General features: G+C 41.3%; 5 protein-coding genes and 1 long non-coding RNA gene across 10 annotated transcripts; 4 read left to right on the top strand and 2 right to left on the bottom strand.

The window, feature by feature from the left end:
• The first annotated feature begins 19,317 nt into the window (after positions 1-19,317).
• On the top strand, positions 19,318-32,608 carry prrc1 (proline-rich coiled-coil 1). Of its 4 annotated transcripts, none has more exons than XM_067258627.1 (9): positions 19,318-19,441; positions 20,317-20,425; positions 23,496-23,915; positions 24,232-24,377; positions 25,004-25,106; positions 25,529-25,692; positions 26,092-26,195; positions 29,434-29,536; positions 30,931-32,608. In XM_067258627.1, the coding sequence occupies exons 2-9, from the start codon at positions 20,329-20,331 to the stop codon at positions 31,138-31,140; spliced, it is 1,347 nt and encodes a 448-aa protein (XP_067114728.1). In that variant the 5' UTR covers positions 19,318-19,441; positions 20,317-20,328; the 3' UTR covers positions 31,141-32,608. The 4 variants fall into 4 exon arrangements, with proteins under 4 accessions (XP_067114728.1, XP_067114727.1, XP_067114730.1 ...); XM_067258626.1 differs by having other exon boundaries at positions 19,353-19,441; positions 20,258-20,425; XM_067258629.1 differs by having other exon boundaries at positions 19,359-19,476.
• Positions 32,609-50,493: 17,885 nt separating this feature from the next.
• On the top strand, positions 50,494-58,426 carry LOC136964467 (cortexin-3). Its single transcript, XM_067258597.1, has 3 exons — positions 50,494-50,524; positions 53,976-53,989; positions 58,061-58,426. Exons 1-3 carry the CDS (start codon positions 50,494-50,496, stop codon positions 58,424-58,426), a joined length of 411 nt encoding a protein of 136 aa, XP_067114698.1.
• Positions 58,427-68,983: 10,557 nt separating this feature from the next.
• On the top strand, positions 68,984-82,161 carry LOC136964461 (uncharacterized). Its single transcript, XR_010879073.1, has 3 exons — positions 68,984-69,062; positions 79,884-80,025; positions 81,501-82,161. It is a non-coding gene; the product is annotated as an uncharacterized lncRNA (long non-coding RNA).
• Positions 82,162-87,098: 4,937 nt separating this feature from the next.
• Positions 87,099-146,315, top strand: slc12a2 (solute carrier family 12 member 2). The gene is made up of 27 exons (XM_067258527.1): positions 87,099-88,120; positions 107,950-108,069; positions 110,714-110,789; positions 111,154-111,249; positions 118,862-119,001; positions 119,592-119,702; positions 119,866-119,974; positions 121,970-122,094; positions 122,183-122,267; positions 122,381-122,547; positions 122,709-122,816; positions 122,953-123,076; positions 125,347-125,448; positions 129,059-129,214; positions 130,277-130,376; positions 131,611-131,722; positions 132,826-132,966; positions 134,103-134,209; positions 134,941-135,020; positions 135,774-135,917; positions 137,500-137,547; positions 138,652-138,774; positions 139,154-139,265; positions 140,379-140,465; positions 140,983-141,118; positions 141,445-141,512; positions 142,828-146,315. Exons 1-27 carry the CDS (start codon positions 87,554-87,556, stop codon positions 142,961-142,963), a joined length of 3,480 nt encoding a protein of 1,159 aa, XP_067114628.1. The 5' UTR covers positions 87,099-87,553; the 3' UTR covers positions 142,964-146,315.
• A 7,512-nt stretch (positions 146,316-153,827) lies between these two features.
• Positions 153,828-256,110, bottom strand: LOC136964068 (fibrillin-2-like). The gene is made up of 65 exons (XM_067257980.1): positions 255,935-256,110; positions 255,473-255,555; positions 253,502-253,600; positions 252,669-252,764; positions 250,836-250,931; positions 223,801-223,998; positions 219,124-219,249; positions 217,414-217,539; positions 211,031-211,183; positions 205,721-205,960; positions 205,416-205,553; positions 204,764-204,883; positions 204,405-204,530; positions 203,832-203,954; positions 203,377-203,499; positions 202,495-202,647; positions 201,527-201,580; positions 201,188-201,313; positions 199,129-199,254; positions 196,719-196,838; positions 196,333-196,470; positions 191,707-191,757; positions 190,570-190,695; positions 190,064-190,288; positions 189,655-189,780; positions 189,361-189,489; positions 189,057-189,182; positions 183,466-183,591; positions 183,186-183,308; positions 182,137-182,262; positions 181,543-181,668; positions 180,512-180,634; positions 179,398-179,520; positions 178,940-179,065; positions 175,913-176,035; positions 174,655-174,777; positions 174,194-174,355; positions 173,884-173,952; positions 173,587-173,712; positions 173,168-173,293; positions 170,506-170,658; positions 170,183-170,254; positions 169,946-170,071; positions 167,862-167,987; positions 167,025-167,150; positions 166,698-166,814; positions 166,337-166,465; positions 166,030-166,149; positions 165,259-165,384; positions 164,716-164,868; positions 164,383-164,448; positions 163,532-163,657; positions 163,215-163,334; positions 162,680-162,802; positions 161,620-161,751; positions 161,064-161,189; positions 160,571-160,777; positions 160,169-160,294; positions 159,346-159,468; positions 157,691-157,807; positions 157,358-157,486; positions 156,162-156,281; positions 155,071-155,302; positions 154,595-154,757; positions 153,828-154,208 (listed from the first exon to the last, which is right to left on the bottom strand). The coding sequence occupies exons 1-65, from the start codon at positions 256,108-256,110 to the stop codon at positions 153,828-153,830; spliced, it is 8,664 nt and encodes a 2,887-aa protein (XP_067114081.1).
• A 3,783-nt stretch (positions 256,111-259,893) lies between these two features.
• LOC136964584 (long-chain fatty acid transport protein 6) lies at positions 259,894-283,206 on the bottom strand. 2 transcript variants are annotated; one of them, XM_067258754.1, is made up of 10 exons: positions 282,691-283,206; positions 281,883-282,086; positions 280,682-280,840; positions 272,249-272,373; positions 271,748-271,942; positions 268,713-268,803; positions 268,302-268,500; positions 263,555-263,652; positions 262,292-262,422; positions 259,894-261,493 (listed from the first exon to the last, which is right to left on the bottom strand). In XM_067258754.1, exons 1-10 carry the CDS (start codon positions 283,166-283,168, stop codon positions 261,317-261,319), a joined length of 1,857 nt encoding a protein of 618 aa, XP_067114855.1. In that variant the 5' UTR covers positions 283,169-283,206; the 3' UTR covers positions 259,894-261,316. The 2 variants fall into 2 exon arrangements, with proteins under 2 accessions (XP_067114855.1, XP_067114856.1); XM_067258755.1 differs by having other exon boundaries at positions 283,016-283,204.
• Between the last annotated feature and the right edge of the window lie 5,152 nt (positions 283,207-288,358).

Below are 288,358 nucleotides of genomic sequence, written 5' to 3'. Positions count from 1 at the left end.
CTATCTTGGTCTGATTAATTATTATGGAAAGTTTATTCCTAATCTGGCATCCATGTTGAAGCCACTCCATCAGCTTTTGTGCCAAGACAAGGTGTGGAAATGGACAGCTCAATGTGATCAGGTGTTTGCGCAAACCAAAGAAGCTTTAGTGCACTCAGAGGCATTGATACACTTTGACCCCTCACTTCCGCTACAATTAGCCTGTGATGCATCGCCTTATGGCATAGGCGCCGTAGTGTCACACATACTGGCAAATGGTGAGGAAAGACCAATAGCGTTTGCGTCACGCTCACTCAACAAGGCCGAAAGCAACTACGCCCAAATAGAGAGGGCCAAGGGATAGTTTTTGGTGTCCGGAAGTTCCACCAATACCTGTTTGGGAGGAAGTTCACTCTTCTAACAGATCATCGCCCTCTCACCACCATTTTTGGGCCACACACAGGGATTCCGTCATTGGCTGCGAGTCGGATGCAAAGGTGGGCATTGATTCTCTCTACTCACACATATGACATTAAGTACCGGAAGTCTGAACTGCACTCAAATTCTGATGGTCTCTCCAGACTGCCATTGCCTGACACTCATGTCGTGTCTAAGCAAGCAGACGTCTTCTACTTCCAGCAGGTAGACGGGACACCAATCACCTGTATACAAGTGAAACGTCAGAGCAGAAATGACCCGGTGCTCTCTAAGATGATTGATGTTGTGGTGAGTGGAAGGAAAGTGGAGAGATGTGCGGAACTGCACCCGTACCTCTCAAGGATGAATGAACTCTCAGTCCAAGCAGGATGTCTGTTATGGGGGCAGAGGGTAATCATTCCACCAAATTTGAGGGAGGCACTGCTACAACAGTTACATTCAGGGCACTGTGGGATGGTTCGCATGAAAGGACTTGCGAGGAGCTACTTCTGGTGGCCAGGACTCGATGGTCATATTGAAGACAGGGTGAAGTCTTGTGGCTCATGCCAGAGCATCCGCAACACACCACGGTTAGCCCCTCTGCACCCATGGGACTGGCCTGAGGAAGCATGGCAACGGATACATATCGACTTTTCCGGGCCAGTTGAAGAGAGAATGTTGCTGGTAGCTATTGATGCACATAGTAAGTGGCCAGAAGTTGCAATTATGAGATCAACCACAGCCCAGAAAATGATTGAGAAGCTGGCAGAAATGTTCAGTCGTTTCGGTTTTCCAGAACAGCTGGTGAGTGACAATGGTCCGCAATTTGTCTCTGCAGATCTTGCCAAGTTCCTTGAAGGGCACGGAATTCAACATATACGGTCTGCTCCATATCACCCCGCTACTAACGGATTAGCAGAAAGGTTTATTCAGAGCATGAAACACTCACTCAAGGCTTCACAAGGACAAGGGTCCCTCCATCAACGACTGCATGCTTTCTTGTTGTCATACAGGAATGTGCCACATGGAACGACAAGAGTCTCCATCAACACTTCTGATGAAAAGACGTTTGCGTACCAGCTTCGATCTTCTGAAACCTCCCAAGACGAAGTCGGTGGTGTGGCGTGAACAACAGGCGCAGATACAAAGGCGGCAGAAGACGACAAGAGACAAAGTCTTCTGTCCTGGAGACCCGATGATGGCACGTAATTATACAAGTGGTGCAAAATGGTTCCAGGCACAATAATTGCACAGACAGGTCCGGTGTCTTACACGGTCTAAACAGCTGAGGACAGGGTCTGGAGGAGACACACAGATCAACTGCTACAGGGAACAGTAACTCCAGTGTTGTCGTCGCCTGGGGGGTGTCCACCAGTGCCACAACTTCCCACTGAGGTCCCGACTACCATCAGTGTGTCAGTACAAATTCCAAAGTCTGCTTCAATCGCTCTAGACCCAGTTTCTCCAAGGGCTGGGTCTATGTCATTCCCATCTACACCGGTGCCGCTGCCTGGCAACCCCGGTGTATCCTCACCCGAAGAATTGACTGTTCGTCTGTATCCAGTCAGGGAACACAGACCACCAAACCGTTTGAAGTATTAGATAGGTGACATACCCAGTGCTGTGGGGCAGAATAAACCCCAGGGTAATGTCTGGATTTGAGGCAGTCTACCCTCATTTCCGTAGCATAGCCTAGATAAAAAGAACACACACACAGTGTTGTGACATGTGGGTGCATGTAATGGTTATAATGATATTAAGGTGGTCTGGTTATGGGTAGACTTAGTCTGTAAGTGGGGTTTGGTATTTGTTGGATTTCAAAGGGGTGCGTTACATTTAAGGGGGGAGGAGTTGTTATGTATCATGGTATTATGTTCCTCGCTGACACCCGTAGGAAAACCCCGCATTGCATCAGGGGAAATGTATGTATACTGTGTTGTATGCAAGCGAGTAAAGTAAAGACACAATGAATCCAACGCTGACTCGGCATGGCCTTATTCCAGAGTGATACCAGGGTTACTAATACAGAACAGGAAAGCCTGAAAAGGCTGTGGATGATGGAGGTGTTATGAGGGATGTACTGTCAGAATTTTGGACTGACTTTTATGAGCAGTGCACTATGGGAAATGGCTTCAAAGTGCCATACCTACGTCATGATTTTGGTCAACAAGAATGGGAAAGTATAGGCAGAATAATCACATTTGGCTGGCAAAAAGAGAAGTACCTTCCTGTGAAACTGGCACCAGTACTTCTGGAGCAAGCTGTTTTGGGCTTTGTGGAGAGTGACCTCATGGACAGCTTCTTCAAGTATGTCTCAGAGTCTGAGTGGGTGCTCTTTGAATCTTGTCGTTCAGATGTTGAAGGTGTTGACCAAGAAGAATTGTTGGAAGTCATGGACATTCACAACTGCCGCAGGCTTCCAACAGCAGATAACATTGAGCAAATCTTGAGGGAGCTTGCTCACCAAAAAATGATTCAAGAGCCTGCTTTTGTGATTGAACAGTGAAGCAACATGCTCACACAAATCAGAGCTGAGAGGGATCGTAGCAGTCTATGAAGAGCTTCAACCCACATCACGAAAGATCATGAGATCAATTACTTACCCTAGTACCCAGAATGCACAGGAGAAACAAATAGTCAAGTATGTAAACACATACCTTAGAGAGTCAGACACACAGCACCTCTCCTCTCTCCTCAGATTTTGCACTGGGTCAGATTTAGGGATGGGTATCGAGAACTGGTTCTTGTTTAAAACCGGTTCCCAGTGAATCGATTCCTTGGAATCATTAGCAAAATTCCTTAACGATTATGTTAACGATTCTCTGTGCCGTTAAACAATTAAAATGCTAAATTTAATAATGTATAAAAAATCGATATGCTCAGTTTAATAATGGGACACGCGAACGTCTGTCTGAATAAACTATAAAAGTTCGCGCATAGACAGACTGCAGCAAACATGGCAACTAGGAAGAAGCGTTCTAAAGTTTGGTTGTATTTCACACGACAAAATGACAACAACGCCACTTGTAACGCGTGAAAAAATTATATTTCGCCGAAGGGACGAAATACTACAAATATGAAGAAGCATTTGAACACACAGCATGGAATGAAGTTACTGGAACATCATGTGTTTGATGCATGCAGCAGCGCAGCTAACGTTCGCGCTTCATCTCTAATTATCTAAGGTAGAGCTAAACGGCTCAAAAGTGATCACAACCACTGTGTGAAGCAATTTGCCTTTATTGTGTGTAGTCGATCTAGTTATCTTCTGTCCCGTCGTTTGAAGCATACATTTTAGCTCCAGCATTCGTCTCCCATTAGTATTGATCTTATTGATCGTTTCACGTTATCGGGGCGGCGTGTGTTATCAGCAAACGTTAGCGTGTCGCATTATTAAACTGAGCATATCAATTTTTAATCCATTATTAAACTTAGCATTTTAATTGTTTAACCTTTTAGTAGTCCTGTTAAATGTGCCTGAAAACGCCTAAACAACATACCCAAAGTACATTGAAAGCTGTTGTTGAACCATTTGGAGTACATGCATGTAAATGGTCTCTTTTGAAAGGTGACACTGAAGTTATTTTCCCTGTTGTTAGGACCCCTGTAAGTCCTACTGGTGTTGAGTAATAGAAGCTGGAACACAAGGAAACTGAAAGTTTCTATCTCCGACTAGATTTTGTTTTGAGGCCTGAAGAGGCCTAGAGGTGGTAGGTATAAGCTCATTTCAGAGCCAGTCAAAGCCAGTTTGAGAAATTTGTTTAGAACGAGTGTGTGTGTGGGGGGGTGCAGGACGCACAGACCTATGGCTGTAGAGGGGAACATCGATAAGAGAATCGATAAGGAATCGAATCGATAAGCAGGAATTGATAAGGAGTCGGAATCGTTAAAATCTTATCAATACGCATCCCTAGTCAGATTTGTTCACAGGAAAGAGCATCACTGTCAGCTTCACACAGGTTCAGGGTTTTCAGAGAAGACCTGTTGCTCATACTTGTGGCTGTTACTTGGAGTTGCCAGTAAGCTATGATAACTACCACGATTTTCGACATGAAATAAACAAAGTCTTAGAAAAGCAACGTGTGGGTAATGGACATAGTCTAAGATACAAAGATTTCAGCAAACGGGAATTGGACTGCCATCAGAGTTTAGTGTTTATTCATTGTAGGTTTTACAGATTTGTCTAATGAAGGAAGTACTACAGCCACTTTGTTGAACCTTCCAGAATGTCACAGCTTTAACACGCTGTCCACTTTCTTAATGCTGCTTTTTACTACTTTTCTTTTGTTGAACCAAAGTCTAAATGAGTCTCAGGGTAATTTGGCATATTTGAAAAATGGAGGAACCTAACTTGTATTTTAACATTAGTGTTTGCTGAAACTTGACAGCTTTAGCTGTTCATCTAACCTTCTTAACACAGATAATAACCAGCTCCACTGTTCTTTTTGAAAACACCACGTCAGGTCTACTCTAATGTGTGGCCATGTTTTTATTTTTTGAAAACATGACCTAAGCAAAGGATTGTAACTAAAATAAGTACATGTCACATAATAGTCCAATGTTGTTACAATGTACTTTTATTTTTTAATTTCACATTACAAACACTATTTTACTCATTCTATTCAGGTGTAGTCATTGTTAATACCAAAAAAACAGCATGGCATTGTCAACCATCCATTAGCATATGCATTACTATTAAAGGCTCTTTTCAGTAGAAAGTTTGATTAATTTGCAGTTCAAATGAAATGATATGCTGTTTTTAATGCTGTGATTGTTTAAATAATTGAATAAAGAATTTATTTATTACATTTGTGGAGTTAGAATTTGTACTCAGTTCTTACAAATAGACAGGACGAGAAAAAACTTTGTTTGAAAAAATATTTTTTAAGAAAGAACTGAAATTATTTGGTGCATCTTTGAAATGTATAAATTAAGTACAATTACATTTGATTTCACCACAGATTAAAACATGAAATGCAGACTCAGGAAAGTCACTGATCTAGATTTAGTTAATTGTTAATCAGTTGTCTGAGTTCCATATATAGGTTAACTGTTTCAAACACATCATTCGTTAATTTCAGATTATACTCTGACATTAGGTCCACACAGACATTGAACACATTTTCATCACATGGGAAGTCCTTAAACACACACTCTTCGAGGCAGACTTGAATCTTCTCTGTGTCTAACACAGAGAAGCAGAAGCGGCAGAGAGCGCCGTAAAGGTGAGGGACTGCATGTAATATGGAAGGACGTCCATTGGGTGATAGTGAGTTGTGGACTTTACGGACTCTGTGATTGTTCCAAGTCAATACAACCTCGTCAAGTTCTTCCTATGCCAGTCTGCTGGCAAGTTATTGTTAACTGTATTGGCGCATGCGCCTTGTGTATTTTCCTGTCTGCTTTGTGACTGCATGTCTCCGGTGTGGTTGGCTCTGTGTACAGTAAAGTACCAACTACACACGTACTCTCGGTTGTGTAACGCTTCTATCCATCTGCGTAATGGCAGCTAACGCTAACAGTGCATTTACACTGCAGCAACGCAAATCGCTTGCCATCGCTCGCCTTCCCACAGTTCACCACGCGCGGGGGCGTATCAAACAGATTAATGTAGAATTGTAGTTCTCTAAAGTCACTGTTGTAGTTGTCATGGCCAAGTGTGCAGACTTGGGTTTACTTATTCGCAACATCGATCAAAATAGAACTTGTATACAAAATACAAAACTGTTTAACATACACGTTGACATGTGTCAAAAACGTTTTATTATATTACTTAAAGTCTCTGCTAATCTGTCGATACGACCAGGGAGTTCCAGCCGGGCTACTACTGTAACTAGCTAGTTACCAGAACAAAGTTACGTACCACCAAGAGCACCGACAACGTCGGCAAAAATGCGCCTGGCCTCATTCTTTTTATTAATGTCTTTGTACAAATACAGAGACGTATCGTACAGGACTGGATATGCAGCCACACAGGCGATTAGTTTCTCCTCCATCTTAAAAACTGAAAGCTAGAAATGTTTACCATGGTTGCTACGTTACGAGAAACAAGAAAACACTGCGATTGGCCATCGCTAGCGAAAATCGCTCCTCATTTGCATTAAATTGAGAAAATGTCAACTCGATCGCGTCGCTACCCACAATGCACCACGCAAGCGATTTGCCTGGCTCCATTGAAAATAAATGGAAAACATGTGGTCGCTCGCATCGCGTCGCTGTAGTGTAAACGCACCGTAACCGCGCACTGAAACAGTCGTGCTTGTCCAAACAAGAGACTTTGAATTCTTTTGAAAACTGGAAGCATAACTTGCTTTACACACTGTCTTTGGATCCATTGTTTGCCCCGTTTCTCGTCGAGTAGACGACGTGGATTAAAAAGAGTAAGAATAACGTCCTCAGAGGATTCAGAGATGACGGCGATGACTTGCCTGCAGCTCGTAGACGGACTGCTCAACAGAAAGTGAGTCATTTGGAACTGATGCTAGGTCAAATTGCCAACTATTGCCCCGTGATCTCACGCAACAATATTGTAAAAAATTCTGTATCCATCGACAGTATCTGGCAAGCCATTCGACTGCATTATGGGTTTCAGACAACTGGCACTCAGTTAATTGATTTTGTGGATATGCACCTAGAAACTGATGAGCGACCTGAAGATCTATATCTGCGCCTTATGGCCTTCACAGAGGACAGCCTTCTCAAAGCCAATGTATTGACTCACCACGGCGAGGTTGTGTCTGAGGACGAGGAGCTATCCCCCTCCCTTGAGAACTTCATAGTTGTGACATGGTTACGTCTAATACACCCTGAGTTACCCAAACTCATCAAACAGTGCTATGGCACTGAGTTACGCACACGCACACTGGCCTCTATTAAATCAGAGATTTCTCAAGCCCTTGACTCTCTCCTCAACGAAATCCGCTCTGCCGACAATGCTAAAATCATGCGTGTTGCTGCCACTAGCCGGGCATATAGTAGGCCATTGCCACGCAGGCCCTCATACGGTCCCTTTGCTAAAATGTCAATAAGAACTGGCTTTCACGAGAAATCATGTCCCCTTTGCAAAATGGAGTTAGGCCTGAAAGGGTTAACTAAAGTTCGGGAGGAAGGTGGCACACCAAGACTCCTCCTTCTCCAATCAAACTAATACGCATCAGCCCAGTAAAGCACGGAAGAATGCGACCAAACTCCCTTTGGTCAATGAAGAGTTCTGTATAAAGTATCTTCCATTCCTCTGGTCCCTGTGCTAGCATGTTGTTGTCACTTCGACCTTCCGTGCACCCTGTTGTTGCTATCACCCTGCCCGCTCTGCTCCGCTGCTGTTCTGCTCGCCCCGGCTCCCGCTGTTCGCCTCCCGGCCTCGTCTTCTGCGGTGGGGGCTGGACGTCCTGGACCTCCACCTGGCCGACCACGTGTTTCCCTCCCGGCTGGTGAGACGGTCCTGCCCACAGCGTTCTGGCCGCGTCCCCGAGTGGTGCTGCTCCGGGCTCCTCTGCTTCCTTGGGTCCCGCGGTTCCACCTCCTGGTCCCGGGCCTCGGCCTGGCCGTCCCCCATGGTCTCCGCCTACCAGGCCTTCTACCTGGACTCGCTCCGGGTGTCGCTCCTCGGTCGGTCGGCTGCCCGTGCTGGCCCCGGATTCTCCTCCTCTACTCGGCGTTCCCGTCCTCGCCTCCTCCGCCGGCTCTTCACGCTGCTCCCTGTCTTCTGCTTCGCGGCGACTGGCTCCGCCCGCTCCACGCCTCCCGGTGCTGCCTTCGGTTTGGACCGTCGCCGGCCTGCGGCGCCTCCTCCGGGCTCGGGGGATCCATTCCGCCTGTCTGTCTGACGGCCAGGCTGTTCGCCCTCTGCTCCGGAGAGTCCGGGGGGCCGGCACGCCTACCCACTCGCCGCTCCGCCCTTTCCTGCTACCGGGTGCTGAGCCGCGCCCCGTGGGTTCCCGCCCCCTGCCTCGCCTGCCTCTCCTGCCCCAGCTTTGGCTCTCGCCCTCACTGTCCTCTTGGCCCTGTTCGCGGTGTTCCTCGGCTTCTTGGTGCCCCCCTGCCCCGCACCTGCATGCTCTGTTCCGGCCCCGCCTGCTCCGGGCCGCGCCACCCCTGACCGTGTCCTGTGCTTTTCTCCCTGCAGGTGGCTCACCGCGTTCGAGGCCCTCCCATCCCCCCGCCTTTCTGGGTTTTCTTGGGGTTCACTGGCAGGACTCAAAACTGCTTGCTGTCCGCCTGGCATTGGATGCAAAAGCAGGCCGTGCATCTTCGTGTTTCTTGAAGCACTCCGCTGGATCCTCCTCAATGAGTCCCCTCCTCCTCCATCTCCTGGACGACTTCCTCACTATCGGCCCCCCTTCATCTCCACTGGCGCAAGGGCCCCCACACTGCATCAGGCTTGGCTCTGCTACCAGCCTCCACCAACCACATCAGGCTCGGCTCTGCTACCGGCCTCCACCACACTGAATTAGGCTTGGCTCTGCTACCAGCCTCAGGCTTGGCTCTGCTACTAGCCTCAGGCTTGACTCTGCTACCAGCCTCCACGAACCACAACAGGCTTGGCTCTGCTACCAGCCTCAGGCTTGACTGCTACCAGCCTCCACGAACCACAACAGGCTTGGTTCCGCTACCAGCCTCCTTCACACCGCATTAGGTTTGGCTCTGCTACCAGCCTCTACCACACCGCATCAGGCTTGGCTCTGCTACCAGCCTCTACACTGCATCAGGCTTGGCTCTGCTACCAGCCTTTATGAACCGCAACAGGCTTGGCTCTGCTACAAGCCTCTACCTCACTGCATTGGGCTCGGCTCTGCTACCAGCCTCTACCACACCGCATCAGGCTTGGCTCTGCTTCCAGCCTCTACCACACTGCATCAGGCTTGGCTCTGCTACCAGCCTCCACACTGCATTAGGCTTGGCTCTGCTACCAGCCTCTACCTCACTGCATCAGGCTTGGCTCTGCTACCAGCCTCTACCACACCGCATCAGGCTTGGCTCTGCTTCCAGCCTCTACCACACTGCATCAGGCTTGGCTCTGCTACCAGCCTTTATGAACCGCAACAGGCTTGTCTCTGCTACCAGCCTTGATGAACCACAACAGGCTTGGCTCTGCTACCAGCCTCTACCTCACTGCATCGGGCTTGGCTCTGCTACCAGCCTCTACCTCACTGAATCGGGCTCGGCTCTGCTACCAGCCTCTACCTCACTGCATCGGGCCTGGCTCTGCTACCAGCCTCTACCACACTGCATCATGTTTGGCTCTGCTACCAACCTCCACCAACCACATCAGGCTCTGTTCTCTACCAGCCCCTCCTCGCTATTACACTAACTTCCCCTCCCGTCTCTCCATCCAGAAATTGCCTCTTGGCACAAGACGGACCACTTCCTATTTCCGGATCCTCCGTTTTCCTGTACCATCTTCCCATGACGGCACCCCTCCACAACCTTCACTCCACACCCAAGAGGCCATCCTCCAAGCTTCATTCCACGCACACATACACCTCTCCATCCGCACTTCCACTATCCTGTACCTTGGCAGCATCGGATTCATCAACTTCTTCTGCAAGTTGCTCTCCCTCTGCATGGCTCCCCCTCACTGCCGACCTGCTAGCCGCCTGCATACACACCGCGCACTGGCTACTCCTCCCCTTCCACCGATTCCACCCAAGAGGCCATGCTCCTCCTGGCCTTCTTTGGCTCCCTGAGGTGCTTGAGTTCACGTCCACCTTCAACCCCTACGCTCACCCATGCGTCTCTGGCATCACGCTACATTCCCCAGACAAATTCATCTTCACCCTAAAAAGCAGCAAATCAGAACAGGCCAGCTGTTCCGATCTTCCTCTTCTGCCTTAACTCTCCCCTCAGCACCTGAGTCCCTGGATAATCTGGCTCTATCCAAACCAAGAAGCCATGCCCTCCCCTCCAGCCCACCATTCCTCACGGAATCAGGACATGTCGCCTCCCGCTTCTGGTCCCACCATCATCCTCGCCAAATCAGGTGTTGACCCTTCACACTATTCCGCACATTCATTCAGGATCGGTACGGCCTCCTCTGCTTCCAGCCAGGGCGTTGCTGACCACACCATCCAGCTCCTGGGTCGCTGGTCCTCCCCAGGCATACCGCTCATACGTCAGGACCAACATCCCCGACCTTCACCACAGTCAGGCTTGCATCAGCCTCGCTGCAGCCCGTAGGTGAGTCTTTTCCTTTTGGGGATCTGCTTGAACTGCTGCTCGGCCGTGACCCATTAGGACTCTCCGCCACACCCTGAGTCAATGCCCGGACACCAGGCCCGGCTCTGCTACCGGCCTCCTCCACCATCGGGCTTGGCTCTGCTACCAACTCTGCTTCAATAAAAGCTATCTATTCAATCTATGGTGTGATTACTGAACTCGTGAAAAGGAGTTAGGCCTGAAAGGGTTAACTAAAGTTCGGGAGGAAGGTGGCACACCAAGACTCCTCCTTCTCCACGCCTGAGCAACACACACTTCCTCAGCACATGCAAGTACTTACCTGAGCAGGATCGGAAATTCATGCTTAAGGCTAGGCAAATTGTTTCTTTGCTCGATGGAGACCCTGATGACGACACACTTGTGTGCCATGAATACCCTGATGAGCCACCTGAATTTCCAGAGCCCACACAGCCTCACACTGCTCGCTCTGTTCAAGTCCGTCAATCTCCATACATCGACACTTTCTGCAAACACCACCATGCACGCATCATCCTCGACAGCGGTGCAACGTGCAACATGATTAGACTATTCGCTGCTCGCTGGCTTGATGTCCATGTCACCCCCAGTACTCAGTCAGCTCACCAGGCTGACGGTTCCTCTCCCATGAAGGTGGTTGGCGAGACCCGCCTCACATTCTGTCGCGACTCAAAGTTATTTCAGTTTGATGGCCTGGTAGTGGAGAACTTGGATGTTGACGTACTGGCAGGCACCCCCTTTATGTCCACAAATTATATTTCTGTGCAACCTGCTAAAAGACTTGTCACCTTGGGCGATGGGACAGCATTTCCCTATGGCTCCACTGGTAGCCATCAATACCGTCCGTCGCACCAGCGTATTGCGTGCTCCAACTTACTGAGTTACAACAAAAGTTTGATGAGCTGGAGAGTCTCGGGGTCTTCCATCATCCAGAGGATGTGGATGTGTCGGTGGAGTATCTCAACCCTTCGTTCTTAGTGAGGAAGCAGAGTGGCGGGTATCATCTGGTGACTGCCTTCACAGACGTTGGCCGATATTCCAAACCCCAGCCCTCTCTGATGCCTGACGTTAACAGCACCATTCGACAAATAGCCCAATGGAGACACCTGATAGCAACTGACCTAACTAATGCCTTCTACCAGATACCACTAGCACACAAATCCATGAAATACTGTGGCGTCGTCACCCCTTTTTGTGGAGTCTGTGTCTATACACGTTCAGCTATGGGCATGCCTGGATCAGAGACGGCTCTTGAAGAACTCATGTGCCGTGTGCTAGGAGACCTACTTCAAGCAGGTGTCGTGGCAAAGCTTGCTGACGATTTATACTGTGGCGGAAACTCCCCAGAAGAGCTGTTGAAAAACTGGTCTTTGGTTCTACATGCGCTCAGGTGCTGCAACTTACGCCTTTCAGCAACTAAGACTGTCATTAACCCTTGCTCCACGACTGTATTGGGGTGGGTGTGGTCCCAGGGTAAACTTCAGCCTAGTCCCCATCGAGCTTCTAGCTGCTTGTGAGCCTCCGAAAACAGTGGGAGGCATGAAATCCTTCATCGGTGCCGTCAAAGTAATGGCCTGTGTGATTCAACACTGCTCTGCCCTCCTTGCCCCTCTGGACAATGCCATAGTAGGGAAAGCATCACAGGAGAAGATCACATGGACTGACAAACTACACCGCACCTTCCATAAGGTGAAAGAGTCACTCTCCTCGAGCCGTTCCGTCACTCTGCCGCGTCCAGATGACCAGTTATGGATTGTCTCTGATGGCGCTGTGAGAAGACCTGGTGTAGTCGCTACCCTGTACATCATGCGCAACAACAAACTTGCTCTTGCTGGCTTCTTCAGCGCCAAATTGCGTAACCACCAGTTGACGTGGCTGCCCTTCGAGGTGGAGGCCCTCGCTATTGCAGCGGCTGTCAAACACTTTGGCCCGTACATCATCCAGTCTTCACACAGAGCATGTGTCCTGACAGACAGCAAGCCGTGCGTACAAGCCTATGAGAAGTTGTGTAGGGGTGAGTTCTCTGCGAGTCCCAGAGTGTCTACATTCCTCTCGACGGCAAGCAGATTTCAAGTATCAATCCGACATGTAGCAGGCGCTGCCATTCTCCCGTCAGATTTTGCCAGTCGCAATCCCCCTGACTGTACTGACATGGCATGCCAAGTGTGCATTTTTGTACAACACACACAGGCTTCAGTTGTGCTCCTACTGTCTAGTGAGGACATCCTGGCTGGTCGCGCAAGACTTCCGTTCCCGAGCAGAACGGCATGGAGATCTCTGCAGTCTGAGTGTCCGGATTTGCGTCGCACTCATGCACATCTTACTCAAGGAACACGGCCATCTAAGAAGCTTACCAACATCAAGGACGTCAAGAGATATCTCAACATAGCATCCATGACCAGTGATGGTGTGCTCATTGTGAGACGTGACGAGCCCCTCTCCCCTTCACGTGAGTGCATTATCGTTCCTAGGCAGGTTTTGGGCGGTCTTTTAACTGCTCTGCACTTGTAGCTTAGCCACCCCACAGCGAACCAGCTGAGAAAGGTTGTAGGGATATATATTTTTGCCCTTGACCTTGACAAGGCCATCAGCCGTGTCACTGATGTGTGGTGCAGTCCTCATCCGACCCCCCGGCTACCGTCGGCATTACCTTTGCCGCTGATGTCATGAAACGTGCACGCCAATTAGTGCTGGTAGTACGAGAGTGTTTGACATCCTTTACCGTGGCCATGCTTGTGGAAGATGAGTGTCACCAGACTTTGCGGGATGGACTCATCAGATTATGTGTGGAACTACGCCCCCTAGATGGCCCCTTTGCCGTGATCCGGACAGGTCCGGCCCCTGCCTTTAAGGCCCTGGTAGCTGACTTGCTTCTTGCTCAACACAGGATTTCATTAAAGCTAGGGCGAGCCAAGAACCCCAATAAAAACCCTGTTGCAAAAAAGGCCGTGCAGGAGTTGGAGGAGGAACTGCTCAGGCAGCAGCCACGTGGTGGTCCAGTATCAGCGAGGCTCCTAGCCATAGCAACTGCTTGCCTGAACTCCAGAATCCGGTCACACGGCCTGTCCGCCCGAGAGATGGGGACACAGAGAGACCAGTTCACCTGCACTCAGTTGCCTTTGGCTGATGAGCTTATACGGCTGCAGCATGACAAGCGGGTACAGAATCACCCTTATAGTGAGAAATCTAAAGCCCCTAGGGGGAAGACCCTACTCCCCACTTCATTCGAGGTTGGTGATCTTGTCTACCTACACGTGGATCGCAACAAATCATGCAGCCGCGACCGATACCTCGTTGTTTCTGTCGAAGGCCTCTGGTGTGGTCTGTGCAAATTTGCAGGTTCACAGCTTAGGGACCTCACCTATCGTGTCAAGATAAGTGACTGCTACAAAGTTCCAGCCACCTGCCCCGATGCCAGCCGTGTCTCCAGCTCCGACGACGCATCAGATGACGACGACATGATGGCCCCAACTATGTCTCAGGTGGTATTTCCCCAGATCCCCCTCCTCCCACCATCCCCCCCGAAATAGCATCAGTGCCCACTCCTATGGGTCAACACCCCTACTCCACAGACCTATCCTGTGAGTTACAGGAGTATACGCAAGCTGACTCCAGAGTATACGCAAGCTGACCCTGACGTTGCGCCCCCCTCACCAAGGCGTTCCACCAGGCAGCATCGCCGGCCCTCTCGTCTGTGTGACTATGTCATGGACTTGTGATGGACTCTTTGCTTATCCCTTTTCATTCACCTTACTTCGCTGCTCCTTGTATGTGTAATGCCATACTGTTCTCATTCTCATGTGTATTGCTGGTGTAGGTTTAACACAGCTCGTTTTGAGTCCTGCCAGTATAACATTTAGCTAGTTTGCCGTATGCTGTATGGGTAGTAGTTTTCAATAATTGTGTGTGTTACAGTTTGAGTTATTGTGTGCTGTAATGTGGCGATCTGTTGACATCTCACATGTTGCTCTCTCACACAGGTTAGCGGTGGGAAGGAGAAAGGTGGTCACGCCAGTCTGCTGGCATATTATTGTTAACTGTATTGGCGCATGTGCCGTGTGTATTTTCCTGTCTGCTTCGTGCCTGCATGTCTCCGGTGCGGTCGCACGGTTGGCTCCGTGTACAGTAAAGTACCAACTACACACGTACTCTCGGTTGTGAGTTATTCCTAACTACTGGCGCTAGGATGTAAATAATATTTAGTAAAATGGTGAATACAAATTTTGGGGATTGGCATGTTTTATTTGAGAGATTTGTTTTCTGGTCGTAAAATACAGTGGCCGAGACGTGTCAACGCTTTGCAAAAAGCCAAAACACAAATGTTAACACAAATGCAAAAATCACAACACAGCGGGGAAGTGAGCAACAATGGATGTTGACAATAAAACAATTTTTATATTTTATCTTCGTGTGGTACTGTCGGACTCCCTGTTGTGACACAGTGTAATGCTAAGGTTACTAGAGCTAGCAACGTCTAGCTAACGTTACACAGACATCCCAAGTCTCCCGGAATTTGAATTGCGGGATTTTCCCGCATTTCAATAGCGGCTCCCTGGCGGCCGCAAATGCTGTACAATCTCCCGGAAATCGGGGATTTTGTATTTCGAGCGAGTGAGAGACTGTCCAATGGTCATTTCTGGTAGATATAGGTGCATATTGCGGGTTCTGATTGCGTCGGGGGGGGGGGGGGGGGGTGGTACGTGCAGGTTGAGGGGGTACATCATGCGTCCGGATTGCGTCCCGGGGGGGGGAGCTACCTCCCGTAAATGAGTCTCTGCAGGTTGGGATGTCTGCGTTACATGACTATGAACATTTAGGCTAAAGACAATGAACAACATTGCTCATTTTGCAAAGTTAGCTGGTGAACAAAACTGGATTGATCACGTACTCAAACGGACAATACGTTTACTTTTACACATGTATGTATCTAGCCAATAGTCCAGTTTATAATCCCGCCGGCCAAAATAGTTGGCAAATGCCTTGTCAAATCCGTTGTTGCTCACTTCTGCTATGTTGTGATCATAGACTGGTTGTGACTTCTGCTAAGCGTTAACATGTCTCGGCCACCGTAGACATATGATGTGTTGGCAAAATGTAATTTGCTGCAGTGCAACTAATGTAACAATTATTATTTTCAAAACGCACATAATGTTTTTTTGACAAACAATAGTTAATATCCACATATAACACAGGTAATGACTTTTAACACATACGGCTCTTAAATATATAGACTATTAAGCAATACTTGAACTCAAAATGTGTAATTACCTGTATTGTTTGAAGAAAACAAAACTGGATCAAGGACTTGTCTAAGAAGTTGTCTGAAAAGTAGCCATCCTCTCTTAATTTGTCAAACAGGTCCATCCAAAACTGGACACACTCATTTCGCAAGGTCAGCCACCATCGTTCAATCCGCTGGTTTCCAGTGCTTGGACCAAAGGTTACACTGTCTGTTCCTGCTTGGTTCTCCGAAAAATGCAAAAACCGCTGCATTTCAGCCATATGACCATTTTCTGTTCCTAAATCAAGTCTGAGTTTGGCAGGGCATCCACCAATGTTGATCACAGCATCCATAAAGTAGCCAGCGATGATCTTTGGATCATTGTTTGTTTTGTAAGCTTCAAGCCATATCATTTTTCTGGAAAACACATCAATGCATCCACTGATAGCAATTCCAAATGGCTTAATGTGCCAGACATAGTTTGGACCAAAACTGTGGTAAACACGCCTTTGCAGTCAGATCAACACCTTCACCATCCAATAACTGTAGCAATATTCGAATTGTTTCTCTGTCAGTCACAATTCCATGTAACCAACATTTTTGGTGCATCCATCTGTAACCATGACACTGACCAGAGGTTTCCAATTGCTGTTCAATAAAGGTTGCCACCTCAGCCCCATCGGTTTTATTCTTCCTACGCCAGAGCTTCTTCTTGCTCAAAATTCTTTCAAGGGTGCGCTTGCTTAATACAATCCCATGTGAATTAGCAAGCAATTGAAGTATTTCATCCATTGCAAAAAATGTGTTTCTGAAAACCGACTGATGCACTGAAATCCCAGACCTAGTACAGAAGCAAAATCCAAATTGAGCGGAAGTACGTAGGAGGGCAGAGCCAGGCTACTGACAATCCATGTCCATTTTGAAATTGAATATGCTCTATAATTCTTTTTGTCTCATAATGTTGCCTTGGTATCTCATAATTTCGACTTAGTATCTCATAATTATGATTTACGTATCTCATAATTTCGAATTAGTATCTCATAATTATGACTTAGTATCTCATAATTTCGACATAGTATCTCATAATTATGACTTACGTATCTCATAATTTCGACCTAGTATCTCATAATTATGACTTACGTATCTCATAATTAAGTAATCAGAAGGTCGCCGGTTCGATTCCCGGCCGTGCATAATGACGTTGTGTCCTTGGGCAAAGCACTTCACCCTACTTGCCTCGGGGAGAATGTCCCTGTACTTACTGTAAGTCGCTCTGGATAAGAGCGTCTGCTAAATGACTAAATGTAAATGTAAATAATTATGACTTAGTATCTCATAATTATGACTTAATTTGTCTACTTTTTTTTTTTTTTACTGCCGGAAAAGGGCTTCCATATGATACCGAGCTAAATATGTAAGCAAATAAAACGAGTAGCCTCATAAAGGCAAGAGTCGCTGTTTTTCTGATAAAATGTGTTCACAATGCAGGCAGTCTCTTAGAAATTACACTATTCCTTATGTGAATTCAAATGGTCAATGTAGTCCTCGAAACTATGTTCTAAATGTGCGAATTTTCATATATAGGCTGAATATAGAATTGTAGGCAATGCACTTACCAACAAAAAAAAATATGGGGAAGGGTATTAATTTGGACCCCCCTAATGTCTAAACCATGGTTACGTCCTTGCTAGAAACTATATGTCCAATCCCAAAAATAAGGATATTTTCTGAGACCCAAGACTCTGCCGAAACCACAGATATCCTTTATATGTCTGTGCGGTCAGAAATACAACTCTACCGACAGTTTAAAAATCTTTTCCTTCTGCTTTCTCTGACGAATTTGTAACCAGATTTGCATTGGTCTCTATGGGGCGAGAGTTGGACTTTGTCTCGCTTTCGTGGGGCTCTGAACAAATGTGTACGTCTGTTGGATTGCACAGACAACTGTCTACGACCAGCACAAAATTAGCTATCTATTGATCTAAATGAAGCATGAAGAGTGAAAATTGTGGCAATGCTGGCAAACTAGAAATATTTTTTAAAGAAGATTTCGAAGCTCCCCTCCAGCGTTTCAGTCAGCACTCTAGGCTTTCACATATACACCCATGTAAATCTCAGAAACGGTTTGAAAAACTCATGAAACAATCAGTGATATTGAAAAAAGTTGAATAGATATCAAAAAGCTGAATTAAACAAAAATAGTTTAGGGTTTTGTCAACATTTTAAAGTTTAAATGGTGGCTCTAGCTGAAAGATTGAGGAAGAAGAAGGATTTGGAAGTTGAAGAAGTTTTTAAAAGTTTGAGAGGATAAAAAAAAAAAACTCAATTTGAAAACCATGTAAAAAATATTATGAATATTGATTTATATGAATTCAAGCATAAAAGGTACAAAGCTGAAAAGCCATAGCAGTCATGGCCTGAAACTGCTGAATTTTTTGATAGCTGAACGGTTTTAATAGCTGAAGATTTGAAGGCGCTGAAAGGTGTCAAGGAAGAAATAGACGAATATGAATATGAAGAAGTTGAATAAAGATTCAAAGAACAATAATTGGAATGCTGAAGCAGCATTCCAACAATAATCATTTGCATGAATGTTCTAGAGCAATGGCAATTTGTTTAAAATAATGAGAAATAGTTTTTATGAAGTGAATAAGTAACTAGACTAATTTAGGTTGAACAAGTACTTCAGAGCAGGGGCGTAGCCACGTGGTGGTCAGGGGGGGCCACAGCCACCATTGGTCAGAGAATGGGCACCCTGCCGGTCCCCCCCCCCCAACCTCACAAAAAAAAACCTCCTTAAACCCTCCTGAACAGAAACGGTATAAAGCTGAAAAAATGCATTGGTATTTTTTTTACAAAGTCGTCTTATATTGTCATTTGTCACTTACGCTACAAGCCCCATATTCGCAACATGTTGGGCCACGCCCCCATCAACAGCGCAAGACGCAAACCAACGTACCTGCATTCTGACAGCGCTTCAATGGAGACTAGCAGCTAACCACTGGATACCGTTAGAAAACTGCTGCTCTGAGTGATGCAGTGTGTGAGTTTTAAAATAGTAGTTTTTGACAATCAAGTGCCACCCCAAATAAAAGACTGTCCAGAGCTGGCCCCCCCAGAAATAATGTCCTGGCTACGCCCCTGCTTCAGAGTACTTGTTCAACGTACAGCACTATCTCTAATTTCAAATATTGGTATATTGGTATAAATATTATAATTCCCCGAATCTGTGTGTGTGCCACCAATTTTATCACAGTTACTGTGCACTAGTATTTTAAAAGAAGATAAGTTGCATTGTTCTGCATTGTTGAATCTATTGTTCAAGTAATCTGTATTTGTGTGTTTATTTGTGTCACTTACATCTTAATTACCAGCAGCATCACGGACACTGCACTAGTATTTTAAAAGAAGATAAGTTGCATTTATTGTTTTGAGTGACCAAAACCTCAACCCTCTCTTGGAACCGCCCCCTTTTTTGAGACGTGGCAATACCTAACGTCATCAGGAGGCGACCACCCAGCACCCACTGCTATAAGATCTTGTAGTTTTGATTAAGTTGTGTTTCCTTTCCCTTTAAATTGTCTCGTAATAGATTTACGTCCAACCTGTTCTTCTGGATTATTGAGCTATCTGGTAAGAAGGAAGTCTTTACAGTTATTAATCGACAGGTATGAATTGACTACTTAATGAATAAGCCTACGGTTAGGATTTCTCAGACTTCAACGTTAGCTACTCATGATCGCTAATGCTAGCTTGTTTGCTAAATGTGCAAATCATCTTTAAGAAAATAAATTATTATAGGAAGGCACTTGAGGCCTTAGGTACGGTAATAATGCGGTTAGCTAGCTAGAAGCATGCATTGTTTAACTAAGGGTTAGTCCAATGTAATGCGTAAATGTTAGCGGTTCACCTCTCTTGCCAGTCATGAAGACGTGGCATCATCATCATCATCAGCTGACACGGTCTACCCAAATAAAGCAGTATCATCGACACTACTGTATGTCATTGTAGAATGTTTTACCTAAGCCCTACTATTAAGATGCGCAATGTTAAGACGGTTCTAAGGACGACATTTATGTAGCCAGAGCCACAATGTGTAGACTACAGCCTACATCTTATAACATCTTAATATATTTAACATCCCATTGTGTTTTTTGTTGTTCCTGTAATTCATAAAGCCAGGTGTCAATGCAAAGACAATGCGGTAGAGGTGTCGACCCTTAAGCAATATGTATACTACAGCTTAAGAAGTATGTCCCAGATAGGCTACTACTACTTGGATTTGAAACACCTTTTCAGGCCGCTCACGCATTCGCCGTGAGACTCAAGCATTTCAACCATTTCTCACGCTCTCACGCAACACCTTGTATTTCTCATGCTGAGAAGGGATGACTTGTCCCGCTATATACAAACTAAACAGACTAATAAGCGTACTCGGTCACTTTACAGACATAATCCTGCGGATTTGCGAATACAATCACCAGCAGTAGTTCTTTATATAAATGCAGGAGTCCGAAAAGATGATGGAAGAGAGTGGAATAGAGACTACACCCCCCACCTCACCTGCACCTCCACCTAATGAGATTGCCACCACCAGCCCCCCTCCACTTACCATTGGTAAGTACTTCGACCTCTCTCCAAGTTTTTTTTATTTCATTCATCTTTTATAAACCTGAGCTATAGTGGCTCTAACAAAGTATAAAGTGCACATTTGTGAAATATGGATATATTAGTTAGTTCCTCCAGAATAATGTATTACATGGGGAGAAACATTTGTTGGATGGACAGGAACCTCAGTTTCTGCTTGTCTTTTTCATGACATTATTAGGCAATTTTCTGTCAATCATACAATGATTAGCATTTTGAACACAATCCTCTCAGGTTGTGAGTTGAAAGGCTAACTGAACTGTGCCAGCAATTCTGATAATAATCACTAGTATATCAGTGGGAACTAGCAGAAGCCTTATTTACACAAGGTAAGGTCAGATCAACTATTGGCTGGGTTACCTGGATAAGTACTGTTAGACCCATAGCACTAGCCTGGTCCTAACCAGACTCTCGTACATTGCATTTGTACATAGATCCATTGACAAGCGTTAAATTCCTTGAAGGCGGGTACTCTGTTGAAGTTTAAAACTATTATGCCCAGAGCCACTCTGGATCTGGCATAACCAGAGCCATAGAATAAGAGAGTTGCGACATGCTTTTATATGGCCGACACGTGATCACGTGGTTCATGTAGCTCGCTGTAGTTCCAAAAACCCCACTGCTGTCAACCTGTTTGAATGGTTTTCAATGCAGCTGGCTAACAGAAATCACTTTCTCAGGCAAATGACGAATGAAACAGGCTCGGTTAAAGAAATCCGAGATTCTGGCTATCTTCAGCAGACTCGTATCTACAAAAAGCAGTCCTCCCTGATGTTTTTAGAATGGAGTGATTTACAACATTGTGAACACTCACTGCCAGTGAAACACAGAGGAAAAAAGCTAGAGCTTTTTTTTCACGTGGTTCCGGTAGCTCGCTGTAGTTCCAAAAACCCCACTGCTGTCAACCTGTTTGAATGGTTTTCGACAGGACAGACAGCAGCACCATCTCGATTCACGGACATTTTCTGTATATTAACACATAATATCAATTGGTTACTGGTGTGTTGTATCATGTATATGTCTGATACTTTATGAAAATGTATGTATATTACATTAACTTATAATACATGACGAAATATTGTGAAGCAAAGCTAGAAATGGCTATGCTAGCTACCATACTGTACCTACTGTACATACCAAACAGTAGCCTAAGGAGGACTATATTGTTCCACTTAACGTTTAACCTTCGACTGTTGAAGTAAATGGGACTTGTTAAACGTTTTTTTATTCATCAGCCCACTTACAATTTACCACATTAACAACACTTATATTTGTAGTACTTGATGCAAGTTAAATCTAACCATTATCACCAGCAACTGGTCAATTTAAGACAAGAAATTAGTTTGGTAAATAGAACAGAATATACAAGGCAACCAATTGCATTCAATAAAACATTTTATTGTACAATATGTCCAGTGTTCTTCCACTCCTTTTGTTTGTAGTGATCCGGTGATATTCTGGCTATGATGCACGTACTCTCTAGCTAGCTACAGTAAAAGTGTTGCTTACGTTAGATACTAGACCTACAGTCTAGCTCTAACTGCATTTAGAATCTAACAAGCTATATCTTACGATAATCTTTAACTAAAGCTGGCTCTATAAAATACTACTAATAACAATTGATATGTGGTGGTTGAAATATAAAAAAATGCTGGATTTTCATCAATTTATCAGCTAACTTGCTTCGGAGACACTGAAAATGAATGGGGTTGAATGGTGGAAAATACAATGTTTGGAACTATAGGTCGCATGTGACACGCTTTACTTCCGCATTCCTCGATAACAATGGGAGTCTATGGAAGTGTCGCAACTCTCTTTTTCTATGGCTCTGGGCATAACCAATCGCTAGCGTTCGCCTTAGCCAACTCCTTCACCACTAACGGAGCTAGCTGGAAAATCAAACGAACCCTGTGGGGATCAAAGATTGTTCTTGCTCCGGCTTTAACTTCTGGATATTCGTCAGCGTTGCCACAACGGACCGAAAGGCTTCGCTCGCATCTTTTCCGCCGCCATTACGTAACTACAACTCAAACTAGCGCACAACATCAACATCGTTCTCAGCCACTCCCTCTGTTCGCTGATTGGACCAGTAAAAAGTTTACCGGAGACATCTGACCAATATACCTCAAGCCCAGACGCAGTACAGAAGCACAATGAAAATTGAGCGGAAGTACGTAGGAGGGCAGAGCCAGGCTACCATAGCACCATGTCATCCCAGAAATGTGGATGAGGATGTGTCCATAAAAATCATTGTTAATGTTAATTAAATACAAATAATTGTCGAATGTATAATATTAACATTAATGCTAATGTTTGTCTAATGTGTCATTTGCCTGAGAGTGACTTCTGTTAGCCAGCTGCATTGAAAACCATTCAAACAGGTTGACAGCAGTGGGGTTTTTGGAACTACAGCGAGCTACTTGAACCACGTGATCACGTGTCGGCCAGATAAAAGCATGTCGCAACTCTCTTATTCTATGGCTCTAGTTATGCCAGATCCAGAGTGGCTCTGGGCATAATAGTTTTCATTGTACTATCTCTCACAAAAAGGCATCCCATTATCTTATGGAGTCTTCATGCTTTATAAGGGTGCTAATTTGAATTTGGGTTGCTGTTTTGCATTCTGAATTCTATAAACGAAATATATTATTGTTGCTTGCTTTCTACAGGTAAACTCTTGCACTTTTGAGGTTCAGGTTGTTTAATTGTAAGTTGTTTAACTACATGCTCTTATGGTTCTTGCCTTTGGCACATATTTGTTTTTTCACAATGTATGCTTCATGTTTTGGCTACCCGCAATGTTTGGGGCTATCTCATTGTTATGATCAGTGACCTATGCACTTTTGTAAAGCTCTCTCTTGGAAGTCGCTTTGGATAAAAGCGTCTGCTAAAGGAATAAATGTAAACGTATACTTTAGACAATATAGTGCACCGGTAGAGTACATTCATACTTTTGTTTTAACTATTCCTTTAAAAATGTGTCATTATAATGGGACTCTGACAACAATCATTTTGCTGTTCTCTTCTTTTTTCTTTCCAGGCCTCTCTAGTCCCATGACCCTCCCCAGCACTACTGCCATCCCCATTTTTTCACCAGAGAGTTTCTCCAGCCCTGCCGTCCCCTTGTCCATTCCCCCCATCCGCTCATCCGCCCCTTCGCCCTTTGGCAGTCCTCTGCCCCCCATGTCCTCATCCAGCCTCCCCCCTCCTGCCATGCCCAAAGGCCCCTACAGCAGCCTGATGGGGGGGATGGCTTTATCCTCACCCTCAGCCCCACCCCCGGCCTCCTCTGTCATGGCCCTGTCTCCTTCTTGTCCTCCAATGATGTCAGCCCCACCTGTTGGCCCACCGACCGGAGGCTTCAGCATGAGTGCAGGATATGACATCACGCGGGGTCATGCTGGGCGCACACCACAGACTCCACTCATGCCCAGTTTCTCCAGCCCCACCTCCATGCCAGGTAAGATCCACACTTGTCCCCACGTCACTAGTTGCCCAGGCTTCTGTGTCACAAGTGTAAGTGTCGGCGCCAGAGATGCAAAAGCATTTTTATACAAATACAAATGGTATTGTATAAAGTATTTTTATACAATAAATAGGACATTTCTTAATTGTCTAGTAGGCTACATGCTGAAGCACCCTAACACTATGCAATTATTGCTATGTTGTGCTTAATTCTGGGGCCTTGAAGATGGTTTCCAGGCTAGGCCTAGGTCAATTTCCAAGTCTATTTGCGTACTTCCCAGTAGTTTTGGTCTGACTGTATTCACTCTTAGGGGTGGTGACAAACCCCATGGTCCAACAACCATTGATGTCAGGAGGCATCGATGCTGGCTCACCAATCACCTTCCCAGAAGAATACGAGGACTCCCGCATCATCCCGGACACCAGTGCAGGGGGTGGTATATGGGGCTTCTTCAAGGTATTAATGACAGAGGACTGCTGCACCTTGAATGTAGTCCTGTCAGAATGGTATACAGAGGATTCAAACGAGTAGAAAACGGGAAACCTACTCAAACTATAAAACTATAAAATTAATTTAGAATGTACAAATACACTTCAAATAAAAATATAAAATGTTGCAGGTTTTGTCTCAACAAAATAGGTAATAAATAACTTGTTTTATCCCCTTTAATCCGTTGTCACCCACTACAGACTCACACACACACACAATCCTACTTATTTTTATTTTATTTATTTAGACCACACCCTTCCCCTCTACTAATCAGTGGATCCTAATACCATTGTTCCTGTCACGCTAATAAATGACCATGTCTGGTAATCAAGTCAGGTCATTCAGCCAGGCCTTCAGCCTCATCCTCCATTCTGGCTGGCTGGCAGACAGCATTGTGGCATGACCAGGGCAGTCAAAGGAGAAGTGCGCATGCCTGACACCACGGCAGTATTGATTCCACCTCTTGTTTGGGAGTCAGGGCACAATGCATGCTGGCAGCCTCAGGTTCATTTTCGGTTCACAGCAAGGACAAACAATGTCTTTCCAAGCTGTTTACACTCCTATCCTTTCGTTTATTTTCTTTTTCTTGCCAGGGTGTAGCAGGAAACCCCATGGTTAAGACTGTCCTGGACAAGACCAAGCACTCTGTAGAGTCCATGATCACTACCCTGGACCCTGGCATGGCTCCCTACATCAGTAAGTCTATATGTACACTCACTTTTATTCGCTATTCAAATGAATACATTTCTTTCAATGTCGGCTCACACACCTTTATTGATACCCGGGGGGAATGTCCTTGTACTTACTGTGTCACTCTGGATAAGAGCGTCTAAATGACTAAATGTAATGTAAATGTGGAGACTGCAGGATTATGCAGTCAACCTTGAGAGAGCCACAACAGCAAACTACACAAATGCTCAGACTTTTATGAGAAAATTGTTCTCAGTGGTCTGAAATCTGCTTCTGACTGTCAATGGCATCAGCAGTTATGCATGTGTATATGAGAAGAAGCCAGATAATTGGTCAAGGGGGAGTATGCCATTAATGTGTGTGTGTGTGAGGGAATCAATATGTTTGGTGCTAACCCCCCCCCCCCCCCATGTGTGTGTGTGCTTCAGAGTCGGGTGGGGATCTAGACATTGTGGTGACGTCAGATAAGGAGGTTAAGGTGGGGGCAGTGAGGGATGCCTTCCAGGAGGTGTTTGGAATGGCAATGGTGACCGGAGAGGCCGGCCAGTCCAACATTGCTCCACAGCCTGTTGGCTATGCCGCCGGAGTCAAGGTACACACACTTCCATACACCCTGTTTAATAACATAAGTGGTTGATTCAGTTTGTTTGACCAGACAGGTTGATTTGAATTGCATACTGTAAATATCAGATTTCATATGGAGCTTACATATACAGTTGTCATGATGCATTTGAATTTGTACTACAATCTTGCTGCACTTTATTAATGTGGTCCCATTTTGAAGAATCTCTTCAAGTTTTTTTTGCCCTGTATATTACCTCGCATCTGTTGTTAGGGGTTTAGTAGAACAAGAATGAGGTGATCCAAAGCTGTGTGTGTGTCAAATAATGGGAATGATGAGATCGATATTGACGTGAGGTCTGTGTCCTTTGCCTTATCCAACTATAGGTTGTATTCCACTGGTGTGTGTGTGTTCTGTTTATTTCAACAGGGAGCCCAGGAGCGCATAGACAGCCTGCGGCGGGCTGGCATTATCCATGAGAAGCAGCCAGTGGTTTCAGTAGAGAACTTCATTGCTGAACTTTTCCCTGACAAGTAAGCGAAGCAGGGAGGGGCAGCCTTTTGTCAGATCCCCGCCTCACACACAGACACCATCAATGATTCTTTACCTATTCTTTATGTTCCTGTGTATACACATACACATGCCTGAAAGTAGACTCCTTACTTACACCTGCACACTCAAACATACTATAAACAAACATACCACAAACATACCACATACAATCAGTCGCTCAGAAACACACTAATTCTTGTATTTGTATATCTACAATGGCTTGCAGAAGGTGTTAGAATTTATTCCAAATGTGTTTGATGGTGTTTAGGTCGGCGATCTGTGCACGCCAGTCAAGGTTTCACACCAATCTCAACAAAACATTTCTGTATGTACCTCAACACCATCAAAAACATTTGGGATCAATTCTAACGCCATCTGCAAGCCAGGTCTAATCACCCAACAGCAGTGCCCAAACTCCCTAATGCTCTTGTGGTTAAATGGGAACAGATTCCCACAGACACACTCCAAAATCTTGTGGACAACCTTCCCAAAAGAGTAGAAGCTGTCATTGCTGCAAAGGGGGGACCAACTCCATATTATTGCCTATGGATTTAGAATGGGATGTCATAAAAGCTCCTGTAGGTGTAACGTGTAGGTGTGTTGTTAGAGTGCTATGCCACCATTTGGAAATTGCAAGGGTTTCCTTTGCATCAGATTGCTTGCGATGCAAGAGGTCGTCCCTTATGTCTACTGTATGCAGTTACCCTAGCTCATTCTTTTATTATTTCCTGTCTTCCAGAGCAAAGGTATAGATCGGTTGCTGATGGCAAACCGTAATTATCCATTGAAGTCCTGGCTCATCACACCATTAGGGCTGTCCCCGACTAAGATTTTCTTTGGTCGACCAAGACTCGACTGAACACTTCTGAAAATCGACTAATCTAAATTTGAAACATTTTCCATAAATGTCACAATGTTTTTCATCAAACAATTTTGTGTGATGTTTTAAGAGATAATCTGAAAGAAATACATGCGTAAGAAGGGTAGACAAACATAAATGTACAAACATTATTCAGATCTGACTCAATGTAGAGTTAGCTGCTGGACATTCCAGATTCAGCTTCTATAAAATTAGCTGTTACTAATAATAAGCCTTGTGTCACCAGTCATTACCGAATGCCGATATAATAAAAAATGCCCGAGTGTTTGCATGCATTAGTGAAGTAGGCCAATTTACGGTTTATCAAGTGGTACATCATATTCAACGTTGAACTATGGAATATAAACCGTTGTTGGCAGAGGGTGCATTCAAAATGTTTTGAGACACCCGGTACTTTGATAAAATGCTTCCATACAACGGATTAATAACACCAACTGTAGACAAAGTATGGTAGAGTTTAGGCTAACAGCTACGATTGTGAAAACAAAACGCAGATTAACAAAGGGAAAGCAGTAACACCTTTTTTTTATTATTATATATTTTTTGTGTTGCTTTATTTCTGTAGAACATTTCTTTAATTCAGCAATGGTGACACAAGCAGAAATCAGATTCCACACTTCCATACGGATGCTCGACTAAAAAAAAAAAATCTTAGTCTACCAAGAGCATATCGACCAAAAAGTGGACTGAGTGGGGACAGCCCTACACACCATACTGTACATGGTCCCCATCTCTCTTGAGACAATATGCATTCAATCAGTGCTGTCAACCCAAGTTGTAATAGAAAGATTATTTGGGTGCATTGAAAATGATCCGATTACGGAGGGGGCACTACAATAGTCATAAAAAATCCGCTGGAAGACACAAGAAAATTGCCATGCAAAACCACCAGATAGATGTTTTACAACATAGGAAATATATTGTGAGTACAGTACATACCTTCATAATATCCTCGTCTATCCCTCTACATTCAGTCTCAGTCCTCACATGCACATGGTTCTAGATGTAGCAATCCATGGGGGATGTAGAGCATGTCTCCATAATTAATGGAAACATTTCTACAGTGCATTGGTGAAGTTCCATCTCAGCCTTGTGAATTTAGGTTGTCCTAATCTCTGCATAGTTACTCACTACTTTTCAAACATCTGATTGGCCTCATCTCTATTACTAATCAATCAATTATGCAATTATCCCACCCACATGGTGGAGCTGGTCTCACCGACTCGCGGATTATCCCCAGTGAGTCAAATGGTACCCCTGTGCCTCTGCGGTTCTTAAATCTCTGCTTGCACTATTTAGTTGGACATTTCCATAAAGTGGAAGTGCCAACCACTTTGTGAAAAATGGATGATCCTTAAAAAAGAAGAGAGAATTACCTCAGAATATTAGACAGGCATTTCTGAAGTTGACTGTGGTGCATCCCATGCTCAGCAAGAGGTGACTAATGACTTGTTTATTTGCACCCTGTATACTTTTTTCTGTCTTGTGCAAGTTTTAAATTAAATCTGTTTCTCCATTTTTTTTTTTTTACTGAACTTAATCCTCTCTTATGATAATGTTTTCTTTTGAGCAATATAAAAGTAGTTAGAGAGAAAACAAATCGGTTTGCATTTTTTTTATTGATGGTCATGCTGAAAGGAAAGCAGCACCTACCGGTACGTCATACTATAAAAACAATTACATTGACTTCAGCCATGGTGTCCATATTTTGAACCATCACAAAATGCAGACATACCATTCACGATCCAGCTTATTCAGACTTCTAAAACCAATGTTCTTTACCCAGACGGGTCTCAGAAACATTAGGCTGTGAAAAGCGAAGATAAATCAAATCATACTTCATTTATATAGCGCATTTATACCAAAATGCAACACAATGCACTTCAGTAAACTAGATCGAATGCTGATGCCCGCACTAGTAATTTTGTTCATAGCTTGTCTAAGGCAACAAAAAAGTACTGTATAATGTCGCCTGGTCTTAAATCAGCTTATCACTCAAAATAGTGTCTCCCAGAAGAACTTGCTAAAGGACCAGGATGTGCCCTGTGAAGCCACAAATAATTGTCTCAAACACAGGGTCCATGTCACTATTTGACTTTTGTCATTGGCCTTACCAAAGGGGAAATGTTGGAGTCTGTTGGAGATTCCCATGTGTATAAAAAGAGGTAGTCAGTTCATGGTGTGTTGAAAAGCTGGATAGCATAATCCTTTCCTGTCTGAATATTGTTTTTCCTTTTTTAAACAGACTAACCCCCACCCTGTTGTTCCTTTCAATCCTATTTTAAGACAATTCAGCCCTTTTTTGCCTAGTAATACTCCTGTTTCATGTATCCATCAAGGTGGTTTGACATCGGTTGTTTGATCCTGGAGGACCCTGGAGCTGGCATCCACATCGAGACCTTCACCCAGGCAACACCACTGGCCTTAGAACATGTTCAGCAGGTAAGAATCACTGCTGTTCTCCGCCCTCCAGTGGCGCCGTCAGGGGGGGGCCACGACCACCCTAATAAAATTGCTAGCTCTCCCACTGGCCCCCCTATTCGTGAGTTGCATATCGTCCGCCATCCATATTTTTTTGGCACCTGAACTCATGATAGCAATGAGTAACGTAATGTTTATATAACATAAAGCTCAAATTCGTGATTAAATGTTAAACGTCTGCGCGCACTCCAAGAGAATGCCCCTAGCTGAGGTCCTATATTAGGTTTTGGCAATGCCCCTGTCTACTCCCCTGATCTCCACACTCCGATCCTGTCACCCCGGCCAGCTGCTGTTTTAAACTAGCCTATACTACAACAGCATAATGGCTTTTGATTTTGGTGTGCCACCCCAAGATAATCAGTGGCCCCATCTGGCCATCCCTATGAAATGTGTGGGGGCGCCACTGTTGCCCTCTGCTGCAGTAACATTACAGAAGTCAGGTGCTTTCATGCCTGAAAGGTGGTATCTATAATTCCAGAAATCTGTGTGTGTGCGCACCAATTTATCATGTGCACTGTGCACTAGTGCTCCAAATGCCAGAATTTGAAGCCACAATCAATTTCAAACTACCTTAAAACCACACAGGACACTCGAAAACACAAGACTCTGTAAAAGGCATAGTCATACACCATGCAGAATGTACTTCAATTGAATGTCTGTCAATTAACATTTTAATACAAGGTGATATTTAAATACAGCTTTGACATGCTACTTGTAACTGCATCTATAATAATGTCTGTTACACCTTTTGGTTTTTGAAAGGTTGTTTTGCTTCATGGGCTCTCTTCAAAAAGTGAACCTATCATGAGTAATTAAACAGCACTTCATCATGAAAACTTTCACCCAAATCTTCTGGACTGTGGCAGAGAATTAAAAAACAACACGATTTGACTGTCACTGGTCAAATTGGAACACCGTTTCAGATTAAAGGAACTTGACTTGTCGTGAAGGATATTGTTTCATGCTTAAATTAGTGTTTAAATTCTGTGTCAGTGAGTATAAAGTCAAAGTGAACTGTTAGTTTACTAAACTGTAATTATTGTGTATCACAACCTAATAACTTTGCATCATCAAATAATCTGTAACCTGCTTGACTGATTTTGTTATTAAGTGTACCAATTCCCCCTTGAAATATATGAAGAAACTTCTAAAATGGAGTCAGATGGCTGAGGGGTTAGGGAATCGGGCTAGTAATCAGAAGGTTGCTGGTTCGATTCCCGGCTGTGCCAACCAAATGACATTGTGTCCTTGGGCAAGGCACTTCACCCCTTGTACTTTTACTTACTGTAAGTCGCTCTGGATAAGAGCGTCTGCTAAATGACTAAATGTAAAGTCTTTTCACCTTTTCCCCCCAGGCCCACTCCCTGACACCCCCGGACTACAGCCTGCGCTGGTCGGGCCTGCTGGTGACGGTGGGAGAAGTCTTGGAGCGAAACGTTCCCAACGTGAGCCGGACAGACTGGCACCAGGCCTTCACAGGCATGTCCCGGCGGCAGATGATCCAGAGTGCTGCCAAGGCGCTGGCAGGCATGTATCAAAAGCAGCTTCCCCCAAGGACTGTGTGAACATGGGCACTGCCACCATGCCACCCACGCCACCAGCAGAAGTAGCAGGAGTAGGAGAGGAAATCAGGGGACACGAGCAATGGAGCATCAGCCATTTGACCTAATTGGATTCCTCCTGTGGTTGTATCCATCTGTCTTCATTGGGCAAAAAGGCAAATGAAAATGTCTCTAATTTCTTTTGTGCACAGGGAGTTTGAGTTGATGCATTCCATCACAGACCTACCAGAGGGTATGAGGACTGTCAACATGAAATTTGAAACCAAAATTAATTGGGAATTAAAAACCCAAGTTCAGATCAAACATTAGTAGAGAGACACTAGGGGAATTTGATGGCAACAACATTGTAGTTACATAGATATTACTATGTAGTTATTGTCATTACTATGAAATTACACGGTAGTGAATTGTAACCGTAATGTAAAGTGTTGCTTATAACATTGTTAGACCTTTTTTATTCCATCTCATTTGAATTATGTGAATGATTCATCTTTCTAAAAAACATTTAGATATAATCAGATGAAGACATTTAAGGAATGTCTTAATCTTCACTGAATTAGGTGTTGTATTACTTGAATGGCCCTGGAGACGGTTCAAACATTTTAAAGTTAGACTATATTTTGACATGACAGACAAAGAATACTATATTTTGCTCAGTGCTTATACCCAGTGCTCGGTCAACATTTAACCTGCCATACCATGTGTCTCTCCCATGTACTGGTTACATTCAACTTCATTTAGTTTAGATGGAAACCAGTCCTGTTTGTCAAATTTCAGTTTGGCCAACTAATGCCCATCTAATTGTTTTTGTGACGAGCACTAAGTATGATTTACAAATTAAGGATCTTGTGCAATACCAGGATCATAAACGCATTGTTTTGTATGTTTGACATGTTAACATGTTTGTAATGTTTCTCAACCTGTACATTCTGCTTAGGCCATTACACACTGTCAGTCCAAAAAGGCAAACACAATGACAAATATGAACTAGATTGAAATGTTTTTACAGAGAAAGAAATCGTCTAATTGGATGTATCTGTTAAATATGAAGCCACCTTTCACCTCACAACCATAGTGTGCCGTAAATAAGAACACCCTCTGAGGAAAAACACTTCTTTTTTTTTTTTTTTCAAAAATGGTAAATGAACTCAAAAGTGAAAGCAGAAGAGTGGACAACAAAAACAACACAACTCTGTGTATGACCTCTGGGTTTGTTTGGAAGCCAGACAATTTGCTATTGTCATGCTGCCGCCGGTAGCCGAATATTTTCCCAAGGAAACAAAAAAAGTCAGCAGTAAAAGCTCAAGTTAATCGAAACTAAAGCCCCTCTACTATGATTATGCCAGAGCAGCACTAGGACATGCTTTTCTTTTTTTGTTGCTTTGATTTTTAACTTCAATTTCTCTGTGCCAGACTTGTCTTCTAAATGTGCCTTTTTCCTTGAGAGGAGATTAAAGTTTTTTGTAATGATTTTTGTTACTCTGTATTTCTAATCGTCATAAGACGCATAAATGCATAAATGTAAGAACTATCTCGTACATTGAACATTGCTTGTAAAAAAATAATTATATATATTTTTATTGTAATATGTTGAATACAGCTCTACAATACTATATTGCCTGATCATATAATTGTAATACCTTCAAACTCTTAAAAGTTTTTGTGTACACAAGCAGACATTACAAATTAGTTCTCTAGTTAACATAAAGTACATCAGTGAAAAGCAACATTACATTCACAGAATCATGGATGATTAATGGGGCTTGAACAAGGTACATAAACCTGTTACATTGCAGTTGTACCGTTTCAACTTGCTTCTACACACATACACACACACATGCAGACTCATTAATAATGCTTGAAATGGGCCACAAACATTATTTCCCATCAACTAATTATGGAAAACCAGAAACAGACTTGAGTGACAGGCAAAGGACTGAAAAGACCATCAAGTAGATCATCAGTTCATGCCAAGGGCAGCAGGATCAGCTGCCGGATGATTTCCTACTGTACCTTGTTGACTACCACAGCTATTTAGCTCTTGATTGAGTTAGCTACACTTGTGAAAAATGTATGGCCTTATTTAAACATTACATTTGTGTTTCAATACATCATCCTACTCAAGTATAGTCATTTTGGTCCCTTTGATAGTATTTTATTATCTCTACATAAAAGTAAATTGACCCAATTTAAACTCAAGTTTAACACAAACTAATAGAAAAAAAAGGCCCAAAACTAAAACCCATCCTGGCTATGGAACCAATAATATTTAGAGTATTGATTATTGGTTAGATTGTCTTAAAATAAAAAACTGAATGTTTGGGAAGAAACTTAGTCTCTGAACGTGCTCTTCAACACTACTATTTTTCTGAGAACACTCACTTGGTGTGCTCCATTCAAACTGCCTACTTGGAAGTGCAGAAGTTTATATTTAGGCCAAACAACTGTGTCCTAACTGGACAGTGTATTGATGTTAACCAAATATGCAGGAATTGCAGTTATTTGACTCTATGGGTTAAATTAGAGTAAGAATGGTCGAAGTAAAGTTTAATTAAATTGGTATTTCATAACATTACAAATTAATTAAATCATCAGTTACATGGCAAACATGTTACAAACTCTTACCTACTCTACCATGATTACTGTACATTAGACAGAAAGAGTAAGAGGGGAGCAAGGAAAAGTTGAAGGGGTAGAAGAACCTCAGTAGAAGAATTCCAGAAGAAATGGGATTTCCTATGGGCTTATGTTAATCACAATCAGATCAGCTATTACCTTATCTATTTGCATATTCTGTCTTATTATCCATTAATATGTGTTCTTACTGCAACCTACTTTGTTCTGATGACAGTCACATTTCTATGATGTAGTATCTGCCTGCCAATATAACAAACACCATCAAAATCTTGAGAACAATGCTACACATTTTCTTTGATACCGAACTATTATCCGTAAGAACAACCAATCCGACCACATCTTGACCCTTGCTTATTAACATCTGACTGCTAATGGAACAATAAATTAGACAATGAAGTGTAAGAACCATCATGTAAAAGCAACTACCGTCTTTACATTTACATTTAGCAGACGCTCTTATCCAGAGCGACTTACAGTAAGTACAGGGACATTCCCCTGAGGCAAGTAGGGTGAAGTGCCTTGCCCAAGGACACAATGTCAGTTGGCATGACCGGGAATCGAACTGGCAACCTTCGGATTACTAGCCCGATTCCCTCACCGCTCAGCCACCTGACTCTTTAGCATATGGGAAATGGGGACCGGACTCCCAGCCTACAGAAGGTATCTGTAAATTGCTTTCCAAAACACCACAGGAATTATGTTTCCCATAATCATTCAATTGAACCAGCATGTGCTTGTTCTTGTTTTTGTGCACAGCATGGCAGTGTTGTATGACTAACAATAACTCTAACATCCTACCAAGTGGTTGACCATATGGAGTCGACCACTTGGGAGGATGTAAACACAACTTATTTAATTCCAAGTTCCTTGTTTGCATGCAATAAATGTCCTCTGCTGGTGCCACACTGTCCTAGAAATAGCTAACAACACATGATGAATCACCTAGTAGTTCAGAAGCCACTCTTTTGTTCACATTCATTCCGACAAGTTGTTTGTCACAAAAACAACTTTGAGCTGACTTGTATCCTTTAGTCTGTCCATCAGTGATTGCATTCTACAATTGTTTCAATCTCAGTGTGTAAAAATAAAGTATGTTTGCAGTATGTGTGTGTGAAACATATCTGAGAGAAAAACGGTGTGGGGTGTGGCATTGGAAGACCTGCGCTTAACATCTCCATGGCAACAAGCCTATGAGCTGAGCTGCATTCATGGACAGTCATTAGCTCTGCAGTTATGCTAAACAACGTTCAAGAACGAGAGATATCAGTTTTTTTAAGTAAGAGACCTGCCACAGTATAATCCACTCTTAACGCATCATCAACTCAATGCATGTTTTCTCAAGCCTTAATCTATTAGATAAAAGAAATGAACACAGAACTGTACATTATCAGTAAGGCATAAGGGAGTCCTTGCTTATTACGGAACAGACTAAATTGCCTGGCTGACTTTCAGTGCAGTCCCTTCTGCAACCCAGAAAACCAATTAGCATCTTGTCTGGCAGTGAGGAGCATAAGATTAACTCATTTATTGCTCCTCACTATCCCTCCAAGGTTGTCTTTTATTTGTCTTGATTTCTGTGGATTTATCTTCTACTGTCAGATCATTTCACAATGCACTTTTAATAACTGCAATGCAGGGTTGTGTGTACCTTGTGGACGTACATACATATGCATGATACTGAACAGTTCGTCAAATGCTGAAGGATGAGGATCATTATCTGATGCAACGCAATCCTTACCTCATCATTATTTGGAACATTTTCAAATTTCTCTCTTCACAATTTCTCCTGCAACTATAAGTATCGTTGACCACTGAGACATGCTGACATTTAGAAATAATTCTGAACACAGAAAACTGCAGAAGTTCTGTAAGAACGGCTTTGGGCCCTCCTGGAAGACACACAAACTTCAAAATAAAATAAATGAATTCATTTCTAACCATTACAGTACGTTAATTTCAAAATGTGTGGAAACAGAAATACTTAAATTGCCACCTCTGTTGTTATCCAATGAGTTAATGAAATAGATTGTGCTGTGGTTATATGTATATATTATATTTGTATTCCTTAATGGAAATACCATAAGGGGAGAGAGGGACTTCAAGTGTCACTTTATCTACAGTATGTGCATGTTTGACTATTACAGTGTAACATTGTAGAGTGCGTTTAGTATATCATTGACAACAATGTTTGAACAACCAAAATGCGGGCACTTTACTTCATTTTTCAAAAGCTACTGTATATAGCAAACCATAGATGAAATTCAAGGCTCTCTTGCGGGATGGTGATCGTTCCTTAGTTGTCTGCATGGCAGAACAAGAATACAGCTTTGAAAGAAATACTTGGTATACTTAGTACTCAGTATACTATATATGATTCCTCCTCTTAAAAAGTACCAGCACTTTGCGCCCTGTATGCTTTTTGTCTGTCACCTTTAGGATAGCTAGCTGAAAGAAAATATAGATTAGTAGTGTGACTTTTAGCTTGTCTTCCCTTGACCCACCCACCACCCTTTCACTAAATCCTTCGATGACTCACAAAAGAAGAGTCAGCTCAGAGGACAGCTTCTGTTGACCTTCCAGAGCATTTATTGTCCTAATTAAAAACATTGTGCCTGTAGATGGAAAAACCTAACTTTGTCAAGAGAAAGATGGATGACTTTACACATAGGTTTTTATGAGCAATGATATTGATTGTATTTCTGAAGTCAGAGAGTGGTGTAATACAGATTTGAACAGACCGTTGTGATTTTTTTGCAAGACACTTGATGAATCGATGTAATGTCTCATTCTAAAAGCAACATACTGTAAATAGCAGTATACCAACACTGCATATATGGCACAGTGTAGATATATATTGCCCATGCTCTCCACCAAAAGTAATTAGCAAAAGTAATACATGCAGATAAAAAATGAATGCCTTAAGTTATGCAATTCTCTACAGGAGGCTGCCCAGGCAGGAACCACTGCCAGGTGCCTTTTGTCTTCAAACCTAAATGGCTTAAAACACAGTGCTTTTTTGGTCCGCTGTTGAAAACCTTGACCAAGCTTTTTACAGGTTTACTGTATGTGTGACAACATCTATGAGTCCCCTTTGTGCATTCAGCACCAGGGACAGCGCCACCAGCCAGCTCACAAACACTGTGAGCGGGACCACTTACAGACTTCCCCTTCCAAAGCTAATTGAAGAGCAGTGCGCAGCTTCCCTCGTCAGCCTTCCTGGCTGCAAAAGCAGAGCCGCAGACGGTGTGACCAGTAAAGCTAAGTTAGAGCTGGACACTGGCATACAAAGTGCTTTATAATCTAAAGTGTTCTTTCTTGGGTCATCTGAATACAAGTAATCAACTCGACCCAGAGGGAATGTCTGAGAACAAGAGACTGCCCTGCTAATCTTTCCTGTCATTTGTTTTTGTTCTGCCTTTTTCATTAAATGCACTCATGCTGAACTGGCTCCCTGTGTCTGATTCCTCTGATCTGCCAGCACTACACTTACGAGTCTCAGTGATGGATTATCTTGGACTATGTTGGCTACGTTGATTCAATAAGTTACTCCAGCCCCTTGCAGAATCGACCTACCTATAGACTCAGATGCAGGCTCTGACTGGTGCCAGGGGCACCCCAATTGGTTTGTAAAACCCAAGTCAAACTATCAACTCTTCACAGTGTAGAGGATTTTATACAGTGTAATCTGTCGATGATCCCTGTGTGTAAACAATATGTCAAGCTCCACCATTAAGAGTCTTAATGATGATGACATCGTACAGCGGGGGTAAAATATAATTTCCTGGCTATTCATTTTAAATATCTCCCTGTGGATTGAATCCCAGAGTGGATACATGCAGTGCCATACACTAGGTTGTACAGTTGATGTGTACATTATCTGTGTGTTTATGTGTAAGAGTCAGTAAATCAGTATGAGAGGGAGATTATATGATGGGTGAGAGAGATAGGGAGGCAAGTTGTTTGAGTGCAAAAAGAGCATAGTCAGGCTTGATGTTGATTTTCATCTCGCTGGCAGACGAAGGGTCTTTGAACTCCTGTACATCCGTTTTAAAGAGGACACTAGGTTGCATGCACACGCACACACACACACATGCATAATGCTCCCTTCAGATAAAAAAAAATGAATCTACTGACACAAGAGATACCCACAGCGATACTCTCTTTTCAGCTGTACTCTCACACTGTAAATCAAACATCTCTTCAGTCCATTATCCCTCTGTCGTCTGACCTTGCTGCTCTCCAAGTCAGACTGATGTGCTAAGACATTGCATGACCCAACAGCCTCTGAAAAAGTTGTTTTTTTATGAAGCAGCAAACCAGGGTCGTAAAGAGATATAAAGGTTTGTATATCCATAGTTCCACCATCTACATACACATGACTTGAATTTATCAGAAATATGAGAGCTGTATTAGTTATTTAAAAGTCTTTGTCACTTGAAAGGCTTCATTGTTGGAAGTATATCCCCACGTCCATGTATTTAACATAAGAAGTAACATAATCAAAAGTCAACCTATCAACCTATAAACCAGCGCAATTTTTCCATATGATCAATCACTGTCAGACTACTTCTTTATAACCATATATCCTCTCAGCAATTAAATTACCGATTTAACGATTACGAATCTGAAACATTACATATTTCAATTCTAAGTAGCCTAAAAGCACAATTGCTCATTTGTGTTGCCTATATTAACTGGCAGCTTTGGTTATTTTTCTGTCTGAAGATTGCCTACATTGAGTACATTCTCAATGTAAATTAATAATCTTTCATCCTAAATTAATTTCAGCCTTTTCTCTACATTGGCTTGAGATGAATATATTGCTTAGCAATATTGATCAGCAGGATGCAAAGAGATGTGTGCGCTGACTCTCGTGCCTAAAATGACTCCTGAACCACACTTGTTCTGAATATCAACCATAAGGAAGTGCTTTATACTTTTCCCAGGACATAGCTCTATTAATTCAGCACTCACTGGCTTATAGCCCAGAAATGGACTGTCATAGATCATGTTAAATAATTAATATCTTATATTTAATATGTCTTACAGTGAGTAGGCCAACCGCTACAGTAGAGTGCATATGTAGGGCCTCAAGTCTTTGATTAGTCTTTTATCTCTTCTTGTTGAATGATAGTGGAAGAGACGGCAGGGTTTCACACGTTCAAAGACCATGCCGGTAGGAAGACAGCTGAGGGTTCCTTTAATCTCCCAGGCCATTTATATGGACCACTTTTTTAGGCAGGTACAACGTTAGGATAAACTGACTTTTCTCTTTTAAGAAAAGTTGAACCCTGGAAAAGGCAAGTAAGGCGGAAAGGGATTCTGCTGAGTGAAGCAATGACACCTGTTACAGTTGGTCCATGACCTTATACACAGTTGGGCTCAGCCTGATCAGATGGGGTTGCTGTGGTGTGTAGGAGTGAGATTAGAGGGCTTAGTGTAACTAAATTGTATTGGTTAAAATTCACTCCATGGTATAAATACCAGCCCACTCAAACCACTCCTTGCTAGCATTTTACGAGCAGTGTTTGTTTAAGTGTTCCAAGGGGTTCACATACTTTTTCTTGTCTCTGTACATGTATAATAATTAATAACTACAGAGAGTACAATTTCTGTGAAAATTGTGAGGTGCCCTTGTGTTGGTTTGGTCTGTTTTTTACTGCCATTTTACAACTGTTATTTCTGTATATATTTAAAATAAGTATGTACAATGACACTAGTGACATGTGTTCAAGGAGTGAGATAGCAAGACTCCTTCTCTGACTAAGAATGACAATGCAACCTGGGAGACTTCACAAGCAAACATCCCGTGAACTTTGTAACGTAAGCTCTGCAGCAGGCATGGTTTGAACTGTACTAAAATCATAAAAAACATACTCCACTCATGAGAGGCTGACATCTGTCACCATTTACTCACAACGTGTTTAGCTCTGACATGATAATGTAGTGGAGTAGGAGAACTCAGGTGGCTAGTAATAAGAAGGTTGCAAGTTTGATTCCCGGCTGTGCCAAATGACGTTGTGTCCTTGGGCAAGGCACTTCACCCTGCTTACCTCGGGGGAATGTCCCTGTACTTACTGTAAGTCGCTCTGGATAAGAGCGTCTGATAAATGACTAAATGTAAATGTAAACATGCTTTGAAATAAGCATATTTGCCTTGTGCAAAATCTGGCAGATTTGTTTACATACTTTATAGACAAGGTGACAAGGACTAGCTGTGTTGCCATCCATAGGTGTCAGTAAAAATGTATCCATGGTTTATAAACCCTGTCACGCATCAAAACTGTTTAGCACACTACATGAAGTATTAATTCATCAAGGCACAAAGCAAAATTGGCAGTAGTAAAATTCAATCAAAATGAGAATGATGTGTTGATGCAACACCACAAATGTAAATTAACAAACAAATGACATGTAAATCCCGGTCTGGTATTTTAACTAGTGTTATTTTAACTGAAATGAGGCTAGTGAGAAATTTTTCAGTGCAAGAATACCGAATTAGATGTAGTTTCAGATCAAATGTTGAGGTGCATACTTAAATACTTGTGTTTTCTTTAAAATACTGAAGAATGCCCTACCGTCAATCTGAGACATTAATATTTATAACAGATTTAGACATGTAAACAGTCTCTCCTGCTTGATGAGACATAATGCAGTTTGACACAAAAATAACATAAAAAACGTTAATTCATGACTTCCCTCTGTCCCTTCCCTCTGGCTAACATGCAAGAAAGTTTACTGTTGTCTTCTTCTTTCCATCACAGAACCAACCCTGCCTATGTTCTTGACACATCAATGCCCATATTGATTGATGTGCCTTGTATGCTTTTGTTTCATTCAAATTCGGTCTAAATTGGAAATGAAAAGTTGTCTAAAAATAATAAAAGGGCTTGAGTCATCCTCAAGATGCTTGGTCGAGTGGTATATTGGATTACGTAAGCAAAGGAGATTTCACACCTGGACACTAGGTCTGTCAAAAAATAAAATAAAAAGATTGCCAGAAAGGATGGTTTACGCTTTCAGAATTCTAGAAACAGGTGTATTTTTCTATTTAGCCTACTTAAAATGGGCCTCTATGACAAAATCTGATGTTTTACTAAAGTACTCAACTTTTTGGAATTAGTACTGATCAGGAAATAAAGGACAGGCACCATGATGTGCACCCTCCCACAGCCATCCAGAGGGCACAAAAGTATTCTGTATATGTAAGTATCCTCACCATTTGTCAGTTTCCCTACCAAGTCAATTTTGCTCCAGGCACTAGCCCTTCGCTTTTCTATTTCAAAGTCCTGGCCTATACACAGCATCAAAATGAAATCAGTGACTGTGTGTGCATGACTAGCTACCACCTGCTCCTGCACAACAGAACCTCACCACCTGCCTCTGAAGCACTCGATAGAATAAACACCAGGGTAATACCAGCTCTGCACTGACAACAATATTATTTACACCTGCTGCTCAACGCAATCCCTCACAGTTTTAGTGCTCGCCACCAATTAGCCCTGCAGACATGCGCTGCTGTCTAAGTATTATAAGATCAAGCTTACACTTAATAAGAACCAGTTGGAAGAAAACTCAGTTTGGATAAGGGCTACAAATTAATAACTACAGTGGCAAGAAAAAGTGTGTGAAACCCTTGGAATTAAAAGTATTTTGCCATAAACTGTGATCTGATCCTCATCTAAGTCACAACAATAGACAAACACAATGTGCTTAAGATGATAACATACAAACAATTCTAACTTCTTGTGTCTTTATTGAACAATGCTTCATTAAACATTCACAGTGCTGGAGTAAGTGTACCCTTTGAGTAAAGAGCTGGTCGAACCTCCTTTGGCAGCAATGACTTCAAGCAAGTGCTTTTGGTAGCTCTGGATCAGACCTACACAATGTTCAGGAGGAATATTTAACCATTCTTCTTTCGAAAAATGCTTCAACTCAGACACATTTGTAAGATGTCTGATGTGAGCAGCTCTCTTGAGGTCATTCCACAGCACCTCTAAGGGTTTTTTGCTGTTTTTGAATGCTTTTATATAGGCCTTAGTGGTCCCCTAATACCTTAGTGGTCCCCTAATAAGTATTCGTGGTCCCCTAATACTCTAGCTTTAAATGCTATGAGGAGGAGAGAGGCGTGGCTAACTGCCATGCTTCGGTCGTTTGCAAGCCATGATGTCCCTCTCATTGGCGGACCAAAATTCTCTGGGCGGGCAAAGCAGGGAATGGGGAGGTAACCTTTCCCCTTATGACAACATAAGGGGAAAATTCCAGATTGCCCCATCTGAGCTTTCATTTTTCTCAAGGCGGAGCAGGATACCCAGAGCTTGGTTTACACCTATAACCATAGGCAGGCTAGGGGAACTCATATTACAGTTTTTTTCAAATGCTTACACACATTTTTTTTACTTGTCCTCTTTTTTTCAAAACTTAACACACAAATCCAACAACTGCACACGCAAAATGCAAAATGCCTCGCTTCTCTTGCAAAATGAAGCACTGCAATCAAAATATCACAAACACGTCTCAAAAGCACACATTTGTCTCATGTTGCAAACACTTTTGCCATTATATTACATTTTTGGATATATCATATACACACAGTTATTCAAAACCTAAAGCTCTTCTTTCATGAGCTCCTTTGTACATTTCTGTACAAGATTGAAATGGCAGAGATTATGAAAAATTCATGGTAAATATGAAAACAAGATTGAAAACAAACTTTTTTTTTACTATAAGCATTTGCATTTTACACAGTACAAAATACAGAGTGTAGTAGGACAGAAACCAAACCTAATTTTGAAAAAAGTAATTACGGAATGGTGTGTCTGTGTGTGCCATGAACTGTAGAATACAGTAATGTATACTATGTTCTACAATATTGTCAGAATGTCTTCTTACAGTCACTGTACACTGATACAGTAATCCACCAGACTGTGACCAATCATGCAGTGCACTGCAGTCAATGGATGCATGCATGGGTGCTAAAATATATGTTTGTATACCGTGTGTTGTGCTGAAACAGCTATTACAGTTTTTTCCAATTGCTTAGACACAAAAATGTCAAATAACACAGAGTTAGTGAAATCTGACACTCAAAGAGCACAACAGAAGGCCAGACCTGCACAACTATAAGCACATTTTCATCCTCACACTATTTGCAAAATACTACACAGAGTGTTTTGCAAATCACTAAACACAGTGATTTAGATCGTATCTATCTGATAGATCACAATATGTCCACTATGATGGCTGCTCATCCAGGAGCTCCACTGTAAAATACGGAATACCACAGGGTTCAGTTCTAGGCCCTCTGTTATTTTCTCTCTATATGCTGCCTTTAGGAAACATAATTCGAAGCTCTGGGGTAATTTTTCACTGTTATGCAGATGATACTCAGCTATATATGTCTATAAAGTCTGGAGAATTTCCACATGCTATGGAAAAATGTGTTTCTAGGTTGAGAGCTTGGATGACTGCAAATTTCCTTCTTCTAAATTCGGATAAAACCGAGGTTCAAATTTTCGGTCCTAAAAAATATTTAAATAATTTTCCCAATCTGACCTTAGACCTAGACGGCGTCAAAGTCTCTCAAAGCCAGCTAGTAAAAAATGTAGGAGTCACAATGGACCCAGACCTTTCGTTTGAGTACCATATTAAGCAAATTACCAGAACTGCATTTTTCCATCTACGTAATATTGCCAAAATACGAAAATTTCTCTCAAAGGATGATGCCGAAAAACTAATACATGCATTTGTTACGTCCCGATTGGACTATTGCAATGTGTTGTTCTCTGGCCTCCCAATTACCCACCTAAAAAACTTACAGCGGGTGCAAAATGCTGCTGCTAGACTATTGACCAGATCAAGAAAGTTTGATCACATAACATCTACTCTTGTCTCTCTACACTGGCTCCCTATCCAAGCCAGAGCTGACTTCAAAGTTCTACTACTAACATACAAATCTCTGCATGGATTGGCACCACTGTACCTCTCCGGTGTCCTTGCACCCTATTGCCCCGCAAGGACACTTAGATCTCAAGATGCCGGCTATCTGGTGGTTCCCAAAGTTAAGAAAAAAACAGCTGGAGGTAGGGCGTTCTCATATAGAGCACCTCTTCTCTGGAACAAATTACCCGTCTCAATTAAGGAGTCTGATACTGTTTCAACATTTAAAATTAGGTTAAAAACGTTATTGTTTAGTCAATTCTACGACTGTTAAAGGTAAGTATGTTACTAGTTGGAGGCAACGGGGGACGGGTTGCTTCCATCCTTATTCTATAAGTATAACTTATTTTAGAGTTCTCTTCCCCTGGAACAGATTTCATGTTCCAAATGGGGGGGGGCTGTCGCTGTCTTGGTGTGTGGGGTTGCATCAAATTCCCCTTTTTTTCTCTGTTAAATTGCTGCACCAGTCCACACTTGACCGGTGGGGATCTCATTCTATCATGACTAAGGTTGTTTGAGGGGCAGTTCTATGGGCATATGTGAAGCCCTCTGTGACATGCTTGCGTGTAAAAAGGGCTATACAAATAAATTTGATTTGATTTGATTTGATAAACACACTTTTCTACATTAGACACAGAAATTTAAGATTATGTCACTTCATTGCCTTTTTTAGACACTGCCTTGTAAAATGCCACACATGTGAACAGATGGATCAAACACGGGCGTCAGGTGTACAAGCACTAAAGTGCTAAACTGTAAATATACAAATCAGGTGTAAGCACTAGAAAAAGGCAACAGGTCAGTGTACCTGTCCTCATCAAAAATGGAAGGCAATGTTGCAGGTAGAGGAAGAGGTAGGATGAGAGGGGGAGCCTGTGGAGGAAGGTAGGGAGAGGGAGAGGTAGACCTGGAGGCTGTGGAAGAATAGGGACAAATTTACAGTATCTAATGAAATTCAAACAACATTGAACATTGGTTGACCATGTTGTGAACCATGGGGCAACATTGAGAGAGGCTGGACAGAGAGTTCAGCCCAACCTCAGCAGATATACTGTTGCAACAGTAATTTGGACATTTCGACAAGAGCATAGGTGAAAACTACTATTCTCTACTGTCTACAGTACAGTAAAATGTAGCTACATGTAGCTACAGCTACAGCACTACATCAGTACTTTTTTAGTACATATTCACTGCAGTCCATGATTGAAATAATGTACTGTATTTCATTTGCTGTATTCTTTCTTTTGTCCCCACAAATGTATTTGGTGTGTTTATAGACTACTATGTAGCCTACTACAGTATTTGATTTGAAATATGTTCTGATTTTCTGCACAAAATGCAACCTTTACATAGACAATGTGGAAAAATACAGTAAATATTTTCAGCAGTGTGCAGTACTGGTCTTGTGTGTTGTGTTTGGTCAACATATTCATGTACTTGTATGCACTCTACTGGAACAATATCTCTGACAAAATCAAGCAGGTTCTATCATTAGAAAAGAATAGTTAGAGTAAAAGTGTTTTAAATTTTGCACTACAGTGTGTAACTGGTTCAAACAGAGTGAAACATGTGTGTGGCATACGGTGACAGAAATGGGTTTTTATACATTATTGTATAGTTTTGAACGGAGTGTTTCATTTTGCAAAAGATTGGAGGTGTTCTGCTACTTGTATGTCTAGTTGTGTGAATCGTGTGTTGTGTTTTGACAAAGTGAGCCCTGTAATCAAAATTGTGCTTACAGTTTATTTGGATAGCTTACACACTAAAATTAAAAGTAGTACACTAATAGCAAAACCTTACACTCAAGAAGCAAAACATCAGCACATATTTGCACAACTATAAGCACATTGTCAACCTCACACTTGTTGCAAAACTCTACACACAGTGATTTGCAAAACACACTTAACATACATTACAAACAAAAATCTATCATGAAGTCACTTCCTTGCAATACCAAAGCACTGACTGTCAAATTACCGCACCTTCCAACCAATTGGTTCAACACAGTCATCAGGTGTGCAAACACTTGTTTGCTTAATTGTAGACACACCAATCAGGTGTGTAAGCACTATAAAAAGCAGCAGGTGAGTTCATCGGTTTTCAAGCACAATGGAAAGAGTCAGAGAAAGAGTAAGACGGGGAGGAGAACGAGGAGGAGGACAAGGAGGAGGAAGAAGGGGAGGAAGAAGGGGAGGAAGAGGAATCAACAGAGGAAGAGGAAGAGATGGAGGCCATGCTGGAGGTAGAGGTAGAGGTAGAGGAAGAGGAAGACAAGAAGGTGCTCAAAGAGGACCGAATCTGACAAATGAGATCCGCGCAACACTGGTTGACCACGTTGTCAACCATGGCCTGACGCTGAGGGAGACTGGACTGCGAGTACAGCTAAATCTAAGCCGACACACAGTGGCAAGTGTGATCAGAACATTTCGACTGGAAAATAGGTATTGTAAAAATATCATCATATCAAATCACATCTGCACGGTTTCAGTAACTGCTTACAGTACTGTATTCTATGCACTATCAGCACTTCTGTTACCTTTTCCTGTGAAATTACTGTACTATTGTATACTGTGTTTTTTTCTACATAGGATTGAGGGTCAGGAACGACAAGGGGGAAGGCCTCCTATGTTCACAGAACAGCAAGAGAGGGAGATAGTAAACATGGTTTTGGCCAACAATGCTATAACACTCAATCAGCTCCGAACTAACATTGTCAATGACCACGCCAGTTTCAACGATATCCATCAGGTCTCAACATCAACACTGGCACGCATCCTAAAAAAAAAAAACATATTCAAATGAAGCAAATTTATCGAGTGCCTTTCGAGCGCAATTCCGAAAGGGTGAAACGACTGCGGCATGATTATGCAGAGGTATGTATTCACTTTAGCAGTGTGATCTTGCATACTGTCTCATAATCTTTTACTGTACTGTAATATGTATACTACATCTACACTGAACTACACAATTTTGCCTGACACTGTTCTTCAGAGAGTTTTACGAACTGATGGAGAGGAGATCCAGCATGAATTCATTTACGTAGATGAGGCCGGGTTCAACCTGAGGAGAGCACGAAGGAGGGGAAGAAACATCATTGGCCACAGGGCTATAGTCAATGTCCCAGGGCAACGTGGGGGTAATATAACACTCTGTGCAGCCATTACACAGAATGGGGTCCTCCACCGCCATGCCAATATGGGCCCTTACAACACAGCACTCATACTTACATTCTTGGACCAATTGCACAACATAACCGCAGCAAATCAAATCGATCATATGCAATACATTGTTGTCTGGGACAATGTGTCTTTCCACCGCTCTGCTCTGGTTCAGAACTGGTTTCAGCAACATCCACATTTCACCGTCCTATATCTTCCACCATACTCTCCATTCCTCAACCCTATAGAAGAGTTTTTCTCGGCATGGCGGTGGAAGGTATATGATCTCCGTCTCCAGGCTGAGGTACCCCTCATCCAAGCCATGGAGGAGGCCTGTGACCAGATGGAGGTAGCAGCAATGCAAGGATGGATTCGTCATTCAAGACGTTTCTTTCCAAGGTGTCTTGCTAATGACAACATTGCCTGCGATGTTGATGAAATTCTCTGGCCAGATCCAGCTAGGCGAAGAGACAATGTCTAGTTTTGTTGTGTTTGTTTTTTACAGTAAACTTACAGTACAATACGTAAAGTGACATTTTGTTACAGTATTATGAATCTCCATGTCAACATTTTGGGCGTGTTGAGAAATAAATGAGTTTCTTTAGTCTGCAACATTGGTCTTGTGTAGTGTTTGGTGAATTTACATTATATTTGTACTTTGTTGAATGGGAGCCTACTCTAATCATAGGGAAGTAGAAGTGCTAAAAGTGTTTTAGGTTTATCACAGAAGAGTGTAACTCATGCAAACAGAGTATAGTAATCGTGTGTGTTTCATATGGTAACAAAGTGTGGTTTTTAAACAAAAGTGTATAGTTTTTACAAGACTGTTTAATTATGCAAAGGATCTGTAGTGTTTTTCTAATTGGGTGTGTGGTTGTGCTAATTGTGTGTAGTGTTTTGAAAACACGGGCCCTGTTTTGAAAATCGTGCTTAAGCAATCCAAAAAAACTCTAAGCAATTGGAAAAAACTGTATGTGTACATTAGAACATGTGTATATTACAGTATATTGTTATATACCTGTTATATTTTCTACAGTAAAGGTTCAAATTATACCCACCACTGTAAATCAACTCAAATTAGGCTATTTATAGGCCTATTCTAAAGCCATGATTGGTTGGTGTTGCGTAAAGCAATGAGTGTTTGCACATGTGAGGAGTTAGTGTGAGGCAATGATGAATTAGTGTGCCATTGTGATTGGTTGTGTTTGAAAAATGAAATCAAGATGCTTCCTGTTAGAATTTTGTGTGTTACGTGGAGAATTATGTGTTGTGTTTTGCAAAAAGTGTTTTATGAAATTGAAAATGGAGTCAAAGGCCCAAAATGTGCGTATGGTTTTGCAGATTTGAGGTGTGGTTCTGGTGTTTGAGTGTCAGGTTTCAGAAATTGTGTGAAAAGTAAGGAATTTGTGTGTAAGCATTTGAAAAAAACTGTAATGTTAAAAAACCTCATAAAGTGACATTTTCATACCATGGGACCTTTAAGGTCTGGGCTCTGACTGGGCGACTCCAAATGGCGTTTTTTCTTTTTCTGAAGCCAGTCTGTGGTGGATTTACTTTGATGCTTCGGGTCATTGTCCTGCTGAATCACCAAACTTCTAAGCTTCATCTGGCAGACAGCCACCCTGACATTGTCCTGTAGGATATTTTGGTAAATTGGGAATTAACTTCCCCCTCGATGATGGCAAGTGATACAGGCCCTGAGGCAGCAAACCAAGCCCAAATCATGATGTTCCCTTCACCATACATCACCGCTGGGATGATCTTTTGATGTTGGTAAGCTGTGCCCTTTTTTCACCATACATAGTGCTGAGTATTCTTCTCAAACAATGAAACCTCCCCCCCCCCCCCCATCAGTCACAAAACATTTTCCCAGTAGTGTTGCTGTTTGCCATGGTGCTCTTTGGCAAACTTCAAGCGCACAGCTATGTTTCTTGGGAGTGCACCTCAGTAGTGTCATGGACTGCCATGGACACTGCCTGTTCAAAGACTTACCGTATGTATGGTAGACTCATAAACTTGGATGTTTCAATGATGTCTTCAAGCCTTAAGCTGTTACTTGTGTTTATTTTAATTTTTTACCTCATTGAGGATTGTGCATTGTGCCTTGTGAGACATCTTGGCTGTGCGCGCACTTCTAGGAAGAGTAGCCACGGTCAAAATCAAAATGAACAATCCTATGTAAAAATTGTCCTAACCTATATCTATCAACGTTGTCAATGGCAGTGTCTTAGCTGGAATTGCCCCCAAAAACATAAATAAGCTTGAAATGTATTTCTGGAAAACTGGCTAATATAACACGTTTACTAGAAGTGATCATAATGTGGCAGTAACAATGTCCCTGTCTGAAGACTAGGGGGTCATGTGACCGGCTGTCAGCGCTGTAAGTGGATATTGAGTGGATTTATGCATGTAATGACTTATGTAATGAACTAGATGTTTGTGGGGTAAGACATTTTAACAGAGAACCAATATAACACATTTTGATCAACATAACATAAGCAATTGATCACGTTGGAAACAGCAGACAATTGTAGGTTACATCATCATTTGCATGAATGTACCAGAGCATTGGCAATATGTTTAAAACAATGATTTTTTTTTTTAATGATGTGCATAAGTGACTATATGATGTGGAGATTGAACATGTATTTTTGAGAATTAAAATTGTGATGAGAAATGTAGGTACCAAAGCCACTGAGAATAACTGTCATCACCAGCTGCATTTTAGGCAATGCACTATCTATAATTCCAGAAATATGTTTGCGTCACCGACAGCTTACTCACCCGACTGCTTTACGGGCACTGTACCCTATAAATAGTTCCAGGGATCTGTGTTAGTGTGTCACCTACTTCATCACAGGCACTGTGTACTATTTATCAATAGTTCCAGGAATCTGTATTTGTATGTTTCACTAACATCTTAGTGGACTGCATCACTGGCAATGTGCACTAGTTGAACCTGCATTTAACTTGTCTTTTCAACAATCCACATGCAAATGTAATCCAGGTGTTTGTATTTCACTTAGACAAAGGTATGGTATACGTAATTGTCTTCTATACATACCATTGATTTATCAATTTCTGTCTGTATGCATTATAATTTTGATTTTATAGGATTCTAACCAACCTTGCAGAAATATGTTTCTGCGTTATTTTCAACATGAGTGTTCTCGATAGATGGTTGTAATTATTGCCATAAAGAAAACATGCTAAACATATTGCTGCATGAAAAAATGCAATGGGGTGCCTCATCCCTTGTTGTTTATGGTGCAATTGGGGATACCCGTTGATTTCCTATTCAAGCAGAGTCCTCATGATGTCGACGGGTTGAACCGTCGTCTCTCAGCTAGCAGCCTATGCAGTGAGTAGCTCACCCATACACCAGAGGCGCGAGGCGCAGCAGCGTGCGCAGAGCCGTTGGAGTCTCCTGAACCGCCAAGTCGTTTTCGACAAACCAGGGACTGAATTCTTACCATTTTTAAAAGACACCCTGCACTTTTTCCTCTCAAGGTTTCTTCTCTTTCGTCCGTATATTTTCTCTTCAGTATGTGCTGATGTTGAAAGGGAGAGGGGAAGGTAGAATGGGCGAAATCCTCAGGTTCCCCCTGTAACTCTGGAAATGGATCCGACGTTCTCACGGGGAGACAAAGGTATAAACTATGTTTTACCTCAACATATAATAGAACATGTTTTAATGCTTTCATAATAAGGTAACCCAGGTTTCAAATAATACTGTCTGCAATGACCAAATTACAGTTGACAGGTTCATCTGTATCGTATGGGCTTTTCACTTGTTGAGTGAACATATGACCGTGTGAGGTTACTGCAGTAATTGAAAGAGAATCGTTAAGGGGCATAATTTATGATTATAGTTATTCTAATTTCAGATAGGCTACCTGAATTATGAATTCGCAGTCATTATCTCATGAAATATGTTGTTTGCACCTTTTGCGGGCTATTTATTTTGAGGGCTATTTATTATTACCAACTTTTAACATTACATTTTAGGCCAGCCTACATTTATTTACAAGAGTAGACTATTGGAACTCAACATTGAAACAGGTAATCTAACATATAGGCTATCTTGTCTTCTGCAAAGAATATGTAGCCCCCCACTAAATGCTTTGATGATACACAGAGCTCACAATTAACATACCTCTCTCTTACCTCTAACATTACTAACATTACCTCATTGTGTGTAGCCCAGGTCAGACTTGCATTCTATGCTATATTAGTCACAACCTTTCCATGCATGTTCATGTTTAACACACATTATCATGTCAGCATATTCTGGCAGTTGTACATTGTTGATTTGAGTTGATTTGTTTCAGTAATTATCAGTGTTTGTGTCAAAAGCTTTCTTTCAGCAATTCAATGTCACATGGGTATCATTTAGCTTGCAAGAGTCGAATAAATACAGAAAGTATTTTTTATCAGGAGATATTCTTTTGTAACATTTTTCAAATGTATTTTGTATGAGCACACATCTTTAGAATAATTTAAAGTAGTTCTTAATCAATGACATAACCGACAATCATTCCTTTTCCCATTATTTTATCAGTCAGCAACTTGCATAATACAGTATGTAGGCACCATGTTTATCCTAATTCATTATAATGTGGTGGTGCATGCCACTGTTGCTCAAATGGCAGTCAAAATAATCAAACATCAACTTGCTAAAATAGATGTTTTTCCTATTTCTGCCATTGCCAGACTCATTATAATTTCATGCAGCTGTATAGTGGTCAATTATATTGTAACACTCCAATTATATTGTAACACTAAGACATTTTATGTCTGTGGTGATTATGCACTCTGTCAAGGACAAAATTGGTTGCCACACTATGTTTTTGTATTCATTATTAATCCGATTCATACAGTACAGCCTATCTGGGGATGCTTTCATGTTGGGACAAAAAATATAGCTAAAGCAGAATAGAGGTGGAATCCATTTGCAATATGATTCATATAAATTGCAAATGTCAAAGGTATTATCCAAAATATTTCCAGTTATGAATTTAGTTTACAGGATTAGCCTAAAGGTTACTGCTGTTGAAGTATTTTTTCCCATCTTTACATTTAATTTAACCCTTTATTAAACACTCTTACTGTATATCATTATGGAAGATGTCATAAAGGTGAAATGTTTGATTATTTAAAGAGTAAAAAAAAGTGATTAACTCAGTTCAGTTTACAGTAATTTTATTTGGCTGATTGAATGGTATTGGTTATTAACCTTTGTCAACATTGTGGTTTAAAAGAAATGTCCTGAATGGTGCAGGACAATGATGAAGAATACTATTTACAGTGGAGAAAATAGTTGTAGACTCCGGCTCATAATTAGATTAATTTATTGTTTCTAAGTTGTTTCTAAATTAGCTTAGTTTTAGGGTGTGTATATGTTTGCATGGGCAAAAGGTTCTGTCTTATTCATAAATATAGGTTTTAGGTTTATAGCATTATTAAATTATGTCTGTTGCCACTACTTGTGAAAAAAACTCCAAGCATTGACCTCAACCCCAGAACAAAATGCAGAACTGTTGAAATATCCCTTTAGCAGTATTGCTGTATATATATATGTATATATTGCTGTATATATTGCTGTATGTAAAGGGAAGAATAATAGTTTACAGACTCTTATTATGATTTGCATTGCTGGTCCTCCTAGTCCCCACCCCAAACTGCAGTGTCCGTGTTCACAATCCATTAAACATCACTTACTAGATGTAGGTCTGTCTGATTCTGAATTAACATCGATTTTTCTTCACTTATTTTTGTGCACGTGAAAAACTATCCAAAGACTCGTACCCGGATTCACGGTCGGCAGATGAACGAATCTTTAACCCGGACTCACGGTAGGCAGAGGAACGAATCTTTAACACTCGTTTTAGTACGAGTCTTTGGATCATTTTTCACGTGACCTGCATAGGCTCACCCCTTGTAGAGGAAACCGAAACCTAAGAAACCACGACTGTGTCTTCGGATCGGAGTCTTTGGATCATTTTTCACTTGATCTGAATACACACGCTCCGAAAAGAAAACAGAAAGGATTTGTTTTCGTCATTCACTTTTGCGTGACTGCTAGGTTTAGCAGTTAGAAGTGAATGATATTTGTTCTTTGATTACAGGTTACATCAATCTTTGATTTGATTACAGGATTTGTTATTTTGTTAATTTTTGCAACTTTTGTTTAACTTTGATGACTCGAAAAAAGATTTGTTCCTTTTAATGAACGAGATTCAAAGAACCGAGTCTGTAAAATGATCCGAACTTCCCATCATTACTATCTACAGTTCCAGGAATCTGTGTTTGTGTTTCCCACTGACATAATAATCACTGACTGCATCATAGTAAGTACAATGTAACAACATGAACAACATGTAGTTAATATGCAATTACATTGTGGAACAGACTCTAATTAGGTGTGACTGCCTTTGGCAAGGCCAACCTATATTCACTCTCTTACTTATTTATTCTTATTTATTTTCTCACCCTTATTCGTCCTTCAATTTTTTGCACTACATAGACAATGTTGTTAAAATGTTCATCTTGGTCACGATTGCGCTGCTTGTATTGGATTTTATGTTCCGTTGCACAGTATAGGTTTAATATAAGTTTTTGTGGAGAAAAGTGAAGCTAACTGTGGCTAACTAGCTAGCCACAGTCATTATGTCACAACGTCACAAACCCACGCGCGATAACCTATAGTAGAACATTAGTTTAGCTGGGCTAGCTACCTAAAACGTCAAAACAGCTGCAGAAACGCCACAGGCAAAGGCCAGGGTGATAACATGTAGCTAGAGCTAGCTATGTTTCCAGGCTGTAATATCAACACGCTATATTTTTGTACGCCCTTCGACTGGTTAGCTCCAGAGATTCCCACACAGCGGTAGTCTAGTAGTTAACTGCAAGGGCGTAACCATGGTTTAGACATTGGGGGGTCCAAATGAATACCCTTCCCCATAATTCTTTTTTGTTAAGTGCATTACCTACAATTCTATATTTATATATGAAAATTCGCACATTTAGAACATAGTTTCGAGGACTACATTAACCATTTGAATTCCCATCTAAAGGAATAGTGTAATTTCTCAGAGACAGTGACTGCCTGCATTGTGTGTGACCATGTCATTCTATCAGAAAAACAGCGACTCATGCTTTTATGAGGCTACTCGTTTTATTTGCTTACACATTTAGCTCGGTATCAAGTTACTTACTGTCTGAAAAAAAACGCCACCTCCATTACTCTACCTCCTCTCCAACAAGTTAACTAACGTTACTTTACGGGAGTCAGGTGGCTGAGCGGTTAGGGAATCGGGCTAGTAATCTGAAGGCTGCCAGTTCGATTCCCGGCCATGCCAAATGACGTTGTGTCCTTGGGCAAGGCACTTCACTCTACTTGCCTCGGGAGGAATGTCCCTGTACATACTGTAAGTCGCTCTGGATAAGAGCGTCTGCTAAAATGACTAAATGTAAATGTACTTTCTTTGCACTCAACTGACTGACGAAAAAGCGTTAGGTAACCATGACAACGCAGAACGGCGCAAGGTGGATTCAAACGAAATCACACAAGTGTACAATTAGGAGGGGGGATTCACACACGTATGTTTTTCTTAACAAACGGAAATAAATTGAAAATAAATAAGACATAACAAGAGACCAATCCATTGACAGGGTTCATAAAAGGAGAACATATATTTTACATATTTTCTGCTGTATATTGGGGGGGACAGATTGGTATTTTCTCAATATTGGGGGGGACACGACCCCCCCAAAGAATATGTGGTTACGCCCTTGGTTAACTGGCTTCTCCTGGCAGAGCTATAGACTATCAAACGGTCGCATTTTGCTGTTATGGTTACTGACTATGATCACTTCCAGTAAACTTGTTATATTGGCCAGTTTTCCAAAAATACATTTCAAGCTTAGGCTATATACGTTTTGGGGGGCATATTTTCAGTTTTCAGGTGATATAAAATAATCCCTAGAAGGAAAAAACTTGAGAGGAAGTTTAAGTCATAATATGGGTTAGGACAATTTTTACACAGGATTGCCCAATTTCTTCGTTTTGATGCAACTGTTGTGACCATGTGAGGCTTCCAGAAAGCCTGTCATCATTACCTCTGGCACTAAGGGAAATTAAAAGAGAACCCTGTTTCATTCTACACTTCACTCTTAGTATTTTCAAGTGTAAATGAGCAGCAGTTATCTTTTTAATCTATGCAATCTTCATAAATAGGCTAATAAGTAGGCATATGCATAAGTATTTAAAATATACAGAAATATTAGTTGTAAAATGTAAGTAATAAAACTGACCCATCTGCAACGGACACAAGCATACCTCACAATTTCCCCAGAAATTGTACCCTCTCTAGTTACACACTACAATTACATATGCAAGCCCAACTCCATTGCTATGCTTTTTCTCACCAGTTTGCTTTTAGTCACTCAAGGTGAACTGGGATATTTCACAAACCTACAATACTGCCCTGCTACAGTATCTATCCTTGAGGCTATGCTGGCTCACAGCTGGGAGCTGCATGATTCTAAAGTCACAGTTAAAGATCCCTTCAATGGTTTGTTGCAGGAAACACTGAGGTAAGCATCTTTACTTACAAAAGTGTTACTTTACATTCAAATTCAGCTTGGTTGTCCTGTAAACTGCATCATCAACTGCATCTTGACCATCCTAAATTAAATTATTTTAGAAATGTTCCCAAAAATATAGGAAAGATTGCAGAAAGTATCAAAACAGTGTTCAGAGACCATCTTGTGGGCTTCAGCAAACATTTCGGGAGCAATCTTGAAATTATGTCAAAGGGTTGGGCCAGTGATGCCTTTTTTGGTCCGGGGGGAAAATACATGGTTGATTGCACATGCAGAGGAACTGCCAGACTGGGATGCCAGTCAAAGCACCCTCTGACATCAGTACTGAAACAACCACAGAGAAGGACATGTTTAAGAAATGTACGAAAGATGAAATGTAGAGGGAATATTGAAACTGGTACTGGCTACATCTCTTTTTCCATGTCTTCTTATTAATTTTTATGGTGGATGAAAGGGGTGCATTTTGTCAAACTCTTTCGAAGCAAGTTAAAGATCTTCTGGTTCCTTGATTGGCTACTTGACCAGACTGTATTTTCTAATATTAAGACTGGGGCACATATATAAAGTACAACATGACAGTGACACTCCATGTTAAATCCCCAAATTTACATGATATCTAGGCTACTGTTACAATTGTATAATGTATTACACTTATGAACAAATGGTATTTTGCTGTGATGGTACGGACTGCCAAAAGCCAAATAATTGGATATATTTTTGAAGGAACTTTGGGAAATGTCATTATTAGGAACATGCCACCCCTTCTATGGGTAGCCATAACACATTGTGTGGATGTGGAAATAATATGGGAAATTTGGAGTGTGACGAGGTGTGGTATGAAACAACAGACCCACAACTAACTACTGGAATCATGAACACACAGGAACATAACAGTCGTGTTCCTTTTGTACACGATACCAGCAAATTTGCAGAAACAGAAAACTACATTGTGCTGAGTTATAAGACATTATTCTACTCAGGAGATTTTGTTGAGTTTGTTAGTGTTGTTTTTTTACATCAGATGTTTGGGGGGCCTGCAGTCCACTAATTAAATATCTCCCTGGCATTCAGACGCCATAATCAATGACCATTTGTATTAATTCTAAATTCATTCTCAGGGTATCCACACACCCACTTTGGAATCAAAATGTCTCTCATGCTCGTGGAAAATTGTGAACAATTGTCATTGTAGCACTAACAAAAAGCAACTTCTACAAATTTGTCTTCAAGGCACATTCGAATGCAGTTGTCAGTAAGTCCTTTGTTAGTCAACCAACCAATCTGGACTGGTGAATAAAACGTACATATCTGTTTTAACTTAATACATTTACCACCTGAGAATATATGGACATAATCTAAGTTTGGTCAAAGCAATAGAGATCTAAATGCATCTTTTAGGAATTGAATTTCCCATAAATAATGCTTTAGCAGTTTTCTCAGCTTCATAGTATAAAAGTATTTGAAGGATGTCTGTTAGTGTCCATTGACAATGACCTTCATCTCCAACAGAAGCCTTAACAGTGTATACTGTACAAAAAGTGATTAAGAGATACTGGCTTCTCAAACCAAGTTTAGAATTATTTTTGACATCTCACTGTCATGCAGATCTCAAGTTGCCAGCTCAACTCGCATCAATGAATTCAAAGTGGCTGCATGGGGTATCTAGGGAGAAAGATAGGATGGATATTGCCGACAGAAACTGTACATGACAAAGTGCAGTGCACCCTCAATTATGGCATTTCACTGAAAGGACTTAAGTTAAAGACAGACTGAGATTTCAAATAAGTTCCTATACACTAGTTTGATCTTGACCGTCAAATCAATAATTCAATCTCACTTTCTGGTTGGTTCTAATAAAACTGACAGCTTAGAAGACCACTGAACACGATATGTGGTATAAAGTATAATAACTTTAGGTAAAGCAACTATTTCTAGGATCTTTGTAGCTTTGCTTCTTATAGTAATTGCCATGCCACTAAGACTTCATTTAATCAATTTTTATTTCTCAAGGAAGTTTTTGATTCACTACTTCTTATCACTTCCGATCTTGATGCGTCATAAATCTATTAGGATTACTCATGTCGTATCTTTTTTTAGACTTGGCAGATTATATATAAACAGCTTTGTTTTGCACACTATCTTGACACACGTTGTTGAATGAATTATGAAGAGTTGAGCATTTTTCAAGTTATTTAAATGAAAGAGAAATAGGTAAGAGGGGACACTAAGCCCATTTTTATATTAAGAAAAGTCCCTCAGTGGCAATTTGACAGAAGCATGTATTTGTCGAACATCTATGATAATAGTCATCATTTTTGACTTATAAAAGAAATACTAGATAGTTTGTTGTGTCTTTGTGTGAACTGTTCCTTGCATTTGTCTCAAGCTTTCCAGATGAGAGTATTTAGCAATATTGTGAGATGCTAAAATGTGCTCTAACCTGTGTGTCCTCTTCTAAACCTTGCTTATTTCTACCTCTTCCCTCTTTACCTCTGTCTGTTTCGTCCCTTATGTGCATTCTTTACTCCACACTGTCCTCTCATTCCTCTTTCCATCCCCCTCCCATTCCCCCTCCAGAGAATGAGGTCCATTTGGAGGAGATGGGCTGGGCTGGCATGAGGATGCAAGAGTGGGCCCTGTGGGAGCAGCACCGCAATCCTGCGCCATTCTCTTCCTGGATGATGGAGGGCGAGCCCATTACCTCTACTCTCTCCCTGCTACACTCTGGTGGGGGACACGCGTCCAGAAACATTGCCACTGCTGGTATGACCCTGGAGCAGAAGACCACCTTCGCCCTGGTCATATTTCTCTTTGTCTTCCTACTCATCCTCATTGTGCGCTGCTTCCGGATCCTTTTAGATCCCTACAGAAGCATGCCCACTTCTACCTGGGCCGATGGCCTAGATGGGCTAGAGAAAGGCCAGTTTGACAACACACTGGCATAGAGTGGTACACTTGCATTGTATACACTTGTGTATATGTATTTCTCACACAAACACAAGTTGTGGCTCTTCTTGTGTGGACTGTAAATTCGGTACAATTCAAATTCCTGTTTTCCCTAACTCTAATCTTGACCCTAACTTTAACCACAACCATTAGTCAAATCTTAACCCCCAAACTATTCCTAACCCTTAATATAATTCTAACCTATACCCTAAAACCCCCTAGAAATAAAACTTGAACTTGTGAGGACCAAGAAAATTTCCTCACAACTTTAAATGTCCCTTGTTTTACTATTATTCAGGGTACCTTTGGTACACACAAAGGATGCCATGTGATATTGACAGTTTCGATATAAACTGTCATACAGGGGTGAAATTACACTGTGCATATACAAGACTGCAATATTAAACATGCAGCTACATGAACACTTCCTTATTTGGCTGTTCAATTACTGGTTAAGGGCCTATACTGACTTAGTATGTACCATATAGATATATATATATATATACATGAACACTCAACAATGTCCATATCTTTTCGGGCCAATAGCATGAACTGCCAAAAGAGAGATTAGTCTCTCGTTTTTAAAATGACCAGTCATACACATAAGTTTAAAATACACCCTCAAAGTCCAAGTCAGATTCATTGGTTTATCTGGCTTGAATAGAAAACACAAGATATTGGCATTACAAAATAAATAGACAGACACATACCCACAGACACATAAACTGAGATGCCTACACTTTGTAGAAATCTTTGCTACTCCCCTCCTTGCTGGGTGTTGTTTACACTATGAACATTTAATGAGTAGTAGACACAATAGTTACACATATTCTGTCAAGTGTCTATTGTTATTCTACTCTGGGGCTCCTTCAGTGCCTCACTCATACACGGTACTCCTCTTCACAGTATCTCACTGAGACAAGACATCAACTACTCATGTCAGCACTATGTGAACCTGTGCATTAGTAGGCTGCTCACATCCAACCTGGGTTACGAGCTTCTTAAATGCATAGTTTGTCTTTCAGGAGTAAACTTGGTAAAAACGGGAGATGGTTCTGGTTCTTGCATTTTGAAGAATTGAGAGTTTTGCTTAGTAATTATTCAATTATTTGTTTATTAAATTCTTCCGATTTTTTGATCTAAAAGGGTTTAGATTCAGATTATTATTCATGGTTTATCCCCCAAAAAATATTCAGTCATTTTTATATGGTTAACCCCTTAAAATAGTAAATAAAATAGAGAGTTTATCTCCTGGTCTGGGTTAGTATTATGCACAGTACACTGGTCAGAAACGTCACTTGCAAATACAAATTTGGTAACTGGGTTTGTGATTTTAATATTGTAATTATAATGATTTCAGAATACTGAAGGCTTTAATGTCAATGACAATTAGTAACCAAACCATGGCTCATGAAGAACAATATAATTTAAATAGAAGTCCCCTCAATACTATTTAGTAGTTGTAAAATCCTCTAAAACGTGGACATTTAAAGTGTACACATTCCAGAGTGATTTGATTTAATTATCAGTCATCAAATCTAATAATTCAGTATTCCACCATTTGCTGTCATGTAGAATTTGCCAGAGAGAGTCTGAGAAATGTTCTTTGTATTATTATAATGATGTCTTTTGCACTTACCAGTGGGGAATGCTGATTAAATGAATAACATTTTGAAGAGAACCATCAATGTGATTTTCATTGAGCTGGTTAGAATTTGTGAGAGCTTTACTACTTTTTGCTAAGACTGTTTAGCCTGACGTTGTCATACTCATAATTCTAGTCAGAATATGAGTATGATACTGCTCCGTTGGGCTGTGAGTATGGGGCGTGTTTCAACCGAACCCGGAAAATGCCTCTTCACTCAATTGGATAGACCTACAACCAATCAGAGCAATGTAGTATGTTGTTTGTTGAAAACAAATTCAACCCAAGCGCTGTTTAGTGATGTGGTTGATTACGTTACTGTTGATCATCTGTCCATCATCGTATAAAGCCCGCCCTGACAATTTGATTGGTCCGAACAGCTCTTGTTCGGACATAGTTTTTCCCCAACCGAGCAACCCCAGACCCAACTTCCTGAGCAAATTCTTTTGTGGGCGGGCTAAGTTTGCTGGCACCCAGGCTAAAGACTGTTAGCATCTATCTGTAGTTTGCAACAAAAGCTATGTCACCACTGTGTGCTCATTCAGTAACCTTGTTTATCTCTACTCCAGACTGATCTACACTGTAAAACTGTTGGCTATGCTAATATGAGATTTACTTTTCTGTTTATGTTTGAAATACAATTTGGCAATTGGTTAAAAAGTGCAAATGTTGTACATAATTTGTTGTCATACAAACTAAACAGATGTTAGACAACAGATTATTATGTGTTTTTACTGTGGCTAGTTCCTAGTTTCTATACCTATTGACAAATCAGTCAACAATAGTACACACTTTGTTTACGGCTAGGGTGGCTGAGCTAACCATATTTAGTAAGCTGATGTTGAAAAATTTATTTGTTTGTAGACAATAAATGAATCGGGTGGGCAATGCAATACAATTTTACACAACAATAATGTACTTGATTTTTGTGGGGAATGTTCTTTCTTTCACAAACAATTAGTATATTTGTTTTACTGTTTCACTGAATCCCTCTCATATATGTTGCTAAGAATAGTTATCTACATCGGTTAAAATGTGTTTCAAGAGTTTGTAACAACGACCAGGGTACTGTTAATAAAGTCCCAAAACTTTCCGAAAGCTGCTGTTGAAAAGTGGCCTTTTCCAAACTGTGAAGTACATGTGGTAGACATGTATGTGTGTATGCAGGGTAAAAGTGTGCAACATTGCAACATGCGGTTATATTATATCTCTTCAGCAGCACTACCTTTACAAATCCACATGTGATAAGAATTATGAATAAATTGTTTCCAAATCACTGCCTGTGAGGATGTTATTCTTAATGTTTGTCGGGGGGGAACAGGGGACCTGAATTCTCTGAACACCGGCTGCATGTAGCAGAGCATGGGTGTGACATCACGCGCAGGTCCGCTTTTCTTACACTAGCCCAGGGGCGTCCTTAGACCCTTTTTACTGGGGCACGTGCCCCAGTATAAATCTGCTGTGCCCCAGTAAAATCAAAAGTTTGAGTTTTAACAATTTACTTTATTAGTCAGTGCATTCATTTAGATTGATAATCCCGGAAAAAAACGCAATCAAAGCTTGTAAAATCAAAGCAGTTTAACCGAAAACACAAACCTATGCACGCAGCATTCCATGTCAGCGTGCTCTTCTGAGCTTGCCAAATAGCCGCTGCAGCACGCACACTGAAGTCCAGGGGGGTGTTCCATCAACATCGCTAACGCAAGTCGCGCTAACACGAATAAGTCTCACTTGGGTAAACGTCAACTTAGACTTAAGCCTCAAGCCGTTCCACTAACGTTCCGTTCCACTAACAGGCAACGCTAATTCAAGCTAGACCTCAATAAGCTTAGACAGTGCAGCCCAGATCAGGCGATCATCGAAAAGAGGAGTTATGTTGCAAAAAGCAAAGTGTAAACCAGCAGAGTGGTGTTGTTTCAGCAGCGTAAATTGATTTTTTGAGTTTTTTTGGAGTTGTCTCCAAAAAGGGCAATGTTTGTGCAATTAACATGGCAAGGGAGACAACTTGTCAACCATTACGACTGTTAAAATGCGTAAATTGTAGACCTACCAAATCTACTTAACATATGCATTTAGGCCTACTAATAATTAGCGTAATTTGATGAGCTGTCTGAAACCGTTCTGACAGTAGGCTAGCCTATGGCCGATATTCTCAACAGGAGATTGAGAATAATAGCCCAAAAAAGAACGTGGCAGCAATTGAAAATTGTAGGATAAAATTCAAAACACTGAAGAAGGCCATGGTTAATTGCACTTGATGTGGGCTAATAATGTTTTTGTCTTCACATCTTTAACAAAATGTATAAATTACTTCAAAATAACTTTGCCACACGCATTTATTAACTGATAGGCTAAATGCTGAGCTTTAAGATAAAAGGGAAAGATAACCATGACTAAAATGGGGATTCACTGAAATAACTAGTATTGCACAGATCCAGCACCGACTTCAGATCAGAAGGTGACCAAAACTGTAGCACACTTTGCTTGGCAGAACAGTCATTTAAAATTGCTCAGCATGACTAAGAATATATCATTATTATATTACGCGTGCATATTTAATCCAAATCCAATTATTACTATTCTGGCTGACAGTGTATGGACAGCTGCCCCATATTTCCATATTTCCAATTAACATAGTCTGCCTCCACAGATCCAGAGGGGGCTTGGACAGTGACAGACTGTGGCTGTGCCAAGGGTTGTCATAGCCTCACTTTGGGAAAGCATACCCTAGTGGGAACATTAGGGGAGACTGTTGGGCACAGCATCTAATCGTCTTCTTTGGAAAGGGCAACATTTGGGACACTGTCATGTAGGGGCAGCATAAGGGCACTTCATAACAGCACCCTTTTCCATTGGAAGTAAGGGCATGGGAACAGTCCAATTTAAACCATTGTAAGGGCACCTTATAGGGTACTGCATCACATTTTCTCTACTATAAAGGAACTCATGAAGACATGTTTTTACATTTATAGAGGGCACACTGTCATTTATTGCATGGGGCATCCTGTGCACTCAAGCATATTTCACAATGTGAATGGCAGACAGTAGGGCACTTGGTCTAATTTTTGCCACTCTAGAGGGCATTTTAGAAACACTATTTCAACCATGGGGGCACCAGCTAGTCACCCCCTGAGTCTTCCAGTGGGCCTGGATACACCCATGGGGACAGTATATTGCACCTAATATTGGGGAAGCCATAAGGAGAGGTAATATAGAGGCTTGTCAACATATAGGCTACTTTAAACAATGAAAATACTTTATACAATTGAATAAAAAGTCTCCTTGATTCTTTGTATTTCAAGATGACCTGAAAAACTGATGATAATATTCAGGTGCTGCTTTGGAGCAAGGTATATCCTTCATATTTCCTGGCATAGTTGCCCGTTCAAGAATGTCCCACATGCAAAGACACACAGAGATGCAGACAGACTGAACAGTGTCAAGGCTTGGCTACAGTGAGTTTGCTTCCTTGTGTGTGATTCCAGCAGACTACATAGCCTACCTACCACGGCCCACATTGCTGCGGTCTCCCGGTCGTGTAGATTCACCCTCTACAACATCCGGAAGATCAGGAGATACTTGTCTGAGCACTCCACCCAGCTGCTAGTCCAAGCACTTGTCCTCTCCAAGTTGGACTATTGCAACTCGCTGGTCTCCCAGCATGTGCAACCCGCACTCTTCAGAGGATTCAAAACACAGCGGCCCGCCTGGTCTACAATCTACCCAGACGCTCCCATGTTACCCCGCTCCTCGTCTCTCTCCACTGGCTACCTATCATGGCCCGTATCAGATTCAAGACCCTGGTATTGACCTTCCGAGCAGTGAACGGGACTGCACCCGTCTACATCAAGTCTCTCCTGCAGCCTTACACCCCCACCCGTCACCTACGGTCTTCTTCAGACAACCGCCTGGTGGTCCCACCGCTCAAGACCGCCCGGTCCCAACACAAGCTCTTCTCTTGTCTGGCCCCCCAGTGGTGGAATCAACTCCCCACCTCCATCAGAGATACTGACTGTCTCTCCACCTTCAAGAAGGAATGGTTCGCTTGACCCGATGTTAGTTTCCTCAAGGATCACAATGACTCTTGCTTAGAGACTTGTTGCTCTTGTGGTTAGTGGTAACTGTTTTAAATTTTTGTTCTCGCTGTGATATATTGTTTTTATTACTGTTGCTTGCTTTTTTCCACAGGTACACTTGCACTTATAGCGGTTCATGTTGTTTAATTGTAACTTGTTTAACTACATGCTCTTATGGTTCTTCCCTTTGGCACTAACTTTGGTTGTTCAAACTCGCGATGTTTTTTTTGGCTATCTTGTTGTTATGATCAGTGACCTATGCACTTTGTAAAGCTCTCTCTTGGAAGTCGCTTTGGATAAAAGCGTCTGCTAAATGAATAAATGTAAATGTACTACCCTCCTTTCTACTATTATAGTCTACTACTCTCCTTTCTATTACTTTCTACAAAGGATGGTAGGCTGCTCTTATGTGTTCATTGCCATCCTTAAGAGTTGCTAAAGTGTTATTTCATATATATATATTTATGTATTTATTTTTATAAGAATGACAATTAAATCTATCTAGATAAACTATGCTGGCCTGCTGAACCTATACTTCTTCCACAGATACTGGTCAGGGAAGCATTACTTCTGTCTCTGAAGACCCTTGGGGCTGGTGGGATAAACGCTCCTTGTATAATCTGAGCACCTTCATCCACCACAGGGTTGTCAAAGAACGGATACGCCATAATTGATTGTAACTTGTCTAGACGCTTTGCTTAGTTTCTAAGGCCTTATTTTATGTCAATTAACCAATGGCTTTTGAAAACAGTTAAAGTGACATTATTTCTTAACTTGTTTATTTAAATTAATATATTTTTTGGAGATGAAGTAAACACGTAAATAATTCATGTCTGCACTTCAAAAAGTCTAAATTTACGTATCCGAACACGGACTAAAGTGCTTTGCGCACAGGAATTTACTCGACGGAACTGTCTTTTGAGATTCTGTTTCCGCCTGTTTGAAATTATTTGCAACACATTTTAGTTTAGCTTGACTTTTAACCTGACACGGATCAGGCTAGTTCTGAAGTATAAGTTACCTTGGTTACGTAGCTAGAACTAAAATAAGTAAGGGATAATGCCCGACGAGGTGTACAATATCACCTGTTATACCATGGTCTGGGTGAATACTCGATTCTGATTGGCTGCAGGGGTGTCCATTATCGGGTGATAACGGACACCTACTACGTCATTGCAGCAAAACAGAAAGACGGTGTCTTTTCACCGTTCTAAATTATTGCGCTGGCTACGTAGTATCATGAGCCTGTACATAGTGTCTGAAATAAGTAACCATAACAACAGGGACGAAGTCAAAGCCTCCATTTACAATTTTGAAAGACTTTAACAAGCTAACTTGTATTTACAACAATGAGTGACTTCAATATTTATTTTAACCTATTTGAAAAATGTTACTTTTCTGAATGTAGTGTGTCAGTGTTACGTAACCGCTCATCTCACATCCCATTCGCTATTCACCTCGCTAGTCAATCTACAACAGGATGCGGCCAACACGACAGTAGCAGCAACTCTACACATGGCCGATTATTTTCTTCTTAAAAATCTTGATGTTATTTGGGGACAATGACATGGCTCGATAGCTGGCTAGTCATGCTGTTAAACATAGGCTACTGTCAAATTAGAATTACTGTTTGGAGTTGGCTAACGTTAAATAACATTATTTCTTTTGCAAAATGCAAAAGAAATCTAATCGCTGCGCGTCGGACGGTTCACGCCTCCGCATCGTCCATTATCAGGTGATATTGGACACCTACCTCATCAGGCATTATCCCTTACATAATGGACGATGCGGAGGCGTGAACCGTCCGACGCGCAGCAGAGTCCATTATGCCTGAAGGGCATTATCCTGCTTATACCATGGTCACTTGTCAACGATTTTTCTTTTTACAAACATTAATTCATGTTTTCAGGCGTTTTGCAAAAGAAATCTAACGTTTTTTAACGTTAGCCAACTCTGATATGTTATAGTCCGCTCAGCTCATAGAACCAACACGGGCTTTCCCTTGGCTGAGCTATTAGCCCGAAAGCTAACGTTATGCTAGCAAGATTCAGAGGCAATAACATTGTGTACGGTTGACAAACAGTAAATATAATTTTACAGTATGTTTGACAATAAGATTTGCTAGCTAACCAGCCATGTCACTGTCCCAAAATCAATATCAAGATTTTCACGAACAAAGTATCGGCCATACTAGTACTAGGCTACAGTACGGCCGCAGCCTGTGGAGCGAGTTGAATAGCAAATGGATGTGAGATGACCGCATCAAAGTTGACATTTTCTCCAAACACCCAGAGGAATAATTTAGAACGGTGAAAATACTGTTTTGCTGCAATCACGTAGTAGGTGTCCGTTATCACCCGATAATGGACACCCCTGCAGCCAATCAGAATCGAGTATTCACCCAGACCATGGTATAAGCCACCTTAATGGAACGGAACTCTCGCTAAAGTAAGTGAGACTTGGCGAAAAAAGTCTTGCTTTTCCTTAATCTACGTTGATGGAACACCCCCCAGGTGTCGGACTCAGCACACAAGTCAGAATTCAGGGATGCAAGCTGATCACTTGCATCCCTGAACTGTATAGTGGGTTAAGCAAGGGGAGTTTCTATATTGGCAATTTCTAGATTTGGCAATATATAGAATAGAGTAGCCTACCACCATTTCTAAAAAGCCAGTACCGCGGTACGGTACCAGTACTGGTATACCGTGCAACACTCGTTGGGTCATGACCGAAAGAACTATGTCGCGAGTACAAGCAGAAAAAAAGGGTTTCCTCAGGACATTGGCTGGCGTCTCCCTTAGAGATAGGGTGAGGAGTATGGAACGCCGAGTTAGTCAGAATTAAATAAACAAATAGGTAAATAAATATTATTATTATTATTATTATATAATATTATATTATTATATATTATTATAAATATTAATTTCAGATCCCAAAATCGTCCGGGATTTTGCCTCGTCGGATATTTGTGTTTCTCTGGGTCTTTCACAAACTAGTTATTACGCCCTCAGGGGCGGTCTTAGGCACGGGCGGACCGGGCATGTCACGTGGGGGGCGCACAAGCATAACATAAGTAAATAAAAATCTCTGCGCCGCAAAGCGGTTTTCTCTTTTCTATCATTTCACTGTGTGGGGAATTGGCAAATTGGCGCCCCCTTCAGGCAGCTGCAGGCACCCCTGCTTGCTGAGAAGGTGCCGTGCACAGAAGCTGTGTGAAAAAAGGGGAGGGGGACAGACAGCTCACCTGACTGGGTCTCCCAAATGGAATGGACAAGGGGGGGGGGGGGGGGGGGGTCCACTGTGTAGTGCAATACTCTAAATTAGTGGGCTAAAGTCAGTTGCACCTCGACTTTCTTCCAAATAACGCACATTTCATTCATAATATTATAAATATAGGCCTAAAGTTCCTGCACATTTTTTTTTTTTTATTGTGTGAAATGGCTACTAAAAATATGTAACACAAAATGATTGTGGTCACCAAGGTGCATTGGTTTAGTCTTGACTTCTGGTCGTGAGTGGCAGTGTTGGGGGGATGGGAAATCTGTTGACTGTTGAGTGCCAAAGAAGATGGACAGGAAAAGGTCAAGTAAGCCATCAGGTGCCCAATTTCGAAAAAAAAGAAAAGAAGAAGAAGAGAAACGAGAAAAAGATAAAGGTATGCAAATATGTCTTTGTATGATTATTACAGTATCCATGTCATGAATGAAGGGCTAATGTTAATTGGTGGGTATAGGCTAACTCTTACATTTGTTAGCCTTTTTGCTATGATGCTTGCTATGCAACAACAATATTTCGGTTTTAACTCAACAAACACAAGATACCATTTCACCATAATAGTGTGCTTTGCAACAAAACTGTTACAAATTCAGTTATTATTTATTTTCATTATTTAGGTTAGGCCCTGTAATTAGCCAACGGAATTTTCAAATCTGTAGGTAGTTTCAAAGACAAACATTTGCGCGAAGGGCGTCTCGCCCTGGGTGTAATTCAATGTAGAACCGCCACTGTACGCCCTTACAAGTTTTGGAAAGGATATCTCCCTGTTCCACCTTGCACGAGCTCTGACTGTAGACTCTCATTGGTCGACCGCCTTCTCAGTGTTTCCAGATGCACGATAATTATCCTCCTGGATGGTCATGGTGCGGCATGCAATACACTACCTAAAAGGGGTAGTGGGGCCGGTGCCCCAGTAGAGCTTTATGTCTATAACGCCCCTGAACAGAACCTTGTTTCATTCTATACTTCACTCTTACTTTTTTGAAGTGTAAATGAGCAGCAACAAATGTATGATTTTTAATCTATGCCTTCATAAATAATAAGTATGCATATACTATATTATTTAAAATATACAAAAATATCAGTTGTGCATACCCCACAACTTCACCAGCAGTTGGTCCCTGTCTAGTTTCTGTATATAGTACTGCACAATGCAGAGCTCATATTCAGTAAGCCTGCATCCAAAACTATATTTTATGTGCCTCATACAAAATCAAGTTATTTCAGTTTTAGAAATGTCTGTTGCAGAATATTACATAGAACACAGATTTATCACCTATTGTGTCAGCTAACTATGGAATCTATATTCACAGCAATGGCAGTATCGTTTGTGTGTGTGTGCCTGCATGCGTGTACAGAGGGTGTATTTGAAAGGAAAGAAAAGATAGACTGCATATAGGCATGCATGTGCTTGTGTGTAGTGTAGGGGAGATAAATCAAGAGAGAGTAGAGAGTATATATATAGAGTGCATGTGTCAATGTCAGTCTGTCTCAGTGTATGATCTCCTTCAAAAATCCTGCACAGCTAAAGTCTGGAAACCCTTATTGACATTCACTGTGCACCCGCACTACTGCTGAAAAAGGAATACAGCACAAATGCTTCACTCTTACAGAAGAGCATCTACATCCGTATAATTGGTGAGGATAAGGATGACTATTATTTATTTTGTACTGTATCTTTCAGCCGGTGTTAATGGTAAAATTGTCTTGCAGCCTTCTGCTATCACTTCATATAATAAGAGACCAAAACTAAAAATTATTGAGCGATTCATTGAAAAAAATCCAATACAGTCTAAAATTTACTTTATTTGCTGAAGAAAACTGCACTGCATGCTGTTCTGATTAAACCCCAACAACGAAAATGTATAACAAAATCCATTTATATCTATGAACAAATTGCATCCAATCTTCCAACATAAACTTACTAAGTTCTATCATAGACAAGTAGTAGTAGTAGTAGTAGTAGTTTATTTTGAACATGTAAAAAACATACATGCCTACACATTCACATTTTTTATTCTTTCTTTTCCATCTATCTTCTTCATTTACGTCTATCTATAGACGAAAATCAAATAATAACACCTCCATACTAGACTTAATAAGTAGACCAAGGAACCTGTATACAATACTATCACCTCAAGTCCTTTTCGTATCCATTTAATATATTCAGTTTAAATAGTCTTTTAAAATTACTCATTGTTGTACATAATTTCATCTCTTCACTGCAGCTGTTCCATACATTAACTCCTTTGGTTGTGATGCAGTGATATTTAGAATTTGTTCTTATAAGTTTCTTTTTAAATACAAATGTCCCTCTTAAGTGATGTTTGCTCTCTCTCATTTGAAACAACTCTTGAATACTGTTCGATAGCTGTTGATTAGTTATTTTGTACATAATTTGTGCAAGTATGCAGTATATTACAGTTTTTTTCAATTGCTAGAACACAAAACCTTGCTCCATCTTCTGAAAACATTAAACACAAAACCTCATCTTCAAGCACTATTTACAAAACCTCTGACTCCTCTTTCAAAATGAAACTTTCACCTCAAAACTGTTTTACCTGTGCTCAAAATCAAACACTGCTCTCGAATCATAAACAAAGTGATCAAAATGATATACACTATCAAGCAGTCAGTAAACAATACACCAAAAAATTTAAAACACATTGTTCAACACATATAGTTCTCCGGGAGAAGTACATTTTTACAGTTTTTCTTCAACTGCTTACACAATTTTTTTTTACTTTTCCTCTTAAAAAAAAAAACTTTACACACAAAGACAAGAATTGCACACACAAAATGCTAAATGCCTCGCATCTCTTGCAAAATGAAGCACAAACATTTGTCTTGCGTTGCAAACACCTTTGCCATAATATTACATTTTTGGAAATATCATGTACACGCTGTCATTCAAAACTTAAAACTCTTCTTTCATGAGCTCCTATGTACATTTCTGTACTGGTAAATACGAAAACAAGATTGAAACCAAACTTTTTTTTTATACAGTTTTTCTTTTGGTTTTCAATTGTTTACACACAAATACTGGTACTTGAGACACAATGACCACAACATGTAACTCATGCACAAACCCCATGAACCAATTCTGCTAAACTACAAGCACAAGTCCTGCTTTACACTCAAATTGCAGTTCTAAAACACACTTTTTTCAAAACACTACACACAATTCTCTGCATTTGGCACAATTTTCATGAAGAAAATCTTTTGTTTTCACAAAGAACACACTGCCATTCAAATACGCACACTGACTCATCGCATGGACAAACACCTGTCACACAGTTTTACAATTAGCAATCAGAGCTTTAGCATAAAAGGGCAACAGGTGACCTTTTCTGTTTTTGAGCAATGGATGCCAACATTGGAAACAGAGGCAGAGGAGTGAGAGTAAGAGGAGGAGGACATGGAGGACGAGGATGGCCAAGGACCATAATCTCTGATGAGATCCGAGCCGCTTTGGTTGACCATGTAGTCAACCATGGGCTAACAATGAGGGAGGCTGGGAAAAGAGTACAGCCAAATTCGGTCGGGAACGTCTTCTGTCTCCTCAACAGGAAACTGAAATCATGAACATGGTCCTAGAAAATAACGCCATAACATTACGGCAAATACAAAGAAAAATAATAATAATGTAACTGTATACACTATACAGTAAATTATTCTGTTGTTTTGTATGTAAACCACTGTATGTGCAACTTTGTGTTGGTTGGGATGTACACTGTGTACATATATGTAAAATATATTTGTTACCGTGTATTTCTGTGTTCTGAGTATAAAAACAATATTCTCAAATATTTTACAACACACTTTTATGTATGTACTGTCTGTAGTAAATGTAACACTGAACAAAAAAAGGCCTAACTCACTATGATGAATGAAGAAGAAGTGTTTTCCATTCATCATAGTGTTTTACATTGAGCACATCAGTGTTCAAATGGTTCTTATAAATGTCTATTCATATGAAGGTTTAATCTCAAAATACCATTTTGAGATTAAATAACAGTGTTTTGAATGTTAAGTTTAATTTTGCAGGAGAAGTGAGGGGTTTTGGCCATTGTGTGTGTGTTGTTTTGATTCGTGTGTAGAGTTCTGAGAGTATGAGGTATCCAATCGAGAAAAACTGTAATACTGTAAGCATTTGTGGTTGTGAATACAGTATTACACATTACGGAAGAAAGAGTGTAGTAGAACAGAAACCAAACCTAATTTTGAAAAAGGTGATTACGGAATGGTGTGTGTGTGTGTGCCACGAACTGTAGCATACAGTAATATATACTATTTTCTACAATATTGTCAGAATGTCTTCTTACAGTCACTGTACTGTTGCACAGTATGATACAGTAATCCACCAGACTGTGACCAGTGCACTGCAGTCAATGGAAGCATGGGGTGCTAAAATATATGTATGTATATAGTATACCGTGTGTTATGCTTACAGATTTTTCCAATTGCTTAAGCACAATTTTGAAAACAGGGCTCACTTTGTCAAAACACAACACACCATTCACACAACTAGACACACAAGTAGCAGAACACCTCCAATCTTTTGCAGAATGAAACACTTCGCTCAAAACTATACAATCATGTATAAAAACCAATTTCTGTCACCGTATGCCACACACATTGTTCATAAAATTAGACTCTGTTTGAACCAATTACATACTGTAGTGCAAAATTTAAAACACTTTTACAATAACTATTCTTTTCTAATGATATAACCTGCTGGATTTTGTCAGAGATATTGTTCCAGTAGAGTACGTACAAGTACATGAATATGTTGACCAAACACAACACACAAGACCAGTACTGCACACTGCTAAACATATTTACTGTATTTTTCCACATTGTCTTCGTAAAGGTTGCATTTTGTGCAGAAAATCAGAACATATTTCAAATCAAATACTGTAGTAGGCTACATAGTAGTCTGTAAACACAGCAAATACATTTGTTGAGACAAAAGAAAGAATACAGCAAATGAAATACAGTACATTATTTCAATCATGGATTGCAGTGAATGTGTACAAAAAAAGTACTGACATAGTGCATATAGCTGTAACTACATGTAGCTACATTTTACTGTACTGTAGACAGTAGAGAATAGTAGTTTTCACCTGTGCTCTTGTTGAAATGTCCAAATTACTGTTGCAACAGTATATCTGCTGAGGTTCGGCTACACTCTCTGTCCAGCCTCTCTCAATGTTGCCCCATGGTTCACAACATGGTCAACCAATGTTCAATGTTGTTTGAATTTCATTAGATACTGTAAATTTGTCCCTATTCTTCCACGGCCTCCAGGTCTACCTTTCCCTCTCCCTACCACTCTTCCTCCACGGGCTCCCCTTCTCATCCTCACTCTCCCTCTTCCTGCAACATTGCCTTCCATTTTTGATGAGGACAGGTACACTGACCTGTTGCCTTTTTATAGGGCTTGCAGTTTAGCACTTTCGTGTTTGTACACCTGACGCCCGTGTTTGATCCATTCGTTCACATGTGTGGCATTTTACAAGGCAGTGTCTAAAAAAGGCAATGAAGTGACATCATCTTAAATATTCTGTGTCTAATGTAGAAAAGTGTGTTTAGTGATTTGCAAAAACTCTGTGTAGTATTTTGCAAATAGTGTGAGGATGAGAATGTGCTTATAGTTGTGCAGATCTGGACTGCTGTTGTGCTCCTTGAGTGTCAGCTTTCACTAACTGTGTGTTATTTGACATTTTTGTGTCTAAGCAATTGGAAAAAACTTCTCATTAGAGAAGACCGTTCTCCTTCTTTCTCTTTCTTCTCCTCCTCCTTCTTCTTCTCCTTGTCTTTCTCCTCCTCTTCCTTGTCCTCCTCCTACTCTTCCTCCTCTTCTTCCTTCTCTCTATGCTCCTACTCCTTCTCCCCCTTGTCCCCCTCCTTCTTGTCCTCCTCTTCCTCCTCCTCCTCTCACTCTTCCTCCTCTCCTTCTCTGGTTGTCAATATGTTCTAAGTTCTCCATTGTTCACCAAACAAAACCGAGGCCCAAGGCCCTTTTAATGCTGCAGTCCTGATTGCAAATTGCTCACCAGACCTGAGTGTTTAGAGATTTGAATAGTTGTGTGTTGTAGGTTGATATTTTGAGATTTGACTTGAGAAGTGTGTGCAACAACTGAACATTGTGTGCAGTGTTTTGACAACAAGGTGATGTGTAATTGACATCAGTGTGTAAACAAGGAAAGTCAGAGTGTAATGCAGATAAGGGAGTGTGAAGTAGTGCCAAATTGGGTCGAGCAATTGGTACATGAAGTTATGGTTGTGAAAATTGTGCCAAATCTTTGCTTTTTGTGTGTTACTTAACAATTGTGAAAAACTGTAATGGATGCACTTGGGAAAATGCCGCCCCCCTCTTCATGCCGTCATAGGCGGCTGCCTATGTCGCCTGTAGGAAGGACCGGCCCTGCTTTTACTGTATAATATTTTATACTGTAGTACAGTGCATTTTAGGCTGTATACTGTACAATAAACAAATGGTATGGCCCTGATCATTGTGCTTTCCATTTGTTACAGTAACAGTACTGACTGCTCAATAGATTTTGACTGGTTGCAGGTTCATATCAACAAAGAACAAGAGTGAGTTGTGAGTCGTGAGATGCGGGGTACAGTACTGTATAGGGGTACAAGGAGGAGAAAGAACAAAATAAATTGCAAAGAGCAAAGCACAGTAGTAATTTCTAATCAATTTTGAGCTACTATGATAGAATATGTTTTCGTTCATCAAAAGACAATGATGGATAAATATGAAATTTGTTTTGAGATTAAAAATGTACTTCCCCCTGAGAACTATATGTTTTCAACAATTTGTTTTCTATTTTTTGGTGTATTGTTTACTGACTGCTTGATAGTGTATATCATTTTGATCACTTTGTTTATGATTTCAGACCAGTGTTTGATTTTGAGCACAGGTAAATCTGTTTTGAGGCAAAAGTTTGATTTTGAGCACAGGTAAAACAGTTTTGAGGCGAAAGTTTCATTTTGCAAGAGGATTCAGAGGTTTTGTAAATAGTGCTTGAAGATGAGGTTTTGTGTTTACAGTTTTGAGAAAATTGGTGACTGTTTCAAGAAATGTGTTTTAGCAAACGTGAAAAACTAAGTAAACTCAAACCAGCGTAATTCAAACACCCTTAACAACCAATTATCCATGTGTAAACACTAACAAGCAAAAATACTCAATCAGAATGAGAGGAGGTGGACAAGGGAGAGGAAGAGGCAGAGAAAGAGTAAGAAGAACAACAATCTCAAATGAGATTTGGCCACAGAAATCCTTATGTACAGAACAACCTTCTCCAAGCCATGGAAGAAGCTTGTAGGGCCATTGCTGCTGAGTCTTGTCAGGGATGGCTCAGGCATTCAAGGGCATTTTCCCCTGCTGTTTGGCTAGAGCAAACATTGTCTGTGATGTTGATGAATATCTCTGGCCTGACCCTGGTCAGAGACAGGATGCTGACCAAGAGTGAACAGTACTGTAGCGTACTCAAGCCCTGTTACCAGTGGCAGAACTAGAGTTTTATACATGGGGTGGCCAAGGGGTGGCCAAGGCTACTTCAGGGAGTCCATAGTCCAGAGTCTTGGGTCACTCTTTTCATTAATATATACAGTATAATCTGGGTCTATAAGTGCTGGAACATCCAAAATATGTTTTGGAAAAAAAGCTCAAGCACCAGGGACTTGTAATAGCATTTCTGTGTTACAAAAATAACGCAGTGCATAGTTTATTTACAAAACAAAGTGAATTTACACACCCCAAAAAACATTGCAATTTGACTTGACAGGTAGCAGAAATCAAGCAGAAATGGACTTGAAAAATATAAATAACTTGGTGCCCAACCACATTACAAATTTACAGTATAATATTTATGTTCATATATATTATGTTAACTAATAGCAAAGAAAAGTTTTGGAATTGGCCTAAACAAGACCAAATTAAATCTGTGTGTTAAGAAACCCTTTGGATGTATAATTTCAGAATGTCAGTACACAGTGCAGGTATTATTTATTATACCTACTAACACAGATGTAAACACAATGTTAGGCTGAATTGGGAACCGATCTCTCGTCTATCTGATTACCGTGTTTTTCGGAAAATAAGCCACATCGTGTATAAGGCGCACCCCCCCAGAATGAGCACTTTGTGTTTGTAAATCGGAGTATAAACCGCATTGGATTATAAGACGCACTTTGAAAGCAAACAACGTTACCGTTGCGCCGGTTAACATTGAGCGGACCACTGCTCACGATTGATTACTTGCCATCTAACTAGACAACATTCCCAATCAGGGAATCAAGGTTCCCAATCATTTTTGCATTATGTAGGATTTTCTTTTACGATTTCATGGAAAGCTTCCAGTGCATATAATTAACAAAAAAAATTACCCAATTACTGCAGTTGTTTTATGTTGTAGATCTTGCGAGGTGACATGTTAGTGAGGTGTTAACATGTTTTTCACTTTGAAATAATGGTCCAGATTACAGTTACTGCGGGATGCAGTGGCAGTTCTAGACAAATTTTACTGGGGGGGCCAAGGGGGGGCCAGTGTTTAATCAGAGGGGCACATTAAAAAACGGAAACAAATGATATTTAAACTAGTGCTGTCAGTTTAACGCGTTATTAACGGCGTTAACGCAAACCCATTTTAACTGCGTAATTTTTTTAATAGCGAGATTAACGTTCGTTTTGGCCTAGCAAACTTTGTTTAGCTTAGAAAAACTACAACACCTCACCGGATCTAGCTAGACCGGAAACAAAACAACAGGCACGCCGCACACACTTGTTTGGGCTTGGGAGCCTGCTAAAGAGTAGTAGGCTAACGTTAAGTCTTGAGTGGATGGCGAGTGCGAGACGCCGAAATGGATGCCAATAAGATTCTGAATGGAAAGTTTACTTTTAAAAAGTTGCCAAATGGTTCCATTGACAAGACCAAAGTGATCTGTGTGTTTTGTCGTTGTGAACTGAGTTATCATCGCAGCACGTCCAGTCTATAATACCACTTGATGGCCAAGCACACAGCTGATGCGAATTCTCCGCCCCCTCGTCAAAGCCAGGCGATTGCAATGTTGTTTTCAATTAAAAAAAACATTTGCACCAAGCAATCCAATCCACTTTTCCATGTTGATAAGAGCATTAAAATGAGAAAAAATAATGGGACAAAAAGAAATCAAGGGACATTTAGAATAGATTAAAATGTGCGATTAATTGTGATTAATCGCGATTAAATATTTTTATCGTTTGATAGCACTAATTTAAACATTAAATACTTTAATTTAGCTTAACATTAAAATCATACAAACGGCTCTGGCTCTCCCTTTTCCAGATCCTCAGCTCTCTCAATACCTTGATATGTTTCTCTAACTTTTTTATTTACTGGGGCAAAAAAGGCTGCAATGTCCCTTCCTCGTTTCATGATGACTACCAGAAGAAGAAAAATTTGTTAAAAAAAACAAACAGGGGGGGCCAGGGACATTTTTACAGGGGCACTGGCCCCTGTAGGCCCCCGTGTAGAAACGCCCCTGGCGGGAGTAATTAGTGGGTAATTAGTGAGGAGTTAACATGTTTGTCACTTTACAGTTTTTTTCAACTGCTTACACACATAATCCTTACTTGTCACACAATTTCTGAAACCTGACACTCAAACATCAGAACCACACATAAAATCTGCAAAACCATACGCACATTTTTGGCCTTTGACAATCAAAATGCCACACTAATTCATCAGTGCCTAACCCTAACTCCTCACATGTGCAAACATTCATTGCTTTACTCAACACCAACCAATCATGGCTTTAGAATAGGTCTATAAATAGCCTAATTTGAGTGGATTTAGTGGTGGGTATATTTTGAACCTTTACTGTAGAAATGATAACAGATATGTAACAATCTGCTGTACACATGTTCTAATGTACACATAATAGCTGTTTCAGCACAACACACGGTATACACATACATATATTTTAGCACCCATGCATCCATTGACTGCAGTGCACTGCATGATTGGTCGCAGTCTGGTGGATTACTGTATTATACTGTGCAACAGTACAGTGACTCTAAGAAGACATTCTGACAATATTGTAGAAAAGAGTATATATTACTGTATGCTGTAGTTCGTGGCACACACACACACCATTCCGTAATCACCTTTTTCAAAATTAGGTCTGGTTTCTGTCCTTCTACAATCTTTCTTTCGTACTGTGTAATACTGTATTCACAACCACAAATGCTTACAGTAAAAAAAATAAGTTTGGTTTCAATCTTGTTTTCTTGTTTACCATTTTTTTTTTACATCTCTGCATTACAGAAATGTACATAGGAGCTCATGAAAGAAGAGTTTTAGGTTTTGAATAACGGTGACTATATGATATATCCAAAAATGTAATATTATGGCAAAGGTGTTTGCAACGTAAAACAAATATCTGCTTTTGAAAAATGCTTGTCATAGTTTGAATGCAGTGCTTCATTTTGCAAGAGATGCAAGGCATTTTGCATTTTGTGTGTGAAATTCTTGGATTTGTGTGTAAAGTTTTTTTTTAAAGAGGAAAAGTAAAAAACTTATGTAAGCAGTTGAAAAAAACTGGAATATGGTTTTGACTACAGTGTTTGATTTTGGGTCAAAAGTCAAGGGTTTGGCCAAAACAGTATGAAGATGTGTGTTTACAGTTTGGAGAAAACACAGTACACATATAAGAAATGTGTCTTAGAAATTGAGAAAAACTGTAATCAATGACATGTTTTCTCTATTTGTATTTGATTGTTGCCACTTGTGTTTACCAGTATGGATGACATGTGCATTATAGTGAAGAATGTTTTGAGAATGTGTGTGAGTTTTTCTGAAAAGTCTAAGTGAGATCTGCAAATTGTGTTTTACCATGTGAAATGGTTATTGACAACAACTGCACAATTAGCCCCAATGGGTTTTAGTGTTTTAGCTATTGAGGAAAACTGTAACTAGTCATGATGTGATTCTACACCCTTATTGGTAATGACTGGATAGGCTGCAACTTATGCAGCACCTGTTTTGTCTGTGATGATGAAGACATTACATATTTTGAAAGAAAACAACTAGGCAGGACAGACATGCTGACACATTTTTTTTTGTGTAGGGACAGCGTTCTTTAAGCATGGTCTGAGTAATGAAACGTTTATAAATTTTCATTCAATTTTCACTTTTGGCAGTTTCTAAATTTCTAGATGAACATTGATTCATTTATTTTATTTTAAAAGTAGTTTTAAGCTCTAGATTTGCACAGTGTCTGTCAGCTTCATCACACCTAATATTTTATAATTAGACGTTACCTTAGAATAGAATAAATAGCTTCATATTACTTCTACGTCTTAAAGATAAGTCCTGTCCACTACTGCCAGGGCCAGAACAATAGTTGTCATTATTATAATCCTGTACAATATCACAGTAACACAGTAACAGAAACTCATGACTGCCCAATGGCACCTAGATGGCGCTGTAACACAATCCTACTTACCATGACAGTGGCTCGATCAAAAAGCCGAGAATGATAGGGAGTGTCAGTCTTTATGGAGTTAGTAACTAAGTATACAACCAAATTTTCCCATGAACAGATGATTTTCACTACAGTCACCAAAATGCAATACAGTACAACTGCTCCAGATTTAGTTTAGTAACATAGCAGTTTTGTTGTGTCATTAACATTGAACTTTCTCAACCTATCTCTTAGTCTACTTTTTGGCCTCCCTCACAAATCCCTCCCTAAACTTCAACTGGTCCAGAATTCAGCTGCCTGCATCATAAGTTGAACCCTCTCTACTCACCACATCACTCCTGTCCTTCAACAGCTCCACTGGCTCCTGGTCCAGTTTCGTATACAATTCAAGATCCTCCTGTTTACATTCAAGGTCATCCACAACCTCACCCCCCCATATTTGTCTGATCTCCTCCAGGGTCCCACTACCTCCCGCTCCCTCAGATCCTCTTCCTCCATACACCTGCCTGTCCCCTCTGCCCGTCTCACCACCATGGGGAGTAGAGCATTCAGCCGCTCTGCTCCGCGTCTCTGGAACTCATTACCACCCCCAATTAGAAAAATGGATTCATTTCCCCATTTCAAATCACAATTCAAAACACATATTTTTAAAACTGCTTATTCCACTTGTCAATTGCACTGCTTCCTTCTGTTGTTTTTTATGTTGTTGTATTCTTTCTTTTTCTGCTGCTTTTAATGTCCTTGAGTGCCGAGAAAGGCGCCTTGGATATCAAATTTATTATTATTATTTTTATTACTTATCTCAATGTTCTTTCAAAATCAGCCTTGCAGTTAAAGATCCTGTGAAGCAAATTCCATGATTTGCTTCTCAGTACATTATATACGTGTGAAATGAGTTCCTGAAAGCATGTGCAAAGCGTAAAAACTTTGTCGCACTGAAATGTGGAGACCGTTGAACAGTTTCTCCTCCATTTTCAGCTCAGGTTTTGTATAGGCGGAGCCAAAACCCGACCGATCTACGTCACAGCGACCTATCTACATCAGATCACAGACAGTTGCATTCTGTTACTCAGCTGGTACGATGCAAGTAATTAATACATAAAACACTCAGAGACTGCAGGTAGGTCTGTTCTGATATCTGCAATTGATTTAGCTAGTGTTGCTGTTGTTGACCAACTTATTTTAAGTTCTACTTAAAAACTTAAATTTTTAGTTAGTTCTTCTGACCTAGTCCGCCTTGTCTTGTCCACCTTGCCTACCTGCCCTGCCTACCTGCCTGTCCTTCTGCTTACTTGCTCGTTACCCTAAATCCTCTTTATTCCCACTTTATTTAATCCCTTCTGTGTTGCGTCTCTCTGAAGTATGCACTGTACGAGCCACACACTCTCGACAGCTTGATGCCATGCCTTTTTGCAGACTGAGCTGAAAGATTCCCTTCTGTGTTTCTAAACCCCCCCTCCATTCTCTTTGGCTCTCCCTATGCCCCTACAAATAGGGGCAAGCAGTCTGTCTTGTTGAAATGTTTGCCCATAGAGCACCAACTATATTGACACCCATAATGTTTACCTGAATTCAAAGTTGAACCGTTTAGGGCCTCCATGGCTGTAAATGCCAGTCTCAGCCCAGTGTGTCATGTCAACAAATGGCAATGGCCCAAAAAGTTTCCACTCCAAAACTTTCAGATTTGTTTTCTTTCAATACAATATACATGTATCTTCATTGGTTTGTGTAGGCAGCAAAAGAGTGTTATTCAGTTTGTTAATTTTATTGTAATATTTTATGCAAAGAGGCATTCTTTTTTCAGGCACTAGTTCCTAAGAAAAATACAATTATACCAGTAGCACCCTACACTATTGAAGGGGGTCGAGTTAGCATCTCCTCACTTGGCTGTTCTCTGCCCTCTCCTCTGGTTGTATACGGAAAAGCAGGTGTGAAGCAGTGGTTTCACTCTTTTTAAAACTGCTCTAGTTTCACAAGAGACAAGTGCAAAATGTTTTATTCCTGTTCCTCAATATATATATATAATATATGATATTATTATAATAATTGTAAAAAATAAAAAGACAAAGAAGGATTCACAATTATGTGAATCTGATGACCTTGAAGCTCGTGACTTATGTATACCTCCTCTTGAACTTTTTGGTGGAAAAAAGCATAACAAAAACATTTATTTGCATAACTTTTCAGTCTAAGTGTAAATTCTCAAGAAATATTTTTTGGCATTTCTGCTTTAATTATGATCGTGACAGTAAGAGAGGCAGGAAAGGCAGGAATGAGAGAGGGGATGAAATACAGCAAAGGTCTTGGGCTGGAATTGAACCTGGGCCTACATGGTATGCTTTTTTACCCATTGAGCCACTTGGATACCCCTGACTGCATGTATTTTGATATACATATACATAATATTAGGTTGGTAGAAATTATTGCCCCGTTTAATGTATGTTAAATGTACCCTCAACATCTCATTCAACTATTGGATGATTTGCAGTTCATCCAGAAGTAAGGAAATGGGCAATTCAAAAGTTTGTTGAAACAACATTCTATCCTAAAGGACTCTTTTCACGAATAACAGTTTTATGATTGCATGAATTGCAGTTCATGAAGGAGGCAGGTCTAGAACTGCTGCTCCTCCGCGTTGAGAGGAGCCAGTTGAGGTGGCTCGGGCATCTGATCAGGATGCCTCCTGGATGCCTCCCTGGTGAGGTGTTCTGGGCACGTCCCACTGGGGAGAGGCCCCGGGGAAGACCCAGGACACGCTGGAGGGACTATGTCTCTCGGCTGGCCTGGGAAAGCCTCGGGTTCCCCCAGGAAGAGCTGGTGGAAGTGGCCGGGGAGAAGGAAGTCTGGGCCTCCCTGCTTAGGTTGCTGCCCCCGCGACCCGACCCCCGGACAAGCGGCAGATGACGACGACGATGACGTAGTTCATGAATGTTGCTGCAATTTGACTAGAAATGTGACAAGATAATTTTATGAATCTGAATGTGCTTTTCATCTGTGTTATAAATGGTTTGCAAACCAGAATGTACTTTTTCTGTTCTTAGTTCAGTATTATTGCACCAATGATTTTCCTGCAAGGCAATATCTGCAAAACCTCTTTGTGAGTGTCAATATTTTCACCAGCATTGTGTCTGTGATGGCAACCCACTTGTAATGTTGTGTTTGGCAATACATCTTCACACATGATTTTTACCTAGATACCTATATATAGAGGAGTCAGGTGGCTGAGCGGTGAGGGAATCGGGCTAGTAATCCGAAGGTTGCCAGTTCGATTCCCGGTCATGCCAACTGATGTTGTGTCCTTGGGCAAGGCACTTCACCCTACTTGCCTCGGGGGAATGTCCCTGTACTTACTGTAAGTCGCTCTGGATAAGAGCGTCTGCTAAATGACTAAATGTAAATGTAATGTAAATATACCCAGTAACATCTCATCCTTTCAACAAGCTATTAAAGAAATAGACATCTGCACAATTGTATTATTTCAGTCAAATATTTATCTCTCATTAGGTGTGGAAACTTTGTATTTTTTTTTGTCTTTCCTCCCATGCTGGAGACTATGAAAAAGAAGGAAGCACTTCAAAGTGGTTATTATGACAAGTGAAAGTCATCCAGCTCTGTTGATAAAAAAAACCCAGGCATATGGCCACAACAAAGCTGTGAAAATTAACTGGACACCTCCATCCAGGCCAGCCACAGTATCCTGCATGGAGAAAATATATTAATCATTAAAACGCAAAGCTTATTTTTGACCTCTGACTGCATTAATTGACAACATGTTTCTATTGATCTCTCTTGTCAATGTAGAAACAGTTTTTGTACATGGTTGGAGACAAATGATAACCATGTTTGTTTTGTAAATGCAATGCTACTGCATGGTCTTTCAAAATTGTTATATCGTATGTACTTACAATATAGGTAAGTATAATTATTTCCCAAATAACAATTTGGAAATACTGGGTGGTTAATAATTTTTTTTACAATCTCAGGATTGAACATCAATTGTCATGTGCATACAAAAGTAATGTGCTTTTACCTTGTTTAAGCGCTAGATGTCAAACTGTAATAATGTTATGAACAAGGTTTTTGGCTGTCTTGTAAAAAACATTTCAGACAACCAACCCTAGACCTATTGGACAACCTTTAAATGACCTTTATGCTGACATCTGTGTGGCCATATTGATCATTAGTAAATAACTTCTATTTCATCTCAGTTGACAATGATGAACAGCTATGAGAGCAATGTCTGTCTTTAGTGAGAGACTGAAATCAATCTACACATGGTGTCCTATTTTCTTACATATTTTTTTTTATTGTTTTGCCAAACAGCTTTGTTTTGAGGCTGTATTGATTATCAAGATATCTTCCTTCATTTTACTATTACCATACTTACTATTTCACTCTTCTATGATTTATGAAAGTGTTACAGACAAAGATTAAAAATGTTTATTAAGCAGTACAGCCTCTATCACTAATAATGGAATTTGCTTCAACTTTAGCAGAGCATCTCTGCTTTGACCAATTTTCCCAAATCCATTTGTACTTTTCCAACTTCAATAGTAGCTTTTCAAAGTGTACAGTTTTGTATCAGATTTTATAAGCAGATAAAGAATGTATTTACTTTTGTCATAAACTAAATTGATTAGCTAAGCAATATGTCAACGTACATCCAGCTAAGTCATTAAAGTAATAATTCACAGTTTGCATAAGTTGCACATTGCACAGTACATTAGGGTTTTTGCCAGTACATTATAGTCTCAGAACAAGTACAATATCGGAGCATAATGTTTTTTCACTGATAGATTGTTGCAAAAATTCTGTATTGATGTGCACCTGTTAATACATACTCGAACCTCTTTCAGCCAGTTTTGTCCAGATGGGTCTGTTTTCTCTCGGCCAGGATGGATCATCTCTATGATTCTTTTTGGCTCCAAAAGAAGTCAGTTAATTGTGGGAAAAGGACAGGAGACAAGCAATGACCTGTTAAATCCCAGTGGCAATGTTCTTTGTACCTGCTGCCTCTCATCCATCACCCCGCGAAGGGGCTGTGCCCCTCTTCAGTGACTCCATCAAAGGAGCCTTTCTCTAAATGGAGTCTCCTAAAACAACTAGGTTCTGGAATATAGAAGCTTCAACTGCCATAAACATCATGGAGATCTAAATTATATTGTCAAGTCTCAAGATAGCTTTCATTCTTCCAGAAAGTGGTACAGTATTTGTAGGTAGGCTACAGTTGTAATCACGGATGTATTCTGTACTCTGAGGTAATACTTAAAGCCATGTTAATGTTTTAACTATTGCAAGTGCCTTTTTTCAGATTTTCTGTATAGGTTTATGGAAAGTACTTCAGGCATTCAAGTGGGATCGAGTTGGTCTTCTGTGGTGGAGACAAGCTGTGAATACCGAACAAGAGGTGAAAATTATTTTTGGGGAATGTAAGAGAGGTATGATAACTGATGTGTCATTGTAACCAGCAGAGTGAAAGAGAAAGATATGTCTAGATTAACCTAATTGACCGCAACGTTTTCCACAATTCATTCTTTGTTTCGTCATAGCATCACAATGGCTTTGATAGAGATATTTTATGGCATGCAGTTGCCAACCTGGTAGAGTATTTGTTGGTATGGTATGGTATACATAGATATGCCAAAGTTCTTCAGACTACATGAATAAGAAAAGTCAAATGTACTTTAGGTTGGATCAGAGTGCAATGCGTAAAAAATATGAAATATACATTTTTTTACATCTAGTAATGGATTAATTTAACATTTTAAAGTTTACATTTTGCTTACATAGGCTCTGTTATGGGTGGTAACTACATAGACTAATTGCATCAGCCATCAATTTCCATGTAAACTCAGTCACAGTTATTACTTAACTAGTTAGTTCTCAGCCTTGTCTTTACAACACAAATATTATTTAAAAAAATTGGTACAGCAACAAAACATGAACACAATTAAACATGAACGCAATTAAAATACAAACATTAACAGTCCTATAAACCTTCATTACTAGAGTGAACTAGTGTTAGTGACAAACTAGCAACAAACAGGCTGTTGCATTTAGCTAGCTAGTCTTTCTAAATGGTGCCATCTACTGTCGGGCATAGGAAATTTAGTCTGACCAGAAGCAGGGATAATACGCATCCCCACCGGACCACCGGCAATAAAAATCTGCTTATTACTATGCTGCAAAAATACATATCCGCAAGGTCTGTTTTGAAAGGTCTATTTTACATTTCTGTAATTTTACACTATTATATGCAGTCATAGCAATTGTATCACTCAGTGATAATTCAATCCTTATCAACCACTCCTCAGAGAGAGAGAGAGAGAGAGAGAGAGAGAGAGAGAGAGAGAGAGAGAGAGAGAGAGAGAGAGAGAGAGAGAGAGAGAGAGAGAGAGAGAGAGAGAGAGAGAGAGAGAGAGAGAGAGAGAGTGAGGGGGGAGGCGAGAGACTACAGAAAAATACCTCAGAAAAGGAGAGTGTGAGTATGTGAGTAGGTGTGAAAGTGTGGTTGGTGTCGATCCAGTTTGGTATTTTACAGGAAACCGAGAGGAGATGCATAGTGAGCAGCAGGAACTTTCGGGTTGGTGTAGCCTTCCTGTTAGGGCAAAGATGTTCTGAACTAAAGATGATTCTTGCTCATTATATATGTAATTATATTTACATTTTCATGCTTTTTAAAGAAGGACCTCTGGAGACATAGTATCCTTCATTAGAAGGAACACCGTAAGAATCAATTGGATCTTGTTGTCAAGTGAATTAATTCACAGCCACAAACAACGACTAAGATTAGATCTGCCATTTATAATACATCTGGATAGTTTTGGCTGAACTTAAAAACAGACACAAATGGCAAGAGACTTGGAACGTCTCCAACAAATGTGGGTTTGTCCTAATGAGTCATGGGACATGTTCTACTTTAGATGTAAACAGAAATGGACATTTGACTCTTCACCTGGCCAATATCCAGACATCCACTGTCAGTTTGTAATCCTATAGATCTTTTCAACATCACCTTGCATTTTCACTCATTATTCTAATGAGCTAGTAAGATTAGTTTTAGACACATACTATTTTCCTTACATTAAGTCTACTATGCTTACTTTTGGAAAATGTTTTGCAAGGCACAGGTACATCCGTCTATGGTTAATGAAGGAGTTATAAAGGATTCATAATCTATTAAACAAGTGTATCGGTTTATGTATCTGGACAAGTGTCGTGTAACTGCAATCAATGCATTATAAATGATTGTTCAAAGATCCCTCTTTTCATAAATGTTTAATATGGCAAATAATCTGTGCTGTCAGAAAGTTTGTTTGACATTGGAGTCAGGCGGCTGAGCGGTTAGGGAATCGGGCTAGTAATCAGAAGATTGTACTTACTGGAAGTCGCTCTGGATAAGAGCGTCTGCTAAATGTCATGTGACATTTTATCTATTTTCTAAAACCTTATTTCAGAGTAAAATTTTACTATCAATAAACATTTGGACATTTATTGAGATTCACAAGTGCTAACTTGGATAGATTAGGCTTGGTTATTTATTATTGCCTACAGTGTATGATCATGCGTTTAACAAAGTTTAGGAAAGCAAACCTATGCAATACCAATTCAGCTGTTGTCAAAATGTGTATGTGTTTACAAGATTGAGTCAGTATTTTTTGACCTCTTCTTTTTTCTGTCAAGTCCCTACACTTGACAGCTGTGCTGGTTTATCCAGGGCTCCTCCCCCACTGACATTTCGAACATGTAACCTAATATTACTTCAACTTTTGTACAGTATGTGCGCGTGAGGAAAAAAGCCGCCACGCCTCGCGGACGTTCTACCCTTCATGTAATATGCATTTATCTGTGATCGAGCACACTTACTTACACTACTTACAGTTACTGTTACTGTTGATATCATGCGTTCTTATTAAATACTTTGCTGACGATGACTGGGACACACAGTCAGTAAAATTCCTCTATACAATGTCATTTAGGATAAAAGAGTATGATAAATGACTAACGTGTAAATGTAACATGTAAAATGTGTATCCATAGTATTAGCAATAACACGCCTTCCTCCCTTTTCAGTAAAGAAAATCCTGAACTCTCGCGAGTTTTACAATCGTTTGGAACCCACCCCTACAGTGATGCCTACTGCAGTGTATATAGCAGCGAGATTATCAGTGAGAGACTAGGAGGAGTTGCGGCAAGGTCGATACAGCATCCCACTCTCAAAAGCACGGAAACATCAGAACACGGAATTTAATCGCTTCCCTTCGAGTGTGCTTCCAGTAAGTGGACCAGGAGGTGTCTCGTGGTGTTCTTAGCTTGTCTATTAGCTTTAACAAGGACAGAAAGTTGTTTTGTTTTCCACACTGAGCTTGTGGCGAGGCTATCATTCTCCATTGTCGCTCTCCGCATGTCTAGTGATTTTGCCACCTTTTTGAGAGGCAGCACAACGTTCGCCTTTTCCTTAATAGGAATCACATACTGCGCTTATTAGGGAGCCAGATTGGCTTGCTCTTTGAACGCTTCTTTGAACTGTTTAAACTGACCACTTATGTCAGGGAAGAACTTGGCTATAGAAACGGTGTAGTATTGCACACGAGCTGTGCCGAACATTTTGCTACTCAGAGCTTGTCCATACACCGGTAATATTTGCCATGTCAGCGCCATCCTCAGAGCCTCCCGCTCTGGGAGAGACTCTCGCGCCTGAAAACGAGGGTCTGACAGTGGATGCGGGCTTGAAGCCTGCTGGTCCGACACCTAGCCAGAGTCGCTTCCAAGTGGATCTTGTGGCTGAAGCTGCAGGCGCCGCCGCGGATGACAAATCACCCAACTCTGATGCATCCACGCTTACATCTGGCGATAAAGCCACTCCCGTACCCGAGGGCTCAGAGCCAGCGGCAGGCGGCGAGGAGGCAAAAGGCCGATTTCGGGTGGTGAACTTTGCCGATCCGAGTGCAGCAGAGAGCCCCCCAGATGCAGTGCCCGCCGAAGGCTTTCAGAATGGTGACACTGTGATGAGCGAGGGAAGTCTGCATTCTTCGACAGGAGGCCAGCATCACTATCACTACGACACCCATACGAACACCTATTACCTGAGGACTTTCGGACACAACACCATCGATGCAGTTCCGAACATCGATTTCTACCGGCAGACAGCGGCGCCACTGGGGGAAAAGCTGATAAGACCCACCCTTTCAGAGCTGCACGACGAGCTTGACAAGGTAAGCAACAAATGCTTTGGGAATAGGGGATGGGACATGGCACGCGTGGTGCAGTAGCCTATAGTGCAAACCGCCACAACAGAAACGACACTGACAAGCTCGTGAGGTGTCTCTATCTAGCTTTCTGATTCATCCTTCCAATCCATTCCTGTTTGCCAAGTATTTTCTTTTTTCTTGGTATCGATTTGGGTATTGATAGCTGGGCTGCTTATTATGTAGCGACGTTGTTGGTCGGAATGTCTGTCAGGAGGATGAGCTGTGTGCTTCGATAGATAATCACATGGATAGGTGTAATGGCATAGAGCACAACAAAAGCTATTCATGGTAGGTTTGAAGATCTGATTTTACGCAGTGCTGAACATAAACTTCAGCTCACACAAATGCAAAAAGTACAGTTTTCACAAAGACTAGGAAATGATCTACTTGTGAATTTTAAAGAGAATTGTTGAGGTTCGAAATTTGATTTGGCCTAAATCTTTCCAAATCTATTTTATTGCGTTGAAAGAATTTAAATCTCGTGTAAAACCACGCGTGCACGTAGATCTGAAGGATTCTAAATGTGAAGTGTTTTTGTATAGTCTTTTTGCCATTGCTGTCTGGTAACTGGTGTTATCTCCTTCATTCTGAATGACAGACAAGTGTTTGCTCTAATTGCTTTTTCAATGATGCCACGCTTTCCTTTGGGCAGGAACACTTTTTATTTGAAGCTTGAATGACACAATTAAGTGTCAAGTCCAAGGTATTTTATTTCACTGACACCATGCGCATTGAAATGCCAACCTGAAGCCCCCAGTATAACTCTATAACTTATTGCAAGATGAAAGACAACATTGTATCCATCCAGGCCATAGCTTCATTCTTAGCTTGATATACTATTGAGTCCTAGTATTCCTGTTTTTCAATTCACAAAGAGCTATCACTTACTCAGTTGGATGTAATCTTGCCTGTATTACTACAGAATTGATTAAACTCCACATCTTCAGTTGCCTCCCATATTGTCACCTCCCTTCTCAGTTTACAGCATTGTACTATAATGTTCGATCTGTGGGTGGCCTTTTGATGTACAACATGGTTCTCTTTTGATTGATAACAAAGTTAATAGTTGTTTTTTTGCCTGAAGACTTTTAGAAGAAGGAAGCGTTTCCTCCCTCTGTAACCCAAATTCTATTGGATTGAAACAAGTTGTCCACCTTTCTTTCACCAATTCAGTTGAATGCTCTTGGAGTTCAGGAAGGAAGGGAGATGTGTTTTTTTTTGCACATGTTTAAGTTAAGCATGCACCCTGCACTGCGGTCATGCTTCACATTAGAGCATGCCATTTTTGGCTGCATGTGTGGCACTGTACACAAGCAGTTGTCAGTAACCGGACACTAGGAAAATGTCCTTTGAGAAATCATTTAAATTTTTACTCCTAAACATGTTAGATGTTACAACAAGACCTTGTCATTACAAGTTGAAGCTTAAGCTTAGAATTTCCAACTTGGCAGTCTAATGGCTGACATGCTATACATTTTTTATGAGAAGTGGCCTGGCATTGATTCAAGGTCATGCATTCATGCAGGAAAGTATTGGAATTGAAAGGTATTGGACTTCTCTGAGCTGTACTCTTAAGTAGGGTTGGGTATCGTTTGGATTCATACGATGCCGATCCGGTACTTTTGAAACGATTCCGATTCTTAAACCGATTCTTGAAAAATGAAAGTAAGGCTCTTTTATAGTTTTTATTTTATTTTATGGAAAATTATTTAAATGTACAATATATTAACTTTTTGAAGTAGCCTACTTAAATATATAATAAGTAAACCAAGTCACCTAACACACAACTACAATAATTTAACAATAAATAACAGTTGTACAATTAACAACAGTTGCACAATTAACAAGTAACAACAAAATAAATGTTGAGTTGGTATACTAACTAAACCAGCTTCAAACTTCAGCAGTTCTTTTGCAGAAAAATGACCATATTTGCCTTCTCTGGCAAGATGCAACACCTCTCCTGACTTATGGCATGTTAGGGCTGACAAATTGGGGAGGCTGTCCCGGTACCAGGGACTGATGTCCGCAAGCTGTCGAACACATCCCTCTACTTTAAGAAGTATTTCGTGTGTCGCCACATGTTTCAATAAATTCGACGTGCTTCCCACTTTGCACGAAATCATTTTGAAACATTGGTTGCATTTTGCGATGTCGGAATCCTTTGCTGTGAAATACAGACACACTTTCGACCGCTTCGCTTTAGCCATTTTAAATGCACTTAAAGCTAGCTAACGATAGACTAGCAGAGCAAGTGTAATATGTTTACTAGCGATCACGTGCAGTGAATGGTTAATATGCTTTAACGTCCGATTTGGTGAGCCCAAAGGGAAAATATGGCATTTTGAAAGTAGCCTACATTTACGTAGTAAATCTATCTCTGTAGTCTATCTATCGGTAGACTACAGAGAAAGTGTGATAGTTTACGTCCGTTTCGGAGCAACAGAGGGAAAATATTTGTCAACACATTAAGTGGAACCGAATTGAGGAACAGAAATGTGCGTTCTAATCCGGTCCGATTCCTACCGGATGCGTAGGAACCGGTTCCATAGTGGAACCGGGTTTCGGTACCAAACCCTACTCTTAAGTGGTGGCATTCACTGTGATTCAGCAGTCCGGCTAACATCATTTTTTGAATTGAATTGTAGTGTCTCAGAGCATATACAAACCCAACTTTAGTGACAAGTGTAATATCTAGTTCAATTTTTCAGTATTGTAGAAAAGCAGCCTTCTACACTTAAGCAAGTGCTGTATGTAATATATTGTAGAGCTGGGTGATATGGATTGTATTGATTGATGTTGATAATTATATCTAATATTTTTCAGTGTCAAAATTAATACAGATGATTAGTATCAGGGAGACCGATAGCCCATTAACTAATTTGCAGTAAAAATTTAGTAGAACACAAACTACAACACAGCTTTGTTGACATGCTTATAAGTATGTTTAATCAAAATAACTTGTCAACATAGAACAAAGTGCAGAAGTTAAGATTATGTGGAATGTTTGTCACCTGTTTGTTCTGATAGGTTATTAATATACTTCAAATTATTTCTTATGATTACCCTTCTGATTTCTTTAAGGTTCTGTCCTAAGAATAATATTCTTAAAATGTTTTTGAGATTAGGCTGTTATTATTGAGTTAATCATTTGGTTGATATAAAAAAGAAAATTGGTGACACATAGGCCTTTTTTGGCCATATCGCCCAGCCCTATTTTGGAGACAATTTCTTAGTTTTGTTCCCTCTCATTAGGAATGTTCGAGAGCCAACGTAACTAGCCTTGAATGTAGGCGGTAGCAGTCGGGGGAAGAGTAAAAAATCCTGCAATAAAGTTGGAATAGTCAGATATCACAAGTAATTTCCCATCATGTCGTTGCTTGTGTTGGCAGTGACGAGTCAATGCAGTGCCTGACTTTGCTGTCTTTCTTACGAGAACATCATGGCTTATGTGACCGTGACAATCGGTGACAACTCAACGTGTCAGACAATGGGTGTGTTTGACATTGACTGTTGCTGGATGGACAGATTGGCGAGGGGCCGCTTGCAGTCGGGGGAGGAGTTGAAAACAGCCGTCAAGTCAGACATTTTCTGCTTCCTGTGTTTTTTTTGTTGCATTTACGTCAGTCATGAGTTTAAATAAAGTGTCCTACTTTATATGATCTATTTATATGATTTAGTGTGCTTGGAATCAATCAAGCATGTTCTTGTACTTTTTAATGAGTTAATTTGACACCTGTAAATAAATAAATACAATTAAAATTCATCGAGCGCTGTTTCTCAACTGAACTTAGTCACTCCGTTAGTGAAGAGACGGACTCAAACACTTTCTTCAACAATAGTAGTGCAGTCTGTCAATCGAGGCAAATATTTAATTAAATTGTACTGTTTGGATTTGAGCATTAGCAAAACTGAAGGTGTCGGCATAAACACAAAATGCATGTCAGGGTTGTCGTGTGTGTCTGGCCAATCATAAAATAGCCATGGAAGCGTATATTTTTTTTTGTAGATAGAGGAAAACAGTCTGAAATAATTGTATCGAAAACAAGTTCCCTAAACGTATCATCGTTATTATGGACGATTTTGTGAAATTTGTCAAGATGGTTTTATTGGCCAGCACTAATTGTGTGTTTGTTGCGTGATACACTGCGAATAATTGTGAAGCAATTTGTTGCAAGTTATTTGTTGTTTTTATGCAGGCTACCACTTTTCTATTCAATATTGTAAGCCTCCACACATTGGCCTGTGCCAAGTTGGTTGTGGGCTGTGTGAAGGTCATGGTTTCTCATCCCTGTGTAGTTATCTATTTTTCTATTACGTTCAGTGTAGCACACAGATTGAACACGGAATGGAAATTCCACTGTATCTATCAACCTTTTGCCTGTGGACATTTTACTAAGCAATCAATGAGTGAACCAATTAGCCATTGTTAGGGCTGTTAAAATTCAGTTTATAACAGATTGGAAAGTTACCTGACTTCAACCAGAACTGACCAGACTTTCTCTGGCACAGTTCCACTTCACAAACCTTTCAGTGATGCAAGCGGTGGTCTCTAATGAAATTGAAAAACGAAAAAAGGGCAGCATACATTTCTACTGGCAGTGATGTAATCCAGAAGAGATGCGACAAGGCTGGCACTTTGGATGATGGTGACCTAGGGCTGCGCAACTCCCATTGGGTCCTAAAGCCGACAGCAGCAACTACAGCAGCAGTGTGCCCCTGCCCTGTATTGACCAACCAGAGAGGAAGCCCTGACAGGGCAAATTTATTCTGCAGCGGGCGGCCAAGCAGAAGCAGATTGTGCTGAAATATTGATGTCTTCTCCCACTGTTACCACCATTGGAGCTGAGAGTTGAGTCCTAACAGACCAGCCATAGCAAACTCCCAACTTGCATCCCTCATTGCTTGGTTTGGGACACAACTGTGTTTATGTAACAGAAGTAGGAATAGGTGTCTAATGCAGCCAGCCAAAATGTAATTCATTGAGGGAAGGCACTTGGGAGTCCTATGTCCCAATTCCACCACTTGAGATTACCACTATCATTAAGATTTATAGGGCCCTTTACTGCATTTCCTCTATACAGAATTGCAGAATCCATACATAAAAATGAAAGTTGGAACTCTCATACCCAAAAATCTGAAACAGAATTTTGGGGAAAAAGTTTGACGTGGGTTTTACTGACCAGTTAGGTCATTAGTCATTCAAAATGCATGTCAGAAGGTCCTATACGTTCGGAGGAATGCATAATGGCGGTAGTTCCCCATATTTTCGCCTTCATTTCCTCTTTTCTTCTGAGTTATGTAGGTAGAGCCCCTCATTAGTGAAGGGCTATGATTAAAAGTTTTGCTCAGCCAAGCAAACTCCTCCATGTTTCCATAGATCAACATAACAACCCTAAATGTCATGCCCCAATGGAGATTCCATAAAGCTCCACTTTCGTTTAAATTCGTGTGATCAAGTGTTACTGTATTGTCATCAATATTACAAGTTGCAATGCCTTTGTAGCAGTGTTTTCTTTGCCCTCCAGATATATATCATCTTTACTACTTATTTAATTTAAACATGTAGAGGGAACAATTGTTCAGTTGGCCCACTTTATAACACTAACTGCTGCTGTGTGCTATGGCAGATGTGTTCTGATGGCACACACAGGGTCAGTCTTCTCCATGACGCTATGTGCTCCTGGTCTCCATGGAGATGCCAGTCTCATGGGGAGGGCGTAGTTCGTAGCGACAGCAGCATGGTGCAGAGGGCTGTTGTCAACAGGTTGTCTCCTGTGGCCCTTTCAGTGAGAGAGGATAGCAGAGGATGAATTAACAGGAGGTGCTTGATGTGACAATGAAGCCTGCCAGCTGTTTCCTTAGCTCCATACTTGTAACCTATCCTTGTTCGATACCTGATTACTTTTTAATGCGGTTAGATTATACTTGTCTCCATAGTCAGTTTTCACTGACTTTGAAAATGTTGCAATTCCTTTGCCTTAGCCGTTTCTGCAAATGTGCTATAGTTTTAAGCACTGTCTGTCTTCACAAACTCACCATCATATTCAGAAGCAGAAGTTGACACAGTAATTGCAGACGTTGGCAAAGGAGTGAGAAAGTCCGGAAGTTTAACTTGACTTTCTTCTTATATGAATGCTAGATATTTCCATGAAGGTTGGATTTTGTGATTTAAACTAGTTTATCCTTGTACAGGGTTTTTCATGCATTGAAAAGGCTAAGGTGGTCCGCCTAAGGCTTTTCTCACACTGCCTAAGCCTTCTAACAGAAATGGCACAAAAAAAAACAAAAAAAAAATCTGTAGATTCTGTTAGATATATACTGCTGTAATTCGGGAATCTCACAAGCCCGCGGCGCAAGGTAGGTTATGCAGTATCTGTGGAAGACCACTATAGGGCTGTCAAAATTGCTCAAAAATGCAGTTTGAATATTCCCTTTTAAAAAACACATATTCGAATTTCTGGTTGCGCATTAGGCACGTCAATAACAGGACAAATTAATACAATGAGACATAACTACTTGTATAGGTAATTTAAGTTTAAACATATTTAACAACATATTACCTACACAAAAAAAAGTTAATTAACTAATGGCCAAGACCGCAGACCTTGGCTGCTCGCACTCACGCACTCTCTCTCTCGCTCGCGACGTCGTGCTCTCTGCGCACAGGGGTTTCAATAAACAAATGCTGAGTGCTGATCAAGAGTTTTCTGCAAGCAATTTAAGGTCGCGATTCTTGTCCCAAATATGTCAGGCTTCATTCAGTGATTGAAACATATTATTAACATTAATTGAAGTTTTACAGTATAGAACTGACATTGAACGCTCCGAGCGAGATGTGCTGTGGTAAACATGGAACCTTTCCTTGGCATGAAACGGCAAATAATCAAACCAGTGTGTGAATCTGTTGTAGCCCATCTAGTCTATTTTATTCATGCAATATACAGTCAGTACAGTAGCGACTAGCCTACACTAGTAATGCCCACCCGCAAAGCAGACAGTTGCGCCACCGCTGCCGCCGCCGCTGTTTAATTTTAATTTTACATTAGAATATTAATTCACATTCGAAATTCTGTTTTTAACAACGATTCGAATATATATTCGTTGACAGCCCTAGTCCACTAGATGATTCAGAGGAAGTTTGGATGACTTATTCCACTGTAGTTTATTTAGAAGAATGGGTACTCATTAAGTTTGAGGTCATACCCTCAGTTTTTTTTGGTGGCGTAGATACCAATAATGCGTTGCATCATATGGTGCTTGAGTAGCCTTGCTTGTAGAAAATGGAACATTATCATCTTGGGGTCTATGCCACATCTGTGCAGGTATGTGACTAGAGACTGGTATGAAACGCGATCTAATATCAGGTTCAGAATGTATGGTTTACCTGTTCAGCTGTTTGAAACTCAAGATTCCTTTCTTTCCCACTTGCTACTAAAACTATTCACATTGAAGCGTACAACTTTCTTTCATCAGTAAAACTGTTGAGGTGATTTTGTTTCCACAGAAGGGGCGGCACAGAATGGTTGGCTCAACATCAGGGAATAAAATGATCAGATAATTAAGAAGCACGCACTCTGCGTAATTCTAGTGTCTACAACCATGACTGTAACCATAACAAGCCCAATGTTACGTTTGGATTCAACACTCTTGTCCAAATATTTCTCTACGTTGACCCCATTGTTTTTGTTCTCTTAGACTACATTCCATTGGTATTTGTTCATTACACGCACAGTCAGGTTCCACAAGTTGAAGTATGTTGTATTTCTTGGGACTTTTGAATTTTACATGCTTTGCTTCTCAAACCACTGTATCAATCCCTCCATTCTTAAAGAAAGATTATTCACTGAATGTTGGCATGTGGATTACCTGTAATAGTTTATAGGGAAGTAAACTGGTTATGAGGTAAAGCTATTGCACAATTTTATTAAAAGGGAAGCTGTTGTGAAGTTAGTTTGCAACAAAGAAGTCTTTGTGCAGAGGTCTTGTTTTAGCCAACTCCACGTGGACTTGTGTTTATTCTCCTCACTCACACACTCTGTCCTTTCTTTTCTTTTTTGGCTGTGTCAAAGATTGTGAACAAGAAACAGGAACTGAGGCAAGCACAGTCCTTCTGCCCTAAACTGTGACTGGAGTGGGGCAGAAAGAGGGAAGGCTAGAGAAAGAAAAGGGCGGCCTTTGTCTCAATATCAGAAATGGTTTGCAGCGGGTGTAATGCAGGCAATACACAAGCCATTTGGCAGTGACTTGTAAGTGGTTGTGTGTATAGTGCACGTTTCTTATCACCACATCTGAGATTGCCACTGTATGTCAGAAGTGACTTCACGGTTCCCTCTTTACAGAGGTCCCTGGGAAAGACTCTCTGAAGGACATTAAGCAAACTTAAGAAATTATATAAACTTAAGGTTTAGTTTATACTGCTAATGAGCAATGATCAATCAAAATGATACTGAATTGTAGCAAGTGAAATGAACACTGATTAGCCTTAAACGTAAAGATGCCTCTTACCTACCCTATTAGCCACATTAACAGTGATTTTATGTCTTAAGGGACAAAGCAAATGAGCCTTTAAAGAGAACATTTAGCAAATTAGTGTGAATGAAGAGAAAGAACAGTGTAGTAGGAGCACATGTATAAATGAGATGACCTTGAATCCCCCCCCAACAATAGTGTGCAAATAAAATTAATAAAGCAGATTAATATATCTGTACTGTTATTTGTTGTTTGCTTGTATGGGGTTGGTGTTGGTTGGCTGTGGTACCTACTGCCCCCCCCCCCCCTTAATAATGAAGCAATACTTGCCCCCCTAGTCACATGTTTTGGGGATATGGAAATTCACTGAATCCATTGTACATTTGGCTAAATGTTTAACTCCTAAAGCTGTTGCGCACATCCTTAACGGTCACTTATGGCTTTTCAATATACTTTTCTTTTTGCCCCCAAGTCTAGGTCTGTGAGACCGATCAGATGTCACAGTGCTTTCAATGTGTCTCTCACTCCCATTTTCCCTTAACTTTATTCATTATTCATCGCCCATAATTCCAGTACCCAATTGTTGAACCGAGGCTGCTTAACAAAATGTACTTCTAAAACTGAAATGGCCAGGCCTAGTGTTGTTTTTTTGCCTTTTGATTTGTGTTCAGTTACTACTCGGCTACTGAAACGACACTGAAACCGATGATGAGTGAGTACACGGCAACAATGAAGGACTTTGTTTCTAAACAAGGTTGTCCAACTGCCGGGATAAGTTACACACTCTGACTATCTTCCATCATTCAGCATTCAGAGAATAGCAAATCAACAGAATACATTAAATACAAAATTCAAAAGTCAGGAATGAGAGCAAAACGACAGTTGAGCAAACTAGCAATACACATTTGTACACCTTTTTGTACATTTCTTGCAGTGTTACTCTGAAATGTTGGTTCAATTTTAAAGACCGCAAATCCGGTGTGAGGTGCCCCTTTACATTTTGAGTAGGGCCTTGACCTTTTTTTTTCCCCTTTTTTTCACTTAATCTCTTTGCCATGTGTGTCCTTTTCCTAACGATCCCTAGGCATTCACACAAACGTCATGTGAGCCCATAAACAATGGTCTTACCATATAAATGACTGATTTGGTCAATTGTCATGATGCTGTCTGTTTCCTGTTGCAGCAGCTGACTACTGCTTGTGTATATGGTTTCCTTTGTCTTCATATCGGCTCTGTGATCTTGTTTTATTCACCCACACACTCAATAGACCACTGCTGGATTACCAGCAGCTTTGTGTGTGTAGTTTACCATGTGTGACTCCTCTTAGATCAAATTATGCAATGTTGCACTTGGAGCCGCATGTCCCAGCTGTGTTTAGGTTAACCACTAAGAGTCTACTTTGCCAGGGTTGGTTGAGTGACGGCACAGTGTTGATCATTCTAGACCATTAAGAGTTACTCTTTTGCGAAAGAAAACAATTGTGACTTCATTCATTTTAGGGAGACCAGCTCATAAAGAAGTATGCTATGTTGTAGATTGAACCTAATGGCTCCTTGCAGTCTGTTTGCACACTCTTCTCTGGATACTCCAGTCAATCACTCTAATACCAGACAGCGCACACGCCACTGTCATGTGGTTTCCATTGACGAAACCATCACAAGGCTGCATTTTTGCAGTGCATCTGGGTTGCATTTGGTGTATGGTTGACCATGGCATGACATCTTGCATGTCTTGATGCTGCAATTTGACACAAATAAGCCAAAACCAAGGCACACGCATACATATAATCCCTCAGACTTTGTGTATGCTATGTGGGTGGCTGTAAATAAACAGACACAGGAAGTCTGGCCATTTCCCACCTCAATGCGGTGTGTCACTACGTCACAACATGGAGAGAAGACATTGGTTGCCTGGTGTTGGTAGCTTTACCAAAGCTACTTTACTAATTGATCCATGATGCTTGCACACTCGCTCCTTGGATAATTATCTTTCCTTCTGGTTATGAATCATTGTGCTTTGATGCTGTGCTGTCCAGCAAAGGGGGAAGCAGCAGCAACCAGTATAACATCAGACTGACCTCTAAACATGTATCGGGTTATCCTTCCTAGAGCTTTACCTTCATTTTGTGGAAAGTGCAGTTGTCAACAAGGTGGACCTGGGATGTGTTGACTTCTAATTGCTCTCTGTTAGACAAAGGTCTCATTATGAATGTGAAGTCAAGATGGCTTGACCCCTGCAAGATGGTATCACCCCGGCTCAAGGTGAAACATTATGAGTGTGCCAGTTGCAGGGGATTGGATGGTCCTTTTGGAGGTTATTAGAGAGGAATGAGGGTAAGTGCTCATTTCCTGTTTAAATATGGTGCTGGCTCCCTTCCTCAATAAGGGTCATGTATAAAACACAACCCAACAAAGCTGCCTGTTTAGAAAAGCCAACTTGGAACATGGTAAGGGCTGCATGAGGTAGTTTATTCTGTGATGTAGTGTTTAATGGCAGCTGCATGTCCAGGAATATTTGGATGCAAAGGTGAGGTGTTAAGTCTGTTCTTGGATAGGCTGACACCCCACAAGGGTGCACTGATATGCAGTGTGAGTCACTCTTACAAATGTTAACCATCTTTTGAAAACGTTAATGTGTGTAGTTTTAGAATTAGGTATTCACAAAAAATGGACATGACTCTAAACAATAATGTCCTTGTCTTTAAAGGTTACGCAAAGGATTACAGCCTCTTCTGATTGCAATACTTTGACACAGCCATGTCTCAACAATGTTACACGTTGTGTTTTTGTGAAATTGGATTGTTCTCAGCAGCTTCTAGAGGCCATGTCCTTCTTGGCGTAATGCACTACAGTTTCCTCCACTGAACAACGCTCTCGATGGCTTTGGCATTGTTGTCAAAAGCTGTTCTTTGTGTTACTTCACCCACATGGATAATGTCCTCTGACTTGTACGCCCAGGGTTCCATGGTGTGAATTAGGAAGCGTTGGCTCCTGTAGCATATCAACAGATTTAGTTTAATTTGTCCAGGCCTTGTGACCTGTTTAAAATGTTCTGTATTGAATGCCATGATTTGTATTGTTACCTATGAGAAAATGGGATAATGTTCCACGAACTTATTAACAGCGTTTAAGCATGTAAAATAGGGTAGGCCTATGGTGTTTGATTTTTGTTAAACATTTAACAAGTCAAAGTAACATATATTTTAATATAATAGTCTGATAACCAATAAATGTTATGGAAGCATTATCTTATCCTAAATCTTTGTATGTTGGTTTACATCAGATAAATGTCCTTTAGTCTAATCCAGTAGATTGGATCCCAAAAGTGGGTCGCGAGCTGGTGTGGAGTAGGTTGCGGACATGTGCTTCGGCTCCAGCATTTTCTTTTTTTTTTTTATCAAGTTACCGAATTTCCGATGGTATGCTTTTATTTTGAAAGGTGCTCTAGTTGATATAGCCATCTTGTGTTATACCACCTGGGTCGTAATGTTAGACCAGTTGAGAAACACTGGTCTAATCTACCTCTGGTGTGGCCCTAACAGATTTATTTTCCCTTAATGCAGCCGACATCATAGTAATTGAAGGCTAATCTGCCTGGATTTATATACCATGATCTCTGCTCCTTATCTGTTCTTTCCGGGGAAAAAAACATTTCCTCCATGAAATGTATCTGGCTTGCCAATTAGTTCAGCAGTATTACTGACATTAACCAGAACAAATTAATGAAACATATAGAAAAAAATAATTTGTATCACACAATTCTTTGGATCCTATATGACTTTTTATTTTTGAACAGCCTATTTGTTGAGAAACCAGAAGCTTTTTTGTGTGTGCAAAAAAGAGCACCTAACATACTTTTAAGTATCAAATTGAGTTAATAAAAGGTAAATCAATTGTACTAACAAGCTAGCTTGAACTAGGCTATTAGTCAAAAGGATGGCCTTTTCTAGATTGTGCTAGATTGAGTTATGTTGGGGCAAGACACTTCTCTGCTAGTATCCAATGATCCATAGTGTCCAACTTGTTGCTCATAATCATGACTTGACTATCACATAGCTCTGCTGATTGCCTCCATGTTTCCTGGCTCTTAGTCCATTAATTACGAAGATTTTCCTCAAGCACCCGCGGTGTAGCTTCAAACAGGACACGATGATGTGTCCGTTTATCCATAAAATGCATAAACGGTTACTGTAAGCATAAACGGTTAGGCTAACTGGACATTTGGCAAAACAATAATTGTATTACATCAGTGATGCCAAAACTGTTAGTCAGTCAGTTAATGGGTTTGTGTACTCCACCATTAACCAAAGGATCTCACAGTAGAGGTGGTGGTAATTGAGCAGGATTCTGCCTGTTTTTAGATGCCAAAAATTGGCATCTAAAAAAAGTCAAGGAAAATTGTCAGAATGTTGCTCAATTACCACCACCTCTACTGTGAGATCCTTTGGTTAATACTCTTATCTTCTTCAAGTCAGGTTAAGGTCAGTTAACTTGACTGTCTTTTTAGATACTCAAAGTAGATTTTTTTTTTTTTTTTTTTGAGGAACTAATGAAATGGTACTCAATGATCCTGGCCATGTTATGCAAATGTCCTGAGTCTGCAGTCTTGTTTGACATTTTACTTTTTCACTTGAGCCTAAAACTTGAGCCTATATGTAAATATTTGTATTGATTTGCCTGTTTTTGCAAACTCTTGAACTGAGGAATGATGAGGCAGAAATGTTGTAGGCTACTTGCTGTACTTTGGAAGGAGCAAGTTGGACTGTGGCATTCTTGTAAGCCACATACAATAAGCCCTGAAAAGTAGAACAGGAAGGATCATTTCTCAAGACCAAGGCGCCATGGCTGACACAACTTTGATGGGGCCATGCTTTTTTAAAAGCTTAATCCCCTTGTCACAACTTCAAACTTGTCATGGTCCAGATAGCTCTAAAACCCATTAATTATCTTTCTAAGATGATTTCCACACTCCAGTGGTCCCAGCTGTGAATATCTCCTCTTTTCTTGTTATATGTTAGCTTTTATTTATCAGATAAAAAAGGCCATGCACTGAACAATGGGTTCATATAGGTGATGTAAATCTACATCTGTGATGTCCCTAAATCAGACTGAAAGGTCACATTCCATTACTGGTGTGGTCATTGATGGGTTGGGGATGGGCTTTCTGGGCAGTACAGGAATCTACATATCCATACTTCCTTATGGCAAAACTATCCTTTAAAAAATGATTATGCAAAGGCATCAGACCTTAATGTTGTTTCATAATGGCAGTAGTGACATGACCTGGACCATTTTTAGAGAATATACGACAGTCCCTTCCAGCTGTTCGTCACTGATGCCCAGAAAGCAGATTAGGAACTTTCATGAGTCAGCATCGCTCCAGTGGCATGCAAATGCCTGCTGGTACACCTTTGGTTTCCAAGCAGTGTAGGAATTGAAGAAACCTTTTTTTTTACACATAAAAAAAAAAAAAAAAAATCTTTGTTATCGTAAGAACCATTTAAGCCTTGAGTTTTCATTCAGGAGCTTCATTTACAGATTCAATATGCATTATTTTGCATATTGTTTATGCCATAAACAGGTGGCATAGCCTAACCGTTTATGCCATTTATATTTATATATATATATTATTACACAGTATGATACTACTCAGTCAAGTCAGGACTATTGAGTAGCCTAGATACAGCTTTTGTTGTTTGTTGCCTCTATCTGATAACTACCTTTGACCCAGTCTTGTCTCTACAGGAAAGCCAAGACCCTGGGGACCGATCCTAGGCCTATCGCCTTAGCAATGCCTTTTAACTGTGAGAGGGACATCTGATTAAGCTAATCTAAAAGTCTGCTTAATGTGGCCAACAAGTAAGGGCACTAAACAGCATAAATGTGAACAACCTGGACGTTTGGAGCGGAATGGTAAATGTCAAAACCCTTGAAGTTATCAACCGTCCAACCATGTTCTGTTTTGACAATGTGAGGCATAATAAGCCAAAGGTTTTCAATATAGGTGTGACCTTGTCAGCCACAACAAATATGGAGTTCATCCTGTACTGGTTTACCCTGAGGTATACAGTCACCATCTCCTTAAAAAAAAAAGTACTGGGCTTTTTGTTTCGGACTAGTCTTATGTGTCTGGGCCATTGGCAAACTTTCTTGACCTATTTAAAAATCAACAGTTCCCAAGTCTCTTGAGCTAGGATGTGTTAAGTATTTTATCTGCTTTTTATTTGCGCATGAATAGGTGGTTTACGACATCAGCCTGGCATGACTCAACAGCTGTGTTTTACGACATTGCATTACCCCCGAGTCATGCTCTACTGATCAGCTACTGGCGTTTATTTTTAGGCTGAACTGCCAGCTCATCTCTTCATTATGTCATACCTGCTCGACTAGTACAGGAGTCATTGGCCTCATTGGCTCCAAGCCCTGTGGCTGCTAACAAAAGTGTAGGAGGACATTCAGTTGATAAAAGACTTATGGGGTAACCAGGGCTGGACTGGCCATCTGGCATACCGGGCATTTGCCCGGTGGGCTGATGCATTTTTGGGCCGAATCGCCAATATAATTTATAGGCTTTTCTTTTTTTTCCTTTTTTTGGGGTCGGGCCAGCCCATAGAGAACTGACAGCGGCCCATTGGTTAATTTTCTTTATTGGCACTGGCCTGACCCAATCAAATCTAGGATCCCCTTCCTCTGATTCATAATATCACCTCCAGCAGGCCCACACAGACACATGCTGTTCGCTAATGCGTATGCTGGTTTAGCATCGTTAAAGTTTAGCATCGCTAAAATGGAGAAACAACCACCAAAGCGCAAGAGAGGCGCAGAAACGTTAAGGGAGAAAAAGAAAATTTGGGGAGGGGCTTTAGCTGCTTCAACATCAGCATTACCTGTAGAGGAAGGAAGAGAGGTAGCTGGCTCAGAGAGGCAGAAACATACTGACAGGGTCAGTGAAGAAGCCGAGGAGGAGGAGAGTGACCATGACAGGGCCATGAGAGCAAGTGAGGAAAAGATGGAAGGAAGAGTAGTTGACGACGTGGTAAGGAGTAGGCAAATTAACAGGGACTCAGGAAGGGAGGGAGGCTGTGTGTGTGTGTTTCTGTATTGTATTTAGCAGACACTTTTGTTCAAAGCGACAAAATATGACTTACAATAATTAAAATTAACAGTAAACTTGTAAAAGTTGCTAAGCCAATATTAAGCTAACTTTTTCAGTTACTGGCGCAAAACATGATATGGTCGCACAAATTATTTATAGTGAGCCGCTCTGGATAATGATGAACCTGTATTGCATACAGATGTGCACTTTAAAGGTCCCATGGCATGAAAATGTCACTTTGAGGGTATTTAACATTAATGAGTTCCCCTAGCCTGCCTTTGGTTCCCCAGTGGCTAGAAATTTTGTGGGTGTAAACCAAGCCCTGGGTATTTTTCTCCACCTTTGAGAAAATGTAAGCTCAAATGCTCGGATCTGAAAATCTTCCCCTTATGTCGTCATAAGGGGAAAAAGGTTACCTCCCCTTTCTCTGCTTTGCCCGCACAGAGAATTTGGCCCACCAATGAAAAAATGAGCTACGACCGTGTAAGCACAAAATTGTTTTTTCCTCGAGACATCATGGCTTGAAAACAACCGAAGCATGGCAGTTAGGCCCGCCTCTTTCTTCCTCATAGCATTTAAAGCTACAGACACAGAAATGGCACGTCCTGAGGAAAGTTCATTGTGGGACTGCTCGTAGTGGCTGTAATTCTGCACCAAGGCTGAATTTCGGGAAAGAGACTTTAGATACAGTATTAGGGGACCCCTAAGGCCTATATAAAAGCATCCAAAAACAGCATGTCATGGGATCTTTAAATCAAAGTTAGGCTACACCATTCTGGGAGGGGGGCGGGGGGTCGCGGGGCTGAAGCCAACTTGATGCGTTGAATGCTCAGAGCATGTTTAAAACATTATTAAAATACACATTACTGTTTTAACAAATGCTCATAATAAATCATAGCATATTGCCTAAAACCTAAGGTTAGCACAAAAATAATCAGTGATACTTTTGCGACCCATTAAAAATTACGGTCGCAATGGCATTTGAAAAGGTCGCAAATGCGACCATTTCGGTCACAATGTAGTGTAGTATCTCTTAGGGCTTGCACACAGCCCAATTGACTTTGTGTCTTTTACGGCCCTGACGAGAACGTCGGTCTCCTCGGCTGTCGGTCTCCTGGCGTGCGCCTGGCAAATCCGCCCTTATAATAGCAATCAGCCATGGAACAAGTACGCCTGCTTTTAAAGGGAATGAGATGACGCTCTGATTGGTTTATTGCACGTTACGCCCAAACCACAGTAATGGAGCTACTTCAGACCAACCCATTTTAGATTTGATTCGGGCACAAGAGTCATTTATCCCGCCGGTATGATAGCAACAGCGTGCGAGTTCCGCCAACAAAGTTACTTGCGTTTCGCTTTTGATACTTGCGTTTGAGATCGTTTAAATAGGGCCCTTATTGTTGCATTGGGCTTGACCAAGACACGTTTCAGAGAGAACTGCTTTAGGATTGCTAGAAAGGCAAATGAAAACCCCTGTTTCCCAAGTGCAGAATGTTATGAAAAGAACACCTGTCCAACTGTTAAGCACAGGGGTGGATCAATCATGCGTTGGGCTTGTGTTGCAGCCAAAGGTATGGGGAACATTTCACAGGTAGAGGGAAGAATGGATTCAATAATATTCCAGGCGTTTCCTCATCTCAGCGCGTAGACTCCAGGTTTGCCAATTTAGCGAAGGTCACTGACTTTTCATTTACTGACTAGAGACAAAACTGGCAACTTTCTGCTACTTTTAAAATCGGTTTTTGTTGTTGAGCAGCATAAAAATAACTTTGTATTTCCTTGTTGTCATAAGTCTCATCCCTGAGACTTTTCAGAGAGCCAATAGCGACTTCTGGTGAGATTTAGTTTTTTTTCTACTGGTAGACATGCGGGCACAAACGAACGGAGCCAATTCTGAGAGAAATAAAATGCATGGAAATGATTTAAACACAAAACTGAAAATACAATTCACAAGCACGTATTGAACTGTGGTTATTATACCGAACGGTTCAATCTTATATTGAGAATTGTGGCATCCGTACTAGAGGTATGTAAATTTTTTTCTATTTTTATTGGTCTGAATTTTCTGATGTACTATCTCAGTAGAATATTTGTGCTGAGACACCATCTAACTGTTAGCCTGCCCCTTAGTGCTATCTCCACCTATTCCCCCAACACACCCCTCCTCTTACCTGGCTCTTAGTTGTGCCCCTCTCAATCCTTAAATGAGGGGTGTTGACAGCCCTCAGAGTCAACCGACAATACTGTCCCCCTTTAGTTTCCTCCTCCCACCCCTACTTCAATAGTCTTGTCTACCTGCCACCGCCAGACCCCAGCAACGCTGCTGAGTCATTGTAGGAACACAGGCAGGGAGCTCTTGTGGACAGATGGCCCAGGCAAAGTGATGCTGAGGCCCCCCTCTTGGCATACATGCCAGAGGCGGGCAGCTTGTGCATAATTTATTTACCCATTGTGATGATGCCATTCCTCAAAAAGACCAATACTGACTTGCGTCTCTTCTCGGTCTAAGCTGAATCTTTATTTCACATCAGTTTGCCTGTTATCATTGCTCTCTGTAGCTGCTTAATCTCAGTAGACTGGAAATCAAAAAGGGAGGATTAGGTTTTTGTTTGATTCCGTCAAAGCTTCCAGATACAATCCTCCTACCATCAGATTGAAAGCGGACACTTGGGACAGAACAACAACCTACGTGTTTGAATGCATCTCAGCTCTGCACAACTGTGGGAAGTGGATGAGGGAGTGTCTGACTGATGAGAAGTATGAAGACTAGGCTTTAGGGGACTGTGTGCTCTTAAGGGAGCTGTGTTCCTAAGCTCATATAGATGCATACTAGGGACTCGTTACAGACCTATTCTTCTCTAGATTCACCTATTTTGCAGTTCTCACCTATTTCTTAATACACTATCCGTTGTGAAACATTATTGTTTTAAAGTGCAGCAACATTTAAGAAAAAAATAGTAATGCAAAGTCACACTGCTTCAGCACACCTTCCAAATACTATAACTTGGCTTTGTGGCTTGACTGTCCTATGTATCAATGTAGAGATCATACAATTCAGGAAATGTAAAACTGAATGGCCCAGGGTCATTGTTCGTTAACTCAATAATCAATTGTCTTTTCTGATGGCATGAGGAGTCAATGCTCCCCCAACATGGTTCACTTTATGAACTGGAATCACTATTCTCTTCACTGAAAATTGAGGACATCCATTTCAGTCAGCCACCCTGCACTGGAACGCAACCCAGTCTCACAGCAGACAGTCAATGAGGCCAAGGTCATCTGTACATTCAGTAAACACCTCCACATGTCATCACCCACTAATAAACCTAAGGACAAATTTTAAGCTGCTGCTTCTTGGAAAACCGACCCTAAGTCAATTAAGTGCAGGGGTGGAAAACAAGCCCTGCATTGTCTAGTTTAGCCATGTTATCTCCATACCAGATTTTTTTTTATCTTAAGTCCTCTAAAATCTACTGTGCCAGAACAGGGGTTGTGGCTCATTGTCTTATCTTTTATTGTGCAGTCCATTGTATTGAACACCGGCAAAATGTCAATACTTCACTGAGCGCACAGGCGGATGTTTGCATTGAGTGGATGGTCACTGTTTCCACACCGCCAGTGGCTAATCAGTTTGCCATACATGTGGAAATGTCATTTGGGGTTGTCTTTTGTGTCAAGCTTTTGAGTTTCCCTATGTTTGGCTGCCTTTTATGTGCTGCCTTAATGGAGGTGGAGGGTATTTAGGATGGGATGTTGTAAAGTAAATTCTTTGGCAGTTAGGAGGGTACTTCTTTCTACTGTTTCGTCACACTGGAGGGAAGCGCAGGCAAGGTTGGAGTCGGGATATCGGACCTCACAAGCCGGAAAAGGCGGAGGAGTTGGGCCTAAAAGACCTGTAAATGGCAGCCACTCACGTCACACCATTGTTTCCCTCAGAGGGGTAGCTTCCTGTGTTCGACCTTCTTCGTTTATCGAGTGTTGTATTGTTACAACACTAAGTGGTTAATCAGTCCAGTTATGTAGATCCAAAATAAATGTTGATGCACAAGTGGTGGACAGAAGTCTAGTGCATGGTCTTTTTTTACAAGCATGTTAATTGTTTAACATTTCAGTTACTTTGTTCATTGTATTTTTTTAAGGGATTGACGTCAACTCCTCATGATTCCAATGTCGATAATCATTCTATGCTGACCTTGGCTATTTTTTGGTCTTGTTCTTTTTCTAGGAGCCGTTTGAAGATGGCTTTGCTAATGGGGATGAGCTGACCCCAGCTGACGAGGCTGCAGCCAAGGAAGCAGCCGAGTCCAAAGGGGTGGTCAAGTTTGGCTGGATCAAAGGGGTGCTGGTGAGTGGCTAACAGTCAAGCAATGTTTGGATTTCCTGGATCTGTCATTTGTTTCGTTTCTTTTTTTTGAACGGTGATGGGGTATTTTATCTGTCTGCCATTTTTCTCTGACCTTTGGTTGCATCTATTGTTGTGTCAAACATATTTCCCTTTTTAGCCATGACATTGTCAGGTCCAGTATGCACTGGCCTCTGGAATACTGTAGTCTATGACATGGGAAATGAGTGCGTGCAAAATGACAAATCTCATATCTTGATATAGGTCCTTTCATAGCCCAATAACAACATCACAAAGCACATTTTATGTAAATTCAATGAATAAGTTGTTTATTTAAAATGACCACATGGAGGCCAATTTCTTATGACATTTAGAATTATAACGGATAATAATCAAGGGGAAGACTCGGTCCTGCTAGCCCCCATGTTGAGACAGCGTGCGAGGTGCAGGACCAAATGTCTAAAACTTGCCTGGAGCTGCTGAGAGAAGCAGCGAATTTGATTGAGGAAGATGCTGATGCACCCTGGTACCAGACTCTAAATTTGCAGTCACTCTGTGATCACTATCTTGGTCGGAAAGTGCGGAAATAACTCCAAGAACTTCAATAAGTTCCTCTGCTTTACTCGCTACATGCTCTGGGTCAGCAGGTCCTCCACATCCTAAGCTAAGTTTAAAACGTCTCTCACCAACTCCCTAGAAAGTTCATGAAGATCCTCCATCGTCTCTATCCAGGCACTCTACTTCAGACCAACGCAATGGATCAGACTAGATTCGCGCTAGCCCCACCCACTGACTTTGATGGGCGAGTTTGACAGATAACACAATTAATGAAGCACTGCAACACGACACGTTGTGAAATGTAAATGTGAAATGTAAATGCAACACGTTGTGAAATGTAAATGCAATCGACTGGGGGCGCTGTTTAGCGTTTGTAAATGGACCATGAAATACTTAAATAGTGAAATAATTATATATGTATTTTACATAAAATGAATTGGTATTTTAATGAATTCATGACACATTTAAGAACACATTTATGTATTTAATTCCTATTTTAATTAATTAATGACACATTTAAGTAATTATTTAATGGTGTATTTATTTAATTCATTGTGGCACTTTTAGTCCTCCATACTAAATAGCATTTGTGCGCATGCAAATAATTGTGGTACAAGCTGTTTTCATTTCTCTGCAAAAAACGCTCGCTAATTACTGCACAGTATGTGCCTGCTGTGAGCGGATACAGTGTCTGGTCCATCGTTCTATCCAACGTTACATAAACTTAAACTAAAACATAAGCTTCATCTTTACATTCTTAACTTTAATGCAGATTTTAGATTGGTTAATATTAGCTGTCAATCACTTGCTTCCTTTCACTGCGCTTCGTTGTCACGTGACGGGGAGCTAACTAGAACGCAAAATGTGAAGAGCTTAAGAGAGGGAAGATGACTATAACACATATTTAAGCCGTCTAGTTACATATAATGCAACTCCTGTGCCTTGGCACCACTGTCCAAATGATGACCGATATTGCCGTGATGAAGGGGATTTGCGGCACAACAATATGAAACGATCACACAATATATAACGTAATATCACTCAGTCTTATGGGGAATAATATTTAACATCAAGATAAACATACATTCACAGCCCATATATTCCGCATAGTGCAGTCTGAAAACCTGTTAAATAAAACTGTTTATTATTGATGTCTCTTACGAATATCTAGAAATCTTTTATGTTTACCCCACTAGGATGAAAGACCGATTAGATCATGCAGACTGCCGTTTTTGCTCGTCCTGGTTTTGACTACTGTCTGAGTGAAACTAGATAATTGGCATAGCAACTAGCAAGTGAATAATCTTCTGAATACATGCCGCCCTTGTTTGACACCACCACGCTCAATGAGTGGTAGACTACAAGCATCAGCAAACAAAGTCAGACATGAATGAGAGTTGGTCACAGGCTGCTCAGGCTTTTGGCTCATGAGTGTGAATTGCTTTTCTGATTAATCCTACAAGCTTGGCAGTGGCCTGTGATATACTCACACTAGAGGTCTGAAACATCTGAGTTGAATGAACTACATGCTGGGCAACTGATAAAGAGTTGCTCAGTGGTTTAAACTTTGAGCTCATTTAAATTAAGACTTGCTTTAAACTTGTGTTTTGCAGCAAGATCTCAGGTATAAGGCAAATGTCTGTGTCTCGTCACACAGCTTGTATTTTGACATTTTAAAAGACTTTCCTTCCTCTCCAGTATAAATATTGTACTTATTTTTCACCCATGTGTTTTAACCATCAAAGATAAATCATTTCAATTGGTTATAGTGGAAGATGTTGTATAGTCTTACTCAACATTAAATAACAAAGGGGAAATATCACTCTTTAGATGTACCATTGACTGGTATATGTTCTGGTTCAAAGTTATGTTTGGTAACTTTTTATCAAACTGACATGTAATTATTTGGGCTTTTACCCCCAAGAGTTTTTCTCAATCTGGCATTTTAAACCTGGGAAATTCTCTATCTTTATGTTTAAACCTTGGTATTGTCACAGTTTGTGGACTCAAGCTGACATTATTCAAGGCCAGTCTTGCAGTTCGGTGTTCCAGTTACATGCATACTAACTTACAACCCTTCTCTTTGCAGGTGCGATGCATGTTGAACATTTGGGGCGTGATGCTCTTCATTCGCATGTCTTGGATCGTGGGCCAGGCAGGAATTGGTAAGGAGAGTAGACTTTCGGAGTCCTTGTGAATTACTGTTTTAATTCACACACATCCATCCCTCCACCTTACCTCTCATCACCCCTCAACCAATCGCCATTCAGATGTGGAATGTTGACATCTGGTGACACGTGGTCGACTATCACACACCAGTTAGTTCAAGTGCTGCCGCTACTATTCACAGGGGCTCCCAGAATATATTTTTATCCCTTGAGGTGTAAAAGCAAGGTAGTAAGGGGTTATACAAGAGAATCTTGGTTAGCTGTAAATAGATGTTTTATTTTTTCAGTTATTTTCCTCTCAGGAATTTGTTTTTAAAGTAATGTGTCCCTAATTAATCCTGTCCTCCATGTTCTTCCACAGTTCTCTCCTGTGTGATTGTTCTCATGGCAACAGTTGTGACAACCATCACTGGACTCTCCACTTCTGCAATTGCTACCAACGGATTTGTACGAGGAGGTAAATACTACCATTTACATATTTCTGTCCCAAGTTGCCCAAAACCAAATCCTCCTTGTCACAAATCAAATTTAAAATGTTTTTGCCATTAGATAACTGTGGCACATTTGCTCTTCGTTAAAACATAATATTAAATGTAAACTAGTAATTGTAAAGGATCAATGTTGGACAGTACAGTCATCTTGTTTAGTAGAAGCCTTTTTTATAATGGCACAATGAGCCAGGTCTTTGGTATATTTATTGCAAGAAGTGAGAGTAACTCAATCTGCCTTTAGGATGCATTCTGTCAGTAAGAGTTTTATCCAGGTATAGTCATGGATGCCATGGGGTCAATGGAGCCGGGTATTCAGTTTACCTTGACTAAGCCTCACAGCTGTTTCTGATGGAGCTTACTAAGGCTGTCACAATCCTGATAATTGTGTATGTGTGTTAATCAGCTACATAGTTGGCACTTCCAGGCCAGAAAATACTAAGACATATTTGGATGATTATGCATTATATGCTTTGCCATAGGCTGCAATACGTTATGTAAATGTGTCCCAAAGAGAACATTCTTCGTTCCAAGAAGTTTTCTTTTCATAGACTGGCATTTTCTCATCTCTCATCAACACCAAAGTACCTCCCGTTGAGGTATTCAAGGATATCTTCATTCTACCTTTTGCGTGACCTCTAAAAAGCACACAGGCCTTTATTTAGACCTCCCCTTTTACGGACTCTAGATGTCATCGCCTCCGCTCATTAATCTCATTACCTTGAGGAAGGTCAAGATATTGCACAGCTAGAGCCTGACAGGAAGGAGTCTTTGCCAGACCAATAATGAGATGCATGATCACTCATGGATATTGGCATTCAGATGCATAAAACCTGTATAATAGCATAAAACAACCCCTCAGTAAAATCAGTATTCTTGCAAATTAGCAGAAATCATTACATAGCCGGAAGTGGCCCAATAAATGTATCTGTTGGTTTACATGTTAGTCAGTGTAAGAAACGTGCAAAATAGTGAAGAAAATCTTTAGGAATTGAGGAAAATAGGAACCACGTACCCCAATGATAATGTTATTTAACTATTACTGTAATATGAGTGGCCGGTCTGGTCTGCAAAGCGCTCATCAGAGGTCATGGAAATGTTATTTTACCCAGCCTGCTAGTGAGCATCATCCTGAACATTTCGTGTACAGGTCTTGGAAACATTTTACATTAAAGATCCTGTAAAGTGGAAGTTCACCACACCACAGACTAATGTGTTATTAACTACCCATCCAAATTCGAATGGAAAAAAAACAAGTATGTTAAATTAGGCTTTGAAATTGTGAAAATGTTGAAAATCGTCAGTCTTCTCTGTTCGTGTCGCCTGAAGGAGCTGAAGCTCAGCCCCCTCGCTGGAAGGTGCCGCCTCTCAAGTAGGCTACCTATGACCCACATAATGGACGCTACGTCAAGCCGAACAAAACCGTATAGAATTAGAATTTATTTGTTCAATGAGTGAAACATACAGATGCATATATATATAAATGAAATGTTCCCCTGAGCTGTAACAGTAAAAATTGACACCAGAGATAGCAGACAGTGAGCTCTCCAACTAGGCTACACATTAGCTACCATTTACCAAAATACCATCATTCTACACCGAGTAGCCTAATATCAAGTTAGCGGTTTGCACTAACTCATAGCAGAGATACCTCTGGAAAAGTTATCAAGTATAATTATAACAAGCACACAGAACTGAGTGATGAACTGCTGGCGGCGGTGGATGGTCCAGGTGCGACCGAAGGAGGAACGGCCGGGAGGGCGATGCTCGGTACGGCTCCACGCTGCCAGAGAAGCAGTGGCGGCTGCTGGTCTTTCAAACAGAGGAAGCTCATTTTCGGCCTACATCATATACATTTTCAGTTCACTGGCTAGTTCACCCCTACGACACTAGCCTAGCCTACTGTATGAATGAATGAACGAACGATCTAACCAAAAAATATTTAAACCCGAAGGAAATATGGGAATTGGGTTCAACTGAAACAAGGAATGTGATGCATAATTGTATGAAATGTATGATGAAAATTGGCTAGCAATTTCGCCAAGCAAATACCAGGAAATAGGTTGCGGAAGCCCAGCGTCCAGGCCAGCCCACTCCTCCATTCACCCCCAGAGACACTGAGCGTCCAGGGCGGGACATAATCGCAGCATTTATCCAATGACCGTATAGTTTCGAAGCACTGAAAAAAACTGTTCAAAGCAGCCCCATTGAAGTCCATGGAAGCTGAGCATTATTGTTCTAACACGTAAATAATGTACTGAGAAGCAAATCATGGAATTTACTTTACAGGATCTTAAAAAATGTAATGTGGCAGTTTTTTCAATGAGTGTCTAAGACAGAACTGTTAGACCATTGACTGAAGCATAAACAAATGAAATACATTTTCAAATATTTTTTCTTTTTCTAGTCCACTTGTTTCAATAGAATGCAATCCGCAGCACTGCTGCTAATCTACCGCACTCAGCTGGATTTGGATGGGGTACAGCATGAGTTGATTTTTTTTCCAACTTTTGCAGTGCTTTGCCACGGAAGGAGCTAATATGTAGCTTCGACAATACGTTTATGGGATCACAAAACAACTTAGTTTGTATTGAGCTTAGCTTAAACAAATTGTGACACGATCCGGTGAAGGTGCCGATATCGGGCAGATAATTTCTCAGTTGTTGGATGTGATTTTCTGTTAATCATTAAAAGTGCCAAGTGCAGGTCATTTGACCGCAGTAAAGAGGAAAAAATAGGTCTCTTCGCACTCTATCAAATTCTAGGATCCTGCTTTCTTGACTTATCCTACTTGTGTGTTTTATCACACAGTTTTTTCTTCTTCCAAATTACACATGGAAAAGCGAGTTTAAAGCTATTTTCCTCCTGTTTGTAGTAAATTGCTGCCGGCTGTGCATTCACAAAAAAAATGTTTCTGCCTTTCAAGGCTGCAATTCGCTATCAGCAGATGTCGCAAGGGCTCTGATGTAATTCAGACGGTTATTCATGGGTTTCATGTGACGTCACACAGTGGTCGCGGCGCCATCTTAAGGACTGAATTGCAAGATGCCGTCTATGTGCTGTGGGCTGTGATAACAGCAAATCTCAAATACATACATTTACCTTTTACAATGTCCCAAAAAAAACCTGAGCGTCGTGAGAAATGGATTGCTGCTGTCAAGAGGGATCACTGGACTCCTACATAACAGAATTTAAAATTTGAGCATGTATAACGTTGATATAAATGTACATTAGTAACATTAGTTATGTAAGGTATTTTATTATAAGCTTTCATTGTGACAAGGGGAGTCAATGGGCCTCATTCACCAAATGTTCTTAAGAATAAATTCGTTCTTAAACCCCACTTACGCAGTTTTCACAAAGATTCTGGCATTCACCAATGTTTTCTTATTTGGGATTCGTTCTTGGGTAAGAACAGAATTTACGCACACACGAGCACTCTTACACACAATTGCGAGCTGACATGTTTGCGCAAAATAAGTAGTTATACCGTTTTTGTCCATTCTAATTAAAAATTTAATATTTCTCCTGTATAATTTTGCAACTAATTTTCATGTTGTTTTAAGAAATACACACTACAATGACACTTCTGCTCATTTGTAAAGCACTTTGAATTGCCATTGTATAGGAATTGTACTAGGCCAATATAAATAAACTAGCCTGGCTTTGCCTTCAATTCACATCAATTATGTTAACGGGGAACCTTGAAATCCAATAATAAGTGGCTGATAACGGTATTTATAGGCTTAAAGTAGGCCTATTCCGCACACTAGGACTACACCACACAATTGTCGTATTTACTGCTTTGTATCCACCGCTGACGCTACTAAATATGATGTTGTTTTTCGCTTGCAGCAGTACCTCCACTTCCGAATCACAAAAGTTTTTCTTAAACTCCTCCACTTTCTTTACCACGTCTTTTTGACATCACTCTGTGTGCACACGGCCCTGCCATCTCATGCCCTTTTATGGGAATTAACGGGGCTTTTACCTATGCTAAATAGGAGCAACGGGGCACAAGCTTTCAATTTACGACATATTGGGATTCATCCTTCTAACACAGCTGCGAAGAATTCTGCTGTTTAGGAACACGTCATGAATCACACGTAGACTTTTCTTAGGAACTTTCTTAAGAACAAATGTAAGAAATAACTTAGGAATATATTGGTGAATGAGGCCCATTGTTCTGACAGTCTTGCGGAGTGAGTTAAATAAAGTGAGAAGTGCAGTGCCGTCTTGGTTCCGGGGCATTGGAAGCCTGTGTCCTTCTTTTAAAGCCCAAACCTAAGTTTAGCATATAAAACCCTCAGCTACAGTTATATGGTTGAATTATGTTATGTTGCTACTTGTTGGAGTGGCGTTAGTATGCTAAAATACTTTTTCATTTGGTGTCCTGATGTGACTGATATTACAACAGAATCTGATAGCAATTCAGTTCAGTGATATTTGCTATTTGTGTAATGTTAATATTGCTTGATGAACAGGCTGCCACTGACCCTTCCTATGAGCAAGAACATTTTCTTCATCTCCAGAATGAAACATTTTGGGATCATGAATGGATCCTGATGAGAAGTAGCGGTAGGTTTCGGTGCTTTGAAATGCCTTAACCCTTGTGTTATCTTCGGGTCATTCTGACCCATCAGTCATTGTGACCCACCGTCGTATTGCGACAACTTTACCGCATACAAAAACAAAGTGAAGCATTTTCTTTTAACCGTTGGGCTGTCTCAGACCCCCCACATTGCGAAGGTTAAAAGAAAATTATTTTTATTTGTTTTTGTATTGGGTAAACACAACGATGGTTCGTTATGAACCTTTGGGTCATTTGTGGCTATCTTGTTGTTATGATCAGTGACCTATGCACTTTGTAAAGCTCTCTTGGAAGTCGCTTTGGATAAAAGTGTCTGCTAAATGAATAAATGTAAATACAATATATGGTTAGCCTGTGCAAAATGATGACAACTATTTAATTTAATGAAGTGCATTTGCTTCACTACATTGTCATTTGTGTGTAGACAGGTTAAGGGCAATTCTTATGTCATGGGTCTGACATTAGCGGCAACAATCTCTCTGATAATGCCAGTAATCTGTGTCTGCTTGCAGTCAATTTTTTTTGAATGAATATTTAGGGCAGTGAGTTTCCCATGATTATCTCGAGAACTGTGCACTCGGCAAAGTTCATATTTTGCAGGTGTCCTTTTTAATGGAGTGCAATGCTGCAAAAAAATATTTGCTGCCAGTTTTGCTCTCTTAGCTGTCAATTCACGGCCATGTTGAGTTGACTGAGCTGCACTAAGATGGCTCTCTTGAGCCAAAACGATATGGATATATAGCAAGCCGAAAACAGGCAAAGGAACAATATTATTGATGTGCGATACAAAAAATCCAAGACTTTTACTGATGAAATTCTGGCTAGCTAACTAAGAAAAAGACAATATTTAAAGTGGATGGGTTATTTCAGTAGGTAAAGCGGGAAAGTAGGCTTTGCATATGGAGAACGAGAACTCCATATGTAACGTTTTTCTCAGATTTATGAATACTGCGTACGCGACCGATATCTTACATTTGTCTTCCTAGATTCCACTTAACTTGCGGTTGTGCGTTCATGAACGAGCTTGTTGTCCCCGTCAACTCCCATATTTGACCTTGCGTGGTTGTTGAAACGCCCATATTTTGTCTTGTTTAATTTATTTTTTTATTTAGACTTCTCAATTAACCCATTGTGAACAATGAATGGTTCTCCACGTGTTTTTTCATAAATCTGAAACTCTGTAGAAACACCGATACACATGTTTCTACACCCATTTTCATGCGTAGGCCTACGTGCCTTCGTACATTAGGCCCCTGTTGTGAATAGGGCTGTGACAAATCTTATTTCTGGAAGGCTCTTGCGGTTTGCACGGTATAGTCAAAATCCTTATTGCAGGCCAAGTTCATCCGGTCCACCCCTAGTTAGACCTAATATATTCATGTCTTTAGTATATTGAGTATTGATCTTCTCACCATACATTTGCAGTTGCTTGTTTTGAAATGGAAGTCTGTAGCCTCTACAGGTATGATTTTTACCAGCTGGATGTAATATTCTTCTCCCATCCAAATAACTGAAGTTGTATTATCCCTTGACACCTCAAGACCTCACCTGATTCATTTTGACTCAAATGAAAGGAGTAGAAAAACACTGGCCCCACATTGCCCCCAGTTGTCGCAGCATGAAGGGAAATTCAATAGTGTGTTTCTAGATTGTAGCGGCCCTTCCTCAAGTGACTGAGAGCAGTCAGCTCTGGCAGGGAGGTCTGAAATGGATATCAGGACGTTCTCCCTGGACATGGGCGAGGGCGAAAACAAAGTATTCAATTTTGTTTAAAATGTCCTGGTGAGGAAAAAAGGATGAAATCACACTATAGTAAGAAGTATTTGTATTTTCAGCCATTACCTAATATTCCTGTCGACCACTCTATTCTTGTAGTGTCACGTCTACAACTGCAGGATTGTTTTCAGTTGCAAACAGCAAGGGAGGCTCCATATTGTGGCTATTGTTTTGACTGGAACAGCACAGGAACCAAAGCAATGCACACTGTCTTGTTTAAACATCAGCTCCTCTACCAATCATTTTATTTGAAAGAATAATTGATGTTCAGAGACTTTAATCTCACTTTATAATCAATTTACTCAAACTAAAACCTTTCTCTTGCTATAATATAAATGAATTAAATTGCTCTCTTCTACAGTGAAAGTTCAATCCAGTCTGTAAATGCACCTTCAACAAAGTTTGTGAAGTATGATGCAATAAAACCGTTTGTACCAGGAATTTCAGATATTTATAGTGCAAATCCCTCCTCATATGAAAATGTATTGTTAAAGTAATGAAATCATTTAATTAGTAAGGAACTTAAGCTAGTGGTAGAGGTGACACTTTACATTAAGGTTACATTTAGTATTATGCAACTATATAGCAGTACCTATAGTAACAACATTGCTGTTATATAGGGACTCTTATGTAGTTACACTTTGCGTTTTGGTGGAACAAGTTATTAGACTTGTGAAAGTTGTTATCGGGGAGAATGGGCTTTCAAGGGGAAAGTGAATTATCATTGATCTTGTTTTGGTAATGTAACCTTCAACTTCCTCTTCCAAAAAAAATGGATGGATCCCCACAATTTTTTTTGAAGTTAACGTAAAATTGATGTAAAGTGTTGCCAGACATATTAAGCCAGGAAAAGAATACTCAAGCCTCAAGCACTATCTCTTATTTATTCTTTGACCTATCCGCAAACAATTACACTTTTTGCTGAAGCATTTAAGCTTGAGCTCACTTGTGTTCTTGACGAGCTCTTGAGATGTTCTCCAGTTTTGTTAGCAGAGATCTCATAAAGTGGGATCAAAGAAGAATTGCTCAGGCAAATGGGCGATTACAGGCTATGTCAATTAATTCTGCTCAAAGTCTGGAGGAGTTCTATCCACTTGATTTGTTTAGAGCTCCTGTATATGTGTGCTACACTGCACTCTTGTGTATATTTACTGTTGTAGAAAATCAGTAAGCCCCACTCCTTTTTAATACTCCTGTAAAATTTCTGTTTCCAGGAGGGGCATATTATTTAATATCGCGAAGTTTGGGCCCAGAGTTCGGCGGATCCATCGGTCTGATCTTTGCTTTTGCCAATGCAGTGGCCGTTGCCATGTACGTGGTTGGCTTTGCCGAAACTGTTGTGGAGCTGCTTGCAGTAAGTTGTTGACACATTTTGCCAATTAGTTTTTATGTATTTATTTAGGAAATTAAGATGTTTTCTGTCTCTAATTGGCTTGGTGATGTTTACTCCTTCAGTAGTAGTCTGGTTTACAGTTAGTTACTTTACCCTTAATACATTTTTTTGAGCCTACTAATGCAAAGTTTATCATGATTCTACTCCTTCAAGGTGAAGTAGGCTACTTATACCAAGGTTCAGCCCCCCAACACCCACCTAGCCTTTGTTACTTCCTTGTTGTAGCTGGATGTAGTTTCTCTGTACTTAGATAACAGAAGAATGCCATCGGTGTCAACTGCAAACCTCATTGTGACCAAATTGATTTGGACTTAATAGAAAAATCTAAATTGTAATATTTTACATATTATACATGTAAAGAAAATGGTTTTGCACTCGTTAGTTCGCTTTTTACCTCCAAACTAAGGTGATGGCTTTATTAACTGAAGATATATGACATATTTTTTTAATGTTTTTGAAATGAAATATTTGTAGTTATAACTATGAATGTCACCAATTGAGTTAGAGATGCCTGTCCACTAACGTTACTGTATCCCCACAAAATATCAAAGGGTGTTGATGCCATCATGACAGATGAGCTCAATGACGTCCGAATCATTGGCACCATCACAGTTATCCTTCTCCTGGGTATCTCTGTCGCAGGGATGGAGTGGGAGGCTAAGGTAAGTCAAAGCATCAAGTTGTGCTTTCAGTACTAAAGGAAGGGGTTTACTGTTGAGACCTTGTCAAATTGACCCTAAAGAAGTCCAATTCCTCCCAGAGATCTTTTTTGCTTGGGTTTAGGAGGCAAAGATCAATTCAATCTAAACAGTTATGTTTTTATAGGCTCAGATCTTCCTGCTGATAGTTCTGATAACAGCCATCTTCAACTACTTCATCGGTTCTTTCATCCCCGTAAAGTCTAAAGAAGCTATGGGATTCTTTGGATATGATGGTAAGACAACAGACAATTGACAATGCCATGACTGATAGTCAAAGGTCGGTTTATAAAAATGTATAGTACATTTTGCATCGGTTCAAACATTCTCTACATTCCTTTGTGAATAGACGTTACAGAATATGAAGTCAATGCCCACCTCTTCCAGTCGTTTCTTCTGAAATGTTTTACATTTACATTTAGTCATTTAGCAGATGCTCTTATCCGACTTACAGTAAGTACAGGCACATTCTCCCCAAGGCAAGTAGGGTGAAGTGCCTTGCCCAAGGATACAACGTCGTTTTGCATGGCCGGGAATCGAACCAACAACCTTCTGATTAATAGCCCGACTCCCTAACCGCTCAGGTATAGTCGGGCTATTAATCAGAAGGTTGTTGGTTTGATTCCCGGACCCTACATGCCTTGGGGAGAATGTCCCTGTACTTACTGTAAGTCGCTCTGGATAAGAGCGTCTGCTAAATGACTAAATGTAAATGTACCGTAATTTTCGGACTATAAGGCGCACCTGAATATAAGCCGCAGCAGCTAAATTGAATGATGTGTACATATATAAGCCGCACTGGACTATAAGCCGCAGGTGTTTTAATGTTTAATTACCATGTGTAAGGGTTTGTGCAAAGAGGGGATTGTCGGGAAAGAGATGGCTGCTTTAGGAAGCTCCCATTTATTAACATTTCGACAAACATTACATATTTGCATAACGTATTCAAGTGTTACCATTTAGGCCCCGTCCACACTAGCCCAGGTAAATTTAGAAACGCATACATATGTCTGCGTTTGCACCTCCCGTCCACACTAATACGGCGTATTGGGACACTGAAAATGGAGCTTTTCGAATACGCTCCCCTAGCCGGAGACATTTGAAAACGCCGGGTTCGCGTAGTACTGTGGACGGGGTCCACGGAGCTTTTAAGATATGATGACGTTCAGTTGCCATGGCATTGGGGGTAGCTTGCGCTCTATAGCTATAATGTCAAGATGAACATGGAAAGTGAAAGAAATATGCTGCTCCATCTCTATAATTTATTTACCAGTTTAGTTAGTGTACTTCAGGTACAAGTATTATCACTTAATAGATACGCGTTACTCCTACGCAGAAGGCGAGCGTTGTACTCTGTGTGCCTGAACGATAGGGGGACAAGGCAGAGAAGACGGTTTAAACCACAACATAGAGCGGCGATTCTGGGTGAGACCTGGCTGAACAGCTAGCTCGTGGGACAATTTTACAACACCAAATAGTATTGCCCGAGGAGTATGTAAACAGAGCAGCGTAGCGGGAGGGAGGGGCAGGAGTGGCGTAACCATGCTAACAATTGTCATGTATACCCGTGTTACTGTGGATGGCAAACATTTGGAAAACGATATGAAAACGCTAGTGTAGACAAAGATCGTTTTCAATTCGAATACGCGTATTTGTATTTACCCGGGCTAGTGTGGACAGGGCCTTAGTGCAATAGTAGCTACAGAACATATACTGTGCTGTGTAAACTGTACTGTATCACATAGCGTTTCAGACACACAAACTTTTCAACTTTCAAACTTAAACGGTGCGCTCCCAGCGCACATACCGGCAGTGATCTACAGCAGTGGTTTTCAACCAGTGGTCCTTGAGGGAGTCCTAGGGGTTCCCCAGCAAAATTAGTTAATAGCGTCACAATCATTTAACCACTTAACTTTGGCTATTTTTGAAAAACCTTGAAAAAGCGTGCACATCTTTGAATATTTATATTTTTTTTAAGCGAAAATTTACTGATATCTTAGTGGCCGTTAGCTGTAAAAATCCATAGATTAGCCGCACCGTTATATAAGCTGCAGGGTCGAAAAATGGGGAAAAAAGGCGCGGCTTGTAGTCCGAAAATGACGGTAATTGAATTAATCAATTTAATTGCTCACTGACTGATTTGTTGTGCACAGCACACTTGATCACCTTGAGGCATAAGTGAATTAGCTGTCTCTTTTTACGTGTCTCTTCATTTTCACCTTTTTTTCCAGGCTCAATCATGTTAGAGAACATGGGTCCGGACTTCCGAGGCGAGACATTCTTTTCCGTCTTTTCCATCTTCTTCCCAGCAGCCACTGGTATTTTGGCTGGTGCCAACATATCAGGAGATCTTTCAGTAAGATGCAAATACTCACCTAATTAGTTTGCTCAAAATATGAATGTTATCATTTGTGGTCATTCTGGACTTGGGACTTTTGTTTTAGGATCCACAACTGGCCATTCCTAAAGGAACACTCCTGGCCATTCTAATAACAGGAATCGTCTATCTTGGTGTTGCTGTTTCTACAGGTGTGTGGTGAGAATAATTGCAGGGTGCTGTATTAAAACAGGAAATCAGATTGTGAGAAAAGAAGCAACAATAAACAGTACAGTTAGGATGAGGTTTTGTTGTCTATTGCCAGGTTCCTGCATCGTCAGAGACGCCACAGGAAGTATAAACGACACAGTTAGTTCACAGTTCATGGCCAACTGCACCGACGCAGCCTGCAAATTTGGCTTTGACTTTTCCTCCTGCAAGAATGGTGAAGAGGTCTCCACGTGCCGGTATGGACTGCAGAATGACTTCCAGGTATGTCGGGAGCCGTGGGTGTGTGTGGGCTGCAAGGAGAAGTGAATGGAGCATCTGGTACAAATGGTGATAGAGCGTTAGAGATTTGTGAAGGTGGGATGGTTAGCAAATTTGATATGGCTGAATACTCAATAATTTGTTGCTTTCAAATGTTTTGTTAGGTCATGAGTGTTGTGTCTGGTTTTGGCCCAGTCATAACCGCTGGAATCTTCTCTGCCACTCTCTCCTCTGCCCTGGCTTCTCTGGTCAGCGCTCCCAAAGTGTTCCAGGTAACTTACCTTTTATGATATTGGCCTTTCAACACACTGGTTGGGGAAAACTTTTTGGTCCTTGTCTCATGGTGAGCATCTTTCATCTTAAACTTCAATAAAACGTTGGTTTAAGTGTATTTCTTCACCCCTCCAGGCTCTATGCAAAGATAACATCTACCCTGGCTTGAGCATGTTTGCCAAGGGCTACGGCAAGAACAACGAGCCGCTGCGAGGCTACATCCTGACCTTCTGCATTGCTCTGGCCTTCATCCTCATCGGTTTGTATATTACGATGACTCACAGTTGTTGTTGACTTGGAGCACATACTGAAATGTTATCCCTAGATACTATTCAGGAAGATGCATAAATCGAATCGCAACCTAGAGAGCTTTAAAGTTTTATGCAAAACTTTGGGCATCCCTGGTCAACATTTCTGTTACTGTGAATAGTTAAGTGAGTATAGATTTTTGTTTTGTACAATTTGAGTGAAAGAAAATAGGAGCACCACGCAAAGGTTTGGGCCTATAACATATTTGAGCTCTCATAACTTTTACCAAGGTCTCAGACCTTAATTAGCTTGTTAGTATTATGGCTTGTTCACAATCATCTATAGGAAAGGCCAGGTGATTCAAATCTTTATAAATACTCTGACTCCTCATACCTTGTCCAACAATCAGTAGCAATGGGCTCCTCTAAGCAGCTGCCTAGCACTCTAAAAATGAAAATAATTGATGCTCACAAAGCAGGAGAAGGCTATAGGTAGCCATTTCTTCACTTCATAATGTAATTAAGAAATGGCAGTTAACAGGAACAGTTGAGGTCTGGAAGACCAAGGCCAAATCCCAATACTCTGTCTTACCCCTACCCCTAGCCCTTAGTTTACCCCTAGCCCTTGTGTCTCGAAACTGAAGGGTAAGGGCTACATAGCCCTATGAAATGAGTCACCACTTGGTTACGGTTACGTATCGATGTCTCCAAAGCAAGCAGTGTTATGCACTGATATCAAATGAAATTCGCTGCTAATGGAGTTTAATTAAAACTGTAGACATGCATGGAGTCCATTCAAGGCTAATCAGAGAAATGCGGGACTGTTGTTCAAATCAGCACTTTAACGTTAGCGTATCAAACTAGCGATTTTTTAAAACGTTTCAATTAAGAACATGGTTGCAAATACATATGTACAGGACTGTGTAGAGCACAAAACAAGACTGTCATAATTTTTTTAAGCAATTATTGAAGCCGAAAATATTACATTTATGGGACTCTGGATGATCTGTCTGCCATTGTTGCAGGTAGTGCAGTATTCACATACCCCTAGGTTTCAAGTAAGCTCCCGAGCTCACTTGGTTTTAAGGGGTGTATACCCCTTCGTCTTAGCCCTAGCCCTCGATCAAAAAGAGTATTGGGACTCTACTTGCTCTCAAGGGAACGCGCAAAACTAAGGGCTAGGGGTAAGGGGTAGGGGTAAGACAGAGTATTGGGATTCGGCCCAAGACACCTTTCAGAGAGAACTGCTTTAAGATTGCTAGAAAGGCAAATCAAAACCCCCACTTCACCGTCAGGAAAACAGCAGACTGGAGTGGTGGTGCACTGTTCTACTGTGCAGCGACACATGTACAAATATGACCTTCATGGAAGAGTTATCAGAAAATAACCTTTCATGTGTCCTCACCACAAAGCTCAGCTTCAGAAGTTTGCAAAGGAGCATCTAAACAAGCCAGATACATTTTGGAAACAAGTCCTGTGGACTGATGAAGTTAAAATATAACTTTTGGGCCGCAATGAGCAAAAGTATGTTTGAGTGTAAAAAAGGGTGCTGAATGTTATGAAAAGAACACATGTCCAACTGTTAAGCACAGAGGTCGGATCGATCATACTTTGGGCTTGTGTTGCAGCCAGCGGCACAGGGTACTTTTCACAGGTAGAGGGAAGAATGGCTTCAATGAAATTCCAGAAAATTCTGGAAGCAAACATCACACAGTCTGTAAAAAAGTTGAATATGAAAAGAGGATACCTTCTGCAACAGGATGATGATCCTAAACACACCTACAAATCCATAATGGACTACCTCAAGAGGTGCAAGCTGAAGGTTTTGCCATAGCCCTCACAGTCCCCAAACCTAAACATAATTGAAAATCTGTGGGTAGACCTCGAAGACCAGTGCTTGCAAAATGGCCCAAGAATCTCACAGAACTTGAAGCCTTTTGCAAGGTAGAATGGGTGAAAATCCCCCAAACAAGAATTGAAAGACTTAGCTGGTTATAATAATTGTTTACAAGCTGTGTTACTTGCCAAAGGGGGTTCTACTGAGTACTGACCATGCAGGATGCCCAAACTTTGGCTTTGGGCCCTTTCCCTTTTCTGTTATTTTAATACTGTAAAAGATTAAACAAAGTTAACTTGCTTAAAATATTAGACATGTTTTACAGTAACATACATTTTACAGTAACATACATTTTAACCAAGTTTGCCCACACTTGTGTAAAACTATGTATGGTGTTATGTTTTATTGTAAAATGCTCTTAATTTATTTATTTTTCCTCCATAGCTCAGTTGAACGTTATTGCTCCCATAATCTCCAACTTCTTCCTGGCCTCCTACGCCCTAATCAATTTCTCAGTATTCCACGCATCTCTGGCCAACTCTCCAGGTAAGGCCACGGCACAACAACTTCACTTTGCTGTTCTAATGTAAGTTCTTTGCTTGCAGAAAGGGTGGAAGCTCAAGAAGCCTGTTAAGGCCACTGATATAATGACACAAATACAAGATTGGAAGACTTATCCGCTTAAATAGCAGATGTGATAGGAGATGATTGAACCTCCACAGCAATTATTTCCAGCACATACCAGAGTCCTCTAAGGTCTCTTCAAACTACTTCAACAGGCTTATGTGCGAGGGTTCACAAGTCAATTCAAGACCACTATAGAGGATAAGCACATGGAAAAGTTTGGGGGGTGAGTGGTGGGGAAGGATTAAGATGGTTCTAGTTCTACCTAAATACTCTACGCAATGTAGATCTAACTGCAATCATATTTTCCCTAAAACCAAGTATAGTCTTGTAGAGCTGTGCTGGAGTTGGCAAATGACCTTGCGTACAAACCATTTTGACACTGTAGTGGAAGGTTGCCCAGTCTCCACTGTCATTCTTAGTGAATTGGACTGGCTTATTATGCATGTCTGTAGTGGTATGTGCTGCATGGGGTCTTATCTTTAAATACTTCATATAATTTCAGATAAAGGAGATACTGGTATGCCGAGTTCTGGGAACATGTCATATACGGAAATACTTTATTATTTATAAAAACTAATGAGGCTTATAAAGATTAGGACTGTTTTGCTTCTGAAGATAATTGACAAGTGTGGTCTAAACAGTTAGGCTAAGTGTAACAAACTCTTCTGAGAATTAATTGTTGTTGCACCAGTAAAGAATCATGCACAGTAGGATCCAATTCAACTAGTATATATGCTACATTAGCATCCCTCCTTTTACTGATGTGATTGTTTTGGAGTTCAAATTACCAAAGGCTCAGCCTGAATGTCTAGGGCAGCATTGTCATGACAGTACATTGCTGTTTATTATCACATTGTGCTACCATTACTAAGATTGATGCTGTTTACTTCCTTCTAGCAGTGACAGATGCTGTCTCTTAGTTGGTCTGTCAGTCAAATGGAGGTCTCATACAATGTTGTCCTGTTTGTCACATAGTTGGGTTGTTTCATGGTGGGTCATCTTCAATGTCTCAAAAGCAAACATTTGTCTCGTTGCAAACACTTTTACCATTATATTACTTATTTTTGGATATATCATATACAATGCAAATGTTTACTCCTCGACAGGTCTGCAAACACCTTCGTAAACCAAGATTTGTTAAAACGTTTGTTAACCGAGACCGTAGGTCGAGGTTTACAAACGTTTTAACAAATCGAGGCGACAAAGCGTTTGCTGTAAACATTTAGTTTCTTATACACTACAACAATACGTGGGAAGATCCCAAATCAAACACGTCGAATCTGGAGCAGACGCAATGTTGTCAGAGCAATCAGCTGCACTTGCACTGGTGACGTCACTACATCTCCAACGCAACATATCAACAACATCAATTCGTCTTCTGTCTGCTTCAGATATTTCTTTAAAACGGGACGCGATTGCGGGGCTTTTGCGGACCTGTGCTAAAACCATATTTGGTTGTTTTAGTTTTTTGGGGGGCTTTTTAGGATACTTTGTTGCCGAGCAGATGCAACGTTGTTAAGGTCAATGGCTACATCTCCAAGGCAACCGCTTGTTGCTAGGTCCGTAAAAACGTTTATTTACCTCTGCGAACTTTCAGGAGGTATGTAAACGGATTTATTAACTTTTGAGAACGTCTTCTGGACCAATAGGAACAGCGTATTGGTCCAATTATTACACTAGTATATAAGAAACAGTTATTCAAAACCTAAAGATTTTCTTTCATGAGCTCCTATGTACATTTCTGTACAAGACTAAATTTGAAGGCAGAGATGATGATAAATTCATGGTAAACATGAAAACAAGATTGAAACCAAACATTTTTTTTTACTGTATGTGTTTGTGAATACAGTATTACATAGTACAAAAGAAAGTGTAGTAGGACAGAAACCAAACCTAATTTTATAAATAGGTGATTACGGAAGTGTGTGTGTGCCATGAACTGTAGCATACAGTAATATATACTATTTTCTACAATATTGTCAGAATGTCTTCTTACAGTCACTGTACTGTTGCACAGTATGATACAATAATCCACGACTGTGACCAATCATGCAGTGCATTGCAGTCAATGGATGCTAAAATATTTGTTTGTGTATAGTATACCGTGTGTTGTGCTGGAACAGCTATTATGTGTACATTAGTACATTACAGTAGATTGTTACACACCTGTTATCATTTCTACAGTAAGGTTAAAATTTATACCCACCACTCAATCCCAATCAACTCAAATTAGACTATTTCTAGGACTATTCTAAAGCCATGATTGGTTGGTGTTGAGAAAAGTGTTTGCACGTGAGGAGTTAGTGTGAGGCACTGATGAATTTGTGTGCCATTTTGATTGGTTGTGTTTAAAAAAGGAAATCAAGATGCTTCCTGTTAGAATTTTGTGTGTTACGTGGAGAATTGTGTGTTGTGTTTTGCAAAAAGTGTTATATGAAATTGAAAACAGAGTCAAAGGCCCAAAATGTGCGTATGGTTTTGCAGATTTGAGGTGTGTTTGAGTGTCAGGTTTCAGAAATTGTGTGAAAAGGAATTTGTGTGTAAGCATTTGAAAAAAAAACCTAATACATTTTATTACAATTATTAATTTTATTTTACAAGTGAAATATTTAAAATGTATTGTATTTAGCATTTCAAATCCTCTGTGGTATCTCATGGCAGAATTTGTATAAATATATATTTTTTCCCTTAATACCAAAGCTCTTGAAGAACACCAGGTACAGATTCTCAATCCAATTCTGGCTTTTTCTGCAGCAGCTTATTCAATTACATGGACTTAAAGGGTACATGATTCAATGGAAGGAGGTCAAAATACACTGTTGGCTGTTTGCCTCTGGAAAATCAAACTGGCTGTTTCCATCCCGGTGTTTTATGGCCACCTAGAGCCTAGTTTTCCTGTCCCACATGCACACTTAAAAACTTGCATGGGGCAAAAATGGCGTCACTCCTTTGTACCCTTTATGTCCAGTGGTTTTGGTAGTTTTTGTCATTGTGTAATAATGCACAACCAAACGGTATCCCATTGTTTACTAAAATCTGTCTAGTCTTATTTAGAACCCAATGAAGCAATTTATCCTGTAGTGGATGTAACACTATATATCTGCTAAATGACTAAAAAAATATATAATGTGTTCTAACTCATTGTTTTAATCCAAGTACATATCCATGCTGTTCTAATAAGTCATTAAGCTGTATTAAGCCTTCATTTAATTACTCAGTAATTCAACTTAAAACAATGCAAGGATGCAAAATGTAACGTATACATACAAAACTTTAGTTTGTAAGTTATTTTCAAGTATTGTATTTTGTTAACTTGAATTATTATAGACTTTTGGTTACAACCTATGCCCCTTGATGTGATGCCACTGTTGAAATAGTTCTCGTCCATAGAAACTCAGTGTGTACAGTGTTAGCCTTCGTGGTTCTAAAATGGCCTTGGAAGCTCCAGGCTGAGCTATATGGTCCGTGTTAAGTGCTTTTAATTACGCTTGTGGATGTTCAATTGTGTCACTCCCCAACCCTACTCTAGGATGGCGTCCCAGCTTTAAGTACTACAACATGTGGGTGTCCTTGGCTGGGGCTGTGCTATGCTGCGTGGTTATGTTCGTCATCAATTGGTGGGCTGCCCTGTTCACCAATGTCATAGTCATGGGCCTCTACATCTATGTCAGCTACAAGAAGCCAGGTGAGCTAAGCTTGGTATGGAATGTAGTTTGGATGTCGTATTATCATGCATTATCCTTAAATCTAAAACACTCATTACCCCATAACACTTCATGTGTTGCTTTTTCTGCCCATTTTCCTTTTAAACTGCAAACTCAGCAACATGCCCTGATGGCAATATGTACTTTTAAAACCGAATGCAACGAGACCTTAGAAGTGTTGTGGTATTAGCATAACAATTAAGATTTTGTTGTGCAGGCCAACACTACTGAAATGCATTTATAGAAAATGCAGTGTTATGGAAACTGATGTCTAGTTGTCTAACAGAGTGAAAATGAACCCATAAATCAAATTGAACTTTATACTATATTTTGTAAAATAATAACTAATTGGTATGTAATATGGATTTATACATATTTCTGAATGTCATCACCCTACAGCATAATATAAATAGTACTGTAGATGATCCCTGCAGTGTTTCTATGGTGATTGCATGAAGGAAAACTTCATTCTTAAGGTAACCCACACAAGGCAGCAGGATAATTAAGGGTTGGTTTAGATAAGTCTAGTACTTGCAGGGCTATGATTATCCGGGCTAGTTGGGCTTATCAAGCTTTTCTGCATACGGCTGGGGATTACAGTGAATGTCCCTATGGGGGTCAGCTGCCCAACTGTGTCCCCAGATGGTAGGCATCCCCACACGAGGACCCAACGCTCGCTCTGTGTAAACACACCTGACCCTCTCAGAAAGACCCCAGGGGAGCACAGACACAGATTTGAGCGCAATGCATACTACATGAACACACGGTCAACAGCTACAAACACAACTTCTCACACGCACTCATTAGCAGCTCAACACATGGCTGGCATGCAGCTCAATAACACTTGTGTACACATGCACAGTTGACTTGCAGTACTTCCCTCAGCCACATGAATACACAGTTTGACATGCAGCTACACACACACATTCACAGCAGCCCTTCTGACTTTTACACTACATGGAACATGGCCCTTGGCCCAATATCATAGCATGAGATTACCACCCATATAATAAGTGTGTGTATGTGTCTTCTCTCTATTACAGATGTGAACTGGGGCTCATCCACCCAGGCTCTGACCTATCATCAGGCTCTAACTCACAGTCTGCAACTCAGTGGAGTTGAGGACCATATCAAGAACTTCAGGTAAAACTGAGCACCATTAACGCTAACCTAAATCTCCTCAAGTCCAACTAGCAACTAGCAAGAGAAGTCACCCGCTGATCCAATACTCATTATCAAGAAATCTTGTCTCAGGACTACAGTAGAACAATTTGCCCAAGTCTTAATCTCAAAAGGGTTAATGTTTGGTTCTACTTTGAATGTGAGCAACTTTGATAATGGCTCCTTCGCTTAATTACTCTTTGATTTCGTCCCAAACATGAAGTCACTGAGCCATGCAGGTATCGGAAGGCAGTAAACTGCAGCCAAAGCAGCAGGGGATCAGGAGCCTGTTATTAGTCAAGCTACAGAGGTGGCTTTTCTCTCGCAGCATGGCACCCCCTGGGCTCCAAAGTCATGAGACAGTGGCAGATTGCATCCTTCACACTTCTGCGACTCTCCCCCGTTTCTATTCTGAATAACCTCTGTTCCATCAAGTGTATTGTTTAGGTGCTTTATGGATGTAGGGGTTGTATAAGTACTTCTGGTTCCTTAACTTGCAGTCTTTTTGACTGTACTGTAAATCCTGTAAGCATTATAACAATTCTCAGTTACATGGATGAGAACTCCAAATACTTCTTGAATGGGAAATTGTCAGTAACTTTAGTTAGTTTAATGATTCCCATTAAACTGCCTGACATACTAATTGGTGTCTAATTGGTGCCCTGTTGGATTGAAACAATGAATACACAGGTGGTCCCCAGGTTCAATGTTTAGGAACAATGGTATAAAAAAGGAGGCTCCTCGTCGTTGTCTTCATATCAAAACCATAGCAGATTACACAAATTCTGCCCCACAGCATACAATCCTGCCATAGACATTTTCAAATGTTCGTGTATGCCACGCACACTCCAATGATGTTCCCTGGAAGTGTTCCCATGACAATACACCTTGCAGGGATTAGGGAGTGTCTGATATTGTCTTTGGAATTCTTACGTCACTGTTAGCCCTTTTCACCACCCCCTCCAACTGGCTCTTTTTTAAATCCCAGGCTCTTAACATATTTGCTTTGATGTGCGCTACTCCTAAAACATTTTTGTTCCTACTGAAAGGGATGAATACATTTCTCAAGGTCAGGAGAAGGCACAAGAGAAGATAAAAGCCAAGCTTTGTGTCCATGTGATTGGAGAATGATGTGCAAAAGTTGTGGACGTGTGCTGTATTGGGCTCAGATATTAGCTAAATGATAAACTTATTTGCGGTTGGGCGATTGCAACAGACCCCAGTGCCTGGTGATGACTGGCTACCCAAACTCCCGCCCAGCTCTTCTCAACCTGGTCCATGCCTTCACCAAGAACGTGGGCCTCATGATCTGTGGCCATGTCCGCACGGTAAGTTCCCTTCAAAAACAATACACAATCTATTAGCCAATTTGCCTCGACACCACTTCCTGATGTTCTTCAAACATTGTTGTCAAGCTCGATACTAATGTCATTGGGATTTGTGACCGGTGATTAAAGAAGAGGAAATTGGAACCTTTCAAACTGTCCTACTGAAACAATTATCAACCACAACAAAACAGAAAAGGCTTTTAGGTCCCCCCCCCCACCTCATTAGGACCCCTGTTTACTGTTGTACATTTCCCAATGCTCCCCTTTCATTATTTCTAACTTCCATTTTTTTCCTGTAAAGTACAAATCCTGTACTTTTAAGTACCAGAAGACAAATAAAATGACCATTCCATTAAGACTGTGTGGAGACCGTGGTGATGTAATTGTTGTTCCTCCGTGTCTGCTGTATAGCACCACCTTACAGACTTTCCCTTGCCAATAGTACTGCAAGTCACCGGCATTAACCTAAAGCATATTCGGTTGGATTGATTGCGACAAGGCTTCTAAACATCCCACAAATCCACTGGGCATACTGAAGACTGTGCCCTTCAGTAAATACCCCCTTCTGCCATCTCCCTCATCCTCTGTCCCTCTGCCTCTGTTCTTCCATTAGCACTTAGTGAAAAATTGAGTTTGTACTGAGTAAAAACATTCTCTCCTAATGGCAGAACAATTTCTTGGCATTGTACACTTAAGTACTTGTATCATAAATGACCCATGTTTCAGAAGATGCTGCTTAATTCAAGCCTTTAACTTAAAGACAGTTTGACACTATATTTTATTAAATCTTAAAAGGCTCATTGTCTCAATCTCTTTTTCGAGTGTCATGGGCAGCACTAAACCATTATGTCATCACTATATATATATACTTATTTTAACATGTTACTACAGTTCAAAACTAATTTGGAAGGTTTTCCAAGCAGATGCAGCAGAGTACATAAAAGCCCTTTTACCAAATTCTGTTCTGAAATTTGAATAAGTTAACAGGATACAATCCTGCGAACAAAGCAAGATACTTGGATGAAAAGTGAGAAATGAATCCACTTGTGAATTTTGAAACGAAGAAACTTTTCTCTACATTTTGTTATGTGTGTCTCCTACAGGGTTCAAGAAGGCCTAACTTCAAAGAGCTGGCCAATGACCAGGTGCGCTACCAGCGCTGGCTTCTGAGGAATGAGACTAAGGCCTTCTACACGGCTGTGTATGCTGAGGACATAAGACAGGGCACCCAGTACCTGCTCCAGGTGAGATCTCTCCAGTCTCATCATCACTATCAACTAGACTCATCAAACAATAATTGAAATGTTGGAATACCAAGCTAGTAAAGTCTTTGCGTTGAAGTAAACAACTACAAGAAACAAACCCACATTACGTACGGTGTTCATTTTAGGACATCCTCAGATCCCAGACTCAAGTGTCAGACTCAAACGAAAAGGCGTCAAGTCTCATACCAAAAGTCGTCAGACTCAGGCGAAACGGCTTCAGTCTCAGAAAAACCTCTGTCATTCTCAGACAAAACGCCCTCAAACTAAACGTTGTCAGAATTTTTTTTTGTCAAAGCTAGCTCGATGAGGGAGCTAGCTTTGTTGTTTCTGCTAACTGGTACAGCAAGAAAACGTACTTTTGATATAATACAAAATAGTTGTTTTCTGCAAGCTAGTTCACTCGTGTAAAGTAAACCCATGTGTAGTCCTCTGGTTGCCATGGATACTACAAACAAACCTATGGGCTCTGGTATAAGTTCTTTGATTCACTTTAAAAGCTGCTACTTTAGCTAATTCAGAAAGCTAGTCAACAGCTCCCTCATCGAGCTAGCTTTGACAAACATTCTGACAAAGTTTAGTTTGAGGGTGTTTTGTCTGAGAATGATGTTTGGTTTGAGAGCGTTTTGTCTGAGAATGATGGCGTTGTCTGAGAATGATGGCGTTTGTCATTCTCAGACAAAACGCTCTCAAACCAGAGGTTTTTCTGAGACTGAAGCCGTTTCGCCTTAGTCTGACGACTTTTGGTCTGAGACTTGACGCCTTTTGTTTGAGTCTGACACTTGAGTCTGAGATCTGAGGATGTCCTAAAATGGACACTGTAATTTCGTTGAAACAATCCCACGGAAGGCACCGAGTACCTGTGAGCTTCTATTAAATTACCAGCAATTATTCACATGAGGGTGGGATACTGAAGCAGGTGAAAATCAAAGAATAACCAGTGCACTGAACTGAAATCAGATTGACTCCAACACCACAAGCCAGCTTGTTTACGCTTCGAAAGTGATTGTGTAATCTGGTGCAGAAGCATGTGAAATGGATCCAGTGGATTAGATGTGTGGTGGCTTTTCTAAAGGTTTTGTCTTGTGCTCTCTCTCTGATCCTAATGTTTCCCAAAGGCATCTGGACTGGGTCGTCTGAGGCCCAATACTCTGGTGGTGGGCTTCAAGAATGACTGGAGGGATGGCGACATGAACAACGTGGAGACCTACATCCAAATGATCCAGTGAGTAGCAGAGGGGGAAGGGGGGGCTGGTAATACCATCAAATCCCTTCTTCAAAAGGGTGTCCAAAGATTTGTTTGGTTTAAAATGGTCATCCTCTTAAAACACATTGACATGTTGTTATTGAGACATTGAGTTGATTTGCTGTGACACAGGAATAATGAGTAGTATACTTGGAGGAGCATGAGTGCACACACACACACACACACACACACACACACCAATCTAGATTGGTCATCTAAAACCCCTTTCATCCCCTCAACCTTAACAAGTCACGTGAGATTATGGTCAATGGATTTAGGCTGAATCTTTTCCTGGCTAAAGTGTAGGGATTATTGTATTAGATTGGGAAGTTAGGGATGGTTCAGACCCAGCATATTAAAAGTGCTAATATGCTAAGGAATGTGCTCTTTACTTTCAATCTACCGCCTATGTTTTCCAGTCCACATCCAAAAATTGAGTTAGTCACCATGCAGAATCTACATGTTTAGAATCTCTTGGGTATTTCCAGTCTAGAAGAAATATAAAGAGATTTTCTATTTTTACCTTGACCTTTGTCATTGGCCGAGTGTCATGAGCTTGTTTGTTTGTGCATGCTTGATTTATGCGTAAACGTGTTTTCCAAGTGGAAAAGTACAGTTTATTGTAGCACGTCAAGACAGGCGAGACCATGGTCAATCTCAAACTGCTTCCTGTGAAATACCAGAGATTTGATTATTTTTCTTTTTTTCAGCGATGCCTTTGATTTCCAGTATGGTGCAGTTGTTCTCCGACTGAAGGAAGGACTGGATGTGTCCCACATTCAAGGACAAGGTACAGTACACAAATACACACCCATTTAGTCACCCATTTGTGTCATTTGCTTTTTGCAAACCTTACACAAGGAAGTAAGGGTAATTAATAATAAGAACAACTAATCATGATTAGGAACACATTTTGTTAGGTGTCAGTAGATCATTCAAAGGTAATATAAGCTGCTGTTGAATAGTTGCTTCCAAAGATAATTAAAGACAGAGTTGGCACAGTGATCACAACTGACCTCAAACATTCATCAGCATTCTAATGACAACTAGAGAGGGTACAATTTCTGGGGATATTGTGGGGTGTGCTTGCGTCGGTTGCAGATGGGTATCAAGGTGCTTGCCAGAGGCAAGCCCACACCAATTACATGTTGGACATTATATTTAAAGAAAGTACATTTTCACCCTATCCCTGTGCAACTGTTTTGTTTTGAATCACCCTTACTTAAAATAAGTCAAGAACAGGATGACTTTAAATGACGACTCAAATTCACCATTAATTGTTTTCTAAAATAGAAACTGAGCCATTTCAGAAAATTGCTCCCTTTCAGTCAATAAGTACCTCCCTCTCCTAGATTCAACTTTGATAAGTTAAAAGTGGAACAGCCCGTGTTTGTCCAAATGTGTATTCAACACGCAAAGAAACTGTTGTTTCCCACTTAAAGAGCATGAGCAGTTTTGTCATTTGATTGTCTTTCACTAGACTGTATTGCTTAAAAGCGGTTTGCTTGTCTCCATTATTTCCTCCCTCCTTCTCCTCCCCCAGATGACCTTCTGTCCTCCCAGGAGAAGACCTCGGGTATGAAGGACGTGGTGGTGTCAATCGACATGAGCAAAGATTCTGATGGTGACTCCTCCAAGCTCTCCTCCAAGGCCACTAGCGTCCAGAACAGCCCTGCCATCCAGAAAGGTCAGGGGTCACTCTCAGAACACACACACACTGTAAATCCATATGAACATTATGTTGTACGTAAACACCCGAGTACACAATACAGTACAGTAGTAATGTGTATTTGTAGGTCTAAAGTAGAACCTTTTAGATGGTCTTGTGAGCGAAGGGTATAGACCAGTGTACATCAATATGAAGCAAGCGCTGAAACAAACACTTTTTTATAATTGAAGTTTTTAAGTTCCACCTGTTGAAAATGGGATGGCTTTGTGGTGGACGATGTAGGACAGCAGTTTAACACCATTCTTAGAATAACTTTGGATCTTTGAATGATCTGCAGCAAATCTAAGTTGTTCTGCAAGTGGGCTGGGCAGCAACCCCCCCCGCCCCCCCTCCAATAAGCTGTGAGGAGAGGAAGTCTCCTCTGATCCCTTGACCCCGGCAGTCCCACTGGGCCCCGTTTGTTAGTCCAGCGCCCACAGATGGTTCCAACACTATGTATGTGTGTGAAAAGAGGGAGAATGGGTAATGAGAGTACAAACAAACAGGCCAAAGTGACTCCCCCAGAGTGTGCGCTTTTGCTCATGAAATTGTGTGTGTGTGTGTGTGTGTGTGTGTGTATGCCTTCTACACACTGTGGCCAAACAAACAGGAAACTGTTCCCACAGTACAGGACAAACAGTCTGGGAACTTCTATGATGACACAGTATTTAGATATACATTCAGCGTCACACTTACACTCCAGTCCTAGTTCATTGTTCCTTCCCATAAGAACTGCAGTCCCTCTCCTACCCTCCGGCATCTTGCTGTAGGACCAGCAAAGGCCACAGAGCCCCACTTCTCACAGTTCACTACCATTATGCATAATGAAAACCATCATTGTATGTGCTCTATTCCGGGGGGGGGGGCATAGGTAGAGAGTTTTGTTGGCCCAAACCGGCAAATAGAAGATTAATGTCATGTCGGCAATCCTCTTAGCGGAAAGCAATGCTAATACGGACCCCTTTATTGTTTTCTTAGAAATGTGTTCACCAACATAGTGCTTATGGATGGAGTAATTTTCCAAAATCATTTCCTATTCTAACTCTAATGTTGTCAAAAGGTAGAGCTTCATCAAACCCTTCAGTTGAATCCTTTATTGCAACAACTTAACCTGTCAAGATCTGTCATATTCCCCCATAGTCTTGGCCTCCACTTCAGACTGAACCCATTGTTTCTAGCTAATGCCCATTCATTTGGTGGGCCAATAGAATAAAAGAACCTGGATACCCATGGATTTTAAAGCACCAAAAACATTGGCCCTGAGAACCTTTGGCTTTCTTGTGATTACCAAATATACACTAAAGGCAGTGGGAATTATAAACATCTTTATCTTCTATACCTTGCTGTCATCTCACAGAACCCTAAGGAAGAGTGGCTTCTACCAGTGAGGCCTCATAGATGGTCTCCCTGTACTACCCGAGTTAATTGGCCTCTGAGCCAGTTGACGTACTTCAAAACAGACCTTTCATTGTAGCTCGTAGTCTACACGTGTTTCTCATCACTGCGACAGCAGCAAAATGTTAACCCCTCCCTTCATTTTTATTTTTTTACAATTATCCAGATGACGAGGATGACGGCAAAGCCCCGACGCAACCCCTGTTGAGAAAAGGCAGGCAGCCCACTTTATTGAGTTGCTTTTTTTCCTCTCTTGTGCTTTCACGCATGCACTCACTTGTTCTCTCCTTTCATCTTCTCATCTTGCTCTCTTTCTGTCACACAATCTCCCACTTCAGTTTTCTTGTACTAAGGTCCTCGCTCATACCCGTTTTTCTTGTCATTTACTAGTTTTTCCTGCCTGGCTCTGGGAATAACATTATTGGGTTTTTCCCCCCACGTCCTGTCCTCTTTCTATGCCGAGCGTGTTCCAGCTTCCTGTAGCTGAGCCTAGTCTGAGAAACTGTGTGTTGATGTGCTCAATATCATTGCAACAATGTCTTCTTCTTAAGTGTGGGTTGGCACACCCAATGTGTTTTTTTTCTCTTCCTCTAAACCCTTTCGTTCTTGTGACTTCCTCTCCTGTCCTAAGTGCCTGCTTTTTCTCTCTGGAGTTGAGTGTGTGCAGTGCTCTATCACTATCCTGTTCTACCGCTCCTCCTCTTTTAGGCCTGTCCGTGTCGTTCTAGAGTGGATGGCTTCACTCTCTCTTTTTGTCTCCTGTTGACTCAAGCAATGCCTGTGGAATTTCCAGGAACTGTTGAATAGTGACACTTTGCTATCTGTTGATCTGATTGGATGTCGTACACACACCAATAGACCAAGGGAGTTCCTAACACATTCACTGGACAGTTTACATTCCTAAACTACTATGTCAGGCATTCTTTCCACAGTTCCATGACTAGTGTAGCTAAACAGCAACTTCCTCATATCTTTAAGATTTGCATCACTTCCAAAGGTACAAAGGGAATCATACATTTACATTTCGCCATTTAGCAGACACTCTTATCCAGAGCAACTTACAGTAAGTACAGGGACATTCCCCCCAAGGCAAGTAGGGTGAAGTGTCTTGCCCAAGGACACAACGTCATTTTGGCACGGCCAGGAATCGAACTGGCAACCTTCAGATTACTAGCCCGATTCCCTAACCGCTCAGTCACCTGACATGAGAAATGCTCAGTTACGTTAGAGTAAGAATGTCACTCCTGAGTTTACAGTGTCTAACATTGCACTTTTTGGTGGGTGTGCTCCTCTCGTGTGTGTGTTTCTTGTCCTTCAGACAAAAAGAGCCCCACCTTACCATTGAACACAACAGATCAAAGGCTGCTGGAGGCCAGTCAGCAGTTCCAGAAGAAGCAGGTTAAGGGCACCGTGGACGTATGGTGGCTGTTTGACGACGGTGGTGAGTTAGGCCCTCTGGAGGGTACTCCATTTTAAATTGGACCTTAGGACCGGTTGACAACCATGTCTATTTGGTCATTGTAATGGGAAGTGGATTGTAGTGACTGAGGGAAGATATTCCAAAGTCCTGGCTCAAGGATTTAGATTGAGGTAGAGGAATGACCCTCACCTTGTGGTCTCTCTTGAAAAAACACGCTACACACCTAAGGAGACCACAACACAGAACTTTAGGCAAAAGCTGATGGCCCTATATATTACAGTTCTCTGGGAAAACTGTCAAGATTAGGCAGAAGTCTGAACAGCGGTACAATATAAACCTGAACTTCCAGAACCCTCCACTTGGTCACCTGTGACCATGTCTTCCTGATTCCTCCCCCCAGGCCTGACCCTGCTCATCCCCTACCTACTGACCAATAAGAAGAGGTGGAAGGACTGCAAGATCCGCGTCTTCATTGGTGGGAAGATCAACCGGATTGACCACGACCGCAGATCGTAAGTAGCCAGGACTGGCTTCACATTCTGAGATTTTTTTTTTTAATGAAGAGTAATTTTAAGAACTATTGAACACAATATGGACTTTAATTTGGACTTTAATTTTGACCTAAAAATGAACTAATCAAATTTCTTGTTAAGTCTTATTGAACCTTCTAACCCTCGCCACCCTACCCCAATGCTTTGATGGCTAATTAATGTAATATTGTGTGTTGTTGGTAGTGATGAGATTCTGTCACCCTCCCTCCAAGACTTTGATTAGACTGTCGCATTGCCCTCCAAAAATCCTGCTTAGTCAGTTTCAGGCCACCACAGGATTATGCCCGTGCAGCACCACATTAAAGTTGCATGCTGTTTTTATATAAACCCCTGATCCGTATGCAGATTCAGTATTTGCAATCAGAGGCATGTTTGTCTCTTTTAAAATATAATTCTGTGTTTGTCTCTCATTCTCTCTCTCCATATTATTATCCCACATGGTAGTATTGTCTAACAAATGTCTGTCTTCCCCTCTGTCATTGTCCCTCCCAGCTGCCTACTGCCTCCCTTTGTTAGCTAAAATTAGCACTAGCAATGCAAACCTTTTATCAACGTGTGTGTAATCACAAAGCCATGTGCTGTGTGTCTATAATGTGTGTCTGAGCTGATGACTAGCAGCTCCTAACCAGACATTTCATCACTGATTTAAAATTGGATTGTTCGGGAACGTTCTACGGCTGCCGTATCGTCATTTCTTCTCCTTCAACACAGGCTGTCGAGGATTTAGATATCACTTTGATAAATGTGTCCTTATTTCCTGTACTTGGGGGAGGGGGGGGGGGAATTCAAGAGGTTCTTATTAATTTCCCTGGGCTTTATCTTCAAAGAAAGCTAGAATACCTAACATAAGAGAATCCGCTTAAAATTAAAGATGTTAGGTTTTTACCCAGCTGCAAAAGTTTCAATTTTGCACGCACCTGTACGCACTGCTACTTCAAACAAACCCGCTTTCAGGCTGGCATCTTGTGCCCCTGGAAGTGGCTGGAGGCTGCTATCTCCCAAATGCTCTTTGGATGGAGAGTGGTTTGGAAGGAACTTTGTGTGATTATGGCTTTGTTTTTTCTCGTCCTCCAGAATGGCAACCCTACTTAGCAAGTTCAGGATAGACTTCTCTGATATCACAGTTCTTGGAGACATCAACACCAAACCTGCCAAGGAGAAGTAAGTTGGTTTTTGTGACCGAAAATAGTTTTAAAAGTCTTTATTTCATTACTTGTGTTTATTTCCCCCCAGTAATAAATAATCTTGAACCTGTATGGGTAATAATACAGAATGCAAAAATGTAAATGCGTTTCACTGCTAGTCACCATGTGTGTACCCATTTAAATGCTTCCAGGAAAGTATTTAATTACTGAGAGAATTGAGAATTGGTGGGATTTGGGCACCATCTTGGCCGATATTGGCAATGAGCATAAAATGCAACATTTAGCACACAATTGAGGTTATTAGCAGGTGGGTGCCATTGCGTCCCACTTGGAAATCGGCTGAAATGTTCAACCACATGATCGGAACATGCTATATATAAAGAAGATTATATTCATTTTTCCTTTCCCTGGAGTAGCTGATTGATGTGTGATATAACGTATAAATGCATCCTTAATGCCACAAACCATCGACCGATCAACATGAACTCTGCATCTTCGAGTGTCATAACGCATCTATCTTCTTGCATGTCCAGCGTGACTACTTTTGAGGAGATGATTGAGCCATTCCGGCTGAAGGAGGATGACATGGAGCAGGAGGCGGCGGAGAGGCTGAAGAACAGCGAGCCCTGGAGGATCACCGACAATGAGCTGGAGCTCTACAGGGCCAAGGTCAGCCAGCTATGGGGATGTTGGAAAATCCCAAATTGACAAGCTTGTTTAGCCAATCATAGACAGCCTTCCCCAATGCCGTGTATACCCATCTAGTCCTGTTGGTTCTGTAAAAATGCACTTGTGGAAAAGGGACGCAAGAGTTTATAGACAAGTTGGTCCCTGTATGTAAAAAAGGAATGACATTTATTTGGGGGGGGGGGGGGGGGGGGGGGAGGAATGAGTCCCAGTCTACAATGAAGCTGATCTCAGCACTGCTTTAGATGGTTTCATTGCCAAATTGACACCACTGGTATCTAACTGGACCTTTTGTTTTGGCTTCACAGACTAATCGCCAGGTCCGACTTAACGAACTACTGAAGGAGCACTCGAGCACAGCCAACCTTATTGTCATGTAAGTTCATTGACCGGCCCTTATTCAGGCGATGTGTGTTTGTGAGAGGTATCATTATTGGTTTATGTGTGTGACACAGCCATACCATTCCACTTATCGCATGCCATATCTGATGCCATTAGGGCTTTGACCCCCAGCAATCTGCAGATGTGAGAAAGGTCTCGCATTTCTGTCAATACCAGGCGCCAATTGAAAAATCTGGCTTCCGTGTAAACGGAGAAGCTCGTAGCCCACCACACACACACGTGCGCGCCTATGTCGAGCTACAGCTGTGCACTCCACCATTCCCATAAGTTACCCTCTTCCACCTCCTCTTCTTTCCACACACACACACACACACACACACACACATACAGCATCCTCAACTCTCCATGCCCTTCCTTATCCAGTGGGCCTGAGGGTTAATTGTGCATTGTGCACGTCTACCTCGGGCTCAGTTCTGACTCCCCTTGCCCAATCCACAATACACAGTGTGAACCTCTTAACCCCCACCCACTGATACCACCCACTGCTGCCACGCTCAGCCAAGTATTATATAATCTTATCTACCAGCCACAGACTGATGGACTCCCATGGTACCCTGCTATTAACCTTCAAATCCATCTCACACTACAGTATATGACGTGCATACTAGATTTTAAATGGGACCTTTTTTTCTTTTATCAGTGTTGGTGGGATTCTGCTTTGTTTTTTTCCATACGCATACTTTCATAATTTACAGTTTCTTTTGTTATTTTAACACTAAAGCTATTATTGTAGGTAAATATACATAGTGTTTTTAATGACTGATTATTAAACATTTAAGGATGTATCCTTGTTGAGTAATACAGGGATGTTCAGCTACCTTTTGTAACAGCTGTACAGGGCATGCAGTATTCATGATGTAACCGGAGTGTGCCCATTGAACTGTAGGTGCCAGTTAGGTTGACTCCTGACTCAACGGAGGAAGAGAGGGGCATTGTGTTCAGAAGTGTCGTCACAACATAAACAATCACATGGGTAGACAGGGTGTTCTTTAGAATACTGTGCTGGATGTGGGGATTACACTGTTTGTGTAGAACAACCTGGATTGGCCTGGCAGTGTGGCACTGGTTATTTTGTAATAATGAATGTTAAGTGAAAATGAATTAGTTTTTGAATTGTATTTTTCTGTGCATAACACTAAATGTTGTTTCAATAGCAGGATTGCAGGCATTCTTAGACAGAAATGGTGGGTTGTGGTCATGGCCTGGGCCATCAGTATAAACAAACTCTGTAAAATATTTTTGTCTTTCTATCTGCTAACTTCTCCTTTTTTCTTCTGGACCTCCAACAGGAGCATGCCCTTGGCCAGAAAGGGAACCGTGTCCAGTGCTCTTTACATGTCCTGGCTGGAGACTCTGTCCAAGGACCTCCCCCCTATCCTCCTGGTCCGCGGCAACCACCAGAGCGTCCTCACCTTTTACTCTTAAACACACACACTTGTGCTCCCTCTGGGACTGACCACACCTACTATCCCAGTTCCAGCTTTAACTTATATATGCACCACAAACACACTCCATTGAAGATAAATACAGGTAGCCATTGATGTGAGTAATGAAGATGATGATATTAATAATGATTAAGGAAATGTTGCCCCACTTTCCCCATGTGTGAAAAGGGGACTGTGGGTGAAGTTAGTTAACCCCCTCACTGATATAAAAAAAAATATATTTGTTTTATGGTGGTTGTAAAAGGTGGGGTTCGTTTTTGCACCCCTCAGCTATTTGATCTCCAATACTCCAATAATTTCTCTGGCATGAAAGCACCTATACACAGAGTTGACATACCAATTATTATTAATATATTTATTCATGTATTCAGATCTGTTACTCTAAGTTAAGTGCTTTTTTTAATAGCAATAATCACCTTTTTTTCCTTGTTTGTCAGGAGAGAACCATGCAGAATGCTTTTCAACACCTTTTATAGCCTTATGGATGTGCCTTCCAAATGAATCAAATTTAATTACACTCTCCCCAGATATTGCCAGGATGAAATACACATAAATTAGTAGTTATTTGTTATTGGGATTTCCTTTATCTTTCATTTTATTTTATTTTGCTCAAGTTAATTGTATAGAATTAGCAAGGTTTGCTGACTTGATGGCAACTCGGATGGTTCACTTGATGGAAACAGCTTTTTTCTTTCTAGTTGGTTTCTTTACTGGGCCTTGGTTTATAATTTAGTTTAATAAAGATATTTTAAGTCTTCCTTAAAGCTGTTAAATAAAATGTGCAGTGTTTCTGCTATCTTGAAAATAGAAAATATAATTTCAAATTGTAATGTCTCCAGAATTGCATATTTTGTCAAACTTAAAGTACCATCCTAAGCTAATTCTTAATTTAACATTTAAAAATGTAATTAAGAAATAGCCAGCAGTTTTTGATTGGCCTTGCCAGTTGCCTTCTACAGCTGCTAGCACAAGTGTTTTTAATCAAACTAAAGAATGCCCCATTATCTTATGCCACCTGAATTCATAAGTTTGGATTGAACTTCATGTCCCTTCATTGAAGTGACTCTAAAACTGGTATAGCCCTTCAGCCAGCCTATTTAAGACCATGCCTTAATGCTTGTAGTGTTGATTGTCCTTTTTATTTATATTATAAGCCATACTGGTTGGATGATTGAACTAATTAGTATATTAAAGCTAGCTATGAAGGAGTAGAGCAGAAATGGAATGTAAAGTCAGTCTTTATCCAGTATTTTGAATCAACTGTGTATGCATGTATTGTATAAACCATCATTATTTTGTCTTCATTTCAAGAACACCCCCATTAGTGTGTTACAATAGCGCAGACTGGAATTTGTGCTTGCTGCAGGTTAGGCCATTGCTCAGAAAGTGCTGATTCGTGTTGATGCCTTTTTTGTCGGCGGAGTGGCATTAACTCATTCTACAACAAACAAAGGTCCGGGACATATACTACGCTTGACCATTTGCCTGTCGGGCTATTTGTCTGCCAGACAGATGTACCTAGTTGTTAGAATAATTGGAGGGGGTGCAAGTGGAAGCTATGGATAAGCATGTTTTGAAGTGGATACAGATATATACCTCTATGCAGTTGAGCTACTGTTGTATATGAGTATTTCTGATTTCAAATACCAATTTCTCATTTATATTAAAGGTAAATTCACCTCACACTCAAGTTGGACCATTTAGGCTAGTTATAAAATGTGTCTGCACAATGAAATCCTGGTTTTTAAAGAACCACGTAGGGCCTTTCTCACAGGGCTGCAAAGGGTCCAAAGGAGGAGGCTATGGTAATGTACTTTTCAAGGTGTTTTTAAGAATAGCCACTGCCATCAAACTACTGGATCAAAACAGGGTTATTTCTGTTCATAATGCACATGCCTTACACGCTGTCCATAGGTCAAATACTGTACGTCAAATATGTTGTCATCCAATTCTTACCTAGTCCCCATTTATGCAATTTCTAAAGAAGAATGTGACTTTGGCGCAAGGTTAAGGTCAGTTGAACGTACATCTGATCAACACATAGTGGGCGATTAACTTGGGGTCTTAACATCTGCAGAGTTTCTATTTTTATTTAACTTCTGCTGTGCGGGTTTCCTCACCTCGTCTTCACACACTACAGCCGTTTCCATTTCAATTCCACATGGAAAATGCTTTGTATTTCAGGTTAGTGTGATTTACACAGACATAACTGCATCTCCCCATCCATTATGTAGACAATGAATATGCCATTATGAATGAATGTGTGTGTACACACGAGTGTATCAAAATATGACTAAGTTTGTGCAAAGCATGCAATTGGTTATCATTTTGTTATGGGTTGAGTGGGATCGTAACAGCTTTTTGGATTCCAGATGGTACAATCTTACTAACTGATCTGTTCAGTGTGAAATATTCCCTCAGTTTCTGTTACAAAGCAACAATGTTACATTGAAAAACGGGTTACTCTGCATCTCTTTATATCTATATATATATATACATACAAAAAGTTAGGGTATCTTTGTCTTTAAGATGTCACATAAACAAATATTTCCGTTGATATGTCACAACCAAATAATGTTTGTGGGTGTGTGTTTTTCTGTTACTGTATAGTCACACATTTAGAATGTGGGGGTTGTAAGAAGTCTCAATACTGTAGCCTTCCCCCCCACCAAAATCTATTTAGCTGACCTGACACTACTGTGCTCTGTTTAAAAGACCAACAATGTTGTCTGTACTTATTTCCGCAATGCCATGTTCATACGTCTTCATCCTCTATGTATTTGTAGCCAAAGCCCCTCTCCTCACTTCCATGTGTTGTGAATTGTGAGCCATGACTATAAATGGAGAAGTAATGGTCAAACTCATGACTAAACAATTCCCTTAGTTCACACTGTAAACGTTCGAAAAAACTAACCTGTAAATAAATGTAGTGGTCTAACAAGATAAATTAAGGGAGTGGAATATTAATGGCAAATTAATATGGAGAAATATATATTTATTTTAGTTTAGCAATTTCTCCAAGTTTCAATTTTCTTTATATATTTGTTTGGTTTCAAGTTAATTTGCATGTAATTTTTCTTCTGTTTTGATCTTTAGAAATTTTGTCTTTTGGTTTCTTTTTTCAGTCTGTACATTTCTATCTTTTTTATATGCCTTCAAAGAAAAGCTGTGTTGACAAAAGCAGTTCAACGGGATTTACCCAGCTGGTTGAAACAGTAATGTTTTGATATACTGTACTGTTAACTGTCACAGATATGCTTTTTTCTAACATTTTAACATTTAAGGTTATTAATACTTTGTACATCTTTATTGCAATAAATAAATCAAATAAATCAATTGATTGAAGCACCTGGGATTTTTTTTCTTCGATTGTTGCCAATATAGCAAATTGTACAGTGGTACATAAGAATCAGAATCAGAATGGGATTTATTCACCATGAAAGTTTGCACAGACAAGGAATTTGCTTTGGCAGGAAGGTGCATACAATAAACATATAGGGACCTAAAATTTAAATATGTGGACTATCTATACTAAGGGTACATGAACTAGCAGTACTAAGTGGGATTAGAATAGAATTAAATATACAATCAAATAAAATATAAGTTGCCGTAAATTACAATATAAAAATACAAAAATACAAATATTACAAAAAATACAAATGTACAAGATACAATTTTGTAATGCAGTGCAAAAAGCAGTGTGTTTTAAGCAGGAAGTCATTAGAGTCAGTGTGGTCCCTTGGCCTTGTTGAAGAGGCCAACAGCGGAAGGGAAGAAACTGTTTTTGTGGCGTGAGGTATTGGTCCTGATGGACCGCAGCCTTCTGCCGGAGGGGAGTGACTGAAACAGGGAGTGTCCAGGGTGGGAGAAGTCGGCCACAATCTTCCTCGCTCGCCTCAGGGTCCTCGAGGTGTGCAGGTCCTCGAGGGTAGGCAGATTGCAGCCAGTGCGGATGATACGCTGCAGTCTGCTCTTGTCCTTGGCAGTGGCAGCAGCGTACCAGACGGTGATGGAGGAGGTGAGGATGGACTCAATGATGGCTGAGTAGAAGTGCACCATCATTGTCTTTGGCAGGTTGAACTTCTTCAGCTGCCGAAGGAAGTACATCCTCTGTTGTGCTTTCTTGATGAGGGAGCTGATGTTCAGTTCCCACTTGAGGTCCTGGGAGAGGATAGTGCCCAGGAAGCGGAAGGACTCCACAGTGTTGACTGGGGAGTCACACAGGGTGATGGGGGTGAGTGGGGCTGTGTTCCTCCTGAAGTCCACAACCATCTCCACTGTCTTAAGAGCATTGAGCTCTAAGTTGTTCTGGCTGCACCAGGTCACCAGGTTGGCCGCTTCCCACCTATAATCAGACCCATAAGTAGCTTTCATGAATAGCTTCTGTCAGGAAATGCACCTTTTAACACCACCTACTGATCATTTTCACTGTGAACAAGCTCAGTCTACTGATGTGGCTCATCAAAATTATATTTACTTAAGGGCTTTGGGATTCTAGGTTTTAAAATTGGGGGTGCAAAACATGCTCAAAATTAATAGTAGACCTTAACATTTTAAAATTAATTTTAGATCTTAACATTTTAAATTAATCATTAGAGTACAACAAACCATGACAGAACATAAAACTGTGACTTCTGATCACTTAAAAATGTTCTAAAATAATGTATTCGTTTTTTTAAGTTAATTTGAAAATTTAAATTTTTTCATCCCAACAGTAGGGGGTGCAAATGCACCCCCTGCACCCGCGGTAAAATCGCCTATGCTGAAGGGGTATCCATTTATGTAGACACAAGTTCAAAATACAGTGACACAAGTTAGTAATTGGTTTCCTTTTCACAAACCTTTTATAAAGAAAGGAAATGCAATCTGTCAGTCCTCTCATCAAGGCAGGTCTTTAGTTAGGACGTCACTTCCTCGTACAGTGACTTGGGTAACACTGAACTTGGGTCACTAACCCAAGTAAATGGTGACAAGTAAATGTTAAATCCTGTTAGGGTGCTTTTTGCTGCCACATTGAATTGCTATTTGAATAAGGAGTCGAAAAAACCTTGGAAATATGCAATGCAATGTATTAAGCTATATAAGCTATATAAGTATATACGGTCAACTTCTAACCTTCACTACCTATCCAGATCTTCTCCACCTGCCCTCTCTCTTTTTATAGGGCTCTGGAACTGCCAGTCTGCTGTGAACAAGGCAGACTTCATCCCAGCGTTTGCATCTCATGCTTCTCTTCATGCCCTGGCGCTGACAGAGACATGGATCCGCCCAGAGAACACTGCAACTCCAGCTGCTCTCTCCGTCAACCACTCCTTCACTCACTCACCCCGCTCAACCGGGCGGGGTGGTGGGACAGGGTTGCTTCTTTCCCCACATATTAAATACACATCCACACCACTCCCTGTTACTGCCAAATCATTTGAACACCATTATGCGATGCTAACTGATCCTATCAAAGCATGCTTAATTGTTCTTTATCGCCCACCAGGCCCGCTAGCCGACTTTGTGGAGGAGCTGGACATGCTCCTCAGCGTCCTCCCGGATGATGGAACCCCCCTGATAGTCCTTGGGGACTTCAACATCCACCTCCAAGGAACGCAGGCCGTCGACTTCTTGTCTCTCCTGACCTCCTTCGACCTGACGCTGCTGAGCACACCGGCGACCCACAAGGCAGGCAAACAGCTAGACCTCATCCTGACACGTAACTGTATCACTGACTTAACCTCTGTAACCCCACTGCATATTTCTTATCACTACTTTATCCAATTCTCTATCTCTCTCCCTCCAACTCCTTCTACCTCCCCTCCCCTTGTAACTTTCTGGCGCAACCTCCGCTCCCTATCCCCCTCCCATTTCTCCTCTATTTAACATCCTCCCTCCCCCCCATTGACGAGTTCTCGTCCCATCCCACTAACACTGCCACAGACACCTTGTTAACCACTTTAACTGCATCACTTGACTCTCTCTGTCCCCTGTCAACCAGGCCTGCACGATCTTCTCCCTCCTGCCCGTGGCTTACGGATGTTATTTGTGAAGAACGGTCCACCCTTCGGGCAGCTGAGAGGAGATGGCGCAAGTCCAAAGGCGGTCTGGACCTTGATAAGTATCACTCCCTCCTCAAATCCTTCTCTTCTCACATAACTGGTGCTAAAACCCTCTACTTTCTGAACAAAATTAACTCCGCTTCAAACCCCCACAAACTTTTTTCTACCTTCTCCACCGTTCTTAACCCACCTCCCCCACCCCCTCCCTCCACCCTGACAGCAGACGACTTCTCCTCCTTCTTTGAGAAAAAAGTCGCCGACATTAGCAGTCGGTTCCCTAAACCCACCTTTCCTACCCTCTCACCCTCCATGACTGACCCAACTAAATATCTAAACTCTTTTTCTCCCCTGTCTGAGGCAGAGATCTCTGACCTCATTCTCTCTCATCGCCCCACCTCCTGTCCCCTTGATCCTATCCCCTCCCCTCTCTTTCAAACCATCTCCCCCTCCATCATAACTTTTCTTCTCCATGTCCTAAACTCCTCTCTTACCTCTGGCACCTTCCCCTCTGCCTTCAAACAGGCTAGAGTTACCCCTCTACTCAAAAAACCCTCCCTTAACCCTGCCGTCCTCCAGAACTACAGACCGGTATCACTGTTACCCTTCCTTTCAAAAACAATTGAACGTGCTGTATCTAACCAACTGTCTAACTTTCTCTCTCAGAACAACCTGCTTGACCCCAACCAATCGGGCTTCAAGACTGGCCACTCCACAGAGACTGCCCTCCTTTCAGTCACCACTGCCCTCCAGTCTGCCAGAGCGGCTTCCAGGTCATCCGTCATCATTCTGCTGGACCTTTCTGCAGCATTTGATACGGTTAACCACCAGATCCTGCTCGCCAGACTTTCTGAGATGGGCATCACTGGCACTGCACTCCAGTGGATCTCATCCTACCTGTCGGGAAGATCCTACCAGGTTTCCTGGGGAGGCAAACTGTCAGGACCTCGCCAGCTCTCCACTGGTGTCCCACAGGGCTCCGTCCTTGGACCCCTCCTCTTCTCTCTGTACACCACCTCACTTGGACCAATCATCACCTCCCATGGCTTCTCCTACCACTGCTACGCTGACGACACGCAGCTGTACCTGTCGTTCCCCCCGACCGATCCGGGGATCTCAGCTAGGATTGAGGCCTGCCTCACAGACGTCTCCGCCTGGATGACCGAGCACCACCTCCAGCTGAACCTCGCCAAAACAGAACTTCTCATCATCCCGGCTATACCCTCCATCTCCCACGATCTCTCAATCACCCTGGGATCTGCGATGGTGACCCCTTCATCCTCTGCCAGGAACCTTGGGGTTACCATGGACGACGAGCTCTCCCTCACGGCCCACATTGCTGCGGTCTCCCGGTCGTGTAGATTCACCCTCTACAACATCCGGAAGATCAGGAGATACCTGTCTGAGCACTCCACCCAGCTGCTAGTCCAAGCACTTGTCCTCTCCAAGTTGAACTATTGCAACTCGCTGCTCGCTGGTCTCCCAGCATGTGCAACCCGCCCTCTTCAGAGGATTCAGAACACAGCGGCCCGCCTGGTCTACAATCTACCCAGACGCTCCCATGTTACCCCGCTCCTCATCTCTCTCCACTGGCTACCTATCATGGCCCGTATCAGATTCAAGACCCTGGTATTGACCTTCCGAGCAGTGAACGGGACTGTACCCGTCTACATCAAGTCTCTCCTGCAGCCTTACACCCCCACCCGTCACCTACGGTCTTCTTCAGACAACCTGGTGGTCCCACCGCTCAAGACCGCCCGGTCCCAACACAAGCTCTTCTCCTGTCTGGCCCCCCATTGGTGGAATCAACTCCCCACCTCCATCAGAGATACTGACTGTCTCCCCACCTTCAAGAAAAGGCTCAAGACGCACTTGTTCCGGGAGTACAACGGTACTTAGGAATGGTTCGCTTGACCCGATGTTAGTTTCCTCAAGGATCACAATGACTCTTGCTTAGAGACTTGTTGCTCTTGTGGTTAGTGGTAACTGATTTAAATTTTTGTTCTCGCTGTGATATATTGTTTTTATTACTGTTGCTTGCTTTTTTCCACAGGTACACTTGCACTTATAGCGGTTCATGTTGTTTAATTGTAACTTGTTTAACTACATGCTCTTATGGTTCTTCCCTTTGGCACTTACTTTGGTTGTTCACAATGTGTGCTTCATGTTTTGGCTACTCACGATGTTTTTTGGCTATCTTGTTGTTATGATCAGTGACCTATGCACTTTGTAAAGCTCTCTCTTGGAAGTCGCTTTGGATAAAAGCGTCTGCTAAATGAATAAATGTAAATGTAAATTAAGCTTTCATTTTAAATGGTATTCAAAATTATTCAAACTGAATTGCGGATTGCATTGCCACTATGCACATTGAATTGCCATTTGAAAAATGCAAAAAATAATCAAATAAACTTCCATATTCTGCTGCCTGATAATTTAAGCTAATTTATTGTCACACGTCACCCAACTATAACAGTTACAAACCTCACACAAACCAAGGAAGAGCTTTGTTCTACTCTCTAATAAAGATAATTACTGGAGGCTTTAGCGTGCATGTCAAGAAGATGCTTAAGCTGGCCAGCTGAGCTGCTCTTTGAAGCGGCCTGTGTGTTATCCCCCTCATTAAACTGCCATTGTTTGACCATTGCCCAAACCCTTCAAAGATTAGCACGCAGAGCTAACGGTTCTCATGCCAGATCTGTCCCAAATGCCCCTATCCTATTACTGAAAAATCCAATCCTCCAATAAACTGGTAAGCAACATTTTTATGTATTATATACATATGGCCTATACCTAGGCCTATAGGTTTATCGATTTCATTCATGATGTTGTCTGTCTATTATAGTGTAAAAGGGTGTTTAGTGACATTTTGTAATTTCATGGAACGTCGTTGTACAATATGTGCAAATACAGTTCCTATTCCTACTGTGCCTTAATTTATAATAAACCATTGTGTGGCGCATATGTTCAGTTTTCTACTAATAATTATTTGTCTATTGGAACTGAACACTATTTAGATGTTGATAAACACTGCCACCACGTGGTTGGATATTTGCAAGAACTCCATATTCATTAGACCTACAAACTACAGCTCAGACCTACAGCTCAAATATTTGTTATTTTGTTATGCTAGTTGTCCATGTGATAATAATAATTCAATGCAGTTTGTCAAAAACACATTTAATCGAAAAAGATGTACAGAGAATAAATCAATATCAGTACAAAGATTCACAATGCGTCTGCAAAAGTGTGGAGAAAAAAATGTTTTGGCAGGATCTTTTTGGTGGAGGGTTTAATATTTCCCGACACTGTGCACTATAGCACCGTTTCAACATAGTCCTAAACATAATTTTGTTAATACTAACACTATACACTACTATCACTGTTCAGTGTTGGCATTTGAACATGATTGCATAAATAAAACACATTTTGTTAGTAGAATGTTTATTGTACAAAAATAGGCCACTGCATTTATTTACACAGAATTGAATCCCAGTTAGAAATTCCTCAGAAATGTATGTAAACAAAAGCTAAATCACCCAAAACACATACAAATATTATTTAAAACCATTTTACCAGTTGGTCGCTTTTGTGTAGTCATTTATATTGTGAAATGAGTCATTTACATTTGGGTTAAAACAACTGTTCATGTTTAGCCTACTTGTTGACTTCTCAAGTATGGCCATATTTGGAATGTAGATTTATAGTGTTCTTGTTTGTTGTTGGTATTAGCAGTGTTGTTCATTCTTTATCTAATGGAAACGTATTTGCTTTTCTTTTTCAATTATTGTAAGTAAAAATTTAACTCATTTTCATCTTCCTCTAAATATTTAAGCGCAACACAATGATTTGATCAAAATACAGGTGTTCATGTGGACTTTGGTATTTCGCTTTCTATGACTGGAATACTCTTTTTTGCTTGTTCCAACTGAAACTCAAATAACCAGTTTTGCATTTGTACATATTATGATTAATTTGTTGCAATTTCCAAAGAATATCTGTGCAAAAATTGTTTGAGGTAATATTGCAATATTTTGTACACTACCTACTGTACACTTACAGATTGGGAATGTACGCACTTGTTAACATGGTTATTGGAGCAGGTGGTCAGTATTTCCCTTTTTGTGTAATTTTATTAAACATGACTTTCTCCATTGTGTGCCTCTTAAATACTAGATAATCCACGAAGTACTAAAATAAATTACAAAACTGAAATTAAGATTGTTAATATGTACATATAAGTGGATACAAAGTTTGATTACTGCTCTCATTTATGATCTCATTTATGATTAATTGCATTAATATAAAAGGCTAATTGACATTACAAAGGCACCATGAAACCCAGTTGCATACGATTTTCGGAGTGTTCTACGAAGACAAACATCTGTCAACAATTCTTCACAATCTGACACCCACAGTATTATATATCTATGCCAACAATGCCGTGCAGTTTCAGTTATCTGAACATGTACTGCAATGTTATCAACAATCTAGGACTAGGTCAATTAAATTAAGCAAGATCTATCTGTCTCGACATAAAAATCTTACCATCTGGTTATTTAACAAACCATGTGGTATGTGATTCTGCAAATAGGGCCATGGCATGAGGTCACTGAGAGGCCAAAAAGGCAAAGATGGCATGTCTCAAGTTCAAACTTCAATCATCTTTCTTTCTTTTCCTATAGAGACAATCATATTCTTCTTTCAGGTAAAAAATACGATTGGGAAGAAGCAATCCAGTCTTATATATTTGGCTAATATTGAACAGGAACACACCATTGCGAAAGGTGGTGTCTATTCACCCATTTACTGCAGTCGGATATGCAGTCGCATGCGCAGGTTTTCTCCCAGCTCCCCTGTGAGGTAGTCTTGATCTCTGTGGTCTTCCAGCTCTTTGAGCTGTACTTTACCATAGAGCAGGGAGCTGGTGATCTCTAGCGTGTACTCCTGTGGTAAAGTGGCCACCTTCCTCTTGGTGCTGTGCAGGTAGCTGAGGCCGTCACGCCTCTGGATGCGGAACTGGCCGTCCTGGTTCCCCGTGGCAATGACATAGTGAACGTGTCCCGAGAGGGGCTTGATGGCGGGCATCAGCTCCAGGATGTGCTGCTTGGGGTTGAGTTGAGATGTGTTTAGGACCAGGGTGAGGAGCAACTCCATGTCCAGACTGGCGAGGCTGACCTGGATGTCCTGAAAAGATTAATTAAATAGATACACACATGTAACACACATACCCACAAAAGGTCTTGTGTTCACAAAAGTTTTAAAGTTTCTTCAAATAAATGTCCAAAGGCTCCTCGTAAATGACCAACACAGTAATACAATTCTTCTTCTTTTATTACAAACAATCGCCCTAATGTTGGCTATGACAGAACTCTCTGTTAGCCTGATAGTTTTATATGAAACGCACTACCTCTATTAAACCTGGATGACACTGTTTAATATTTTGTAACACTGCCAATGCTGAAACTAAAAGGTTGCCAAGCAATTGGGTACAAGATGGAGTTGGAAAACACAGGGAGCATGTACGTTTATTCAATAGAAAAAATCTGGACCTTCAAGGGTGCCACTCTTACCTCTGCCGTTTCATTGGTGCTGCGTCTCTTGCGGCCATTCTTCTTGGGGTAACCATTGACCTTGCACTCATAGCAAGTATCCGGAGAAAGAGCGTTATCCTCCTCTCCTGTCTCCACAGGCCCGTATTGGTCCTTTCCAAAACCCACACCGGTCACACAGTGACTGGAAAACAAACTCAAGGGTTAACATACAGATGGAATAATAATCCCATTATGATAGTAATAAAATATCAAATCTGATTTGGGTACTGTGAATCACATGAACTACACAAAAGCATACACATATACACGTACACACATTCCGTACCCAAGCACACCAAAGCTCTAGAATTTGTACACAAAGACTTTTGATTATAATACCATACCAGATGAAACTGATGAAATAGCTGAGGCATTTCAACAGCCACACTAGGATGGATGCATATCCATCTGACTAATTTAGCAATCAAGTTCAAATGTATTCTTCCAGTCCGTACCCTTGGCCAACACGGTAGTACCCTGGAGGGCAACCACATAGGTAGCCCCCCTCAGTGTTGGAGCAGCCGTAGTTGCAGGGGTTCTTGCGTGAGGAGCACTCGTTGACATCCTCACAACTGCTAGAGAACTGGTCAAAGTTGTAGCCTGAAGGGCAGGCACATTTGAAGCTACCCAGCGTGTTGTAACAGGAGGCTGAGCCACAGCTGCCGGGGTTGGAGCACTCGTTCTCATCTGGGAAAACAAGGAGGTGAGGAAGAGATACAGAAAGGAAAATTGTTATTACATTGAAATACCGCATGTTCACTGAATATGCCTTGTCACCAATGAGTGTCTGAATACGATTTTGTCAAGGGAAATGTGGTATTCAGACTGGCTCTCTAAAGTGCCTATTCCATCTGCCCTTACACTTGTACGTTTTCTTAATGTCCAACAGGTGGAACTGTTGACATACATGGCACAGATATTCAATACACCTGTGTTTTCCGTTTCTGTTGGCTCCAAGCTTGAAGCTACTACATTCGCTTGCTTCTGCCAGACAACGTACATAGACTCTTATGATCTTCAATCATAAAATAAGTCATGTGCCTCTGGAGAAAAGAGTGAGTTTGTCTGTAAAAAATGCACAAAATACATTTTGTCATGTAATTAGCCCCAGGGAAAAAAACTAATGATTTATGGAAGAATGCTGTTCAAAGCTTTTGTAAATGACTTCAATGTAGCACACCATTTCTGACATGAACCTGATGCTACTAAACCACCACAAGGTTAAGATCAGTGGTTCTGGTGTAAACACCCAACTATACGACAGATTTATAGTAAACTGAACTTTTACTATATTTATGGGTTTATTTTCAACAGCTACTTCACTGCTGAGACACAAGGTACATCTGTATTCAAATATTCAGTATAAGACACCTTTCCACAACAGGGGGGAATACTGAATTTACATTACATACCTAAAATCTGAATACTACTGTATGTTTAAGTACAGTATTATATTAAACAGGAATCTCAAATTATTGAGTTAGAATAACTAATAAATAAATAAATAAGCTTTGTTTCCGGCTGTGTGTGTGTTCGTGTTTCTCACCCACACACTGGTTCCACTGGTAGTGCTGTGTGTAGCCCTGAGGACAGCTACAGCGGTATCCCCCCAACATGTTCTGACACCCATGCTGACATCTGTGGTTGCTCTCACACTCGTCCACGTCTGCCAGTCAACATGAGAACAAATTAGCCTGTTGCTAATGGACATTATAGCAGCATTGCCACCATCCCTTTCTCTTCATTAACATATGCGGTTAACCTAAACTACAGTCATCTCAAGCATAATGTTATATTTTCCCATGCAGTAAGGGAGGTCAAAAGGTTCACAACAGGAACTACATTTCATAAAGATCTGTTCACCTTGTTAAACCATACAATAACATGTGTGTTCTTGGTTTTTGATAGTGATAGGGATGGGTCACAACTGTATGTTTAACACATGCATTTGCCAATGTGTATGATACATAGAGTACACCCCAGAAATACAGCATTTGCAAATACAGAAGTAACTTTGTGTATTTGTGTATGTATTTCCGTCATTGTATACCCAACTGTAGCATCTGAAATCCCTTCAAATCTTTAGCTAACTAATAATTTGATATAAAATGTACAATTTATTGTAGATTGACATAGTGACTTTGCATCACTTTGAATTACACAACACCGTCAGATAAGAGAAAAATCAATTCAAAACACGTAAAAAAAATGTGTATTGCTTTTAAGTAACTCAAGCCAGGTAAATGCCAGCTCAAGGCCAGGGAATCAACTGAACACACTCCTTTTAAAGAGGATTTGCAAGTTTAGACTTTACCACTTAAGATTCCTGTGTGTGTACGAGGGTTTGGCTACGACTACATGAGCTGGCATAACAATGCCAAACAATCTATTAGCCAATGTGCAGTCAAATTTGGATCAAGTCTCATGCATCTATGTAAAACTAGAGAAAGGTTTCATCAAAATGTCTAACTAAATCAACAAACATATTTTCATAATCAAGGCAGCCTGTTGCTGGTAGTGCTGAGTGTATGAAATGCATATGTAGCATGTAGGCATATTCGGAGGTCATGTGTAATTCATATGCCATTTTACTCGTTTGTTTTCATTATACATTGAAACTATGGGGAAATCTTCGGAAATTATTGTTAAAAACTATATTATTTTTAAATATTTTATGACAGTATGAGTAGATGTGTTACTTTAATGGTTATCGGTATAATTATGGGCACTGTGGGGACATACCTTTACAGTTTAGACCAGTGTTGTCCAGAGAGTACCCATGCTGGCACTCACATGCAAAGCTACCGGGAGAGTTCTGACATATGCCCTTAGCTCCACACAGAGAGGCCTCTGACACACACTCATTGTTGTCTGAAAGGAGGTGAGAGAGAGACAGAGACACAGACAGAGATGAGAAGTCACTGGACGACATGAGAGGCATTCCTTAATTATATATGCTGAAGGAATTTAATTAGTCAAAATTACACATTTTTAAGACAGTTCCCCCCCTTTGACAAGGCCAACAGTTGACAGACTCAATTTTGTCTGAAGACTCATCTATGTAGACAGACTCACCAATGCAGGCTGTGTGGTGTTGGGTGAAGCCTGGGGGACACTTGCAGGTAAAGCCCCCCACAGTGTTCACACATAGAAACTGGCAGTTGTGTCTCTTGGTCTGGCACTCGTCCAGGTCTGAAACAAACATGGGGGGTGGGGGAGGGGGGGTGGAAGATCAAAGAAGCCACAGGTCCTGAATCAGTACATGTATGTAAGTACATGCATGAACACACCAACACACAGACACACAAGCACTGTGTTATCCTAACCTATAATTACACACCTTATTACAAACCCATTAGGTACCATGATGTTGACCCCTTTCAAAGGGCAGAGAGGGCACTATGCCCTAGTCCTGGTCATTCAACTGAGGCTTCATTGTTCTTCAACCTCTCCATTCAAGCATGATAATAAGAGGCTTTCAACACATCTTAATATTGGCAGATAAAACGAGAGATAAACTGCTAGTTCTGGCTGTCACATCACCTGACTACAGTTAGTCAATAAACAAAAGTTGACTTCAAACCATGCTTAGACTTCTCCATTCTGGTTCTGGTTTGTATGCAAAAGCACAGGAGATCTGTTTGTCCACTACAGTTTGTTTGTTGAGTGAGTTTTTTTGGAGAGAATACTTTGTAAGGAGCGAGTGCCACCCATTGTACCTTTGTTTAGTTAGTGAAATGGCATATGGTTAGGCAGGTCAGGGCTGTTTTACTCTGTTCTTTTATTTGGCACCGCTCTCTGTTCCTTTGTATCCTTGTTGAGGCCGTTAGTAAAAATAAACATTATTATTTACGTTTACATCCCATGTGTCCGTTGTTCCCTTAGTCCCGTCCCGCTACCTCTTCCTTCATACTGCACGAGTGTGCATGTTAGCAGAGTTGCATTCCCCTTTCCGCCCTAGACATCTACTATAGGGGAAGGTATGTAACACTGCCATACCAAAGAGCAATGTCTTGCCTTCTCGCAATAATCATGGGCTTGTTTTTGAGGTGTTAACCACTGAACAATTAATTCACTTAGTCCACTGTCATGGAAAACAAAAGGGCTTGACCTTTAGACACAATACAAATATTTTCATCTTGATGTGTGCTGACTAAAAGCAATTTTTAAATTTTGTATTTAACCTTTATTGAACCAGGAAGGTCCCATTGAGATTAAAAATCTATTTTTAACATGAGAACACATAGTTACAGACAGAAGAACACAGAATGACACAAGTAAAAAAAAAATCAGTTACATAACCTGGTTAATTTAAAAACATTGACATTTTTGGGAACCTGCCTCCATTTCTTTCATTTTAGATTTAAAAGCAGTAAGTGATATCAGTTCTCGGAGTTCATTTTGCAACACATTCCATGATAAGGGTGCACAATACATAAAAGCCCCTTTTCCCATTTCCGTTCTGGCATTTGGGACAGCGAGCATAAAGAAGTCCTGAGAAAGCAAGGAGTGTTGCCCAGATCTTTTCTACATAATGAAAACACACAGGTAGTTTAAGCGCAGACCAAGGATTGCCTTATAAATTAAGGTGTACCAATGACAGAGCCTATGGGTGGCCAAAGCAGGCCATCCTACCCGAGAGTATAACTCACAGTGGTGATTCAGAGCTTTACAATGAGACCAGTGATGGTCTCACAGACGCATCACGGAATATGTAGTATTTTATTTACCTTTGCAAGTTCTGCCATCTTCCTGGAGCAGGTATCCACGTGGACACGAGCAGGCGTAGCTGCCCTCAGTGTTCTTACAGATGAAGTTGCACGGCTTGGGGGACATGGCACACTCATCAAGGTCTGAGAGGAGGATCATATTAAAAAAGGAACATATAATATCATGGATGTAAATGTAAATTAATAATGGTATTCAATATAACATTTAGATAACGGACAGGCAGTGGGAATGGCAAAGGGTGCGGCTGTTAGGAGTCTGCACATTTAGGTACATTTGAATATCTGCCTTCTGATTCACTGTGTGCACTTGACCTTCATTGTGGGGTAACTAAACATTAAAGGCAGGGTAGGTTACGTTGTTGAGAAGCTTTTTTGACACATTTGCTCAAATAAACTTTACATCCTGATAGCAACCAATAAATCTAAAGAATTGACAGTAAAATGAAATCAATACTATATCTGTGGGAGTTGCAGGACTGTAATAAACACGATCAATCATTAAGGTGGGTCCGGCACTGATGATTGGACGGCATTCGGAACGAATGCAATGATTGGACAGGCTACTTGTCTGTCTACCTCCCAGCAGTAGTCAGGCAGCACATACATGTGTTTTGGAGGAGTGGCTTTTAAGGGAGGGGGTGGAATATTTTGGTTTGAATCCTTTCAATCTCTAGCTAAAATGATTAGGTTGGCAAAACTTGCCTATCCTGGCTTTTAAGTAAGTTTTACATGTACAACCATCTCTGAATGACTTTTTCAGTTCATCATCAATCATACATTTAGTCTCCAGAGCTATGGTGGTAAAGATGTGTGTCTTACTCACCAACGCAGGCAGTGCCAGTGATGGTTGATGCGTAGCCAGGTTGGCAGTGGCAGCGGTAGGAGCCCATTGTGTTGATGCAGCGGCCATTTTTACAGGCATCAGGGATGACCTTACACTCATCTATATCTGTAGCGAGAGAGAGAGAGGGATAGAAACAGACCATTCAGCATTCTAGTCAGAAACTGGTGTCTGCATTTGTTTTATGTGTCTGGGTATGAGAGCTTATTTGCTATGAGGGACTTGGCACCAAGTCAAGTACAAAAGTAATCATTATTTTTCTGAACCCAGAAAGAGAAAGATGTTTACGTTTACATCTTTATTTTGCAAGTCTCAAGTCATTACCACCACAAGGCTCAGCAATGTTGACCCCACACTCCTTTGACCCTGACCCCTCCTCCTCACCTGTGCCATCAGTGGCGTACCCTGGCCCGTGGGGACAGAGCTTTTTGTAGTGGGCAGTGCCAGGTAGGGGACAGAGCTCGCACTGGTTGCCCCAGCCACGGCCGCCGTCGCAGCAGCACTGGGACTTGGTGGACTTGGTGTGGCTGCTGGAGGACATCTGGCACATTGTCTGGAGCACCTCGGTGAAGCAGAAGCCCTCCCTGTAGTCTGGTGGGCGAAAAGGAGGGTTATACTGTACTTTTTTTGTTCCCGCCGCATTCTTCTTCTGCTTTCCTTGTTGTGAGTCATACCTCAGCTTTAATACGTGATATGAGATATCTTGTATGCTTCATGATACATCAACCAGAATTTTTCACTGAATTCTCATCCTGACAGTTTTTAAGCTTAACCGACTAATGTTGTTTTGTTAAATGAAGAAGGATTTCAAAATGGTGTACAATGTAGGCTCACAAGTGAAATAAAAGACAGAAGCTATGGGTGACATGACTCTTACCTAGACACTGTGTCCGTGTGGAATCTGTCTGGTAGCCCTCCCCACACTCACACACATAGCTGCCTATGATGTTAACACAGCGGCCGTTCTCACAGATGCCCGGCTTGGAACGACACTCGTTTTCATCTGAGGAGAAAAAAGTGACAATTGAAGAGGCACTTGGTGTAATAGTAAAAGTTGAATCTGAGCGATGAGTAGCAATGTCGGTAAAGGCAGGAGAAAGACCCATCAAAGTAGAGACAAAGGAGACACAAGAAAATGTTTTCATTGTAAAAAGTGTAATATTCTATATAACAAGGGTTGCCAACATCCTAAAACGGAAATACTGAACATTTCTAACAAGGGATGTTTCTGTCCTATAGATTTTCACTTATTTGATTCTCAAAAATTACTGAACAAAGTCTTCCAATTATGGGACGATTCCGTATTTTACTGGACAATTCCGTATTTTACAGGACGGTTGGCACCCCTATACAACTATGACAATATAGCATACATTGCATACTATAACAACAATCTTTTGCCCAAGTACAATATTCCCTCTGGTGATCCTCACCCTGGCAGACTTCGTCGTCACGGTTGCGCACCATACCAGGTGGACACACACACATGAAGGTGCCGATAAGGTTCTTACAGGTCATCCCCCGAGAGTCACAGTCGTGGAGTCCCTCTGAACACTCATCCAAATCTGTGGGGAGACAGATGAGCTAGAATTGAACTTTTAAACTGGGCCGTATTCCCCCCCAAAAATCCAATGATTTGTCAATGCTAGAAAATTCTTTATTTTTGTGTTACCATTACCTTATTAACATTCCTTAAAATGCAGTACGCCTTTATTGTCAAGTTGTTGAAAGATAGATAGATAGATACTTTATTAATCCCATGGGGAAATTCAGGTATCTCTCACAGCTCTCATACCAACAACAACCACAGACATGTACAGACAACACGATACAATACAAACAGACAACACAACAAGGCCATGTACAGAGTAGATAAGATAAAACGTAGAACGTAGGGTGCTGAGCTGCCCGCTACGGAGACTGCTGGACTGTCCTGCCAGGACACGGCGGAGGGGATGACCGACACCGCCCACGATGGCCAAGAGCTTGCCCTACATTTGTATCTTCACAACAGTCACCGCCTTCCTGACCAGTCTGTCGAGCCTTAGTGTATCCCTTCCACTTTGCTCCAGCTCTGCACCCGCGGATCAGCTCTCGAAGCTCCGCAGATTAGCAGTCCCTCGCCACGCCATGGCAACCAACTCAGTCATCCAAACAAATCAAATAATACCGGCAGTGTGCGCTGCTCCGGCTGGCCCCAAAAAAACGGCCAAGCGAGACCACGAAAAAAAACATTCATGCAGGTAGATCAGCACACCATCCCAACACAAACGAAAAACTAAGAACTGCTGAGACAGCTGCCACTCACAGCGGCGCTACGTCACAGAGATGTCAGTTGACCAACATTTATTGAAAGAGACAAAGTAGGCTACTAATATTCATGCTGTACATTTGAAAAATGTTTTTTGGAATAAAACCCTTCCGATTTCAAACATTGACTACAAGTGAGAGTGTGGTGAAGACATCAGGGTTGTGTGTGCTGGTGTTCCTCACCCTGGCACATTCTCTGGTCCTCTCTCAGGGCATAACCAGACGGACAGGTGCACTCGTAGCCTCCGAAAGTGTTGATGCAGCGGAACGCACAGAGGAGCTGGTTTTGAGTGCACTCATTTACATCTGAGGAGGGGAGAACACACATACATACACACAAATGTACTATAGAAACTCAGGATATTATTAAATCTGATGTCCACACTAGTTATACAACTCACACGCATAATCTAAATATTCTTACTGTAAGGAGTCAAATCATATCAGTGGTGATTATCATTTTATGTTTCATGTTGTTAATTACGGGGGAGTCAGGTGGCTGAGCGGTTAGGGAATCAGGCTAGTAATCTGAAGGTTGCCAGTTCGATTCCCGGCCGTGCAAAATGACGTTGTGTCCTTTGACAAGGCACTTCACCCTACTTGTCTCGGGGGGAATGTCCCTGTACTTACTGTAAGTCGCTCTGGATAAGAGCGTCTGCTAAATGTAAGTGTAATTAGATATAACATAAAGTAACATAGGGTTCAAAGCGCCACCCACCTTCACAGGTCATCATGGTGCCTGGCTCAAAGCCCTCCTCACAGTTACACTCGAACCCACCTATCACGTTAGTGCATGTGCCGTTCCCACAGGGGTTCCCCACGGTACACTCATCAATGTCTGAGGAAACATTTTACCAAAATTTCAGATGTCCATTATAGCAGTATTGTGTAAAATAACATTCATTCTTGACAGTTCATCTGGCTAGATAAGGATTATTTGTCATGGATACTGTACTGTATGTTCAGTACATCTACTTTAAAGAGGATGTAGTATGTATTGAATGTTTGTGTGTGTCTGTGTGTGCGCACCCTTACCGACACAATGTATTCCAGTGTAGTTGAGTGCATACCCCATGGGGCATTCACAGCGGAAAGAGCCGTCTGTGTTGATACAGTGTCCATTGTGACAGATGCCTGGGTTCTCTAGGCACTCATTCAGATCTGGGTTTCAGTGCATGGGCATGAGTGATATTAATAACTTTATCTGACCAGCCCTTTCAGACAGTCAAAGTCCATTACATTCAAATACAAATAGATCAAAAGTATTTTAATGATCAGAAATTATATAAATACACGACAAACAACCAAAATTAAGAGCAAAAACGTAAGAATAAAAGGTTCACTTAAAGAAGACACTGTGTGTATCTCTGGCAGGGTCGGTAAGGTTTTGCGAACCTAGCAATTTTGGCTAAAGTTCAAAAGGATTCAAACCAAAATATCCCACTCCCTCACTTCAAAGCCACTACTTCCAGGAGGTGGGTAGACAGACAGACAAGTAGGCCGTCCAATCATTGCATTCGGTCCAAATGTCATCCAATCATTAAGTTTGTTCTGAATTTGGTTGGAATGATTTGTCATGTTTATTATAGTCCTGCACGCCCCCAGATATCGTATCTATAAAATGTTATTGTCAAACCTTTAAATGTATTTGTTTCTATCAGGATGCGATTTATTCAACAAATAACAAAAAGTGCATCTCACAACGTTACCGAACCTGCCTTTAATAGTTAGATATACATCTATCACACCATACAAAGCCAATAGCCAATGTTCAAGTTGTACTCTCAATAAAGAACCCAGTCTAACATTCAAGCATTGTAACAATTTCAAATTATCGTCCACAATAAATTATGTACAACAGTATTAAATAAACACATCAGCATTACCGATACGTGTGTCTCCAATTCCAGGAATTATACCATGTCCGTATGGGCACAGGTTTTGGAAAGCAACTATGACGAGAGAGGGAGCAAAAAAAGATGCGTCATATTTCTGAAACCTGGTTATAGATGAGCAAGATGATTTGGTTAAACTTGGTATACAGTTCACAAACCGGCCACAGCAAACTCCCATTTTTTGTTGTATAGCTGGCTAAAGCAGTGTTCAATCAATGGGGGTCACCTGAGTAAGACGAGCTAACAACTATCATCAAGTTAGGGTGGAAGCAATACTGACGAGGCGCCACAATAGTGACACCTGTAAGGTATAGAGAGGGGTACCATCTTGCTCCTTGGGGCAGAGTTCACAGGGATCCCCCCAGCCCTCCTTGGGCATGGTGCTACAGCAGCACTTGGCCTTGGTTGTGTTGAAGGCCTGGGGTAAGGAGCACTTGCCAGTCTCAAAGCGAGTGAAGCAGTAGCTCTCGCGAGTGTCTGGGGAGAGGACAGAGTCAGAGAAAGTGAGAGTGTGTGTAAGATATAAAGAGAGAGCATGTGTGTGAGAGAGAAATCTTCTATAGCGCTAGTAATTAGTAATGTTGAACTGACTGGGATAGAGGACACATAAATGGAAATCAATCAAACAATTACAAAATAAATGGTATAACTTTGGGGTGAGAATGTAGGGTTCCTGTAAGACTGAGAAACCAACCCAAACTGAGGAAAATGTCACTTGAACAAATAGGTACTTTTTCTCTGGCAAAAACAAAACTAGTTTCACCAGCACGTCTGCCTCTATAAGGAGTGAACATTTTTGGGGTTAAATAAATCTTCTTATGTTCAAGCTCGCTCCTTGCCATCACTGTCAATGCGCTGCACTCATACCATAACACCTCAGTCTATTCTCTGACAGCACAAAGCCAGGCCGGCACACACACTCGAAATTCCCGGGTATGTTGATGCAGGATCCAAACAGACAGATGTTGGGGTCTTCATCACACTCGTTCACATCTGTAAAGTACAAACAGTGTGTGTGTGTGTGTGTGTGTGTGTGGGGGGGGGGGGGTCAACAAGGCTTTCACAATAGGGCAGAGCTTTCATTACAGTCACAAAATTGATTACTATGACTTCCTCCCCAATGAGTTCTTGATAATAAATACCCTTTACATGATGCTATCCCCTTTAGACTACTTGGAGGATGACAAGATGTATTAAAGGAAAACCTAGCACTGAACTCGGGTAAATGTCAACAGAGAAAGAAGGATGCTGGAACAAGAGCATTACATCATTATCCTAGCCAATGTGAGAACTCTGTTGGATACATGACACACGTACTGTACACCCATGGACACAAAAACAAACATTTTGTGTGTGAGCTGGTGCCAAGTCCTATGAATGATGCCACTTTAAGGGATGAAATATTCCTGTTCAATAACAGTCCAAAGTTTGCAAACCATGCTGGTTCATGTGGAAGAGACACTGAGGGCCGCTGCGCCAGTTGGAAATATATCACTGTCATGACGCACATCCAATCATTCTCACTCTTACTGTATTACCATGCAGCACCCTGATTTAGGATATTCTCACAGTACTGTACACAACCACTTTTCTACATGTTATGAAGGTGAAGGTATGAGAGAGGGAGAGGTGACCCACCTATACACTCGTCACTCTGGACAATGTAACCCGACGGGCAGAGACAGCGAAAGGAACCGTCCAGGTTCTGGCAGGTACCAGGAGAACAGGTTCCGGGAAACAAAAAACACTCGTTGACATCTGGAGACAGAGGAGAAAAGACACCAACGTACAAAATGGCTGAAAGTTAAACTGGCAAAACATCCATTTTTCACAGTCTCGACTAAATCTTATGTTTTTGGTTGAACGTTAAGTTAAAGAAATATATTGCTGCTCAAAGCCGTTTTGTAAAATGTTTAACAACTGTGACTAGTGCCCTTTTCCTTACCGACACAGTTCCTGCCATCAGGGGTGAACTCGTAGCCCTCATCACAAAGACACAGGAAGGAGCCCACACTGTTGAGACACTGGCCGTTCCTGCATATCTGGCCATACGACGTTGTGCACTCATCCACGTCTACCAAACACAGCGCAATACAGGTCACACTGAGATGGCCCAATCAATTCAGTGAGAAGACAAGCCAATGCAGATTGCACCTGTTTTAGTGTAGTAGTTGAACTAAAAACGTACATTAACATAACAGAATCCCAAGTACATGGACTGATTAAAATAAGGATGGTATTTGTCTTAGTAACATTATTTGTATGTTGTCTCGGTGTTGAGCAGGATAGAGATACAAAAAACTCACCCATGCAGTCATTGTTGTGGGTAAGCTCAAAGCCAGGGTGGCAGAGACAGTTGTACGATCCCACTGTGTTTTTACAGGTCCCATTCCCACATGGCTGGCGCTCACACTCGTCAATATCTGTAGAGAGAGGTGAAACGAGACATCACAAAACATGCTTGTAAAGTAAAGGTGTGTCCTCAAAAATGTGTTTGTCAAGCTAGGTTAGGAATCAGTGCAGAATGAATGTGTGTGTGTGTGTGTGAGAGAGAGACAGAGAAAGAGAAGACAGAGAGAAAGAGGAAAAAAAGTGAGAGAGTATGTGTTTTCCCATGTTTCTCAAGTTCTTACCCATGCACATCTTGCGGTTGGATGTGACCTTGAAGCCTTTGTGACACACACACCGGTATCCTCCTCTGATGTCCACACATTCTCCATGACTGCAGACATTGGGGATCTCCAGACACTCATTACGGTCTATGGATAAAGAACGAAGATAAGTAATACAAAAAATGAAAGGATAGAACAGTAATGGAAAAGGGGAAAAACAGAGAAGTTTGATTAATACTACGGGGCTACACTTTGATGATTAGCTTCAGCTTCGCGTAAGCCAGTCCTTTAACAGGGCTGGGACGATTCCTGCCAAAGACCACACTGAGTTGAGACGCAGAGTAAACACACAGTTGGCCAGCAGCATGTCGACAGGGAACATGGACCCTCCAGGCCTGTCTACTCCCTTGCAGCTGGATTCCAGGTCATACTGGGACAGATGCATGGAAGCAAAATTTGCTATACAGTACATGTGTACGAGCACAGATGGAGTGGAGTGGGATGTTTTTCACTGTTAGGTAAGGGTGACTTCACTGGAAGTGAATGCACTGGAGGTGTAATTCATGTAAATTGAATAAACTTGATATTTGACAGTTTGTTAACATTCAATTGCATTTGAATAGTGTTGCTTCTGTCATCATACTTTCTGTAAATGGGTAATTATGTTGAAAAAAACCATTGTTTTTTCTGATTATGCTTTAACGGAACCTGATTACAATTTCAAGCGTGACATCTGGAGAATTCTTGAGTTGACTTGAGAGACTGAGGTGTCAACAAACAAATTGAAACTAAATGCATTGGTAGTTTGTTCATGCGTATTGTGTGACATATAACATATACGTATCTTTGTTGTCTCACCGATGCAGGCTCCATTGGGGGACAGATTGTAGCCCTCTGAGCATTCACAGCGGTAACTCCCTGCACTGTTGATACAGTCAGCGTTTCTCTGGCACAGGTTCTCACCGCTGCTGCACTCGTCAATGTCTGGAGCACGCACGACACACACATGATGAATAGGTTATCATAGCCACCAAAAAGAAAAGAAGACAGATGTAAACTTTAGGTATCAACTAGCTGGCTTTGAGGCAAACAGACAGACAGACATGAAAAGAAAGGCAAACTTAGTTACACAAACAGTGACAGTACGAGTCTGAGAAATATGGCATTCTTCTCACTTGAATATTCCTACAAATGATTGAGGATATACATGTTGGATAAATAAATGGGACTACATATAACAATGTAGGCTACGTAAAGAACAGGTTCAATAGCCAGCATGGGGTCACGTTTAAGTGTCCGAAAGAGACAGAAAAAGGCTAAATAAAAGAATCCAAACAGTCAGAGCCATCATCTGACCCACAAACAAATAAAAAATATACACTCTTCAGAAATACAATGTGAATATTTTAAACATGTGTTTCAAAATCAGAAAAAGGCTTAATGTCCAATAGTGAACAACATTAAAGAGCTTTCAGATTTCGTCTTCGGTTGTGGAGAGACCAGCTTTTTCAAGCTCTCCTTTTAAGGAGGCAGATCTCAAGAATGGCTTTGGTTGGGAAAGAGTGATTTGTTCCTCTGCCAGACCAATCTGTACTTCTGCTCTTTCATATAAATAAATGTATATGTACTACATAATACAAATATAGTTTTATTTGACCAATTTCAAGTTTTATTACATTTTGTTCCTGAAAGCCACCATGAATCCACCCTTCTGCGTGGATCAGAATAATCTAGATTTTTTAGATCAAAGGTATCCCAGTCCTACTAAAAAGTTTTGAACAACACATATTGAAAGTTTGATCCAGATCAAAACCAAGACTGGATTTAGTGATTTTTTTTGTTGAACAACCCATTTTGAAGATTGTATCCAATCCAATAGCCGAAATCCGATCCGATCACTTCTGAACAACTAAATCAAATAACGGTTCTGATTCTGACTACAAAGCTCTGTAAGTAAATAAGCTCATGCTACAGTGGGACAGACAGACTTAATAAACAGTAACCACATTTTGAATCTTGTGCCCTCTCTCCCGACCCCCCAGTCAAATCTTCCAGCCTGGGGTTTGGAGCCAACGATGACTCCACTAAAGACCCATAATTGGCTGGTTTAATGTTTGTTTTTGGTCAAGACTAACCACCAGCTGAACCTGAGTGTGCTGACCAAAGCCCTCTCCTTGGGGATCACCACCATATACTGTATAAAGAATGGACAGCATAACAGCTCCCCAAAAGTGAAGCCAAAACATCTTGATTGCCTCCTGGTGGCTGGCTGCAGCAATAGGTCTTAACCCTTGTGTTATCTTCGGGTCATTCTGACCCATCAGTCATTGTGACCCACTGTCGTATTGCGACAACTTTACCGCATACAAAAACAAAGTGAAGCATTTTATTTGAACCGTTGGGCTGTCTCAGACCCCCCACATTGCGAAGGTTAAAAGAAAATGATATTTATTTGTTTTTGTATTGGGTAAAATTGGGTAAACACAACGATGGTTCGTTGTGAACCTTTGGGTCATGTGACCCGAAGGCAGCACGAGGGTTAAGTCCTGCCCCCTCCATGATATTGGATGGGACATAAGCCAAAAAAAAATCGAAGCAGATCAGCCGCGACTGGGTCGAGGAGAGGTATTTCGTTACCAGGCTGACGGTACTGGCTTACATAGATTGATAGTGTACGGCGACTGGGATGGAGCGATAGCGACACAGGGCTAATATTTAGAAAGGGGGCAATTGGAAAAAAATGAAATTAGATATCAGTCTTGACTTTAGACTGCACAGCTTTTCTTCAGTCTACAGTCTCCGTACTTTCATGTACAGTACAGTGATCTCTCTGCAAGAGTGCTCACACACAGTATATTTATATATATTTTTTTGCTTTATTCTTTTGTAGTGTGATAGATGTAATCTATCTGAACGTTGCTGTGGTGTTTCCTCAACATTACCTTCGCAGATAAGCAGCAGGTCATTGTAGCTGAAGCCTGTGGGACACTCACAGCGGAAGCTCCCTATCTGGTTGATGCACACCCCATTAGCACAGATACCAGGGATCTCTCGACATTCATCAATGTCTGAAACACACAAACCATGTTTGACAGCACAGTAGATAGAACAGCACAGTAGATAGTGATTATATAGGGAATATTATGTGAGGTTTAAAGTAGGAATGATCTGGGTCTTACCAACTGCTTTCCCCGTTTCAATGTCAAGCTTGAATCCTGGGATGATATTGCCACAAAGACTCCTATAGCCATCTGAAAGTAATTGGTATTTATGAATCTTGGATTTGATCTCAGGATCAAGACTGACCACCTCTCATAAACATCACTTTTGCCAGCTACAGCACTGAAAGGTTTTGCAATTCAATGTCGTAGGTGGATGGTATTTTTACTTGAGTGAGTTTAAATGAACAAATTAAACTCGGCTACACAAGGGTTTGTGTGACTGAATGTGTGTGCCGTTTACGTGTGTATGTGAGAGTACAATGTGTATTCCTGATTCTGACCTGTTCCAGGCTTGGGGCAGGCCTTGCAGGGCTTGTTCCAGGCCTTGCCTACATTGTAGGCACAGCAACAGATCTTTTGGGTGAGGTTGAAGGCCAGCTCATTCTCACAGGCGGTACCATTGTAGTTCCTGTAGCATAGACTCTTCCTCATATCTAGCATGGAAGAATTGAAAATTAAAAGCCAACTAATTCAGGGGTGCATTATATAACTAAGTTGTTACAATTATTTAAGAGTTTAAACAGTAAACCAGGGCTCAACATTAAAAAAAAATTGCTTTGGGTTTGAAACTTACTGGCCCCAAGACAGTTTTTACTGGCAACCCCCTCCAAAAGTTGTAATTTATCATTGTTAAAACAAAACCAAAGACTTATAAGTTGTGTTATTCTGTTAACATGTTTAACAATTTATTAAACACATCCTGGATATAAAAAGAACCACAATGAAATCACATTTCTAGTGATAAAAAATTTAAAGGTAATAGTCAGCAAAACAATTGACTTTTAACCTCAAACATGACGTGCTCTCTTCCCCGCTGACAGCCATCTCTGCACAACTCTGTCTGGCTGAAACTGAAACCTCTGGGGCCTCATGTTTAAACGTTGCGTATGCACAAAAAGCTTGTGTACGCTGGTTTTCACGCACACCACGGAAACTTTTGAGCAGACGTTAGAATGTGCGGACCGGCCGCAAAGTCTTGTCTGGCTCTGTAACGTGGCGAATTCTAACTGAAAAGTGCCGAAACTCACCAAACATTACAAAATAAAGTTTCCACTACTACGTTTATGAAGTTGACTATTCAAAAAACATAAAAAGAAAAGTTTGATCATTAATGTGGATGATCACATCAAAATGCCAAAACGGGAAATGCTATATCCTTCTGTTTAATCCGCCACCACTTAATAACATGTTAAACTTGAGGGTGTCAAACGAACGACAAAATCACTGAGGAAATGCATGTCAAGCTAACCCTATAGCTGCCATGCTGTTACGATCGTTTCTTCATTAAAAGTTTTACATCGGACCATTTCTTCTTAATTTCTGCCATGGTCCGGTTCTCTGAACCCACATCATTTATGGCCCTATAATAATAATAATGATTTTATTTGTAATGCACTTTACATTTAGCTAAATCTCAAAGTGCTACAGGTTAAAAACAAGAAAGGGCGCAAATAGTGACAGTTTTCCACTCCGTCGACTTTCTTTTGTCCCTAATACCTGATGACAGGCCGACAAACAGGACACATTTTCTCTCTTCCACCTCTGTTGTCAGAACCTCGAGCTCACGGTCACCGTATTTCTTTGAATAAACGCTGCAGCGTTTATTAAATAACGTTCATTTTTGTTGCAGCGTTTATTCGAGGGCGGTGTATATTCTAAGAAATACGGTAATTCAGAGAAAGAAATGACCTCAGGAGCGCATTTATAGTCCATCTGCATATTCATTTATGGGAGGAGGCAAGGCGGGGTCAGTGGCTCGTTCACGTGCGGTCAATCTCACGTTGATTGTGGTTTATAAAGGAAAGGTGTGCAGGAACTGGCGTACGACTGGTTTTATACATGTGAATATTTCTGTGCGTAGGTACTTTTCGAGTTTTGGCCGTACGTCATCTTCTGGTATGAAAGCTGCGCAATCCTTTATACATGAGGCCCCTGGTCCCTCAATGCTAATATATAACGTTAAAAGCTTCCATAGCATTTTATCAGTATGATACTAAGTACCCAAGTCGACATCATTCTTCTGCTGCAGTTCAATAGACGGGGGGAACGAGGCGAACGGCTGGCCCGTCTTAATTACGTGATATGCCGTTGTTTTTTTTTTTTTTTCTTTTAACCTTCGCAATGTGGGGGGTCTGAGACAGCCCAACGATTAAAAGAAAATGCTTCACTTTGTTTTTGTATGCGGTAAAGTTGTCGCAATACTACGGTGGGTCACAATGACTGATGGGTCAGAATGACCCGAAGATAACACAAGGGTTAAATTCCTGACCAGCATGGTCAACGGCCTCGAAGATGGATTGTCAACCATCCGCTTAGCTGTCACGCAAACCAGGTGCTGTCTGCTAGCATGGCTGGTCAGGTATTGTTGTCGGTGCCTGTGTAAAAATATCCACTTTTGTCTGCTTTAGACGGGAAAATACGACAGACGACACAGTGCATCTTCGTTACATTAAAAAAGTTGCTTCCGTTTGAGCTCGTAGCTCTACTTTGCTGCCATCTTCACTTTATTGTCTCGCGCCAGTTGTTAAAAAATGTATCGAGATTAGAGAATTACAATTTGACAACCACTCGTCACTCACTACTCAACTCTTGATTTGCCAAATGTGCGCCCCACGAGCTGCAAAGTTATTTATGCATTTAGCAGACAGCAAAACATATGAAGGATGTTAACTTTTACAATGCAAATTTTTTTTTCAATCAATAATTTGCAGTGGCCCGATCGGGCCAATGAGTTGCTAGTTTAACTGTCCCAACGTTACTTTGTACTTGCCCCGGGCCATCGTTATTGTCGAGCCCTGGTAAACTATACGAAGACAACTGATCCAAGTTTATGACACCTACAATGAGCTGCATCTGCAGTAAACTGAACTGAGTATTTAAGGGGTGAGATTGGATTTGTATTACTTAGACAGGAGACTCATGGGCCTAAAGGTTGCAACTCACCCATACAATTGTTGCCCCCATTGACCTGTATGTACTCCTGAGGGCAAACACAAGTGTAGTTCCCCAGGGTGTTATAGCAGGTGCCCGGACCGCATATCCCAGGATTCACCACACACTCATCTATGTCTGCAAATGGGGCATATGAGAAGAAATCGCTATAGCCATGAGAAGGGAAAAGAAGGCAGATTGCCGTTTTCATTTACAATGACATCCGTCTCGTTGTGATATTTCAAATTATTTTTAAGATTTTTGATTTTATTAAGGTCTCATTTATACTGAAAGCAGCCAAGCCACATAGATAATATTTCTGAGAAAGAATCTCTCACAAATTTTTTTATAAACAATCTCCTAATTCCACAGCGTGGCTGCACAAACTAATGTTGGGTAGAGACAGGTGTGTGAAGTCAACATTGTTTCACCTTTACAGATGCGGCTCTCTGCGTTGAGGTAGTATCCAGAGGGACAGTCACACTGGAAGCTGCCAAAGGTGTTGACACAGTTCCCTCCCTGACACAGGCCCGGCAGCTCCTGGCACTCATCTATATCTGGGGAGTTGAAGACATAAAAGATGAGCATCAGTATGATGCACTGAGCAAAAAATATCCAGTTAGTTATTTTCTTATTTAACAAACAAACCCCAAAAATCACTCAAACTAGAGTATAGAGTTTTTAAGGACAATAAAGTGCACTGAGGTGTTTACGGTGGAAATGGCTACCTTCTAGTATGATAGTAATGGGGTTGGGTCGGAATCCCTCCCCTCCTGGACAGAGCGTATTGTAGTCTGCTGAAAGACAATGTAGCAGTTCAAATCAGCAGGGAGTACCACTTCAACTGTACCTTCCAAATGGAATTCAGGAGGGCATACAGTAGGGTCCACGATTCAGTCAATGTGGTGCGAGATTTATTGTGTACTGAAGAGCAATTGCTCCTGAACGCTACAGAGAGAAGAGTCCAAATTGTACACAGGGGAAATAAAAAAGAAAGAAAAAATCTATGGTGTAAGCAAAGCATGTGTTGGAGCTTACAGGTGTTGGCGGCAGGGCAGAGTTCACAGGGGTTTCCCCAGGCACGTCCCAGGGAGCAGCAGCAGGACGAGCGGCTGACGCTGACCCCCACCTCCACACTGCAGGAAAGCTTGCCCTGGCCCCAGGAGCCATGCTCAAGGAAGCAGTTACCCACGCGGGTGTCTAAGAAGGAGAGGGATCACATGAAAATCGAAATTGACAAAGGACTCGTTTATTGCTATCTCATTACAGTTTAGCTACTTACAAAGAGTTCCAATGATGTTGATGAAAAGATTGACACCCGAATAACTTTTGTTGGGACACTAAACTGTAGATTATTTCAAGTTCAAGTTTAAATATCTTCTCTATTTGATGAAAGTAAAACTCCATAAGGGTTTGACAAATGGCACTATGAATTTATTACACATGCATGAAGTGATATGAAGGATATTTTTCTTGTGATGTGATGTCCTCACACTTACCTACACAGCCTACCCCAGTGGGGTTCAGTTCAAAGTCTGGAGGGCAGTTACACTCGTAGGAGCCCGGGGTATTAACACATAGGCCGTTCACACAGTTGATGGGGTCCAGGCACTCATCCACGTCTAGGATATAAAATCACACACCCATGCATACACCCGTGAACACAAAGATGCATGCACACAGGCACACACAGACATTCACACACATTTTCCATCACCTTCAAAAATGTTCCTACATCCTCCAACAATCTATAAACCATCAAATAGGAGATTACAAAGGCAGGGATTGAAATCTATTTTGGTCCCATATGCTCCCGAAGTTGTATCTGTGCGACCTCAGAAAATATTAGCTAGCATTTGTGCGAGTGCAAATCATTGTTATGGTGCGACCTGTTTTAATTTCTTCTAAAACACTTGGTAATTAGGCTACAGGCACAGTATGTGCCTGCTGTGAGCTGATACAGTGACCAGTCTACCGTTCTATCCAACGTTACATAACCAGTTAAACTTCATATTTACGTTCTTAACTTTAATGCAGATTTTCGATCTTAGCATAACAAAAATGGGTGGGTATGGCAGGTGATACACTATGTGTCCTGATCAGTGAGCTGAGTGTACAGTCTTGGCCATAAGTTTTGGCAATGACAAATGTTGTGTTTTGCAAAGTTTGCTGGTTCAGTATTTGAGGAATATGTTCTCACATGTTTCTATAGAATACAATAAGGCACATTTCATATTTTATAGCTTTTTTGGGGGCGAAAACTTTCAATATATGCAAATAGTCCCCTCCTTTACAGCAGTCAATCTGCTCTTAAAATCCAATCAGAAAAATTGTGATTTCACACTTTCCCCTGTGCTGGTGATATGACTTACTGAAATTATGTTAGCAGTCATTTTATGCCAAGGCCCAGCAAGCTTTGCAAACACAAAATGTATGTCGCTCCCAATACTTTTGGCCCCGGCTATACAGTTTAAACTCCATGACCAAACCCATCTCACTAGTGTTTAAAACCTACAGACTTCAGAGGGCAGAGACGCCCAATAACCCACAACACAGGTCAGGGTCAGCGTCATACTTCCCAGTACTAATCTGAAGCAGGTCAAATATAGGTGTGTCTGTGTGAAGGGAAGATGGGAACTCACAGTGCGGTAATATAGGAAAGAAAAATGGCTGTCAACTGGAATGTGTCTGTGTGCAGGTGCGTCTGAATTTCAGAATAAGAGAGATCCAGAGCAGTGTGTGTAGAGATATAGTTACCTGTACAGTTGCCTCCAGATCGGTCCAGCTCGTAGCCATCGTTGCAGATACAGCGGAACATGCCTGGGATGTTCTTACAGGTTCCAAACACACAGATGTTCTGGAAGGAACATTCATCAATATCTGGGACAGGACAAAACAAAGGGCCATTTGTGTGATTATGTACTATGTTGTTAAAGCAGACACTCTTTTAACAACATTGTAGCTTGCTATCTTGAGAAAGATTTAAAGGCAGGGGATCTAATGTTGTTGAGAAGCACATTTTTGTTGTTTGTTGATTGGACGGGCTACTTGTCTGTCTGTCTACCTACTTGCGCGCACTCTGCCCCTTCACTCAATGTGCATTACTGTAGTTTTGTGGGAGTGGCTTTGAAGGGATGGGGTGGGATATTTTGGTTTGAATCGTGTCAAACAGAAGCTAAAATAGCTAGCTTTGCAAAATTTGGAGTAGCATGAACCTGCAGAATTTGCCTACCCCAGCTTAAATCCTGGAGGGCAATGACCCTCTGTTCCATAAGGGGGCGAAAAACAGACATGACCACACGCTTCCTCACGTGTTGGCGCATTTCCTCTACACAGACACAGACGGACAAACAAACACAGTTCATGCTTCCCTCCATATCTATGATAAGGTTTGGATGGGTTTCATGTGATGCTTGGTCTCATGTCACAGAAAGCTTCAATGTGTGTCTTGTGCTCGTCTGGGTGTGTTTTCAACATCGACAAACGGTGAGACCATGTCACAGTGCACTCCCTATACCCAACTTGCTGTCTCCGGGACAACACATGATGTCTTTCATAAAGACTCACATCCTCAACTAAATCTGAATCAGCAGGAACGAAAAGCATCTAAATATAACCATAGCCATGCAGTAAGGTATAGAGTAAGTCACAGATGTCCTGAAGTCTTGTGTTTCTCATTAGCAAAAACAGTGTTATAGCCCTGTTTGCTTCCTGACTACAGTTTCTACAGTATGCACTACCGTATTTTTCGGAAAATAAGCCGCATTTTCTATAAACCACACCCCACCAGAATGGGAGCTTTGTGTTTGTAAATCTGAGTATAAACCGCACTGGAATATATGCCGCACTTGATACGGTGTTGTCGCCCAACTGGTTTCCACGCTAACTGGTTCCCCAGCTGTGCGTTCACATCAGTCTTCCTCTATCACCTGATTCGTCACAAATTCACCAACATATTACTGGCGATTTTCAAGTCGGATCGCATATTTGCTGCAGCGAATATGAAAGTATAGGCTACGTGCGCACTACATTACATCCATTCACAACAAAATAATTGGAGACAAAATAAAACATTTGCAGGCTCGCATGAAGTGGGATTCGATCACACTAGAGCAAAAACACGCATTACACCAAAGCCCATTGCTTTACACTGCGAGCTATTCTAGCTCATAAAAGATCAACTTAATCGTTACGTATTTATTAACTACGTTGGCCTTCAGGAAACGTCTTGTTTTGCCTTCTTCTAAAACAACAAACAAATTTTGGTCATTTAGTCACATATTTATTAAATACGTTGTCCTTCAGGCAACATGTTGTTTTGGTTCTTCTGAAATAACTACCATAGACACTACCCGAATGTAGGCTACTCATCACGTATTTTGGGTTGTCTCGAGGCAATATATAGCCATATTTACCACGATATCACAGCCTCTTAATGACACCACATACTGAAAAGTTATACTCAGATCGTCGCTGACAATATCAACTTAAATGCGAACACTGCCGAGTAGTAGCCTAGCCTATACATGTAGTAATATTCTACCCGCAACACAGTACTGAAGATGTCCAATTTATTTGTGATTAGCATTCAGGTAACATTGTGAGGTTTGTATAATACATACATTTGTATTTGATGTCAAACAAACACACCAACACTCATGTAATGCCATCATATTGTATTTTTTATGTGAAGCACGACACATGTTTGTATGAAGTACTATAAACAATGATCAAATCTCCTTTGAATATCCCTTTTTAAAAGCAGTGTCACAGAGGGCTTCACATGTGCCCATAGAACTGCCCCTCAACCAACCTCAATTCTCAAGGAAGACAAGGAAAAACTCCCAGAAAACCAAATGTCAGTTTAAGCAATGGTAGCCACAGGCTGATGACATGTGATTGGCACAACATAACAGGGAAGCCAGGTAGATATATGGAGTGGAAGGGACCTTTGGTTTTCTTGGAGTTTTTCCTTGTCTTCCTTGAAAATTGAGGTTGGTTGAATAGCTCGCAGTGTAAAACAGCTTTGGTGTAATGCGTGTTTTTTCTCTAGTGCGGTCGAATCCCACTTCATGCGAGCCTGCAAATGTTTTATTTTGTCTCCATTTATTTTGTCGTGAATGGATGTAATGTAGTGCGCACGTAGCCTATACTTTCATATAGGAACAAATATGCGATCCAACTTGAAAATCGCCAGTAATATGTTTGTGAATTTGTGACGAATCAGGTGATAGAGGAAGACATGTGAAGATATGTGATCGCACAGCTGGGGAACCAGTTAGCGTTACGCTACTACCATGCTAGTGTTACTTGTTAGCCTTCTCATTAGTACATTTTGAATCCATACTGAAGTGTTTGTGGCATGGTTTTTGTCCATCGGAAAATATTCAGTTGGAATGTTCGAAATCGTATATATGCGATGTTACACTGAGACCCGCATTCGAACGATCACATATGTGCGACGCTACTCCTTAGCGGGTTTAATAGCATTCACGAAAAGTGTTTCTACTGTTGTTTGTGGTATAAGCCGCATCGAAATATAAGCCTCACCACCACAAGAAAAAAATGTAATTGTGGGTATAAACCGCGGCTTTATTTCCGAAAAATATGGTACATTTCAGGGTGCATGGAGATACCAGATTACTTGGGTATCGTGCACCAGGATGAACAAAATAACATACAACAATTTAGGCATCCCTGGTGTCACTTGTGCCATTTTCTGATTCACAGTAGGTAATGATGGAAAATGATTAATTAATTAAAAAATTATACTGAGCATCAGACCTTGGCAGGTACGTCTGTCAGTGGCGGGAGTGAAGCCCATCTCACAGTCGCAGCGGTAGCCCCCCGGGGCGTTTAGACACTGGCCATTCTCGCACAGGTCCACGTTATCCGCACACTCGTCCATGTCTACAGGAACAAGAGCCAGGGGGGGTGGAAGGATGAGTGGGGTGTGCACAGCATTGACATTCCTTTTTTTCTGGGTTTATTTAAGAGTATAATAAATCCATATATCCAGAAATATATTTTGGCATAAGAATGTGCAGGGGTCTCTGTGTTGGGGTGCCTGTGTGTCACAGTATGTATGAGTGAGTAAAGCCATTGTTTGTGTATCTGTGTTTGTTTGTGTATGTATACACAAGAGCAGACAGAGCATTGTGTGTGTGTGTGTACTGTATGTACAGTATGGTGTGCCTGACCCACACAGTGTGGGTGTGTGGGTGTGTATGTGCATGTATTACCTGCACAGTTGTATCCATCTCCAGTGAAGCCCTCAGCACATGAGCAGCGGTAGGATCCTGGAGTGTTCAGACACTTGGCATTTACGCTGCAGTGGTGTGTCGCGTTGTTACACTCATCCAAGTCTTAAAACACAACCATTCACACAACCAGTGAATTATATTAAATAACTGGTTTATGAAGTGCTGTTCTGTGCATGGTTCCTTTCAATTCAGGTGATGTGTTTCTCTGAAATGTAATCCCACCCCATCTGAGAATTTCAGCAAATGTGTCGCATTTGGATTGAATGCCCAGAGCTCTGGCCTAATACTCAGAATTCAGGCCTACTGCACACTAGTTCTTCTTTCCTTTGCACTCTCCGCCAACTCTCCATCAGTGCAATTTGGGATTTCTTTCAAGAAAATGTATTATGTTTAGATAATTCTGTTATGATATGAATTGGACGAGGTGAAATAAACTATCCACCTCAGTATATTAAGGTGTTTCTTAACCATCATTCTCACATGGACATTTATTTCTAAGCAGACAGCTAAGACCAGTTAAGCTATTTCAGACAGAGTGTAGAGTGTGAGTCAGGCCACAGTGACTTGTTGAACTCCCTCCTAATCTCAGAAAAAAGGGAAACCAGATCAACTGAAATCTCTGCGATGCATCTCCAGTCCTCTTTCATACCAGACTTAACATGCAGCTGGGCGCTGTCTGTTTCTTTCTCTGTCTGTCTCTCTTCCTCTCTCTCTTTTGTCTGGTCTCTATCTGTACTGTCTCCTTTTGGATTTCGCAGTTTGAATGCTTTAATCCAAAAATACTGTCTTTTCTGGCCTGCTTCTTTATCTTTTCTCTTATCCTGTTTGGTCTCCAAGTCTTCCTCTAGTCAAGTCTGCAAACCTGCTCTAAAAGTACAGAGAAAAAGGAAGGTTTTTGTCAAACCGCTTCCAATGGATTGGGGCTGAACAAATGGCCTAAACAATGTACAGTATTCTTACATTTCTATCCATAAATTGTCCATATCTATGCACCTCAGCTTTTTTTTTAAACACACACATACAATGGATTGAGGAACATCTAAAGGCTCACTTCAGGAAAAATATTGTCTATGTTCAGGCTGGTGCGACCTACCTGTGCACTTGACACCGTTGCCCATCCAGCCTTCACGACATGAGCACCTGAAGGCCCCTGGGGTGTTGACACAAGTAGCGTGGATATCACAGTTGTGGGCCCCAACCTCACACTCGTCCATATCTATATAGAGAGAGTAGCAGGATAGGGAGCGATAAGTGAGAGAGCCTAATTTACTGTCAAATACACATCAATCTACATAAAAAAATTCCTTTCAAGGGCCCTGAGGTTGTTTGTGAGAGAAAACTGTTGAAAGTGTGAATTCAAGTCATTTTAAGTTGAAAAACAATAGTTTTGTATTTAAACATTATTTTGAATGAGTCCCAAAACTCCCATGTCATGTTACCATGAGCCCAAAGCGTGGTCCTCAAATATATTTAACATGTGTAATGATGAAGTGCTTAACCCTTGTGTTATCTTCGGGTCATTCTGACCCATCAGTCATTGTGACCCACCGTCGTATTGCGACAACTTTACCACATACAAAAACAAAGTGAAGCATTTTCTTTTAACTGTTGGGCTGTCTCAGACCCCCCACATTGCGAAGGTAAAAAAAAATATATTTTTATTTGTTTTTGTATTGGGTAAAATTGGGTAAACACAACGATGGTTTGTTATGAACCTTTGGGTCATGTGACCCGAAGGCAGCACAAGGGTTAAAAGCCAACATGGTTGTTAGGTTAATCCGGTAATAAATCTCTGGGAGATTAAGGGTTTCGGAGAAAGTTGTGTCGAGGTGCAAGGATGTAATTGATGGGGCACGGGGGGAAGTGGAAGTAGAATAGTCCTGTTGGGTCCTGCATACTGACAGTAAAACTTGTCTTTCATACACACAAATAAAGACACATACAAACACTCTGATGCACAGAGAGCAGAACAACATGCTTCAAGACGTACAGTACACACACTTCACACATCACATAAATGAACACAGAATTTGTGTGCACACACTGTACACACAACTTGTACAACTCAGAACTTTTCACTCGCACCACACGTGCACGCACACACACACATATATACACACTCACCAGTGCAACCAGAGGTTCCCTTCTTAACAGAGTAACCAGGCTGACAGTGGCAGATGAAGGACCCCTTGGTGTTCTCACACTCCCCATGCATACAGATGTTGGGGTTCAAGTCGCACTCATTTACATCTAGATGATAGAGGGGAAGAGGGGGAGAGAGACAGAGTTAGAGGAAGGATGACAGGGAGTGCAAGAGAGAGAGAGAAACAGAGCGGGAAAGGTTGAGGGAGAGAGGTATAGATGAGAGAGAATTGAAGGCAAATATCAGATACTTGTTTTCATCAGATCTATTAGCATTCATCATATAGTGAATTCTATAAAGACAGATGGTTTGTGTGGTTTTCTGTGTACTGTAGACAGTAATGAATATGTTAATTGTGATTTAAATTAAAGGCTGATTTATGACTCCTAAAACTGCAGACTTTTGAAAACTCAACTACTGAGCTTAAGTTACAAACCGCAAAAGCCATTTGATCTATCCATGTGTGTGTGTGTGTGTGTGTGTATGCATGAATGCATGTCAGCACTCTGATGTGTGTGTGTGCTTTGATGCAATGGAAGTGTGCATTTGTGTGTATGAGTGTTTGTTGCCTGTACCTATGCAGGACTTCATGTCCATGGAGGCCATAAATCCATCATAGCAAAGGCAGTGGTACTCTCCGGGGACGTTGGTGCACTGTCCACCATTGCATACCTCAGGCTCCTCCTCACACTCATCCACATCTGGATAGACAGATATACAGACACGGAGGGCAAACATGAGGCAGGCGGAGGGCATGAGATGGAAGGAGGGACAGATATGAAAGGTGGGGGAGAGACTGGGAATGGAGGAGGGAGAGAGCAGGAGAAGTAGTGGGAGAGAGGGAGGGAGACGGAGGACGAGAACAGGACAGAGAGAGAGATATGAGCAGACATGAAGGGTAAGAGAAAACATACCATGAGAGAGTTTTAATTCCACAGGTAATGGAAATATAGGTGGAAATACAAAAAATACAATAAAACAAAAACAAAAGAAAGATGATTAAAGGGAGAGTGAAAGTGCAAAATCATAAAAAAGAAGAGAAATAGACAGAAAGAGAGAAAGTGAGAGGAAAAGAGAACAGCTGGTGAGCAGCCGTCTCTCCTGGCAGGGCAAAAACGATGACTCATCATCCATCAGTGTTGGGTGTTTGAAGTCAGAGAGCGGGGTTATACCCAGTATTCTATAGACAATATACTTTTACTACATATCCATCACCTTCACTATCGGCTGAAATGGGTAGGATCCAACAGTCCAGGTGGCTACTGTACTGCATACCACACTGTTGACACTCTCCACAGTGTGTGTGTTGAGGTGCTCGAGAATGTACTGGTCACATTCTCCGGTAAACTGAAGAGGAGTCACTAAGCACTTTTCATGTAAAAAGTTCAGACTAAACAATGGTGTTTTGGCTTTCACTGTCAATACTAGGATCTTGAGAACTTGTAAAAAATGTGTTCTGTTTGAACTATTGTGCCTTCGCAGTTGGTCAATCTTCAATCTAGACTTTGTTTACTATAACTATCAAAAGAAGGGACACTTTGATTCTGAGATTCAGAAGGTGTGCCTGTGTGTGTGTGTGGATTTTTTGTTTGTGTGCCTCATGCAAGCGTGTTTATTTGTGTACCTGCACAGCTCCTCAGGTCAGGCATAAGTGAGTAGCCTGTGCTGCAGCTGCATTCATAGCTTCCCTCAGAGTTGGTGCAGTGGAGGTCACAGCCTCCGTTCTCTATGGTGCACTCATCAATATCTGGTAGTGACACACGCACACACACAGAGACACCATCAGGCACACACAAAACACATATGCATATTTACTTTTTACATCACAATTGCGAGAAGACCTATGATGAAAACGTATAAAGATTCAATATGACTGTGGCCATCAAAAAATGTTCTTTCCATACCTGCGCAGCCTCGCCTGTCCAGGGTTGCCTGGTAACCAGAGTCACATAAGCAATGGTAGGTGCCTGCAACATTCACACACTTTCCATGCTTGCAAAGATTGTTGCTCAGCTCGCACTCGTTCACATCTGAGAAGGAATACGTAAGCATATTACAAGTAAAGTTACAATGTATGATTGTAGATATTATAGCTAGTGTACATTAGCTATAAATAAGAAAACATAATACTGTTCTACATAATGACCTCTTCTTATCTGCTTTCAAAACAATAACCAGTTTTGAGAAATAACACAGATTCTTAAGACTGTGACAGCTAATCTACTCAAACTTTACAACCCAGAGCATTTCCCAGAGAGAATCCAAGCATTGCCTGAGTCACTCAATGGCAAGTCTTGCCTATGACTTCTGATGCAAAATGAATGACAGCATCAAAATTAAACTGAGTCTTGTATAATTTACCAATTAGGGACTTTGAAGCGTCAGTATGAGTTAATACATTCGTTGCACATACTTGTACAATATGTACTCGTCAACAACAAGTGTTCTGTGTTAATTGTGTGTGCTGCAAGGCTGTTTAATATAAGATATTTATGTTGTTCGGTGACTTGTTATTCTAAAATATCCTTATTGTTATTCTAAAATATCCTAAAACTCAGTCAATATTTGGCCTACATAGACAACGTAGGTGTCAAAAGTTTCGTCTTGGTAGCGATTGAGTTGCTTCTATTGGAATTTACGTTCCGTTGCATGGTTTAGGCTCAAGTTAAGTTTTTGTGGCGAAAAGTGAAGCTAACGGTGGCTAATTTGCTAGCCACAGTCACTGACGTAACTAACGTCACTACGTCACTAACGTCGCGAAAACACGCGTGACTAACTTTGGCAGAACATTCGTTTCGCATCTGTTAACTTGGGGAATAGCTAGGCTAACTAACGCTATAGCTTTACTGCAAGGCAGCTGCAGAAACGCCACAAGCAAAGAGGCCAGGGTGATAACTATTTACTCATTTTACTTTGTGATATGACACACAATTGTGATGTGTAATGTACAGTATAAGCTGATATTATTAAGGAAGTACATCTACTTTCGGAAACAGTAGTCTACTATTTCACTGAAGTATTAGCATCATGACATTAGTCTATGATGTATCTGTTTTCAATCGTTAAAATAAACATTCCTCACATATACATTTTCGTTGTATGATTTATTCTGACATTAGTAAACGATTTGTTGTTGAAATTTACATTACATTTACATTTACTCATTTAGCAGACGCTCTTATCCAGAGCGACTTACAGTAAGTACAGGGGACATTCCCGCGAGGCAAGTAGGCTGAAGTGCCTTGCCCAAAGACACAACGTCATTTGGCACAGACGGGAATCGAACTGGCAACCTTCTGATTACTAACCCGATTCCCTAACCGCTCAGCCACCTGACTCCCTGAAATTACCATTACCTGTGGTTTCAAACCAGTGTAGCTCACTGCAACGCTGTAGCTTACGCGAGACACACTACAAAAACATCTACACTACACAGCTGTTTAGGAAGTCAAACGGCGACAGAACATGTTCGGCACTCCCCTTACTTAAATCAAAAGTCTATCTAACTACTAACCTGAACTTCATTGCCACAGCCTAAACGTTGTCAATCTGTTCATGAAAATAATTAATTTCAGCTTAAACCGTACAACGGAACGTTAAATCCAATTCAACCAACGCAATCGCTACCAAGACAAACACAGCAGTAGTCTAGTACTGTACCGTAGTAGTACAATTTACCGGGGCAGCTTCTCCTATATCGCATTTTGCGTTGTTACTGACAATGATCGCTACCAGTGAGCTTTTTATGAATGAGCGATGAATGAGCGATTTTCCACTAAATAAATGTCAAGCTTATTTACGTTTTGGGGGGCATATTTTCAGTTAGCAGATGGTACTGTTTGAATCGCGATTCCATCTTCTACTGCCGGGTAACGTCGTAGAATAATCTTCAAAGGGGGTTCTTTATTAATGAATGAATGCAATGAGTAGGCTAAATGCCTGAAAATATCATGAGAAGGGAAAAACTTAAAATGACGTTTAAATCATAGAGATTAGGTCAATTTTTACACCGGTCTGCCAAATGTATTAGTTTTGATTCAACAATGAGGCTGCCTCTTGCAGGGGAAATGAGAAGACATCTATTTCATTCTACACTTCACTCGTATTTTCAGTTGTAAATGAGCAGCAAAAAAAAAATGTCATTCAAAAACGGACCCCTGTGCAACCGACGCAAGCAAGCACACCTTACAATTTCCCCAGAAATTGTACCCTCTCTAGTTTTTATTATTATTTTTATTTCTTTTTGCCCCCCTAAAACTCAGTCAATATTTGGCCTACATAGACAACCTAGGTGTCAAAAGTTTCGTCTTGGTAGCGATTGAGTTGCTTCTATTGGGCTCAAGTTAAGTTTTTGTGGCGAAAAGTGAAGCTAACGGTGGCTAATTTGCTAGCCACAGTCACTAACGTCACAAAAACACGCGTGACTACCTTTGGCAGAACATTCGTTTTGCATCTGTTAACTTGGGGGATAGCTAGGCTAACTAACGCTATAGCTTTACTGCAAGGCAGCTGCAGAAACGCCACAAGCAAAGAGGCCAGGGTGATAACTATTTACTCATTTTACTTTGTGATATGACACACAATTGTGATGTGTAATGTACAATATAAGCTGATATTATAAAGGAAGTACATCTACTTTCGGAAACAGTAGTCTACTATTTCACTGAAGTATTAGCATCATGACATTAGCCTGTGTTGCCCGGGCAACACATACTACAGTGGTCTATGATGTATCTGTTTTCAATCGTTAAAATAAACATTCCTCACATATACATTTTCGTTGTAGGATTTATTCTGACATTAGTAAACGATTTGTTGGTGAAATTACCATTACCTGTGGTTTCAAACCAGTGTAGCTCACTGCAACGCTGTAGCCTACGCGAGACACTACAAAAACATCTACACAGCTCTACTAGTACTGTACCGTAGTAGTACAATTTACCGGGGCAGCTTCTCCACACAGGGCTATATCGCATTTTGCGTTGTTACTGACAATGATCGCTACCAGTGAGCTTTTTATGAATGAGCGATTTTCCACTAAATAAATGTCAAGCTTATTTACGTTTTGGGGGGCATATTTTCAGTTAGCAGATGGGACTGTCTGAATCGCGATTCCATCTTCTACTGCCTGGTAACGTCGTAGAATAATCTTCAAAGGGGGTTCTTTATTAATGAATTAATGCAATGAGTAGGCTACATGCCTGAAAATATCACGAGAAGGGAAAAACTTAAAATGACGTTTAAGTCATAGAGATTAGGTCCATTTTTACACCGGTCTCCCAAATTTATTCGTTTTGATTCAACGATGAGGCTGCCTCTTGCAGGGGAAATGAGAAGACATCCATTTCATTCTACACTTCACTCGTATTTTCAGTTGTAAATGAGCAGCAAAAAAAAATGCTTTTAAATCTATTTAATCTTTATAAATAATAAGTATGCATTTTCATATAAAATATACAGAAATCAGTTGTAAAAATGTCATTCAAAAACGGACCCCTGTGCAACCGACGCAAGCAAGCACACCCTACAATTTCCCTTGTACCCTCTCTAGTTTGCAGCAGCATTCTGAGTTTGAGTAGCTAGCTTTTCCAGTCGCACAACAAAGTCACATAATGTGACGAGAAAAAAAAAAACTCACCAGGGACAACGACAACATCGGCAACCCTGCACTATGGATTATTATTTTGATGTCATCTTTAAATTAAGTGTCTGAACAGGACTGGTTGTGCAGGCACACATGATTAGTTTCTCCTTCATCTTGAACCTAAAACCTAGATTCTAGGTTAGAAATGTTGACAATGACCAACAGTTGCTACGTTACATGGAACCAATCCGATTGGCCAACGCTCTTCACTGTTCCACTGTTCAAACTTTTTTCTGTTTCTACATCTTTCAATTATCAATACTTTTCAGAATGGGTTTTATTCGCCAAGAAACATCACACAGACAAGGAATTTACTGTGGCAGGAAGGTGCACACATAAGAATCTTAAATAAGAAGTGTACAAGTCTAACTAATACTAAGGTTTAAAAATGTAAAAGGTTTAGAATGAAATAAAATATAAAATGGCTCTAACATAACGCTTTAACATTTATGAAATTAAATAAGATACCCTTTTCATCACTCTTTTTTCTCCTTTTTCAACCGTGAGAAAAGATTGCAATGCATAACAATGACAGATGTACTTTTAACACTGTCTCACCATTTTGGTTTCAAAGCAACACTTTTTTTCACCCTCATACTGCTGATATACTTTTGTCTGCTATGATATGGATAACTGTTATGCAATATACTCTTCATCACTATATTTGCTCATTTTTCTAACTTCAAACTTTTTTCTGTTTCTCAATCCGGGTCTTTAAAGAATGAAAGAGTCCCTAGTAGTAGTACAATTTACCGGGGCAGCTTCTCCACACAATTATGCGTTGTTACTGACAATGATCGCTACCAGTGAGCTTTTTATGAAAGCGATTTTCCACTAAATAAATGTCAAGCTTATTTACGTTTTTGGGGGCATATTTTCAGTTAGAAGATGGTACTGTTTGAATCGCGATTCAATCTTCTACTGCCGGTAACGTCGTAGAATAATCTTCAAAGGGGGTTCTTTATTCATGAATGAATGCAATATGAGTAGGCTAAATGCCTTAAAATATCACGAGAAGGGAAAAACTTAAAAGGACGTTTACGTCATAGAGATTAGGTCAATTTTTACACCGGTCTGCCAAATTTATTCGTTTTTATTCAACGATGAGGATGCCATTTGCAGGGGAAATGAGAAGATTTATTTCATTCTACACTTCACTTGTATTTTCAGTTGTAAATGAGCAGCAAAAAAAAAAAGCTTTTAAATCTATGTAATCTTTATAAATAATAAATATGCATTTTTATATAAAATATATAGAAATATCAGTTTTAAAAATGTCATTCAAAAACGGACCCCTGTGCAACCTACGCAAGCAAGCACACCCTACAATTTCCCCAGAAATTGTACCCTCTCTAGTTGGTTTATAACATACAACAAATGTTTATTATAAGCAGGGTTTCTTCAAGCCTGACGTCATAATTCTAGTCAGAATATGAGTCTGATACCGCTCCGTTGGGCTGTGAGTATGGGGCGTGTTTCAACCGAACCCGGAAAAAAATGCCTCTTCACTCAATTGGATAGACCTACAACCAATCAGAGCAACGTAGTATGTTGTTTGTTGAAAATAAATTCAACCCAAGCACTCTTTGGTGATGTGGTTGATTATGTTACCGTTGATCATCTGTCCATCATCGTATAAAGCCCGCCCTGACAATTTGATTGTTCCGAACAGCTCTTGTTCGGACATAGTTTTTCCCCAACCGAGTGACCCCAGACCAAACTTCCCGACCCAATTTTTTTGTGGGCGGGCTAAGTTTGGCTGGCACCCAGGCTAGGTTTCCTCATGGACCTTTACTTGACTTAAAACCTAACACATGTATTTTTGGCAGTGGTGATTGGTGAGTTCCTCACCCTCACAAGCTGCCCCGTCAGTAGACAGCTGGTGCCCTGAGGGGCACACACACTCGTAGCTGCCTTCTGTGTTCTCACAGGAGCCCCCGCGGCACAGCGACGGGTCCTGCTCACACTCGTCAACGTCTGAGAACACACATCGACAAGACAAGGTTTGTCAGCATACTTTGGTTGTGCGAGATTGAAAAGGGGAACAGAGAAATGAACAGGTATTGGTGAAGGTGTGTGTGTGTGTGTGTGGGGGGGGGGGGTTAGAGAGAGAGAGGCTGCAAGGCAAAGAGTAAGACATACAGGGACTACTCACCCATGCAGTTCTTCATCATCATGAAGCCACTCTCGTAGCCCTGGTGGCACTCACACTCAAAGCTTCCTGGGGTGTTGACGCAAGCCCCTTGACCACACAGGTCAGGAGAGATGTGGCACTCATCGATATCTGTATAGGACCATGGGTATGGGCAAACCACAGGTATAGAATGGTTTGTGTGTAATGTATTGATTGTATATGGTAGGCTACTTAAATATCTTATGATATTGTATCACATTAGTTTCTATATAAGTTAGTCCTATCAACAACTAAACGTGTAAGATACAGTCTAACCTGTACAGTTGCGTTCCTCCATGTCAAGGGCGAAGCCACCATCGCAGCGACACCTGAAGCTCCCAATGGTGTTCCGACACTTTCCATGAGTACAAATACTGGGAAATACCTTGCATTCATTGACATCTGCAGAGGACAGATTTAACTTGACACAACAAAATACACAACACAACAACAGCACAACACAAGTTTTTATACTTCATTAATAAGAAATACAAGAAATTATCCATATAATAAAACACCCAATAAATGTAACATTTGTATAAATATTTCACTGTCATACACATTAAAACCCTTGCTCTCTACACCAGCCCCCACCCCTCCTCATTTCTAAATTGAACAGAAAGCTCTGAGCAAATCTATAGAATACTAGCTGGCCAGGTCAAGTTTAGTAAGAAAACAGATGTACCTTTATAAAAGGGCCGACCGGTGAGTACATCTCGATTGGCAAAGCCTGGCCCCCGTGGGCACAGGGCCTCATACTGTCTGGTGCCTGGCTCGGGGCATGCCTCACACTCTTTCCCCCAGGCGGCACCTACCGTGCAGCAGCAGGCATCCATGCGGAAGCGCCCGGGCACAGGCTTGGTGCACAAATCCTCATCATACGTCAGGTAGCAGTGCTCTGAGCGAATGTCTACGAAATGGGGGAATTGAAGTTTAGGTTTGATGGAATATCAGCAAGGAAGGTGATGCCACCGAACAACTGACAAAATAACTTTGGCACCAAACTTCTACAGTTTCTAACAAATATAATCATCATAAAAATTAAATCTCAATACAAGCAACTCACTTAATCAAACTATCTAGGAACAAACATCACTATCTCCCTTGTCAAGCAGTCTCATGTCAACACCAACAAAGACCATAAACTGAAAACAACCTCGGATTCAGTTTAAGATTCAGATTATTACATACCTACACACACCCGGCCAGTGAAGTCCAGTGTAAGACCCTCGGGACACTGGCACTTAAAGGAGCCCTTAGTGTTAACACAGCGCCCGTTGGGACACACGCCTGGGAAGACTTCACACTCATTTACATCTGCAAAAACAATAATATGTGAGAAACATTTCTGTGACTACAAGAAGATAGATTTCCACTGAATACGGACACATCAGCTTCCAGAAGGGCAAAACACTAAGCCTTTAAACAGTGAAAGACCATATGTTGGTGTTGGAAGTTCATTTTGACTAGACAGAACAGACTGAAAATAAATCTACATTGTAATAGATTACATTTAGTCATTTAGCAGATGCTCTTATCCAGAGCGACTTACAGTAAGTACAGGGACATTCCCCCGAGGCAAGTAGGGTGAAGTGCCTTGCCCAAGGACACAACGTCAGTTGGCATGACCGGGAATCGAACTAGCAACCTTCGGATTACTAGCCCGACTCCCTCACCGCTCAGCCACCTGACTCCCTAGATTAATACAAGTTTCTTTAAATTCATAACTTCTCCAACGCTAATGTTAGACAGATTTTTTTAAATGTACAATTCCACACACAACCAACTTATTGTTCTGTAAGTAAACACTTACATTGTTCTGTAAGTAAACTTATTGTTCTGTAAGTAAACACACTACCTCATTCCAAAGCTATGACAAGACCTGTTGATGGATGAATAGTTCTAGTTCAAGTCTTTTATTGTCAGATGCACAGAACAACACAAGGTCAGAATAGGGGTTGATGGGGATGGAAAATGATTATACCCTTTATATGGAGTACATCATGTCCTCATGTCGACAATTTGTATTTTCAAGATTGGAAATATCCAAAGTAACTGTTTTTGGTCAAAGAGTGAAAGGATGTTGACCCTGAAAAGTCTGAGGTATTATACTTTTATTCACCACAATCTGTAGTTTATTTGTCTTTGTAAAGAACAGAAGTTCTGTCACATGCCCGTCAAATGAAAATGGGGTTCATTTCAGTTGACTTGAGTTTAAGGAGGCTACCAGGTAACCAGGGACTCCTCCTCAAAGAGTCATGTGTCAACACAGAAATAGTGAGCTCACTTGGCATCTTCAAAAACACATTCAACAAAGAGAAAGGTTACCTTCACATTTGACTCCTCGTGGCCTGGCATAGCCTCTGGAACAGATGGGATCTTGGAGAAGAAAAAAAATCTTAACGTGAAATGTCAAAGCCATTAACTCACCAGAGGTCTCATTTCATGACTGAGTTGTCCAGCTCCCATATTAAAAAGTGTAATAAAAAAAAAAAAAAAATTGAAATAGGGGCCACGGTTCAAATCACAAGTGCAACCAGAACTAGAATAGGGGTAGAAATGCAAGAGTGAAAAGGGATGAAAAGGGAACACTGTGCTTTGGGGTTAAATATGCACTGGTAGAAATAAAGAAGTGTAGCTAAGAAAATAACTGATATTTACAGTGTGATAAATTAGCCTGCATAAAACTATCAAATCTTCCTGAAAGGAGTAATTTGTGGTGCACCATAAGTAAGTTAGCAAGTAAGTAAAGTTTATTTGTAAAGCACCTCTCACTGATAAAAATCACAAAGTGCTTCACAACAAAATGCAAAACAACACCACAACTTAAGACACAAACATTTTAAATAGAAAACATAACAAACAACCATAAAAAACCCTTGACTAACTAAAAGCCTGCTTGAATAGCAGTCTTCAATTGCTTTTTAAAAGATTCAACAGAAGTCACACAACGTAGAAAGGGAGGCAAAAGAATCCACAGCCTAGGAGCCACTGCTCGGAATGATTGATCCCCTCTAGTTTTAAAATGAGTGCAGGGAACCACTAATAGCTTCTGACCTAATGACCTCAGACTACGAGTGGGAGTATGAAGCTGTATCAAGTCAGAGATGTAGGGAGCAACTTGACCATGCAGGGCTCTAAAGGTAAGGACCTGGGGCCTCATGTATAAACGTTGGGTACGAGAATGTGCGGGCCGTCCGCAAAGTCTTGTCTGGCTCTGTAACTGGGTGAATTCTAACTGAAGTGCCGAAACTCACCAAACATTACAAAATAAAGTTTCCACTACAGTTACTGTCATACGTCTATGACTATTCAAAACACATAATTACCTCCGCTAATAAAAGTTTAATCATTGATGTGGATTATTCATCAAAATGCCAAAACCCAAACGGGAAATGCTATTAACTGTTTAATCCACCACCACTTAATAACTTCTGTTAAACTTGAGGGTGTCAAACGAACGACAAAATCACTCAGGAAATGCATGTCACCCTCTGTATATGGTTAATATTGCACGCTGCACATATTATTTACCACAGATGAAATAAATACTCGCTGGGCTGTGCAACTACAAGATTGGCATGAGAAAATGCAATTGTCTCTGTGAGCCTGGCTCATCCATGACCATTTCTTCTTAATTTCTGCAATGGTCCGGTTCTCCGAAACCACAGCATTTCACGGCCCTAGTGACAGTTTTCCACTCCACGACTTGCTTTTGTTGACAGGCCACCAAACAGGACACATTTCCTTGCCTCCACCACTGTTGTTAGAACCTCGATCTCACATTCTGCGAAAATATTTCTTTTTTGCGTGTTTAGCCATTTAAATTTAGACAAAGAAATGACCTCAGGGGCGCATTTATAGGCCATCGAGCATATTCATTTATGGGAAGAGGCAAGGCGGGTTCAGTGGCTCGTTCATGTGCGGGCAATCTCAAGTTGATTGTGATTTATAAAGGAAAGGTGCGCAGGACCGAGCGTACGACCGTTTTTATACATGTGAATATTTCTGTGCGTAGGTACTTTTCAAGTTTTGCCCGTACGCCATCTTCTGGTATGTAAGCTGCGCAATCTTTTATACATGAGGCCCCAGGATTTTAAATTGAATTCTATACTGGACAGTTGTGATGTGTGCTCTTTTGTTAATATGAATTAAAAGCTTTGCAGCAGAGTTCTGAACAGCCTGGAGATGGTCAAGCTCCTTCTTACTCTAACCGGTTAATAGACCATTACAGTAATCTAAACGAGAGGAAATACAAGCATGAATAATCATCTCCAAATCACCCTTTGACACTTGTGTTCTTAATTTGGAAATATTCCTCAGTTGGAAGAAACAGTTTCTAACTAATTGTTTAGAGTGATGCCCCAAGGACATAGCTGAATCAAACACTACACCTAAGCTCCTGAGGCTCGGCTGGACAGATGAGCCTTAGGTGCTTTCACACCTATTAGTCCGTTTGCTTGGTCCGAATCAGTGGATGAGTTGCTACTTTTTTCAATTTTTCATTAGGTCCGGTTAGTTTTCACACGGTTCTGTTTAAGTGAACCAACGTTTGTAAAAAAATATTTTAAAAAAAAGCTGACATTTGTCAAAAACAATGACACGTGGTCATACAGGTTGTTAATTTATTGGACAGAAAATGTGTGAGGGAAAATCGCTTCCTGGACAGCCCAAACGGACCATGGTCCGATTGAAACGGACCGAACATGTCAGGTGTGAAAGCACCCTAAGTCACCAATATGCTGCTTTATCTGAGGGATTCTACTTTCAGGGGAAATAATTACTGTTTCATCTGAGTTCAAAAGCAAAACGTTGCCACATAACCACTGTTTGATACTAGTCAAGCAGTTGATTAAAGAAGACAGTTTATAGAACTCAGTTTCCTTAAACAAGTAGTACAATTGAATATCATCCGCATGCAGATGGTAAGATATGTCGCTTAATTGACTAATGATCTGTCCCAGAGGAAATATGTACAAGAAGAAGAGAATAGGTTCCAAGACAGAACCCTGAGGTACCCCACACAAAAACTCTGCAGTTTCAGACATGATCTGATTCACATAAACACTGAAGCTTCTACCAGAAAGGTAGGATGAAAACCATTTGAAAACTGATACAGACATCCCAACCAGATCACAATCTATTGATCATAATATTATGATCAATAGAGTCAGAAGCAGATGAGAGGTCCAATAGTACTAAAACTGCATATACCTTAGAGTCAGCTGATATAAGAATATCACTAAAAACTTTAAGTAGTGCAGTTTCCGTGGAATGATTTTTACGGAAACCAGACTGGAACTCGTGATTCTCTAGGAAAAGGGTGAGTTTCTCTGTTACAACTTTTTCTAGAATAGATGGGCATAAGGGCATATCATCATCATTAACTTGTCAGGGTTCGGAACACATTGCATTTGTCATCCTTTTGTCTTTGAGGGAAGACAAACATGACTATTTCTATAAAGCTTTTTGTGGCTTGTGGTTGTGGGGTTGTGGTTGACTACATTATTGGTCAACGATATTTGACCCAAAATCAGAGAGTGAATATCAAACTGTAGGGTTTATGTCAATAGAGGAATGACAAAAGCAGAGAGTTGTGATTGAATATTTACAGCACTGGGCAGTGTGTCAGACTACTTGAAAACATATAGGCACGTGTAGGGAGTCAGGTGGCTGAGCGGTGAGAGAATCGGGCTAGTAATCCGAAGGTTGCCAGTTCGATTCCCGGTCATGCCAACTGACGCTGTGTCCTTGGGCAAGACACTTCACCCTACTTGCCTCGGGGGAATGTCCCTTTACTTACTGTAAGTCGCTCTGGATAAGAGCGTCTGCTAAATGACTAAATGTAAATGTGTAATCTTCTAACCACTGTTGTCATAGGGAAGGCATTAATTTGCCTTCTCTACAAACCAAGGTTAATCACTGACTGCATCACAGGCACTGTGCACTAGTATTCTAAATATTGTTGTAAGTGGCAGTTCTTACCCTAACCCTACACAAACAATGATTCCTGGAATTGTAGATAGTATAGTATTGTAGATCTAAACTCACTCCTCACATTACAGCTATCCTAGCTGGTCGGCAGTGGCTAACCTGATAGATGCGGGTCACGGCAGCAATGTAACCGGTGGCTGAGCGGTTAGGGAATCGGGCTAGGAATCAGATTCCCCGACCATGCCAAATGATGGTGTGCAAGGCACTTCACCCTACTTGCCTCGGGGGAATGTCCCTGTATTTACTGTAAGTCGCTCTGGATAAGAGCGTCTGCTAAATGACTAAATGTAAATGTAATGTAACAAACGTGATCATGCAAGCTTTGTTGATAGACACACACACATCCTCACTGCCCATCACAGGACTCGAACTCGGGCCCACCGACTCAGCAAACAACCAGCTACGCCAACAAAAAGCTAGATTCTCGCTGGCGCGGGTGATCAGTACTTTAGCCAATCCACATTGATTACACCGATAGTGACATTCAATGCTATGTAGGCTTTAGTGCCAGCTCAACATGGCTGAACGAGATCCATAGCGAAACTGGCGGATAATAATTTTTGGGGATCTCAAAGCGCATCAACCACTGCACCGCACGTCCTTGGGTCCTGAAACGGACACCTGCAACATTACAAAAAAGCCACAAAATTTTGAAACTTTTCTAAGGGTGCCATGACTGAAAAAAAGGTGGGAAACACTGCTCGAGATAATCGTACACTTCCCAAAATCCCTCTATAAAACCACACTGACAGAGATTCCTTGTATTATTGTATTATAGAGTTTGCCTCTGTACTCCAGAGTCTACATATATTTTTGACAGCCCTGACACCTAATGGAAGAGAAATAATCCACAGCTTGCAATAACGCACAACAAAATAGAGGATTAAGGGGGTCTACGATGATATCTGAGCACTACTGTATGGAAATTAAGAAAGGCTGTTAAATAGGAAGATTGCTTACCAATCTCACACTGCTCACAAGGACTGCCCCAGGCCGCTCCCAGGGTGGAACAGCACTCAGACTTAAGAGTGTCCCCATTGATGTTGACCTCGCAGCGGCCATCTTGGATGTTCAGCCAACAGGTCCCCTTCAGACTGTCTGTGGTGAGAAAACCATGGTTTTCATAAACACTTCTAGGCTAGTGGTCCTGTTCAGTAAGTATGGAAAGAAGATGATAATTCCCATGTCATCTATACTCTTAGATTTTTTTGTTGACAGATAGCCTTAATTGACATGGTAAAATATAGTACCATAGCATAATTAACTCAATGTTGTTTTAAAATGTCGGAAGCTCTTCACTATTTCTTGTCAATGCAAAAGGATGCTGACTCATACAGTGCTCATACCTATACAAATGAGAGCGGTGGTGTCCAGCTTGCTGCCTGAGGAGCACTCGCAGATGAAGGAGCCGGCAATGTTCTTACACACACTGTTGACACAGGGGCTGCTCTCACACTCATTCAAATCTGTAAACAAAGAGAGGGATGTGGTGGGGGGTTATGAAAGGATATCTTTCAAAATGCCTAGAAAAAGGCACCCCGTTAGGTCACTGGAGAGGCCTGGGTTTGAATCCAACCCAGGCCCTTTGCCGCAAGAAACACACACTGTCAGAAATAAATTATACATTCATAAATGCCACAAAAAAAAATCCTGTCTGGAAAACATTACATGCCATGTCCATTCTATATATCAGCAGATTTTTTTCTTTTTCCTTTTTTACAGAATTTACAGAAAAGGGTGTTGCCTTTGCCCCTGATCAGTAATTAACAAGATAATCACTTCCATGCAGTGTATGTTCACGTCTACTTCTGCAAACTGGAACAAATATGGTATTGTTAGAGTGCAGACTGGCTCAATTATTGATGCAGCAGCATTTATGCATTTATCAGTGGTTCAGTAATTGATTTATGTTGGCAGTTTTATCAACTGGACTTTTATTAACCGTTGTAACTATTGTGAAGCTTTGGACAGAAGTTTGGCTTGGAATAAATAATAATTATGTTAATGTTATATATTCAACTAACTGTGTATTTTTTTTTTAAGAAATGTGATGTTTATGTATAGCAGTTTCAGTTGGAATCCTGTGTTGCTTCGCACACAAAAACATGTGTCTGTGTTTCGTCAGAGTTCTTTAGCGGTGAGTCTCCAGACAGTTTTTTGTCAAGTCGCTGAGATCACAGTAAGTCAGTTGGTAAGTTGGCAAGTGTGAATCATAGATTTTTAGCTTGGTAGTCACTTCTGGCATTGCTGGCGCAGACAGCTAAATGAAATCAAAACACACAGTAGGCCTATTCCATGTGACTCAGTTCCTTCAGTACTCACACACATGAAAGTGTGCCTCATTCTTGGATCTCATGGAATGTGGATGTGTCAGAGCTGACAATAACAGTTTCCAGTGATTAGGAAATTTGTCAGACAGGGAGTTTGACAGGCATTCCTGCTTGGGAGCATGTGGGGTTATCAGAAAATGGGAATAGCATGTATAGTGAAAAAGAAATGAATGCAGGGAAAAAAGTAGTTTGTTAAAGGAACTGCCTAAGTTTACAAGGAACAGATGTCATTGTAAAAATGTGTCCCTCTCACTCCCAGGCCTTCCAAACATCCTTTGGTGTTTATCCATCCCCCGACCTTGAGCATGTCAACAGCACTAAGGACCTCAATGCCCAAATCAAGAGTCTGTGGTATCTACTGTAGTTTACTACCAGTGAACCAGCAAGTTCAAACAGACTAGATAGAGATTGTGCTCTCTTCCATGAACCACAGATGCAGAAACTGCAAACATGCCATAAAAACCACACGCTACGCTTCTTTAGAAGCAGATCGTATGTCTGCCTCTTTATATTTTTGCCTGGATTGAGCTCTGGTGTATATATTATTTGGCTGTTTTTCACTGGTAAAAGTCCTTCTTCCAGGACTGACCTCACAGAAGAAGAGAGCAAGGCCCCCTGTGAAGATCACTGTGGTAGTCCCTATGGAGCAAGAGGGAACACATTTTCACAGCCAATTAGACCCATTAAGTAATTTCCCCTCTGTTGGCAGTGAATTCCTCCAAGGCTCAAGAGGAATTGAACTGGGCATCTGGCAGGAGCTTAGTCACGATAGAGTCAGGGGCTTAGCTGGAAGCAGGTTTTTTGGTGAGCTGTCCATCCTTCTTTAATGTTCTAGCTCTTTCTGTAGCCAGGGTGGGGGGGGGGAAGAATAGCTATGATTACCTAACTGTTATTGGGATTGAAGCACTTACAGTACAATGTGATTGGGTTATCAGATGTAAGGTTGATTTCCCTTAGATTCCCTTTTATAGGTCTTAACTTTAACAAGAAAGTCTTAGTCCAAAAGTCTTGAAGGTCGTTTTTCTGGCCTAAAAAATATCTTTGGGTCCTTCATTAACCATAAGAATAAAATGCAACAAGGTCACATAATAAGAAACTTGTGCTTGCATGTGTGTGCATATGGGTGGATAACTTATAGAATGTTGCTGGAGGATGACTTCAAACAAACCATCTGTTTCAGATATAAGCTTTGAGGACTACTGAAATAGTCAACTGTAAATCCCCTGTCTGCGCTACAACTAGATAAGGATGCAAGGGATAACAGATAAACAGAAACATCACCATGCCCTTTTGGTTTGCTTTGGTTTTGCCAAAGGTTGATTTGAACCTACAAAATTCTTTACTGTTCATTACAAATTCTCTCATTCAAATCTATTGTGAAATCTTGACATTAGTTCCACAGTCTTTCTGTCCAATCTAAACTCACCTTCACATGTCTCAGAGTCCTGCCTGAAGACGAAGCCCTTGGGACAGGTGCAGCTGTAGCTCCCTGGAACATTCCGGCAGAGACCGTTGTCACAGAGCAGACGGTTCACCATGCATTCATCGATGTCTGGACAACAGAAAACCACACAAACCAAGAAGGTGCCTTTGTCACGTCCAAGTAACTCTGGACCCCTCACATGTCAATGAATGAGCCAAGAAGGATGGTGGGCTGGTGGAAGATTTAGGACTGTCCAAAAACAAAGGGACTGCAGATGGAGTAGTTGAGAATGCAGAACATTTGGGGGTTAAGTTGTTTTGAGCTAGTGTCCTACCAAGCATTCATCAGTATTAGAGAGAGAGAGAGAGAGAGAGAGAGAGAGAGAGAGAGAGAGAGAGAGAGAGAGAGAGAGAGAGAGAGAGAGAGAGAAAGAAAGAGAGAGAATAGCAGACTTCTTGGAGGAGGATGGACATTTTGGATCTAATTGAATAATGATACTCACACACTTTTCTCATTTTCTGCTAAATGGTTCAGTCTGTTCATAAAACCAGAACAGTCAAAAGCCATGAAAACACCTTGGTTTCTCATAGATTTCTATATTTGATGCATGGGCTTTATGAGGACCAATTAAGTACTGTACATATTAGCACCAAGGTGAACCTTTCATCTGTGTTAACCAAGCACCCCAAAACGTGTGCTTCCACATGTCTAGATTGATCCAAAGTCAGACAGAAAGGGAAGTTGGAGAGCTTATAAAGCTGGCTATAATTGCACTGTGGAAATAATATCCCGTAAAACTCTTTCAAAGAACAAAGGGAAGCAAAGGGATCCCTGCTGCAGAGCTTGCCGGTAGCAAAAGTAAAAGTGTTCTTAGAATTTTACAGGCGGACATTAGGTCTTTGACAGCTTACTGAAATTCCGACTTTTGTATTAACCTATACTGTTAACACGTGATGCAATTTAATTACAAAACAATTCCTGTGTATATGCAATGTTTTACTATAGGTATTGCTGTGTAGTTACATGGTTGTCAATGTAACCTTAATGTTAAGTGTTGCCAGTATTTCTAAAAGCACCTATGTTTTGGTGACATTTCACAGTGCTCTCAGAATGGGTGGGTCCATCAGTTTACAGAGTTTATAGTAGCTGCAAAGCTTAGCTTGTTTGTCCAAAGCCAAGTCTGTTGGCTTTTTTCTCTTCCTCTCTCCCTCCCTCTCACTCTCTCCAGCTTTTCCTAAGTCCTGCCATCAGTCCACAGGTCTTTGGTAGTGTGTTTCAACATCTTTAAAGTGCACGTTTAAAGTTATCTTCCTGTCTGTTTCCCTCAGCCAGATACACACATGATGTCATTTGAATGTGCATGAAAGGTGATTTGTCCCAGCGGTGAAATGTAGCACAACCAAGTCAGCCCAAGGAGCAGCACTGGTATAGTGTGGATATTGGGGCTGGCTTCTGGTTTCACCATGCTCAGACTGTCTGTAGTTTCTTTGATATTTTGACTATTGTACTGCTGCTCTGCCTTTAAATATGTTTCTCTCCCTGCTTTAGTTTGTCCATGCTACCATCGTGCATGACCCTCTGCATCCCCGTCACTGCCCGGTCTTCGTGGTTTTGTATCCTTCTGCCTCTTTGGTTTGTAGACTGGCTGGGTCATTGGCCACCTCCACAAGTGTCTGGACTCTATGGGGAGAATTCTGTTCATGCTGCAGGGCTGACACCCATTGATTATTGATCTCCCCATAGGGTCTAAGTGCCACTTGTCGCACACTTATCGTCAAATACTATTTCATAATTTGTACAATAAATAATCACTTCACTCATTCAGTGGACCAATATATAAAAGTAAAGTAATCAAAAACATGTAAAATACACATCAACATGTAAAATAGGTCATGCAACACTAAGACTGATCAAGAACAGAAATACATTCCAGGAATGTACCAAGGCCCAGATAATTCTACAGTCAGGGACTTGCATCAAAGTAAAAAAAATATGTAGTTCTTAACTATCTGTACAATATGGGACAGTCCAGTTCTCATATTAAAACTCTGTTTACACTTACCCACACAGGTCTTGCCGCTTTGGTCTGACTCGTAACCGGTGTTACAGATGCAGCGGAAACTACCTCTCAGGTTCTCACATACTCCGTTACCACAGATGTCAGGGTCCAGGCCACACTCGTTGATGTCTAGACCGAGATGCAAACATGGTTTTTACAGAGGGATAGTACTGCTGTTTTGTTTTTTATAGGAATCTGATGTTGCTTCCATAAGTGCTACAGGTGAAATACTTTTTGGAGGACTTGGATGTGTGTTGATGTGTTGTTTACTAAAATCTAAAAGACTATAGTGTCCATTAAAAATAAGAATTAATAAGAGCATTACATGAATTAGGATATTACCTGTTCCATCTACAGTAAAGCCAATTCCACTTCCACACAATGCCTGAAACTCAGCTAAAAAACAAAAAATTCTGATTAGAAAACCATAGCAATATATGAATAAGAGCCAGGTGCCATTCATTCTTCACGTCACCAAAGACTTTACCTTTATGTTTTGAAAAACCAAGAATGATGGTCTCTAGACAAATATTAGTGGTTAGTAGACATCACACATTACTAAACCATCTCTCTACTGTAATTCGTCATTTTAGTACTAAACTGATGTCAAGGACCAGAGAGAAACTAGGCATAACCGGTCTTGTCCTTTCTTGGCATGTCCTAAGTCACAGAAGTTCATATAATTTCTTAGGCCATCTTTTGAAGGAACAACCGGAGCAGTAAGTCCCTGGATTGTATTGTGTGTGATAGAGAAAGAGATAAAGACAAAGAGAAAAAGGGTTATAGATGTTAAGGAATTTCACTTTCATGTTGGTGACTGAAGGGACAACGCAGCAAACATATGTATCTCATTGGGTTTGCTTTTCAACAAAATCAAACCAAGTTGACAACGTATGAAGGTATTAGAAGGCTGAACCACGGAATTTGTTTGGGGTAGTAAAAAAGGCCCTTCAATTCATGTAGAAGTCTTTTGATTTATACACCCTTCAACTATTCTGCTCACAAACAAGGCACTGTCCATCAAAGGTGAACAAAATGAGTTTGTAATTCATACACCATAAATATAATCTTTCCATTTTCGTTCAGCAGACGATTCTATACACAGCAAAGTACAGTACAGGGGGATGTGACCCTGCAACTTCCTAAGTGTTCTAACCACTGAGCTACATCCTCCCCTAAAGAGTCATGAACCCTGACTTGCAACAAGTTTTTGCATAAACTTAATTGTACATAATTGTATGAATAAATAATGAATTGAAGTAGACTGTAATTGTGTGTATGCCTGCATGTAGAAGAAGCATAAATTGTACCAGAGTTCTTGGCAGGACAGGATTGGCATGGCTCTCCAAAGCTGTAATCACTGCTGGCACAGCAACATTCAGACTTGGTGACTGCTCCTTGAAAGGGTTGCAAACACACACCCTTCTTTATGGCTCCATAGCAGGTACTCCGCATGTGTGTATCTGGTGGAGAGATTAAGATGTATATATTAAGAGAGATTAATACCCAGATATGAAAATGTACAGTAGACCATAAAGCTATAGATTCATGGAATTATAAAAAGGATATATATATATATATTCTTAAGTACTTTGAATGGCTTGAAGGATAAGGCAACCTCATCCAACACCAAGTGTATCCTATTGTTATAATCAACAACATCCAGTTTTTATATTACAAATCACCATTCATGGCATGTATCGCCTGTCAACTGCAAATATTTTGAGTGTGAGTGCTGAGGATTTGACTTGTCGCTTTGGATTTTCATTCATTTGTCCAAACAGAATTTGTATTCATTTGAGAATGTAGTGCATGTCAGTGTCTAGCTCTCCCTCCACTATGTCATTTCCTGAGGAGTGAAGCATCATTCATTTGTACTAAAGACAAATGTTCTGGCAAGCAGGAGTCTGAAGTGTCTTCTGACTCACTGACTGTGAGCCATAAGGTCTGCTCTAGCTGGGGTGATTTGCAAAATAGCCCATGGACTCTCATTCTAGCTAAAATCTGAAACAGCTTGTGGACTGTATTGTCTCTTGCAAGTTCTGCCGAGAGGAATCCAGAGCCCAAGTAGGTATGTGTGTTTTTGGTGTGTGTATGTAGTTTGTATGCTTGTATGAATGTGTACAGTGCCTCTTTACATGCCAGCGTACTGGATAGATGTGTTGGATGTGTGTGCATGTGTGTGTCCTTACCCACGCAAAATCGTCCATCCACCCCTACAGCCAGTCCAGCCAGACACACACACTTGAAGGACCCCTCTGTGTTGATGCAGCGACCGTTCATACAAATGCCTGGAGTCTGACACTCGTCAATATCTACAATAGAAAATCAGAGTGGCTGTACAGTGAGATAATTCACAGAAACCTCTTCCCTAGAAGTCCATTCATTCGGTTTGATGACGGACTCATGGTAGACAGCTACTGTTGTATTATTGGAATGAATACTAAGTGTATCACAGATGCACTTCTGGAACGTCTTGCCGTAACTATAAAATTGTCTGGGTCATGTTAAAATTTGCAACATCCAATGTCCGTCCTACAAATGAGAATGTTTATTTGTATCTCTACAGATACAAATATTATTGACCATTGCATGAAGTCATACCCGCACCCACATCACCCAACCCTGGATAAGAGAATTAGTGTACCTGTGCAGTAACGTCCACTCAATGCCAGGGTGAACCCAGGTTTGCAGACACACTTAAAGCTACCGTCCTCGTTGATACACATGCCATTCAGACACATGTTGGTGGTAGCACATTCATCATGGTCTGAGGGGTGAAAGTTTATTCATGGAGTCAAACATGTGAGTGCTAAGACAAACTCTGGATTGTGACCCCTTACTGTGGGTAAGTACTATGAAGGATGAGGTTGGTAAGAAGATACATCAGATCTCTATTCATTTGCTTCTGCTAAACCAGACGGACTGTACATCCAGGATTGTCATCTTATGATCAAACTATTGTTTGGTAAAAAAAATATGACTTATTGTAATGTCAGAAATACTAAAGTACAGACTGAAAGTCCACCAATAGCGCCTCACATTATTGTCTATTGTATCTTGCATTTCTTTGTAAAACTAAATATGGGAAGTACATTAATCAGACTTCTGTCTCCAATATAGTTTTTTTCAAAGACAGAAAGAACAGTGTTTATGATTCATGATTTTCTAGTCTCTCTAATGCTGCCCCAATTTCCCCTATTCCCCATTCCTATCTTACCGACACAGTTCCAGCCATCAGAGGTGAGCTGGAAACCTGCATTACAGATGCACTGGAAGCTGCCTTCTGTGTTGAGGCACCGTCCATTCTTACAAAGCACCCCATTGTGCAGGCACTCATCAATGTCTACACAGACAATTATAAGATTGCAGTTAACAGCAGTATACTCGTAAAAACACTTTTGTTCTATAGAATGTAAAAATTATTGTAATTGTGGTTGCTAGTTGATCAAGTTGTTGATGAATTTGATTTAGAAAGAAATATCAAGTCATGCTACTATATCAAGGTATATTTCTCAGAAACCAGTTTATTGTACGTAACTTTCTAAGTGGCACGTACTGTCACATCTGGAGACTCACCGATGCAGGTCTGCTTCCCAGGAGTCCTCTGAAAGCCAGTGTGACATTTGCAGTAGTAGGAGCCAGCTGTGTTTACACAATTACCATTGGTGCAAGGGTCCGAGGAGCACTCGTCTACATCTGGGAACAAGGAATGGACGTGTTTAACGGGCAACTGGAAGCAGAGTAAATATTGAGACCCATCCTGTGTAAAGTGTTACCTTTCTATACCACCCCTTTGTGTTAGCTCTTGATCCAATGCTTTAAATATGCTTTTGTACAATTCTGACATGACACAATGTCCCCAGTTAACCAATTAACTATATATTGTCATCAAGGGAAGGACATCAGCGCTTGTATCATCATACAAGCGCATTACCTGCACGTTCTGATGGGTAGCAAAACATTTTAGGATTTAGATCCAAAATCACCAGGGGTCGTATTCACAAAACATCTTAAGGCTAAAAGAACAACAGCCCCATTCCATGCTTGTAGCTTTTATGAAAAACTGCAAGGCGTTACATTCCTGCCTTCAATAGCCTGTGTAAAAGGGGCTTCTGATATGCTAAGACAGGTAATGGTAATTTCCATGAAGGGTTGTGAGCCCCCCAAGTACACTTGTGTCAAAAAGAAACTTCATTGTTTAACATTTGTACAATATCCTGTACCTTACCAGCACATTCCCTGTGGGTGTCCTGTGTGTATCCAGTGTTACACTCGCAGCGGTAGCTGGATGGCACAGGGATACATCGGCCATGTAGACATAGGTTAGGCAGCTGTCGGCAAACATCCATTGTCTGGTTGAGAGTAGCTGAGAAAACAAATTACCGACACTTGTTGTCATGAAAACACTGTAAGAACAGAACGGCAAATAAATCAAATCATTCATCTCAACCTCATCCCTTCCACTCCCCAACCCCCAACCTCCCTGCAGCCCATAACGTGTTTATGAACAGTAAATTCTTGATGTTTTCTTACCATAGTCAGGCTTAGGCACATTGTTTCCATTCCCATTGGTTGGCTGACCATTGATTGTGTGGTCATATTCTGGTCTCTGAGGATTCAGTGGGATGTAAGGTTTTGAGGGGTTCAAAGGGGTCTGTGAATTAAAAGGGTTCAGGGGGACCTGGGGTTTCTCTCTCCCACCGATGACGCTGGGGTCTCCCTCTGGGTAAGGGTTGACAGGGACCCCCTCCACACACATCCTCCTGTACTCCTCTGAGTTGGGTGAGACAAAGTTCAAAAGGTTAGTGCGGTTAGTATGCAAATTTCAGTATGATGGAAATAATTTGAGAGGATGACTTTGAAGAACACTTGACCCTTGACTTGAACCTGAACCTTTGAAGGGATGGGTCCACTTTACTGTCCTCTTTAAACTAAAAAGTATGTGTGTTGTAACCTGACTAGAATTTAATCACAAAACATATCTGTTTTACAGATGGACCCCTTCCTATCTTCTCAATTCACACAGACCCCCGGAAAACTACCATCGAAGTGGGTCATGCACCCAGAGTTGCGAGGAGAGCCCAGATACCAGTGAAATGAATGCTTGGGAGCGCCAGCAGTAGCAGGCATCGTTTGAGCTCTTCAGGCCGCTGCCAGAGGAAACACGGTAGTATGCCAGGGGCTTTTTGAGAGGTCCAGGCCTCCCCCAGCCGAGACATAACCCAGGTAAAACGGTTTCACTGTTGCCCTAGACTATCAATTACCATCTTGCAAATGCTTTGAACTAAGCTTAGCATCAGCAAGTTCTCTGAACTTTTTTTTCTGGATGTCTCATTTTAAGTGATAATATTTTCAGCCAATGACTACTTCACAGTACCACTTGTAAGGCTGGGTGTCACCCTGCCCCCACCTCTCATATGCAAAAATCTGGAGTTGCTGGACGGAATCTCTATTTGATGGGTCTCACACCTCATTGTGTAACTTACTGTCGCATTGATAGTCATATGTTGATAAGTAAGGGTCAAGATGTGGTCTGATGGTTGTCCTTGTGTATAAAGGGAATTGTGAAGCATTGTTCTGTGGATTCTTCATCTCCTGAGACCTTCTCCTCAGCTCTGGCTTTTCCTTCTCCTTCTCCTTCCTCACCTCTTACTTTCTCTCTCTGATTTACAATAATCATGGTACAGTAGGAGAGTAAGAGTTAACCTTCATTTTGTAAGATGTTTGCATTGTAAATTATTTCATTCATTTGCAATGTTATTAAATGTATCCTTACTTTGGCCCTCCCTTCACACCAGGCGGCTGCAACACAGGCTGCTGGTGGTCTACAAGTCCATTTTGGCAATGACCCCTCGCTACCTCTCAAATCTTCTGCACATCTCTGACAGCAATCCCCATTTAAGATCAAGTGACTTCATTAGGCTCATCATTCCGAAAGTCCGTACTGTGGTTGGTCATAACGCCTTTCATTTTGCCTCTGCAAATGACTGGAACTCACTTACATTTACATTTACTCATTTAGCAGACGCTCTTATCCAGAGCGACTTACAGTAAGTACAGGGACATTCCCCCCGAAGCAAGTAAGGTGAAGTGCCTTGCCCAAGGATACAACATCAATTGGCACAACTCAAATCGAACTGGCAACCTTCAGATTACTAGCCCGACTCCCTCACCGCTCAGCCATCTGACTCCCCTTCAAAACACACTCAAACTAACAGCTCTCACCTCTCTCAACATGTTCAAACTAAAGCTGTCAGCTGCTGTACTTGCTGACCAGCCCTTGCTTCTCTCTCTCTCGCTCGCTCTCGCTCTCTCTCTCTCTTGCTCTCTCTCGCTCTAAATTTTATAAAGAAAATCCAGTAATCTTTTTTTTTCTTTCTTTTTCTTTATTAATTTGTATTATTTATGTTATTGTTTATTTTGGTACATAGTGTTTATTCATTTACCCATGTGTCTTTAGCCTTTTCCTCATGTATTTGTCATACTGTTTTGTATCTGTGCTGTTTGTGTCACTTGTGTGGACTGTGCTACTGCCTCTTGGACAGGTCATTATTGTAAATGAGAATTGGTTCTCAATTGATTTTACCTGGTTAAATAAAGGTCATATATATATATATGTATATATACCATTCTTGCTCTGATTTAACCCATAGATTCAAATGGCTACAATTTCCATCGATATTAACATAATTTGGTTAATGTTAATACTAGTGGTAGGCATAGATATTTTTTTTTATCTAGATTAATCTCACTGTAATTTTGGCGTTAATCTAGATTAAAATGGCTCATTTGAATTCTGCCGAATGCATTCAGAATGTGTGCTACCCAAATAATGACTAAAAGTAAGTCTTTGAGAACGGGTTTCTCAAGCCAGGTGACGCATTAGACCAGGAGCTCATCTCCTGTTTCCAAAATGCATCACAAACTGCTTGAGAAAGCTGTTCTACTATGATAATTGGTGATGAAATTAAATTATGTTCAATAAGATGTACTTGTGTTTATTAACTGTTTATTAGATTAGTTAGCGATAGAGCTGTGCTGACGGGCTTGCCTCGGTTGCACTCAAACATCGTAGTTTGACGACGACTCTTCCCCTGCACTACATCAGTGCTTGGCCCGACATCTTCCGCATTAGCTAAGGGATGCTTTGCGTTTAGGTGGTATTTGAGACTGGAAGAACTCCTACAGTAAACTAATTCCACATAGCACAAGGTGCAAACAACCTTAGTCTTGTCGAGGTTTCCATTGGGAAGCTTCTTAAAAATAAATTTTCCCTGAAGCAAACCAGGCGGCTTCATAGCTGCATCCATGTTAGCACGTCACGTTTGATGTGATAATTTCATACACAAGGCATACACACAGGTTCGAAGACTCGTTCTCGCCCCCTACAGTGCAATTCGGCTAGGTATACATCCGCGCTAAAATATCAAGGTGAAAGTCATCATAGCTTGTGTAGTATAGACCCAACTCCCAACCCAACTTTGAGAATAGATTAACGGCGATATTTTTTAACGCCGATAACGGCCCACCACTAGTTAATACGCTGTTCCCTCTTCCTTCAAACATAGGGGAATTAGATTTGGTTGTTTGGCCAATATTAAACAACCTATACACTCATCAAATGTTTACAGACAATGCAACGACTTCTTTGAGAAAAAAGTCGCCGACATTAGCAGTCGGTTCCCTAAACCCACCTTTCCTACCCTCTCACCCTCCATGACTGACCCAACTAAATGTCTAAACTCTTTTTCTCCCCTGTCTGAGGCAGAGATCTCTGACCTCATTCTCTCTCATCGCCCCACCTCCTGTCCCCTTGATCCTATACCCTCCCCTCTCTTTCAAACCATCTCCCCCTCCATCATAACTTTTCTTCTCCATGTCCTAAACTCCTCTCTCACCTCTGGCACCTTCCCCTCTGCCTTCAAACAGGCTAGAGTTACCCCTCTACTCAAAAAACCCTCCCTTAACCCTGCCGTTCTCCAGAACTACAGACCGGTATCACTGTTACCCTTCCTTTCAAAAACAATTGAACGTGCTGTATCTAACCAACTGTCTAACTTTCTCTCTCAGAACAACCTGCTTGACCCCAACCAATCGGGCTTCAAGACTGGCCACTCCACAGAGACTGCCCTCCTTTCAGTCACCACTGCCCTCCAGTCTGCCAGAGCGGCTTCCAGGTCATCCGTTATCATTCTGCTGGACCTTTCTGCAGCGTTTGATACGGTTAACCACCAGATCCTGCTCGCCAGACTTTCTGAGATGGGCATCACTGGCACTGCACTCCAGTGGATCTCATCCTACCTGTCGGGAAGATCCTACCAGGTTTCCTGGGGAGGCAAACTGTCGGGCCCTCGCCAGCTCTCCACTGGTGTCCCACAGGGCTCCGTCCTTGGACCCCTCCTCTTCTCTCTGTACACCACCTCACTTGGACCAATCATCACCTCCCATGGCTTCTCCTACCACTGCTACGCTGACGACACGCAGCTGTACCTGTCGTTCCCCCCGACCGATCCGGGGATCTCAGCTAGGATTGAGGCCTGCCTCACAGACATCTCCGCCTGGATGACCGAGCACCACTTCCAGCTGAACCTCGCCAAAACAGAACTTCTCATCATCCCGGCTAAACCCTCCATCTCCCACGATCTCTCAATCACCCTGGGATCTGCGACGGTGACCCCTTCATCCTCTGCCAGGAACCTTGGGGTTACCATGGACGACGAGCTCTCCCTCACGGCCCACATTGCTGCGGTCTCCCGGTCGTGTAGATTCACCCTCTACAACATCCGGAAGATCAGGAGATACCTGTCTGAGCACTCCACCCAGCTGCTAGTCCAAGCACTCGTCCTCTCCAAGTTGGACTATTGCAACTCTCTGCTCGCTGGTCTCCCAGCATGTGCAACCCGCCCTCTTCAGAGGATTCAGAACGCGGCGGCCCGCCTGGTCTACAATCTACCCAGACGCTCCCATGTTACCCCGCTCCTCATCTCTCTCCACTGGCTACCTATCATGGCCCGTATCAGATTCAAGACCCTGGTATTGACCTTCCGAGCAGTGAACGGGACTGCACCCGTCTACATCAAGTCTCTCCTGCAGCCTTACACCCCCACCCGCCACCTACGGTCTTCTTCAGACAACCGCCTGGTGGTCCCACCGCTCAAGACCGCCCGGTCCCAACACAAGCTCTTCTCCTGTCTGGCCCCCCAGTGGTGGAATCAACTCCCCACCTCCATCAGAGACACTGACTGTCTCTCCACCTTCAAGAAAAGGCTCAAGACGCACTTGTTCCGGGAGTACAACGGTACTTAGGAACGGTTCGCTTGACCCGATGTTAGTTTCCTCAAGGATCACAATGACTCTTGCTTAGAGACTTGTTGCTCTTGTGGTTAGTGGTAACTGATTTAAATTTTTGGTTCTCGCTGTGATATATTGTTTTATTACTGTTGCTTGCTTTTTCCCACAGGTACACTTGCACTTATAGCTGTTCATGTTGTTTGGTTGTGACTTGTTTAACTACATGCTCTTATGGTTCTTCCCTTTGGCACTTACTTTGGTTGTTCACAATGTGTGCTTCATGTTTTGGCTACTCGCGATGTTTTTTGGCTATCTTGTTGTTATGATCAGTGACCTATGCACTTTGTAAAGCTCTCTCTTGGAAGTCGCTTTGGATAAAAGCGTCTGCTAAATGAATAAATGTAAATGTAAATGTAACGTCAAAAACATCCATGTCAATGTCACAATGTTGAACATCAGCAGAGTGCTCTGTTATGAATAGCATTTCAGAATGAGTAAAACTGCATTTCTGTAAAGGCCAGGAGTGATACTATAGATGTGTGAGTGACTCACCTGAGCCTTGGACAGGGCACATCTCCGGCACTGACCCCCGTGCCCAGCAATGCCCGCTGTCACAGCAACACTGAGCCTTGCTGAAGCGACCGGACATCTCCTGGTAACAGCGCCCGTTCAGCAGGCTCCCAAAACAAGAGCCCGGACGCTGATCTGGTGAGACAACAAAACGTTACAAAGACAAAGTCTTGACAGAAAAAGAAACTGTCACTTGCTTAGGTTGTCACACAGCTCAACAGGACTATTAAATAGACATTTATCAAGCTTAACTCCATGACGTAACAATTCTGAATTTGTTCAGTATTTTCTGTTATTTTACATCTTTTATTTGTTGTGGTTAAAAAGGTTTGCGAAATCACAAAAAAACAGTAAAACTGTATTTTTTATTTTCATGCACTAGACTACCATGTTTACCTAAACATTGTTCACCAATGTACGTGTATTCTAGCAAGTTTTATTTACAGTAGCCTGTAACCTTTCTCGCTTCCTGTCATATTGCAGACAGCTGCCTTGTTTTATCCCTTTACTTAACTTTACTTATCCTTTTAAACTTTGTTGTGAAAATACTACAAAACATTCTGACCATTTCCCCAGGATTCCATGCTTTAAAGGACATGTGAAATGTTACAGAAATCTGTAATGGGCACATGAGCTCCAAGTTCAGCTAATTTGAGGGAAAACAAACAGTACAGTTTTGATACAGTTCAAAAACATTGAATGTTTAAGGGTGCCATGTACATTATTTTAAAAAGTATTTTGTAGTTGTTTATGCATTATCTTTTATTAACATACTTAATTGTCGCTTTGAGGACCTTCAATTTCTCTAAATCGAATGTTGCAATGTCTAACTGGATGTTTATATGGTAACTTGTGTTGCTTGTAGGAAATAAAAAACACTCAATACAGCCAATGGCTCCATTTCTGTCCAGACTTAAACTGTAGCTGGGTGTGGCCAGAGGGCTGGGAGCTGTCAGTCTTTATTTAAACACCCAAAACCTTTATGGCTGCATATTTCGACTGTGTGGTGTGAAACCTCCTCCAGTGAAGATGCTGTGTGCTCCCTGCAGTAGCCGGTGTATGTAGGTCAGGAAGGAATTTCTGAATATCAGTGGCCAGAGAGGGCCTCGGTGCACATGTGCCTTAGTACGGCTATAGACATAAGGAGACAGAGACCCACGGTTTTAGTTAAGGAAGAATTTGAGCTAGGAATAGCCTGTGAGATTATGATCAAGGGATAAGTGGAGCAGTATAGTGCACTATATATATCTAATAATGCCAGGAATCTGTGTGTGTGTATGTGTGTGTGACAGAGAGAGAGAGAGAGAGAGAGAGAGAGAGAGAGAGAGAGAGAGAGAGAGAGAGAGAGAGAGAGAGAGAGAGTCTCAGTCTGTCTGTCTGTCTGACTGTGTGTGTGGTTTTACAATGGGATTTTAGAGCAACGAGTTTCCTACGATTATCTTGAGAACCGGGCACTGTGCAAAGTTCTAATTTTGCAAGTGTCCATTTCAGAACCCAAGGGAGTGCAGTGTCGCATTTGACGATGTTTGGATAAGAGCTTCGAGATCCCCCTCAAACATTTTTGAGCTGGCACTATACAAAGCGTTGAGCAGCACTAATAGGCTTCAAAGCTTTTAACTGAGCTCCAATGGGCGCTTGGAACAACTGGTCACAGGGTTGTCTTTATGGATAAAATGCTGGCTAGAGCTAAGAGAAAGACTATATTTAAAGTAGATACTTTATTTCAGTATAGCTGAAAGGTTATGAGCTACCATGCGCTTGAACCATTATAATTCCAGAAATCTGTGTGTGTGTGTCACCTACTTCATCACGGGCACTGTGCAGTATCCATCTATTGTTCCAGGAATCTGTATTTTTGTGTTTTACTGACATCTTAATTGACTGCACCACGGGAACTGTGCACCAATTAAAATAATTTCACAGTTTCAATTCAACCATTCTCAACCAACTCGCAACCCATTTCAACCATCTCAATTGCACCCATCAAATCAAATGTGTTATCAGCTGGACATCAGGGCTTGCATTACACATCTAAACAGTGATGTCCACGCTAATTCACAAATTCCAATTTATAGCAGGCAAAAGAGCATCCTAACTAAGTAATTCCTTGGGGTGGTGTCCATGCTGTCTTTATCTCCAGATCTGGTACTTTGAGGGCAGCGTTTGCTCTGCTAACAGCTGGCGTTGGGAGACAGGAAAAGCAGCCAGGCCGACACATGCCTTCAGCTCTGAGGACTGGCTGGGCTAGCCGAGGGCCTATGGCTATTTACTAATAAGGACACATACCCATATCTAATTTCTATATGTTCCTGATGTGTTTTTGAATCTGCAATTTTCTGTTTAGCTTCTTTATGAGGTTATGACGTCTTTTGTCTGTTTTTTATTCGATTATTATCATTTTTTTATGTCTGCGGATTTTTTGTGCCAATTTCATTCCTAAACTACGACATTTTGCTTCTAGCCTTGAAGGGGCCAATCTCTCCACACATCCCCCAGGCCTCTTAAGCTCTTTCATATCTACTACCACTTTCCAATCCCTGCTGTTCCTCTCTTCCCATTGCTAGGTGTAGTGGAATGTGAGGTGTGCGTTGAGTGGTAATTGTGGGTTAGGGTCAAGCTTCTGACATGGTGCTATATCTAACATTCACAAACGAAACACACACACAATTCTTGGGAAGAGAACATTGATTGGCTTTCCACTTGTCTGTGCATGTAGAGGGAGGCCTGGCCTGTCTCTGCCTCTTCTTCCCCTCCCAGAAATGCCCTGGTTGGTAATAAAATTACCAGCCAGCAGAGCTCTTCCTTGCTCTGTAATTGTCACAGCCAACACACAGAAGCTCTTAGAGAGAAATAGAGAGCAAGAGAGAAAGTGAGACATAGAAAAAGAGAGTATAGTCATGGCCAAAAGTATTGGCAGTGACACACATTTTGTGTTCGCAAAGTTTGGTGCTTCAGTAGTTGTTGTCTTGATTGTTGTGGTGTTCACATTGTTTCTCGATTATTGGGTGAGTGATCAGATGCATTTTTGGCCAAAAATGTTTACTTCATTACAAAACCCCACATTTCACAGTTTTTGGGCCCTAGCATAAAATGACCAGCTAACATTCAGTTCCTGCCGCTGAAAAACATTCCCACAGCGTGATGCTGTGTGTAAGTTGTCCTTTGATGATAAATTCCAAATATTCTTTCATCAGATTTGATCCATCCATCCATCATCTTCCGCTTATCCGGGGGTCGGGTCGCGAGGGCAGCAACCTACGCAGGGAGGCCCAGACTTCCCTCTCCCCGGCCACTTCCACCAGCTCTTCCTGGGGGACCCCGAGGCATTCCCAGGCCAGCCGAGAGACATAGTCCCTCCAGCATGTCCTGGGTCTTCCCCGGGGCCTCTTCCCAGTGGGACGTGCCAAGAACACCTCACCAGGGAGGCGTCCGTATCCGTCCGTATCCGTCCGTATCCGTAAGCCCGCCCATCCGTAAACGGAGTCGGAGAAGTATATTGCGGCCTTTACAGGTTGGTAGCTAGGAGCTGGCTAACACAGCAGAATCCTGTGCTTTGGAGAACTGGATTATCTGCTACAGAAGTGCACAGCCTAGCATGCATAATGTACAATTTTCCTCACCTGGAGAAGCCGGCTGTGCTCCGTTTTACTCCTCGATTCAGACCTGACCCCCGGACTGGCCTAGCAGTTCTAACAGCTAGATAGCCAGCTACAGTAATCAGGTACAGTACCTTCCAAAAGCTAGCTAACAAAAAAACTTACAGATATCTGCTTAATAAACAGGGCGACACTGCAGATGTAGCCAGCAAACAGGGCGACACCCTAGAAACAGGGCATCCGACAAAAGTTCAGCCAAAGGTTGCGCTGCGCCACTCAGCATCGCGATGCTGCGCAGCACGACGTTTTGGCTGAACTTTTTGTCGGACGCCAGCTGTTTCTATTTATTTTTTGTCGCTCGCGTTGATGTTACAACGAACATTTTAATAACGACAATAATTCTACCGTATTTCGATTAAACGCTGTGGCGTTTATTACACAATGTTCATTGTTGGTGTGGGCGGCGTTTATTCGAGGGCAGTGTTTAATTACTAAGAGAGATTTAGTGAATTGTAGCTGCAGTGCAGCCATAGACAAACAAATAATAGACAAGGAGGTCAAACACAAAGCCTAGTGTAAAGTTTAAACCGCGCGTTTAGTCGGGAGTACAAGTGCAGGAGTGCAGCAACTCCCTTTCTCATTGGCTATCAATTAGGTGTGCGTGGGTAGTACTTTAACTGTCGCAAATATAAGTGTTCTACATTGTGTTTAAATCTGAAGCAGCATGCTGAAACGCTATTGGGTGTGCTCACGCCTTCGGCGAGCACAACCATTGTTCTCTCACATATATATTATTATTTATTGTTTATTTTCGCCCCCCCAAGGATCAGTCAATATTTGGACTACATAGACAACGCCTGTGTCAAAATGTTCGTCTTGGTCTCGATTGTGTTGCTTGTATTTTTATTTACGTTCCGTTGCACGGTTTAGGAGGTTACAGCGTTTTTGTGGCAAAAAGTGCCTTTAGTCAACGAAGGGTAATCAGTGCTAGCTACGTCACCACGTCAGCACACGTTAGCAACGACGCATGGATTGATGTGCTGTTGCACAGACAGAAAGCTGTGCAGATTGCAGAAAGCACTCACCAGTAGCAACAGATCTGTAGCACGCAAACTTGGGGTTGATGAAAGGCGAATTCGCGAGTGGCGAATTACATTGTATATTGTACACTTGTGATTTACTTGTGTAATAAATACTGTGTTTTAATTTAACAAATTAAATAACCGTTTTCTGATTTTTTTGGTGCAGCTTTTAATTGAGGGCGGCGTTTATTACACAATGTTCATTTTTGGTGCAATGTTTATTCGAGGGCAACGTTTATTTGAGGGAGTTTAATCGAAGAAATACAGTATGTGCGATAACATAGTGTGTGCCTTGATGCCTTGCCGACGCAAGCACACCCAATAAATTAATTATCTATATGTGAGAGAATATAGGTTGGACCTTGCCAAAGGCAGACACACCCAACAAGCTAACAGCACACCCATCAGCTAATTGTTTTGTCAGCCTCTTACATGTGAATCTCGTCAACAAATATGCACAAAGGCAGCCGTATAAATTGTCAATGTGGGGTCTGGAGAGGGCATTTATTGTTTGATGCAATGTTCCCCTCAGGAATGGCTGAGGTATAGCTAGTTCCTCTGCGCTGAAGAGATGTATTTACCATGTGGCCAAGTCGCGTAGAGTTGTCAAAACCTTGATCTCCGGTGTTATTTGGTTGTTTCTATAAGTGACTGCATCCTTAATAACTCTACTACAATCGTAATACCCTTGCTATTAAAGCAATGCCTTTTTAAGCATATCATCAAAATGTTTACATTCCAAGTCAAATTGCCAGCAACAGAAATTTTTGGATTGTTTGTGATTTGGTCTTAGTGACCAAATCACATTAAGAGTCCTCTTGACTCCCCCTAACCTTTCACAGATTTTGGAGCTGGTTTTAGTGCTAAAACACATTGTAAAATACTCTTAAAGCAAATAATTTGGAGTTCAGAGTTTCTCCTTAATTTGAAAGTTAGGAGAAACTTTTAGTCTTAAGATGTTCTATAACTAGTGTTGTGTGTATGCACACAACATACAAACTATGTATGTGTGTCTGAGTGAGTGTGGGACAGGGAGAGAAAGAGAGAAGAGACATGGAGTGAGAACACGATAGAGAAAGGAGGGGAGAGAGAGCAAAAAATCTAATAAAAATGTATTGGAAAGATGGGTTGAATGAGAAAAAGAAAGAGAGAGGGAGAGCTTGCCTAGCCTGAAGTTTAAGTTTCACACTTGGTAATGTGTAATTGAGATGGCGAGAAACTGGTGGGCAGCAGTCTTAGCATTGGGCAGTTTGTATGGGGAAAACTGTGCACCTCAAACTACACACGCTCAAGCATGCCACACACCCACACTTAGCCCTTGGAAACAGTAACCATTTATATAATAGTGAATACAAACTGGTATTTGATACCAGAAACAACAAATAAGGACTCTTATTAACCACTGTACATGTAGAGCAGACACTGTACAGTACAAGTGCACAACAAGTATAAAACAGAAAACAAGTCACATGATTAAAGCATTTTTATATTTAAACTTTGATGGATCTGGAAGAAAAGGAAAAAGTCTTGTTGCAAATCCAATGGGAAATTTTAACAGTATGCGTAAAACAGGCCTTCTTGTGTAAACCTGTTTCTGGAGTTCTACTGGTGCTCGTTTTTCCACACTGAGAGTTTATCTGCTTTCCTGAAGGTGAGTGTTTTTGCCATCATCACTGTGGCTACTTACTTAAGCAGCGTGTTTTGTCTGATGATGGGGTGAAGCCAGGGGGACACACACAAGAGTAGCTTCCGACCAAGTTGAAACACTGTCCTCCGTCACACACACGGGGTATGGTTGCGCACTCATCCACATCTGAAATTGTGATGAAATGGCAAAAAGTATAATATTATTGAAACCAAGTAAGGAAAATAACTATTCCTGACAAGACATACTGTATATTGAATGGCTTGGATAACATATGCATATCCAATGAGACCATCCATCAGAGTAAGTCATTGTAATCCTTTCACAATGTCATGGTTTGTCATCTCTTAAGCCCACAGTACACCTCAGTACAAAACGCACGCACATACATGCACAACAGCAACATTTTATACCACTTGTGTGGAAAACCTTTTGCACTGTAAAGCTTGGCCAGCCAGGTTTATTTTCCATAGGTTGCATTCGTTTGTTTGTGTCTGACAGTGCTGTTTTCAATGCACTCTCAGTACTCATCTTTTGATATATCATTACAGACAGTGAGTATGCTTGCAAGAATCCAAAGCATGCTTGGGTGTTAGATAAAAGACAGGGATGAGGATGAGAGGATTAATGGGTCCTCTTGTTTACCCCTGTCACCGAGACAGTGGGTTCAGTGTTGGCAGTGTTAGCTCAGTCAACTACATCACTAACATGCTGGAGTGAGACCTCTCCAGGACGACTGCATTTTGAGACCAAAGGAAGATGTCTCTGTCTGGGATTTTCATCTCTCTTTCAAAGCTATGACCTGAAAGGAAAAGTTCAGCCAAAATACATACTTAGACATTCTTTTGCCCACATGTACAGTAATGGTTTCCTGAGCAGTTTTAGCAGCAATCTTCAACAGCCACTTTTGACATGGAACTTCATAGTTCAGATCTATTCTGACAATACATCTAAAACTAATGTTATCATGCTGGTTTTAATGATGGGGAAAGTTTGTTTCTTTCTATGAAGTAGTGGCATGTATTTACTTACAACTAAGTAAATAATCTATTCCACGTTCTCTTCCATGTTCTAATGTTCATGTTCTTTGTCATGTACTGTACTGTTGGGTGAAGCATCTCTGAACCATGGAAGTGCTATGGACAGAAACTTGATACTCTAATAAACTAGATAACAACATGGAGGACATATTAAATAAATAATGTAATGGTGTTATTACAGTAGTATTTGGCTTAGGAAGTTGGCTAACAAGCTGCCACATAGTCATGCACACAATGGTATAATTGTTTATGAGTGTAATTACTAAAGGCACTAGTTGGCAGTTTGATAAGTGCTTCTACAGTAAAGCCAAGGTGAAAGGAAACATTTGGATAAGTTACAGGCTGCTAATGAAGATCAGAGGCATTGTTGTGGGATAATTATTAATATAATTAGTCATTAGTGACAAGGCCAACATGCAAAAATGAATTAGCAAGGCTGTTAGTGAGACAAATGCTAGGAATTTGCTAGGAGCTATAGTTGCATAGAGCTAACCTGCTCAGTTCTCCATGCCCACATGGTTTCAAGTTAAGTCTGGGTACAGTGTGCAAGGACTTCCCCATAAAGCACCCGTAAGTCATATATTTATTTATTGTATGTAAGTGAAAGTAGTTTTGCCTTGAAATATCAATAGACATATTACAATGTACAATTTTAAATCAATAGTGAGCAATTGATCCAGCATGGCTATAGTCACATCCTGGAGATGCTTACCCTCACACTTCTGGGAGCCCTCGTTCTGCCGATGGCCAGCTGTGCACTTGCACTTATACGAGCCCACAGTGTTGATGCAGCTTCCTCCCTGGCACAGCCCTGGGATGGCCTGGCACTCATCAACGTCTGGTCAGGAGAGAGTGAAGAGAACATAAACAACTAAAAGTAAATAAATAGTCCATACTACATGCAGTTGATGTCATTTATCAACATTGGCAGCCACTAAACACAGATGGCACTTCATTAAATTGAGCCTTGTTCAATCATCCAATGAGGATGATTGGGTAATCTTGCAGAAACCATAACAGCCACATCATGACATTGCCATACATCTCTTCTTTTGGTATTTGATTTCCCTCAGATGTAAAACTACACCAGGCTCAACACAAAACACTGGACTCTGTGTGGTCTGCAATATGGCTGAAAGACGGACAGACTGAATGAAGTGATAGTTTTCATAGATCACCCTGTTCGAAAGAAGTTTTACTTCAATCGCGCACTAAAGCGATTAGAGAGTCAACCACAGCTGCCCTCCTGACAATTTCAACCACACAGAAGCAGCATTCATTCAACTTAGACTATACCCTATGCAATGTGAAAGGGAAACAGAAGCTCTTCTGTGAAGAGAGCGAGGAAGGGATGGAGGAATGGCCAGAAAGAGAGAGAAATATGGAGGATGAGTGTGTAGGTGTGTGTGGGGGGGAGGGACGACGACAGCCTAGAGAGAGAAGTAGAGAGAGTGAGGAGAGACTAACAGAGAGAGAGAAGAAACAGAGAGGGGGACTTCATAAAAGCAATCACCCCTTAATACAATGCTGGACAGCAGGATGAGCCTACACATCCTCAGCAGTTAAATGTGAAGAGCTTGCTTTGTTCTTCAAGAACAAAATAACTTTGATCAGAGCGAGTATTATTAATAGTGGGGTCGAAACTGACATCAGTAGATTCTGCAACATAACCATGAGCACATTTACCTGTATCACACTTAGTGAACTTTCCAAAATTGTCAGCGAATCTAACTCCACAACCTCAGATATTGATCCTATACCCACAACATTCTTTAAGCGAGTGTTTGATAGTGTCTCAGGTCCGGTGCTAGAGATAATAAACACATCCCTTAGAACTGGCGTCTTCCCAGATGCCTTCAAAACAGCTGTTGTAAAGCCCCTATTAAAGAAACCCAAATTGGATAACAGTCTACTTGCAAATTACAGACTAATATCAAACCTTCCATTTATTAGTAAAGTACTGGAAAAGATAGTTTTAGTCCAATTAAATTATTTTCTTGAAGAAAATAACATCCTGGAAGTCTCGCAGTCAGGTTTCAGGAAATATCACAGTACTGAAACTGCTCTCACCAAAATAATTAGCGACCTCAGACTAAACTCTGATGCAAATAAAGTCTCTATCCTTATCCTGTTAGATCTCAGTGCAGCATTTGATACAATTGATCACGACATCCTAATCAATAGACTGGAAAAGCTTATTGGGTTCACGGATAGTGTATTAAACTGGCTGAAATCATATTTAGTCATTTTTTTAGCATATATCACAGGAAGTAAGTTTTATGTCAGTTTAGGTGACCATAGGTCCAGAACTGCTACGGGGTTGCTCAAGGAAGCTGCTTAGGTCCATTACTTTTTACTCTTTATATGTTACCACTCGGCGACATAATCAGAGAACATAACATATATTTCCATAGCTATGCGGATGACACACAACTATATATATCCACTGAACCCAACGATGCAACGGCCATCAATTCCATTACCAACATTAGTTGGCAATAAACAAATGGATGAATGATAACTTTCTTAAATTAAATGAAGACAAAATCGAAGTCCTACTATGTGGCCCCAAATCCAAAAGAGAGATGCTTATTAAGAATCTTGGAGGCTTAACCCCCTGTCTTAAACCACAGGTGACGAGTCTCGGTGTAATCCTGGACTCAGATTTGAATTTCAACTCTCACATTAATAAAGTGACCAAAACAGCTTTCTTTCACCTGAGGAATATAGCAAAGGTACGACCATTCATAAACCAAAATGATGCAGAGAAGTTAATTCATGCTTTTATATCCAGCCGGCTGGACTACTGTAACGCACTTTTCACTGGTCTTCCCAAGAAAACCACTGAAAGACTACAGCTCATTCAAAATTCTGCAGCTAGATTATTAACCAAAACTAAAAGGAGAGAACACATTAGTCCTGTCCTAGCTACTTTACACTGGCTCCCTGTTACCTTCAGAATTGACTTTAAGGTCCTTTTCCTCACATACAAAGCTCTACACGGAAAGGACCTAGCTACATTGCTAACTCCTTTATAAACTACACACCAGCTAGAACACTGCGATCATCAAATGCAGGCCTATTAGAGGTCACCAGAAGCAGTCATAAGAAGATTGGTGATTCGGCCTTTGTCAATTACGCCCCAAAACTATGGAACAAATTACCCATAAATATTAGGGAAGCAAACACTCTAGACATTTTTAAAAGACATCTTAAAACCTACCTTTTTACCGAAGCATTTAAGTAATTTTATCTCAAAAGGGTTTTCCTACTTTTAAAGTTGTTTTCTCTCTTGAACAGAGATCTTATTGGGATTTTTATTTTTGTTTGAATTGTTTATCACTTGTATTGTTGTTTTTATTGATTTTATGTAAAGCACCTTGAGCTACAATTCTTGTATGAAATGTGCTATATAAATAAAGTATTACTTACTTACTTACAAGCTCAGGCTGTCCCAGTGAGGGGAATCAGGAGTGAATGTTCAGCTAGGTGCTAACTCTCTCTCTGACGCCCCCGCACACAGTATGATAGAGGGGGCACGTGAGCCAGAGCTATGGTAACAGCCCTCAGCGAGGACAACAAGGCGGGGCACTTAAGTACCAGAGAGGTGAGGTTCAAGAGAGAGAGAGAGAGAGTTGGAAGAGGGAGAGGTATCAAGAGAAGTACAGGGTTGGTGAGACAGACAAGGAGAGGAAGAGGGAGAGAGGGAGGGGTTAAAGGATGTTAAGATGGAAAAAGGCCTATTACAGCTCTTTGCTCTTGACCTCATATGTCTCCAATAGAGAAAAGAGAGAAAGTGTATGTCTGGGTAGGTGGGGGATCTGATTTAAACTGTGACCTATGCTCATATCTCATGTATGTGATCTGATAACATTGTTCTATATTTCAATTTCAATTCAAGAATAAGAAAAAATTTAAACAAAACAGCATTCAACTCATTGCTTAACAAAATAGCAAATAAAAAAACATTGCTTTACTGTCTGTATTTTTCGCTACCCTTAACTGCACAACCTAAAAATACAAGTTAACCAAATCCATTCCAGAAATACACACATGGGCATTGGTGTACATTTGGGGGATAGGACCTGGCACAAAAAGATGTATCAATACAATTTGCAGACTTGGCTTGGTTTAAAGAATTACGGTATGGAAGATGTTAGTTTCCTCAAGGATCACAATGACTCTTGCTTAGAGACTTGTTGCTCTTGTGGTTAGTGGTAACTGTTTAAAAAAAAAATTCTCGCTGTGATATATTGTTTTTATTACTGTTGCTTGCTTTTTTTCCACAGGTACACTTGCACTTATAGCGGTTCATGTTGTTTAATTGTAACTTGTTTAACTACATGCTCTTATGGTTCTTCCCTTTGGCACTTACTTTGGTTGGTCACAATGTGTGCTTCATGTTTTGGCTACTCGCGATGTTTTTTGGCTATCTTGTTGTTATGATCAGTGACCTATGCACTTTGTAAAACTCTCTCTTGGAAGTCGCTTTGGATAAAAGCGTCTGCTAAATGAATAAATGTAAATGTAAGTCCCCCTTTCCTCTTCCTCTTTGAAAATCATGCCAAGCAGGGCGGGGATGGGCAATCACAGGTCTCTACAGTCTGACAGGCACTTCAAAAACTTTAGAGGAATGGAAGAATGGCATGGAGGTGGGGTGGGAGTGGGGAGCAAAAGAGAGGAAGAAAGTGATGAAGACGAATAGAAAGGGGTAGCGAAAGAGGGAAAGACTAGAAGCTGGAGGGAGGAGAGAGAGAAACAGGATCTTCATTAAGCCCCTGTCAGAGACACTCTATAGTTCAATATGAAAAACATTATAAATGTTTGGAATAAGTGCAAACTTTGCAAAACTTTGTTCGATTGTCATGTGTTTTACATAGTCTTTTTTTTTTTTTACTATTTTCACAAGTGAAAGTTAAATCTATTTTTACAGAGGCTGAGGTAACGCAATCAAGAGTAGGCAAGCAGACCACCGCAAACACATTCTGTTTTAGTTGCACCACAGCTGCATCTCAGTCCTGTGCTGCAATGGGTGGTTTTAACAAGAGGAATACCAACTCAACACAAACACATACATGTACTCACAAACACATTTCTCTGAGGTGGGCAACCAGTATGACAGACACAAGGACAGACACAAGGACAGATACACATAGTTACCTTGTCTATGTATCTGTTGTCACAACTCCTGTAGGGACATTCAGTGTCTACCTACCCCTCTTCAGCACTGCCCCCCCCCCTCCCTGATATAGACCTATTTGAAGTTGAGAGAGGCCAGACAGTTGCCTCGATTACTTGACAGATGACAGGATGTCAAAGCTGATATTGGAGTGATACTGTGAGTGTGGTTTTGGCTCTTTGCATTGATTGCTTTTGCAAACACACTCACCCTGGCAGGCTCCAGTGCGGATGTTGGGGATGAAGCCTCGACGGCAGGGCTGGGGCTGGGCCAGGCACATCTCACAGGGGTGCCCCCAGGCACGCCCCACAGTGGCACAGCACAGGGTCTTGGTGCACACGATGCCGCTCACCTGGCCCTGACACATCTGGTTGTTGACTTGGGTGAAGCAGGGGCCTGTTCTGTAGTCTGGTGAAGGAGAGAGCGGGTTCAAGTTAAAGTTTCAGGTATATTGCCATTTATAATGTAAGTACAGGTACTGTACCGGTACATTGGAATTCTTTCATCCTGCTCCTCTTGACAGTTTCTAAGCGGTCTATCTAAACCTATCATAAATAATCTCACCTATTAAAATTAAGCCTTAATCCTATATGAGCTACTAATACTATGAACAATGTACATGATACAAATACAGTTAGAATAGAAAGACACATACATGACCGACTTAGACTGACGCAGGCAGACAGATAGGGACGAATGGAGGGACAGCCAACCAGACAGACATAATAAAATCTCATTATTGTTTTTTAATCGACATGCACTGACAATGACTGACAAGGATAGTAATTAAAAGAAATGCATAGCAATGTTTTCATTTAGTTTTCAGCGTCCACAAATAGCCTTGAAACAAAAATACACCTCAATTGTGGAAAACATCAACATAGTGGACGTTCCTCAAGAGACCAGAATCCAGTAACATAAATTATCGGGTCCATCTGGTCAGTCCTTGCCTCTATTTTGCTTTTCCACTGCATGGTACCAGCTCAATTCGACTGTACTCTCTTTTGGTACCAGGTACTGTCATTTGGGTAACACTTTATTTTGATGTTCTGTCTGTTGACACGCTATAGGTTATCAGTAACTACTCAGTAGCATGTCAACAATGTATCCGTTTACATTCAACAAAACGGTTTCAACAGATTTGTAGTTATGCATTCAACTAACTGTCTGTAGATTATCAGGTGCATTTCAAGTGTTGATCTACAGATTTTACTGAATGTGTGTGCTGACTTTCAAAGCTTGTTTTCAACAGGTCATAAACCAATATTCAACTAGAGAGGGTACAATTTCTGGGGAAATTGTAGGGTGTGCTTGCTTGCGTCGGTTGCACAAGGGTCCATTTTTGAATGACATTTTTACAACTGATTTCTGTATATTTTATATGAAAATGCATACTTATTATTTATAAAGATTAAATAGATTTAAAAGCATTTTTTTTTTGCTGCTCATTTACAACTGAAAATACGAGTGAAGTGTAGAATGAAATAGATGTCTTCTCATTTCCCCTGCAAGAGGCAGCCTCATCGTTGAATCAAAACGAATACATTTGGCAGACCGGTGTAAAAATTGACCTAATCTCTATGACTTAAACGTCATTTTAAGTTTTTCCCTTCTCGTGATATTTTCAGGCATGTAGCCTACTCATTGCATTCATTCATTAATAAAGAACCCCCTTTGAAGATTATTCTACGACGTTACCCGGCAGTAGAAGATGGAATCGCGATTCAGACAGTCCCATCTGCTAACTGAAAATATGCCCCTCAAAACGTAAATAAGCTTGACATTTATTTAGTGGAAAATCGCTCATTCATAAAAAGCTCACTGGTAGCGATCATTGTCAGTAACAACGCAAAATGCGATATAGCCCTGTGTGGAGAAGCTGCCCCGGTAAATTGTACTACTACGGTACAGTACTAGTAGACTACTGCTGTGTTCGTCTTGGTAGCGATTGCGTTGGTTGAATTGGATTTAACGTTCCGTTGTACGGTTTAGGCTGAAATTAATTATTTTCATGAACAGATTGACAACGTTTAGGCTGTGGCAATGAAGTTCAGGTTAGTAGTTAGATAGACTTTTGATTTAAGTAAGGGGAGTGCCGAACATGTTCTGTCGCCGTTTGACTTCCTACAGCTGTGTAGATGTTTTTGTAGTGTCTCGCGTAGGCTACAGCATTGCAGTGAGCAACACTGGTTTGAAACCACAGGTAATGATAATTTCACCCACAAATCGTTTACTTGTAATGTAATGTCATAATAAATCCTACAACGAAAATGTATTTGTGAGGAATGTTTATTTTAAAGATTGAAAACAGATGCATCATAGACCACTGTAGTATGTGTTGCCCGGGCAACAGAGGCTAATGTCATGATGCTAATGCTTCAGTGAAATAGTAGACTACCGTTTCCAAAAGTAGATGTGGGCCTACTTCCTTAATAATATCAGCTAATATTGTACATTACATTTCATAATTGTGTTTCACATCACAAAGTAAAATGAGTAAATAGTTATCACCCTGGCCTCTTTGCTTGTGGCGTTCCTGCAGCTGCCTTGCAGTAAAGCTATAGTTAGCCTAGCTATCCCCCAAGTTAACAGATGTGAAACGAATGTTCTGCTACAGGTAGTCACGCGTGTTTTCGTGACGTTAGTGACGTTAGTGACGTAGTGACGTTAGTAACGTCAGTGACTGTGGCTAGCAAATTAGCCACCGTTAGCGTCACTTTTCACCACAAAAACGCAGTTTCTACTTAAACCATGCAACGGAACGTAAATAAAAATACAACCAACGCAATCGCTACCAAGACGAACCTTTTGACACCGCCGTTGTGTATGTAGTCCAAATATTGACTGATCCTTAGGGGGGCGAAAATAAATAATAATAATAAATATATATGTGAGAGAACAAAGGTTGTGCTCTCGCCGAAGGCTTGAGCACACCCAACTAATTGTCTGTAGATTGTGTGTTGCATTTGATAGTCCATCTGTTGGCACACTATAATCTGCAAGTAGCTACTCAGTCACATGTTATCAGTGTATCAGTTGACATTCAACAGTTTCAACAGAAAAGTACCATGTATTCAACTAACTGTCTGTTGACTATCGGGTGCATTTCAAGTGTTGATTTTACAAACAAAATGTCTGCTGATTTTCAAGGTTTTTTAAACAACATTCAACTAATTGTCAGTTAACTGATACGTTTACCATCTGTTGATGCATTGTTTCTCAACTAAAGATAATGTGCTTCTCTTCTTGATTATTTACAAACTATTAATAGGCATTCTCCACTAAATGTTTGTAGACGCCTTTTAGGACCATCCAATTAAAGTGAAAGACCGTTGAGTGTAGTAGAATGCCTATAAACTATCAACAGAACACATTAATCACTTGTACATAAAGAGGAAAGTTTTGCTAAACTGATCACTAACACTGGTTAACTAAAGTCAATACCAGGCTATAAAGTACAGTAAAACAAAAATGATAGGCAGCAATCAAAGAAAAAAAGGCTTTTAAATGTTATTTTTTTTACACACATTTTGGTCAATACCTGACCAAAAATAAAACATAAATACAATCACCACACTGGAAAGTTTCTTTTTTGTACAGTTACAGTAACAATTTACAGAAGAACAGAACATACTGCCAACTGTTAGAAACACTACATCACCCCCTAAGCTTGTTTGTGAACTTGAAGCTTGTTACAAGCATTTAGTATTTTACAGTAAAAGGGATGAGCTCTTTGTTGCTTTTCATCTTGATTACCTTTTCTGCTAATTCGCCAACTATTTACCACTTTTTGTGTAATAAATCCTCTCCTTACATATCCCCCCTCCGTGCTTTTGCTCGGGTGAAATGAGTGGTACCCTGCATACTGCCACCCTTGCTAGACGAGGGGTGTTGTGTCGAATGGAACACGCATACCTGCTCAAATATATTTAGTTGATGCTGAAAAAAAAGTTAGGTACAAATATTGGTTCACGTGCAAGTAACAAGGACTGCTTGAAAAAAAAAAGTTCAGCGCGCGATGAGGTTTTACAAATCAAACAGTTGTGCTTTGGGTGAAACAGGGGCCTGTTCAAAATATATTTGAGCAGGTACCCGTGTTCCATTCGACAACGCCCCTCGTCTAGGAAGGGTGGCAGTATGCAGGGTACCACTCATTTCACCCGAGCAAAAGCAAGGAGGGGGGATACGGAAGGAGAGGATTTATTAGCCTACACAAAAGTGGTAAATAGTTGGCGAATTCGCAGAAAAGGTCATCAAGATGAAAAAGAACAAAGAGCTCATCCCCTTTACTGTAAAATACTAAATGCTTGTAACAAGCTTCAAGTTCATGAACAAGCTGTTTCTAACAGTTGGCAGTATGTTCTGTTCTTCTGTAAATTGTAACTGTACACAAAAGAAACGTTGCCAGTGTGATGATTGTATTTATGTTTTATTTTTGGTCAGGTATTGACCAAAATGTGTGTAATCATTTTTGTTTTACTGTACTTTATAGCCTGGTATTGACTTTAGTTAACCAGTGTTAGTGATCAGTTTTGCAAAACTTTCCTCTTTATGTACAAATGGTTAATATGTATTCTGTTGATAGTTTATAGGCATTCTACTACACCCAACGGTTTTTCACTTTAATTAGATAATCAAGAAGAGAAGCACATTATCTTTAGTTGAGAATCAATACATTATCAACAGATAGTAAACGTATCAGTTAACTGACAATTAGTTGAATGTTGGTTAAAAAACCTTGAAAGTCAGCAGACATTTTGTAAAGTCTGTAGATCAACCCTTGAAATGCATCTGATAATCTACAGACAGTTAGTTGAATACATGGTACTTGTCTGTTGAAACTGTTGAATGCTGATACATTGTTTACATTATACTCAGTAGCTGCTTACAGCTTATAGTGTGCCAACAGTTGGACAAACAAAATGCAACACACAATCTACAGACAATTAGTTGAATATTGGTTTATGACCTGTTAAAAACAAGCTTTGAAAGTCAGCAAACACTTTCAGTAAAATCTGTAGATCAACACTTGAAATGCACCTGAAAGTCTACAGACAGTTAGTTGAATGCACAACTACATATCTGTTGAAACAGTTTTGTTGAATGTAAACTGATACATTGTTGACATGCTACTGAGTAGTTACTGATAACCTATAGTGTGTCAACAGATGGACCATCGAAATAAAGTGTTACCATAGTTTGTTTTCCACTGCAGATACGTAGTACCCCAGTTGGTCGTCATAACAACGGCACATGAAACTGCCAGTTTACCGGTTTGGTATTGCCTCATCTCACATCACACGTATAATGGTGTTTTCACACCTAACCTGTTTGGTTTGTTTCAATCGAACCATGGTCCGTTTTCTCTGTAAGGGTGCTTTCACACCTGACATGTTTGGTCCGTTTCAATCGGACCATGGTTAGTTTTCTCTGAAAGTCCGGTTCGTTTGGAGAGGTGAGAACATGCATTTGAACTCGGTTGGTGCGGACCAAACAACCGAACAACGGTCCTCCTAAAAGACGGGACTCGGTCCGGTTCCAAGTGAACCATGGTTCGGTTCGTTTTAGGTGTGAACGTAATCAGACTTCAATAATCAGACTTACCTAAAACGAAGCAAACCAAAATATGCTTCCTATAATTGTGCACTTGGCAGAGAAATACTCTTTAGCAGCAAAATGAGTCAAGTGAAAACGTGGGGAATGATGAAGTGAAGGCTCTTCTGCAAATATGGGCTGATGATCATATTGCAGAGATGCTTGTGGAAACATAAGAATAGCGATGTATAAAAAAATTTCAGTGATAAATTGAAAGGGTAGTTGAGCGCACAGTGGACCAATGTTGGTTGAAAGTTTAAAAACTTAGGCAGCAATAGCCTTCAGCGAGCACAACCATTGTTCTCTCTCACATATATTTATTATTATTTTCCCATCCCTAAAAAAAATATATATTAACTACATAGACAACGTTGGTGTCTGTTGTATGTGTGTAATCATCACTCAATGATTGACTCAGACACAGAGAGATGCGTGTACTTCACGTGAACGTTTACTTACATTTACATTTACATTTAGTCATTTAGCAGACGCTCTTATCCAGAGCGACTTACAGTAAGTACAGGGACATTCCCCCGAGGCAAGTAGGGTGAAGTGCCTTGCCCAAGGACACAACGTCAGTTGGCATGACCAGGAATCGAACTGGCAACCTTCGGATTACTAGTCCGACTCCCTCACCGCTCAGCCACCTGACTCCTTGTACTTGAACTAGTCCCCCCACCAAACAGTCCCCGTCACACTATATTCTAACTATAGTTCCCTTTACAGAACACCTCCCCCAACATGATGCAACGTGCGCAGATGTGTACAGTTCCTTCTGATCCATCCTTCTTCTGTGTGAATGATGTAAGACCTGGGTGTTGTAGCCTGATGAATGACTGTCCTTTGTCTGTCCTCTCTTGGAACCCAGACATTTTGGCCTGACTGCAGTGGTAGCAGGGGGCAGGCTCTGTGATGCAGGTTGTAACAACTTTGTTGTTTCTGCTTCGCCCGCTTCTCCACCTTCCTGACTCCTCTGATATTCGGCCACCGTGAGAGCAGGGATGCTGGAAACTGTGGTATGGTAGTGCGTAGCGTGTCTCCCCATGAGGAGTTGTGCTGGAGAGTAACCGCACTCCAGTGGTGTACCTCTATATCATCAGGGCTTTTAACTTCTCACCTCCTCCTTTCCACAGTCCTTTCACGGTCGCCACTGCGTGCTCTGCCTCTCCGTTCACTTGCGGGTATCTTGCGCTACTTGTGATGTGCGTAAACTCATACTCTGTGGAAAATTCTCTGAACAGCTCACTGCTGTATTGCGGTCCGTTATCAGACATGACTGTCTGACTCCGGTATCCCGTGACGGCTAAATGCTTCTTTCAGAGCTGGGATGACTGTGTTGGCAGAAGCGATGGGGAGGTGGGCAACTTCAATATAGCGCGAAAATTAATCCACTATGAGAAGATAAGTCTTCTTCTTGCACAATAATAAATCTGTACCCACCCTTTGCCAAGGTCTCTCCTGCACTTGACAATACCTTGATGGCCACTGCGGAGGTTATTGAGAGTTTCTTGTCTCATACAGTGGGGAATAACGATTCTCTGCCCCCTGAGAAACAACTCCCCTGCCAGCGTGAGCGTCTCTCTGGCCAGTATGTCCCCAGTTCCGGAGGTAGGGCATGTATCTCAGGCCATCCTGTCTGGCAGTATCTGATGAGTTTTTCACAAACTGGATCCGCTTTCTGTTTCTCTTGAATTCCCTTATCTTGCTTCTGTAGCAGGAAGGCTTTGGATAACAGCATCCACAAAGACTTTAACCTCTGCCTTGTTGTCTTTTTCCTCCTGTGTGAATGTGTGTTTTACAGGGGCTCTTGACAAGGCATTATCAGGTACTTGCCTGGCACATGCACTACGTCGAAAGTGAACTTCATCAGCCTTAGCCGAAATCTCAGGACCCTGGGAGTTCATCTAGAGCCTTGGTACTCATTTACATTTACATTTAGTCATTTAGCAGACGCTCTTATCCAGAGCGACTTACAGTAAGTACAGGGACATTCCCCCGAGGCAAGTAGGGTGAAGTGTCTTGCCCAAGGACACAGCGTCAGTTGGCATGACCGGGAATCGAACTGGCAACCTTCGGATTACTAGCCCGATTCTCTCACCGCTCAGCCACCTGACTCCCTCTACTCAGGAGTAGCACCAAAGGTTTATGATCAGTCTCTAACTTAAACTTCAGTCCCAGGAGGTAGGGCGTCAGCCTTTTGCATGCCCAAGTTGCCGCCAAAGCCTCCTTTTCGATCTGTGCATATTTTCTTTCGGCCTCCGACAGGCCTCTGGAGATGAACATGATGGGCCTCCATGTTCCATCTGTCTGTTGTTGGTTGAGGACAGCCCTCAGACCAAAGGATGAGGTGTCAGCCGACACACAAATCTCCGCTGTGGTTGAGTAAGGTGCCAGCACACGTGGTGAGCTCAGTTTGTCTTAAGTTTCTGAAACGCCTATCTCTGTGGCGCATCCCAGCACCACTCATTCTTTTAGGGGAGTCAGGTGGCTGAGCGGTTAAAGAATCAGGCTAGTGATCAGAAGGTTGCTGGTTCGATCCCCGGCTCTGCCGATGACGTTGTGTCCTTGGGCAAGGCACTTCACCCTACTTGCCTCGGGAGAATGTCCCTGTACTTACTGTAAGTCGCTCTGGATAAGAGCGTCTGCTAAATGTAAATGTAATGTAAATGTTTTCACTGAGCAGATCCCAGCACCACTCTTTCTTATCACTGAGCAAATCTTTAATGGGTCAGGTGTATGATGCGAGATGTGGTATAAACTTGCCAAGATAATTAACCATCCCCATCACTCTCCTCACATCCTCAACCCCAGTTGGCTCAGGCATCTCCATAATGGCTCTGACCTTGCCTGGGTCAGGTGTCACGCCCTCTTCTGTGACTCGATGGCCCACAAACATAATGCTCTCTTTTGTAAAGATTCATTCAGTGTGAGCCCTTCTCCCTTGAACCTCTTCAACACCATGTGAAGTATCTCATTGTGTCGCTGAATGTGCTCCCCGTACACGCTGATGTTGTCCACATGACACACCACACCATCGCATCCCTCCAACATTTGCGACATGCAACGCTGGAAATTTTGTGGAGCTGATGAGATCCTGAATGGTAAACAATTGAATGCATATTGCCCGAATGGGGTGATGAATGTAGTGAGGAGCCGGCTCTCCCCTGACAACGGGACCTGCCAGAAGCCAGAGGTTGCATCCAGCTTTGTAAAATCCTTTGCTCCAGCCAGCATGGCTAGTGTGTGATCTACTGCTGGGAGGATGTGTCTCTCTCTCCGCACCCACTTATTTAGGTGTCAAGTCCACACACAGCCGAATCTTTCCAGGCTGAGCCTTCGGTGCCACAACTATGCCCGCACACCAGGGTGTGGGCTGGGTCACTTTAGAAATCACTCCCATGTCTTCCGTCCGTTTCAGCTCAACCTGCACCTTGTTCCGCAGTGGAAGAGGCACATGGCGTGGGGATGACAGAGCAAATGGGACAGCACCTGGCTCCAGCTCAATTTGGCTCCTTTAATTGTCCCAAGCCAGAAAACACAGTAAGGTACTGCGCTTTAAATTCTTCTTGGTGGGCGTGAACTGTGTGGACACACTTTATTAGCTTGAGTGCTATTATAGCAGGGAGACCCAGCAGTGGCTTAGATAGTCACTCCACAACATAAATGTATTGTTCTGTTGTTTCCTTTTCAATACTCAGCTCACCTTTAAAGCGTCCCTTAACTTCCAGTCTGTGATTTCCTGGTCCATACAGCACTTAAAGTGGCGGCTGCAGTGTCCCATGCTTCTTAATGGAGTAGTGGCTGCTTGAAATTGCTGTAACATTTGCTCCTGTGTCAACTCCATTTGGTAGAGATGCCATTTGCAGTTTTATTACACCTAACTAGGAGACGTGAAGTCTAGAGACGGGAAGTCTGGGTGACCTGGGAGAGTTCTTGTCACCTAGGGAGGAAGAGACAGTTGGTCTGGAGACAATGTGGATTCAACTGTATTGTTCTAAGGATTTAACCAATAATAGAAAAGATTTGGTATAGCTGCATGTCTGTAGGATGGACCTATGACTTTTGAGAACTGTCATATCTATAAAATGGTCTGTTGAAGAATGTTCTTGGGGTTTCAGGGCCATCAGCTGGGTAGTGCTGGTGGGCTGGATTCTTCCAGTCCCATTCTAGAATGCTAGATGGAGCTGTATGGAATTGTCTTTGTGTTATTGTCTTATGTTTGTGTGTCGATGATGTTATGTTGATAACGTTATTATGTTTACATCTACGTCAAATAAACATTAACTCTGTACTTCACCCGACTTCAGCTTAAACGATTGATTCTCTCAAAAACTTCCATGACAGTTTTGGAGAGGGCACTAGGATGTTCATTGAGATCCGACCTGGACTCATGCGTGGCAAGAACGGGATTCTTCCTCAGGGTCAGGTGGTTCGATGCGGCATTTTGAACAGGGGAAAATGGTGAGTTACTGAGATCGATTACTTTGAGCGAAGTTGTGGTGAGGTTGAAGTTATTGTTGAATTTGACGGGGATTTTGTTTGAATGGTACAATTTTAGTCCGATAAATAGACGTGCAATTCTACTCTTACATTTACTTAATTCGGATCCAAATTGTGATATTGCTACATTCCTACTGTAAATCCTCTGTGTTTAGTCTTTGAGTAGTTCACAGATGAAGTTGTGGTCTGTGTTTAGTCTTTGTGTAGTTCAAAGATGCAGATGTGGCCAGTTTATTTGTTGCTGCACCAGTTGTCATATGCATAGTGCATATGGTTGTCCATCCATGGGTGTGTGGATGAGTGTATGGGTAATGTGGAATGTTCTCGAAACTCACAGTGGATCCTGATCTGTGAATGGATTGGTTGATATTGTAATATCTAGTTACCAATTTTTTTTCTTTCTCACAAATGCATGTTATTGCGATATTTTGGGGAATTGTATGAGCTATCTAGGTCTATTGAAGTCATATAATTACTACAATATACTAATACATTTTAAAGGGTTCGAGGCCCGTTGCGTTGAAGTCGTACAAAGGATCTTGAATTCAATTAGGGGTTACGAGTTCTGCATGAGTTTATTGTTACTGAGATGTGTGTGTTATGATTAATTTTAAGTCTGGTGGTAGACAAATGCATGGCAAACATTTGTTAATAAATCTTAACCAAATGGGCGAGTTGCAGATTGCTGACTAGGATTTGGATGTAGCCTATGTGTAAACGGCTAATTTGATGTGGAGTTTTGTATGTAGAATTTGAATCCCGACTTCTCTTTTAAGTGAGGAATGTTAAGTTAAAGAAAAAATGAGGAAATTGTATACGTTTGTCTTTTGTGTTAAATGTTTGTTTGAAACAACGAGGAGTATAAGACAATAACTAATCCATAAAAATACAAATTTTGCGACCTTTCTATGTTCTGCGGGAAAGGGGGTGTTTTGTACCTCGGGAGTTGCCGTAGGCGTGGTGCTGGGGTAAGCATCAGTTGAAGAAAGTGAGTTTAGTTCGAATGCTATGTCTGAGAGAGAAGTGGCAGAACAATACGGACCATGTCCGTGTTTATTGTCCACACAACCTACATCTGGCAGCTGTGCTGCGACTAGATTCAGACCTAGCCCCGGTAAATTGTACAGCTAGCTAACTACTACATTTCTGCTGTGTGGGAATCGCAGGAGCTAACCAGTCAAAGGGCATTCAAAAATACAGGAGCACACCCAACAATTTCGCCAGAAATTGTACCTCTCTAGTTTTATATAAACTATTTATTCATTGAATTTAAATAAAATGTGCCATTTCGGGATATATCGTTATTGGCATATTAAAGGATCTATATCAAGATATGTGATTTTGATCATATTGAACAACCCTACTGTGAATTTAAATGAAACAGCGCATTGTAGTTTATTTATTACCAAAGCATTTATCAGTAATACAATTAAAATGGGGAAAATTTGAAAAATTGCTTTGCAGGTTGATTTAAGGTGTGCGGCCCTACATTTTATGCCTATGCCCCTATGATGTTCAGTAAGGGGCTATGCTCCTTGTAAAAAAAAAAAAAGGTTAGTCTGAAGCCCTGCACTATACTGTATTTATACTGTAGCTACATATGTTTGTTTGTGTGTATACCTGTGTGTGGATATATGCGTGAAAATGTCTTGCATGTCTACCCATTTCTATCTGTGCTTTAGCGTGTTTGTGTTAGTATGTGTGCGTACATGTATGCGTATGTGTCTCTGAGTGTGTACTTGTCTCTGTGTTTGTGTGAACTGTGTGATCTGTCTGTGTATGTGTGTCACTCACTATACATTATGCATCAACAGTTAATACAGATGCACTCAGGAGCAAGAACTCCCCAGCGCTATCCAGATCTAAACATGGTGCTGCTTCATTCAAGACTCACACAGTTTAAAGTGTGTTATAAACATTTACATAGATGGGTTGTGGCCAACTAGAGCAGGGCAAAGGGGAGTTCCCAGAATTTTAAGGGCTTTACATGACAAACAAATGCCTGAAACATTTCAGGGAGGATTAGCTAATGCACTTTCCCTTCTCTATGGATTACTAGAAGTACAGTCAGTGTGACTCAATTTACTGCCTTAAAGTACAGTACTTAAGTGTGATAGCCATGCTGATACTTTAACATATTAAATAATTATCACAGTAAACACAAAGTGAAACAAATACAGTAAATAGCCTACTGTAAGCCAAAGTTTGACAGCTTAATGTTCAGCTTTCTAACTAATTGAAGCGATTTTAGCATAAAACCAAATGCTTAAAATGCTATATCACATGTTCTTTTATGTAACTACAAATGGGGGTTTGGGAATTTAATCTGAAAATACAATCAACATACAGTAGCCTATTTTATATTCTAAATAAGAGAACAGTGCCTCCAAAAATGAATGTCTTCATTCACAGAACTTGCATGCTCTAGTAGTTTGACAAATCATTTGTAGATGTGGATGTGAGTCATTGGGCTTTTAGTAGAAGACAAACTGAGTTGGAAAGGCCCATTCCTTTTATTTTGGAGCAGGAAAAAAATAAAAGGGTACAAACCTGCAGCATATCTACTGCAGTCTACTTTAGTGGCAGACACTGACATTTTTTCCTGAATAAACTCTGAGTCATCATGCAGTCTTTACTCTCCACTGCATTACAAAAATGATGCTTTTTATAACCATGAATCAGAAATTTCAGAAAAAAGGACCATAAGGACTCAGAACTGTTTTCAAGTCAAGAAATAACAATTATTCTGTTTTTATTTCCCATCACACTAATGGCGGTAAATCAATCCCTTAACTTATGTAAGCTTCACTTGAACCTGTTCAACTAATTTGATCAAAGGCTGGGGAAAAGGTAAGGGATAATGCCTGAGGAGGTGTCCATTATCATAAAATAATGGCCTCCGTGGAAGCAACCGTTTTTTTTTTTTACAAACATTAATTTATGTTTTCATGCGTTTTGCAACAAAGTCTAACGTTTTTCAACGTTAGCCAACTTTGATATTTCTAGTTCACTCAGTTCATAGAACCAACACCGGTTGGTTATGCGCTATGCATGCTAGCATTACCTGTGGAAGTTCCTATCTAGACTCACAAGTTGACATATTGTCCAAACAGTAAATATAATTTGACGGTATTTTTAACAACAAGACAAGCCAGCTATCCAGCCATGTCATTGTCTCCAAATCAATATGGCCGAGTGTAGCCTACTGTCATGTCGGCCACAGCCTGGCTGAAGAAGTAGACTAGCGAGGTGATACTAGCAAATGGGATGTGAGATGAGCGATTATGTGACACTGACACAGTAAATTCCAAAAATGTATATTCTCCAAAAAGATTAAGATAAATGTTGAAGTCACACATTGTAATTAGATGTTAGCTTGTTAAAGTGTAAACATAAATACATTGTAAACTGAGGCTTTGACTGCATCCCTGTTGCTGTGGTTACATATTTAGACACAAGCTCATATCAGCGCATTAATGTCGAAGGGTGAAAAGTTTGTTTTACTGGAACTACTTAGTGGGTGTACATTATCACATAATAATGGACCCCTGGATCAGAATCGAGTATCCATGTTGATCTATTCCATGTTAATTTCATTAACGATCCTGTAAAGCAAATTCCATGATTTGCTTCTCAGTACATTATATATGTGTGAAATGAGTTCCTGAAAGCATGTGCAAAGCGCAAAAATGTTTAAATGTGGAGTTAGACCGTTGAACAGTTTCTCTTCCGTTTTCAGCTCAGGTTTTGTATAGGCGGAGCCAAAACCCGACCGATCTACGTCAGATCACAGACGGTTGCATTATGTTACTCAGCTGGTACGATGCAAAGACAAAGTAATTAACACATAAAACACTCAGTGAGGTCAGGTATGTCTGTTCTGATATCAGCAATTGATTTAGCTTGGGTTGCTGTTGTTGCTAAATTCAAGAAATTCAAGGGGGCGGAGCTTCAGCTCCTTCAGGCGACGTGCCCCTCCAGTCTCAAGCAGAGAAGATTGCTGATTTTCTCACGATTTCAAAGCCTAATTTAACATACTTGTTTTTATTCGAATTTGGATGGGTAGTAAATGACACATTGTTCTGTGGTGTGATGAACTTAAAACTCATTTTCAATTCCACTTTACAGGATCTTTAAAGGTCATGTAGGAAAGTTGTGCAAAGCTAGCTATTTTTGCTTCAATTCCAAACGATTCAAACCAAAATATGCCACCCTCTCCCTTTAAAGCCACTCCCACAAAACACATGAACGCGCTGCCTGACTACAGAACCGCCGGGAGACTAGTCTAGTTAGTCCACGAAAGAGAGAGCTTTTGAGAGAGCAGCATGTTTTTTTCACGAATTACCCCAAACACACAACAATGAGCGAAGTCTAGTTCAGGCATGGCACTTGGGCAGTGCGCGTCATATCACCTATCGCTGTGTATTCAGCATAGGTTTAGCTCCAATAGGCAGCACTACAAAATTGCACACATGCACGCACCCTCGATTACATTTAGTATTTTTTTTTTTTAGCAGACGCTCTTATCCAGAGCGACTTACAGTAAGTACAGGGACATTCCCCCGAGGCAAGTAGGGTGAAGTGCCTTGCCCAAGGACACAACGTCAGTTGGCATGACCGGGAATCGAACTGGCAACCTTCGGATTACTAGCCCGATTCCCTCACCGCTCAGCCACCTGACTCCCCAGATTACCTTTTAGTGTTCTGCGCTGCTGCCGTCCTACACCATCCCCTTTTCCCAGAGTGCGCGCAGGTAGGTAGGTAGACAGACAGGTAGTTCTAATCATGGCTAATCATGAGTCTGGGCTAGGCTTAATGATTGGTTGTGTTTATTACAGTCTTGAAACACCCACAGATGTTGGACTGATTTCATATTACCGTCAATCCTTTATATGTATTGGTTGCTATCAAGATGTGAAGTTTATTTATGCAAATATGAAAATCTATTAAAAATGATTCAAAGTCAGCAATCTGTGGACTCCATCAAAGTATTCAGACGCTTGAAGGGACAATTACCACTTTTTCCTAACAATTAAATGTGATAGGCGTATGACTTGTGTGGGTGCAACTGGGCATTTTTTATAGAACACAGTCAAGTCAACACACCAAAACACATACTATAGGTGGAAGCAATATGGGAAGGACAAAGTTTTACATTTGGTCTGGAATGTCCAAATCTGTGAAGACTAGAGGAGAGAATGGGGCACCCTTGTCCGATGAAACACAACCACACAGCCAGGATCTAAATGGCCTGGAGCAAGCTCAGTCAACTTATATAGTGAAGAGGAAATGAGACTAGAATGGGCTTACTGGACCCAGCCAATTCACTGTACACACACAAACAAATTACCTACACACAGACACAGACGAGACTGTGTTTGCACACACACATATACCGTATTTTACGGAAAATAAGCCGCTGCTTGTACTCCGATTTTACAGTTTTCTTGTGCTTGTGCGGTTTATATTTCGAAGCTGCTTATAGTCCGGTTTTAGAACAAAAAAGTGTCTTCTCTCAAGATCTCTACTGACCGTGCAGCTAATTTTAGTGTTAACACTTGAACGGGGGCTTATTACTTGAAAGAGGAATGATTTACTGTTTTCTTAGTTACACTATCAGAGCTTGGAAATACAGTGACTTGCTGAAGTAGGCAAATGGCTAGTAGAACATAACATTTCATAATAATTTCAGTTAATCAAACAGCTGCAAGACCCAGTGAAATGTTATAGGCTAGCTAATAACGCTCTTTTCATAACTTGTATTTTACCACTGCTCTTCTTGAAATCGCCATTCAAACTAGTGATGTGTCGCTCGTGAACGATTCGTTCATTTTGAACGAATCGTTCTCAAAGAGTTATTCGTTCATTTTCTCGTGGCCGCGCATCGGGACTGTTGCATAGGCTCGTCCAAGTAAACAGAAATGATTCGTTCATTTCCCGACTGGGTCTTCGGGTACGAGTCTTTGGATCATTTTTCACGTGACCTGCATAGGCTCTGTAGTGGTAGCTAGAGGAAACGCTAGAGGGAACGATTCGTTCATTTCCCGACTCGGTCTTTCTACGAGTCTTTCGATCATTTTTCACGTGACCTGCATAGGCTCTGTAGTCGTAGTTAGAGGAAACGAACGATTCGTTCATTTCCCGACTCGGTCTTTCTACGAGTCTTTGGATCATTTTTCACGTGACCTGCATAGGCTCTGTAGTGGTAGCTAGAGGAAACGCTAGAGGGAACGATTCGTTCATTTCCCGACTCGGTCTTTATACGAGTCTTTGGATCCTTTTCACGTGACCTGCATAGGCTCTGTAGTGGTAGTTAGAGGAAACGAACGATTCGTTCATTTCCCGACTCGGTCTTTCTACGAGTCTTTGGATCATTTTTCACGTGACCTGCATAGGCTCTGTACTGGTAGCTAGAGGAAACGAACGATTCGTTCATTTCCCAGAGAGTCAGATAGCTGAGCGGTGAGGGAGTCGGGCTAGTAATCTGAAGGTTGCCAGTTCGACGTTGTGTCCTTGGGCAAGGCACTTCACCCTACTTGCCTCGGGCGAATGTCCCTGTACTTACTGTAAGTCGCTCTGGATAAGAGCGTCTGCTAAATGACTAAATGCAAATGTAAATTTCCTGACTCTGTCTTTCTACGAGTCTTTGGATCCTTTTTTCACGTGACCCGCATTGTATTTTTTAGTAGAGGAAACAGTTTCCAGTTTAGTGCAGTGTAATTGTTTGCCGTGATAATTAAATGCTAGTGTGATAATAAATGACCAAATCATACAAACTGTCATGATACATTATTTTAATGCAAAAATGTCTTTTAAAATAGTATCTGCTGGTGCACATGTCATGCACTGACCTACATGAGAATATGATACGTGTTTGCAGTGGACGGATAACCCCCCCCCCCCCCCCGTTGAAATGAACGAATGACTCAAAAAAAGATTTGTTCATTTTACTGAACGAGATTCAAAGAACCGAATCAGTAAAATGATCCGAACTTCCCATCACTAATTTGAACAGCCCTTTCACGTAATGCTTTCAGCATCAAGCCTACGGCAACTCCCGAGGGACAAAACACCCTTATCCGTCACATAGAAAGGTCTGCTACAGTAGGCTATCCTCAGGATTTGCAAGCTAGCAAAATGTATAATATATCTAAATAATTTTGTAGACATAACAATGGATTCTGCCACTAAATGAGTGACTTGGATTTATTTCTGGATATACTATCCACAAACGAAGTGTGTTACACAATGGGTGCATTGCTCTTGGTACCCAGAATGCCCTGCAACAAGCTGAAAAGCTAGTAACAGAGCCTGTTTAATTATATTAGACATTCTCTGCTAGTAAGTTAAGGGCATTAGCTTAGTTAAATAAGCATTGTTTGGAGTTCTATTGTTGTGTTCGTTCTGTTTTGATATGTGTATGGTCTATAGTTTAGATAATTTGAGTGTTCACCCTGATTGGCAATGTTGTCTAACGTTAGTTAGATCGCTATCCAAGCTGTCCGCAACTATAGCATGAACGTGCAAGTGATCATTTGTCAGCATTGGTCCACGCAACGGTAACAGTCTTTGCTTATAAAGTGCGGCTTGTATTCCAGTGCGGGTAATACTCTGATTTACAAACACAAAGTGCTCATTCTGGGGGGGTGCGGCTTGTTTTATTTACCATAAAATACGGTACACACGCTTATCTCTGTCCATTACCATGGTCTAGTGCCTCTTCATTCTAAATCCAGTTAAACATGTGTTCTGCTTAGACTCTAGACTCTGCTATCCTAATCAAGCAGGGCTGTAATCAGAGTCTTAATTTTTTGATAACAAATGCACGTCTTGATTCTAAACTCTCAAAACACCAACATGTATGTAATATTAACTTGTGAAAGTAACTTGTGACCACATAATGATTTCAGAAACATATTTGGGAATTCACAGGAAATGACTTAGAATGTACTAGAAATTATATGAGAGTGAGCACAGGACTGGGATGTTGTGAACAAAATGGCATTATTGTATTGATACATTGTTATCAAAATCCAAGCACACTATCCTGTGAGTGTAAGTGTGCTCCGTACAGTAGGCTATAGTACATCACTTGAATAGAAATGTAAACCCTGAGACAGAGTAGAGCTATGAATACAACTACACCCAGCTAGTAGGGATGTTAATGATTCATCATTAATTGATTAATTGGCGTTAAGAATTTAACCGGTTAAAAATATATGAACCAACAACGTTTACCGTCTGCCTAGTTAGTCTAGAAATGGCAGTGCTTGCCTGATCTGTGTATTTGTGTATCTGGATTTTGAATGGGATTTTAGGGCAGCCAGTTTCCCATGGTTATCTCAAGAACTGGGCACTCTGCAAAGTTCATATTTTGCAGGTGTCCTTTTTAAAATCCAACGGAGTGCAGTGCCACGATTGACGTTGTTTGGAGCGCATTGATTATTTTACAATAATTTAGAACTTTTCACTAACAAGATATAAGTACTTGCCTACAAATTCAACAACCGAGACTTGTACAGGTATCTGCAACCTGCCAAAGACAATGATGGTGCACTTCTACACAGCCATCATTGAGTCCATCCTCACCTCTTCCATCACCATCTGGTACGCTGCTGCCACTGCCAAGGACAAGAGCAGACTGCAGCGTATCATCCGCACTGCTGAGAAGGTGATCGGCTGCAATCTGCCTACCCTCGAGGACCTGCACACCTCGAGGACCCTGAGGCGTGCGAGGAAGACTGTGGCCGACCCCTCCTGGTCACTCCCTGTTCCAGCTACTCCCCTCTGGCAGAAGGCTGGGGTCTATCAGGACCAAAACCTCACGCCATAAGAACAGTTTCTTTCCATCTGCTACTGGCCTCTTCAACAAGGCCAAGGACTCCCATTGACATTCATTCACTTATTTAACTATTACAAGTCCATCTAATGGCAATTACAGTATGCACAAGCCACCTTACCTCAGTATCCGTTTGCACTATGTTGACCACTCACGCTGCTCATTCTTATTGTTATTTTTATATATATTTTATTTTATATTTAAATTGTTGTATTCTTAGATTGTTTAGTTCTTATAAATAGTTAAAATGTTGTACTTTTACTTAATTTAAGATTCGTATATGTTTAGTGTTTTACACCTCCCTGCCACAGTAAATTCCGTGTTTGTATAACATACATGGCGAATAAACCGAATTCTGATTCTGATTCTGCAAGCTAGCGCCTGGCACGCTGTAATTGGTTAAATCTGCTTGCACAGTGAAATTATGTTCGCGCAGTGAATTTTTGCTCGCTCAGGTGATTTATGCTTGTGCGAGTCAGGGTTGCCAGGTCTGTGTGACAAAACCAGCCCAATGGCCAATCAAAACCAGCCCAATATCAGAACTCAAAATATGCCCCTGCCAAACCATATAACTGCTTTTAAAGTCCAACAGCATTGCTATCATTGCCAAATGTATTGTAATATCTACAAAGTAACACCAAATGTTTAGTATTCCAGCATTAAAAGCAGTTTTCAGGAGGTTTTGTGTGCACACACACAGTGCATGTGTGTATGTGGGCGTGTCCCATGTCCATGTGTGTACGTGCTGATCTGGAGTCAGTTTGGTAGGATTTGGGTATAAATAAATTATTTCATTTAAAATATGGATTTTTATTTAAAGATATTTATGTAATTAGCATGCAAAATAGGTCTACCCGAACCAGTGGACAAAAAAATTCAACCCACGGCAACACTTCAAAAGTAGCCCAATTCCACGGGAAAACCGTGGACCTGGCAACACTGGTGCGAGTCTACATAACTTTTGAAAATTTTGGGGCGGAAACCTTTGGAAGCACTGATCCTCTTATGATTGGTCGCTTTCAACACAATCACAACCACAGGGACATGATCCTTGTACCTTGATTGACAGCTTACATTACAGGAAGCACAGAGTGATAATATAGGCTACTACCAGACCCCCATCCCTTGCCCCTTGGCTTGAGGCAACGGCCCCGGTGGATGTAGGTGGTATTGCATTTCCAATTTGCTACCCGACTCCTCCGGTCGTTTTTATTCTATTAGCTCTAGTCAACATATCCAAAACTATCTCCCCCAATATATTTTTTTTCGATTCTCGAACCTGGCTCACACTACTAGCTTTTTCATAGAATAATTTTTCCAGATTTTTGCTAAATTTGAAACCAATCTGAAATGGGTAAACTAGCATCCCTTTTACATTTACATTTAGTCATTTAGCAGACGCTCTTATCCAGAGCTTACAGTAAGTACAGGGACATTCCCCCGAGGCAAGTAGGGTGAAGTGTCTTGCCCAAGGACACAGCGTCAGTTGGCATGACCGGGAATCGAACTGGCAACCTTCGGATTACTAGCCCGATTCCCTCACCGCTCAGCCACCTGACTTCATTTTATTTGCTTACGTCAAGAAAAGTTGCCTGGGAATGTGCTCGAGATTAGAGAATTACAATTTGACAACCACTCGTCACTCACTACTCAACTCTTGATTTGCCAACTGTGCACCCCATGAGCTGCAAAGTTATTTATGCATTTAGCAAATAGCAAAACATGAAGGATGTCAACTTATACAATGCAAAAAAAAAATATAATAATAATTTGCAGTGGCCCGATCGGGCCAGTGAGTTGCTAGTTGAACTGTCCCAACGTTACTTTTTACTGCCCCCGGGCCATCGGGCCATCGTTATTGTCGAGTCCTGTATAGCCTAATATAATTTGTGATATTGTGAGTAAGTAAGACTTTATATATATAGCACATTTCATACAAGAATTGTAGCTCAAGGTGCTTGACATAAAATAAATAAAAACAATAATACAAGTGATAAACAATTCAAACAAAAATAAAAATCCCAATAAGATCTCTGTTCAAGAGAGAAAACAACTTTAAACATGCATCTTAAAAGTAACATATACATTTGGTTCACCCCTGGTCTGTATATATAAAACCATACACTCTGTTAACAGATCCTTTCCCCAGGTCAAGAGTATGGGCCGTATTCTCTGTTAACAGATCCTTTGCCTCAGATCAAGAATACAGATTGTTTTACATATTTGTTTAAATACTTCACACGACCAGAGTTCTTGTACGCTATCAGAGTTCGCCAACTCTGACCTAGACAAAGTAAAATTAGCAAGTCAAATAATGACCCAAATTTACTAAACCAAGATTCTACAATAAAATAACTAATAAAAGTTAAGGTAAATGTTAAGGAGTCATTATAGATTGTTGATATGTTCTTCTAGAACAAAGACGAAGATGAACAAATCATGTCTGATAACCACAATATTGTTATGGTTATGCAACGTTATGTCAGTTAACACCACAATGATGGCATTAACAATAACAGTAAGATAGCGATACTCATCATCATCATAATAGTAACATATATATATAGGCCTATTTAACTTAGCTTTCTTTGCCGAGCTAGAATGGGGGGCTGCGCAAGGGCGCTGCGCCCCGGGTGGCTGACTGTTGCAGGGGGAGTGAACACTGTCTTATGGGTCAGAACGAACTCATAAGCCAAAACTGCAGCCTGGGCTAAGGACGCAACCTTTTGCTCCGTTACATAGACCACTAACCGGTCAGGCAGGCTGTTCTTGAACTCTTCTATCAGTACCTAGTCACTGAGAGAAGCAAAAGAGTCACAGCCAGTGGCCGTACACCATCTGTCGAATAAGGTTTCCATTTCCCTTGCGAATTCACAAACGTCTTGTGTGGACTTTTCTTGTGGTGCCTAAATTTGTGGCGATAGGCCTCGGGCACCAGCTCATACACCCAGGGCCAGGTTGAGGTCATCTCGGACCCGGGGCAGAAGCCTCCCCGAGCCCCCCCCCCAAGCTCAAGCCTCTTCACCTCTAGTTTGTACTCATACTCTGCCCTCCGAGCGTGCTCTTTATCACTCTTCTCCATCTGGAGACGAGCGATGCGAACCTTAACGCGGGAGCCCTCTCCTGAGCCCGCCGGCGACAGGGGCTGGGGTTCAAATCGAGGCGAAGTAAATGGGGTTTTTACTTCCTCAACGCCCTCAACGCTAGGACTTGCTTCAGAGGGAGGCAGCACCCTGCTTTCTGTCAGTGCATCACAAACGCCCTGTTTGAGCACCGCCTTGACTTTGCCCTTGGCTACGGGCAAATCATAATGATCAATCAACGCACACAGGTCAGCCGAGCGGCACTGGTCCAGCAGTTTGCTGGACGGTGCGACCAAAAAACACTGTACGATGGTCGGAGCCATGACCAAACACAGAAACACGCAAAAACACACAACCTTAGCTAGCTGCAGCAGACCGGTACTACGGTGGGCAGTCCAATGTATCCCGGACGAGCCCCCAATGTGTTACGACCCTCCCTGGGGTGAGCGAACTGCAGAAGGCTTCCGATGTATAGGGGCAAAGGAGGGTCTAACAACACGAACACAAACGAGGGTGTCGATATAACCGAGGGTTTATTTTACAAACAGATAAGGCGTCACAGGAGAACAAGGTGACCATGAACGGTGCCAAAGGAATGAAAACAATAAAACTGCTAAATAACCTTCCTAACCCAAATAATGCCTCTCTATCAAAAAGTACATGGGGTGGCACCGTTCCTTGCCTAGTGTGATAACAAGGGAGTAAGCTGCGTGATGGAAGTGTACACCCATGGGCGGCTTACCTGTCCCCTCTCTCCTGTGAGCGACCAACAAACAAAACGAAACACAAACACAAATGGTAGAGATGGGACGTATGGCACTGACGCATCGATGCTTGTGTCGCAAAACCAATACGCACAGTTTCGAAAAAGTGTTTTGGAGCTTGTATCAAATTACGAAACCACGTGATAGATGACGTTCAATGCTTTAAACGTCACAAACTGGGTCAAAGTTTTGCCGCTCTTCTGAGCCAGAGCCATAGAAGGAATGAAGCCACCGCTTCTTGTTAAAGACAAATCTCACAAGCAGCACCAGGCATCGCTCGAGTTTCTTCCATCAGCCATTATTATTTAGCCAAATCCGTATTGTAATAATTATAAATCCGTGCACTTGAGTGTTGTGTTATTTTATTGAAATGAAACGTAACATGATAGGACTAGGTAGGTCTATACAGTGCCCAGAAAACAACTGTTGATGATTCATCAACATTGTCAACAGTTATAATAATTTGTAAAAAAAAAGTCCCCCCAGTTCACAATAGGCCTACATATCACAAATGTTAAGAATAAGAAAAAATCTGTGTAATCTAGTTTAATTGATATAAAAACCGTATCGTATAAAGTCCGTCCACCCGCATCGAACAAGTAACGGCTTTTTACGTATTGATAATGCGAGTCTAGATACCCAAGTTCGCGCCCCAGTGCAGGGAACCTCGGAAGATATTCTTTAACTTTTACTGTGAGAAAATGACATAATTCTAACGGCCTACAGATGGATCACAACATTTTAATGTGTGAGCACTAATATCGGATAAAAATGAACACATGTAGCCTTAATTAAAATATTGAATAACGTAGGGTAGTCTACCGTCGGGGACAACCACTACGCCTCATTCAGCCAGTTTAAACGGCTGCTAGATGACGCTGTTCATTTTCAATGCGCCGATAGTTCGGCTCTTTGGGCCGGCAGAATCCGGAAGAAACCACCAAAGCTTCACAAGGCATCGTTCGCCCATCCCTAACAAATGGTTCAGGCACGGACAAAGCTGACATGACATGCTACAACACACACAGAACGCGGATCGATGACTGGTGATCGGAAAACAGTTCCGGTGTCTTAAAGGCAGCGGGGAAGACGGACGAGATCGGAATTGGGCAGAATCCGGATCGAGCACGGCAATCCTAGCCAATCGCAGACAGCCACCTGCGGACAACGATAGGGTGGAGAACGAAAGGGCGGGGCAAACACGAAAGGGCAGACCAACACTAACTGCAAGGCCCTACAGGCCGAAGCAAAAGGAACAACGTATATGTGGTGAGTCTGAGTTCCATATGTTCCATCTAGAATAGGCTTATATTAGCCTACTACGGGAGTCAGGTGGCTGAGCGGTGAGGGAATCGGGCTAGTAATCCGAAGGTTGCCAGTTCGATTCCCGGTCATGCCAACTGACGTTGTGTCCTTGGGCAAGGCACTTCACCCTACTTGCCTCGGGGGAATGTCCCTGTACTTACTGTAAGTCGCTCTGGATAAGAGCGTCTGCTAAATGACTAAATGTACTAAAAACCAAGTGAAAGGAATACTATACAGTACTAATAGCATTGATTTTCGTAAAGTTCATATGATGTATCTGCTTCTTGATCGGACTTGTGCAACATTCTGGCAGTTTTGTAACTCCACTGCAATGCCTTAGCTCACACGCTCGCGACCAGATGTCGCAAAGTAGGACTTGTACAGCTAGTTGCAAGCGTGCACGAGTTTCGGAGCTAGGATCAAGGCGAGCCACTGTTCTGCACAAGACCGGAAGAGTCGGTCTGGAAAGATGGCGCGGTCCGTTTCGCGCTCTCGCTTGCCTTACTGCGCCACTGAGAACTTTTCATAGAAATGAATGGGGACGCCATCTTGAAAGAGCAGGCTTGCTGTGTCTACTGTATATAAGTCTATGGCTACTACACCAGACAGTGGATGGAACAATGGCAGCGACACCTGAAGATTTACATGTAGGCTTAAGTGATATTGATAAATGGGGGCCTAATCCAACAATCCAATTATGTGTAGTATCACTGTGCTTTATATCTGAAAATATTGTTGTCTTTTTTTTTTGGCACTACCTTTTTTATATATATTTATATATATTTTTGTCATATATATATATACCTTAGTTATGTTACTGATGAATAAACCTGATGTTTATTTACACTACGTTAGACAACTTAAAAATTGTGTAAAAAAAAGTAGTAAATGGTATTGAGTATCGAGTATTTTCCTGGGTATTGGTATTGAGTTTGAAATTCTAGTATCATGACAAGCCTAACCAGCTATGCAACATTTATTTTCCATTAAACTACCTCTATGTCAAACCATAAAGACTGTAGTTTCAAATAACACGTTTCGCACTGTTTCATAGAAAACCCCACCATCCACTACCATCCCAGTCAACAATTCCTGACAAATGCCTACTTGCCCGTTACAACTGTACGTCTAATGAGTAGCATCCATTGAGAGCTCAATAATGCCTTTTCATCAAACACATAATACTTAAGTAAACAATTCTCACCTGGCACAGCTGTTGTTGGAGAAGCCACAGCTGTACACAGGTCACCTACTACAGCAGACACTGTCAAACTATCTCTTTAAGACTCTTTCCCACAGTCTGTCCGTTAAAATCATACATCTAACTCATCCCAGTCCAAGAATACAACCACACCTAGTTTCAAGTAGTTGATGTCATGGAAAATGCTGAATGCAGACAAATTATCTTATGGTTCTCTTTTGTTCATTCTGGCCCATTTAATTTCCCTCCAGGTACAGAATAAAACAGGGGTAGTAGAGTCAAGAACACAGAAGGTTTTCCATAAGTAGGTTGATTAAATATGGAAGGAAGTTCATCCAATTCCATTCAAGTCACGTGAGAGTAAACCTACGATTACAGTAGGTAACTCTTGACAAGTTCAACCCTAGCCTTCGTTCTGATTATTTCCTCATCTGGTCCTGTCATTAAACGTGCATATCCAGAAGCTACAAAGACCATCACCTTAGCCTGTCAAAAGACACACCTATCCATCTTCAACAATTATACTTTGTTCAGGCTGGCCAGAGTGCAAGTGAAGACAACCCTGACCCAGACTCCCAGTCCAAGTTTGGGGATTTATAATCAGCTAAGAGTGGAGGGAGGGAGGAAGGACATGAAAAGCATTCCTTCTCCACTGATTAAAGGGAGATCTGGTGGCAAGACAAAGGAGAGTTTCAGTTGTTCAACGCCTGTCCATCTATCCAGGACATTCTAAATAAACCGTGTCAATAGGGGTCTCTAATATGAGGTATGGCTTATTAGGGTGACAGGAAAAAACAATGTGTGGGCAACTGCACATCTGACTGTCCATTGATCTATTTACAGTATATAGAGGGTATGTTGAATAATTGAGAGAAAGTATAGACAATATGTAGAAATGGAGAGAGTGGAGAGTAGAAGAGAAATTGAGACTGAACATTGTGAAATAGAGCTTTGTTCTAGCAGGTTCAAGACCACTCGAAGAACATATCCCAATTATATAATCTCCTGAATCTCCTAAGTTTTAGCTGGCTGCAGTTCCTCAGTGCACTCAAGCAATGTTTGACTACATCCACATACACACACACACACACACACACACACACACAAAGAGCTATAATGGCTTTCCCAGAGCTATACCACTGGAGGGGTAGTAAATAAACCATGGCAGTGAGGAGCTGACCCACTGCAGAGTCAGTGATAGAGCCGGTGAATCATGAAGCATTGCCTGCCAAAACCAGGTAGGAACAACAGATGTGACATTGTCAACAGAAGCAATAGAGGAAGAAAAAGCATGAGTGAGAGAGATAGAGAAGCAACAGAGTAGTCATTATGGTAATGACTAGTGTGAATGTCACCTTTTAAACAGTGAACTCATGAAGTTGTTTTTCATATATTTTGGCAATTCATGATGTCTATTGTGATTTGACTGATGTTTAAGATAAGCAAAAACTTGCTTGAATCCTGTTAAGCAACTGAGGATAGCAAATATATTGACACAGATGGTATACAAATTATTGGCATTCCTTATGATTACAGTGAAATTTAAATTTGACCAAAACAGGGATGAAAAAAAATCCTTTTAAACTCTTCTAAAAGGCTACACGTCAGAGCTCATGCACATAAAGACTTGCATGTTCACACCTTGAAAACAGATGTTTAAAAAGGGAGAGGGTTATAAAATAGCTAAAGGGGGTAAAAAGAAAGCCAAAGACAGGCTTGGATAAATGAGAAGACAAAAACAGGGCAAAAATGACAAAGAAAAGCGAAGAAGAATAAAATACAGAGATGGAGGGCAAAAAAAAGAAACAGGAAGACAGATAGGAGAAAGAAAAAGGGTCAGCCTCTTTAGAGGCTTAGTAGTCACATCCTTTGTGAGATAGTGAGATAGTGAGATTGTCAAAATAAAGAGGGACGGAGAGTAAATAATAAGAGTTTTCACACAGACTCTAGGCTCTTACCTCTCTCACACTGTGGCCCGGTGAATCCGTATACACACGCGCACCGGTTGGGTCCAATGCAGCGCCCACCATTCTGGCACTTGTTCTCGCAGATGGCTGAAAAGCAAACCAAGAAAGAGTGTGTTAGCGACACACATAAACTTGCACAGTCATACAGTAAACAGACTGACTCATTTACACACACTTGAAAAAGACATGAGCTGAAGAAAAGACTCACAGTGTACGAACTCACAGACCCTCACAGGTTCATTTTCCATGATCTTTGTCAAACAATGATTGGAGAATTCGGTCAGATTCCACTGCTTTACAATTGTTTCTGTGTTTTTCCTTTTTAAAAGCCACACCAGGCTGTTCATGTTGGCACTAAACAGAATTTGGGAGCAATGGGTCTTTTTGCTCCACAGTCAAACTGTGAAATTACAATCAGTGAGGAGCCTAGAACACCCCCATCAAATTCAATGGGCGTCTGAATGACACTACTCAGCTATGAGAGCCGATGGAAAGGTGTAGCAGTAGACATCCAGGTTTCGTCAAGCTGTCTAAACAGTGTTTTCTCCACTTCCTTCTCTTTGACAGCACAACTGTTGGAAGTTGTTTGAAGGAAACCCAATGGCTCATTCCCCACCCCCAACCCTGACTCTGGACTAACCATGTGTAGTGCAGAGAGGGCCTTCCCTTTGTAGCATAAATCAAACATTACTGTGCACATTCTAGTGCTTTTTTCTGTCTGTGTTCCTCTCCCTACCACTCCTCCAACACCACTCAACAAGCACTGGGGAAAAATCTGACCTGGGCTGAAATGTTCCAGGCTCTTCATCTTACCACTCTAAAGCCAACAAACCCTAACCCTAAAGCCAGGGGTGGGGGACCGCTTGTCTTTCCCCCCCACTCTTCGTCTTCCTAATTCATAATTAGTCAGTTATAAACACAGGCATGAACCCTCTGTCACAAACACAAATACATACAAACTATGTCTAGCACTGTCACAACTACTCTCTCTCTACACACACACACACATGCTTTCACTCACACCGAGTCTTTATATCTCACACAGCCCCAGAATTTCCTGAAATTAGGGCTTCCAGATGACACCAGCTGGCCGGTGTCAGGGGTTGGCAGTGTTGGCCCCTCCTACCCTCTGATCACCCTGGGAGGGGGAGGATCTGTAACCGCGATCTAAACACCCCAGCTGAGGTGGCTTAGTTTATGATGGGGCAGGACCTTGTCAGTTATCAATCTGTTTATCTGCATGCACCTTTAGCCTCTGTGAAGACTGAACACTAATAGTAGCCAGGGCTGCATCTTGGGATGTTGCTGATGTAGGCTGTGAGGACGGACAAGATAGGAAGTTTTTTTTTTGTTAAGATACATTTTTTCAGGAACTTAAATGTGATGTCCTGTGCAGTATAAAAAAACATTAAATCAAAAAAGAATCATGAACTATGATGGTGGTCATAGATTGTATTTACAAAAATATGCCACCCATATCTTTGAGATTATGGATGCTGCATTCAAACTAGAACTGTAGGAGGTAGTAGGCCTGTGGGGTTAGTATAGTTGTGACAGAGGAATCTTGTAACTAGGGGCACTGGACATAGGTAGAAGAGTATGAGATAATCATAACAACGTTCTCTACTGGGTCTTATGGTTGTACAACAGATGAGACGCCTTAAAGCTTCAGAGAACTCTGTTGGCTGGATGCTGTAGGTTTACATCTGTGTGCCCAGTGTTTTTGCTTTTTAAATCATACAGTAACTGTTTCCTCGCAAGGACTAGAATCCAGAGAATACACAACTAAACTCAGAAAGGTACTGCATGTGTGTGCATACTCACGTTGTCCACAATATGTCCCGGTATAACCCTTGGAGCACTGACATTGGTCCTCAGTACAGATTCCACCGTTCATACAACGGATATTACACTGCGGGGCTGAAACACAGGAGCCATCACAGTCAGTCACCAATGCAACATTGTTTTGTATAAAGCACAAAGCATTAGTCTTTTATTTTGGCAGACAATGTTGCAGAGTGGTTGACAATTAGATTATGGTGGTGCTGCTCGTTAGTGGCTATCAGGTATGGTGTCATTCAAATACTGTGCACGTTTTAATACAGAATGTCGATTTTTCAGTTTGGTGTTTGAGAGGGAGGACTGACTTAAAGCTAGGATAGGTAATGTTTTGTCATATTTTCTGAACTAAACTTCACATCTTGATAGCAATCAATAAATCAAATGCTTTGGCTGGTGTGGCTGTCGCAGGACTGTAATAAACACGACCAATCAGTGTGTTCGGACCGAATGCATTGATTGGACAGCATTCGGACCAAATGCAGTGATTGGACGGGCTACTTATTTGTCTACCTACCTACCTACCTCAGGCAGTGTGTTAATATGTTTTGGGGGAGTGGCTTTGAAGGGAGAGGGTGGGATATTTGGGGTAGGATAACAATATTGCTAGTTTCGCAAAACGTACCTACCCTGCCTGTAAGGATGACCAACCTTTAAAATTCCTGTGTACATCTCTAAACAAAACCAATGCAACAACCTTTAAATACTCTGGATGATTTTATGGCTTGGCCATTGATATTTTCCCATGAATAGGAACCATCAAACAGGAACTATTAGTAGGTTAACCATGTAGCCTATGGATGTGGGTGAGCACTTACTGGATTTGTTCCCGCAGGATGGGGAGATTTGGCCGCTGGGACACGTACACATGTTGGGACGAGAGCAGAATCCGTTGCCACAGCTGTTTCTGCAAATGGCTTTAAGAGAAGGAAGATATACACAGGAGGGTGTCAGCATGTAAACAAACATTGTTAGATAGACCCAGTTTAGGGAAAGTGTCTTGACAAATGGACTAGTCTGAGGGGCGGTACTGTCAAACAGAGTATAAAACACATGGGATGTAACGGAATACCCACAAGGACGTTGGATAATAATGGGTACTCAAGAAAGTTATTCAAAGTATCATTTAAATAACGACACGGAAAAGCTATAAAACCCACTGACCTGATGTACAGTACATACAGTAAACTGTACATGCCACTGTTGTATTTTGAGTGAATGGAATGCAGCATTTACAAAACTATGAATGTATTAGGCACTTCCAGGCAAAATTAATGGAATACTACAGCTGTGCAAGCAAATTAACTGCAGAGCATAGTTTTTAGTTTAGGACTAGGCTTAGTCCTTGTCTGGGATACTGGCCCTTTAAGCGTGATTTCATCAGACACCTTGATATTTCAATATATGGAGACTAGGGCTGGGCGATATTTTTTTTAATCGATCGATTTATCGAAGTAATGACTTCCATGAATAAACTTATCGTAACATGAATTCATTTTCAATAATATCGATAATGTAGATAGAGAATAATTAGGAACAGCAGTCCATTTAATTTCTGTGATGCAGCAGGAAGTTGCGGAGAAATGGTAGCATACGCGCACTAAAATATACTGAGAACCTCAAGTGGAGTAGCTAATGTTAACTGCGGAAAATGAGTCTTATTGACGAAAACAGTGCCAGCGATAGCCATGGCGAGGGAGCAACTTCCAATGAAGAAATTATTGATAAAAAGGGTTCGTCTTCTTCAGTTATTTGGAAGTGGTTTGGCTTTTTGAAATCCGACAAAGAGCAGAGCAATGTTCGGTGCATATTGTGTAGTAAACAGTGGCTAAATCACAAAATCACTCATTGGAACATGCAGAAAGCATGAGTTTGCGCCAAGGTATTGATAAAAAGCAAGGTTTTAAAAAGCTGAAGTTACTTGACCCCAAGTACGTGATCCCTGGCCGCAAACATTTCTCTCACACCGCGCTTCCTAAACTTTTTGCTGAGTGTAGGGAAAAAGTTGAGGAAGAGACTTATTTTGCTACTACTACGGATCTGTGGTCTATCGTCTTAATTATCGTTATCGAGTGGAAATATAAATATCTATATTGATCATTTTTTACCCATATCGCCCAGCCCTAATGGAGACCCTGGACATACCCCCCACACCCACTCTCCCTTGGCCTTTATCCAGACTCAACAGACTTAGCAAGATGACAGTCCAATGCCTCCAGCGTGAACCATATAATGAAACACAATTGAGCTTTGGGCTGCTTAACACTTTAAGTATTGTGTTGTTTCAGAGTTATCATGTCATGCTGAGCCCCAAGGCATGCTGCCTGGAATGACATGTTAATATATTATGAGGAAATGCCCTGTGTTCTATCACAATATCAACATATCAGAATAGCTTGTCAATCCCGTTTGTTGGTGGGATTCAGTTGTACAAGCAATCAGTGGGTTCACAGTATAAGGACAATATAAAGAAAAAGTGAATTTCTTTTGTGATTATGTTTGTCAGGTTCATCTTACAGCATTAAGAAAAGACTGCCCTTACAAATGTTCATATTTACTGTTTTACTTATGTTACACTGGATCTGTTACTAGAAAGTTAACAAAATATACAGTAGGCCTATAACCTAAAAAGTGCAATGTAAATGTTTGTGCCCCCTCTTGGTGAAAAGATGTCCAGACTCAGTGCTTCACACGTGTCCCACTGATAAAATTCTGAGCAGAGAGAAAGACAGAGAGAGAGAAAGAGAGAAATAGATACTGTTATCAGCAACATTTGTTGCACTACTTACGCACAATACACTGGTTGCCCCCTGGTAGAGTTTTCCAACCTGGGCAGCAATAGGAGTGAAAACGAGATCCACACACATTTGGCCTGTTATGAAGGAGTGGGGAACAAATGGTTGATCAACTACAAATGATTGAGAAATGCTATCAGACATAAAACCTAAAAGGTTATTTCTAATGACCTCCAATTCAATTATTACATTTCGGGGCATTAAGGGAAATTGGACATGCACATTTCTAACAATACATGATATGTAAAGTAGAGCAACAGTTCATGATAGACAAATCCATTTGAATTGATGGATGACTATTGAGGTTACTTTTCCATTAATATAGAAAACTAGAGTATGTTGTTTACTATGCTTGCCATAGCCTTGCTGACGGTAGTTGGGTTAATGGAGATGCGACATGATATTCGACAAATTATTTTTATATTTTTATAAACGTAAGTGGTTTATCTTTCTCACCCTCGTAAAGACTCTTGTTTTCCTCTTCTCCTCACTCGACTCGATGAGGAAGGCAACTCATCCACCTTGAAGTTTCTACCCTGAGTTATAGGGTTCTGTCCAGAAACGTTTTCTATCAGTAAACCCGTTAAAGTCACCAGTCCAACCAAGCAAGGAAAAATCCTCTTACTCCACATTCTCAACAAAACTTGAATTAAATTTTCGGATATAAAAAGGTTTTGTTATTGTAGCCAATACTGGGAAATGTTGTCTTGCAAATGGCTACAATAAGCGCATTGTCCACTGTCGCCAAGATACCTGTTACTCATTCAGAAAAGGACTTAACTGAAGATAATGACTACACAGGCGCTCCAGCAGCTCTTTTTCCAATGACAGCGCGGGAAATAGTACACCTCTCTTGACGATATAGCCTACTTCTGCAACGGGTGAGTCGGACTACAACAACTTTCCAGGGTTTAGGACGTGCTACAATGAAATGCCACCCTGCACTATGAACGTGCATAGCCCAAGAGACAGGGAAGACGTTCCACTGACTTAAGAGATCCCTTGAGAAAAGTTGCACGTGCAAAGTATGTTTACATTTTCGCTCAAGGCTAAGGCTAGCCGAGTGGCACACGCTGTCGGGTTCATTCTTATGTGTATTAACTTTATGAATCTTTTTAGATATACCGCAGGGGCGTAGCCACGAGGGAGCGTTGGGGAGGGGGGGCTAGGCCCCCTTATTTATTGTATTATTTGTAGTTGGAAATGCAGTAGCCTAATCTCAATGTGGATATATTATTGAGCAGTGAAAATCTGTTGCATTTCCCCAAGTATATATAAAAAAAGTTTACTAAATACATGCATTATGCATTAAATAAATTACTGAAGGATTGGTTGCTCATGGCCTCAAGTCTAAGGAAGCTTCACATTTTTCTCTTCATAAAAAGCTTGCACATGCTCTTGTGTGTATAATCTGTAATTTCCCCATCATTCATGCAGGTTGTTTGGTCTCCCCTCTGGCATTTGAAATTAAAGTATGCTGGGCACAGTATTTCCTGAGTAGCAATCCGGAACACATGCACAAACTGCTCAGGGGCCATAGTTTTATCTAAATGATTGACTTGACTATTTCATTGAATTATCATGCTTACCATCATTTAAAACAATTTACTTTGGTTTGAGAGGATTGCATGGGTATTTTAAATGCAATGTGTAGCTGTCATCTATGCGGAGCAGTGTAGGTTTAGAATTAATCTTTTGCTTATGCAACTACAAGTGAATTGCTCATACATACATAGGCTACTGGACATACTCTGTATGCACACTCATATGAAATGTGTAGGCATATACAATGTTTCCCATATGTCAGTATACATGTTTCAAGTTTCAACATACAAGTTTGTATGTGTACGTATTTCAGTTATATATGCATGCAGCTACTGTATGTTGGAGATGTACTGATTTTTATTGACCTCCAGTGGTAAGGACACAGAACTACACAAATGAATGTTCTGTATGTTTTTATAATACTGTGTTTGTATGTTAATGAAAGTAGCGTATCAGGAACAAACATGATATTAGGCACAAATCTGTTGACATGACTACTATAATTCAAATGAGAATTGTGTGTTGAAGTAGCCTACTCATTCTATTGTCTTTAATACATTAGAAATGTATATCTCTCTAATAATACCAGGAATCTGTGTGTGTGCATGTACAAATTAAAATGGGTTTAGTTTCCCACGATCAGCTCAAGAACCGGGCACTCTGAAAAGTTCATATTCCGCATGTGTCCTCTTTATAATCCAAGTGCAGTGTGCAGGAGTGAAGTGATATTGTTTGGATAAGCATTTCGACATCAAATAATGAAAATTAATGGGGGAAAAAAACATTTGCTGCCAGTTTGGATCGCCACCAGTTTGACTCTAATCTCAAGAACGGGGAGCCAAAATTGAACCAACGTAATATTTTGCAGGTGTCCTTTTTATAATCCAATGAAGTGCAGTACCACGATTGAACTAATGTAATTAACAATTAAATGAAACTAAGCGTAGTAAGAAAAATAAGTAAATTCTGTTTAGTTATTTAGAAGAAAATTCGCTTTTACAACCGATATTCAGCTGCTTTCAAAGGGGCTGGCTAGTTTACAGAATGACAATATAAAGTGGACATACTTTTAGATCAATACATTTTGTCAAATCTGTTTACTGATGTAAAAACTGCCTGCACATTGCAAATGTACAAGCACTGTTGTGAATTAGGCCTACAATTATGACAACTGGTTAACCATTGTGTATGTAATTACTTCTGTTATGAACTAAATGTTTATATGTTTATGGTGGTAAGACAACAGAGAACCACCATATAGTAAATCTTGATCAACATAACATAAACAATTTATAACGTAGGAAACAGCAGATAAATGAAGGCTACATTATTTTCATGAATGTAGGCTACCACAGCATTGGCAATTTGACACTTAATACTTGGTTGCAAATCCTTTGCAGTCAATGACAGCCTGAAGTCTGGAACCCATAGATATCACCAGACGCTGGGTTTCGTCCCTGGTGATGCTCTGCCAGGCCTCTACTGCAACTGTCTTCAGTTCCTGCTTGTTCTTGGGGCATTTTCCCTTCAGTTTTGTCTTTAGCAAGTGAAATGCATGCTCAATTGGATTTAGATCAGGTGATTGACTTGGCCATTGCAGAACATTCCGCTTCTTTGCCTTAAAAAACTCTTTGGTTGCTTTCGCAGTATGCTTCGAGTCATTGTCCATCTGCACTGTGAAGCGCCGTCCTATGAGTTCTGAAGCATTTGGCTGAATCTGAGCAGATAATATTGCCCGAAACACTTCAGAATTCATCCTACTGCTTTTGTCAGCAGTCACATCATCGATAAATACAAGGGAACCAGTTCCATTGGCAGCCATATATGCCCACGCCATAACACTACCTCCACCATGCTTCACTGATGAGGTGGTATGCTTTGGATCATGAGCAGTTCTTTCCCTTCTCCATACTCTTCTCTTCCCATCATTCTGGTACAAGTTGATCTTGGTCTCATCTGTCCATAGGATGTTGTTCCAGAACTGTACAGGCTCTTTTAGATGTTTTTTGGCAAACTCTAATCTGGTCTTCCTGTTTTTGAGACTCACCAATGGTTTACATCTTGTGGTGAACCCTCTGTATTTACTCTGGTGAAGTATTCTCTTAATTGTTGACTTTGATACAGATACGCCTACCTCCTGGAGAGTGTTCTTGATCTGGCCAACTGTTGTGAAGGGGTTTTTCTTCACCAGGGAAAGAATTCTTCTGTCATCCACCACAGTTGTTTTCCGTGGTCTTCCGGGTCTTTTGGTGTTGCTGAGCTCACCAGTGCGTTCTTTTTAAGAATGTACCAAACAGTTGATTTGGCCACACCTAATGTTTTTGCTATCTCTCTGATAGGTTTGTTTTGATTTTTCAGCCTAACGATGGCTTGCTTCACTGATGGTGACAGCTCTTTGGACTTCATATTGAGAGTTGACAGCAACAGATTCCAAACCCAAATACCATACTTAAAATGAACTCTAGACCTTTTATCTGCTCCTTGTCAATGAAATAACGAACTCCCTTTATGAGGGAATAACATACACCTGGCCATGGAACAGCTGAGCAGCCAATTGTCCAATTACTTTTGGTCCCTTAAAAAGGGGGGGGGCCACATATAACATGTATTGTAATTCCTACTCCGTTCACCTGATTTGGATGTAAATACCCTGAAATTAAAGCTGAAAGTCTGCAGTTAAAGCACATCTTGATTGTTTCATTTCAAATCCATTGTGGTGGTATACAGAGCCAAAATGATGAAAATTGTGTCAATGTCCAAATACTTATGGACCTAACTGTATGTGCCCTATAATTCCAGGAATCTGTGTGTGTGTGTGACACCAATTTTATCACAGGCACTATTATAGTTCAAGGAATCTGTATTTGTGTTTTACTGACATCTTAATTACTGACTGCATCACGGGCACTGAGCACTTGTTTTAATGTAGACAAGCAAAAAGTAGGTTTCTGTAGGCTAAAGGGTTGCAAAGGACAAATGAGCACACATACATCCACAAAAAAAGGTTTCACACACACACAACACATCTTGTCTAGCATACCGTATTTTTGGGAAATAAAGCTGCGGTTTATTCGCCTGGCTCTGCCCTCCTACGTACTTCTGCTAAATTTTCATTTTGCTTCTGTACTGCGTCTGGGCTTGACGTATATTGGTCAGATGTCTCCGGTAAACTTCCCTGGCCTAAATACGTCCCCTGCAAACATTTATCATATTCTTATGTAGGCCTATATGTCAGTGCATGTAAACCAGCAGATACTGTTTTAAAAGAAATTCCTTCATTAAAAAAATGCATCATGACAGTTTGTTTGATTTGAAATTGTCATTTCACACTAGCATTTAATTATCACGGAAGAATGAGAATGCCATTGGCTGCTTCAAGTCAGCCGGGCTGCAGGCGACGCCGGCGCTGCATGAAGTCGAACGCACCTTTTGGTGGGGTGCGGTTTATAGAAAATGCGGCTTATTTTCCGAAAAAATACGGTATGCATATTTTACCTGTAGCCAATCTCTATTTGCAATGACTGCCAACCTTTTAAATGAAAGTGTTAATTTCAAGAAAGATGTTTCGTGGCAAAGAAGATCACTGGTTAAATTAAATTGAAAGGTGTCTTTTTCATAGTTGAAATGGACTTCACTTATATTGCACGTTTTCTACCTTAATGAGACTTTTTGGTGTGTAATTCTCACACACACACACACACACCAATGGCAGCAAGGACATAATCCATATCTAGAATTGGAATGTTTATGCTTGTTGACATGGGTGCAGTCTATAGGGTTAGAACATGTAGCTTAGATTTAAGTTGAATAGATGTGTCAGTATGTCAGATGAAAACAGGAAAAGCAACTACAAGTCTTCAAACAAATACTGTAAACAGTTGCATATTATGCAATATCCAGAGATTTCTAATAGTGATTAATATACAATTATATGTGTAAACACAAGCCCTGATATGAGGATGATAACCAGGTTACAACCGTGACATTGTAATCATTACCATTGTAATCTGATCATTTACTGGTTTTAACTGACAGAACCTGAAAATAAGATACGAGTGCTCAAAAGGACACCCTCAGACAGTGCTCTATCTGAAATTACAAGATTACTACTTTAAGGAGTGTTTTAAAAGGTGACAGTTGAAAATTATGACAGCATTAAGAAATGGTCAAATACAGCACAACCTCCATCCGTTTAGATCTGTCTTGAACGAATATCTATCGAATTTGCATTTAAAAATGCACTTCTATGTTTCTGCTGCAGTCACTGTGAGATAGTTCAAAAATTCTACAATTTTAGATGCGGATCTTTCCAGAGATAATGTTGTTATACAGAGATGGAGTAAGGCATATGTAGTCTTTCTGCAAGAGGTCCAGGAAGTATAGGGGCTCGTGGACTGCTTCAGGACTGAAGCCTTCCTGAACCAGCTTCCCCTTCTGCTGTTTGAATGTCTCTGTCACATCTATGGCCATCTTTGGGTTGGCATTAGGAAAAAGGATGTAAAGGCGAGAAAAAAAAGAGAGACAGAGAGAATTAGAGAATACAACAGTCATCGAAGTGCCTTTCAGATTGAATGTATTTTCAGTAAATGCACTCATCTCAGATTTTCTTGGATTTATATTTTTATTACTGTAGCCCGCAGTTTTGATCATTATAGTACCATACAGCAAATTTCAGCGTCATTTTCACAATGTACTTTGTCAAATTGTCTGGTACATTTCAGTTGTATATAGAGTCTGGCCTCGCTCTATTGACAAGCGTTGACTTCCTTGTAGTCAACGCGGGTACTCTGTTGAAGTTTAAAACTATTGGATCTGCCCAGAGCCTCTCTGATCTGCCATAACCAATCGCTAGCGTTCGCCTTAGCCAATTCCTTCACCACTACTGTAACAGAGCTAGCTGCCGTAGCTGGAAAATCAAACTTCCCGAACCCCGTGGGGAGGAGGGCCACAACATCATGTCCACCAACAAAACTCAGCAAAACTTGTTCTTGCTCTGGCTTTAGCTTATGGATATTCGGCAGCGTTGCCACAATGGACCGAATGGCTTCGCTTGCATCTTTCTCCGCCGCCATTACGGAACTACAACACAAACTAGCGCACAACATCAACGTTATCGTTCTCAGCCACTGCCTCTGTTCGCTGATTGGCCGGTAGAAAATTAACCGGAGACATCTGACTTGCGTACCTCATGGCCAGACCTAGTACAGAAGCAAAATCAAAATTGAGCGGAAGTACGTAGGAGGGCAGAGCCAGGCTACATTGTCTCACCTGTATCCGTAGAAACCAGGGCCAGGAATACGGAGGGAGACTTTTAATCAAAAGGCTGTAGATTTTTTTACCATCCAGATCCTGGTCTGGCTTTAAAACCAAAGCTGCCATTCCAGCTCTCCCCTCATATCCTGTGAGGGAAAACAGTAAAAAGAAAAAAAAAGTATGTTGTGTTATTATACATTCACATGGTAACACCTTTTGTCTGAGCGACAGTAACTGATGGTTGTTCAGGGTTATCAAACATTGATGTGTGTCTACTATACAATCACAGATTGTATAGTATACAATCACAGATTGTATACTAGATCGGTTGTTACAAACCTACCCAACTACTTGGGTGACTTGTAACACTAGCTAGGGATAAATGTACCAATGAGAGAAAAAATGCTGAAATAACATACAAACAATTCAATGTATGCAAGAACTGTATTGAAGAATAATTATTAAACAGTTTTGAATAAAGTGAATCATTTTAAGTGGCCAAAAACACATGCAGATGGCTGACTGTGGACCCGGCCCAGAACTAGCAACGTACACACTTCACCCACACTTCTTAGTTTGTGTTTCATGGACACAATACAGATATTTGTTTTATAAGATGTGTCAGAATCCTCTTGGTCACTGGGCTTAGTCTTTTGCTTCTTTGCTTTGTTTTCTCTTTTTTGGCCCCATACAGCAGGTGTATTAATATATCGAAAGAACCATTGCAACTATCTCCACCCCAAGCACCCATTACATAACTAATTGTAAAAAAATGGGTTTAAAGTTAGCATGTATGCAAAGCATCATATTAAACTAGAAAAACTATTACCTGGTAATGTAAGTCAAAACATATATATATAATACAATGAACGCTAAGGAAAAATAATCATGATCTTTTTTTTTTTTTACTTTCTTTCCTGAAAATGATTTTTTTTTATTATTGTAACATTCACAATGCTATTCACAGAGACATGCCACTTCTCATGTGAGCTTAAAAGGAAAATAGTATAGGAGTGTACAATGTTGATTTAATCACTCCAGCTCTTTTCTTATTGGTCAAACAGAGAGTGTTACAACTAACCCGGTGTTACTCCCTGTTCATTCCGGTTCCCTGTTATATTGATTATGAATTTGGGGTTACAAACATTGATAGCAGTATTTGTAACTCATGGAAACATGCTGCATAAATGAATACAAAATCTTATTAATGCACTGCCTTCCATAGTAATCAGTCACATAATCAGATTATAAATTACATCACAGGAACAAGGACCTGACCTGGCACACTGACACCATAGACATTGACTTCCTGTAGGAATTCCAGACTTCCTAGAATTTCTGAAACCTCTGTTGTGGCGACATTTTCTCCTTTCCACCTAAAGTAAAGGTAAAATGGAGATTAACAACTTACTTCAAAATAACATGTAAGAGTTGAACTAAATTAAGTTTACCTGCCAAACCAACTCAGATGCACAGTAGTAGTTATTGCATTGCAACAGCAGACAAATTCACTCAAATAAAATGAGGTAGGCACACATGTTAATTAATTAATCATTAATTAATTAATCAAGAGAGTAAATAACTGGAGCAGAAGTTTTCTAGGAGAGGACACAAATGATGGTGTTGTGACCCTGAAAGCCCCAAATGTTTCAGCCAACACAACCATATGACCCACCTTGTACAAGCCCACTAACAAGGCCCTTTAGTGACTAATCTCCTTGTCATGGTACTGTAACTACATCCCATAAAGCCTCCATCCATCATCTTCCGCTTATCCGGGGGTCGGGTCGCAGGGGCAGCAACCTAAGCAGGGAGGCCCAGACTTCCCTCTCCCCGGCCACTTCCACCAGCTCTTCCTGGGGGACCCCGAGGCGTTCCCAGGCCAGCCGAGAGACATAGTCCCTCCAGCGTGTCCTGGGTCTTCCCCGGGGCCTCTTCCCAGTGGGACGTGCCCAGAACACCTCACCAGGGAGGCGTCCAGGAGGCATCCTTATCGGATGACCGAGCTTCTCACCCTATCTCTAAGGGAGAGCCCGGACACCCTGCGGAGAAAACTCAATTTGTCCGCTTGTATTCGCAATCTCATTCTTTCGGTCACTACCCACAGTTCGTGACCATAGGTGAGGGTAGGAACGTAGATCGACTGGTAAATAGAGAGCTTCACCTTTCGACTCAGCTCCTTCTTCACCACGACGGTGAAGAAGGAGCTGAGTCGAAAGGTTCACTCGTGAACAAGACCCCGAGATACTTGAACTCCTCCGCTTGTGTCAAGATCTCCTCCCCGACCCGGAGATTGCACTCCACCCTTTTCCGGTCGATAACCATGGCCTCAGATTTGGAGGTGCTGATTCCCATCCCAGCCGCTTCGCATTCGGTTGCGAACCGCTCCAGTGAGAGCTGAAGGTCACGGCCCGATGAAGCCATCAGGACCACATCATCCGCAAAAAGCAGCGACCCGATCCTGAGGTCACCAAACCGGAACCCCTCAACGCCCTGGCTGCGCCTAGAAATCCTGTCCATATAAGTTATGAACAGAATCGGTGACAAAGGGCAGCCCTGGCGGAGTCCAACCCTCACCGGGAACAAGTTCAACTTATTGCCGGCAATGCGGACCAAACTCTGGCACCAGTCGTACAGGGACCGGACAGCCCCGATCAGGGAATCCGGTACCCCGTACTCCCGGAGCACCCCCCACATGAGCCCCCGAGGGACACGGTCGAACGCCTTTTCCAAATCCACAAAACATGTGTAGACTGGTTGGGCGAACTCCCATGCCGAGGGTGTAGAGCTGGTCCACAGTTCCACGGCCAGGACGAAAACCACATTGCTCCTCCTGAATCCGAGGTTCGACAATCCGACGGACTCTCCTCTCCAGAACCCCTGAATAGACTTTCCCAGGAAGGCTGAGGAGTGTGATCCCCCTAAAGTTGGAGCACACCCTCCGGTCCCCCTTTTTAAAGAGGGGAACCACCACCCCGGTCTGCCAGTCCAGAGGCACTGTCCCCTATGTCCACGCGATGTTGCAGAGTCGTGTCAACCAAGACAGCCCTACAGCATCCAGAGCCTTAAGGAACTCCTGGCGGACCTCATCCACCCCAGGGGCCCTGCCACCGCGGAGCTTTTCAACCACCTCGGCGACCTCAGCCCCAAAGATAGAAGGCCCCCCCCCCCGATGTCCCCAGACTCTGCCTCCACGTCGGAAAGCATGTTGGTGGAATTAAGGAGGTCTTCAAAGTATTGCTTCCACCGATCCAGGACGTCCCCCATTGAGGTCAGCAGCGCACCATCCCCACCATATAGACCGTTGACAGTGCACTGCTTCCCCCTCCTGAGTCGCCGGATGGTGGTCCAGAACCTTTTCAAAGCCTTTCGGAAGTCATTCTCCATGGCCTCGCCGAACTCCTCCCACGCCCGGGTATTTGCCTCCGTGACCGCCAAAGCCGCATTCCGCTTGGCCTGCCGGTACATCAGCTGCCTCTGGAGCCAATAAAGTCCGATAGGCCTCCTTCTTCAGCTTGATGGCATCCCTCACCTCCGGCGTCCACCACCGGGTCCGAGGGTTACCGCCGCGACATGCACCGACCGCCTTGCGTCCGCAGCTCCGTTCAGCCGCCTCAACAATGGAGGCCCGGAACATGGCCCATTCGGACTCCATGTCCCCGGACCCCCCGAGACATGATCGAAGCTCTCACGGAGGTGGGAGTTGAAGCTCCTTCTGCCAGCCGTTCCCAGCAGACCCTCACATTACGTTTGGGCCTGCCAGGCCTGACCAGCGTCTTCCCCCACCATCGTAGCCAACTCACCACCAGGTGGTGATCAGTTGACAGCTCCGCCCTTCTCCTCACCCGAGTGTCCAAGACATTCGGCCTCAGATCCGACTACACGACTACAAAGTCTATCATAAAACTGAGACCTCGGGTGTCCTGGTGCCAAGTGCACATATGGACACCCTTATGCTTGAACATGGTGTTCGTTATGGACAAGCCGTGTCTAGCACAGAAGACCAACAACAAAACACCGCTCGGGTTCAGATCGGGGGGGCCGTTCCTCCCAATCACGGCATTGCCCACATGAGCATTGAAGTCCCCCAGGAGGACGAGGGCATCTCCGGGAGGAGCGCTTTCCAGCACCCCCCCCAAAGACTCCAAAAAGGGTGGGTACTCTGCGCTGCCGTTTGGTGCGTAAGCACAAACAACAGTGAGGACCTGTCCCCCCCCCCCCACCCAAAGGCGGAGGGAGGCTACCCTCTCGTCCACCGGGGTGAACCCCAACGTACAGGCGCCGAGCCGAGGGGAAACAAGTATTCCCACCCCAGCCCGACGCCTCTCACCGAGGGCAACTCCAGAGTGGAAGAGAGTCCAGCCCCTCTCTAGGAGACTGGTTCCGGAGCCGATGCTGTGCGTCGAGGCCGACTATATCTAGCCGGAACCTCTCTACCTCGCGCACCAGCTCCGGCTCCTTTCCCGCCAGCGAGTTGACGTTCCACGTCCCTAGAGCTAGCTTCTGCAGCCCAGTATCGGACCGCCAAGGCCCCCGCCTTCGGCCGCCGCCCGTCTCACACTGCACCCGACCCCCATGACCCCTCCTGCGGATGGTGAGCCCACTGGAAGGGGGTCCCACGTTGTGTCTTCTGGCTGTGCCCGGCCGGGGCCCATGGGAAAAGGCCCGGCCACCAGGCGCTCACCATTGAGCCCCACCCCGGGCCTGGCTCCAGGGTGGGGCCACGGTGACCCGCTTCCGGGCAGGGGCAACTGGGAACCATTGTTCGTTTTCTTCATGGTAGGTTTTTGAGCCACGCTTTGTCTGGTCCTTCACCTGGAACCTGTTTGCCTTGGGTGACCCTACCAGGGGCATAAAGCCCCCGACAACATAGCTTCCAGGATCACTAGGACACGCAAACCCCTCCACTGCGGTAAGGTGGTGCCTCAGGGAGGGGCATCCCATAAAGCCCCCCAGTTTAACCCCCTTCAACAATCATGGAATCACAGAAGAAGCGCGGTGGGAGCGAAAGGCAGATCCACTTGTCAGAGGGGGACTCTGAGTTGTTTGTCTAATTAGAAGTGCAGCACGTATAGTTGACAGACAGACATTCCTCTACAAATTTTTGCGGTCCTTATGTCATTCGGAATTGTTTTATGAATGGACAGAAAACACGGGGGGAGGGGGGGTTATTCTCTTGGCTACAGTTTTGTGCCACCTAGCCAACTTGGATTACGCTCAAACCGAACAACAGCCAAAGGGCCTGGAGGTCCTGGAAGGCAAATACGAGGGGAGTTGAGGAGGGAGAGAACGGATGGGGGGGAGGATTTTCAATTAAGATTTTCTTTAACTGGAAGAGTGGGGAACTACTGCTAGCTACTGGCTATACTCGGATAGTAGCATATGCATGACTACAATTGAGAAGGCAATCAGTCACACGATTGAACGGAGCGCAGCAAATGATTTAGGACAATCTCAGAAGGGACATGCAATAAAAGAGCTTGGGCTGAAAAAGACATGAAAAGAAAACTGAACCACTTAATAACTGTCCTCATAAACTGGTTAGAGGATATAGAGGATTAGATATGGATGGATATGTGCTCATGGTTTATTTAACTTTTTGTGCCAAACTCTTGAAGCGTTGATAAAATCTAGAAGAGATACAGTACACTATCTGAAATGTATGTAGCCTATATTTACATACATTGAGGATATTTGGAAGAAGTCTTTTGTGTGGAGGATTTCAAAATGATGACCATGTGACATCATACACATTATACAGTTTCACTGAACATGTTGAATTCAAATGAACTGTGCACTACAGTAACTAAAATCAGCTGTTATGGGTGTCATTGCTTGACGGTATTGCTTCTTCCCCCACTTGTCCATTCCCTGGTTCGAGCTTGGGTCCCCTTACTTACAAAACACAACTAAAGTCTCCGAAACATCACTACGCCAATGAAAATCTAGCATTCAATAGTGACGATGGGCAGTATTTAGACTGAGAATTGAGTTGACTTAATTCAACTTATCTGTACAGCTTTACCTAAATGTGTCTCCAATACGATCGCGGAAGTAGACAAAATCTTGGTGGTCCTGGAGCATGAGGTCCCCAGTGTTGAAGTATATGTCTCCCTCCCTGAACACATCTCTCAGGAGCTTCTTCTCTGACTGCAACTCATTCCCAGCGTAGCCCAGAAAGGGGTTCAAGGCCGACACGGGGGCAACCAGGATGCCTGTCTCCCCTATGGATGCGCGTACATAGGTAATCCCGTTAAAAGACAAGGATATAGATGTAGATCCAAAGAATTGTGCACACAAACACAAGGCATTTATCAACTAAATATAGATGCACAGGGTCATGCAAACACAGGCCTGACAAGGCACACATTATATACATACAATTTATGTGCATTCAGAAACACACTGTTCAACAATGATAATTAATTCCTGTCACCTTTGTTTGCTTTTGTACATCTTCCAGTGTTTGTTCGTGTCGGCTCAAACAGTTGTGGGTTAAATTTCAAGAGTTCAAAGGGCATATTCAGCTGCAAGACAATGGGGCAAGATAGTCAGATATTGTTGGTGATAGCGTGGCAACAGATAAGGGTTGCTTTTTAGGTATAAAACAGTCCTAGAAGTACAGTTCAGTCTCTGGCAGTTTCAGTCTGTAGGTCAAGGTCACTAGCTCAAAACAAATGCCCTTCATTCTTTCACCTAAAAAAACATTATTTTCAACATTGCTGTGCTAGCTATGTGTCACAAAACACAATTTTTAGGAAATAAAGCCGCAACAATTTTTTTCTTGTGGTGGTGCGGCTAGTAATCCGAAGGTGGCCAGTTCGATTCCCGGTCATGCCAACTGACGTTGTGTCCTTGGGCAAGGCACTTCACCCTACTTGCCTCGGGGGAATGTCCCTGTACTTACTGTAAGTCGCTCTGGATAAGAGCGTCTGCTAAATGACTAAATGTAAATGTAAATGTAACAAACATGAACTATAAATGAAATGTTTATAACATTTATAAAATACACGAAACACTATTTCTGGACATAGCCTACTATTCACAACCAAAGTTTGTTTCACAACGGCATGCTGTAAGATCGCCTACTCGTGCATTGCTTGGTATCATTGTTCCCATATCAAGTGTGGCCTCTATTCCCGTGCGGTTTATACTCAGATTTACAAACACGAAGCTCCCATTCTGATGGGGTGCGGCTTATAGAAAATTTGGCTTATTTTCCGAAAAATACAGTAGTAATAAAGTGGAACAATAAACCACAGATTGAATCATGATGAGTTATTTAGTGTAAATATTAATTGCATTAACGTTGTCCTACTATCAGTAGCGGAGCCAGAGGGGTGTCCGGGGTGGCACTGGACACCCCTGACATCTGATTGGCCACCCCGGGTGCCACCCCAAAATGTAATTGATGCTGATTGACATCTCATTTGACCTCTTGTTGAAAGAAGCATTTATTTTGCTGCGTTGCGGTGCATTATTCAAATCGAAGAGACGTTTGTTGCGAGATACAGAAGAATAACAACAGACAGCAGAATAGAAAATATTTCCACAGCTCCACAAGCTCTTTTCGCGATTGAAAAAGGCATAATATTTGAAGTAAGTTTTAAGGTTTGCATTGGGTTTAAGTTTCCTGAACATTTTTTACGAATGTTGATTAGCCTACAGTAGCTGTGTAAGTTAATGTTAGAACTTCGACTCCAATAACAGACAGACTAAGACAGTCAGTAGGCTTGTACTCCGATTTTACAGTTTTCTTGCGCTTGTGCGGCTTATATTTCGAAGCAGTTTATAATCCGGTTTTAGAACAAAAAAGTGTCTTTGTCTCAAGATCTCTACAGACCGTGCAGCTAATTTAATGCTCAACACTTGAACGGGGGCTTATTACTTGAAAGAGGAATTATTTAGGCTACTGTCTTGTCTCAGATACACTATCAGGGCTTGGAAATACAGTGACTTGCTAAAGTAGGCAAATGGCTAATTGAACATAACATTTCATAATAATTTCAGTTAATCAAACAGCTGCAAGACCCAGTGAAATGTTATAGGCTAGCTAGCTCTAGCAAAATAACGCTAGCATCGCTAACAACATTACTAATTCAACTTTGGTAGTGTAACCGAGCTCTTTGTAAGTTTGTTTTAGATCTAATTGTATATGATCCTGTGGACAAAAAGACACGGACGCGGTTCCTTTTCATAACTTGTATTTTACCACTGCTCTTCTTGACATCGCTATTCAAACAGCCCTCACTGATTTCACAAATGCGTTCAGCATCAATCAATGAGTGACTTGGCTTAATTTCTGGACATACAATCCACAACCTATACTCGTGCATTGCTCTTGGTACCCAGAATGCCCTGCGGCAAGCTGAAAAGCTACTAAGTTAAGGGCATTAGCTTAGTTAAATAAGCATTGTTTGGAGTTCTATAGTTGTGTTCGTTCTGTTTTGAAATGTGTAATGCTATGGTCTTTAGATCATTTGAGTGTTCACCCTGATTGGGAATGTTGTCTAGTTAGATGGCAAGTAATCAATCGTGGGCAGTGGTCCGCTCAACGTTAATCGGCGCAACGGTAACGTTTCAAAGTGCGTTTTATAGTCCAGTGCGGTTTATACTCCGATTTACAAACACAAAGTGCTCATTCTGGGGGGGTGTGCCTTATACACGATGCAGCTTATTTTCCGAAAAATACGGTAATCAGATAGACGAGAGATCTGTTCCCAATTTAGCCTAACATTGTGTTTACATCTGTGTTAGTAGGTATAATAAATAATACCTGCACTGTGTACTGACATTCTGAAATTATACATCCAAAGGGTTTCTTATCACACAGATTTAATTTGGTCTTGTTTAGGCCAATTCCAAAACTTTTCTTTGCTATTAGTTAACATAATATATATGAACATAAATATTATACTGTAAATTTGTAATGTGGTTGGGCACCAAGTTATTTATATTTTTCAAGTCTATTTCTGCTTGATTTCTGCTACCTGTCAAGTCAAATTGCAGTGTTTTTTGGGGTGCGTAAATTCACTTTGTTTTGTAAATAAACTATGCACTGTGTTATTTCTGTAACACAGAAATGCTATTATAAGTCCCTGGTGCTTGAGCTTTTTTTCCTAAAAATATTTTGGATGTTTCAGCACTTATAGACCCAGATTATACTGTATATATTAATGAAAACAGTGACCCAAGACTCTGGACTATGGACCCCCTGAAGTAGCCTTGGCCACCCCATGTATAAAACTCTAGTTCTGCCACTGCCTACTATAGCCTACTGTAGCTTTGTTGTCACATTTTAAAACTAGTCCAAAACATAAAAATAATACATGATGTGGTGAAACTCCATATCATCCTAGTCCAAGTGTATACTTGGATGGTTTTGTGTGTCTTGAATATTTGCGTCCAGGAAAAACAGTTTTCAAGCCTCCAAGCTAATTAAATAAAAAAACAAATGACTCCCCATCTGACCTTGTTGAAATAGCTGGCCCGTCCGATGGGCCCAATTTCACTTGTATAGTTGACAAAGCCGATGCTGGCTTCTGTGAGACCATAGGCCTCCCGAATGTTGATTTTACCAAAGCGTCTGGCAAACTCTTTCCACACATCTGGCCTGAGGCCACTCCCTGCTGCTACACGCACGTCATGGGTTCTCTCCTCAGGAACCTGTAGAAATATGTAAATGGTAAAATAAGAATCTACTGTAAGTATAACTGTTAAATATAACACAAGTGTAAGTATCTGTGTCATAAATGCTTGTATGATGTATTTTATATGTAAAATAGACCCAATACGTTTTTACAACACCTACAACTTGCATTTCTGACAGACATCTACTGCATAAGCGCACTAGTTACAACACGTTTCTGCCCATATGAAATAGCTTAGATGAGGACATTAGGAATTGAAATAACAAAACGTCTGATAGGAAATGTAAAGAGCTGAATTAAAATGATCAGGATAATTTCTTACCACAGGCTGATTAACTAGGTAGCGACAAAGCTCCCCAATGTATTGAAAGACTGTGATGTTGTGTTTTACACAGTCCTTCCAAAAGTGACTGGCTGAAAACTTCTTTTTCAGTACACATGTGGCACCTGTGACCCAAAAACACAAAATAAGAGAGCTTCAAGCAGGAAGACAGTAGTAGTTTAATAATGTTTATTGAGAATACACATATTGATCTTGGCGATATGGTTCTGCTTGCACCGGCTCTCCGCCGAGACACCATCGCAATATTGTGGCAGAGAGCTTGATACACATTCCCCCCAAAGTAGGGGCACACAGAACCAAGGGTGGAGGCCGGGGAGGTGAAGGTAGGAAGAGAACAGCGCTGAACATGCTGTCGGGCTGAGCAATGACGGAGTGTGGGTGAGTACCTGGTCTTAAGTATACCACCCTGGCTGTCAGGTTGCATTACGTGACAGTGATGCTGAATGACGTTTGCGAGTCTCTGAGTCCCCTGCATGAACCAGCTCCGCCCGATAAAACATGCATCAGTCATAATACATTGCTAAAAGTCTTTAAACCCCCAATTTTATATTAGATTAGATTCAACTTTATTGTCATTGCACAAAGTACAAGTACTGAGACAACGAAATATTGTTAGCATCTAACCAGACATGCAAAACTAAAAACTGAAAAGTGCAGAGTATGTGCAAGTGGTAATACATAGATACATAAGATGTATATGATGATACAAGATATCTATATAAATAGTATAAATATTAATATACTATAAGTAAATTATAGTATATTCTGAACTATAGAACTGTACAGTAGTTATAAGGTGTGTGGTGGTCCAGGCCAGTGCATACTTAATATAAAACATTGTCATAATGCTCCTCTAACTTACAATATAAATGACCAGTCATAACTTCTAAACCAATTGTATGGTTTCTTGGAACAATTTGGGAGGGCCATGGAAATGAGATGTTATGACAAAAAGGCCATCCAGGGTCATTTTGGTTTTACTACAGACAAATCTTTGAAAAACCATTCGGGACGGGTCCCCTTCCTGGAAATGTGTGATCTTTGTCAGGTTCCTTTGTGTCTGTCTTTATTATTGGTACTAAAACTATTCTGTGGGAAACACATTCAAGTGGGAAGTGTCTAGAATAACTTGAGTATGTCAAAGAAAGTTTAAGTTAAACACTAGAGACATCTAAAACAGTAGCTCCTGAATTGTGCTTTTGGCGTTGACTTCCTTTGGGAATTTGGCTCTGAGTTTGGCCACGCAAACAAATAGTAGATTTTTCAGAAGTTAAGGGCTGGCTGGCAGGCAACACAATAATCAATTAAAATTTGTCTTGGAAGTCTTTGGGACAAAGCGTACAGTAGTGTATTAAGTACATCTGTCTATGGGTGTGTGCAGCCACTTCCTTTGGGCCAGAACAAACCATCAACTCTTTTTACAACCTGTTCACACAGCTTGTTGTTTCAGAAAGTTGGGAGGACAAAGTAATTCAAAGTTTGAGAACATGAACATCCCATTTACTGGGTGCCTGAACAAGTCATCAGCTTTTTCTGTACATTTTAAGATTCCAGTGGGAATGGAACCAATGTCCATAGGTGATACGTACTATAGTTGCTGAGCCATATTCAACTAAAGCAGCATTCAGTTCTTCTGCTCTACATGTCTGGAACAAGGTCCCTGAAAGCTGCAGGTCTGCTGAGACCCTCAGCTCCTTTAAATCCAGATTGAAGACTTTACTGTTCGCTGTTGCCTTTAATTGAACCAGATTCAAGTTTATCAATTTCTGCATCTCACTCCTGCATTTTATTTCTTAAACTGCACTGCAACTTTTATTGGTGGCCAAGCCGCGAAGAAGCTTTTCTTATTATTGGGTGTGCTCACGCCTTCGGCGAGCACAACCATTGTCCTCTCACATATATATTATTCTTTTTATTCTTTTCCCACCCCTAAGGATCCCTCAATATTTGCGCTACATAGACAACGCCAGTGTCAAAAGGTCTGTGTTGTTTGCAATTGCGTTGCTTGTATTTGTATTTAAGTTCCGTTGCACGGTTTAAGTTGAAATTAATTTTTTTTGGCGAAAAGTGCCTTTTGTCGCCAAAGGGAATCAGTGCAAGCCCAACGTCACAACGTCAGCACACGTTGGCAACGACGCATAACTTCGACGTGCATAGATGTAGTAAGCATAGATATAGCCTATATAAAGGGTAGATGTCTCGTCTGCGTTGCCGGCCAACGGAGTCGAACGTCCGCACATGGCGGCCATGTTGCTACAGTCAACTCGCTCACCCATAACATTGTGTTGGTGCTAAATGTGCTTTTTAAATGACCATAACTTGCTCAATTTTCAACCGATTTTGAAACGGTTTGGTTTGTTATCAACGTCAGAGATGTCGTTATGCCACTGCATACTTATGAACAGTGGTGGGCTACTAGCTTAACTACATTTGTCAGTAGCTTGGCGGTAACGTCGCTATTTACAAAACCAAGTAACTTTTCAGTAGCTAAGCTCTTTTATTGATCAAGTAGCGCAGTAGCGTCCTCGAAAGCTAATTTCTCCTGGACATTTCTGATGTTCATACATAAGGTTGGTGGATTATTGTGTTGACAAAGCACTGAAAAAGCATCTCACATATCCCGTTCTGCAGTTCACGTTACAACCGATTTCACGAGAGCTGAGTATAGCGAGGGCTGTCATCGTGTCATCTCCACTCACACAGCACCTGCGCGGCCAGTCTGACTAGATAACAGCAATTGTGTATTAGCATTGTGGATTAGGCTATTGTTCAATAAATAAATCTAAACATATTTTAGCCTTTATCTGACTGACAATTGTGTTGATCACTAAAATTGCATTGATTTGGTATGCAGTTTGTTTAACTGAAAGTAGCTACTAATGTATCAAGCTACTTTTGACAGATTTTTGTAATTTAGCTTGCTACATTTTTATGAGTGGTAGCTTCTGTGTAGTGAAGCTGAATTTATTGTAGAGTAGCTAGTAGCTTAGCTCACTACACATATCAAGTAGCTTGCCCATCACTGTTTATGAATAAATAAGTTTTTGTTGTTGTTTTAAGAATAGAAGTATGCAGTGGCATAACGACATCTCTGACGTTGATAACAGTTTCAAAATCGGTTGAAAATTTAGCAAGTTATGGTCATTTAAAAAGTAAATGTAGCACCAACACAACAGGTGCGTTCGACATGGACTGCGGCTACATGAAACGACCGGCGAGAGTAGCCGCTTGCAGTCGGGCAGGAGTTGAAAACGGCTCTGTAAAGTCGGACATTCCAGCTTCTCGTGGTTTGCTGCGTTGACGTCAGTCATGGCCGATCAAGCGCTGTTTGCTTACTTTACTTTATTTATAATTAAACTTAGTCTTTCCGTTAGTGAAGAGGTGGACTAAAACCCTTTCTTCAACACATTTTTTATTCAATTAAACAGTTTGGTCCGGATTTGAGCGTTGGCGAAACTGAAGGTGTCAGAATAATTACAAAACACGCGTCAAAGTTGTCGTGTGTGAGTCTGGCCAATCATGAAATAGCTGTGTCGTCATTAGAACCAAGCCCCCACCCCTTGGCTTGAAGCAACGGCCCCGGTGGATGTAGGTGGTATCGCATTTCTTGTTAGACTTCCGGCTCTTCCGGTCGTTTTCATTCTATTAACTCACATTGGCCAATAGCCGATTTACCTTGAGCTGAATGAGCCATATTGAATGAGTACAGGGAGAAATGGCTTGAGTTGCCTGCCCTGTTGTAGCAAGTTTAGCAAATGGTTGTCACACATACATGAAATGTTGTTAATATAGTTTATTCCCGTTATTTAAAAACAGATTTGATTTTTCTGTCAAGAACGTTTTTACGTTCATGACATGATGGCAAATATTACATTATGTTAAGCGTAAGCATAGATTGTTGACATGTTTATATGGAGCAAAGACGAAGATTAATACTTTAACTGATAACCACAATAAGAAATGATATAAATATAATTAGTCTTGCCTTCAGAAGCTTTTGTTTAACACACCCATTATTCTTTTTTCTAAATCGTGTCATCAAGCCAGACTGCTTTTGTGGGACAATGAAGGTCCTCAGTGACTGTTTCACCCCCACTTATATCTGATGGAAACGTCTTGTATATAGGCCTAGTTCTGTTAATATGCCCCTTTCAAAGGCAAATGTTAAATAAAGTATATTTTAGACACACTTCTCAAGCTTTTATTTATTACATTATTTCCAAGTCTTAGATCACGTTATATCCATTAATAGGTGTTTGGTTTTGTAGAACATATAAAACTAAGGCCACATTTCTACACTGATATGTAAATTGAAGGCAGTGTGATTTTCGTGGCATTTCGTTTGAAAATACAGTTGACAGTAAGCTATGGTAAGTCTGCATTATGGAAGATTTCTGTTACCAAAATAACTATTGAGCTTTCTTTGCCTGGCGAGAACAACGACGGAGCTAGGTGTTCATGTTAACAGTTTTATTTAATCCGATACAATGCGTTGGAAATCATACTCAAATCACAAGAAAAAAAGCAACATATGTGATGAGTTCCATCTAGAATAGCCCTATATGTATCCCTATAACCTATTTATAACAACCAAGTGAAAGGAATACTATACAATGACAGCATATATTTACGTAAAGTTTGTATCATGTCTCTGATTCTTATTGGACTTGTACCCCATTCTGCCACTGCAATGCCTTAGCTCACACGCTCGCAACCATATAAATCTATGCTCGCCACTGGCTGTCGCAAAGTATGACGTGTACAGCTAGTTGCAAGCGTGCACGAGGTCTCGGAGCTTGGGGAAAAAAAGAGCCACTGGCTGTTTATCAATCCGAAGAACGCTGAGAATGCAAGTACATTCTTTTGAAGAACGTTCTTGCAAGCATCCTTGCGAGAATGGTCTTGCAAGTCCGCAAGGACTTCTGGGAAATCAGAAGCGTTCTCGCTGGTCAAGTCACCATCCAATGCATCCTTGATAAAAGGGGCGGATCAGGAACATTTCCGGGTATTTTTGGCGTTCTTGGTGACTTGTGTTCTTTGGATTGGAACTGTACTTAGGCAATGAAAGATGACGTCAAACGAGTTCGCAAGAACACAAGAACGTGTCGCCTCCAGCAAACTTATTTTGAATTAGCCATTTCCCCCTAAATAAATGTCAAGCTTATTTACGTTTTTTGGGGGCATATTTTCAGTTATCAGATGGTACTGTTTCAATCGCGATTCCATCTAATACTGCCGGTGACAACGTTGTTACTTAAAATAGCTTGTTTCAAAGGTTGTTCTTAATGAATGAATATCACTACTGTACAAGGGAAAAACTTAAGGTGACGTTTAAGTCATATAGGTTAGGTTCATTCTACATTTAGTCATTTAGCAGACGCCCGTATCCAGAGCGACATACAGTAAGTAGGTACAGGGACATGCTACACTTCACTTTTTGTATTTTGAATTGTACATGAGCAGCAACAAATGTAGGCTATGCTTTTAAATCGATGCAATCTTCATAACTAATATGTAGGCATTTTTATATAAAATATACAGAAATATCAGTTGTAAAAATTACAGTTAATAAACGGACCCATCTGCAACCGATGCAAGCAACACACCCTACAATTTCCCCAGAAATTGTACCCTCTCTAGTTATTATTATTATTACACATCTGTCATGGGAGTCTATGGCAGCCCCAACCACATGGTCAGAAGTTGTGAAATTTGGCACACTCTTTGGGACCAGTCCCCTCATCAATTTCACCAGGTTTCATGTTTCATTCACCATCTAATGCCACCAATGGGTCAAAGTTGGTGTGTTTACACATGTTACTTTTGAACCATTTGCCGCATTTTCCAACATGAGGTATCGTTGGATTCCCTGGATCAAGACGAGTTCAACGCACTATATGACATCATACCATTTTGAATGTAAAGGAAAAGCATTTTTCGCTACTCCTCCTACAATTCTTGTCGAATCTTCTTCAAAATTGCCACATATGATCTTCAGACCAAGCCTCACAAAAGTTTCCCCTGGAGCTTTGATTTTCGCAACCGTTTGTTAGTTACAGCCAATCAAATTGATGTGGCTGAATTGATGTGGCCGCCATTTTGAATATAACGTTTTTTCGCTACCTCTCCTCTAAGGTTTGTCCAATCTTCACCAAATTTGGCACAGATTATCTTCAGACCAGGCCTCACAAAAGACATCACGTTTTTTGATTATCTAAAACTTTTGACTGGAACAGCCAATCAGTCGTCAACCAAGCCACCATAAAAGAAGTGAGGTCATATCTCATCACCTCTTTACTGCATTGACACCAAATTTGGTATAAGGACTAGGGACCCTGTTCTAAAGAGGTCCAAAATAGGTCATGCCATTTCACCTCTAGGTGGCGCTGCAATAAGAACATTTTGCACCATTTTTCTTCAGATCAAGCCTCACAAACGTTTTCACATGGTTTTTGATTTTCAAAACAGTTTTTCCGGTAAAGCTGATCAAAGTCGGCGAAGCCGCCAACAAGAAGTGAGATCATATCTCAGGAAATATTTGCTGAATTGACATCAAACTTGGTACAGGTGCTCGGGACCCTGTTCCAAAGAGGACCACAAAAGGTTGTGTCATCTAACCGCTAGGGGGCAATCCCGTGTCTGACACATGTTAACTTGTGATACCAGATGAATTGATGCGGCCGCCATTTTACGTTTTATAAAAAGTTTTTCCCTATTCCTCCAACAAAATGTTCCAATATTCACCAAATTTGGCACAGATTATCTTCAAACCACAATCACATTGACATGTCAAAATACTGAATTACAGCTGTTTAAACTTGGGCCAAATCTGACAACCGCTTGCCAGTTGAAAAACTGCTTATATTTTTACACAGTAATTTCCAGCACTGAGAATAGCTCACTAGGATAAATTGGTGTCCTGGCAAGGGCAACGTAAGAAGTTCAAATCCAGCCAAAGCCAACGAGCCTGCCATGTCACTGGTTTTCTGTTTAGCGAGACTGTAAGCCACAGCAAAGGAAGCCAGGTACAACTAGGGATGGGTATCGAGAACCTGTTCTTGTTTAGAACCGGTTCCCAGTGAACCGATTACTTGGAATCATCAGCCAAATTCTTTAACGATTCTGCTAACGGTTCTCTGTGCCGTTGCGCATGCGCTAACTTTTATCGTTTATTCAGACTGCAGCAAACATGGCAACTAGGCAGAAGCGTTCTAAAGTTTGGTTGTATTTCACTCAACAAAATGACAACAACGCCACTTGTAGGGCGTGTAAAACGTATTTCGTCGAAGGGAGGAAATGCCACAAATATGAAGAAGCATTTGAACACACAGCATGGAATGAAGTTACTGGAATGTCATGTGTTCGATGCATGCAGCAGTGCAGCTAACGTTCGCGCTTCATCTCTAACTATCCAAGTTAGAGCTAAACTCCTCAAAAGTGATCACAACCACTTGTCACTGTGTGAAGCAATTTGCCTTTATTGTGTGTAGTCGATCGAGTTATCTTCTGTCCCGTATTTTGAAGCATACATTTTTGCTCCGACATTCGTCTCCCATTATTGATTACTTCACGTTAATTATCGGAGGGCGTGTGTTATCAGCAAACGTTTGCGTTGTCGTGTTAACCCAATATTAAACTGAGCGACACTGTCATATTATATGATTTGACCTTGGCTGAAAATGGAAGATTCTATAGCTAAGCTAGCGTAGCTATAACTGACATAGATTAGCTATAGAATCTTCCATTTTCAGCCAAGGTCAAATAGAAGTGTAGAAGAAGAGCAACGACTAAATGTAAATGTGTATGTATACATACTGTATATGGTGTGTAGCATTATAGAAAATTATATAAAAGAAAATTAATGTAAATAAACCCGTTTGTGCTCTTTTTCCCCCCCTTGCCCAATAAGAATCGATAAGAGAATCGAATCGATAAGCAGGAATTGATACAGAATCAGAATTGTTCAAATCTTATCAATACTCATCCCTAGGTACCACGCAGTCGCTAGCTACCTGTAGTCTAGCTGTATATAGTCATGGCAATCCTCACACAAACTATCAAAATTATTTTCGAAACGGTTTGATCCGTACAGCCAATCAAAATCTGCGGCAAAGCCGGAAAAAACAGGAAATTGGGTCGTATCTCAGCAAATCTTTGATGGATTAAAAGCTGAATTTACTCAAAACCCTGTTCTGAGGATGTCTAAAATGTTTTTTGTTCATTTTACCTGCTTTAGAGTCTTGTCCACCGCTGAATTAATTGTCAAAGTAAAATGCATATAATCTATGTATGGAACAATCACTATTTTGATTTTTTTTTTTGACTAATCCAACATTTATGCAGGCACTGTAGGAGTGTATAGTTAATGCGTGAATTCATACACATTGCAATCAAGTAAACAGTCGATCTTACCGAGTTCGATGCATCCACCAATCCCCAGCAATGATGCGGTCATGTGGTAGAGAGGTAGAGGAATGTAGATGTTGTCATCAGACCTGGCTCCACACAGTCGTAGAAATGACATGCACATAGCGGCTTTGAGATGTCCCACTCGGGCTGCCTTAGGAAGTCCTGGAACAGATAACAGGACTGGTCACTGAAAATAATGGGTCTTTTTTAATTTTTTTATCAATATGATAACAGCTTTAGTTATTATTTGTTGAACAATTTTTTGAGTTCATGTGATCCAAATATGACTGAAACATGTCTGTTATATCACACTTTCATATCACATTGAAATAAAAACGGATTAATTGCTTACAAAAAGGTACCGATGTGGAAAATCTGGATAGATAAAAAATAAGTCAAATATGACCAGTGAATTTGTGAGGCTGGGATGTCTCCTTCAAATGTCCTGGAAAACAATTGCCATCCAAATGCTCACAAAAGTCTTTCACCTAATACTCCATAATAAGCTCAGAGTTCAGCACATTTTTGGAAGTGGCCTGACTTACAAGGTGTGGGTTTTACTGTTATACAGAGTAATGGTGGATTGGCAGCCATTTATGTACATTTAGCATAAATAAATAAAAATAAAAATATTAATCTGAAACACATTTCCCCACAGTAAAAAGTAGATTTTTTAGACACTGCAAATTACAACTTTCGCTGGGACCCTTGTTGGCTGGGGAAACGCCTCTTGTGCAACTTATATTGGTGTTGAACAAAGTATTTAAAGTGGTTTAAAGCCAGCTTAAAATATATGGGTAAAATCAAGTCAGTGATTTCTGTTTAAATTGATGTGTTGGTTACCTTTCCGATGAGATAGAAAAATGCATGAGTGGGATAGCTGTATTTTTTGGCTATTTTGAGGTAGTTTGATCTGTTGGCTTCTATTTTACACTGTATCTGTGGCATTTGTTGTGAGGGCTTTTCCATTCAGCTGGCAGTTTTATCATGCTATCAATTAAGTGGGTTATGCTACAATGAGTATACATGACAAACATAAGGATCTATAAAATCTATTTTACTTTACAATCTATGCCTTTATATCTCAGCCAATGAATCATCCCAATCCATCATGCATTCCTTCATTTTAAATTTGGGATTTTACAGCTATTTACCCAAATTATGCTTGTAAAAAAGGTAATGCAACAATATTAAAATACCATACCTGTAGTTCCTGAGGTAAAGATAAACAAGAAGTTAGACATGAGGTCAACTTTAGGACGGTTGGGTAAAGGGTCAGACGAGGTTTGCTCCACCTTGTCCAGTAATGTGTTGACCGACAGATGAGGTGAGCTGGCATCAGACACCCATACCTTGATATCATTCTCTTCAAGGGTGGGCAAAAGGTTGTCAAGAGAACTGACCAAATCTGGGAGAAAGGAATACAGGTAATCAAAAAGTTGTTTGCTCAAAGTATATTTTTCTAGACTGGGGCTTGGCATCACACTGTGCTATTGGGTACGTCAGCCTATAACATCCTTCAATGCATACATTTAGCTTCAATGTTTAAAAAGGAACTTTGGTCACTTATGATAATAAATCTGAAAATAGGATCTAATCTTGAAGATTACATAGTAGCCTAATCATGGTATGTGCTTTGCCAAACAAGATCTTGTTTTGTTATCAAAATGGGATTCTTCAGAACTACTCCTATCATGTGTTATCATGTCAATAGAATACATCATCCAATAACCTGCAGGTTAAGAACCTAAAATACTGTTAAAGTGTCAGGTCAGACACAAAGCACTTTTGTTCAAGGTTGAATTAACCAGATCAAGGTGCTCTTCTACACAGCATAAGAAAAATTATGAATCTGTTATTAAGTTATGCTACATTGACTTGATTCAGTATGTCCTAAATTTGAGTGTCAAGGGACTTTGTTGGAAAAGGAAAATGTGAATGTTACAGATCTACATGAATAGGCTACCAAGCTTTTCTTATTGACAGCCCTGACAAATTTGCATGTGCAATACCTGCGCCAACGACGAGTGATTTCGCTCCACAGATTTGAATGCAGTGGAGAAGTGATTTTGACTTGATGTTGAAGTTGAGAAACGCAACTTCGCAGCTCAGTTTGGAGAGTCCGAACCACACACAGATAAAATCAGGCTCGTTGCTCATCAAAAGTGCAACTATATCGCCTTGCTTCAAATTACCCACAGTCTTAAATACTGTAGCAAATTGGTTACTTCTTTTATCAACATCCTGGTACGTGAGAGTCTGATTTTCGAATACTACGAAAGGCTTGTCAGAAGTCTTCTTTGCCTGATTGAGAAAGCAGTCGATGTAAGTAATTACCCCTCTTTGCATGCGAGACATCAACGCCTTTCCGACCTTCCGAAGTTTCAGGTAATAAATCAAATCCTCCCAAAAGAATCGGTAAAACATCCGTTGGTATATCAGAAGGGAGAAGAGTCCTGCACCAAATGTACTTAATATCCATGTTATCATATTTTGGCTACGCAAAAGGGCGTGACTTTGCTCTGCTCTGGTGTGCTCTGTAACGAATGTGAGCTTGTGAACTTTCAGAGATCTTTACCCTAAAGATTTAAATGCCTCATGTGAACGTTGTAACGCGCATGTCCAAGGAGCAAAATATTATGCCGAGATATTGTGCAATTTTACGGCGAGCAGGATAACAGCTAGGCCATCAGTTGTCCATTAAATCACATTGGATTGTTAGGATGATGATAAAAAATATCAGTACTTCTTAGAATGATACAAATCTCGAAATTGAAAAAGGCATAATATTTGAACTAAGTTTTAAGGTTTGCATTGGGTTTAGGTTTCCAGATTCTTTTTTTTACGAATGTTGATTAGCTGTGTAAGTTAAGATATATTCTATCATCCTGCGGCTGCAGGATGATAGAATACACCATATTAGTTAATACATTTGAATAAAAAACCATGTTATTAAGATTTTACTACATTAATTGTAGACTACGGTGAACATTTGTAAAGTTGTAGACTTTATTTAATTTTTTACTCACGTCACAACGCGAGTTGTCACGCGTTGCACGCAACACACACGCGTGCAGATATAGCCTACCGAGAGAGAACCCCCAAGTCGATTTCTAAATTCAAGGAGATGGACGACATCAAATAAAATAAATTCTCGAAGTTGAAAAGCACAGGGAGTTGTATAACCCCCAGCACAAATATGACAAGGACAACGTAGATAAGGATCAATGCTGGGATATAGCCAATGCCATGTTTATGTACCATGTCAGCGTAAAGGAAAGCTAAAAGTCCATCTGGGTGAACAGCTTTTGCTCAGTCGTAGCAGATCGCGGCGCGTCCAGGCGCTTCGCAGCCAGTGTGTCCCAGGCGTAACGGCGAAACGTAATTGTTTCAAGTTTCAAATCTTTTATTGTCAGATGCACACAACAACACAAGGTCAGAACATAGATTACATCTATGATAAGCTACAATATAATAAACCTCCTAAATATACAAAATAATATACAATACAGTATATTACATTTACATTTAGTCATTTGGCAGACGCTTTTATCCAGAGCGACTTACAGTAAGTACAGGGACATTCCCCCCGAGGCAAGTAAGGTGAAGTGCCTTGCCCGAGGACACAACGTCATTTGGCACGGCCGGGACTCGAACTGTTGTCCAGTCTGCATGTGCGAGACCGAATGCTTTGGTATCGCCTGCTACAAGGCAACGGGGTAAAAAGACTGAAGGATGGGTGGTAACAGTCTCTTAGAATCCTGCCAGCTTTCCTGTGGCATCGTGTGTGGTAGGTGTCCTGTAGGGCTGGGAGCTTCCTGCCAATTATGAACTCAGCAGACCTGACTACACTACGTAGGGCCTTATGGTCCCTGTCTGTGCAGCTCCCATACCACACTGTGATGCAACCAGTCAGTATGCTCTCTATAGTGCATCTGTAAAAGTTAGTGAGGATGACTGAGTCCATGCCAAATTTCTTCAGTCTCCTCAGGAAGAAAAGCGGTTTCCGGGCCGCTTTAACCACATTGGCAGAAAAAAAAAAATATATATTACAAACCCAATTTACAAATCTCCATCACCACTAGTTTAACATTGTAGAGAGGTAAGAACAAAAAAAAACATAATCAGGACATATTTATTTTGGACAAGTTAAGATATTTTTTTAAATCTCGACTATATATGAAATAATGTTATCATCTTCGTAGGCCCTATAATGACTTAACACCACTTCTGCCAGCAGTTTTCAGTTTCCTTACAAGTAAACCGTGAACTGGTCCAGGATGGATTCCCTGTTAAAAAGAAAATGGATGTCATTACTACGCACGTTATAAAATGCAAAACCATGACTTTTGTAAATTAATAAATTTACCTGAGTTCTGATAGTTTGCAGAAAGCTTGTGTTGGATATAGGCGTGGTACTGCACTGAAACAACAGGCAACCAAATGGTTGCATATCTCTTTCCCAGCCACACGGGAATAGTAGAAGTTGCTGATGACAGGATGGTTATCGTCAGCTTCAAATGAAACATTCTGTACATCAATATCTACAATTTATGATTAGGCCTACAATACAAACTAACATTTGCTTAAACTGAACAAGCTACAACCGTACCACCAATTAACACGAACAGCTTTGTCCCCTGTCCATTCTGAACAGGTACAGTAATCTGCAGAAAGTGTGTACTTCATGGACAAGTAACACTGCGCCCTGACAGTGACTGTCTACCAACTCGGATACTATTGTACAAAACAGTATTAGGCTATATCACAACACAGTATCACATCGGAATAAAAAGGCATATTTAACTGTTGGTGTTTTTGCATTTTTTTACATTATGAATTTAATTACGCTTAATGAAATTAAAATACGGAATCGTCCCGTATTTGAGAATACAATTGCGCCTCCCGTATTGAATCAATACGGGACGGGGTTTGGCCCGTATTTTCCAAGTTGTCTTCAATGCAGCATCCCATGCAAATCATCCCACCCGCATTCTGTGAAGACTACTCCTATTCTGCTCCTGTTTGGGTAATACTCGCTGCCATAGTTGGTTTGATTGGTCTGTTTTAGGTTTACGGCCAATCAGAGTCAAAGGAGGGCGGGTCTCTTGGCGGAGAGTCGATTTGAAAGAATGGTGGAGGCAGCTCGAGATCACCCCTCTCGAGATCTAGCCTGTCGACTCCCTATTAAGACCCATTGTACCGAATTTGGTATCAGTTCCACCAGAGTTCCACTGGTGGTGATCAAGAGCGAGTGCAAAATGAATGGGAGTCTATGGAGCTAAATGGCTAAATTAGTCTCTTTCGCCTGATTGTCGTTGAGAAATGTCAGATTGGATTGTAGTTTTTTGCATGTTCAACATGGATTATAGGTCGAAAGTTGAATGAACGAGTGCTTATGTCCTTTCGATTTCTTACAGGGTGAGTCGTTGTTGCCCATAACACGCTAGCATTCTGCTAATGAATGCTGATTGGTTAGTGAAGGACTGACAAAGACCAGAGATCCCGCTTGATGGCATCCGAAGGGGAACCAAAATGTCAGAGCATTAACAACATTAGCAAGCCAAAACTCTTTTTAGCATGCGTATTGACAGGGAGATCCTAACCTGTCAGCTGTGTTGTCGATGCCTCGAGAGAACAAAGGAAGTGACCAGAGCTTGCCGTGAAGCAGTATCTTTGGTCGTACGATGTGTAAAATGTCATTGACATTTTAAAAGGCTTTTTAAGACCAAAAAGCCACTAAAAAAGTCTAACACCCTGCAGTGTTTGTTTTTTGCCTCCCCTTTTGAATTCAACATTCAAATTACGCAAAAAATTCAGTTCAGAAGCCGGATGTTTCCAGAGAGTGGCAGTTCTCCCCATATTAGACATTCTCTGACATTAGTTTAATACCTTGTAAACTTCTGGTAGATAGCTAGCTACTTAAAATGGCAACACAGCTGCAGAAACGCCACAGGCAAAGGCCAGGGTGATAACATGTAGCTAGCTATGTTTCCAGGCTGTGATATCAACACCCTAATGATGATCATAAGTCCTGTAGAGCAATCAATGCCATTAAATATCCGAAAGATTGGAGTGGATAAATGCGGTTTTCCCTACTTACAGCACGGATAGCTAGTCACATCATATGACCCCTAGTCTTCAGACAGGGACATTGTTACTGACACATAATGATCACTTCTAGTAAACTTAGTATATTCATATACATTTCAAGCTTATTTACGTTTTGGGGGGATTTTTTTCAGTTCCCAGAGTGTACTGTTTGAATCATGATTCCATCTAAGATACTGCCAGTGACAACATTGTTAGATATAGGTTAGGACCATAGACCGTAAAAATAATGGATGTCAATGTTAGCTAGACTAGCTATCTCTATCTCATCTGCTTTTTATTAACGCTGATTTGCAAGAACAGCTATATAGCGAAAACACCTATCTGTAGCCATGTAAACTAGTTTAGCTTGCTAACGCAAGAGCACCTGCCTCTCTCCAGTTCTTTTAATAGATAACCTAGACAGGCGTTAGCAATTAGGCTAGACTGCTTTTCGTTTTCTAGTACTTTTTTTGTAAGCTTCCCTTCTAATGCCGACTAACATCTATCTCTAGCTAGCTAGTGTCATTTTCTAAGTAAGTAAGTATGTTGATGTGATATTTGAAACGTATTTAGCTAGCAGTGGGCCCCTAGTGCAACACAAGAAAATGTTCATTAAAATGACATGCTGCTACTACCGTATTTCTTCCACGTTTATTAAATGTAAATTTTTGGTGCAGCGTTTATTTGAGGGCGGCGTTTAATCGAAGAAATACGGTAATTATAAAAAAAAATTCAGATGGACCTCCAGGACACTGACAAGAAGAAGGGAATCTAGCTTGTGACACCATATGAATAATCAGGGTTCATACGGTCATTAAAAACCTGGAAAAGTCATGGAATTTTAAAATGGTTATTTCCAGGCCTGGAAAAGTGCTTGAAAAAAATACAATCCCAAACGTTTTGGAGAAGTCATGGAAAGTTGTTATAATCATATTTTCATGTTGTTCATTTACGCTGAGTTTTAAATAATTCACATGCTTTTAAAAGAAATACGTTCAAAATATAAGCAGGCATACACTCTCATACTAACCGAAAAGTTCGATGGCCATAGCAACAGTAACTCAGGGAAGCGCGCGGGATAATTCAAAATGCCAGGAAAGTGTAGATTTAACCATGCTTGGCTACAAATGGAAAGGTACATGTCATGGGTTACAACAGACAAAGACCCGGGACGAGCAAAATGGCATTTGTGTGGTGGAAAAACATTCGACATTTCAACCATGGGAGAGGCGGCATTAACTAGCCAGCAGCACCCATCACCGGCTTTCTCACCACAGCGAGGTCAACTGCTACGCCTAGCAGCACGTCTCTCTCTTCGGCTGCTACCAAGCAGGGGTCGATAACCGGTGCTGTAACAAAAAATTTAGTCCTAACTGTGGAGGTAATGTGGACACTGAAGGTGGCTAATTCTCAAATCTACAGGTTGGGAAGTTGAACACACACTCTCCAGCATTTACTGGCTGTTCCACAACCGCCCTGGGCTGCGTTTCCCGAAAGCGTCTTAAGCCTACGTTGATGGTAGAATCCATCGTACGACGAATCTAAGTTTTACAGGCCGTTCCCAAAGACACAGTAGCTAAAGTGTCT

The sequence above is a fragment of the Osmerus mordax genome, chromosome 20, assembly GCF_038355195.1.
Source record: "Osmerus mordax isolate fOsmMor3 chromosome 20, fOsmMor3.pri, whole genome shotgun sequence".
NCBI lineage: Eukaryota > Metazoa > Chordata > Actinopteri > Osmeriformes > Osmeridae > Osmerus > Osmerus mordax.
This window is presented reverse-complemented; position numbering and strand designations above follow the sequence as displayed.

Bases quoted from the DNA above. Each gene is read 5' to 3' on its own strand.
- LOC136964584 (XM_067258754.1), bottom strand. From the start codon at position 283,168: ATGATAACATGGATATTAAGTACATTTGGTGCAGGACTCTTCTCCCTT. The intron at 280,841-281,882 runs GTATGGTATTTT...TATCTGTTCCAG, and splicing joins CTTTACCTCAGGAACTACAG to GACTTCCTAAGGCAGCCCGA. The intron at 261,494-262,291 runs GTGAGACAATGT...GCCAACCCAAAG, and splicing joins CCTGGTTTCTACGGATACAG to ATGGCCATAGATGTGACAGA.
- LOC136964467 (XM_067258597.1), top strand. From the start codon at position 50,494: ATGGATCCGACGTTCTCACGGGGAGACAAAG.
- LOC136964068 (XM_067257980.1), bottom strand. From the start codon at position 256,110: ATGTGGAGTAAGAGGATTTTTCCTTGCTTGGTTGGACTGGTGACTTTA. The intron at 223,999-250,835 runs GTAAGAGCCTAG...CTCCTTCACCAG, and splicing joins CGGGCCACAGTGTGAGAGAG to ACTACAGAACAGGCCCCTGC. The intron at 182,263-183,185 runs GTACACAAATAA...CTGTCTATCCAG, and splicing joins TGACCTGAGGAGCTGTGCAG to ATGTGGATGAGTGTGAGGAG.
- prrc1 (XM_067258626.1), top strand. From the start codon at position 20,311: ATGCAGGAGTCCGAAAAGATGATGGAAGAGAGTGGAATAGAGACTACA. The intron at 20,426-23,495 runs GTAAGTACTTCG...TTTTCTTTCCAG, and splicing joins CCCCCCTCCACTTACCATTG to GCCTCTCTAGTCCCATGACC. The intron at 24,378-25,003 runs GTATTAATGACA...TTTTCTTGCCAG, and splicing joins GTATATGGGGCTTCTTCAAG to GGTGTAGCAGGAAACCCCAT.
- slc12a2 (XM_067258527.1), top strand. From the start codon at position 87,554: ATGTCAGCGCCATCCTCAGAGCCTCCCGCTCTGGGAGAGACTCTCGCG. The intron at 122,817-122,952 runs GTAACTTACCTT...TCACCCCTCCAG, and splicing joins GCGCTCCCAAAGTGTTCCAG to GCTCTATGCAAAGATAACAT. The intron at 140,466-140,982 runs GTAAGTTGGTTT...TTGCATGTCCAG, and splicing joins ACCAAACCTGCCAAGGAGAA to CGTGACTACTTTTGAGGAGA.